Source organism: Dendrobates tinctorius, unplaced genomic scaffold (genome assembly GCF_039654945.1).
Source record: "Dendrobates tinctorius isolate UK_male_01 unplaced genomic scaffold, ASM3965494v1 ptg000125l, whole genome shotgun sequence".
Classification (NCBI taxonomy): Eukaryota; Metazoa; Chordata; class Amphibia; order Anura; family Dendrobatidae; genus Dendrobates; species Dendrobates tinctorius.
Genome location: NW_027361793.1, coordinates 12,980,561 through 13,268,918, shown reverse-complemented (window position 1 = coordinate 13,268,918; position 288,358 = coordinate 12,980,561). Strand labels below are relative to the sequence as shown.

General features: G+C 46.6%; 1 protein-coding gene across 4 annotated transcripts; it reads left to right on the top strand.

Annotated features, from left to right (window-relative positions):
• The first annotated feature begins 108,986 nt into the window (after positions 1-108,986).
• On the top strand, positions 108,987-270,063 carry CMKLR2 (chemerin chemokine-like receptor 2). 4 transcript variants are annotated; one of them, XM_073541887.1, is made up of 2 exons: positions 108,987-109,142; positions 268,705-270,063. In XM_073541887.1, exon 2 carries the CDS (start codon positions 268,734-268,736, stop codon positions 269,778-269,780), a length of 1,047 nt encoding a protein of 348 aa, XP_073397988.1. In that variant the 5' UTR covers positions 108,987-109,142; positions 268,705-268,733; the 3' UTR covers positions 269,781-270,063. The 4 variants fall into 4 exon arrangements, with proteins under 4 accessions (XP_073397988.1, XP_073397989.1, XP_073397986.1 ...); XM_073541888.1 differs by lacking the exon at positions 108,987-109,142 and adding an exon at positions 257,991-258,745; XM_073541885.1 differs by lacking the exon at positions 108,987-109,142 and adding an exon at positions 262,685-262,717.
• The last annotated feature ends 18,295 nt before the right edge of the window (positions 270,064-288,358 follow it).

The following is a 288,358-nucleotide window of genomic DNA, read 5'->3' as shown; positions in this document are numbered from 1 at the left end:
CATATGTCCGTTTTGTCTTATTTGTTCAATTCTAAAACCAGAGAAACAAACAAAAAAAAAAAAAAACAAAACTGTAGTTACACTTCTTCAATAAGCCTCGATGGAGCTCTTCTCTCTCGTGTAGGATAACGTCTGGGCTCATTGAGAGAGTTCATTGTTGATGGACCAGCTACCTCTTGTTGGTCCTCTCCACCATCAGATACCAAATCTTCCACCAAAGAGAGTTCATTGTCATCATTCTGCGGTATGACTTTAAAATATGAAGAATTTTGTGTTATGGAGTGTCCATCTCGTTCAGCTGTGATCATGCTGCCTTTCCTTTTGGTAACATAATATTTTGCAGGACCATATACAGGTGAGGTCTTGTTGGTTGGTCTTTGACGTACCACCACGACATCCCCTCTTTCGATGGCACTTGACTGTGTCCTTCGTCTTCTGTCTGCATAACGTTTCATGGCTTGTTTGTTGGAGAAATCTGTGGATCTCACTGAGGGGATGGCTGGTCACATCAGGGAGACGTATACGCAGGGTTCTGCTGAACATTAAATGAGCTGGAGCAGCATTAGTAGTGGAGTGTGGCGTATTGCGGTAATTACGCATGAATTTGTATAATGACTGTTTCAGTGGGATGTGCTCCAGACTCGCTGCCTTGATACGTTTCCCCAGAGTGCGCATAAAACGTTCCACAATTCCATTGGCTTGCGGCCAGCAAGGTGTGATTTTCCTGTGATTGAATCCCAAGTATTCAGAAAATTGTGTAAACACATGTCCATTGAATGGAGGTCCATTGTCTGTTTTGACCACTTTTGGAATACCATATGCCGAGAAAATGTCGTCCAGCTCTGGTATGACATTATTAGCAGATGTTGAAGAGATAAATGAAATGACAGGGTATCGAGAATATTCATCAATTGTTATGAGAATGTATTGGCCATTTGGCAATGGTCCATATATATCGACTGCCACTTCCTCCCAGACAGCAGTGGGTAACGGAGACATTTGTAATGGCTCTAAGTTTGATGATGGAGTAATTAATTGACAAGTAGAACAGCGTCTAATCTTTTCTTCCACCAAGTGATCCATATTTGGGAACCACACTTTTTCTCTGAGTAATTTCTTTGTGCCAACAATTCCTAAATGATGTGCTATCTGTATGACTAAGTTACGCAAAGCCTTAGGTACAACTAGTTTGGTACCTCGAAGAATGAGATGTTCTTCAGTGACTGATAATTCCTCACGTACGTTTGAGAATAGTTTTAACTCTTTCAGATTAATCTCAGAATCAGGAAATTTTTCTTTTTGAATTTCATGCCACCTTCGATTTTGGATGATTTGTATTAGGGCACAGAGTGTCTTGTCTTTTGTTGTTTCATTTATAAATTGATCAAGAGAAAGTGCTTTTGGCACGGCATGATCTGTAACAAAACGTAGATATTCTTCAATGGAGGAATGCACAGGTATATCATCATTAGTAGGATGTCTTGAAAGATAATCAGCCGGATTGCTGTATTTTCCAGGTTTGTGAACAATTTTATAGTTGTAGTCCTGTAGACGTAGGCCCCATCGTTCAATTCGTGCAGGCATTTTAGCTCTGGGATTTCCAAAAATTGTAAGAAGTGCTTGATGATCTGTGACAATGGTGAAGGGAGCTCCATAGAGAAATAAGTGAAAGTGTTCACATCCCCAGTCAACTGCCAAGCTTTCTTTTTCAGGTTGAGAATATTTTCTTTCAGTGTTTGTCAAGTTCTTACTTGCATAAGAAATGATGTGAGGATTTTGATTGTTATCCTTGTATTGCACTAGAATAGCACCCAGTCCCACGGGACTGGCGTCCACAATCAGTTCAGTTCGAAGAGCTCGATCAAAATAAGCCATAGTGGTTGTCGAGCAGAGTTCATTTTTAATTGTTTCAAAAGAGGCCTGACAGCCTTGAGACCATTGAAAAATACAACTTTGTTTTGTAAGTTCCCGTAGTGGATTGCTGATTGTTGAAAAATTCGGAATATATCTAGCACAGTAACTTGCCATTCCAAGGAAAGAACGCACTTCACTAGCATCCTGTGGAATTGAGGCTGTTCTGATAGCTTCCACTTTCTTGGGGTCGGGTTGTACTCCTTTTGCCGAGAAGATGTGACCATAGAATTCTAATGAACCCTTGTCAAACTCGCACTTCTCTTTGTTTAAAGTGAGTCCAGCAGAAAGCAGGCATTCGAAGATAGCATATAGAGCACGATTATGCTCAGCTTGAGTTTTACCAAAAACCAATATGTCATCACTGTAATTAAAGGCATTTGGGATGTGTTGAATGACACTCCTTATTGCATCCTGAAAAATTTCTGCTGCTGAGCAGACTCCAAAAGTCAATCTTTTGTATCTTCTGAGGCCCACATGGGTGGAAAATGTGGTCAAATATCAGGACTCTGGACTCAGTTCTAATTGATGATATCCCTTATTGAGGTCGAGCTTTGAAAAGACGGTGGCTCCATTTAATAAAGGAATAATGTCATCAATCGTAGGTGAGATATGTCTTTCCCTCTGGATAGCGGTGTTGGGCAGGCGCATGTCAACACACAGTCTCACTTGATCAGGAGTCTTTGGTTTTGGAACTACCACAAGTGGAGAGACCCACGGAGTGGGACCAGTAACAGTTTCAATAATGTCCTCATCCATGAGCAATTGGAGTTCCTTTTCTACCTTCTGTCTCAGGTGAAATGGAATACGCCTGTGAGGCTGGGCTACTGGACGAACATTGTCATCCACATGAAGGTGTACTTGAGAGTCCTTTAGTTTTCCCAAACCACTAAATAGGGAGGGAAAGCTGTTCACCATAGTTTGTACATCCATATCCGCAGGGTCAGTTATGGTATGAATAATCTGGATGAGCCCTAGCTCCAAGGCAGTGTGATAGCTGAGAAGACATCCTCCCGATCCTTGTAATGTGTGGAAAGTGGTTTTCTGCCTGTTTTCTTTATATCTAATTTCAGCATCAAATTGTCCCATTATAGCTAGAGGTGTTTTAGATCCATAAGGAAAGATTTTAGTCTGCACTTGTTGTAAGACTGGCCTTGTTTTCAATTGTTCATATGTAGTGCCATCTATGATATCCACTGAAGCTCCTGTATCTATTGTAAAGGTAATGTCAGTGTTGCAGATTGAGAGTGTAACACAGGGAGACTGTACTGAACCAGTGACAGAGGTAGTGAACACATAGTTCTCAGTCGCAGACATTTCTTCTGTGTCCTGATTTATCACTTTTACATCTGCAGATTTTGTCATAGGCAGCGGAGGCTTGTAGTGCGCTGATTTGCAAACAGCTGCAAAATGATTCCCTTTTCCACATTTACTGCAGGTTTGTCCCATAGCTGGACATTTGTTCTGGTGGTGAGGGAAATCCTGTCCACATCTATAACATTTCTTCTGTTTCTGGGCTTGTTTGTCTGGTAAATTTTTCTGTTTGAGATTATGCACATGTAATTTATCCCCATTCTCCATTACGGTAGCCTGATGATCTGCTATTTCTATAGCACGGGCCATTTTTAGCAAATCATGTAGAGAGATATCCTGCTGCAGAGCCTTACGCCTTAGGTTATTAGACGAGCAGGTGACAATTATTTGAGTTAGGATTTCATCATCTACATCTGTAAAGGCACATCCATATGCTAACTCTTTCAGCCGTGTGACATGTGTCTATGGACTCTTCTGGAAGCTGCTTGGCAATCCTGAATTTATATCTTTCATATCTGATGTTCTGTTTGGGGTTGAAATAGCCAGTGAGAGCTTTAGTGCAGTTGCTGTATGTGTCTGTTTCTGCTGCAGGTAACGTACTGTATATGTCATAAACTCCTGTGCCTGCACAATGCAGGAGCAAAGCTCTCTTTCTTTTCTCCTCCTTTATGTCCATGGCTTCTAGGAAATTCTCAAATCTGTTTAGCCATTTTCTCCAGTTATGGGAGAGATTAATGACATCAGTCATATCAAACTGTGGGAATGTGTGCAAGTAGTCAGCCATGATAGAGTCTCTCAGTGGTGCTGGCGTGTGAAGCGTAAAATAGAGTCCGTACTCACAGCAGTAGGTGATTATATCCCATCCTCGTCGCCAGTTGTAATATCCACACGTTATGAAGAATTCAAGGTATTAAACTTTAGATATGTTTTATTCTTCGTCCTCCAGCACACAGCATAACACTTGCATTCCCATGCTACCAGAAGTGAAACTGAAACTTCCCTTCTCATCCCTCTTGTCTCCACCCTCCAAGTCCCATAAGTCTGGCTTGCTTAAAGAGACAGATCTAATTATTATACATTACAGCGTGCACGCCCTTTTATACCCCCTGTGACGCCCACCAAAGCAAGACAATCACTTGCATGCCCTTCTGAAAGATGGTGGTGACCCGTGCCTATGTCATCACGTTGCCCACAGTGTCCGTGGATCCTGATTGGCTGAAAAAGAGCGCAAACCAAACTTTTGAAACGCGACTTTGGCGCGTAAGTCGCCGACCTCGTGGCCGACCTCATCCTAGGGTCGGGTTTCGTTTCATGAAACCCGACTTTGCCAAAAGTCGGCGACTTTTGAAATTTTTCGACCCGTTTCGCTCAACTCTAGTCTCCACATCTACACTGCCCTGGGACAACAGCCCTGCCTGTGGAGGGTTATAACATCCTTGCTGCACCACACCATCTGTCCAAGAGGATCTGTCTGCAGCGTCGGCTTAACACCTCCCTTGCCGAACACCACAGGTGGCGTCACAAACTATTCATCTAACTACATTCCACCACTCACAACATCCCCCTATTCATTGGGCGCCCAGGGCCACGGTCCGGGTCTCCACGGTCTTCTGCTGTGACACGTCCCGCCGATACCGGCCCGGTACCAAGTACCCCGCGGCCCTGGGAGGGCGACCCACCAACACCCACTGGGGTATAGCTACCAAGGTGACATAGTTTGTGCACAGCTGAACAGAGTTGTCAGAAAAAAAAATCCTTCAATAACATGTTTGATAGATTGTCTAGTGCAAACACCCTTATAGTATTATTATTAAGTTCTTTAGATAGTGCCATTAATTCCATGGTGTTGTACATGACAAGGGGTTACATACACAGTAATAGAAAAAAATTACAAAAAAAATTACAATGACAGACTGTTACAGAAGGGAGAGGACCTTGTTCTTTCCGACTTTCATTCTGCGGGAGAATTAGAAAGAGGCAGAAGGTGGTGGGTGCGGCACCTCGAGTGGTTGAGAGGTGGCAGCTCGTGTGGTGGTGTAGAATTCACATCTACGACCACCACGCTCTCCAACTGACATCTCTGGGAATGCATCCGAAATGTCAAAAAATCTCTAGCTTCAGTTATAGAAAATACATGGGCTCCTTTTAAGCATCATCGTCCAACCAGTTCAGTATTAGTAGAGGAGGGCTTGTCAGAATCCTGCCCAGGAACACCAGGCTTCAATAGTTGCGTGTCCTGTCCCCGTGATCTTCAACGTTATCTTGCTATGGCTCTTCCAGGCATGACTTCATCAAGAAGATTTAGCCTTCGTAATACAGAGACAAACTGACAGCCTGCCCAGAAAAGGGAATTTAGGCCTAAAATAAGTTAATTTTTGGCACACGGATGTATGAGGTGTGTCAGAAATTGACAACACTGTAAAATGTGGCCTGTTTTTTTAAAATAATGCAACATAGTGCTGTATATAACCTGAATACCAGACAGGAAAACACTGGAGTACCGGCCTAAAATCCACAAATTTTTATCACACGGACGTATGAGGCGTGTCATAGATATACCACACTGTAAAATATGTTTCTTTGTTTTTTGGTGGATGCAAAAGACTGCTGGATATAACGAGGGTGACAGACTGCCCAAAAAAGGGAATTTAGGCCTAAAATGCCTCAATTTTTGGCACACCGATGTATGAGGCGTGTCAGAGATAGACCCCATTGTAAAATGTGTGCCCTGTTTTTATTTTTATTTTTGGGCTAACTAGTGCTGTATATAAGTACATTTTCACCCAGGACAAAAAAAGAAAACCGCCGTAAACTGTCAAAACTTTGAACATACGCAGATATGAGCTACCACGGAGATACCACTACGACAAATGTGTGGCCTGTATTTTTTGGGGGGGCTAAATACTGCTGTATTTAACTACAGGGACAGCAAAGCAAAAAAAGAAAACCGCCGTAAATTGGCAAAACTTTGAGCGCACACAGATATGAGCCGCCACGGAGATACCACTACATCAAATGTGTGCCCTGTTTTTAATTTTTTTATTTTTATTTTAGTTTCACCCAGGACAAAAAAAGAAAACCGCAGTAATCTGGCAAAACTTTGAGCACACACAGATTTGAGCTACCATGGAGATGCCACACCAAAAAATGTGTGGCCTGTATTTTTTTTGTTTTAGCTAAATACTGCTGTATTTAACCAAAAGTGACAGCCAGGCAAAAAAATAAAACAGCCGTAAACTAGCCAAACTTTGAGCACACACAGATATGAGCTGCCACAGAGATACAACACCAAAAAATGTGTGGCCTTTATTCCAATTACACCTGGGGCTAGCTATATACGGCTAATATATCCTACAGGTAACAGCAGCAGCACCAGAACAAAGGAAGGGAATGCACCTTCTTTATGTATGCAATGACCTATATACACACATACAGTGCCTGCAGGCCTTGCACTGATGTGTATAGAGCCACGTAAACTACGCTGCCTACCTAACACTGGAACCTATATACTCTGGAATTAGTCCTTAGAAGGACTGTTGCTTTAGCTGGATGTGAGTAGTTTAGGATGGTAGACACCACACTAACTAATAAATTCCCAATTCTGACCCTATCAAGGCTGTAGCTCTCCCTACACTCTCTCAATCCGGAGCTGAATGCGCCGAGCAGGATGGCGTCCGGTCTCTTATACCCCTGATGATGCTGTGTGGCCAGCCAATCCCTGCACGACAACAACAAATATGGTTGCGACATTTCATTGCGTGGCAGACAATCCCTGCATCGTGATTGGGTCTCTAAAGTCCGCCAAAAAAGCTGGGTTGAGACCCAAGTTCCCGCCGAGTAATCCTGGAAAAGCTTGGTGCTCGCCGAGTACACCGAGTACTGTGATACTCGGGCAAGTAACGAGTATTGGCAAGCACGTTCACTCATCACTAATTATGAATGTGTGAAAAAAAACTAAAATCTTTGGAGTCACGATGGAGGACCGTCCAGACATCCACAAGCTTCAGGCTTAATATTTATTTTCTTAAGTATTTAATGGAAGATGGTGGGTAAGAGGACTTAGCAGAGGAGACCTCTACTGTCGAATTCATGGGTATGTTGAAATCTCCCCCGAGGATCACAGGAGAGGAGCCAGTGAACTCACCAAGACGTCTCTTACATTCTGCACCAAATTTTTGTTGACCTTGGTTAGGAAAATACACGTTAGCTATTACAAATCTGTGAGATGCCCATGAGATTAATAAAAAGATGAATCTGCCCTCTGTGTCAATCATTGAATCTAATACCTCAGGCATACAAGATTTGTGAAAAGTTTTCGAGACCCTTTTTGACTTGGAATATGGATTTGGACCATGGAACCATTTAGGATAGTGAGTAGCCCTCACACCCAGGGCTGTGGGGTACTCGGTACCGGGCCCGGTGTATCTCAGTGGGAGTTGTCACGGTAGCTGTGGCCTGGCCCGTGGCCCTGGGCACCCATTGTAAATGTTCAGTGTCAATGAATAAGTCGTGACGCCACCTGTGGTGTTCGGCAATATAGATGTTAGGCCGACGCTGCAGACAGATCCTCTGGGACAGATGGTGTGGTGCAGCAGTGATGATATAGCCCTCCACAGGCAGGGCTGTTGTCCCAGAGCAGAGTAGGTATGGTGACACTTAGGTGGTGTAGTGTCAGGCGCAGGGGATGTAGCAGTGCCGGGCAGGTTGACGCAGGAATAAGTGGAGGACACCAAAGCATGTAGTTCCAAAGCTTTACTCACAGTCTGTTGTACAAACAGGTGTCTGCCTCCGTGCCGTGTCCTCCGGGTCTGGAACTCAGTCAACCTCCAGGCAAGATGAAGTACTCCCTTCCAACACTCCGCCAACTTGTGCTTTTCTGAACGTCTCCTCTTATAGCGCCTTTAGCTGAAATACTCCTAGTACTGAGTTACGCTGGAGTTCCTCTCGTCTGATGTTCCTATGAACGCTACTTGTACGGCAGACAGCTGTAGCCTGCTTCGGGGACTCCTTGCTACTGAGTCCCGGCTCGCTATCCAGTTGCTGTTGTGCCCCCAAGCCTTATGTGGGTATAAAGTGGTCACTACTTCTATTCCTCCGGTGTCTGCTGCAGACCATTAGTATCCATACAACCTCGGGGACCGGGCCCCGGCCTTGCGCTGAGAACTTCTAAGAAGGGTTCTCTTCTCACCCACGTCCTCTGTTCTCTTTTACTCCTCACGTTCTGTACTAATCCTTTCTCTCTATGGAAAGCCAGGCTTTCAGTCTATGTTGCTCTCTTTCTCCCTTTCCCATGCCAGCAGACCCAGGTCACTGGGATCTGCTGCAGCACTTCCATCCATCTATCCCTCTCTCCAGGGATTTTCTCTCTCCAACCAACTACTGACTGACTACATTACAAAGAGTGGGAAGAGTTTAAGTTAATCTAACTCCACCCACCTCCCAGCACGTTTCGTGTTCCAAGCAGGGAGCTACCAATGGGTGCTTTGCTATACTCCAAGCAGGGAGCCTCTGAAGGTGCTTTGCTACACTACTTTGTGGTGTGGGGTGCAGGTGTTGGAGTGTGGTCAGGAGTCTCCACCTTACCTGAATGGTGGGATACCACACCTCAAGTGGAGGTGCAGTACCTTTGTGGAGACTGAGCCTCAGGGGCACCACATACCCCACCGTTAAACACAGCACATCCGCGGGCTGCAAGGCAAACAAAGTTGACAAACACAGGAGCATACAAAATTTTTGCAATGCTTAGTAAACAGTTCTTATCTAATCTTCTCAATGTGAGAGGCACTCATTCTTGAACGTTGCAACAATTCTTAAATAACTATCTAAAGTCTTAATTCAAAAGTGCAAGTTTCATCATCAACACATTTCTTCATCACCTTTCTTGTTCACATTTTCTACATTTTCTATCATTAGCTTAAAGTGACAACCACTGATACTTGGTTCATCACCTGCATCTTCCAAATCTTCATTCTTTATTCAAATCTCTCATCTCTTTATTAAAACATTCCTAAATCCTATATAAAAGCTATTATAAGACACATTATCAAATACTTCACATTAAAACATCAATAATTCTTATAAGTGCTGGACACCGCTCCCAGCCGGGATCTCTTGCAGTGTCCCTTGATTGGAGCCATGCTCCAGATGAGGTAGACCTTATCTTCGCAAAGTGTCTATGTAAAACCGAGAGGGCACCTAAAGAGGTGCAAACTATTTACAAACAGTCCTGAATCATTAAGCGTTCATGATCTCCACAGTTCCAAATGAAGAAGCGCTGCCAATCAAACTGGGCAACAAAACTGGAAACAGAAAAACATGATGAACAAAATAGAAGAAGGCACAACGGTGCAAATACCCTCCTGGGTAACAAAGTTAGATATTTTGCAGGTTATGGCTAGTTGTCCCCTCCTGGGGTACTGGAAGATGTTGACTTGGGCTGCTTCCATGGAAGAACTTCTTGACGATCTCTTCCTGCTGCTGGATTCACATGAGACGAAGTGGTGGTGGCCGGGGGTACATATAGCTTCTTTCCTGTATAGGTCGCCAGTAACTTTTCAGGTATGCGGCGGATATTCATTGCGTACCAACCTCTCAACCCCTCATGCCGGGTGAAAGTCAAGTACTCCCCTGGCTGCAGGTCTCTAGCAGGGTGCCCCTTCCTCAGGTGCGACTCCACATCCCGCCGATTAAAGAAAAGGTCACTAATTCTTTTGGGGTCTGCAATGAACCCGAAGCCTCTCTCGTGGTTCACATTTAGGACTTGCCCCCAACCAGCTGCATCCCAGGGACCATAGTGACCAGCCCGTACCTTCTCCTTTCGGTCCAGATCAGGACCCAACACAGCCAGTCTCTGCCGTCCCCTCTCCCTTTGTTCCGCTGCCAGTTTGCGGAGGGTCTGCTGATAATAAGGCTCTTCCTCCTCTTCTTCCCGGGACCTGCTTTCACCCACTGTTGACAAGGGTGCCCCTGCTGGGGGTTCGGATGTCTCCCCCAGGGTTCAGCGTCCCGGTCCCAGACAAGGTCCAGCACGACCTGTCCTGATGCTGCCACGGGTGTACACCCCAGGGCCTTCTCAGGTGCAGGGGCAGCAGACATACCAGGGGCCTCCTGGCGGTGTTCCGGTGCAGGCTTGAGATGGTGGGAGCTGCAGGGATATCCACTGGAGTGGCTGATCCGGGTGCCGGCGGTGGTAGAGCAGATGGCGGCTCCGGGTCCGCAAAGGCCTCCGGTGGGACCTGCGCAGCCGCGTCAGGTCCAGACGGGAGCACGGCCTCAGCTCCCGGGGTCTCCGGTGACTCTTCCGGACAGGTTGCAGCCAGCCGTATAGACAGCATGGAGGTGTATACTCATGCTGCCTGAGGGTAGTCCGGTGCAGCGGCGGCAGGTACCGCTGGCGAAGGTACCGGGTCTAGAGGTGCCAGTGTTGTAGTCCCCTCCTGGGTGTGCTGCCTGCTCAACTCCCATAAGGCCTCCTGCCTCAGTCGCAGATGGCACGTCAGCTGGGTTATTTCGTCCTCCAGCTGTTGGCGGTTCATCCCGGAGACGGGGTTGGAGCCTTCAGCCATGGTGCCGGGGAGATCCAACTCAACCTCCGCGCGCTCTACAGGCCTCCTCCCTTCTCCTTCCAAGATGGCGTTCTGGCGTTCTTCTTCCTGCCTGAGCTCTTTTTCCACCACTGGCCTTTGCCCCTCCTTCTGAGGGCGGCGTCTTTTTCCTACTCCTCCATACCAAGCCAGTATACGAACCCCTCGGGGGGGTGGGCCATGTTGCAGTTGCATAGAAGTTCAGACAGGGGAGGCCCAGGACAGTTTGCGGTCTTTTCTTAGGACCACTTATGTTGTCACGCCCTTCTACACCACGCCAGCGGCCATTTTTAGCGTTCATTTTACAGTCTATCCAATTGGGTCTTCTGCACATCTCCACATACTTTTAAGTTCAATAAATCGTAGGCACACAGGACCCGATGGCATCGGGTCTCGTCATCCTGTTCGTGACGCCAAGTTTGAGTCGCCCTCACACCCAGGGCTGTGGGGTACTCGGTACCGGGCCCGGTGTATCTAAATGGGAGTTGTCACAGGCCACGGCCTTGCACTTAGAACTTCTAGGAAGGGTTCTCTTCTCACCCATGTCCTCTGTTCTCTTTTACTCCTCACGTGCCGTACTAATCCTTTCTCTCTGTGCAGAGCCAGGCTTTCAGTCTATGTTGCTCTCTTTCTCCCTTTCCCGTGCCAGCAGACCCAGGTCACTGGGATCTGCTGCAGCACTTCCATCCATCTATCCCTTCTCTAGGGATCTTCTTCTCTCTCCAACCAACTACTGACTGACTAACTTAAACTCTTCCCGCTCTTTTAATGTAATGTAACTCCACCCACCTCCCAGCACGTTTCATGTTCCAAGCAGGGAGCCACCAATGGGTGCTTTGCTATACTCCAAGCAGGGAGCCGCCGAAGGTGCTTTGCTACACTACTTTGTGGTGTGGGGTGCAGGTGTTGGAGTGTGGTCAGGAGTCTCCACCTTACCTGAATAGTGGGATACCACACCTCAAGTGGAGGTGCAGTACCTCTGTGGCGACTGAGCCTCAGGGGCGCCACAATAGTATTTTGAGGTACACTGAGGAATCTCTCTAGATTTAAAATGTGTCTCCTGCAGTAACAGTACCGAGACTCGCTGTTTGTGATAAGAAAAAAGTATCTGCCTTCTTTTTTCAGGGACATTAAGACCTTTTGCATTAAAGGAACAAAATTTAATTCTATCCATGGTCCAAATATCTCCCAACGCACACTGCCACTACCCCTAAGTGTCTCCCTGCATGTGAAAACCACTAATTTAAGATATAGTTAATTAGGATGAGATATAGGCTAGGAAGGGAAAAGCGGGGAAGAGGGAAAAGAGATATAGTAGCAAGAAAGAGAAAAATATATGTAGTTATGGTGGAGCAGTAGTTCCCCATGTTGAATAACATTGGTGTTAACCTTGGTAGATTGCTATCTATTCACCAATCAAGGAGGAAGCAAGCCTAAACCTGGCAAAAGACCCCCCCAAAATCCCCCATATAAATGACAAACCTATATGAACAGAATCATATACCCATCGTCTAGAACTTAACCTAATAATATCAATTTTAGTGTGTAAGGCTGGTTTCACATTTGCGTTTTTTAGCGCTGGAAAAAAACGCATACCTGCGCATGCGTTTTTTCCCCTATATTTAACATGGGTGCGCATACCTGCGCGCTGGTAAGCGCATGTATGCGATTTTCATGCGCTGCGTTTTTTTGGGGTGTGCGTTGGTATTTTCCAGACGCAGCATGTTGCATTTTTTGGCCCTGCAAAAAAGCGCATGCGCACATATGCGCACGTTTTGCGCTAAAAATGGCCATTATAGCCTATGGATGCGCATATGTGCGCACTGGCATGCTCATGTATGCGTTTTTTTGCATATGCGTTTTTTTTTTTTAACCATGGAATTTAGGGGTTTGGGTTAGAGTTAGGGTTAGTTAAGGGGGTTTAGGGTTAGGGTTATGGTCAGGGTCAGGGTTAGGGTTGGGGTTTGGGTCAGGGTTAGGGTTAAGTATGGTTTGGTTAAGGGTTAGGGTCAGGGTTAGGGTCAGGATTAGGGTTAAGTATGGTTTTGTTAAGGGTTAGGGTCAGGGTTAGGGTTAGGGTTAGGGTTAGGGTCAGGGTTAGGGTTAGGGTTGGGGTCAGGGTTAGGGTTAGGGTCAGGGTTAGGGTTAAGTATGGTTTTGTTAAGGGTTAGGGTCAGGGTTAGGGTCAGGATTAGGGTTAAGTATGGTTTTGTTAAGGGTTAGGGTTAGGGTTAGGGTTAGGGTCAGGGTTAGGGTCAGGATTAGGGTTAAGTATGGTTTTGTTAAGGATTAGGGTCAGGGTTAGGGTCAGGATTAGGGTTAAGTATGGTTTTGTTAAGGGTTAGGGTCAGGGTTAGGGTTAGGGTTAGGGTTAGGGTCAGGGTTAGGGTCAGGATTAGGGTTAAGTATGGTTTTGTTAAGGATTAGGGTCAGGGTTAGGGTCAGGATTAGGGTTAAGTATGGTTTTGTTAAGGATTAGGGTCAGGGTTAGGGTCAGGATTAGGGTTAAGTATGGTTTTGTTAAGGGTTAGGGTCAGGGTTAGGGTTAGGGTTAGGGTCAGGGTTAGGGTTAGGGTTAGGGTTAGGGTCAGGGTTAGGGTTAGGGTCAGGGTTAGGGTTAAGTATGGTTTTGTTAAGGATTAGGGTCAGGGTTAGGGTCAGGATTAGGGTTAAGTATGGTTTTGTTAAGGGTTAGGGTCAGGGTTAGGGTTAGGGTTAGGGTCAGGGTTAGGGTCAGGATTAGGGTTAAGTATGGTTTGGTTAAGGGTTAGGGTCAGGGTTAGGGTTAGGGTTAGGGTTAGGGTCAGGGTTAGGGTTAAGTATGGTTTTGTTAAGAGTTAGGGTCAGGGTTAGGGTTAGGGTTAGGGTCAGGGTTAGGGTTAGGGTTAGGGTTAGGGTCAGGGTTAGGGTTAGGGTTAGGGTCAGGGTTAGGGTTAGGGTTAGGGTTAGTTAGGGTTTAGGGTTTGGGTTAGGGTTAAGTATGATTTGGTTAAGGGTTAGGGTCAGGGTTAGGGTTAGGGTTAGGGTCAGGGTTAGGGTTAGGGTTAGGGTCAGGGTTAGGGTTAGTAAAGTCATGGTTTGGGTAGTGTGAGGGGCCACCTAAAAATGTTGGAAAAAAACGCAAACGCGGTAAAAACGCACTAAAAACGCATACAAACGCATAAAAACGCTGCGTTTTTTTCATGCATGCTCATAAAAATGCTTGAAAAAAACGCAGCAGTTGTATGCTTATGTATGCGTTTTTTCAATGCGTTTTTTTGCGGGAAAAACGCGCTGCAAAAAAAAGCAAGTGTGAAACTAGCCTAAGAGAGACCAGTACCCAGACAAGAACAGTAACCCCATATGTTTAAAACATTAAGGATAGGAAAAAAAATTTGTTCAATGCCTGAATACCAGACCCCGCCACCCCCCATAAATTAAACAGGTTTCGACAAGGTATATATAAGGACAAAACCTGTTCAAATACCACGTAACGCCCATGTGCTATGTCAAAGGTTCATAACTAAAAAATAAACTAGGACAAGAACGTATATAACGTCTTCATGTCGAGTTAGATGAGATTCCACTGCCATTTCGCTTTTTAGAGTATTGTACTGTAAGACACAGTGGTGGAACCTCTGGAAGTGCAACAGTTGGAGGCCACTCTGGAAGATCCATCATCGGATGCTCAAAGGTCCCCAGAAAATTAGCTAAGTCACCGATTCTCCGGAAAGTTGCTGATCTGCCTCCCTTAAAGGCTGTTAGTTGAATGGGATTTTCCCATCTATAGGGAATGTCTCTCAATTTAGTTTTGTTAACAAGGGTTTTAGGGCCTTAAGCAACAGCATGGTGCGTTTGGAGAGGTCCGAGAGAATCAGGAGTTGATGGCCTTCGAATTCCACATTCCCTTTTTTCCTTGCAGCCAGCATTATGGCCTCTTTAATCTTGTAATAGTGAATCCTACAGATAACATCCCGAGGTCGGGTTTTAGAAGAAGGCTTAGGACCCAAGGCCCCATGGATCCTATCAAATTCAATAGAATTTTTTCCTTTGTCACCAAGGATGTCTAAAAAAGTCTTTTGGACCTTTTGATCTAGATCAGAGAAACCAATTGATTTAGGTAGACCCCGTATATGGATGTTGTTTCTCCTGTTGCTGTTTTCCAAGTCCTCCATGCCCGACGAAAGCTCCTCCAACTTGAGGGCATGCTCAGTTATATTATCTCTATAAGTATGTAATTCTTGAAGAATGTTTTCATGAGTTTTTTCAACATCCTCAATTCCAGAGGCTTTCAGAATATGTATCTCCTTTTTATATGATTTTTCTAATCTACATGCAAACCCCTCCAAGTTGCTTTTGGTTGGGAGAGCCTTTATGTATTTACTTAAATCAACTATGCTCATTTCTTCATTCATCGCCGAATCCTCATCATACTCCTCTGCTGCCCTTGAGGGAGAACTATGTGGAGTCAATGACTCCTTTGAGGAAGAACTATCTCAAGGTATGTTCTGCGATATTGAGGACCTTGTATTTCTGGCCTGTGGAGTATAATTTAGGAAGCATTTCATATCCCCTGAGGATGAGTCTTTTTTTAGGATTGCGTTTTGTTCTGTGATCCACCTGGATTTGCCCATAGATGATCGTGATTAATAGAAACTGCTGAATTATTTTGGCTACCATTTTTTACTGAATCTACATTTCCTATCAGAGTATCCAACACTATTGAGAACAAAGCTGAATTCACCCCTCTAATATGTATGAACTTCACTGTAGAGGCGTATACAGAAGAAGTCAGGAAAGCAATGATTTGCAAAGTACGGTATGCATAGATCTAACAGGGGCTAATATACTGTATAAAGCGTGTTTCAATTATGAGGGGAGTTGCATGAAAATAGTTTTCTGAAGTCTTTACATAACTGTTACAAGAAAAACACCAATTTCCAATGAAATTAGATAAGGTACTAGTTCTCTTCCAGCCAACGAAATGATGAAAAATGACCACCAGTTTATGATTTTCAGTTCTCTCTTTAGAAGTTTGAGCTTTTTTTTTGTATTCTACTAATGGGGTAAAACGTCACTGGTATACAAAATGGGAACTAAGAAGAGAATGAGTAGTAGATGCAAAATGTCCTTACATCAAGTTATTAGTGATGACATGGACTCAATAGGCCAAAAGTCATATATATGAATGAATAAACAGGCAGTTGTTGGTCAGTCAACAAAAACAGAAAATAAATTCACTTGGGATTCGTTCAGACAAGCGTATTATATGGACGTGTGCTGTCTGGGTACGCCAAAGAGAGTGCACATATCCATTAGCGCACATGTGCTGTGAACAAGGCTGATTCTCCATACAGAACAACATTCTAGAGAGAAAAAATCTCAGCATGCTCCACATTGGCCTGCTTTATGGACAAGACTAGTGCAGATAAATGGCAGGCGGCTTTTACACTCCCACAAAAGGTGCACGAGCACACAAAGCTGAATATTGAGTTTTTTGGACTTGACTGGCTTGCGTTTTAGTACTGTCATCTGAATTGGCCTTAAAGGAAACCTGTCACCATAAAAATGCCATCTAATCTGCAGGCACCATAATGTAGAGCAGATAGAGAAAAACAGATAGATGTATAGTTATATGAGAAAAGATTCAGTAAAACCTGTGTTTTACTCATTTAAACCTCTGCTCTCTCTGGGTTTTTGGTCCAGTGGGCGGTCCTAGCGGTAATTTGCATCTTTGTATAGGTGTGCATATAGAGATAGCTGTCAGTCACTGATAGGACCACACACTGGGCCAAAAACCCCAGAATGAGCAAAGGATTAAATTATTAAAACACGGTTTATGCTGAATTTTTATTTTTACAAAACTATATATCAATCTGCTCATCTCCCTCTTCTCTATAACATGGTGCCTGCATATTGGTCTGCATTTTCATGGTGACAAGTTCCCTTTAAATGTCTCAAAGTCCAAACTGCCAAATAGAAGGAATGTGAGAAGGATAAAGCTCGGGCATGGTGCAGACTGCTATGACTGGCTTGTTAGTTGTCATGCAGTTCTGTCCTTAAAGCTACCTGTGCTTAAAGCTACTGTGTACTGGTAAAATCATGCAACCAATAATAGTCTATTTCTCACTCATGTCTTATCTGCGTGGCCATGCCCTAATTCCTGGTATTGTTTGGGTTTTAATGTCTGCTGCTGCCTTGTAGCGTGTTAATTGGGTTTGCTGTTCTTGCATTTATCGCCAATATGTACTCCTACACTTATCAGAGATTAGAAATAAAATGTTTTGCATTTTGTAAGAGAAAAAGCAACTCTTGTCCCTGACTTTTGTCTGGTATTACTCCTATTCAAAAGAATAGGAACTGATCTTTAGTTCCAGTCAGTGAGCGGCCGCTACACATTGAATTGAGCTGCAGAGTACAGTTTCGTTCAATTCTTAGATCAGGTCGTCATCAGAGCTAATGACAGCTGATTGGTGGGGCTGCTGTGTATTTGCTGAGACCCTGAGGTGTTGGATCATAAAAATAACCACCAAAAAATTCCAGGTTTGAAATGTATATTCTCAGGATTTGAAGTGCTGCCAGTTTAATAGCATCCTTATAAAAGACTTCAGATGGGTTTTTCTTTTATCACCTGAGATATCTAGGTTGTTGCCTGAATTCTCTGTAAATTGGAGACATACATACAGTTGTGTGAAAAAAGTGTTTGCCCCCCCTTCCTGATTTCCTATTCTTTTGCATGTTTGTCACACTGAAATGTTTCAGATAACGAAACAAATTTAAGTATTAGACACAGATAACACAAGTAAGCTCAAATTGGAAATTTTAGGTGAACGTTTTTATTATTAAGGGAAAAGAAATACAAACCTACAGGGCCCTGTGTGAAAAAGTGATTGCCCCCTAAACCTAATAACTGGTAGGGCCACTCTTAGCAGCAACTGCAATCAAGCATTTGTGATAACTGGCAATGAGTCTTTTTCAATGCTTTGGAGGAATTTTTACCAACTTATATTTGCAGAATTGTTGTAATTCAGTCACATTGGAGGGTTTCCAAGCATGAACAACCTTTTTAGGGTCATGCCCCAGCATCTCAGTCGGATTAAGGTTAGGACTTTGACTAGGCCACTCCAAAGTCTTAATTTTGTTTTTCAAAAGCCATTCAGAGGTGGACTTACTGGTGTGTTTTGGGTCATTGTACTGCTGTGCAACCCCAGTGCGCAGTGGCGTAACTACAAAGTTATGGGCCCCAGAACGAACTTTCAAATGGGGCCCCCCAATGCTAAAATACACGCACATCTCTGCTCCGTACACCTCGTACATGCGCATCTCCACCCCGTTCACCTCGTACACGCGCATCTCCGCTCTGTACACCTTGTACACGCGTGGCTCTGCTCCGTAGACCTCATACACACTCCGTTACGTACACCTCATGCAAGCTCTGCTCTGCACACCTCGTAAACGCACGGCTCCGCTCCCTTCACCTCGTACTCGCTCCGCTCCGTACACACACGGCTCCTCTCTGCCCACCTCATACACATGCAGCTCCGCTCTTTACACTTTGTACACACACGACTCTGCTCTGTACACTTCATACACACGCGGCTCTGCTCTGTACACTTCGTACGCATGCGGCTTCTCTCTGTTTACTTCGTACACACATGGCTGCGCTCTATCCACTTTGTACACATGGCTCTGCTCCATACACCTCATACACAAACGGCTGCACTCCGTAAACCTTGTACACACACAGCTCCGCTCCATACACCTCGTACATACGGCTGCACTCCGTACACCTTGTACACACACGGCTCCGCTCCATACACCTCGCACACACACGTGTTATGATTGGGTCACCGAGGAGGAGAGCAAGACCAAGTTAAGCCACAGAAAACCAGAGAGGTTGGTAACTAAGCGGATTGCAGACCCCTGATCCTATCCACACAACTTGCAGTAGCCGTGGAGCGTACCTACGATGATCCTAGACGCCTCGACACAGCCGGAGAGCTAAATAAGCCTAAAGCAAGAAAGGGAAAATCTAAACTGCCCCAGAGCAGACCCCAAAGAAATAGATAGCCCCCAAACATATATTGTCAGTGAGACAAGAAGAAAACACAAACGCAGGTAGGAAAATAGACTAAGCAAATGATGGGGCCCACAAAAAGCGCAATCACGCAAAAAACCCTGCAAAAAATGTCCAACACGTCTGATAGAAAAATACTGAAGTCACACGACTTCGTCCACTATATCAGCACTCTGGTATATTCTGAAAGCAGAGCAAAAAGGAGGCCAATCTAATAAGGGACAAAAACAAACTGGCACAAGCAGTATCATATGGATGGAGATTCAGCACAGCCCCAGCCGGAACTGGCTGACCACACAAAACTGAAATAGACAAAACCAGATCAAATGTGAACAATAGCAAAAGAACACTTAGCTGAGCATGCAGGGACTGAGCTGGAAACTAAGACCTCAGGAGGCAGGAAAAATCACCAGCAGGGATAGAGGGAGTTGGCTGTCTTAAATCCAGTGAGAAACTCCAGATTTCCAATCGTCCTCCTCATTATCAGGTGGCAAGCCTCTGTTAATCAGCTCAGCTTCATTACCTCCAGTCACCACCAGAGGGAGCCCAGAAAGAGAACTTGCGACCCCTCTGTCAATACAACCAGCTCCACTACCTTCACTAGTAACCAGAGGTAGGCCAGAAAGCGAATTCACCACACACACACGGCTGCGCTCTGTACACCTTGTACACACATGGCTGCGCTCCGTACACCTCATACGCACATGGCTCTGCTCACCTCGTAAACACACAGCTGTGCTCCGTACACCTCGTACACACAGCTCTGCTCTGTACACCTTGTACACACTCAGCTCTGCTCCGTACACCCCGTACACACACGGCTCCGCTTTGTCCAAAATTGTACACACACAGCTCTGCTGCATCCACACTGTAAACCCCTCCTGACCTCACACATAAACTTTACCTCATCCAGCACCATGGCAACCAGTACAGCAGAGTCCTGCAGACACCGAAGCCCCTGATCATGTGACCCCTGACTCCTCCTCTCCTGTGACCTCATCACAGGTCCTGTGCGCACATTGGAGAAAACAGCCTAGCAACGGGATGCTGTCAGTGAGGTGGGTCTCTGCGGGAGGGTGAGGATGGGGTGCATGGGGGGGCGTGACGGCTCAGTGCAGTGTGGGACGCGGGTGGGGGGTCAAAAATGAGACTGTCTGGCGAGAATCAGGACGATTGGGAGATATGCCTGCCAGGCCCCTGACTCACTCTGGGCCCGGTCGCAGTGGCGACTCCTGCGACCGTGGTAGTTACACCCCTGCCAGTGCGCTTCAGCTTGAGGTCACAAACAGATTGCAGAACATTCTCCTTCAGGATTTTTTAGTAGACAGCAGAATTTATGGTTCCATTCACCATTCCAGGTCCTGAGGCAACAAAACAGCCCCAGACCATCACACTACCACCACCATATTTTACTGTTGGTATGATGTTCCTTTTCTAAAATGCTATGTTACTTCTACACCAGATGTAATGGGACATATACCTGCCAAAAAGTTCTGCTTTCGTGTTGTCAGTCCACTGAGTATTCTCCCAAAAGTCCTGGGGATCATCAAAATGTTTTCTGGCAAAACGAAATGAGCCTTTATGTTCTTATTGCTCAGCAGTGGTTTTCATCTTAGAACTCTGCCATGCAGGCCATTTTTGCTCAGTCTCTTTCTTATGGTAGAGGCATGAACACTGACCTTAACTGAGGCAAGTGGGGCCTGCAGTTCTCTGGATGTTTTTGTGGGGTCTTTTGTCACCTCTTGGATGAGTCATCACTGTTTGGGATAATTTTGGTTTGCCGGCTACTCCTGGGAAGGCTTATCACGGTTCCATGTTTTTCCCATTTGTGGATGATTCTCACTGTGGTTTCAAAGCTTTAGAAATGGCTTCATAACCATTTCCAGACTGATAGAACTCCATTACTTGTTTCTCATTTGTTCCAGAATTTATTTGTATTGCGGCATGATGACTAGCTTTTGGTCTACTTCACTGTCAGGCAGGTCCTATTTAAGTGATTTCTTGAACAGGTGTGGCAGTAATCCGACCTAAGTGTAGCTAGGGAATTTTAACTCCACTTCCCAAAGATGTAATAAACAACAGTTAATTTATGTTTTAAAGGAGGGGGGTGCAATCAGTTTTTCACACAGGACCCTGTAGGTTTGGATTTCAATTTCCATTAATAATAAAGACCTTCATTTAAAAACTGGATTTTGTGATTACTTGTGTTATCTTTGTGTTATTTTTGTCTAATATTTAACCTCTTTCTGACATCAGACGTACTATCCCATCCACTGTACCCGGGCGCGTATGACCGGGGACGGGATAGTACGTCTAAGCGATCAGCGGCGCTCCCGGGGGGGGCGCCGCTGATTGTGGCCAGTTGTTAGCTGATTATTACAACTAACCCCTGGCACAATGCGATCAAACATGATCGCAGTGTACCGGGGGATTAGGGAAGCATTGGCAGGGAGGGGCTCCTTCTGTGCTTCCCTGAGACCCCCAAACAGCGCGATGTGCTGCGCTGCTCTCAGGGTCTCCTTCCCTGCAGGCCCCTGGATCCAAGATGGCTGCGGGGGCCTTCGGGGACCTGCAGGGTGGCGGCTTCCTCCATGCCTGCGCAGAGCAGGCACGGAGGAAGCCTGCTGCAGTGCCTGTGTCAGGTCTTTAATCTGACACTGCACTGCAAAGTGTCAGATCAGCGATCTGACACATTACAGTGATGTCCCCCTGGGACAATAAAATAACATGAATTAAAAAAGTTAAGTGTAAAAATAATTTATAAAAAATCACTAAATAAATAAAATAATATTACCTAATAAATTTTTTTGAAATAAAAAAACAAAGCAATAAAAGTACACATATTTAGTATCGCCGCATCCGTAATGACCCACCCTATAAAAGTGTCCCACTAGTTAACCCCTTTAGTGAACCCCTTAAAAAATAAAAAGCAAAAAACAATGCTTTATCATCATACCGCCGAACAAAAAGTGCAATAAACATGCGATCAAAAAGACAAATTAAATAAACATGGTACCGCTGAAGACGTCATCTTGTCCCGCAAAAAATGAGCCATGATACAGCATCATCAGCAAATAAATAAAAAAGTTATAGCTCACAGAATAAAGCGATGCAAAAATAATTATTTTTTATATAAAATGGTTTTCATTGCATAAAAGCGTCAAAACATTAAAAAACAACATAAATGAGGTATCGTTGTAATCGTACTGACCCAAAGAATAAAACTGCTTTATTAATTTTACCAAACGTGGAACGGTGTAAATGCACCCCCCAAAAGAAATTCATGAAATGCTGGTTTTTGTTCATTCTGCATCCCAAAAATCTGAATAAAAAGCGATCAAAAAATGTGACGTGCCCCAAAATGGTACCAATAAAAACGTCAACTCGTCCCGCAAAAAATAAGACCTCACATGACTCGGTTTAGTAAAAATTATAGCTCTCAAAATGTGGTGATGGAAAAACTACTTTTACAATAAAAAGCGCCTTTTAGCGTATGACAGCTGCCAAACATAAAAACCCGCGATAAATAGTAAATCAAACCCACCTTTATCACCCACTTAGTTAAGGAAAAATAATAAAATTTAAAAAAATTTATTTATTTCCATTTTCCCGTTAGGGCTAGAGTTAGGGCTAGGGTTAGGGCTAGGGTTAGGGCTGAGATTAGGGTTAGGGGTGTGTTGGGGTTAGGGTTGGAGTTAGAATTGGGGGGTTTCCACTGTTTAGGTACATCAGGTGCTCTCCAAACGCAGCATGGCGTCTGATCTCAATTCCAGCCAATTCTGCATTGAAAAAGTCAAACGGTACTCCTTCCCTTCCAAGCTCCACCATGCGCCCAAACAGTGGTTTACCCCCACATATGGGATTTCAGCCTACTCAGGACAAATTGCACAACAACTTTTGGGGTCCAATTTCTCCTGTTACCCTTGGGAAAATAAAAAATTAGGGGCAAAATTATCATTTTTGTAGAAAAAAATATGATTTTTTTATTTTATGGCTCTATGTTATAAACTTCTGTGAAGCACTTGGGGGTTCAAAGTGCTCACCAAACATCTATATAAGTTCCTTGGTGGTCTAGTTTCCAAAATGGTGTCATTTGTGGGGGGTTTCCACAGTTTAGGCACATCAGGGGCTTTCCAAACGCGGCATGGCGTCCGATCTCAATTCCAGCCAAAAAAGTCAAATGGCGCTGCTTCCCTTCTCTGAGCTCTGCCATGCGCCCAAATAGTGGTTTACCCCCACATATGGGGTATCAACTTACTCAGGACAAATTACACAATATCTTTTGGGGCTCCTGTTTCCCTGGTGAAAATAAAAATTGGGGGTGAAAAGATCATTTTTGTGGAAAAAATGTTTTTTTTATTCTCACGCCCGGGCTTTACAAACTTCTGTGAAGCCCTTGGGGGTTCAAAGTGCTCACCACACATCTAGATAAGTTCCTTGGGGGGTCTAGTTTCCAACATGGTGTCATTTGTGGGGGTTTCCACTGTTTAGGTACATCAGGGGCTTTCCAAATGCAGCATGGCGTCCGAGCCCAATTCCAGCCAAAAAAGTCAAATGGCGCTGCTTCCCTTCCGAGCTCTGCCATGCGCCTAAATAGTGGTTTACCCCCACATATGGGGTATCAGCGTACTCAGGACAAATTGCACAATAATTTATGGGGTCCTGTTTCCCATCACATTAGGGCTTTCCAAACGTGACATGGCGCTCTATCTCAATTCCTGCCAATTTTGCATTGAAAAAGTCAAACGGCGTTCATTCCCTTCCGAGCTCTGCCATGCACAGAAACAGTGGTTCCCCCCACATGTCAGGTATCAGTGTCCTCAGGACAAATTGCCCAATAACTTTTGCAGTCCAATTTCTCCTATTACCCTTGGTAAAATAAAAAAATTGGACCTGAAGTAATTTTTTTGTGAAAAAAAGTTAAATGTTCATTTTTTTTAAACATTCCAAAAATTCCTGTGAAACACCTGAAGGGTTAATAAACTTCTTAAATGTTGTTTTGAGCACCTCGAGGGGTGCAGTTTTTAGAATGATGTCACTTTTGGGTATTTTCTATCATATAGAACCCTCAAAGTGACTTCAAATGTAATGTGGTCCCTAAAAATAAAATGGTGTTGTAAAAATGAGAAATCCCTTATAACTTCCTAACAAAAAAAATTTTGGTTACAAATTTGTGCTGATGTAAAGTAAACATGTGGGAAATGTTACTTATTAAGTTTTTGTGTGCCACATCTCTGTGATTTAAGGGCACAGAAATTCAAATTTGGAAAATTGCGAAATTTTCACCAAATTTCCGTTTTTTTCACAAATAAACGCAAGTTATATGAATGAAATTTTACCACTAACATGAAGTACAATATGTCATGAGAAAACGATGTCAGAATCACCAAGATCCATGGACACATTCCAGAGTTATTACCTCATAAAGGTACAGTGGTCAGAATTGAAAAAATTGGCCTGGTCATTAACGTGCAAACCACCCTTGGGGGTAAAGGGGTTAAATATATTTCTTGGTTTGAAACATTTAATTGTGATAAACATGCAAAAGAATAGGAAAACAGGAAAGAGGAAAACACTTTTTCACATAAGTTTAGTCATATATAACATAATAGAGTATACAGGGATAATGGGGATAAAATCCAGTATGTAACAACTAAATATTTATCTACTAGGAATTAAGGACTGAAAGTATTACAATAGAAAGATGTCACCTGTAGAAGCCACAAGATAAAAATATGTAAACCAGCCTAATTATGACCCTAAGGCTGGTTTCACATTCGCGCTTTTTAAGCGCACGCACGGCCGGGGGTAGCTCCGCCCCCGAGCCGGCTCTCTGCCCGGCGTGCCCGCCCCTTCCTTGTAGCGCCGCCTCCTAGCGCACAGCGGCGCCTGCGATCGGCGCACCCTATCTTTAGCATAGGGTGCGCAGATCGTGCGCAGGCCGTGCGCTAGTTGCGCTTTGACCTGCGCTGCGCACTTTTGACGGTGCGCCGTGCGCGCCAAAATCAAACTTTTCGGATTTTGGCGCGCACGGCTTTGGGGCTGTTTCTCTGCAAAGGGGCCAGGACGACTGATCCGGGTACATGAAAGAATGAATGGGGCCATGTATCGTGAGATTTTGAGTGCAAACCTCCTTCCATCAGCAAGGGCATTGAAGATGAAACGTGGCTGGGTCTTTCAACATGACAATGATCCAAAGCACACCGCCAGGGCAATGAAGGAGTGGCTTCGTAAGAAGCATTTCAAGGTCCTGGAGTGGCCTAGCCCGTCTCCAGATCTCAACCCTATAGAAAACCTTTGGAGGGAGTTGAAAGTCCGTGTTGCCAAGCGAAAAGCCAAAAACATCACTGCTCTAGAGGAGATCTGCATGGAGGAATGGGCCAACATACCAACAACAGTGTGTGGCAACCTTGTGAAGACTTACAGAAAACGTTTGACCTCTGTCATTGCCAACAAAGGATATATCACAAAGTATTGAGATGAAATTTTGTTTCTGACCAAATACTTATTTTCCACCATAATATGCAAATAAAATGAAAAAAAAACAGACAATGTGATTTTCTGGATTTTTTTTTCTCAGTTTGTCTCCCATAGTTGAGGTCTACCTATGATGTAAATTACAGACGCCTCTCATCTTTTTAAGTGGTGGAACTTGCACTATTGCTGACTGACTAAATACTTTTTTTCCCCACTGTATATGTTGTATGTATGTATGTTGCATGCATGTAGTATATATGTTGTATGTATGTATGTTGCATGCATGTAGTATGTATGTGGTATATATGTAGTATGCATGTTGCATGCATGTAGTATATATGTTGTATGTATGTATGTTGCATGCATGTAGTATATATGTGGTATATATGTAGTATGCATGTTGCATGCATGTAGTATATATGTAGTATATATGTATGTTGCATGCATGTAGTATGCATGTTGCATGTAGTATGTATGTATGTTGCATGCATGTAGTATGTATGTAGCATGTAGTATGTATTTTTATTTTTTTTTACATTCAACACATAGGCCGGATGATGGGACTACTACTGTCCCATCATTGGCTAATGTGTCAATCACCGTCATGGTAGCAGGCATCGCCCGATGGAACTTGTAGTCCCATCGGACGATCCTGCACAGACCCCCGCAGTCTGCTCAGACCCCCGGACAGTCGGTATAGACCACCGGCAGGCCAGAACAGCCCCCCGGCAGGCCGGTACAGACTGCCGGCAGGCCAGTACAGACCCCCGGCAGGCCGCTCAGACCCCCAGACAGTCGGTACAGAACACCGGCAGGCCAGCACAGCCCCCCGTCAGGCTGGTACAGACCCACGGCAGTCCGCAAAGACCCCCGGGCAGTCGGCACAGACCCCCGGGCAGTCGGCACAGACCCCCGGGCAGTCGGCACAGACCACCGGCAGGCCGGCACAGCCCCCGGAAGGCCGGTACAGACCCCTGGGCAGTCGGCACAGCCCCCCAGCAGGCCAGCACAGCCCCCCGGCAGGCCGGTACAGACCCACGGCAGTCCGCACAGACCCCCGGGCAGTCGGCACAGACCACCGGCAGGCCGGTACAGACCCCCGGGCAGTCGGCACAGCCCCCCGGCAGGCCGGTACAGCCCCCCGGCAGGCCGGTACAGACCCACGGCAGTCCGCACAGACCCCCGGGCAGTCGGCACAGACCACCGGCAGGCTGGCACAGCCCCCCGGCAGGCCGGTACAGACCCCCGCAGCCTGCACAGACCCCCGGACAGTCGGTACAGACCACCGGCAGGCCGGCACAGCCCCCCGGCAGGCCGGTACAGACCCCCGGGCAGTTGGCACAGACCCCCGGACAGTCGGCACAGACCCCCGGTATATGTGGTATATATGTAGTATGCATGCATGTAGTATATATGTGGTATATATGTAGTATGCATGTTGCATGCATGTGGTATATATGCAGTATGTATGTATGTTGCATGCATGGAGTATATATGTTGTATGTAGAATGTAGTATGTATGTAGTATGTATGTAGCATGTAGTAGTATGTATGTAGTATGTATGTAGCATGTAGTATGTATGTAGTATGTATTTTTTTTTTTTTTACATTCAACACATAGGCCGGATGATGGGACTACTACTGTCCCATCATTGGCTAATGTGTCAATCACCGTCATGGTAGCAGGCATCGACCGATGGAACGATGCCTGCACAGACCCCCGCAACCTGCACAGCCCCCCGGCAGGCCGGTACAGACCACCAGCGGGCCGGTACAGACCCCCGGAAGGCCGCTCAGGCCCACGGACAGTCGGTACAGACCACCGGCAGGCCGGTACAGACCCACTGCAGTCCGCACAGACCCCCAGGCAGTCGGCACAAACCCCCGGGCAGTCGGCACAGCCCCCTGGAAGGCTGGTACAGCCCCCCGGGCAGTCGGCACAGCCCCCCGGCAGGCCAGCACAGCCCCCCGGCAGGCCGGCACAGCCCCCCGGCAGGCCGGTACAGACCCCCGCAGCCTGCACAGACCCCCGGACAGTCGGCACAGCCCCCCGGCAGGCCGGTACAGACCCACGGCAGTCCGCACAAACCCCCGGGCAGTCGGCACAGACCACCGGCAGGCCGGCACAGCCCCCCGGCAGGCCGGTACAGACCCCCGGCAGTCCGCTCAGACCCCCGGACTGTCGGTACAGACCACCGGCAGGCCGGCACAGCCCCCCGGCAGGCCGGTACAGACCCTCGGACAGTCGACACAGACCCCCGGTATATATGTAGTATGCATGTTGCATGCATGTAGTATATATGTGGTATATATGTAGTATGCATGTTGCATGCATGTGGTATATATGCAGTATGTATGTATGTTGCATGCATGTGGTATATATGCAGTATGTATGTATGTTGCATGTATGTAGCATGTAGTATGTATGTAGTATATATGTTGCATGTATGTAGCTTGTATGTAGTATGTATGTAGCATGTATGTAGCATGTAGTATGTATGTAGCATGTATGTAGCATGTAGTATGTATGTAGCATGTATGTAGTAGGGATTTTTTTTTTTTTTGTACATTCAACACATTAGCCGGATGATGGGACTACTACTGTCCCATCATTGGCTAATGTGTCAATCACCGTCATGGTAGCAGGCATCGCCCGATGGGACTTGTAGTCCCATCGGACGATCCTGCACAGACCCCCGCAGCCTGCTCAGACCCCCGGACAGTCGGCACAGCCCCCTGGTAGGCCGGTACAGACCCCCGGCAGTCCGAACAGACCCCCGGGCAGTCGGCACAGACCCCCGGACAGTCGGCACAGCCCCCTGGCAGGCCGGCACAGCCCCCCGGCAGGCCAGCACAGCTCCCCGGTAGGCCGGTACAGACCCCCGGCAGTCCGCACAGACCCCCGGGCAGTCGGCACAGACCCCTGGAAGGCCAGCACAGCCCCCCGTTAGTCCGGTACAAACCCCCGGCAGTCCGCACAGACCCCCGGGCAGTCGGCACAGACCCCTGGAAGGCCAGCACAGCTCCCCGGTAGGCCGGTACAGACCCCTGGCAGTCCACACAGACCCCCGGGCAGTCGGCACAGACCCCCGGACAGTCGGCACAGCCCCGCGGCAGGCCAGTACAGACCCCCAGCAGTCCGCTCAGACCCCCGGACAGTCGGTACAGACCACCGGCAGTCCGCTCAGACCCCCGGACAGTCGGTACAGACCACCGGCAGGCCGGCACAGCCCCCCGGCAGGCCAGCACAGCTCCCCGGTAGGCCGGTACAGACCCCCGGCAGTCCGCACAGACCCCCGGGCAGTCGGCACAGACCCCTGGAAGGCCAGCACAGCCCCCCGTTAGTCCGGTACAAACCCCCGGCAGTCCGCACAGACCCCCGGGCAGTCGGCACAGACCCCTGGAAGGCCAGCACAGCTCCCCGGTAGGCCGGTACAGACCCCTGGCAGTCCACACAGACCCCCGGGCAGTCGGCACAGACCCCCGGACAGTCGGCACAGCCCCGCGGCAGGCCAGTACAGACCCCCAGCAGTCCGCTCAGACCCCCGGACAGTCGGTACAGACCACCGGCAGTCCGCTCAGACCCCCGGACAGTCGGTACAGACCACCGGCAGGCCGGCACAGCCCCCCGGCAGGCCAGCACAGCTCCCCGGTAGGCCGGTACAGACCCCCGGCAGTCCGCACAGACCCCCGGGCAGTCGGCACAGACCCCTGGAAGGCCAGCACAGCCCCCCGTTAGTCCGGTACAAACCCCCGGCAGTCCGCACAGACCCCCGGGCAGTCGGCACAGACCCCTGGAAGGCCAGCACAGCTCCCCGGTAGGCCGGTACAGACCCCTGGCAGTACGCTCAGACCCCCGGACTGTCGGTACAGACCACCGGCAGGCCGGCACAGCCCCCCGGCAGGCCGGTACAGACCCTCGGACAGTCGACACAGACCCCCGGTATATATGTAGTATGCATGTTGCATGCATGTAGTATATATGTGGTATATATGTAGTATGCATGTTGCATGCATGTGGTATATATGCAGTATGTATGTATGTTGCATGCATGTGGTATATATGCAGTATGTATGTATGTTGCATGTATGTAGCATGTATGTAGCATGTAGTATGTATGTAGTATATATGTTGCATGTATGTAGCTTGTATGTAGTATGTATGTAGCATGTATGTAGCATGTAGTATGTATGTAGCATGTATGTAGCATGTAGTATGTATGTAGCATGTATGTAGTAGGGATTTTTTTTTTTTTTTGTACATTCAACACATTAGCCGGATGATGGGACTACTACTGTCCCATCATTGGCTAATGTGTCAATCACCGTCATGGTAGCAGGCATCGCCCGATGGGACTTGTAGTCCCATCGGACGATCCTGCACAGACCCCCGCAGCCTGCTCAGACCCCCGGACAGTCGGCACAGCCCCCTGGTAGGCCGGTACAGACCCCCGGCAGTCCGAACAGACCCCCGGGCAGTCGGCACAGACCCCCGGACAGTCGGCACAGCCCCCTGGCAGGCCGGCACAGCCCCCCGGCAGGCCAGCACAGCTCCCCGGTAGGCCGGTACAGACCCCCGGCAGTCCGCACAGACCCCCGGGCAGTCGGCACAGACCCCTGGAAGGCCAGCACAGCCCCCCGTTAGTCCGGTACAAACCCCCGGCAGTCCGCACAGACCCCCGGGCAGTCGGCACAGACCCCTGGAAGGCCAGCACAGCTCCCCGGTAGGCCGGTACAGACCCCTGGCAGTCCACACAGACCCCCGGGCAGTCGGCACAGACCCCCGGACAGTCGGCACAGCCCCGCGGCAGGCCAGTACAGACCCCCAGCAGTCCGCTCAGACCCCCGGACAGTCGGTACAGACCACCGGCAGTCCGCTCAGACCCCCGGACAGTCGGTACAGACCACCGGCAGGCCGGCACAGCCCCCCGGCAGGCCAGCACAGCTCCCCGGTAGGCCGGTACAGACCCCCGGCAGTCCGCACAGACCCCCGGGCAGTCGGCACAGACCCCTGGAAGGCCAGCACAGCCCCCCGTTAGTCCGGTACAAACCCCCGGCAGTCCGCACAGACCCCCGGGCAGTCGGCACAGACCCCTGGAAGGCCAGCACAGCTCCCCGGTAGGCCGGTACAGACCCCTGGCAGTCCACACAGACCCCCGGGCAGTCGGCACAGACCCCCGGACAGTCGGCACAGCCCCGCGGCAGGCCAGTACAGACCCCCAGCAGTCCACTCAGACCCCCGGACAGTCGGTACAGACCACCGGCAGTCCGCTCAGACCCCCGGACAGTCGGTACAGACCACCGGCAGGCCGGCACAGCCCCCCGGCAGGCCGGTACAGACCCCCGCAGCCTGCACAGACCCCCGGACAGTCAGTACAGACCACCGGCAGGCCGGCACAGCCCCCCCGGCAGGCCGGTACAGACCCTCGGACAGTCGGCACAGACCCCCGGTATATATGTAGTATGCATGTTGCATGCATGTAGTATATATGTGGTATATATGTAGTATGCATGTTGCATGCATGTGGTATATATGCAGTATGTATGTATGTATGTTGCATGCATGTGGTATATATGCAGTATGTATGTATGTTGCATGTATGTAGCATGTATGTAGCATGTAGTATGTATGTAGTATATATGTTGCATGTATGTAGCTTGTATGTAGTATGTATGTAGCATGTATGTAGCATGTAGTATGTATGTAGCATGTATGTAGCATGTAGCATGTATGTAGCATGTAGTATGTATGTAGCATGTATGTAGTAGGGATTTTTTTTTTTTTTTTTTGTGCATTCAACACATTAGCCAGATGATGGGACTACTACTGTCCCATCATTGGCTAATGTGTCAATCACCGTCATGGTAGCAGGCATCGCCCGATGGGACTTGTAGTCCCATCGGACGATTCTGCACAGACCCCCGCAGTCTGCTCAGACTCCCGGACAGTCGGTACAGACCACCGGCAGGCTGGCACAGCCCCCCGGCAGTCCGCACAGACACCCGGGCAGTCGGAACAGACCACCCGCAGGCCGGCACAGCCCCCGGCAGTCGGTACAGACCACCCGCAGGCCGGCACAGCCCCCCGGTGGCTCTTTGCATTATGGGAGCTTCCGATTCCGATATCCGATATTGTAAAAATATCGGTACTCGGTATCGGAATTCCGATACAGCGAATATCGGCCGATACCCGATATTTGCAGTATCGGAATGCTCAACACTACATACAATACATACATATAGACATACAGTACATATAACATAGAGTACATACTCACCGTCACTTGTCACTTTGATCCCCGAAGCCATTGTCGCCTGAGGAATAAATATCAAAATAAAAAAACACCAATATACTTATCCCGATCCGCAGAAGTCCACGAGGGTCCCACGTCGATCTTGCATGGAGAACAGCAGCATCAGCTGATGCTACCGTTCTCTACCAGCTCCAGGAATACAATGACGGAAGGTAGGTATCCTTCCGCACTGTATTCCTCCACCAGTGAAAAAAAAAGTCCCTAGTCTCACTTTATGGCAAAAGCTGCGTGGGAACTTTCTCACGCAGCAATGGCATAAAGTGAGACTAGGGACTTTTTTTTTACAGTGGTGGAGGAATACAGTGCGGAAGGATACCTACCTTCTGTCATTGTATTCCTGGAGCTGGTAGAGAACGGTAGCATCAGCTGATGCTGCTGTTCTCCACGCAAGATCGACGTGGGACCCTCGTGGACTTCTGCGGATCGGGGTAAGTATATTGGTGTTTTTTATTTTGATATTTATTCCTCAGGCGACAATGGCTTCGGGGATCAAAGTGACAAGTGACGGTGAGTATGTACTCTATGTTATATGTACTGTATGTCTATATGTATGTATTGTATGTAGTATATATGTATGTTGCATGCATGTAGTATATATGTTGTATGTATGTTGCATGCATGTAGTATATATGTAGCATGTATGTAGTATGTATGTAGTATGCATGTAGTATGTAGCATGTATGTAGTATGTATGTTGCATGTATGTAGCATGTAGTATATATGTAGTATGTATGTTACATGTAGTATATATGTAGTATATATGTAGTATGTATGTTGCATGCATGTAGTATATATGTTGTATGTATGTTGCATGCATGTAGTATATGTATTATGTATGTAGTATGTAGCATGTAGTATGTATGTAGCATGTATGTAGTATATAGCATGTATGTTGCATGTAGTATATATGTAGTATGTATGTTACATGTAGTATATATGTAGTATATATGTTGTATGTATGTTGCATGCATGTAGTATATATGTATTATGTATGTAGTATGTATGTAGTATGTATGTAGCATGTATGTAGCATATATGTAGCATGTATTTATTTTTTTTTACATTCAACACATTAGCCGGATGATGGGACTACTACTGTCCCATCATTGGCTAATGTGTCAATCACTGTCATGGTAGCAGGCATCGCCCGATGGGACTTGTAGTCCCATCGGATGATGCCTGCACAGACCCCCGGAGCCTGCACAGACCACCGGCAGGCTGGCACAGCCCCCTGGGCAGTCGGCACAGACACCCCGGCAGGCCGCACAGACACCCGGAGCCTGCACAGACCACCGGCAGGCTGGCACAGCCCCCCGGCAGGCCGCACAGACCCCCGGGCAGTCGGCACAGACCCCCGGAGCCTGCACAGACCACCGGCAGGCTGGCACAGCCCCCCGGCACGCCGCACAGCCCCCCGAAAGGCCCGTACAGACCCCAGAGAGGCTGTACAAGGCAAAAATAGGGTTTTTCTTATTCCGATACCGGAAGTACCATAGACTTGAATGGGACTTCCGGTATCGGAATCAGCGATACCAGATATTTTTTTTTTATCGGCCGATCCATTCCGATCCGATACTTTTAAGTATCGGACGGTATCGCTCAACACTACTCATGACATGGCGATATTCTGTTTTCATATTTTCTTTGCCTTCTACCAAGAGCCATAACTTTTATTTTTCTGACTATATAGCCATATGAGGGCTTGTTTTTTTGCAGGACGTGTTTTAGTTTTGAATGACGCCATTCATTCTACCATATAGTGTGCTGGAAAACAGGAAAAAAGTGCATTGAAAGTGCAAAAAAAGTGCAATGACACAAATGGTTTTTAAGTTTATTTTTATTTACCATGTTCCCTATATTGTAAACCTGTCCAAACAATATTATTTTCGAGGTCAGTACTAGTAAGTAGATACCATACATGTATTTATTTTTTTATTTGAGGAGGGGAAAATACTTGGTAATTTATAATGTAAAAAAAATGTGCTTTTGTCAACACTTTCCAAGACCCGTAACGTTTTCCTTATTCAGGATATGTGGCAGTTTCAATGCTTATGTTTTGCGCCCTGAGCTGAATTTTTACTGATACCATGTTGGGGTAGATAAGAGGTTATGATTGGCTCTTATTGCAAATTACCGAACTGCAAAATTGCGGACTCCAAAAAAAATTTAATTTTGGAATTTTAATTTTTTTCTTGTTACGCCATTTACCAATTAGATTAATTTACTTTATATTTTAATAGACTTAACTTTTATGAATGCAGCAATACCAAATTTGTGTATTTTTTACACATTGATTTATTTTTAAATTTTTTTTATGTTTTACATATTTTTTAAAACTTTTTTTCCACCTTTTAGGGTATGTGCACATGATCAGTAAATATTGTAGGTTGACGCTGCGTAGATCAAGAAATCCCATGCCCACCATGCGTCCAGAGACACCTGCGGCTCACCCGCGGAGACAGACATGCAGCGCATCTCTTCAGACCACAGCATGACTATTTATCTTGAAGAGACACGAGTCTCCACTAGAGAAACTTCACCCATAGAATGTATTGGACATGGTGAATTCGCACAGTTCAGTGAACACATGTAAATTCACCTGCAATCAATAACAGGCAGTGCTTTGAATGCAGCGGGCATGCGCTGCATCCAAGTCGCTGCTAATTCCTGATTGTGTGCACATACCTTTATCGTATTTAATAGTACCCCTTATGGGTTTTGAAGCTGCGATTGTTTGATCACTTATGCTATATATAGCAGAGTATAGCTATATAAAGCTGCTATATATAGCAGTGCATTAGCACTGCTATACGTAGGGAAAATCACAATCCCCTATGAACGCTAGCCAAGGGCTAGCTTTTATAGGAGAATGACAGACACGGGAGTTGTCAACAGACTCCCAACAGTCACATCGGTGTCCCGAAATCATGGGCTGGTAAATGCACATCATAGCTGATTAATTCGGTGATCATTTGCAGGATAAAGATGTGGGCTTGGTGTGTGAGCCCACATCAAAGGCAGGTGTCATGGTCACGCGTAGCTGGACACAGCGCCTCCAGCAGGGCGGATTTAGATGACACGCATGACCCTGGATACACCGCCTCCAGTTAGGCGAATTTAAATAATAAAACGTGCAACTGGATACGCCGCCTCCAACAGGCGAATTTCGGAAATACACGTATGTCTAGAAACCCCGCCTCCAGTAAGGCGAATTTAAACAATAAAAGGGAAAACCTGGGTAACAATAGCAATGGTGGCCGTGCGATAGGGAACGGGGACATGGAGACCTCCTGCACTCCCCTGAGTCAGTGTCTCTACACTCCTAATGTTCCTAGGCCATTTCTGCACTGGGCGCCGATCAGGAACCTAAAAACCCTGACTCACCCTGACTCGCCCTGCACCTAAACCCTCACTAGTGAAGTGGACGGTGCGGAAACTAATCCCACCACTGCACTAAAACACACATAAGGAAAAGAGACAAAACAGGGAAACACCACTTAGCTTTGCTCTGTTGCTTACGCTCCCAGCAACAGAGCCCACCACCTGCGCGCATCTTTTCCTCCGACCGGATCCAACACCATAGTGCAGCCTTGGAGCAAACAGAGTCAACCACCTGCGTGCAGCTGTCCAGAAACAAAGTCCAACATATCAAATCAATCAAATCAAATTTATTATCGCCAAGTACATATTACATATATACAAGGAATTCTTTGTGGCAAAGAGGCAGCATAATATATAACAACAGATACAACAAGTAACATCTAACAAGACAGATACAGTATATAGTCTACACATGACGATTTAATTGTTGAACAGAGAGTGGATAGAAGCTGTTCATATGGCGGTTGGTGCTGCATTTGGGGACTCTGAAGCGACGTCCTGAAGGGAGTAGTTGGAATGAGGAGTGTCCCGGGTGAGAGGGATCGGATGAAATTTTCAATGCGTGGGATCGAATACTCTTATCATAAAGATCCTGGATTTTAGGCAGGGGGGAACCTATGAGTCCAGTTTTCCAGCAAGAGTCAGCATCTTGAGTCCAGCTTTCCAGCAACCGAGTCCAGCATCATGAGTGCAGCTCTACACCATAGCTGCCACTCCACCAAGTCATGCAAGAACTCCTTGCTGACACCATAGCTGCAACTCCACCAAGCCATGCCAGCCCTCCTCGCAGACACCATAGCTGCCACTCCAGAACTCTCACTGCGCTGCCCGGGACTCTCCTTCAGCTCCAACCTTCACCCAGGCTTGCTTGTAACTGAGGACTATCACCAACAGTGATTACCACACCTGACACTCTTTTATAGAGAAATCACATCTGATTTATAATTACGTGCACAAAACTAAAGTAACCAAAGTGCAATGACCCTAATGGCCACCGGGGGGAAACTAGAACTGAAACCACCACAGTGCAATGACCCTAATGGCCACTGGGGGGAAACTAGAACTGAAACACACAGCCAAAGGAAAAAAAAGGTTACTTGTGCATTTTCTCTGTCATATCCAACCTGGATCATGACAGCAGGGACATAACATATAAAGTACATGTCATATCTCATGAAGGGGTTAATATTGCCCTATATGTTCCTGCCTGGCCGCTGAACTTGACACCCTAATTGAGAACATAATGACACTCCCACTCAATGAAGATGTCATGGTCTCGCCGCTCACTGTGTCGTAGGGATGCAGCGAGTGACAGCTCAGTCGTCCTATGGATTGCAGGGGCGTGCCGGACTATCAGCATTGTGAGTGATAGCTCAGATGTCCTATAATATGCAGAGGCGTCCTGTACTGTCACTTTCGTTTAAGGGATTTCCTTGCAGCCCAATTAGGCCGGGCCTGCTGGAAATCTTCCAAATGTCACCCTTTCAGGGTGATTGCTTAGCCATTTAGCGGGCTGGCTATGCTGGGACAATTGTCAGTTGTAACTTTCAGCTCAATGGTGTGGTAGCTCCTCTGTACTGTGATATTTTGATCTTTGTTGGCAGACCTTGGATTTTTCTTTTGACTACCCATTTGTATTACGCTTTTTAGCTTTATACACTCTGACCTTGGAATTCTGACCTGAGTATGCCTTTGTCTCTCCTCCCTGTCATACCCTCCTAGCTTTTAACCTTGAAATCCTTAACTTCCCTGACTTACGGCTTGTCTGTAAGAAATGACTCAGCGTCACAGAAGCCTATCCCTATATATCCCCATAAAACCCCTTTTATTTGTTATTTTCACTATTAATTTCATCTTACTACCCTGTTCTGTCTGTTTTTCAGGACTTGAAAAACACGTCAGCATGGCATTGAAACGCATTGTCTGAATAACAGAGCCCTTATTAAGCTACCATGCAGTAAAAGACTTTTTTCCATCCACGCAGCCTATCCTGCCTTTAATTCCTATACAGAGAACTTCCCCCAGCCATCTGGCAACAGCACCTGGAATTCCAAACAGGGGCACCACGCAATTCCCTAGGTGAGCAACACCTTTTTTACTTTTTTCTCTCCTACTTACATAGTGACACCCTACTGTATGAGCTTTTCAGTTTCTTTCCAAAAATGTAAATTTAATTATAAAATGAAGAGCAAAAGGGTAACAATGTTTTTAACTTTTGACTTTTAGGCTCCATATCTCATCATTCGGTACTGCTTTGAACTTGAGATTGTCTATAAAATGATGGCAATCATCTTGGCTATCTCATACTTAAATTTGACTTGCAACTATTTAGCATATGATTAGTTATGCGGATTCTTGCTATGTTACTGCAATGCTACTGTTTTGCTCTTAAAGTTCTAAATTTTTATTTTTATTATTTTGTTAGTGTTTTGTAAATCCACTTTTAGATTTCAACACTGCCTGAATCCTTCTGGGCACGATCTCCATCAGATTCAAGCATGTCTCAACCTAAATGTTATCCCAGGACTCTTTTACACATTCCCAAAGTTGTTGCATACTGGTTGACTCATTTGGTATGTATACAACTTTTTCTTCAACTCTACCCAAAAGTGTTCAATTGGGTTGAGGCCTGGGGACTGTGGGGGCCAATCCTGCACCTCTACTTCATTTTCATTGAACTATTTATTTGCCAATCTCAACATATGCTTGGTTCATTGTCCTACTGGAACACTACAATATGTCATCCTTTTCATACACATAGTACTCAAGTGTACAAAGTATCTCATCTTGTAGGATACATACATGTAACTCAGCAATGAGATCACCATCACTCTTGGTCAAGTAACTTTGGCTGTGAAACAACCTCATATTATCAAGCTTCCTCCACCGAGCTTGACATTTCCTTCAATTTCTCAATCCGTTAGCCCCTTTTTCCCTTGTTTTTTTCAGACCCTTTTACACCTATCAGAGTCTAGTCTATTGACTTTCATGTCATTGCTCCAGATCACCCTTTCAAATCTTTAAATGTCCACTTTTCATACTTTTTTGCAAACTCGAACCAACGTTTCTTATGACAATATTGATGGTGATGCTTCTTCACCTTTTTTCGGGCCACCATTTCAGACTTGTGTAATGTGTGTCGCATGGTGCATGCATTGACGTCTGTGATCTCACTGTTATGAAGCATTTTACCACCTCCACTGCCATGTTTATCATGCCAGAACTGATAGACCTTGGTATGAGCTGCCTCTGACTCTGCCTTGTTGACACTGATATTTTGCCTGGACGTCCACCTTTTGGCTTTGAATGAATGGACATACTTCTTTTTGTATTCTTCCAACAGTCATGGTGCTGACATGATGCAGTTTGCCAAATTTCATTGCCAAGAGACCACTATCGATGAGCTGGATGATGCTGTTTCTCTTTTCTTGGGAAATCGTCTTCATGGCTGCTCCTGGATTCGAACCAATGACCTTTCACTTGGTAATCTGATCAGTCTAATAACACACTGATCTATCAGGGAATGTGAGAACAGGTTGTAATTTGTAGTATTCTAGAAGAAAAATATTTTTCCATCACCAGGAGCAGAGCAATAACACTGCAGTGACTTGACAAGAATTTGTATAACTAATCATATACTAAAGAGTCGTAAGTCAAATTTGTGTATGAGATAGCCAAGGTGATTGATTGTCTATAAGATGATAGTAGTCTCACGACTGAAGCAGTAGTGGATGGTGAGATATGGAGTCTCACGCAGGGAACTTTCTCACGCAGCAATGGCATAAAGTGAGACTAGGGACTTTTTTTTTACAGTGGTGGAGGAATACAGTGCGGAAGGATACCTACCTTCCGTCATTGTATTCCTGGAGCTGGTAGAGAACGGTAGCATCAGCTGATGCTGCTGTTCTCCACGCAAGATCGACGTGGGACCCTTGTGGACTTCTGCGGATCGGGGTAAGTATATTGGTGTTTTTTTGTTTTGATATTTATTCCTCAGGAGACAATGGCTTCGGGGATCAAAGTGACAAGTGACGGTGAGTATGTACTCTATGTTATATGTACTGTATGTCTATATGTATGTATTGTATGTAGTATATATGTATGTTGCATGCATGTAGTATATATGTTGTATGTATGTTGCATGCATGTAGTATATATGTAGCATGTATGTAGTATGTATGTAGTATGCATGTAGTATGTAGCATGTATGTAGTATGTATGTTGCATGTATGTAGCATGTAGTATATATGTAGTATGTTACATGTAGTATATATGCAGTATATATGTAGTATGTATGTTGCATGCATGTAGTATATATGTTGTATGTATGTTGCATGCATGTAGTATATGTATTATGTATGTAGTATGTAGCATGTAGTATGTATGTAGCATGTATGTAGTATATAGCATGTATGTTGCATGTAGTATATATGTAGTATGTATGTTACATGTACTATATATGTAGTATATATGTTGTATGTATGTTGCATGCATGTAGTATATATGTATTATGTATGTAGTATGTATGTAGCATGTATGTAGCATGTATGTAGCATGTATGTAGCATGTATGTAGTATGTAGCATGTATTTTTTTTTTTTACATTCAACACATTAGCCGGATGATGGGACTACTACTGTCCCATCATTGGCTAATGTGTCAATCACTGTCATGGTAGCAGGCATCGCCCGATGGGACTTGTAGTCCCATCGGATGATGCCTGCACAAGACCCCCGGAGCCTGCACAGACCACCGGCAGGCCGGCACAGCCCCCCGGGCAGTCGGCACAGACCCCCCGGCAGGCCACACAGACACCCGGAGCCTGCACAGACCACCGGCAGGCTGGAACAGCCCCCCGGCAGGCCGCACAGACCCCCGGGCAGTCGGCACAGACCCCCGGAGCCTGCACAGACCACAGGCAGGCTGGCACAGCCCCCCGGCAGGCCGCACAGACCCCCGGGCAGTCGGCACAGACCCCCGGAGCCTGCACAGACCACCGGCAGGCTGGCACAGCCCCCCGTCACGCCGCACAGCCCCCCGAAAGGCCCGTACAGACCCCAGAGAGGCTGTACAAGGCAAAAATAGGGTTTTTCTTATTCCGATACCGGAAGTCCCATAGACTTGAATGGGACTTCCGGTATCGGAATTGGCGATACCCGATATTTTTTTTTTAATCGGCCGATCCATTCCGATCCGATACTTTTAAGTATCGGACGGTATCGCTCAACACTACTCATGACATGGCGATATTCTGTTTTCATATTTTCTTCGCCTTCTACCAAGAGCCATAACTTTTATTTTTCTGACTATATAGCCATATGAGGGCTTGTTTTTTTGCAGGACGTGTTTTAGTTTTGAATGACACCATTCATGCTACCATATAGTGTGCTGGAAAACAGGAAAAAAGTGCATTGAAAGTGCAAAAAAAGTGCAATGACACAAATGGTTTTTAAGTTTATTTTTATTTACCATGTTCCCTATATTGTAAACCTGTCCAAACAATATTATTTTCGAGGTCAGTACTAGTAAGTAGATACCATACATGTATTTATTTTTTTATTTGAGGAGGGGAAAATACTTGGTAATTTATAATGTAAAAAAAATGTGCTTTTGTCAACACTTTCCGAGACCCGTAACGTTTTCCTTATTCAGGATATGTGGCAGTTTCAATGCTTATGTTTTGCGCCCTGAGCTGAATTTTTACTGATACCATGTTGGGGTAGATAAGAGGTTATGATTGGCTCTTATTGCAAATTACCGAACTGCAAAATTGCGGACTCCAAAAAAAATTTAATTTTGGAATTTTAATTTTTTTCTTGTTACGCCATTTACCAATTAGATTAATTTACTTTATATTTTGATAGACTTAACTTTTATGAATGCAGCAATACCAAATTTGTGTATTTTTTACACATTGATTTATTTTTAAATTTTTTTTATGTTTTACATATTTTTTAAAACTTTTTTTTCACCTTTTAGGGTATGTGCACATGATCAGTAAATATTGTAGGTTGACGCTGCGTAGATCAAGAAATCCCATGCCCACCATGCGTCCAGAGACACCTGCGGCTCACCCGCGGAGACAGACATGCAGCGCATCTCTTCAGACCACAGCATGACTATTTATCTTGAAAAGACACGAGTCTCCACTAGAGAAACTTCACCCATAGAATGTATTGGACATGGTGAATTCGCACAGTTCAGTGAACACATGTAAATTCACCTGCAATCAATAACAGGCAGTGCTTTGAATGCAGCGGGCATGCGCTGCGTCCAAGTCGCTGCTAATTCCTGATTGTGTGCACATACCTTTATCGTATTTAATAGTACCCCTTATGGGTTTTGAAGCTGCGATTGTTTGATCGCTTATGCTATATATAGCAGAGTATAGCTATATAAAGCTGCTATATATAGCAGTGCATTAGCACTGCTATACGTAGGGAAAATCACAATCCCCTATGAACGCTAGCCAAGGGCTAGCTTTCATAGGAGAATGACAGACACGGGAGTTGTCAACAGACTCCCAACAGTCACATCGGTGTCCCGAAATCATGGGCTGGTAAATGCACATCATAGCTGATTAATTCGGTGATCATTTGCAGGATAAAGATGCGGGCTTGGTGTGTGAGCCCACATCAAAGGCAGGTGTCATGGTCACGCGTAGCTGGACACAGCGCCTCCAGCAGGGTGGATTTAGATGACACACATGACCCTGGATACACCGCCTCCAGTTAGGCGAATTTAAATAATAAAACGTGCAGCTGGATACGCCGCCTCCAACAGGCGAATTTCGGAAATACACGTATGTCTGGAAACCCCGCCTCCAGTAAGGCGAATTTAAACAATAAAAGGGAAAACCTGGGTAACAATAGCAATGATGGCCATGCGATAGGGAACGGGGACATGGAGACCTCCTGCACTCCCCTGAGTCAGTGTCTCTACACTCCTAATGTTCCTAGGCCATTTCTGCACTGGGCGCCGATCAGGAACCTAAAAACCCTGACTCACCCTGACTCGCCCTGCACCTATACCCTCACTAGTGAAGTGGACGGTGTGGAAACTAATCCCACCACTGCACTAAAACACACATAAGGAAAAGAGACAAAACAGGGAAACACCACTTAGCTTTGCTCTGTTGCTTACGCTCCCAGCAACAGAGCCCACCACCTGCGCGCATCTTTTCCTCCGACCGGATCCAACACCATAGTGCAGCCTTGGAGCAAACAGAGTCAACCACCTGCGTGCAGCTGTCCAGAAACAAAGTCCAGCATATGAGTCCAGCTTTCCAGCAAGAGTTCAGCATCTTGAGTCCAGCTTTCCAGCAACCGAGTCCAGCATCATGAGTGCAGCTCTACACCATAGCTGCCACTCCACCAAGTCATGCAAGAACTCCTTGCTGACACCATAGCTGCAACTCCACCAAGCCATGCCAGCCCTCCTCGCAGACACCATAGCTGCCACTCCAGAACTCTCACTGCGCTGCCCGGGACTCTCCTTCAGCTCCAACCTTCACCCAGGCTTGCTTGTAACTGAGGACTATCACCAACAGTGATTACCACACCTGACACTCTTTTATAGAGAAATCACATCTGATTTATAATTACGTGCACAAAACTAAAGTAACCAAAGTGCAATGACCCTAATGGCCACCGGGGGGAAACTAGAACTGAAACCACCACAGTGCAATGACCCTAATGGCCACTGGGGGGAAACTAGAACTGAAACACACAGCCAAAGGAAAAAAAAGGTTACTTGTGCATTTTCTCTGTCATATCCAACCTGGATCATGACAGCAGGGACATAACATATAAAGTACATGTCATATCTCATGAAGGGGTTAATATTGCCCTATATGTTCCTGCCTGGCTGCTGAACTTGACACCCTAATTGAGAACATAATGACACTCCCACTCAATGAAGATGTCATGGTCTCGCCGCTCACTGTGTCGTAGGGATGCAGCGAGTGACAGCTCAGTCGTCCTATGGATTGCAGGGGCGTGCCGGACTATCAGCATTGTGAGTGATAGCTCAGATGTCCTATAGTATGCAGAGGCGTCCTGTACTGTCACTTTCGTTTAAGGGATTTCCTTGCAGCCCAATTAGGCCGGGCCTGCTGGAAATCTTCCAAATGTCACCCTTTCAGGGTGATTGCTTAGCCATTTAGCAGGCTGGCTATGCTGGGACAATTGTCAGTTGTAACTTTCAGCTCAATGGTGTGGTAGCTCCTCTGTACTGTGATATTTTGATCTTTGTTGGCAGACCTTGGATTTTTCTTTTGACTACCCATTTGTATTACGCTTTTTAGCTTTATACACTCTGACCTTGGAATTCTGACCTGAGTATGCCTTTGTCTCTCCTCCCTGTCATAGCCTCCTGGCTTTTAACCTTGAAATCCTTAACTTCCCTGACTTACGGCTTGTCTGTAAGAAATGACTCAGCGTCACAGAAGCCTATCCCTATATATCCCCATAACACCCCTTTTATTTGTTATTTTCACTATTAATTTCATCTTACTACCCTGTTCTGTCTGTTTTTCAGGACTTGAAAAACACGTCAGCATGGCATTGAAACGCATTGTCTGAATAACAGAGCCCTTATTAAGCTACCATGCAGTAAAAGACTTTTTTAAAATCCACGCAGCCTATACTGCCTTTAATTCCTATACAGAGAACTTCCCCCAGCCATCTGGCAACAGCACCTGGAATTCCAAACAGGGGCACCACGCAATTCCCTAGGTGAGCAACACCTTTTTTACTTTTTTCTCTCCTACTTACATAGTGACACCCTACTGTATGAGCTTTTCAGTTTCTTTCCAAAAATGTAAATTTAATTATAAAATGAAGAGCAAAAGGGTAACAATGTTTTTAACTTTTGATTTTTAGGCTCCATATCTCATCATTCGGTACTGCTTTGAACTTGAGATTGCCTATAAAATGATGGCAATCATCTTGGCTATCTCATACTTAAATTTGACTTGCAACTATTTAGCATATGATTAGTTATGCGGATTCTTGCTATGTTACTGCAATGCTACTGTTTTGCTCTTAAAGTTCTAAATTTTTATTTTTATTATTTTGTTAGTGTTTTGTAAATCCACTTTTAGATTTCAACACTGCCTGAATCCTTCTGGGCACGATCTCCATCAGATTCAAGCATGTCTCAACCTAAATGTTATCCCAGGACTCTTTTACACATTCCCAAAGTTGTTGCATACTGGTTGACTCATTTGGTATGTATACAACTTTTTCTTCAACTCTACCCAAAAGTGTTCAATTGGGTTGAGGCCTGGGGACTGTGGGGGCCAATCCTGCACCTCTACTTCATTTTCATTGAACTATTTATTTGCCAATCTCAACATATGCTTGGTTCATTGTCCTACTGGAACACTACAATATGTCATCCTTTTCATACACATAGTACTCAAGTGTACAAAGTATCTCATCTTGTAGGATACATACATGTAACTCAGCAATGAGATCACCATCACTCTTGGTCAAGTAACTTTGGCTGTGAAACAACCTCATATTATCAAGCTTCCTCCACCGAGCTTGACATTTCCTTCAATTTCTCAATCCGTTAGCCCCTTTTTCCCTTGTTTTTTTCAGACCCTTTTACACCTATCAGAGTCTAGTCTATTGACTTTCGTGTCATTGCTCCAGATCACCCTTTCAAATCTTTAAATGTCCACTTTTCATACTTTTTTGCAAACTCGAACCAACGTTTCTTATGACAATATTGATGGCGATGCTTCTTCACCTTTTTTCGGGCCACCATTTCAGACTTGTGTAATGTGTGTCGCATGGTGCATGCATTGACGTCTGTGATCTCACTGTTATGAAGCATTTTACCACCTCCACTGCCATGTTTATCATGCCAGAACTGATAGACCTTGGTATGAGCTGCCTCTGACTCTGCCTTGTTGACACTGATATTTTGCCTGGACGTCCACCTTTTGGCTTTGAATGAATGGACATACTTCTTTTTGTATTCTTCCAACAGTCATGGTGCTGACATGATGCAGTTTGCCAAATTTCATTGCCAAGAGACCACTATCGATGAGCTGGATGATGCTGTTTCTCTTTTCTTGGGAAATCGTCTTCATGGCTGCTCCTGGATTCGAACCAATGACCTTTCACTTGGTAATCTGATCAGTCTAATAACACACTGATCTATCAGGGAATGTGAGAACAGGTTGTAATTTGTAGTATTCTAGAAGAAAAATATTTTTCCATCACCAGGAGCAGAGCAATAACACTGCAGTGACTTGACAAGAATTTGTATAACTAATCATATACTAAAGAGTCGTAAGTCAAATTTGTGTATGAGATAGCCAAGGTGATTGATTGTCTATAAGATGATAGTAGTCTCACGATTGAAGCAGTAGTGGATGGTGAGATATGGAGGCTGAAAGTCAACGGTTCAAAACATTGCCCTTTTGCTCTTCACTGTAATTAATATTTTTAATTATACATGAGACATTTGTCCACTTTGTACTGCTCTCCCAGCAGGTTTGAACCTGTCTCTCCTCCCACAATATTACGGTGAGGGGAGAGGTGGGTAGCTGTTGGGGAGCATATAGTATATGTTAGGGTTCTAGGTAGAAACCCGAGAGTGGACCCTCTGGGTTGTGGCTCCAGAGCCCCCGAGGGCGAGCGGCCCAGGTGATGACCACCCCCTATACAGGGAGTGTTAGGGGCAGGCCCAAAGAGGATGGGACCACGACAGCCGGAACCAAAGGGACGACCCGGGGAGTAAACAGAAGAGCAGATCAGAGAATGAGAGGGTATATGAGGAATTGAGTGGGCCCGGGAAAGGAGGAGACAGGCTGCGGGAACCGGGCAGGATCAGGACGGAGCCGGGACCAAAAGCTGGAATGAAAGGACACAAGGAGATTAGGAGACACTGGCCTAGGGGTTCGGGCAGAACACCAGATAGGGGAAGGAAGCGAACTATGCCAGAGACAGACAGTTACTGAGGCAGAGGACCAGGCGGGGAACAGGCACCGGGGAATACAGGATGGCGAAAACAGAGGACCCGGGGAGAGGGGTAGGAGGACAGAACGAAGAGGAAGGCAACAGCAGGGAGAACTGGACAGGGATCCCAGACGGAAAACAGAGCAGAGAGCAGAGCGCAGCAGGGGGTGCGCAGGGACCTGAGAGTCGGGGGTGACGCTGCGCAGGAACGCTAAGCGCCATGGATCATGACAAACAGGCGTCTTACCTGTCAAGACGCCACGCAGAAATACCCGGTGGGTGCCGCCATGATGGGGCGGAGCCACCGGGTCATGTGCTCCCAGGATGCCCAGCGGTCGGTGACAGGCGAGTGTGCATGCGCGGGCCTCTGACGCGCCGTGACCCTGCAAAGCCAGACAGGGGATGGCACGAGACCGAAGAGGGAGGGCGCCGGGAGGAGGACCCCAGGTGAGCGTCAGGGAGCGTAACAGTACCCCCTCTCTTACTCCCCTCCTTCAGGCAGGACAAAAACCTTTTCATGATATGAGGAACATTGATGTTCTCCCGGGGCTCCCATGACCTCTCCTCAGGGCCGAACCCTTTCCAATCAATAAGAAAAAAGGTTCTACCCCTGACAGTCTTCTTTGCCAAGATGTCCTTGACATCAAAGAAGTCTTCAGCGGTGCTAGGTTGAGGAGCATGGGACGAAGCTAGATAAAAGTGATTAAACACTGCAGGTTTGAGGAGCGAGACGTGGAAGGAGTTGGGAATCCACAGAGAGGCAGGTAGTTTTAGTTTATAGGCCACATCATTGATGCAACTCAAAACCTCAAAGGGACCAATGTAACGCAGGCCCAATTTATAAGAGGGGATCTTAAGTTGGATGAAGCATGAGGATAGCCAGACCCTATCGCCCGGATGATAAGGAGGGGCGTCCAGGCTTTTCTTGTCGGCGTACCTCTTCATCCGATCACTAGCTCTCTCAAGGGCCCCTTTCGTCTCCTCCCAAATTTTAGAGAATCCCGAGGACAAGGAGTCCGCCGCCGGCACGCCCGAGGTGGGGGAAACGGGAAGTGGAATGCCCGGGTGTTGCCCAAAAACTACAAAAAAGGGAGATTTGGAGGAGGATTCGTTGGGGCGATTGTTGTGGGCGAATTCCGCCCAGGGAAGCAGCAAGACCCAGTTGCTCTGGTGTGCATTAGAAAAATGCCGAAGATAAGAGGTTAACACTTGATTGATTCGCTCCACTTGGCCGTTGGATTGCGGGTGGTAGGCAGAGGAGAAATCCAGGGCTACCCCCATTGAGCCACAGAGGGCTCTCCAGAAACGAGAGGTGAATTGAACACCACGGTCAGACACGATGTGCTGGGGAAAACCATGAAGTCGGAAAATATGATGCACGAAGATCTTCGCCAACTCGGGCGCAGAAGGCAGACCAGGCAGAGGGATAAAATGAGCCATTTTGGAAAAATGATCCACCACCACCAAAATGACAGTGCAGCCGGAAGATGGAGGTAGATCCGTGACAAAATCCATGGCGATGTGGCTCCAGGGGACTGACGGTACTGGCAAGGGATGTAAGAGACCAGAGGGTAACCGTCTTGGAACTTTGTTTCGGGCGCAGGAGGAGCAAGAAGCGGTGAACTCCAAGACATCCTGGCGGAGTGAGGGCCACCAATAATGGTGGGAGATGAGGGATAGAGTCTTCTTGGCTCCGACATGTCCGGCGACCTTAGAGGAGTGTCCCCAACGCAGAACCCTTACTCTGTCATGGTCCAATACCACTGTCTTGCCCGGTGGTGGATTGACCAAACTTAGAGGAGCTAGGGTGATGATCTTTGCTGGATCGATGATGTGGGCGGGGCTCTCCTCTTCATCGGTAGGGAGAAATGACCCTGATAGAGCATCTGCTTTGGTGTTCTTATTACCTGGCCGAAAGTGGAGCTCGAAATCAAAGCGTCCAAAGAATAAGGACCATCTGGCTTGCCGAGGGTTGAGCCTTTGAGCAGACTGAACATAGGCCAAATTCTTATGGTCGGTAAATATCATGAAGGGATGGACAGCTCCTTCGAGAAAGTAATGCCATTCTTCTAAGGCCAGTTTAATTGCAAGTAGTTCCTTGTCCCCAATGGAATAATTGCGTTCGGGAGGAGAAAAGGCTTTAGAGAAAAAACCACATGTGACAGTTCGACCAGTGGAAGTTCTTTGCAAGAGAACTGCTCCTGCTCCCACGGATGATGCATCGACCTCGAGAATAAAGGGTCTATCGGCATCTGGACGGTGGAGAACAGGCGCTGTAGAGAATTCTTTCTTCAGAGTTTGAAAGGCGTCTTCTGCCTCTGGAGGCCAGAGGCGGGGATTGGCCCCTTTGCGTACGAGAGCAGAGATAGGCTTGGCTATGGTGGAGAAATGAGGAATAAATTGCCTATAATAATTAGCAAAGCCGAGAAAGCGTTGAATGGCTTTGAGACCAAGGGGACGAGGCCAGTCCAGGACAGCGGACACTTTCTCGGGATCCATCCTCAGACCAGACCTCGAGACGATGTACCCTAGGAACGGCAGGGACGGTTGCTCGAAGATGCATTTCTCCAACTTGGCAAACAGGTGGTTCTCCCTTAGACGTTGTAACACTTGCCGTACGTCTCGCCGATGGGTAGAGAGATCTGGAGAGAAGACAAGGATGTCGTCAAGATAAACCACGACACAGGAGTAGAGGAGATCTCGAAAAATATCATTAACGAGCTGCTGGAATACTGCTGGTGCGTTACAGAGGCCGAAAGGCATAACCAGGTATTCATAGTAACCGTCACGGGTGTTGAACGCAGTCTTCCACTCATCCCCGGCGCGAATTCGGATCAAGTTATAGGCTCCTCGAAGATCAAGTTTGGTAAATATTTGTGCTCCTCTAAGGCGATCAAAGAGTTCGGGGATGAGGGGTAACGGGTACTTGTTCTTTATCGTGATGCTGTTCAGACCTCTGTAGTCGATGCACGGACGGAGCGAACCGTCCTTCTTCTTGACAAAAAAGAAGCCTGCACCCGCAGGGGAGGAAGACTTCCGTATGAAACCCTTGGCCAAGTTCTCTTGAACGTACTCCAACATGGCTTGCGTCTCTGCCGGCGAGAGCGGATAAATCCTTCCCCTCGGATGGCTGGCTCCAGGGATGAGATCGATGGGACAATCATAGGGTCGGTGCGGCGGAAGATTCTCGGCCTCCTTCTTATCAAAAACGTCCGAAAAAGAGCAGTAAGCGATGGGCAACCCGGAGGGCATGGAAGGGGGACGGGAACCACCCACGGGATGCACCGGCAGCAGACAGCTCGCCCCACAGGACTCCCCCCAGCGCAGGATATTGCCCTTATGCCAATCCAAGGTAGGCCCATGGGCTCGTAACTAGGGAAGACCAAGAAGGATAGGATGAGAAATGCCTGCTAGGACATAAAAGGCAATCCTCTCTTTGTGCAAGGCCCCTACCTGGAGTTCTACCTCGTGGGTGACTAGGGTATTGGCCTCTTGAAGAGGTTTACCGTCCACGAAAGCGAGGATCCGTGAAGTCTCTAAGGTCTTGACGGGGACCGAAAATTTAAGGACCTCCTTGAGCCTAATAAAATTTCCTGCTGCGCCGGAATCCACATAGGCTGCCAGAGAACAACGTTTACCACCAACGTGCAACAAGACAGACAGAGTGAGGGGTAGAGAGGTATCACATACACCTAGGGAGGCCTCTCTTACCTGACCTAGGCGGAGGAGTTTTCCGGACGTTCCGGGCAGGTACGGACCAGATGGGAGTCACTGCCACAGTAGAAGCAGAGACCGTGGCTGCGTCTCTCCTCCCGGCGTTGTCCAGATAGCTTAAGCCGGTCTACCTGCATGGGTTCCGGCATAGAAGCTGAAGCGGATATTCCGGACCGAGGGCAGGGCGGACCACGGATGGCTGGGGAAGCACGAGGAAGCCTCCTCTCATGAGCACGTTCCTGGAATCGTAGATCGATACGGGTGGCCAGCGAAATCAGATCTTCTAAGGCGGTGGGAGTATCACGCCCAGCCAGCTCATCCTTAATTCGACCTGCGAGACCTCGCCAGAAGGCCCCTACCAATGCCTCGTTGTTCCATCCCAAATCAGAGGATAGGGTCCGAAATCGGATGGCATATTGACCCACGGTTTGGGACCCTTGGTGGAGGTTGAATAAGGATTCCGTGGTAGAGGCCAGACGGCCCGGCTCGTCGAACACTCGACGAAACGTCTCGAAAAAGGTACTTAGCTGGGAGACCACAGGATCATCCCGCTCCCAGAGAAGGTTAACCCAAGCCAAAGCATCTCCCTCAAGATGGGAGACAATAAAAGCCACCTTGGCCCACTCAGTGGGATATTGCTGAGGCAGGAGTTCGAAGTGGAGGCGGCACTGGTTCAGGAAACCCCGACACAGCTTGGGGTCCCCGTTGTAACGAGGCGGCTTAGGTAGACGGGGCGGTGGGTGAGGGGCCAAAGCTGGGACGGGAGCTGCGGCGACCGACTGCAGGGAGAGTAGGCGGTCGTCTATAGAGGCCATATAACTGAGGATATGGGTCTGGGTATCTCTTTGCTGCGCCAGCTCTTGCTGCAGGCCAGCCAATTGGGAAGCGTTCCCAGGATCGGATGACTGGAGTGCGGAAAGACGAGAATCCATGGATTTCATGAAGGCCATGATACGGGTTTGATTCTCCAGCAAAAACAGCAACTCCTTTTGAGCCGCAGCGGCTCCAGCGGGGTCCATGGCCTGTTTGTTCTGTTAGGGTTCTAGGTAGAAACCCGAGAGTGGACCCTCTGGGTCGTGGCTCCAGAGCCCCCGAGGGCGAGCGGCCCAGGTGATGACCACCCCCTATACAGGGAGTGTTAGGGGCAGGCCCAAAGGGGATGGGACCACGACAGCTGGAACCAAAGGGACGACCCGGGGAGTAAACAGAAGAGCAGATCAGAGAATGAGAGGGTATATGAGGAATTGAGTGGGCCCGGGACAGGAGGAGACAGGCTGCGGGAACCGGGCAGGATCAGGACGGAGCCGGGACCAAAAGCTGGAATGAAAGGACAGAAGGAGATTAGGAGACACTGGCCTAGGGGTTCGGGCAGAACACCAGATAGGGGAAGGAAGCAAACTGTGCCGGAGACAGACAGTTACTGAGGCAGAGGACCAGGCGGGGAACAGGCACCGGGGAATACAGGATGGCGAAAACAGAGGACCCGGGGAGAGGGGTAGGAGGACAGAACGAAGAGAAAGGCAACAGCAGGGAGAACTGGACAGGGATCCCAGACAGAAAACAGGGCAGAGAGCAGAGTGCAGCAGGGGGTGCGCAGGGACCTGAGAGTTGGGGGTGACGCTGCGCAGGAACGCTAAGCACCACGGATCATGACAAACAGGCATCTTACCTGTCAAGACGCCACGCAGAAATACCCGGTGGGCGCCGCCATGATGGGGCGGAGCCACCGGGTCACGTGCTCCCAGGATGCCCAGCGGTCGGTGACAGGCTAGCGTGCATTTGCGGGCCTCTGACGCGCCGTGACCCTGCAAAGCCAGACAGGGGACGGCGCGAGACCAAAGAGGGAGGGCGCCGGGAGGAGGAGGACCCCAGGTGAGCGTCAGGGAGCGTAACAGTACCCCCTCTCTTACTCCCCTCCTTCAGGCAGGACAAAAACCTTTTGTCAGGGAGCGTAACAGTATAAGGATTTCTGGATGTTCCATGGAGCCTGTTTTGCCCTTGTCCAAAATGAAGTCTGGTACTTCTGTAGGTTACTAGCAGGTATGTAGGATGCAGTGACGAGCAGGAGGCAGAGCAAATGTTAACGGGTGTTTTTATATTTCCAGACAAAAATATAACAATGCTTTCTCCACGCAGGGAGTTAATATATACAAGATTCACAGAAGGATTGCGCGGGCAAATATGTGGAAGTTTAGTATTATGCAGTGACAGCTTGACTTCAGCAGTCAACAACGGTAACAACAAAAAAAGAATTGCTAACGGCAGGAGAGGAAAAAACATAGGGTTCAACTTGTCAGACTCTTTCATCCGGAGGGAGGTGGTTGGAAGATCCCACAATGGCGCTGCAGATGGCGGGTCACGTTGAGGAAGTGTCCTGGATGTACCAGAGGCACTGTCTCTTAGCAGTGGAGAAGAGTCCAGGAACCAGTGGTTGTAGTTTCAGCGAATGAGGCGGAGGTTTCCAGAATTAAGGCCGCAGCCGCGGCTGTAGAGTCGAAGTCTCTGACGGGAGCCATGCACTCAACACTGTCAGCGATTAAGCGTTGCACAATACAGTCAGTGTTTCCTGCCTGCAGTCATGTAGGGTCAGCGTCCGCCAGTGGTAAGTGCTCACTGGTGCTGTTGCTGGGTGTTGGGGGGTGCGCACTCAAACGCAGTCGGCCCTCAATCCCGTTACCCGCAGGGAGGAAGCGAATCTTCACCTGCCGCACCTCCTGTCTTCCCGCCAGATGCCCCAGGTTCCCGTGCACCACCCTTTTTATATCAGACCTGCCCTTGGCAGCAGAGGTCACAGGTCTGTCCTGGTCAGGTTCTCTGCCCCCCTGCAACACTAGTAGCAGTCCCAATGGTTCCAGCCCAGAAACACCGTTGCCTTTATTGTTCCGGTCATTCCTCCTACATTTCGTCCTGCCCTTGAACTTCCTGTCTTTTCTGTTATATAAGTCCGGGTTGGGAAACAACTCCTTGCCTGAATATTTTGTGTGCTGCTGGCTTCTGAGCTTCCCCCTGGCTTGCTTCTGTAGTTCCTACTGTTGCTTGTTACTCTGTGCTCTGCCTCATCACTTCCAGCTGCCTTCAGTCATCTGTGCTGCTTCCTGATCCTGACTTTGGTTACCTTTGTTCAGATGTCTAAGGGAGGAGTTATACCTTTCTGGAACTTCTGTGTTCGTAAGAACCTTTGAGATAATTATCAGTGTGCCTATTCTTGAACTGAGTCTGTGCGGGCTGCGGTTGGACTTTGCGGGACTTTTTCAGCCCTAAAGTAGTACACTGGAAATCCTCGTCATTCCTGAATATCACCTGCATATTTCTGGACTGCCATGAAAGTTGCTGGACATTTTCATCTATAATAATAAATGCGCTAAGCAGCTTCCGTCCGGTTGTAGCGCAGTTTCTGTCCGGTTGTAACTTGGTGATGTCACATCCAGACAGAAGCTGCGTTTGGCGGTAGCACTGTGCCTCTTCTGCCCCCCGCACACTCCCCGACACCATATACCTTCCTAACACACACCTTCCTCACCATGCCAGCCGTCACCACACACCTCTTGCCATGTTAACCCTCAACACACACTCCTCCTCAACACACACACCTCCTCAACACACACTCCTCTCACCTTTCACCATCACCACTCACGTCCCCCCCTCTTTCACTCCACATACGACCCTTTCTCTCACTCCATCTCTCATACTCACGCCGTCATCGCCGCTGCTCCACGATCGCAGTCGGCATCGGCACGATCCCCGACATCTTCTTCCGCCGGCGCCATCCTGGATCCAGACGTTGTCCACACCGGCGACATGTTCTTGCGACGACACCATCTTGGATCGGCGAAATCTCATGATACTCAAGATCCTACGCCATCTTGAGGATCGCGGGATTTTGCCGATCCAAGATGGCGTCGCTGCAAGAACATGTCGGCGGCGTGGACGACGTCGGGATCCAAGATGGCGTCGGCGAAATCGACGCCATCTTGGATCCCACAGAATTTCATCATTTATCTCACGCCGACTTGCTGTGCGGACGTGTTGCCTTGCTCTTCTGCCTGTTCACTGCCGGTGTCTAATTACAGGGCCAATTTGCCTCTACCACTTCATAACTACTGCTGGGCAATTACAATGCTAATTTGCCCCTACCACTTCATAACTACTGCTGGGCAATTACAGGGCCAATTTTGCCTCAACTAGGAGGACACCAGTTTCTTCAAACGTTAAGCATAACTACAGGAGGACCCCAGTTTAAGTCTTCTGCATAATTACACCAGTTAATAAGTCATTTATCTCACGCCATTTATATGCCCTGTTTTGCTGTACCCCACTTCTATTAGAAGACTATAAGTACTATAAGTATCTGTTTACACTACAATACTCCAGGACGCCTTCTTCACTGCCAGGTAACTGCCAAATAGACTTATTTACCTGTGCCAACATGAGTCATACCAAAAAGTATGCCAATGCCAGTGAAAGGAAAGCAACTTTAGCACTACGTCAAAAACAACACCGTGCTAATGACACTCCTGAGGAAAAACACCATCGCCTTGACAAGATTAAGGCTTATAAACGCCGTTGTCTCACACACAAATCCCCTAACTCTAAATCCATTAAATTGGCTGAAGAAGCCTCTGCACGCCGTCACCGCCGACAACAGACGGCTTCTTCCTCATCATTATTATTAGACTCACAACAGGATGCTTCCACATCTGCATGTGGAACAAGTTACTACCACACTTCATCCTATATGCCGTTCACTGACATAACTAATCAGCAATCTGTTTCTGCCCTATCAATACCACCATTAGTCAATACCAACGCACTGTATGGCAATGCCAGTGAAAGGAAAGTCGCTTTAGCACTACGTCAAAAACAATGCTGTGCTAATGAGACTCCTGAGGAAAAACAGCATCGCCTTGACAAGATTAAGGCTTATAAACGCTGTTGTCTCACACACAAATCCCCTAACTCTAAATCCATTAGATTGGCTGAAGAAGCCTCTGCACACCGTCACCGCCAACAACAGACATCTTCTTCCTCATCATGATTAGTAGACTCACAACAGGATGCTTCCACATCAGCATGTGGAACAAGTTACTACTACACTATTTGCCGCTCACTGACATAACTAATCAGCAATCTATTTCTGCCCTATCAATACCACCATTAGTCAATACTGACGCACAGTTTCTTCACATACAAGCTGCAACAGTTAGCCCACAGAAAGTGCAACCAAGACAAATATACGTTGGTCTCAAAACTAGGCGCAACCCCCCGTTTGGACATGCACTTGTACTACAACCTCACATTTTCACTAATGATGAAAATAGTATTACTGAACACAGCTGTGGTGACATGACCCATGTATGCGAGCATTGCCAAGCTTTGCATTTTGTAGCAGAGATACTTTCTGATAACAACTTTACGCTCTGCTGTCAGAATGGTAAAGTCCATGTACCCATACTACAATATCCTGATGTCTTTACATGTTTGCTGAAAGGGCAAAGTGAATTTAGCAAAAATTTCATGGATAATATTCGAAGTATTAACAGTTACTTTGCTTTTGCCTCCATGGGTGCAAATATTTCACCACCTCCTGGATATGGCCCATACTGTTTCCGCATACATGGCCAGATCTATCATAGAGCTGGAACACTACATCCCTCTGATGACCAACAACGCGCATTTGTCCAACTTTACATTCTCGATACTGCTACTGCAAACGAACAACGCTTACGATGTAAAGAATATCAAAAATGTCATCCTACATTGATGAACATTATTGCCCTTCAAATCCAAACTATTAATCCTTTTGTGGCAGCTTATCAAATGTTACGTGATGTGGAAGAACAAGAAAAATTAAATCTCTACAAAACGGAACTGTCATGCCAAACATAACTATGGCTGTTAAACAAGATCGTACTCAAGACCCTCGAAGCTACAATAATCCCACTGTCAGTGAAGTAGCAGTCGTGTTTCAAAATGACAATGGTGAGCCACCTTTCAATAGAGACATATTAATTCATTTAAAACCTGATCCCCACAATCCTTTAGCTCCAAAAACACAACAAATTAGCATTCTCCATAGCAATTTGGATGCCCTCCTCTATCCAATATTTTTCCCTTATGGAGACCAAGGATGGCATGATGGACTCAAACAACAAGGCTAAAGTCCGCGGAGGATCACACAACTCCAATACTATTTCTATATGTTATCTGTCAGAAATTACTTTAATCCACTCCTCAATGGTGGTAAGCTAACACAGCAATTTTTAGTAGATGCTTATGTCAAAATCGAAGCTAATCACCTACATTACATCCACAACCACCAAAAAGATTTAAAAGTGGAGGTTTACTGCCTCCTTCAAGAACATCTACTCAAAAAATCGATTCAAAAGGGCATCCCTATTGGAAAAACTGTCATTTTACCATCTTCTTTTGAATGCAGTCCAAGAAACATGCAGCAGCGCTACCAGGATGCTATGGCTATTGTTACAAAGTATGGTCGACCAGATCTATTTATTACCATGACATGTAATGCTAAGTGGAGTGAGATTACTACACATTTAGAACCGTGGCAGCACGTTGAACACAGACCAGACTTGGTTGCACGCGTCTTTAAAATTAAACTGGTATCCCTCTTAAAAGACATTAGCAGTGGATTATTTGGAAACGTCACTACAATGGTCCATGTCATTGAATTTCAGAAGCGTGATCTCCCACACGCTCATATTTTAATTATTCTTGACAGCCTGTCTAAATTACGGACTGAGGCGGACATAGACAATATAGTCTGGGCTGAAATACCTGATGAAACAATCTACCCTCAGCTCCATAACATTGTTCTTCAACACATGATTCATGGTCCCTGTGGAGAACACAATCCTAATTCTCCCTGTATGGATCTTGGAAAGTGTAGCAAAGGTTTCCCTAAACAATACCAACCATATACCATCAAAGAAAAGGACAGCTATCCCACTTACCGCAGACCCATTGGCAAAACATATGAACACCATTCTAAGATGATTGACAATTCATGGGTAGTTCCATATAACCCATTTTTACTCACCAAATACAAATGCCATATTAATGTAGAAATATGTGCTTCCATTCAAAGTGTAAAATATTTATTTAAATACGTTTACAAAGGACATGACAAAGCCAACCTTGAAATTTCCCAAAATAACATCCAACATGATGAAACACACCAATTTAGGGATTCCAGATATGTTAGTGCACCTGAGGCTGCGTGGCGGATATTTGCTTTTCCTATGCATAAACAATCTCATGCCATCATTCGCCTAGCCGTACATCTGCCTAATTCTCAACCACTCTATTTTCATAAGAATGACTCTGCAGACAACATCCATCAAAAGCTCAATTCCAATTCTACACTTATGGCGTATTTCAACCTTAATAAGATCGACGACAATACACATAACTATATCTACCATGAAATTCCAGAACACTACGTTTGGAAACAAGGCACATGGGAACAAAGAAAACGAGGGGGTCTCACAGTTATTGGAAGAATGTATACTGTTAGTGTGAAAGATCAAGAACGCTATTATTTACGTTTGTTGTTACTGCATGTAAAAGCTGCTACCAGTTTTAACAGCATTAAAACCGTCAATGGAGTTATGCATGAAACCTTTAAGGATGCTGCGTTAGCACTCGGATTATTATTCGATGATAGCATCTGGAGACATACTTTAAGAGATGCTTGCATTCCTAACATGCCTTCCCAACTTAGAGACATGTTTGCTTTTATCTGTATTTTTGGCCCCCCAGTATTCAACTTGAATTGTGGAATGAATTTAAGGACCATTTTTTACAAGACTACTGTCATACATACCACAGCGACACTGAAGAGTGTATCGATTGTGAAGGATATGCTATGAAAGATGTCCAAGATGTCCTCATAGTCCATGGAAAAACTTTTGCTGATTTCAATTTACCACGCCCAGCAAAAAATATTAAACACCTCCTTAAACAATATGATAAGGATTATGAGTTAAAAAAAGCTGCAGAGATGAAAGAAACTCTTAATCAGGAGCAACTTTTTGCCTACAATGTCATTACTGAAGCTTTACAAAATAGCAGTTTAACACAAAAGTGCTTTTTTCTCGATGGACCTGGTGGAAGTAAAGACCTACCTATACCATCTACTTACACATCATTTAAGAGGACAAGGAGAAATTGTCTCACCTGCAGCGACTACAGGAATAGCAGCTAACTTGATACAAGGAGGCCGAATAATCCACTTTCTATATGGCATACCTATTCCGATCAACGAAACATCCTTTTCCAGGATTAAAAATGATACAAATGCAGGAAAACATTTACAGAGTACAAAACTTTTTATTATTGATGAGTGCACTATGGTCCAAAAACACGCATTGAATGTGATAGATAGACTTCTACGTGACATCATGACAACAAATGTTGCTGAAAGAAATAAAACACCGTTTGGAGGTAAAGTTATAGTTCTTGGAGGAGACTTCAGACAATGTCTTCCCGTCATCGCACATGGAACAAGAATAGACATTGTAGATTCCTGCAATAAATATTCACAACATTGGCAACATTTTACCAGACTACCGCTAATCAACAACATGCGCTCCACTGATCCTGAATACAGCACTTGGTTGCTTAAACTTGGAAATGGTGAGCTGTCTAATGAACATAACCTTGGAGAGGATGTCATTGAAATTCCTCCAGACATGCTTTGCACTGGCTCTATAGTAACCGAGATCTTTGGAGAACATATTTCCATTGATGTTAATGACAAACAAAGCCTCAACACTGCTGCATCACATGCTATACTCTGTCCAAAAAATGATGACGTAGATTTTCTGAACTGTAAAGTAATGGATCGCATCAGTGGTGATTATACTGTATATACAAGCGATGATTCTGTTGATGCTGATGAGGCAGAGGAATGTGAAAACTACCCAGTTGAATTTGTAAACTCTCTGACACCATCAGGAATGCCATCACATCTCTTAAAACTTAAAATTGGCACCATTGTGATGCTATTAAGAAACCTAAACACCAAGAAAGGTCTCTGCAATGGCACTCGCCTCATTGTCACTGCCTTACTCCGCAACATCATACAGGCTAAAGTAATTACTGGCTCAGCTGAAGGAGACATTGTATTTATTCCACGCATCGATTTGTGTCCTTCAGAAACTGGGTTACCTTTTAAATTAAAACGTCGACAGTTTCCTCTAAAACCTGCTTTTGCTATGACCATTAACAAATCCCAAGGAAAGACCCTCAATCGAGTTGGCATTTTTTTGCCCGAACCTGTATTTGCCCATGGACAATTGTATGTTGCATTCACCCGAGTAAAGCAACGCAGCAACGTTAGGGTCAAAGTGGTGGATACTAGTGTTGAGCGACTTTTGATTTTTTAGGGTCGAGTTTCGTTTCATGAAACCTGACTTTTCCAAAAGTCGGGTCGAGCAAAATCGGCCGACTATAGGGAAAAGTCGGGGTCGTCCCAAAACACGAAACCCAATGTAAGTCAATGGAGAATTAAAGTCGGCAGTGAGAGGAGGACAGGAAACACACCAACAGTGCCCATTTGAATGCCAAAAGCATAAATTATTGTTACTGAAGCTAGTCAACCTTAATTAACTTCATAATACTAGTTAAGCACTGAAAAATGGGGGTTATTTGGCTACAGTTGTGGGGGGGAGGGCTGGCTCCAGGTTTTCGTGGGCCCAGGGCCAAAGAGCGCCCCTTTAACACATACCACAACTCATGATGCTCCGATACGGCAGAGAAATAGCAGTATAGTACAATGAAAAATACTTCACTTCTTACATCTCATGACTGATATCCATTTTAAATTCTCCAATACCTCCAAAAACGGACAGTATATAACTCCATACAGTATTATGGCCAGCACTTAGTGCGCTATACAGAGTAATGAGGCCCATATAATCATTATTCCCATATAATGTTTCAAACCGTATATGATGAGCTCCACATAATGCTACAGTATATGTTGGTCCCAATGGAAGAAGCTCCACTGTCTTATGGGCCCAAATAATGCTCCATATATAATGGGCCCCATTTCTACTGCTCTAGTGTATAATGGGCCCTGTAAATGCTGCTCCAGTGTCTAATGTCCACCTTTGGAATGCTCCAGTGTATGGTGGGCCCCATATATCATTCACCAGAGTATAGTGCTCCCCAAAAATTGCTGTCCCAACATTGAAAACAATTACATAGGTCTCCTTGCTAGGGAATCCCTGCACTACTCTGAACTCCTTGTCGTCCCTATCTTCCATCTCACTGCACTTGGCTGTTTAGGCCCTCCCACCGGCAGAGACATTTTTGCGTACTATTCGGTGCCCTGTGCCAGTGCCATCGCCCATGAGTATGCCCCCCCACCTGCTCAAGGAACCTGCACTTTCATCTGCACCTTCCTCTTTGTCACCGTGTAAGGTAGTATAGTATGCGGGAAGGGGAACCTGGGTTTCCTCTGGGTCAGATTCTGGCTGTGTAGAGTGCGAGGGGAATGTAGTGGTCTGGGTCAATGCACCAGCAGCATCATCCAGCAGTGGCTGGGCCTCAGTGCACTTGTGGCATCCCCAAGAGTACGGTCGCCACTGTGGCATTGCCTTTCTCCTAGGGAGTGTGTTGTCAAGCTTGGGAGCAACGAAGGATCTCTCTAGCAGTGAAACCAACACACAACACATTTCCCACTCCAGGCCAGCAGGGAGACCTCTGAACCTAACTGCTGAGGAGCTGCTCTCTGTGGTCGGGAGGAGGTAAGTTAAGGCACTCTGTGCAGGGAAGGGGAAGTGTGTGGATGTGAGAAGGGGAGCTGGAGGATAAGCAGAGTTAAGGCTCACTCCTAGCTGGAGCGCATGGTCCGGATTCCGGTCTCCGAGTTTGTAAGGACACTGACGTTCCTGCAGCAGAAACCGGGGGAAGTAGCAGCTATAAATGCTCTGTACCCAACTAAGGCTCGGAGGCCCCAGCATAGACATGTGCGAGGCAGAAGGAAAAGGCTACAGCTGTCTGCCATACAAGTAAAGTCTGAGGAACATCTGTTAGACAGGAGGCGTTTCAGTGAACCACGGTCCTGTGAGTGCTTCCCCCACAAGCGCTAGAAAGGAGACGTTCAGGAAGGTACATGTTGGCGGAGTGTTGGAAGGGAGCTTTCCATTCTGGTCCCGGAGGTTGGCAGAGGTCCTGACCCGGAGGACACAGCACGGAGGCAGGCATCTGTGTAACCTGCAGACTGTGAGTAAAGCTTTGAAACTGCACGCTCTGGTGTCCTACAGTGATTCCAGCATCGCTACATCTGGGTACCAGCACCTACACCACCTGTGCCTTTCCCCCATCACTACATCTACACTTCCCTGGGACTCCAGCTCCACCTGTGGGGAGCTTCACCATCTTTGCTGCACAACACCATCAATCCCAGAGGATCTGCATGCAGCGTCGGCCTAACATCTATGTTGCCGAACACCACAGGTGGCGTCAAACTATCTATATAAACTCTTTACCATTATACCACGCCATTTACATGGGCGCCCAGGGCCACCGTCCTTGTCACCGCTGCTGTGACACATCCCACTGACACCGGCCCGGTACCGAGTACCCCACAGCTGCCGGGGGCAGTATGATTGCAAAGCTGAACCTTAAAGGAATGTCCAAAAGGGCACCACCAGGAGTGGAGCCTGTGGCTTAATTGGACTGCACCCGGGAAACCACTACCATACAAGCTACAGAAAAGATGGACAGATTGCAAGCTTTGTCGATTCTGTGTGTGGTGTGGTATGTCCGTTTGTAGTTGTGCTAGCGATTTCTCAGCTTTATTCCGTTAACGACCGAGACTCCGGCATGGCCCCGCGGTACGCGTCAAGCTTACTAGAGGGATACGCGAGGCTGTGGCACGTGAGATCGAGCAATAACAGGTCTAGCATTCCAGTACATGTCCGGGGCTGCATGCACGCTACACTGAAAGGACCAGCTTTTGTCGCTTACAGGTGCAGATAACCTGCTGAACTTTGTTAGTGATAGTGATCTGGGTTTCATATCATTCCCCCGCGAACAATGATTTCCCAGTAAGTTCAGGTCAACCGCAATTCCGGAGTTAGGCCTAACCGTCATTCCTGAAAAAATTACGTGTCCAAACCACAGGTGCTGTAGCTTGCTTAACAGCTCGGCAGCCGTTCTCAGGCCCAGTATGGATTCAACAACATTGTAGAAAGTTGATAAAGGGTACAGTTTCACCGGATAACACGTATATATGTAGCCTAGTTTACACATTAAAAATATATGTCTATATATAGGAGACAGACTCAGATGTTCTCAGGCCCAGTATGGATTTGACCAGATTGTACAAAGTTGAGAAAGGGTACTTTATCACTGGATAGCAGGTATATATAGCATAGTTTAAACATGTAAAATCTCCGTGTTCTCAGTATGGATTACACAGCAATCTAAAAAGTGGAAAAAAGGAAATGCATTTGAGGTGTACACAACTATATACTTTTGGTGTTATTTTTAAATCTTCATATATATTTCTGTCTCAGTAATACAGTCCAGCCTCTCCGCAATAGGAAATGAGATGCATACAATTAGTGACATAAAGGCTATTGATTGCAGAAATCTAGGAATTATTATTCACGGGAAAAACTTCCGTCACAATTCTCATAGGCGATGCTGACCCTCAAATAATTTGTGTGTTGAGACAGTGAAAACATTTTTTTCTGAATAAAGTCTTGCTGTATCGCACTTCTGTTGATTCCATGACTGTTACTCATCTCAATCCAATTTTTATCACAGGGAGCGATGTAAACATGGTGCTCACTGGCTATCATGATCTGTCACGTAACTTTGGAGTGCAAAAGACAGAAGCCACAGGCGATTCTATTTGATTGGCATGAGAGGGCACATTTTGAAATGTGCGCCGGAATGTCACACGTTTGTGAGTAGGAAAACTGTGAAAGCTGATGATAAACCACCACTGCATGTAATTGTGAGTCGACGTCCATAAGAAATGGAAGCCACTGATCATCTGGAGCTAGAGCCCGGCCAGAAGGACAGGGCATAGCTACATCTTAACCATCATCTTTCAGTTCAATCAATTTGTAGTGGCAGTCCCAGTGAAGGATTTGACAGCCCAGACTACACAGTGGAGGAGCAGGGAGAGGTAAACATTGCAAATGCTGGGGCTCTGCCCAAGCAAGGGGGGCACACTCGTGGGCGTCGGTACTGGCACTGGGCCCCTCATAGTACGGCGGTGTGTCTGACGGCGGGTGTGCACCACCACTGTCAGAGACACTTGATTGCACTATGAGGGACCCTATGCCAGTGCCCGCGCCCAAGAGTCGGCCTACCCACCTGTCCAGGGCAACGGCACTCGCACGGTTTGGTGTGCTAGGTGGTGACCCCGGCCATGGGGGGGGCCGCCCACATAGGGAGGTTTACAAAGTGGCATATGTAGATGTGGGTCATTCAGCTGCTGCAAAAGGCGAAATAGGTCAAGTTCGCGGAATAGGAGGAGGACCAAAGCAAGCCATTTTTCTGGCAACCTATGTGTCATCAAGGGAAGGTGGGACAAAATCCTTGGAAACCCATGCATGGTTCATTTTAATGAAGGTTAGATCATCAACATTTTGGGTTGACAGACGGGTCCTTTTTTCTGTCAGGATTGATCCAGCTGCACTGAAGACTCTTTCCGATAGCACACTTGCAGCTGGGCAAGCGAGCTCCTGTAAGGCATATTGTGCCAATTCAGGCCAGGTGTCCAGTTTAGCGGCCCAATAGTCAAAGGGGAATGACCTGTGTGGGAGAACATCGATATGGGAGGAAAAGTAGTTGTTAACCATAGTTGACAACTGCTGTCTCCTGTCACTTTCCATCGGTGCAGTATTACCAGTTGTGTGAGCGGTCCGTGAAAAATCAGTCCACAACATTGTCATGAAACCCCTGTCTCCAACGCCACTTCTGCTGTGTGCACCACCAACATCTCTGCCAAGCTGCCCCCAGCCCGTACGGCTCGTGTGAGAACCATCACCGCTGCTGTGTGCTGGGAATGCCTCAACCAACCAGTTAACCAGAGTTGCTTGTTTAGTAGCCAATATTAGGTCAAGGTTCTCCTGTGGCATGATGTTTTGTAATTTGCCTTTATAGCGTGGATCCAGGATGCTGGCCAACCAGTAGTCGACATCGTTCATCATTTTGGCAATGCGTGGGTCCATTTTTAGGATCTGCAAGGCATAATCTGACATGTGGGCCAATGTTCCCGGTGTCAATGATGCACTGCGAGTGCTGGGTGGAGGAGCACTTTCTAGCAAATCCACATCCCTCCAGTCACGCACAAACCCTGTACCAGACCTTGCCACGCCAACATTTTCACTTGCCCCATGAGATGCATCCTCCTCCCCTAAGCAATCATCCCCATCATCATCCTCCTCCTCCTCTTCTTCCTCCACCTCGTCCAGGAGAGGTCCCTGAGCAGACAATGGCTGAATGTCATCAAGGATTCCCTCCACCTCTTCCTCCTCGTCAACATTGGCTGCAGACGCCTGCTCCTTAAGGTGCGTCAAAGTTTGCATGAGCAGACGCATAAGTGGGATGCTCATGCTTAGGATGGCGTCGTCTGCGCTTACCAGCCGTGTGCATTCCTCAAAACACTGAAGGACTTTACAGAGGTCTTTCAGCTTCGACCACTGCACACCTGTCAACTCCATGTCTGCTCTCAAAGTGCCTGGCCGTGTATCCTCCCACAAATGCATTATGGCCTGCCTCTGCTCGCACAGCCGCTCAACCATGTGCAGGGTGGAGTTCCACCTTGTTGCAATGTCGATAATGAGGCGGTGGTTGGGAAGGTGGAGCAATCGCTGCAGCTTCTGCATACGAATGGAGTGTACAGGCGACCGGCGGATGTGCGCGCACAGTCTTCGCACCTTCTGGAGCAGGGCTGTTAACTCCGGATAATTATTGAGGAAGCACTGCACCACCAGGTTCAAGGTGTGAGCCAAGCAAGGTATATGGCTGAGTTTTGAAAGGGCTATGGCTGCCACAAAATTACGGCCGTTATTACTAACTACCTTGCCTGCCTCAAGATGTACACTGCCCAGCCATGACTCAGTTTGTCGCTGAAAGTACTCGGCTAGCACCTCGGCGGTGTGTCTGTCGCCCAAACACATCATCTGCAACACAGCCTGCTGACGCTTTCCACTAGCTGCTCGATAGGGGGACACCTCGTGTGCAACATAGGCAGCTGCAGATGGAGTGCTCGTACGACTGCGCTCTGTGGACGAGCTTTCGCTTCTGGAGGAGGAGGAGGGTCGAACGCCTACAGCCAACTGTTTCCTATACCGTGGGCTAGGCAGCACTGTCCCATCACCGCTGTCCCCTGTGGACCCTGCATCCACCACATTAACCCAGTGCGCAGTGATGGACACGTAACGGCCCTGGCCATGCCGACTGGACCATGCATCAGTTGTGAGGTGCACCTTTCCACTCACTGACTGCTTGAGTGCATGGACAATGCGGTCTTTCACATGATGGTGGAGGGCTGGGATGGCTTTGCGAGAGAAGTGGCGACTGGGTAGGTCATAGCGTGGTACTGCATAGGCCATGAGTTCGCGGAAAGCTGCGCTTTCCACCAACCGATAGGGCATCATCTCTAACGAGATTAGTTTGGCAATGTGGGCGTTCAAACCCAGTGTACGCGGATGAGAGACTGAGTACTTTCTTGACCTCCTCATAGTGTCTGGGAGGGTGAGCTGGACTTGAGAGCTGCATATGGTGGAAGTAGCGGTGGACAGGGCGGACTGAGAGAGGGTTGATGATGGTGATGGAGTTGGTGTTCTTTCTGATGGCCTAGATTCAGTCTTTCGTTGATATAACAGTGGGATTCCCTGACTGCTGTGGCCTTGCAACGACACCTCAACATTTGCTGCTGTGCTAACCGGTGGGCTTACAGTGGGGGAAACAATGTAGCGTTGCTGACTACCTTCTTTGTGATCAGATGCACATGTGGTACTTGAGGTTTGGTGTTGTGTCCACGCTTGCAAGTGCATGCTGGTTAAATGTCTAAGCATGCAACTGGTATTCAAATTTTTCAGATTTTTCCCTCGGCTAAAGGTCTTTGCGCACTTCTTACAGATAACCTTGGCTTGATCATGAGGACTTTGTTCAAAAAAGTGCCACACTGCACTCTTCCTACTTTGGCAGACATTTTGCGGCCTAGCACGCTGTGATATTTTGACCCTCTGGACAAGCTGTCCAGCAACTCTTTTGATTTTTGGAACCTGTCTTTGGAGTGCTCCGGGCCTGCCAGATAACAGCTGTTGCGATGTCGATGTCTGCTGTGGATGCTCCTCCTCCTCATCTGAGCTATTGGAAGCAGCACCCTCTTCCCCCAATGGATGCCAATCTGGGTCAACAACTGGGTCATCCATCACCTCCTCTTCAATGTCATGTGCACCTTCCTCTGTGTCACCATGTATGGTGGTATAGTGTGCGGGAAGGGGCACCTGAGTCTCATCAGGGTTAGAATCTGGCTCTGTACACTGCGAGGACAATGTAGTGCTCTGAGTGAATGTACCAGCAGAATCATCTATCAGTGGCTGTGCATCAGTGCACTCCATGTCAGATTCATCTTGGCCTGGGTAATTCCCCATTTCACTTGATAATCCAGGCATGGTATGTGAAAACAGCTCCATGGAGTAATCAGTAGTATGGCCTGCGTCATCCTTCAATCTTGGTTGGGGTGAAGGACACAAGGAAAGGTGTGGTTCATGAACATGAGCCTCCAATGACGACTCAGTGCTTTTATTTTTTACAACTTCAGAAGAGGAGGCGAAAGAGCTGGAGGCTGAGTCAGCAATGTAAGACAAAACTTTTTCCTGAAGCTCTGGCTTTAAAAGCGGTTTGCCAACTCCTAGAAAACTAAGCCTTCGAGGCCTTGTGGAGCCAGACGATGACGCAGGCTCAACACCTCCTGCATTCGGTCCTATTTTGCTTTTGCCACTAACATCAGATCCACCACCAACACCATCATTACCGGCTGCCAACCCCCGCCCAATTCCACGGCCTCTTCCACCAGTCTTCCTCATTTTTGGTAGAAATGTAGAAAAAATCCAACAAACTATATAGTAATTTAAAACAAGGTACAAGGTGTCTATAGGACAGGGGAGATTTTGAATTTCTGCACACACTTGTGGACACTGGACACTTGGATAGTGTGAGGCCCACTGAATATCACAGCGCTATGTCACAGGCTCGATGTCGCAGGTGTGAAAAATGTCACTAGAGGATAACGGGAAAGATGTATATCTTTGTACCGTGTTAGCCAGTGGATAGAAAAATATTCAGGATTGAGAGTCCTCAGTAGTTGATACCTTTTAATGGCTAACTGAAAAGATGGTAACACATTGCAAGCTTTCGAGACTACTCAGGTCTCTTCATCAGGCTAGACTAATACAAAATCTGAAGTCACATATTTATGCACAATACAGCCTAGAAAAAATGCAATAGATAAGACAAGTGACGTGAAGCAGAACTATCAATATGGGAGAGGGAAAAACATAAATATAAACATTGGACCAGTTCATAGACAAGGAGTCCGGATGTTTTATGGTCCTCTGATTGGGGTCTAGTTTTAAAAGGAAATTCCTTAATTGATGTAAAAAGACATAAATCCATGCAACACATTCATTCCAGCACTGAGAGTGTCAAAGTTTGTCATAAATTTGTACTCCCAAACTTGTCTCTCTCTCTGAGAATTGAAGTTACCTTTCAATACCAGTAATTTCATATCCATGCTGCTGTGATCAGGGATACAGAAATGTTTTGCCACAGGTAGATCCATTCTTTTTTCTCTTATTGTGTGACGATGAGCATAGAGGATAAGAGGATAACGGAGATTTTGAATTTCTGCACACACTTGTGGACACTGGACACTTTTGGATTGTGTGAGGCACACTGAATATCACAGCGCTATGTCACAGGCTCGATGTCGCAGGTGTGAAAAATGTCACTAGAGGATAACGGAGATTTTGAATTTCTGCACACACTTGTGGACACTGGACACTTTTGGATTGTGTGAGGCCCACTGAATATCACAGCGCTATGTCACAGGCTCGATGTCGCATGTGTGAAAAATGTCACTAGAGGATAACGGAGATATTGAATTTCTGCACACACTTGTGGACACTGGACACTTTTGGATTGTCTGAGGCCCACTGAATATCACAGCGCTATGTCACAGGCTCGATGTCGCAGGTGTGAAAAATGTGACTAGAGGATAACGGAGATTTTGAATTTCTGCACACACTTGTGGACACTGGACACTTTTGGATTGTGTGAGGCCCACTGAATATCACAGCGCTATGTCACAGGCTCGATGTCGCAGGTGTGAAAAATGTCACTAGAGGATAACGGAGATTTTGAATTTCTGCACAGACTTGTGGACACTGGACACTTTTGGATTGTGTGAGGCCCACTGAATATCACAGCGCTATGTCACAGGCTTAATGTCGCAGGTGTGAAAAATGTGACTAGAGGATAACGGAGATTTTGAATTTCAGCACACACTTGTGGACACTGGACACTTTTGGATTGTGTGAGGCCCAGTGAATATCACAGCGCTATGTCACAGGCAGAAATTGGCTAGTGTATGACAAACTACAAGGTGTATATAGAATTGGGCAGAATAGGAATCTCCCTAGAGTGTAGGTCGGTAAGAACGGAACAAGTCCTCGACTTATCCTTACAGAGTGACACACAGATAGCTTCACTGTGGCCGTGATAACAGCCGTTATACTGTACTGAGAGAGGAGCGTGCACGTACACGGCTGTCCGGTGTACGTAAAATTGTCAAGCTCCGTGTTTTTTAAGTATACGGACTGACACACGCTGTCTCTCTACAGTTTTGAATGTGATCAAACAGCAAATATATTTAACTGTTTGAAAACTAGACAAAACTAGAAGGTGCAGGTCTGTAAGAACGGAACATGTCCTCGACTTATCCTTACAGAGTGACACACAGATAGCTTCACTGTGGCCGTGATAACAGCTGTTACACGGTACTGAGAGAGGAGCGTGCACGTACACGGCTGTCCGGTGTACGTAAAATTGTCAAGCTCCGTGTTTTTTAAGTATACGGACTGACACACGCTGTCTCTCTATAGTTTTGAATGTGATCAAACAGCAAATATATTTAACTGTTTGAAAGCTAGACAAAACTAGAAGGTGCAGGTCTGTAAGAACGGAACATGTCCTCGACTTATCCTTACAGAGTGACACACAGATAGCTTCACTGTGGATGTGATAACAGCCATTACACGGTACTGTGTGAGGAGTGTGCACCGCTGTATGGAGTGAAAAAATGCACGCTCAGTACCTCACCAGGACAAAAAAAAAATTGGGATTGCTTTTAAAAAAGCAGTTTGCAGAGCAGTGGGTAAACAGCAATGCAGCCGTCAGGAAGCCTTAGAAGGCAGCCTAACAACCAACACCGCTGATCCAGCAAAATATAGCCTCCACTTGCACTGCACACACAGTGACTGGTGTGTTGTACAGGCAAAATCGCTAGCAGCAGAAGCAGTTTTTGGTGTCTTCTTCCCTGCCTAACGCTCTCCCTACAAAATCAGCAGCAGCAGCAGCTCTCCCTATTCTGAGATCAGCATGAGTAACATGGCGGTCGGCGTGCACGCCCTTTTATACCCCCTGTGACGCCCACCAAAGCAAGCCAATCACTTGCATGCCCTTCTGAAAGATGGTGGTGACCCTGCCTATGTCATCACGTTGCCCACAGTGTCCGTGGATCCTGATTGGCTGAAAAAGAGTACAAAACAAACTTTTGAAACGCGACTTTGGCGCTTAAGTCGCCGACCTCGTGGCCGACCTCATCCTAGGGTCGGGTTTCGTTTCATGAAACCCGACTTTGCCAAAAGTCGGCGACTTTTGAAATTTTTCAACCCGTTTCGCTCAACTCTAGTGGATACACCACTTCAAGGACAATTGCTACCTAATAGCCAAAAAATCTTCACTAGAAATGTCGTTTACAGAAATGTCTTAAGGCCCTTTTACATTTAGCGATGCACCAGCGATCCAACCAGCGATCCAACCCGGTCAGGATCGCTGGTGCATCGCTAAATGATCGCTAGTGAGCTTTCATACAGAAAGATCTCACAGCGATGCAGCAGCGACGCAGCGCACGATACTTATCATTCACACACAGCGATCCTGCGTCCTCCCGCCCGCGTCCACACGTCGCTGGACGTCACAGCAGGAAGTCCCAGCAGGAAGCGCCCGACGAGAAATGGAGCCAGACATTCTCGCGCGATCAGCGATGGACAGCGGGGGAGCCGGTCGCTGGTAAGTATCACACATAGCGATATCGCTAGCAATATCGCTATAACGTCACAAAACCGGTGACGTTATAGCGATATTGCTAGCGATATCGCTTAGTGTAAAACCCCCTTTACTTTAAACTATTTAAGTTGGTCCTGGAATGCATAAATATATAGATATATAAATGATAGTTACATTCTAAATAGATATAGATAATAGACTTCTAAGACTTCTACACATAGCTTGATATATGTTATATATATAGATATTCTAAGCAGATAGATATATCATACACTAATTATCTCTTTCACATATATGTCATAGACACATTTAAATCCATAGAAACATACATACGTATAGGTATATATAGATTAAAAAAATAAATAAATAAAAATACAAAAACAAAAAAGTAGGCACACATACGTAGATTTCAACTACATAGCTAACACATACCTACATAACTTAGGTAATAATAATTAATTTTTTATTTATTTATAGAGTACTATTATTTCAATAGCACTTTACATACATCAGTAATACTTTCCCTCTTGAGGCTCACTATGTAAATATCCTATCCACATAAAAACATAGGTGTGATACATTTACACATAATTCTCAATATTACTGTAACACACATTAAGTATAAGAGGGGAGATGTGTATCATCAAAATTCTTTCATTTGGTGATATGAACCCGGATGTCAAGGTCCAGCATCATATTTGCTGCTGAGATATGTTATTTCCTCTTTTAACAGGGCTGGGTTTTTGTGAGCAGCTAAAGAGATAGGCGGGATGGCTGTTCACCACATCTCCTTCTCAAGGTGTGCTGCTCACAGTGCTGCACAACACATGGTCAACGCTACATCACTATCCTCCCGATGCGATAGCATCGGGCCTTAATCTAGTTACATATAAGTGCCGGTCACACTCTGCTTCATATAACATAGTTGCTGGACATTTTCGTTACGTGTAAGTGCGTGTCGCACTCAGCTTCATTTACCATAGTTGCTGGATATTTTCGTTTTGTGCTGTTTGCACTTCGCTGTAAATTCAGGATAATCTCTATTAGTTTGTTGTACAACTTGATTGCTAATACAGTTTATTTTGTCACAACTTCGGTCTCAGATTTGTTCTTATCCTAAGCAATCAGATTCCATAGTATCTTCATAATTGTTGCTCATAGCTGTCATCCTTAAGATAAGCCTACCCCAGCTTTCTACCATGCCCCGACTGTTAATGATTTAGAGCTGATTACAGCACGATCTTATTGTACAGCATCACATTAAAAAGGTGAGACTGTAGAAGGAGACCCGTTAATGACAGCTGTTAGAAGGCATGGTGGTCATTAAGGGGTTAATAGATTTTTAGAACTGAAATGGGGTTTTATTGATCAACTTACATCTTTGAAAGTTAGGTACATTATGGAGATTCAATTTAATATACCATAAGTGTCTCATGTTTGGTGGTTTGATCATTACTCCCGGCTGGCTATGGTTTTTCATTCTTTATTGAAATCTACGTAGGATTAGGAAATGCAGTAGCTAAACTGTTTCTGTATCCCAATAACAATAAATTGGGTGAATTTTTCTTGACACAAGTGTCAATGATGTTTTGCCTCAGTCCGGCATGTATCTTTCAAAGACCTCATGTCAGAAACGAGAATCTGAGACTTTGATTTCTGTTCCAGATGTGTTGGCTGATCCAAAAAGGATTAACCTTAGGGCCTGTGCACGAGGCCATATTTACCTTCAGAGTGCTATCTGTTAAAAAAAATATGGATCGGCTTTTGATAAATAATATTCAATGAGGCAGAGAAGTTTATTTTTTTCACTGAATGAATTGAAGTGTGAAAAAAATTACTCTGCAAGTGAATGAAATATTATATGAAATGACCCATTTACTTGTTTTAGCTGCAGATTGTGTGAACATGGCCTAAAAAACTAGTCCCCCAATATACTGATTAGCTAAATACCTTAATAGAGAAGATGCCTATATTGAAAAATAAGCTATGTACATATTTACTGTAATTATAATCAATCTTACATTACTTCATTTCCTACAGAGAAGACTTTGTGATCACTATTGAAATAATTGTACTTGAAAATGACAGTATAATTAGTAAGGTCAAAGAAAAATAAATGTTCATCACGTTCAACTAAGGAATGGAAAGAGATATGGGTGAAGGGAAGGCTAAGAGTAAACTCTCAAGCTCTGTTTCCCCCATATTGATGCAGAGGAGGGTTTCAAAAATTAAAAAATCAAGAGACAATTTACTATAAAAAGGAAATATTTTCCTCCTGACCCCAAGTGGTGATCAGACTGGATCAAAGTGGTTGTCCGATATTGAAAGAAAACGTTTCTGTAAGGCATACATGTGGATAAAATAAAAATTAATTGCATACACAACTAACAACGCCCCTATAGATCCAGGGTACGGGAAGTCTGCGCTGCGTCTGATCAGAAGTTAGAGTACGTTGGACACACCAATCTCAATGAAGGGATGCGATGCAGGAAGATGCGCCTAATTCATAAGCAGTCACATGCCACTTAATGAATTGGGAACATCTTCTCACTGTTGTTCCTGTGCCTCACTAGAGATATTACTCAGAGACTGGAGTAAGCCACTAAAATGCCATAACTTTTGAGAACTTTGTAGTGTGACCTAGAGGTGTATCTAGGCTTTCTTGCACCCGGGGCAAGAATTTGGTTCGGCGCCCCCACCCCCCAGCACACATGTGATTTTCCACACTTAGTCATGTACCGACAAGCTGCTCTCCCTAATGCTTTCAATGTTCAGTGAAAAACTGAGAGAAGCAGGAAGAGAAGCTCGTCGTCACAGGACCATAAGTATGAAAATCACATATGAGTGAAGTTTCCATGTGATGACTACTGGAACCTGCAGCGCTGAATCCTGACATTGCAGGCTTCTGAATTCTCACAATGAATGCACTGCACACTTTTAGGAATCTCCCGTACCGGTAGCAAGAGTACACGGTCATGTCAGCACAAGCATGTGATTTGTATACTTCTGGCCACATAACGACTAGACGTGCCCGGCCTCGCTCCATTCATTTTCATTGAGTGAGGCCATGCATGTCTAGTCAGCATGTGACTGCATGTATGTACATTACAGGCACGAGAGAATCCTAACAGCGTTCAGTGAGCACTGTGAGAATTCAGAAGTCTGCAGTCACATAGAATGACTGCAGACTCAACACAAACCTGGACAACCCCTTTATTGCTCCTAACAAATAAAAACAAGAGAATTAGTCAGTATCACAAATAATATTTACATCCGGGTACCTTATAGATGACGTCGTCTCTGGAGTCATTCTCCTTCTTTTCTTCTTGTCCAGATCACATGATGATTTTTCTCATCCACAGCTGTCTCTGCAGACTTCCATATTCTCCGGTCTTCTGCAGCAAATCTCCACACAACGCCCTTAAAGATAGAAGTGTAATTATAATGCTCCTAAATAAAAATATCTGCAATATACTGAGGTCTCACACTATTCCCCTCCCTTCTCATACTGTCTCCTCTAACATCCCCCCTGTTCACCATACTGTCTCCTTATATATTTACCCCATCACTCTCTATACTGTCTGCTCACACATACCCCTGACTCCCCATACTGTGTCTGCACACATTCCATCACCCTCACTCCCCATACTGTGTCCACATACATTCACTCGTTCGCTCTCTCCCCATACTATCTGCACCCATCCCCATTCACCATACTGTGTCTGCACCCATCCCCATACTGTTTCCTCATACATGCCCTCATATATACATACTCTTCATTGTGTCCTCAAATCTTACCACACATTAAATCCCCCATCCCCACTCCAAATCCTCCCATCCCCATGCCAAATCCCCCACACACATTAAGTACCTCCATCCCCATGCCAAATCCCCCACACATTAAATACCCCCCCATCCCCACTCCAAATCTCCCCACACATTAAATAAACCCCATACCCACTCCAACTCTCTCCCCACATTACGTTCCCCCATCCCCACTCCAAATCGCCCAACACATTAAATAACGCCCATCCCCACTCCAAATCCCCCACAAATTAAATAACCCCCATCCCCACTCCAAACCCCCAACATAAAGTACCCCCATCCCCACTCCAAATCCCCCCACACATTAAATAACCCCCCATCCCGACTTCAAATCCCCCCACACATCAAATAAACTCCCAATCCCCACTCCAAATCCCCCACACATTAAATAACCCCTATTTCCACTCTAAATCCCCCCACACATTAAATAACCCCCATCCCCACTCTAAATCCCCCAACACATTAAATAACCCCCCATCCCGACTTCAAATCCCCCACACATTAAATAAACCCCCCATCCCCACTCCAAATCCCCCTCACATTAAATAACCCCTATCCCCACTCTAAATCCCCCACCACATTAAATAACCCCATCCCCACTCCAAATCCCCCACAACACATTAAATAACCCCCATCCCTACTCTAAATCCCCCCCAACACATTAAATAACCCCCATCCCCACTCTAAATCCCCCCACACATTATGTTCCCCCATCCCCACTCCAAATCCCCCACACACATTAAATAACCCCCCATCCCCACTCTACATCCCCCCACACATTAAATAATCCCCCCATCTCCACTCTAAATCCCCCCCACTCATTATGTTCCCCCTATCCCCACTCCAAATACCCCCCCCATACATTATGTTCCCCCCATCCCCATTCCAAATTACCCCTCTTAATCTTTGGTGGTTTCTTCAGCTCCACAGTGGAGCACTGACTTACCACCAGTGTTCACTCTGGGCGCCAGCGAGTGACGTCAGCAGCATGATCACATTACATGATCAAGCTGCTGGAGTTGCTCTGACCCAGCGGTCAGAGCTTCAATTGTACTGGCGTCTGTACAGACACCAATACAATTGATCCCTGGGAGCTTGCGCGTGGCAGGTTCTCTGTGCCGGCTGTCAGCTTGACAGCCGACACAGAGAACGGCTGACTCTCAGGCCGAGGGGCAGCAGAATGCAGCCACCAGGGGAGACACTGTGGACCGCCGCATTAGGCAGCCCGACTGCGCCCCCCTGCCGGCTGCACCCGGGGCACATGCCCTGGCTGCCCCCCTAGATGCGCCTTTAGTGTGAGCATTACCAAGCCTGGTCCCTGCCATGCTCTCACCACTTTTGTGGATCTGGCTAGAACTGGTGTCAAAACACCAAAGACACAAAATTTTGTGCAACTCAAAGTTGTGGAAATATTTTCTAAGTGTTTTACATCAGAAATCTGGCAAAAACACTTTGATTAATAGGGGCCTTGATTTTTCTCTGATGACAACTTGTCACCTGACTGCTGCAGTCAATCATATGCTGCAACAATGTTGTGATTTACAAATAGAGCAGGCATCATATCCAGAGCTAGCTCAGACCTCCAGAGTGGATCCATTGGAGTGCAGGAAGGTCAGGTTAGTGTGCCACTGTCCATTCCTTATAGTTTTTTATATATTGGTTAAGTAAATTAAAGGGAATCTGCCAGCATGTTTTTGCTATGTAATCTGAGAACACCATGAGGTAGGGACTGAGACACAGATTGCAGGGATGTCACTTATTAGGCTGTGTGCTGTTTCAATTCAATGATTGTTTTATTAGCAGGAGATTATCATTTCCTGGACTAGCTGCCCTGTGACACCTGGTCAAATTCCACCTCTAGCATTGATTAGCATCTTACTATAAATTTACAATGTACACAGAAAGCTGGAAATCAAGGGTGTGGACAGGGTTAGTATTTTCAGCTCTGCTACATCTAAAAACCCAGATTGTTTCACAACTGCTGAACCCAGTAATCTAAGTGATAGATTGTTGGAATCAGTGTCTCTTTTCCTACATTATGCTGCTCTCAGATGAGGAAGGAAAAACCTACTGACAAATTCCCTTTAAATCAAGAATATTATACATACGTAAGCCTTAATGTCATTTGGATGTTGTCTACTGAGGGCTGTTAACTGTCGCCGCTTCAGAGGTAAGTTATTTCTTTAATCGGAAGGAATGTCCCACTTAACCCCTTAACGACAGCCGATAACGACAGCCTTTTAACGGCGATAGTTAAGGGTACTTAAACCACAGTGCTGTTAATTAACGGCGCTGTGGAAAAAGTGTATAGCGTCTCCCAGAGTCGGATTTTCTCCGGGGTCTCGGCTGCTGGGGGTAGCCGAGACCCCACAGAACATGATTCGGGTCGGTTTTTACCGACCCCGCTTTTGCAGTCACCGTTATTAACCGTATAACGGCGACTACAAGAAAAAGTCTGAGGGTCCATTTAATTTCTCTCTCCTCTGATGTGATCGCACATCAGAGGGGAAATAGGGTCCCCGATCCCCCCCGGTACCTCCCGGTGCTCCTCGGTTCTCATGCTTCCCCCCATGGGCACCACCATCTTCTTCCGGGAAGAAAACGGTGGGAACATGTGCAGTGCGACCGCCAAGATCTGCCGGCCAGCACCCAGCAACAATAGGAAGATTTTTTCCTATTGGTTCATTTTGTTCACTGTGATAGACTCTATCACAGTGATCAAAATAAAAAAATAGTAAATAAACCCCCTCCCCCTTTATCACCCCCATAGTTAGGGAAAAATAATGAAATAAAGAAAATATATTCATTTTCATTTTCCCATTAGGGTTACATTTAGGCTAAAGTTAGGGTTAGGGTTGGAATTATGGTTAAGGTTGGAATAAGAGTTAGGGTTGGAATTAGGGTTAGGGTTGGGATTAGGGTTAGGATTAGAGTTGAGATTAAGGATAGGGGTGTGTTGGGGTTAGGTTTGTGGTTAGGGTTATGGTTAGGATTGGGATTAGGGTTAGGTTTGTAGTTAGAGTTAGGGTTGGAATGAGGGTTAGGGTTTGGTTAGGGTTATGTTTAGGGTTGGGATTAGGGTTAGGGTGTGTTGGGGTTATGGTTGTGGTTAGGGTTATGGTTAGGGTTGGGATTAGGGTTAGGGGTATGTTGGGGTTAGGTTTGTGGTTAGGGTTATGGTTAGAGTTGGGATTAGAGTTAGGGATGTAGTTAGAGTTGGAATGAGGGTTAGGGTTTGGTTAGGGTTATGTTTAGGGTTGGGATTAGGGTTAGGGTGTGTTGGGGTTATGGTTGTGGTTAGGGTTATGGTTAGGATTGGGATTAGGGTTAGGTTTGTAGTTAGAGTTAGGGTTGGAATGAGGGTTAGGGTTTGGTTAGGGTTATGTTTAGGGTTGGGATTAGGGGTAGGGTGTGTTGGGGTTATGGTTGTGGTTATGGTTAGGGTTGGGATTAGGGTTAGGGGTATGTTGGGGTTAGGTTTGTGGTTAGGGTTATGGTTAGAGTTGGGATTAGAGTTAGGGATGTAGTTAGAGTTAGGGTTGGAATGAGGGTTAGGGTTTGGTTAGGGTTATGTTTAGGGTTGGGATTAGGGTTAGGGTGTGTTGGGGTTATGGTTGTGGTTAGGGTTATGGTTAGGATTGGGATTAGGGTTAGGTTTGTAGTTAGAGTTAGGGTTGGAATGAGGGTTAGGTTTGGTTAGGGTTATGCTTAGGGTTGGGATTAGGGTTAGGGTGTGTTGGGGTTATGGTTGTGGTTAGGGTTATGGTTGGGGTTAGGTTTGTGGTTAGGGTTATGGTTAGGATTGGGATTAGGGTTAGGTTTGTAGTTAGAGTTAGGGTTGGAATGAGGGTTAGGGTTTGGTTAGGGTTATGTTTAGGGTTGGGATTAGGGTTAGGGTGTGTTGGGGTTATGGTTGTGGTTAGGGTTATGGTTAGAGTTGGGATTAGGGTTAGGGATGTGTTGGGGATAGGGTTGAAGTTAGAATTGAGGGGTTTCCACTGTTTAGGCACATCAGGGGGTCTCCAAACACGACATGGCGCCACAATTGATTCCAGCCAATTTTGAGTTCAAAAAGTCAAACCTTGCTCCCTCCCTTCCAAGTGCCGACGTGTGCCCCAACAGTGGTTTACCCCAACATATGGGGCATCAGCGTACTCAGGACAAGTTACACACCAACTTTGGGGGTTTAATTTCTCCTGTTACCCTTGGTAAAATGAAAAATTGAGGGCTAAAAAAATTATTTTTGTGGAAAAAAAAGATTTTTTCTTTTCACGGCTCTGCGTTATAAACTTCTGTAAATTGTCTCTTCAGAGAGCAAGAGGACTAAAAATCTAGTGCTGTGAGAAAATGGAAAACGGTCTTAGGAGCGCAGGAAAGAGACTCAGACAAGAGATGGGTTTAAACCACAAAGCGTTTCGATGGAGGAACCGTCTTCATCAGGTGTAAGTATAATTTCTCCTTGCAGAGAATGACATGCTAAGCATGCCGAGATGAGGAGACTTAAAGCCGCAATACTCCTCTGGGAATTATGCAAATTGTCTATTCAGAGAGGAAGAGGACTAGAACTCTAGTGCCACCAATTGGAAGTAGCAATCCTAAAAGTCAATGTCGACCCTTTAACGAGCCTTGTTAGATGACTTAGGATAAAAGCCAAAACCAGAAACTCAATTTGCAGACACTGTGTTTCGGGGTACTGCCCCTCGTCAGTGCAAAGTGTGAGATCTGGTTTGACTGTGTGAGAGGTGTCTGACCGATATCCAAGAAGTATCATTTCACCTTGCGGAGAATGACATGCTAAGCATGCCGAGATGAGGAGACTTAAAGCCGCAATGCTCCTCTGGGAATTATGCAAATTGTCTCTTCAGAGAGGAAGAAGACTAGAACTCTAGTGCCACCTATTGAAAGTAGCAATCCTAAAAGTCAATGTCAACCCTTTAATGAGCCTTGTTACATGACTTAGGATAAAAGCCAAAACCAGAATCTCAATTTGCTGACACTGTGTTTTGGGGTACTGGCCCTCGTCAGTGCAAAGTGTGAGATCTGGTTTGGCTGGTAGGGGATCAAAGTGCTCACCACACATCTAGATAAGCTCCTTGGGGGGTCTACTTTCCAAAATGGAACGTGGGGGGTTTCTACTGTTTAGGCACATCAGGGGCTCTCCAAAGGCAACATGACGTCTGCATTCCAAAACGTCGCAAATTCCCTTTCAAGTGGTTCCCCCCATATATGGGGTACCAGGGCACTCAGGACAAATTGGACAACAACTTTTGGGGTCTAATTTCTCTTGTTATCCTAGTGAAAATAAAAAATTGCGAACTAAAAAATCATTTTTATGGAAAAAAAAATTTTTTTCATTTTCACGTCTCTGCGTTATAAACTTTAGTGAAACACTTGGTTCAAAGCTCTCACAACACATCTAGATAAGTTCCTTGGGGGGTCTATGTTGTGAGTTCATTTTCCCCTTCACTACTGAGGCCCGAGGAACTCCCTCTTCTGGTAAAGAAAGGTAGTGAGCCTGATTATCAGACACCTGAGGCTGATGATGATGACTGGCTGAGTGGAGTTACTGACTGGATATAAGGCTGCCGACGCCCTTCTGCCCTGCGGGTGATTTCTCTGTGGGATCCTTGGAGATCAGTCTGAATTCCTGCTCCTCTAAAGCTAAGTTTGCTGCTCGGCTTTTTGCATTTGTGCTTTGACTTTGTTTTGCTTTGTTTTTCTGGATTTCTGCCATTCCCTGCTGGGGTGTGCTGAATTCCTTTAGCTCTGTCTTCTGAAAATATCTGAGTGCTGATTTAGTTTTTGAAGCCTAGCTGCTTCAGGGTCTTTTTCATATCAGCTTGTTGGCTTATGTCTTTGATAGGGTTTTGGCAGATTGCAGACAGCAGCCTTCCTGTCCTCTCCTATCTAGGTAGTTTTGGGCCCCGGCTTTGCTCAGTCTATCTTTCTGTCTGTGTTAGTGTTTTCATCTTGCTTCACCGTCATTATATGTTGGGGGCTGCCTATTGCTTTGGGGTCTGCTCTGGGGCAGTTTAGATTTCCCCTTTCTTTCTTTAGGCCTATTTAATTCTCCAGCTGTGATCGAGGGGTCTAGGGCATCGTAGGAACCCCCACGGCTACTGCTAGTTGTGTTGATAGGTTCAGGGGTCTGCAATCTGATAGTTGCCAACTTCTCTGGTTTTCTGGACTTAGCTTGTATTTCTGTTTTTGCCTCCTACGGTGACTCAATCATAACAGGTCTAGTTTCCAAAATGGGATCACTTGTGGGGGGTTTCTACTGTTTAGGCACATCAGGGGCTCTGCAAACACAACATGACGTCCGCAGACCATTCCATCAAAGTCTGCATTCCAAAACAGCGCTCCTTCCCTTCCAAGCTCTGCCATGCGCCCAAACAGTGGTTCCCCCCCCATATGGGGTATCAGCGCACTCAGGACAAATTGCACAATAATTTTTTTGGTCCAATTTCCTGTGACCCTTGTGAAAATAAAAATTAGCGGGCTTAAAATCATTTTGAGAAAAAAATGATGTTTTTATTTTCACGGCTCTGCGTTATAAACTTCTGTGAAGCACTTGAGGATTCAAAGTGCTCACCACTAGATAAGTTCCTTAAGGAGTCTAGTTTCCAATATGGTTTCACTTGTGGGGGATTTCACTGTTTAGGCACATCAGGGGCTCTCCAAATGTGACATGGCGTCAGATCTCAATTCCAGCCAGTTCTGTATTGAAAAAGTCAAACGGTGCTCTTTTCCTTCAGAGCGCTGCCGTGCGTCCAAACAGTGGTTTACCCCCACATAAGGGGTATCAGCGTACTCAGGACAATTTGCACAACAACTTTGGGGGATCTAATTTCTCCTGTTACCCTTGTGAAAATAAAAATTTGGGAGTGAAAAGATTTTTATGGAAAAAATATGATTTTTTATTTTCACGGCTCTACGCTATATACTTATGTGAAGCACTTGGAGGTTCAAAGTGCTCACTACACATCTAGATAAGTTCCCTAAGGGGTCTAGTTTCCAAAATAGTGTCACTTGTTGAGGTTTCCACTGATTAGGCACATCAGGGGCTCTCCAAACACAACATGGCGTCCAATCTCAATTCCAGCCAACTCTGCATTGAAAAAGTCAAACGGCGCTCCTTCTGTTCCAAGCCCTTCCATGCACCCAAACAGTGGTTTACCGCCACATATGGGGTATCAGCGTATTCAGGAGAATCTGCACAACAAATTTTGTTGTTCATTTTCTCTTCTTACACTTGTGAAAATAAAAATATTGGTTTTGAAGTAAAATGTTTGTAAAAAAAAATTTCCTTCCACAGTGCTTCAGTTCCTGTGAAACACGTAAAGGGTTAATAAACTTCTTGAATGTGGTTTTGAGCAACTTGAGGAGTGCAGGTTTTAGAATGTTGTCACTTTTGGGTATTTTCTGTCATATTGACACCTCAAAGTGACTTCAAATGTTATGTGGTCCCTAAATAAATGGTTTTGTAAATTTTGTTGTAAAAATGCTGGTCAACTTTTAACCCTTATAAGTTCCAAACAAACAAAAAAATTTATTTCCAAAATTTTGCTGATGTAAAGTAGACATGTGGGAAATGTTATTTATTAAGTATTTTGTGTGACATATCTCTCTGATTTAAGGGAATAAAAATTAAAAGTTTGAAAATTGCAAAATTTAAAAATTTTTTGCAATATTTCAATTTTTTCATGAATAAACGCGTCATATCAAAGAAAATTTGCAACTAACATGAAGTAAAATATGTCACAAAAATAAAATCTCAGAATCAGTGGGATCCGTTAACCCCTTTACCCCAAGGGTGGTTTGCACATTCATGACCGGGCCAATTTTTACAATTCTGACCATTGTCCCTTTATGAGGTAATAACTCTGAAACACTTCCATGGATCTCACTGATTCTGACAATTTTTTCTCGTGACATATTGTACTTCATGTTAGTGGTAAAATTTAATTCAAATAACTTGCGTTTATTTGTGAAAATAAACTGAAATTTGGTGAAAATTTTGAAAATGTAGCAATTTTCCAACTTTGAATTTTTATGCCCTTAAATCACAGAGATATGGCACACAAAAAACTTAATAAGCAACATTTCACATATGTTTACTTTACATCAGCACAATTTTGCAACCAAAATTTTTTTTTGTTACGAAGTTAAAAGGGTTAAAAGTTGACCAGCGATTTCTCATTTTTACACCATTTTATTTTTATGGACCACATCACATTTGAAGTCACTTTTAGGGGTCTATATGATAGCAAATACCCAAAAGTGACACCATTCTAAAAATTGCACCACTCAAGGTGCTCAAAACCACATTCAAGAAGTTTATTAACCCTTCAGGTGCTTCACAGGAATTTTTTGAATGTTTAAAAAAATGAACATTTAACTTTTTTTCACAAAAAAATTACTTCAGGTCAAATTTTTTTTATTTTACCAAAGATAACAGTAGAAATTGGACTGTAAAAGTTATTGTGCAATTTCTCCAGAGTACGCTGATACCTGATATGTGGGGGGGAACCACTGTTTCGGCGCATGGCAGAGCTCAGAAGGGAAGGAGCCGTTTGACTTTTTCAATGCAAAATTGGCTGGAATTCAGATCGGACGCCATGTCACGTTTGGAGAGCTCCTGATGTGCTTAAACAGTGGAAAATTATTGTACAATTTGTCCTGAGTACACTGATACCCTATATATGGGGGTAAACCACTATTTGGGTGCATGGCAGAGCTCAGAAGGGAAGCAGCGCCATTTGACTTTTATGGCTTGAATTGAGATCGGACACCATGTCGCGTTTGGAAAGCCCCTGATGTGCCAAAACAGTAGAAACCCCCCCCACAAATGACATCATTTTGGAAACTAGACCCCCCAAGGAACTTTTCTAGATGTGTGGTGAGAACTTTGAACCCCCAAGGGCTTCACAGAAGTTTATAACGTACAGCCGTACAATTAAAAAATCATATTTTTTCCACAAAAATTATCTTTTCACCCACAATTTTTATTTTTTCAAGTGTTACAGGACCATAAAAGTTATTGTGCAATTTGTTCTGAGTACGCTGATACCCCAACATGTGGGGGTAAACCACTATTTGGGCACATGGCAGAGCTCGGAAGGGAAGCAGCGCCATTTGACTTTTATGGCTGGAATTGAGATCGGACACCATGTCGCGTTTGGAAAGCCCCTGTTGTGCCAAAACAGTGGAAACCCCCTACAAATGACACCATTTTGGAAACTAGACCCCCCAAGGAACTTATCTAGATGTGTGGTGAGCACTTTGAACCCCCAAGGGCTTCACAGAAGTTTATAACGCCCGGGCGTGAAAATAAAAAAATCAGATTTTTTCCACAAACATGATCTTTTAGTCCCCAATTTTTTTATTTTCCTAAGGGTAACAGAAGAAATTGGACCCCAAAAGTTGTTGTCCAATTTGTCCTGAGTATGCTGACACCCCATATGTGGGAGAAAACTACTGTATGGGCACACGTCGGGGATCAGAAGGGAAGTAGTGACGTTTTGGAATGCAGACTTTGATGGAATAGTCTGCGGGTGTCATGTTGCCTTTGGAGAGCCCCTGATGTACCTAAACAGTGGAAACCCCCCACAAGTGACTCCATGTTGGAAACTAGACCCCTTAAGGAACTTATCTAGATGTTTGGTGAGCACTTTGAACCCCCAAGGGCTTCACAGAAGTTTATAACGCCCGGGCGTGAAAATAAAAAAATCATATTTTTTCCACAAAAATGATGTTTTTGCCCCCAATTTTTTATTTTCCTAAGGGTAACAGGAGAAATTGGACTCCATAGGTTGTTTTGCAATTTGTCCTGAGTAGGCTTATACTCCATATGTGGGGGTAAAACACTGTTTGGGAGCATAGCAGAGCTTGGAAGGGAAAGAGCACCGTTTGACTTTTTCAATGCAGAATTGGCTGGAATTGAGATCAGATGCCATGTTGCATTTGGAGAGCACCTGATGTGCCCAAAACCCCCAATTCTAACTCCAACCCTAACCCCAACACACCCCTAACCCTAATCTCAGCCCTATCCCTAGCCCTAACCCTAACCCTAGCCCTAACCCTAACCCTAGCCCTAGCCATAACCCTAATGGGAAAATGGAAATATATACATTTTTTAAATTTTATTTTTCCCTAAATGAGGGGGTGATAAAGGGGAATTTGATTTACTATTTATGGCGGGTTTTTATGTTTGGCAGCTGTCATACGCTAAAATACACTTTTTATTGTAAAATAGTTTTTGCATCACCACATTTTCAGAGCTATAATTTTTCCATATTTTCACCCACCGAGCCATGTGAGGTCTTATTTTTTGTGGGACAAGTTGACATTTTTATTGGTACCATTTTCGGGCACATGACATTTTTTGATCACTTTTTATTCCGGTTTTTGGGACCCACAATGAACAAAAACCAGCATTTCAAGAATTTCTTTTGGGGGGTGCGTTTACACCGTTCCACGTGTGGTAAAATTGATAAGGTGGTTTTATTCTTCGGGTCAGTACGGTTACAGTGATACCTCATTTATGTCTTTTTTTATGTTTTGGCGCTTTTATGCAATAAAAACAATTTTATATAAAAAATATTTTTTTTTCATCGCTTTATTCTGTGAGCTATAACTTTTTTACTTTTTCACTGATGACGCTGTATGGTGCCTCATTTTTTGCGGGACAAGATGACGTTTTCAGCGTTACCATGTTTATTTATATTCGTCTTTTTGATCGCGCGTTATGGCACTTTTTGTTCGGTGGTATGATAATAAAGCATTATTTTTTGCTTTGTTTTTTATCTTTATTTTTAAATGGTTTGCTAAAGGGGTTAACTAATGGGACAGTTTTATAGGGCGGGTCATTACGGACGCGGCGATACTAAATATGTGTACTTTTAGTGTTTTGTTTTGTTTTTTCCAAAAAATGAATTTATTAGGGAATATTTTTTTTTATTTATTTAGCGATTTTTTTATAAATTATTTTTACACTTTTATTTTTAACTTTATTATAATGTCCCGGGGGGGACATAACTGTCATGTGACAGATCGCTGATCTGTCACATCACAGATCGCTGTGACAGATCAGCGATCTGTCACAGGCAGTGCTGCAGGCTTCTTCATGCCGGCGCTTTGCAGGCATGAGGAAGTCGCCTCCCTGCAGGCTCCCGAAGGTCCCCGCCGCCATTTTGGATCCGGGGACCTGCAGGGAAGGAGGCCCACAGAGCAGCGCTGCACATTGCGCTGCTGCGGGGGTCTCAGGGAAGCACGGAGGGAGCCCCCTCCCTGCCGATTCTTCCCTAAACCCCCGGTACACTGCGATCGTGTTTGATCGCAGTGTGCCAGGGGTTAACGTGTCGGGGGCGGTCCGTGACCGCCCCTGACACATAGTGCCGGGTGTCAGCTGTGATAATCAGCTGACACCCGGCTGCGATCAGCGGCGCTCTGATCAATATGACGTACTATCCCGTCCATGTGCATAGGGGCCCTGGTCCCATGGACGGGATAGTATGTCAGATGTCAGGAAGGGGTTAAAGTGTTCCAGAGTTATAACCTCATAAATTGACAGTGATCAGAATTTTAAAAATTGGCCTGGTCATTAAGCTATTAAGCTGCAAATTGGCTTCGTCACTAAGGAGTTAAGCTTTTCACCACATTCTATATTATATGTATATATATATATATATATATATATATATATATATATATATATTGTAAGGATTCGACTCGCTTAGGTGCGGCGGGAGTCAAACATGAGGCACGTTCCTTTAAAATTTCACAGGGTTTATTACTCCATAAACCAGAGACAGCACATAAACAGTCCTTAGCTGGGCTGTGTTCCCTCAGGTCCTGTGCACACAGGTCAGGGCAATGTCCAGAGCAGCGCTCTATCTGCAGCCGCAGACACAGGAAGGCTTCTCCTTCCTTGGAACACAGACCACTCTCTGTAGTGTCCCACCTGGACACATGGAAGTCTGTCCACACTCTGCCAGACTTCCTCACAGTCTCCCTCACATGTGCCAAACACCTTAATTACATAGCCCTGTAACCACACCCATAGGTGAGGTATGGACCACATGAGCTGGTCACATGGTCAGGACTTCACCACAGGTCCTGAACATACACATCTTCAGGCAAAACGGAGTACATTCCGCACCCAGTGCACTAAATGACATCTTTAGTGCTCATGTACTGTCACGCCGTGCTCACCTGGGGGCGGGACCTCGGTCCCGACGTCATCTCTTTCGGAGCTGCGGTCACTCCGGGGGTCCCGTAGGGTGCGCACGCGCAGCTCTCGTCCCCGGGCCTCCTCCTACATGTCACGTTTGCGCTTGCGCGCTCCTGTCAGTGCTGTATAGGGCTCGGTCCTCTCTATGGTAATGGAGGACCTGACCCGGAACCTGTAGTGGTCATGTGCTTTCTGGCTAGTTCCTGACCCGGAACCAGTAGTAGTCATGTGCTATATCAGACGACCTCCCCCTAGGGGAGGTGCCTGATTATTGTTGTGCTTCCTGGCTTGGTCTGCCGTGTCCCTGCCTGGCTGTGCGCTGTACTCAGGTCCTCTGCCTTGCACTCTGTTGTGCCTCTTGGCACACGCTCTGAATCTGCACTCTGCTTTGTACTTGGTTGTGCCTCCTGGCACACGCTCTGACCCTGTGTTCTGTCTCGTACTCGGTTGTGCCTCCTGGCACACGCTCTTACCCTGTACTCTGTCTTATACTCAGTCGTGCCTCCTGGCACACACTCCGATTCCGTGCTCTGTCTTATACTCAGTTGTACCTCCTGGCACACCTGCTGCCTGACTCAGTGCTCTGACGTGCTCCTTGCACGCTTCCTGCTTCACTCACACCCGGACGAATGAAGTCTCTGTATACCACGTGTTCCCGTGTCCACAGTTTACACGTTCCTGCAGACACTCTCACCCACTCGTGTCTCCTGTGAGCCGGCCGCCTGGTGCCAGCAGTCGTGGTGCCTCACCCCCTGGGGCTTGCCCCTGACACTCCCTGTATAGGGGGTGGTCTTCACTAGGTCAGCTCGCCCTGGGAGGGTTGGTGTCACGACCCAGAGGGTCCACTCCAGGAGTCGTCATAGTATAATCAGGCCATGGACCCCGCTGGTGCCATCACCTCCATCCAAAAGGAACTGGTGTTCCTACGGGAGAGTCAGACCAGGATTATGGTCTTTTTGAAATCCATGGAGTCTCGTTTGTCGGCCATACAATCCGTTTCTGCCCAGTCCTCGGCCCCGCACCCGATGCCGCGCCTCGGCAAGCCACCCCGATATAGCGGGGACCCTAAGTTTTGTCGAGGATTTCTGAACCAATGCCGGTTACATTTTGAGCTTTTGCCGCAGCACTATCCCACTGAGCGCGCCCAAATTGCCTTTATTGTTTCACACTTAGAGGGGGAGGCATTAGCATGGGTGAACCCCCTCTGGGAGCGCAATGACCCACTCGTCTCTCGGCTTTCCACCTTTTTGGACACCTTCCGCAAGGTGTTCGACGAGCCGGGTCGGCTGGCCTCTATCACCGAGTCCCTCTTTAACCTCCATCAGGGTACGCTACCGGTAGGACAGTATGCCATCCGTTTTCGTACCTTGGCCTCCGAACTCGGTTGGAACAACGAGGCTCTCGTAGGGATCTTTTGGCGTGGCCTGTCCAGTCGGATCAAAGACGTACTGGCAGGTCGGGATACTCCCACCTCTTTAGAGGATCTGATCTCACTGGCGACACGCATCGACCTGCGGTTTCAGGAACGTGCCCGGGAATTAGCCAGAGAGAGGAGCTCCTCTCACCTCCTCCGTTCCTGCTCCAAGAAGCCGGGAAACTTCTCCGCCTAGGGTTGATAGGAGAGGCCTCCCTAGGTGTACGTGATTCCTCTCCTCCCCTGCTCGTGTCCGTATTATTGAATCTCGGTGCCAAGCGTTATTCTGAGGAGGCTTTCCTGGATTCTGGCGCGGAGGGGAATTTTATCACACTCGAGGCGGTTAAAAAATACCGGATTCCTGTCAGATCCCTGGAGACTCCTCGGTCTATTGTTTCGGTCAATGGTACGTCCGTGCTGGAGTCCGTTACCCAGGCCACCGAAGAGATCGAGCTGCAGATCGGAGCCCTGCACCTGGAGAAGATCTCCTTCCTCGTCTTGTCCACCATGTCTCACGCACTTCTTCTAGGCCTCCCTTGGCTACGGACTCATGAGCCAACCCTGGACTGGCGGTCGGGCGAGATACTCCGATGGGGACCGTTCTGTCAGGAGAAGTGCCTGTTGCCCGTCCGTCTGATGAACTCTGCCGGTCCATCCCCGGCACCTACAGGTCTGCCGTCGGCTTACTGGTCCTTTGCAGATGTTTTCGACAAGAAGGAGGCCGAGACTCTGCCCCCCCATCGGCCATATGACTGTCCGATTGACCTCATTCCTGGTTCTACGCCACCCAGGGGTAGGATATACCCGCTATCCCCTGCTGAGACCCAAGCTATGTCTGACTATATCCAGGAGAACCTTGCTAGAGGTTTCATCCGTAAGTCCTCCTCGCCCGCGGGAGCGGGATTTTTCTTTGTAAAAAAGAAGGACGGCTCCCTCCGTCCTTGCATAGACTACCGAGGCCTGAACAATATCACGGTCAAGAACAAGTACCCATTGCCATTGATCCCGGAGCTCTTTGACCGACTTAGAGGAGCTCGAATTTTCACCAAACTGGATCTTCGTGGGGCCTACAACTTGATCCGCATTCGTTCCGGGGATGAGTGGAAGACCGCCTTTAACACCAGAGACGGTCACTACGAGTACTTGGTCATGCCCTTCGGCCTCTGCAATGCCCCAGCGGTTTTCCAGGAGTTCGTGAATGACGTCTTCCGGGATATGCTGTACTCCTGCGTGGTAGTCTATCTGGATGACATCCTCGTTTTTTCTCCAGACCTCTCCGCCCACAGAAAGAACGTGCGTCAAGTCCTCCAGCGCCTGAGGGAGAACCGCCTTTATGCCAAGCTTGAGAAATGTGCCTTCGAGCAAACGTCCCTGCCATTCTTGGGGTACATTATCTCAGAATCAGGTCTATGCATGGATCCGGCAAAAGTGTCCGCCGTCCTCGATTGGCCACAGCCCCATGGGGTGAAGGCAATCCAACGCTTCCTTGGTTTTGCGAACTACTACCGACAGTTCGTTCCTCATTTTTCCTCGTTGGTTCGCCCCATCTCGTCCCTTATCTGCAAGGGAGCTAACCCAAAGGCTTGGCCCTCTGAGGCTGAAGAGGCCTTCCAGTCGTTGAAACAAGCCTTCGCCGCTGCTCCGGCGCTTCACCGACCTGAGGTTAGTAGACCTTTCACTCTCGAGGTAGACGCATCCTCTACTGGGGCTGGCGCAGTCCTTCTGCAGAAATCCTCTTCTGGACGTTTTGTCACCTGTGGCTTCTTTTCTAAAGTATTTTCCTCCGCTGAGCAGAACTACTCCATTGGCGACAAAGAGCTATTGGCCATTAAGTTGGCCTTGGAGGAGTGGAGGTACTTACTGGAGGGTGCCGTACATCCATTCAAGATCTTCACAGACCATAAGAACCTGGCGTACATCCAGTCCGCACAGAGGCTCAATCCTCGGCAAGCCAGGTGGTCCCTATTCTTCGCCCGCTTTGACTTTGAGCTACATTTTCGGCCCGGCGATAAGAACGTTAGAGCGGATGCGTTGTCAAGATCATTCCTGTCGTCTGATGCAGAGGAAGAACCCTCTCATATCATTGATTTATCCAAAGTAATTACTGTGGCTCCTGTCAGGTTAACCACGTTACCTCCGGGAAGAACCTTTGTGGCTGAGAATAACCGAAAACGAGTGCTAAATTGGGGACATTCGTCCAAGATTGCCGGCCACGTTGGTGTCAAAAAGACTTTGGACTTAATCTCTCGCCATTATTGGTGGCCTTCACTCTCCCAGGATGTTAAAGACTTTGTAGCATCTTGCCCGTCCTGTGCCCAGAACAAGATACCCAGACAACCACCCTCCGGTCTTCTGTTCCCGCTTCCCATTCCGTCGGCTCCATGGCAGCACATAGCCATGGATTTCATTACTGATCTGCCTTGTTCTTCCGGTTGTACTGTGGTCTTGGTGGTTGTAGACCGATTTTCAAAGATGGCTCACTTCATTCCTCTTCCCGGACTACCCTCTGCTCCTGACTTGGCGAAGATCTTCATTTCCCATATCTTCAGGATTCACGGCTTCCCCCAGCACATCGTGTCGGATAGAGGGGTCCAATTCACCTCCCGGTTCTGGAGAGCTCTATGCGGACTCATGAAAGTGTCATTGGATTTCTCTTCCGCCTATCACCCCCAAACCAATGGGCAGGTGGAACGTACCAACCAGATCCTTACATCCTATCTCCGGCATTTTTCTAATGCTCATCAGAATGACTGGGTCGGTCTACTTCCTTGGGCTGAGTTCGCCTACAATAATCACTCCAGTGAATCGTCTACCAAGTCTCCTTTCTTCATCGTCTTTGGACAGCATCTCAATGTGCCTCTACCGGTACTTCCTGTCTCGGGGGTACCTGCTGCCGATTCTCAGTCTGTGGAGTTCTCCAGGGTATGGCAGGAGACCAAAACCGCTCTCGAGAAAGCACGGGACAGAATGAAATTACACGCTGACAAGAGGCGCCTGGACGTTCCTCCATTTCTCCCTGGTGACAAGGTGTGGCTCTCCACCAAATACGTCCGCCTTAAGGTACCATCTTACAAACTGGGTCCCCGTTACATTGGTCCTTTTGAGGTCCTCAGGCGGATTAATGATGTTGCTTACAAATTGAAGCTGCCTCCTTCACTCCGTATTCCCAATTCCTTCCATGTGTCTCTCCTAAAACCTGTGGTTCTTAACCGATTTCATCCTTCTCCAGGCCACACACCCCAGCCTGTTGGCTTGGGGGATGAGTTTGAGGTGAATGACATTTTGGCCATGAAGAAGGTAAGAGGGAGAACCATGTTCCTGGTCGATTGGAAGGGTTTTGGCCCCGAGGAGAGGTCATGGGAACCCAGGGAGAATATCCACGCACCCCAGATTTTGTCTAAGTTCCTCTCCAGTTTTAGAAAGAGGGGGCGTAAAGGGGGGGGTACTGTCACGCCGTGCTCACCTGGGGGCGGGACCTCGGTCCCGACGTCATCTCTTTCGGAGCTGCGGTCACTCCGGGGGTCCCGTAGGGTGCGCACGCGCAGCTCTCGTCCCCGGGCCTCCTCCTACATGTCACGTTTGCGCTTGCGCGCTCCTGTCAGTGCTGTATAGGGCTCGGTCCTCTCTATGGTAATGGAGGACCTGACCCGGAACCTGTAGTGGTCATGTGCTTTCTGGCTAGTTCCTGACCCGGAACCAGTAGTAGTCATGTGCTATATCAGACGACCTCCCCCTAGGGGAGGTGCCTGATTATTGTTGTGCTTCCTGGCTTGGTCTGCCGTGTCCCTGCCTGGCTGTGCGCTGTACTCAGGTCCTCTGCCTTGCACTCTGTTGTGCCTCTTGGCACACGCTCTGAATCTGCACTCTGCTTTGTACTTGGTTGTGCCTCCTGGCACACGCTCTGACCCTGTGTTCTGTCTCGTACTCGGTTGTGCCTCCTGGCACATGCTCTGACACTGTACTCTGTCTCATACTCGGTTGTGCCTCCTGGCATACGCTCTTACCCTGTACTCTGTCTTATACTCAGTCGTGCCTCCTGGCACACACTCCGATTCCGTGCTCTGTCTTATACTCAGTTGTACCTCCTGGCACACCTGCTGCCTGACTCAGTGCTCTGACGTGCTCCTTGCACGCTTCCTGCTTCACTCACACCCGGACGAACGAAGTCTCTGTATACCACGTGTTCCCGTGTCCACACTTTACATGTTCCTGCAGACACTCTCACCCACTCGTGTCTCCTGTGAGCCGGCCGCCTGGTGCCAGCAGTCGTGGTGCCTCACCCCCTGGGGCTTGCCCCTGACACTCCCTGTATAGGGGGTGGTCTTCACTAGGTCAGCTCGCCCTGGGAGGGTTGGTGTCACGACCCAGAGGGTCCACTCCAGGAGTCGTCATATGTACACTATAGGCAAAATACTCCGGGTTGCATCGCAGGGAGCATCCCTCCATGTGACATATCTCCCATTAACCACACGATCATCTGTCACACCACATATCCCCCTCCTCTGCCTAAAGCCGTGGGGCTTGGCACTTTCTATTACTCGACCAGAGATCCTTCTCGGTCGTCTCTGCCAGTCAAATCGTCTATCAAAGTCAGGCCCTGCTAGTGAACTCTTCAGTAGGCGTCCCTTATCCAACTCTGTCTTGTTCTTTGATAAAGATGGGCCCACGTCAGACCACCCGCATCCCTGGCGTTCAGTATGGAGTTGCGACTCCCTTGCCCCCATACCTCTTGTCTGGACTGAATCTTTGTCACCACGTCTTCTACAGGGTCTCCTGCCTAGGTGACTCAGCTCTGAGCTAACTGAGGCATCACTACTTCCTCTTCCATCAGGCCACCTACTGTCCTCTCTCTGCTGGCCATTTCTCCTAAGGTCTATAAGGTCCCGAGAGCAGCCCTTCCATCTATCTCTATGTACTCTCTTATCTCCATCTTTAGGACTTCCAGTCTTAAGTGAACCTCTTTGCCTTTCTATACCGCGAGTTGGAGGAGGCGGCCATCTTCTTTCCATTTCCTCCAGCTCTCTACTGATCTGCTTCCTCTCAAGTCTTAGCTGCTCTACTTCTTTCAGGTATGACACGCGATACTCCAGGAGCATCCGGATATTCCCAAGGCTCTCCATGGACCCGACAACGAGGAATGGAATCATCCCATCTTCACCCTTGTCCTGGGTTTCGTCATTAGCCGGAATCCTCACTCTCATCACGCCAGACCTGTTCACCATGTCCTGCATCACTTTCCCAAACCTTCCGATGACTTTCCTCACCAGACCTCCGGGCACTTGAATGATGTCTTCTGCAATGCCCTGCTGACTTTGAACTTTCCTCGCACACTCTAGACATCGAGCGGCTTCTTTTTTTCCCAACAGGATCATCTGCCTTGTGCGGAGGCATTGTAGATGCATATCCCTCAGGATAGTAACCCGCTTCCTTGAGACTTCCTTAGATGACAGTATGACCAGCTGCTTCGTCTCTGGTGCCCAGATCACACTACATGCTTCTATAGCCTTCCTAAAGGCCTCATGCACACCTTCCTCAGCACAGGCTTCCTGCATGTCTTCTGGTACATCAATTACAACCTTGAAGGTCGTGGACTTGCTCTCATCCTGAACAGATGGCTCTGGGTTCCCTACGGACACTTCCCTCAAGATATCTGTCACGATTGGATGACTGTCTTGTGCAGCCCTTGGCTCACCATCTTCCTGAGATTTACAGTCTTCAGGACCCTTTTCCAAGATGGGCTTTGGCAGTTCTGCCTTGCTATCAGGCGGGCACGGCTGCTGTACGTCTTCGCCCATCCACTTCTCCCGTAGAAGACCTTTTCCTACTCCACTGAGTTCTTGCAGAACTTTATCTCGCTCCTCTGCCAGGTAGCGACGCTCATCCTCTCTCCTGAGAATCTCCTGTTGATACTTCTCTTGGGCCTCTCTGAGCACCTCCATATCTTCCAACAGGGTCTTGTTCATGGTTTTACACGCTGACAGGTGACCTCTGAGCTCAGAGACTTCCTTCTCCAGCTCATCCACTCTGTGCTCAGTCACTTGTCTCAGTGCTTTGCCTGCCAAGAGCTCGGACTCTAGGTGGTGCAACCGCTCCACCTGCGCGGAGTTGGCAACTTCCAGACTTGCCACCTTCAGACACTCCCTCGCCAGCTGCTGACACATCTCTTCGCGCCCTTGCTCCAAGTCTCGTAGGTGCGCTTCTACCTGGTGCAAACTGTCATTACACTGGATTCGTGCTTCTGTCTGACGAACACTGTCTTCAGCCCTAGTGGTTGCTACTGGCAATAACATATTACAGTCACGCCTGGTACCTGTGTCACACCCCACCGCATGGGAAATGTTCATGTTGCTCTCTGTTCGGGTGTCAGGTCCACTCTTTTTAATTACCACACCACTATCAGTCTCTCTCTGGTACCCGTCAGGTGACATCATGTCCGTAAGTGGGGCCGACGCACTGTTCTCTCTGGTCATGTTTAACTTAGGCCTGTCAACTTTAGGAGGCGGACTTTTCACACCATTACCTCCCATACACATTATATCAACAGACACTTCTCCTTTTGTCCACCAGTCCCACAGGGCTTCTAAGTCCCGCCCTATTACCATAGTATACTGTAAGTCTGGGTCTACTGTCACTACATGGTACGTGGAACTCTCAGTCGTGTCAATGTAGAGGTATGCTGTCAAAAGTTCTTTATCGTCCCCACCAAAGCCATTCACTCTCGTCACCGTCCCAGGCAACACAGAACGTCCAAGAGTGGTTTTTAGGACAGATACCGGACTCCCAGGGTCTAACAATCCCATCACCCGTTCTCCATCCAGCCAGAAGGGGCACTGTAGTGTTGGTTCACTGACCGAGCTACTCACAGTCGTCTCATCTCCCAGCCCACCATCCGTCATGTCACGAGACGTCAGGTCCCTAAGTTGGGCAGATGTCCTTCTCCTTCCGGTCAGTTCTACCTCTGACCTGTCTACGTCAGGAGCCGTCACTATCTTAGTGTCCGCTGGCCCCACAGTCGAAGCATCTCCATCGTCCGACCAAACGTCATCAAACAAAACAAAGTCCCGGCCCCTCTCGAAGGCATAGACTAAGTCCCGTGGTATCCCTCCACCTTGGCACTCACCACCCTTGGTCCCCTCAAACACTACTCTGTCTACTGCGTAGTTCACCGTGACCCCGTGTTTACAGCGAACCCTGACGTTTTTCTCGGACAGAGAGAAAGTGAGAGGAGTTCCTGTCAGAGTCACCTGATTCTCTGATTCCAGCCGACCAAAGGCTCCTTCCCGGTGCAGCATCACTGTACACATCTGTGGCCCGTCATTACTACCTGGAAAGGATATTCCACATTCTGAAAAAGACCTGCACATACACTGCGGTACTCCAGACGTACCTACTGAGTCACCCAGTGCTGTCACTTCTTCAAACTTGGCCCCTTTCTGGACCACCACCCCGCTTTGGGTTTCCACCCCCTCCCGGGACTCCACCCCATTTTGGGTTACCACCCCAATTTGGGCCACCGCCCCCTTTGGGGACTCCACCCCTTTACGGGCTACCACCCCGATTTGGGCCACCGCCCCCTTTTGGGACTCCACCCCTTTACGGGCTACCTCCCCGATTTGGGCCACCGCCCCCTTTTGGGTCACCGCCCCCTTTTGGGATTTCCCCATGTCCGTCCTGCAGAACCTCTTAGGCCACAGTTCACACAGTACAGTTTTTTTTTTTTTTCCTTCAGGCTGGTACTGGCCCTTTAAGCACGACACCACTTCTTTCTGGCACTGCCTCAGCTCCTGCCGTCGCTCACAAGCAGCTGCTGGTGTCTCTGCAGCTCCTGCTGCGTCGTCTTCGTGGACCCGCCAATCCACCGGAAGCCACTTGTTGCCCTCAAAAGGAAGAAAAAACCACAAAAGCGCGCCCATAGGGCCTTACCAGTGCAGGTATAATGGGTATAACGACATAATACAGGGTACTCACCCTTTATAGTTGTGTAACGCCACAACTACTGTATCCGCTTAGATATATGTAATAAAGCTGCAGCAGGATGGTGTAGACAGACAGCGTCTGCTACCAATGCTCAAATAGGAGATTCCAAAAAGAAAAAACATCAGGTCCCCGCGCTGCGAGACCTTCGTGACGCCCTCACCACAGCAAGCACTTTCGGGGTTTTTTTTTTTTTTTTTTTTTTCAGAGAAACGAGGAGAAAAAAAAAAAACACATGCACAGTCTCTCACTGACTCTGGTCAGTGCAACACGGATTCCTGTCCGTTACCTGCTGGTGTCAGCCACACAGGTTCTCGGGTACCTTTTCTCCTCATAGGCATCCCACAAATCTCCATACAGTCATTTCCTCTGACCTCGGTCAGTATTACTCACGATTTTCCATACCGTCTGTGCTCCTGGGAATCGCTGCCCGCAGTCTGTCACCAATTGTAAGGATTCGACTCGCTTAGGTGCGGCGGGAGTCAAACATGAGGCACGTTCCTTTAAAATTTCACAGGGTTTATTACTCCATAAACCAGAGACAGCACATAAACAGTCCTTAGCTGGGCTGTGTTCCCTCAGGTCCTTGTCATGTCGGACGCTGTTCACACCACAGCATCCGGCAGGCAGAGGTAGTTCCACCTCCAGCCACTATAGCCTCAGTGGCGCCGGTTTGATCTTCAGGCTCTCGGGGGTTAATCCTGCTGGAGACCAGGTTGGAAGGTTAGTCACGCCCACGGTCTTTAAATAGTCATACTGGCATATGGGCGTCGCCGATTATAGCTTGTGTTTCATACCAAGTGGTTCCGGTCTGGAGTGGAGGTGTTCAAGAGAGAGAGATTAATATCTGGTGTCGTATGATCCGTCGTTATCCTTTCTCCTTCCCATATTTGTGTTTAGTTGTGCCCTGTTCACATTACTGTTTATTCCTGTGTGTGTGCGGCGCAGTGCAGTTTAAGTTCTCCCTGTCTGTCATTATTTGTGTGGGAGCTTTGGTGGTGTGACTCCTCACTGGGTGGAGGGTGGAGGGTTAAGTGCAGGGCTGAGCAGGAGATAAGGAAAGGTCGGAGGCTCAGGCATTTGCACCTTCAGCAAAAACCCTGGGTTGAGGGTCAGATAGGGTTTCCCCTAGTAAAAGGGACACCACAGGGGCCCCGGGTATTTCAGCCTTAGTTGAACTAAGCCCCCGTGACATTATAATCGGCCCACATTTTTTCAGGAGTCCATGGATCCATTAGATTCCATAACCCGCCAGTTGGCGGCGCTGTCCATACAGGTCTCCGAGTTGAAAGGGGCAGTTCAGCAGCAGGGCCTGGTAGTAGCAAAGGTGCAAACGGCATCTGCAGGTATCGGTGCAGAGCCGAAGTTTCCGCTGCCAGAACGATTTTCAGGCGATCGCAGCAAATTTGTCGTATTTCGGGAGGCCTGCAAATTATACTTCCGCATGCGGCCAATATCCTCAGGTAATGAGGCCCAGCGAGTAGGGCTGGTGTTGTCATTACTGAGTGGTGACCCCCGAGCATGGGCATTTTCCTTACCAGCTGACTCTGCTACATTTCATTCGGTCGATAATGTTTTTTCTGCCCTCGGGCTCATTTACGATGACCCTGACCGACTGGCTCTAGCGGAATCTAAAATCCGCGCCCTCCGCCAGGGGGAGCGCTTGGCAGAAGACTATTGTTCGGAATTTCGCCGCTGGGCTGTAGACAGTGGAATGACCCAGCACTGCGGAGCCAGTTTATTCATGGGGTATCAGGGAGGGTGAAACAAGCCCTCCTGATGTATGAGACTCCGGCATCATTGGAGTCTGCCATGAGTTTGGTGATACGTATTGATCGCCGTTTTCGTCAGGGGGCACAGGAGACGCTACCTCTGGGGGAAAACAGAGGTGCAGGTGTGGTTGAAGTAGATGAGTCCCCTGAACCTATGCAGATTGCTGGCGTGGCACAGGTTCAGCCTCGCGCTCCGGGATTCCGGAAGCCCGGAGCATGTTTCTACTGTGGTAAAGGAGGTCATTATGTTAACGTTTGCCCGGTACTACCTAAGAGGGTCACACCGGCGGAAAACTGTTAAGCTCAGAGGGTATGGAGGAGACCCAACTGAGCGTATGCATATCCTCCATGATGGTATCTCAATGTATGCTCCCTGCCAAGGTTATTATCGCCGGCAGAGAGCTACCTATATCAGTGTTTGTGGATAGCGGTTCCGCCACCAATCTCATAGATGAGGAGTTTGCACACACCGCCGGGTTTAAGATCGAAAAACTTCCTCACCCCATACAGGTGGTGACCATTAATGCTGTTCCCCTCCCTCAAGGGGAGATTACTGAGTTTGTGGCAGAGGTGAAACTCCACATTGGGGTCCTACATTCTGAGTCGGTTACATGTAGGGTCCTCCGTAATCTCCCAGCTCAAATGGTCCTGGGTTTTCCATGGCTGTCCAGGCACAACCCGGTAATTGATTGGAAAACTCAGGACATAGTACAATGGAGTGGTTTCTGCCAAGACAATTGCTTGGCCATATGTGTGTCCGCCGTGACGCCCAGCCTGCCGGAGGCTTTGCAGGATTTCGCGGATGTTTTCTCTGAGAAGGGTTGCTCAGAACTGCCTCCACATAGAGCCTATGACTGTGCTATTAGGTTAAAACCCGGGGCCAAATTACCTAAGGCCAGGATGTTTAATATTTCTAGTCCTGAGAGACAAGCTCTTAAAGACTACATCGCGGAGAGTCTGAGCAAAGGTCACATCCGGCCTTCGTCCTCGCCTGTAGCCGCGGGGTTTTTCTTCATTAAGAAGAAAGATGGGGGGTTACGCCCGTGTCTGGATTTCCGAGAGTTAAACCAGATTACGATCCGTGATCCCTACCCAATGCCGTTGATCCCGGATTTGTTCAACCAGGTAGCGGGGGCGAAATGGTTTTCCAAGCTGGACCTCAGGGGGGCGTATAACCTCATAAGGGTCCGTCAGGGGGATGAGTGGAAGACGGCGTTTAACACTCCTGAGGGTCATTTTGAGAGTCTGGTTATGCCGTTTGGGTTGACCACCGCGCCTGCCGTTTTCCAACATTTTATTAATGATGTATTTGCTCATGTCCTGGGGAGATTTGTGATTGTATACCTGGATGATATCCTCATTTATTCTAGCGATCGGGACACTCATTTGGAGCATGTTAGGCAGGTGTTACAGTTGCTCCGGGAGAACCAGCTCTATGCTAAGCTGGAAAAATGTTTATTTTTTGTCCAGGAGTTGCCCTTTTTGGGATATATTGTGTCCGCAGCCGGTTTTAAAATGGACACCGCTAAGGTGCAAGCGGTGTTGCAATGGGAGAGGCCGGAGAGTCTGAAAGCACTCCAGCGGTTCCTTGGGTTTGCGAATTATTATAGGAAATTTATAAAACACTTTTCGACTGTCGCCAAACCGCTCACGGACATGACAAAAAAGGGTGCCGATCTGGCGAACTGGCCTGAGGTGGCTATACGTGCATTTGAGCGTCTGAAGAATAGTTTTGCTTCAGCCCCCATTCTGGTGCAACCAGACGTGTCTAAACCTTTTGTGGTAGAGGTTGATGCGTCGGAGGTGGGAGTGGGGGCAGTACTGTCTCAAGGCTCGTCCTTGAGCGAGATGCATCCATGCGCCTACTTCTCCAAGAAGCTGTCGCCGGCCGAACGGAATTATGATATCGGCAACAGGGAGTTGTTGGCCATCAAACTGGCTTTTGAGGAATGGCGACACTTCTTGGAGGGGGCGGCTCACCAGGTCACAGTTATTACCGACCATAAGAATCTGCTCTATCTGGAGTCGGCCAAGCGTCTGTCTCCTAGGCAGGCTCGCTGGGCATTGTTTTTTACTCGGTTCAATTTTCTTGTGACGTACCGTCCCGGGGCTAAAAACACCAAGGCGGATGCTTTGTCTAGGTGTTTTCCGGGGGGAGAACCGCGGGAAGAGCCGGTACCCATCCTCCAGAAAGGGGTAGTGGTCTCGGCTCTCACGACTGAGGTAGAGGCGGAGATTGCCGAGGCCCAAGAGGAGGTACCACCAGGACTTCCCGCTAACAAATCATTTGTACCCCTGCATCTTCGGCCTAAGGTGTTGAAGGAACACCACGATTCGGTACTGGCTGGTCACCCAGGGGTGAAGGGCACCTTAGAGCTGGTATCGCGTCGTTTCTGGTGGCCCAAAATCCGGCAGGATGTGGTCTCGTACGTGGCAGCTTGCATCACGTGCGCTAGGGCTAAGTCACCCCGAACCCGTCCTGCTGGCACGCTACAGCCTCTGGGGGTACCCAATAGGCCATGGACAGAAATCTCCATGGATTTTATCACTGACTTGCCAGCCTCGGCAGGGAACACGGTCATCCTGGTGGTGGTTGACCGTTTTTCAAAGATGGCACATTTTGTGGCGTTGTCCTCTTTGCCCAATGCTAAGACGTTGGCTCAGGTATTTGTGAAGGAGGTGGTCAGACTCCACGGAGTACCGTCTGACATAGTATCTGATAGGGGTACGCAATTTGTGGCGAGGTTTTGGAAAGCTTTTTGCTCAAGGTTGGGGATCAAGTTGTCACATTCATCGGCGTTTCATCCACACTCTAATGGACAAACTGAGCGCATGAACCAAAATCTAGAACAGTATTTACGATGCTTTGTGTCCGACAACCAGGAGGAGTGGTCTACTTTCCTTCCTCTGGCCGAATTCGCATTAAATAATCACCGCCAAGAGTCATCAGGAGAGTCTCCATTCTTTTGTGTGTACGGTCAACATCCTCAGTTTTGTACCTTACGTCAGGGTGACTCCGGGGGTGTCCCGGAGGAGGATCAGCTAGGAGCCCAATTGTCATCAGTCTGGAGGCGGGTGAAACAGCGTTTGTTGAGCATGAGTGCCAGGTACAAACGGGTGGCTGACAGTAGACGCGTGCCAGGTCCGGACCTGTGTGTGGGTGAATGGGTGTGGTTAGCTACGAAGAACATAAAACTCAAAATCCCATCTTTAAAACTGGGTCCAAGGTTTATTGGGCCTTTTAGAATTTCTGCCATCATTAACCCAGTGGCTTATCGGTTGGAACTTCCTGCGGTGTACAGAATACATAACGTTTTTCACAGGGCTTTATTGAAAAAGGTGGTAGGCTTGGTGGACACGACGCCGATGCCACCTCCAGTCATGGTGGATGGCGAGTTAGAGTTCGAGGTCGCCAAGGTAGTGGACTCTCGAGTAGTACGCCGTACTCTTCAGTATTTGGTGCACTGGCGGGGGTATGGTCCAGAGGAGAGGTCTTGGGTTCCAGCCTCAGACATACATGCGGATCGGCTGGTCAGTTCTTTTCACCGTCGTCATCCGGACAAGCCGGGTCCTATGAGTCTTGAGGGCCCTGGGGTCCCTCGTAGAAGACGGGGTACTGTCATGTCGGACGCTGTTCACACCACAGCATCCGGCAGGCAGAGGTAGTTCCACCTCCAGCCACTATAGCCTCAGTGGCGCCGGTTTGATCTTCAGGCTCTCGGGGGTTAATCCTGCTGGAGACCAGGTTGGAAGGTTAGTCACGCCCACGGTCTTTAAATAGTCATACTGGCATATGGGCGTCGCCGATTATAGCTTGTGTTTCATACCAAGTGGTTCCGGTCTGGAGTGGAGGTGTTCAAGAGAGAGAGATTCATATCTGGTGTCGTATGATCCGTCTTTATCCTTTCTCCTTCCCATATTTGTGTTTAGTTGTGCCCTGTTCACATTACTGTTTATTCCTGTGTGTGTGCGGCGCAGTGCAGTTTAAGTTCTCCCTGTCTGTCATTATTTGTGTGGGAGCTTTGGTGGTGTGACTCCTCACTGGGTGGAGGGTTAAGTGCAGGGCTGAGCAGGAGATAAGGAAAGGTCGGAGGCTCAGGCATTTGCACCTTCAGCAAAAACCCTGGGTTGAGGGTCAGACAGGGTTTCCCCTAGTAAAAGGGACACCACAGGGGCCCCGGGTATTTCAGCCTTAGTTGAACTAAGCCCCCGTGACAGTCCTGTGCACACAGGTCAGGGCAATGTCCAGAGCAGCGCTCTATCTGCAGCCGCAGACACAGGAAGGCTTCTCCTTCCTTGGAACACAGACCACTCTCTGTAGTGTCCCACCTGGACACATGGAAGTCTGTCCACACTCTGCCAGACTTCCTCACAGTCTCCCTCACATGTGCCAAACACCTTAATTACATAGCCCTGTAACCACACCCATAGGTGAGGTATGGACCACATGAGCTGGTCACATGGTCAGGACTTCACCACAGGTCCTGAACATACACATCTTCAGGCAAAACGGAGTACATTCCGCACCCAGTGCACTAAATGACATCTTTAGTGCTCATGTACACTATAGGCATAATACTCCGGGTTGCATCGCAGGGAGCATCCCTCCATGTGACATATCTCCCATTAACCACGCGATCACCTGTCACACCACAATATACACACACACACAATATATACAGAGACCACTGCAAAATTTTCATTTTGTCTGATTTTTCTCTTTATAGGTATATTTTTGAGTAAAACGTAAATTGCTATTTTATTCTATAAAATATTGACAACATGTCTTCGAATTTCCAAGCATTAATTTTGTATTTATTTTCAGAAAATGAGAAATGGTCAAAAGAACAAAAAAATGCAGTGCTTGCAGACCTCAAATAATGCTAAGAAAACAAGTTCATAATCATTTAGAAACAAGAATACTAATGTTTTAACTCAGGAAGAGTTCAAAAATCAATATTTTGTGGAATAACCATGATTTTTACAGCTTTCATGCGTCTTGTCATTCTTTCCACCAGTCTTTCACACTGCTTTTAGGTCACCTTATGCCACTCCTGGTACAAAAATGTAAGCAGTTCTTTTTTTGATGGCTTGTGACTATCCATCTTCCTCTTGATTACATTGCAGATGTTTACAATGGGGTTCAGGTCTGGAGATTGGGCTGCCCATGACAAGGATTTGATGTGGTGGTCCTTCATCCACCAATTGAATTACCTAGCTGTGTGGCATGGCACATTGTCCTTCTGGAAAAACCAGTCCTCAGATTTGGGGAACATTGCCTGAGCAAAAGGAATCAACTGATTTTCCAGGATAACCTTGTATACGGCTTGATTCATATGTCCTTCTCAAAGATTAACCTGACCAATTCCAGCCTCGCTGAAGCATCCCCAGATCATCACCGATCTTCCACCAAATTTCACAGTGGGTGCACACAGTGGGTGTAGACCTCTCCAGGTCTCCGTCTAACTATTAGATAACCAGGTTTTGGGTAAAGCTTAAAATTAGTCTCATCAGAGAAGATTATCTTACTCCAGTCCTCTATGGTCCAATCCTTATGGTCTTTGGAAAACTTCAGCCTGGCTCTCCTTTGCTTCTCATTGATGAAAGACTTTTTTCTAGCTTTACAAGACTTGAGCCCTGCCTCTAAGAGCCTGTTACAAACTGTTCTTGCGTACACTTCACCTCAGCTGCCATTTCTTTTGTAGATCACTTGATGTCATCCTGCGGTTGCTGAGTGACAATCGAATAAGATGATGGTCATCCCGGTCAGGGGAGAGTTATTTTCACCCTCTGCCGGTCTGTAGCTTTGTTGTCCCCAATGTATGCTGCTTGACCTTGCTGTAATGGACTGCCATCTTACAAATTTTGAGGATGAAGGCAACATGATGCTCTCTGTATCCCTCTGCGGGTAAAGGCAGAATTGAGCCCTTCTTTTCCTTGCTCAAGACCTTTCTTTTCAACTCCTTTGGCATGGTTAAAGGTTATTTTTTCATTCTTATTACTTTTGGGATACTACTTGCACTTGTTTTGCCATCCAGCTTGTCCTATTGCAAGAGGATTGTGAACACCACAGCAGGGTTTTTTATATTTTCCTTCATTAAATAAGATTTGATTCAGGTGGTCACCTAATCAGAAGCACATTAAGTAGAATGAGGTGAACTCTGGCTGGAATTCAGCTCACATTGGAATGGAATGGCTGTCAGACATGTAGAGAAGCTGATTTTTATAAAACCGTGCAGTGGTCTCTTAAATTTTGCCAGAGTCTTATATACAGTGTGTCCATAAAGTCATGATGCACTTTTGACCAGTCACAGGAAAGTATACAAGTATACCACACTCCCTGGATCTGACGCCCATAGACTTTTACTTTTGGGATTATGTGACGCAACATGTGTACACTCAACGTATCAACGACATTAATCACTTAAAACGGAATCACAGACGTTATTCACTCTGTTACACCAGACGTCCTTATCCGTGTGTGGCAAGAACTTCACTATCATTTGGATGTGTGTAGGGCAACAAATGGAGCCCACATCGAACTGCACTGAATAGATATGAAACTGGGAGAGTTTTTCTTTTATTTGGAGCAGATTTCACATTTCTATCGTTTTTTGTTGTTTTCCAGTGACTGGTCAAAAGTGCACCATGACTTTATGGACACACTTGTATATGTATATCTTAATGAACTGTTGTTCAGAAGTGAAGCATAGTCAAGGTGGGGCGTGCACGAATGCTTTGTAGACTGATTATATTATGTGCCTATTCCGTGAGTCCATGCTTTTTGTAATACATGACAATATCCTGTGGGTCTTAAAAGACGCTGATTGACATCACATTCTGTTATTTAGCCTTTAATCTACAGAAATTCTTTTGAGCAAGTGACGCCCAGCGAGGAACTCACAGATTAACTCCTCCTAAGGCCGGGTTCCCACAGAGTTATATGCGGTATAACGCGGTGTAACACAGTCCGTTAATGCTGCCATAGCCTCCCATTAACTAGCGCATTGCGACGTATGCCGTAAAGCAGCACACGTTCGCGATGTGCCGCTAAGCACTGACGGAGCCTCGGACGCGGCCTGCAGCGTCTGAGGCTCCGTCACAGCTAGTGCTGATGATTCGTCAATGCTAGCGGTCATAGCATGTCACCGCTAGTGCTGATGAATCATCAGCGCTAGCGGTATAGCAGAACGCATATCACGCTATGCTATAGCGTTAACGCAGCCCGTCAACGCTATGCGTTGATAGGGCTGGTTAACGCTATGTGAACCTGGCCTTATACAGATGGTGCATGTAGATCACTAGTACCCAGATTCATAACATTAGATTTATGTGTGTACAATTGTGGCCAGAAGTTTTGAGACTAATGTAAATGTTGGTTTTCACAACGTTTCCAAGTGTTTTTAGATCTTTTAGTGAGATGTGTCCTTGATATACTATGGTATAACTGAAATATAGAGATCGTATTGCAGAGGACTGAGACAAAGCCATTTTGTCTGATGAAGCTCACTTTCGACTGTTCTGAACATCCGGAAAAATGGTAGTCCACAGAAGAAAAAGTGAGTGAACGCTATCATAAGTCCCGTGTCACACCAACATGAAAGCATCCCAAGACCATTCAGGGAGTGGGGTTGCTAACAATTTTGCTTAAGAACGTAAGCAACTTCGGTGATGAGAAATGTTTTTTTAGCATGATGGAGGCCATGTCACAAAGCAAAAGTGATAGCTAAGTGGTTTGAGGAAAAAAACATTGAAATTTTGAGTCTATGGCTTTGAAACTCCCCAAATCTCAAACTCATTGAGAACCTACAGTCAATCCTCAAACAAATACCTAGTAATTGTGATAAAACTGCAAGCACTGATTAGACAAGAATGGGTTGTCATCAGTTATTATTTAGCCCAGAAGCTGATATCCAGCTGCTAGAGCAAATTGCAGAAATCTTTAAACATAAAGGCCCCATCACACACAGCGATCTCGCTAGCGTGATCGCTGATTTTGTGACGCCACAGCGATCTCGCCAGCGAGATCACTGTGTGACGGGGATCAGCGACCAGCCCCCCTGCCGGGTATCGCTGATTGTTCTCGATCGGCCTGGGCCATTTTTTGATCGCTGGTCTCCCGCTGGCCAGCAGGGAGAGACCAGCGATCAGAGATGCTGGATGTTGGTTTCTAATGTAAACATCGGGTACCCAGGAGCCGCGGCTCTTGGATACCCGCTGTTTACCTTGGAGACCAGTGTGTATGCCGGTTTCCAAGGTAAACTGCGGGTATCCAAGAGCCGCGGCTCCTGGATACCCAATGTTTACATTAGAAACCAGCTTGCTCGCTGGTCCTGATCGCTGGAGGGGCTGTCTATGTGACAGCTCACCAGTGATCAGCCTAACGATGTCCCAGCGATCCCATCCATGTCGGATCGTTGGTGGGATCGCTGGGACATCGTTATGTGTAACGGGGCCTTTAGGGTCATCAATGGAAATACTGTGTCTGTGCATAAGCTACATGTCAATAAAATAAATGTCAATAAAAATGTAAAAACTTTTGAAATGCATATAGTTGTATTTCAGTAACCATACAAAGATCTGACTAAGAGATCTACAAACACTGACACAGCATACTTTTGTGAAAACCAAAATTTTTGTCAATCTCAGAACTTTTGGCCGTGACTGTCCACAATAAACCTCATAAAATGGATGCTGAAACACAGTGCATTCACATTGATTTGTCATTAATGAACATCTTCTGTAGACAGTATTATTCTTCTTAGCTTGATGCCATCTGAAAATAAAACAATACTTTTCCCATCTGTAATAGCTATAATTAATACGTTGAAGAATAGCAAACAAAACACTATAAAGTACATGAGATTAACTCAGCAAGCCCTCTGTACTGGCTACTTGTTCATTAAAGGGCTTGTTCGGTCCTAAATGAAGTTTGCAGTCTCACAGAGTGAATTTTGAATCCCCACTATGTGCTGCAAGGATTTGCTTCTTTCTGGCGGTGATGTGAGTTATGCATACTTAAGAGACAGAAGACGTACTGTATAGCGTGCGCTGCCTCGCTCCATACAAGTGTATAGAGTGAGGCTGCACCCACTGGACATCCGCGCCCTGGCTCTATACACTTGTATGGAGTGAAACCACGCCCACTATATTGGTTCTGCCCGGGAGTATGTATAATTCATACATTACTGCCGTTCCCGGCTAAGAAACCAATGAATCCTCTCAGTGCACAGTGAATGACCTGAGGGATTCAAGAGCCAGCAGTCACCCAAAGCGACTCTCAATTGTTAAAAAAAATGAGTGAAATATCTCTTAAAAATCCCTGCATTCCTCTAATTGTCGACTCTCTGTTAGGTGTCGAGTTTCCCCCACTGCACAGGGGGAATCTCAAGCTATGTCCTCTGCAGTCTCCCATTCCTCTGCAGCCACAGAGATTCCTGTTCAGCAAAGACATAAGTCCAGACGTCTTGCCCAGGTTGATGCTAGGCGTCTGGTTGCTTCTTCTGGCTCTGCTATAACTCCAGCCTTGAGTCAGCAGCAAGTAGACGCTTCTGGGACTAAGTCCTGTCTTTTGGGTACTGAGCATGCCTGTGGGACGACCTCTCATTGGAGGCCGGAGGTCACATGCTCAGGTCCTGTTCCTGCTCGGATTGGTCCACCACTGGGAAGGTCCCAGAAGGACGCTGCTGTAAAAGAGCCACAAGGCCGAGCGGCCATACGCTAGTATAGACTCTTATTGTATATTGTGTGAGTGATGATGGATGCATGTATTTGGTGACTGACTCATTATGACTCCCCTCCCTTGGATATGTATGGTATAGGGCTATAGAGTTAGAGTCAGCGCCTGCTAGTGGCTTGGTCTGTGCCACAGTGCTTCTACATCTCAGCACCTCACTCAGCGCCATATGGTGCCATCCAGAGCTGGGCACCTTCAGTACAGCATTAAGCGGCTGCATCCACAAGTGTGACGCCGTGCGCAAGTCTAGCACTTTCCTCCATTGTTCCGGGTGGTTAATGGCGTCCGCCAGAGCGGTGCAGTTCGCACATAGTGCGCTTTTGTTTATTTAATTTGTTTCTTTTTGGCACTACTATTGCGGTGCCGAGCACTAGTGTGACTAGAGGGACTCTAACCCAGTGTCTCAGGGGTAGAGTCCTGTGTCTATACACCAGTGCTCACATTGCCAAGCTCTATGAGCCTAAACAGGCTGCGGCATTTGTTTGGCGGTCGGGCGGCTCTGTGAGGTAACAGAGTCCGCTTCTGTACATACTAGGTGGAGTTAATCCCGTGTGTTCCTCTATTGTACCACCATATAACGTCCGCCATTACCGAGCAGCAGTTTGTCATCTCTGCACAGTGGACTCCTGGTTGAAATCGCACCTTATTATATTTTATATTTAGTGCGATCCGCAACCCTAACACTCTCTGTCCCATTTTGTGTTACATTACATCATTACAGAGATATTCACATTTGTTTCTTCTGTAGCACAGTATGTGAAATCTCTGCTTGCGGTTCAGCTGGGTGTTTCTTCAGTTTTCTCTGCTTTCACCCATGCATCCCTAACGCTAATAATCACAACAGCTGATCTAGTAGTCTCTAATTCTATCAAACTGTGATTGGCAGTGAATGTCAGGGAGAGGTGAAAGTGCACACCCCCACAGAAGACTTTGAAGAAAAACCTATTTGAACTACAAGTAGAGATTTCACATAGTGCGCTCCAAAATAAACAAATGTGCATAGCTCTACAATGGAATAACATATGGAAAAATGGAAATAAGAGGCAGAATAAGGGGGCCTCTGGAGTGTTTACCAGGCATGTACAAGTGCTTCTCACAAAATTAGAATATCATCAAAAAGTTAATTTATTTCAGCTCTTCAATAAAAAAAAGTGATACTCCTATATTATATAGTCATTACAGAGTGATCTATTTTAAGTGTTTATTTGATGATCATGGCTTACAGCCAGTGAAAACCCAAAAGACATTATCTCAGTAAATTAGAATAATTCACAAAAAACACCTGGAAAGTCTTCCTAAGCTTTAAAAAAAAGTCCCATTAACAGAAATAAACACTGAAATAGATCATTCTGTTTGTAATGACTCTATATAATATACGAGTTTCACTTTTTGTATTGAAGAACTGAAATAAATTAACTTTTTGATTATATTCTGATTTTGTGAGAAGCACTTGTAGCTCTTTTTTTTGAGGAAGAGACAAATCCTTATTAATAGCCTTTTAAACATCTTTCCCACATTGGATGCTGTGTTTACTAGAACTACTGGTGGAGGCCTAAAATCTTTTTTGAATTTGGGCACCACAATTGCCATGTGACAGTACCTTGTCTTTATTCCTGTCATTAGAGAATCTCTAAATATTATAAACTGGCTACAAAAAGACAGAAATTATGAATCAATTTATAAAAAAAAAAGACTGAATCATCTCCTCTCTTTTATATTACGTTTTGCGTTCAGTTAAAAAAAACTGCATCAACAACTGAATATGTGAATTCAGGCTTATGCCTTGTCTTAGTTCTTCATTCTGTACGTGCATCCATGAACGTTCTCCACTCTACAGGGAGTGGCGGGCCACAGTAATTCCTTTTCACCGGATTTTTGTAATCCTCCTGTCTGCTCTATCATTTTTGGACACTGATTCAGTTTATCTGTTCATCCCTTATTGTTAGTCCAGAGGCAGATTGTCACATCCACAACACTGAAGGGCTATGCTGTCCCTCCCAGGAAGGCAGGACGTGAGGCAGGGCATGCTGGCCTCAGGAGAAGATGAATCACAGTGCTTGTCTCTGCCCAACAGCTGCAGAGAAATTCATTTCATATGTGACTGCAGCAACTACTGAGGTAAGTTCTCTTTCTCCTGTTACTATTGCCTACACATATCAATACCAGAATAAGTGAGAATTGTTACAGCAGAGAGCTGTCTTTTTCGTAGCAAAGCATTGAATGCTCATTGATGAGAACAGTGTACGTCAGATCACTTTGGAAAAAAAACATGTCAATTTGTCAATATTAATTAGTCTCTACTGGGTGAATGTATTGGGGACATCATGGATTCTGCATGGAAAGTAAAGTGAAAATGTACTTTATTTAAAAAACAATCACTGAAATAGAGTTTAGGTAATGGTTACAACTAGCACCCTTTAGGAAAAATAACAGTTAATTCCCCTGCCCATACGTATAATGCACAGATGCTGGAGTCTAATGGGGGAGATTCACTGTTTTTAGGAATAATCACTTTAAGAATTTTTTTTATCTGTTATTTGTACCTACAGCAGATATTGGAGAATACATACCAGAGTTTGTACACAGCTTTAAATACGGTACATACATTGGAAAATCATGTTTGTATTCTGTTCTCATGAGAAAGCAAATGTTAAATGGCAGATAATACACTATCATCATAGGCTGGTGCCTGTCTAAATAAAGCTTGCCCGCCAGTTACCTCGTCACAGTTTTTAGACATGTAACCTAAAATGTAAAAAAAAGTCTCACAATGTGAGGAATGCGTCATATGTAACGTAACACTTCTATCAGCTATCTGAACTTGTGTTTTTAGTACTTTACGTAACAACACTCCACATTTCTGTAGTTTGTGGATGACACTCCACATTTCTGTAGTTTGTAGGTGGCACTCCACATTTCTGTAGTTTGTGGATGGCACTCCACATTTCTGTAGTTTGTGAATGGCCCTCCACATTTCTGTAGTTTGTGAATGGCACTCCACATTTCTGTAGTTTGTGGATGGCCCTCCACATTTCTGTAGTTTGTGAATGGCACTCCACATTTCTGTAGTTTGTGGATGGCCCTCCACATTTCTGTAGTTTGTGAATGGCACTCCACATTTCTATAGTTTGTGTATGGCACTCCACATTTCTGTAGTTTGTGTATGGCACTCCACATTTCTGTAGTTTGTGGATGACACTCCACATTTCTGTAGTTTGTGGATGGCACTCCACATTTCTGTAGGTTGTGGATGGCACTCCACATTTCTGTAGGTTGTGGATGGCACTCCACATTTCTGTAGGTTGTGGATGGCACTCCACATTTCTGTAGTTTGTGGATGGCATTCCACATTTCTGTAGTTTGTAGGTGGCACTCCACATTTCTGTAGTTTGTGGATGGCACTCCACATTTCTGTAGTTTGTGGATGGCACTCCACATTTCTGTAGTTTGTGGATGACACTCCACATTTCTGTAGTTTGTGTATGGTACTCCACATTTCTTTAGTTTGTGAATGGCACTCCACATTTCTGTAGCTTGTGGATGACACTCCACATTTCTGTAATTTGTGGATGACACTCCACATTTCTGTAGTTTGTGTATGGCACTCCACATTTCTGTATTTTGTGGATGACACTCCACATTTCTGAAGTTTGTGAATGGCTCTCCACATTTCTGTAGTTTGTGAATGGCTCTCCACATTTCTGTAGTTTGTGAATGGCACTCCACATTTCTGTAGTTTGTGAATGGCACTCCACATTTCTGTAGTTTGTGGATGGCACTCCACATTTCTGTAGTTTGTGGATGGCACTCCACATTTCTGTAGTTTGTGGATGGCACTCCACATTTCTGTAGTTTGTGGATGACACTCCACATTTCTGTAGTTTGTGAATGGCACTCCACATTTCTGTAGTTTGTGAATGGCACTCCACATTTCTGTAGTTTGTGGATGGCACTCCACATTTCTGTAGTTTGTATGTGGCACTCCACATTTCTGTAGTTTGTGGATGGCACTCCACATTTCTGTAGTTTGTGGATGGCACTCCACATTTCTGTAGTTTGTGGATGGCCCTCCACATTTCTGTAGTTTGTAGGTGGCACTCCACATTTCTGTAGTTTGTAGGTGGCACTCCACATTTCTGTAGTTTGTGAATGGCACTCCACATTTCTGTAGTTTGTGGATGGCACTCCACATTTCTGTAGTAGTTTGTAGGTGGCTCTCCACATTTCTGTAGTTTGTAGCTGGCACTCCACATTTCTGTAGTTTGTGGATGGCACTTTGTGATGGATTTGTATATTGCTTGAATCATTTTTAGAATTGTGTAGAATTAAAGGGAATCTGTCAGCAAGTTGTTGCTAGTTAATATAAGGGCAGCATGAAGAAAGGGCTGAGACACTTATTTCAAGGATGTGTCACTCATGAGGCGGTGTGCTCTTGTTTGAATACAATAAGTGTTTTATCAGCAGGAGATTGTCACTGCTAGACTAGAGCCCCCGTCACACACAGCGATCTCGCCTGTGAGATCGCTGCTGAGTCACAAGTTTTGTGATGCAACAGTGATCTCATCACCGAGATCGCTGTGTGTGACACTGACCAGCGACCGGCCCCCCTGCCGGGTATCGCTGATCTTCCTGGAATGGCCAGCACATTTTTTTATTGAGCATTGGTCTCCCGCTGGCCAGCACGTATCGCTGCCTGTGGCAGGCGAGAGACCAGCGATCAGCGAGCTGGAGCTGGTAACCAAGGTAAACATCGGGTTTCTAAGCTCCCTGCCCCAGCACGCTGGTTTCTAACATACACAGCGGGTAACTAAGCGACGTGCGTCGCTTGTTACCCGCGTGTCGCTGGTGCTGATCTCTGGTGAAGTTGCCTGTTTGGCAGCTCACCAGCGATCATGTAGCGACACACCAGCAATCCTGACAAGGTCATATCGTTGTCGGGATCGCTGGTGCGTGGCTATGTCTGACGGTGCCTAGCTCTCTCCTGGCGAGTAGCCAACTCCAACCCCCCCAGCACTGATTAGTAGATTTCTGTCAATATACAATGTACATAGAAAGCTGTGGTGTGGGCAGGGTCAGCTTTTGAGCTCTGCTACATGCTTCATCTAAAAATTCTGATTGTAATACAACTGCTGCACCCAGTAAAGAAACCACTGGAGCCATAGGCGGAGGAGGACATGACTTGGGGATGGGTGGACCTTTACTCCTGCAGCTTTTTTGGTATAGTGGTGTAGATTTTTAAGCACGAGGGATGTTGCTTTCAGAGTAAGAAGCCCAGTATGTCTGTGCCTGGTGGGTTACTGTGAGGAGGGTGGGGCTTATATAGAGCAGGAAATCTGTGTCTCTCTCTCTCTCTTTCATGCACAGGATGAACAGGAGGAAGCATGTCTGCAGTGTCAGGGAGTATAATACTGGGGGTTATCACCTCTCACGACAGATGATAGGAGCACATTCACCTCAGACATCATGTACCAGTGTAGTATCAGCTCCTACATTATGTATGGGACCAATATTACCTCAGAAATTCATGTAGCTGCCATGTCCCTCATGTGCCTGCTACATTTTCCTCACAGACTGTGAGCTTCCGTGTGACCTCCCTGCAGACATGTTTGATATACTACTCTGCATTCACCTCAGACATTGTGTAGTGTGTCCTAGTGTAGTATCAGCTCCTACATTATGTATGGGACCGATATTACCTCAGCGATTCATGTAGCTGCCATGTCCCTCATGTGTATGCTGCATTTTTCCTCACAGACTGTGAGCTTCCCTGTGACCTCCCTGCAGACATGTTTGATATACTACTCTGCATTCACCTCAGACATTGTTTAGTGTGTACTAGGGGAGTATAAGCTCCTACATCATATCTGGGATCAAGATTACCTCAGAAATTCATGTAGCTGCCATGTTCCCTCACTTATTGCAGAGGCAGCTTTTGTGTGACCACCCTGCAGACATTTCTGATATACCACATTACTGCTGTATTATACAGAGTCTTCATGAGTTCTGGGTTTATGTATGATAGGACAGAGCAGGGACGCATACAGTGTCTGCCATTACTATGGTGGAGCTGGGCAGTCACATGCATTAGAGACACTGGTGAGAGGAGCAGTCGGGGGATGGTATATGTATGATGATGAGAGGCTGCACTTCATGTCAGTGCACTGTATACTGACCCTGCTGTGTGTGCTGCTTACCCCCCTCCCCAGTTATGGAGTCTGATGATCTGTATGTGACCTCATCTCTGTTACATACTGTGATGCTGGGTGTGCAGATCCAGTGGAACCAGGTTACTCACTATATGTGGTATATGTGTAAAGGCTCTAATCCTGTCCTGTATACTTAACCTGTACCACAGGTCTGTATACATGATATCACTCCTCACTCTGCTATATACGGATCATGCTGGGTATAAACATCCTGTGTCTCCAGGCTATTTTTCCTGGCTGTACATATAATCTGGACATGACTTCCAGCTTAGTGCTTGATTTCTGTAGCTATTGCTGCCTTTATTCCTCTTATGTTACATGCTGTCCTGCCGGATATATCCATCCTGTTTCTGTATATCGTCTCTCTCGTATGCTGCATGATCAGAGTATACCCACCAAGAGCTTATTTTATATTACCTAAGATGGTGGATAGCACAGGCCTGAATGGATTATGTTTTATCAGGTGTAAAATAAATAATCGGTGAGTAACTCGGCACATTTGAGTGGGCACTAATAACTCAGCACATGGCGGGCAGTGAGTGGGCACTAATAACTCAGCACATGGCGGGCAGTGAGTGGGCACTAATAACTCAGCACATGGCGGGCAGTGAGTGGGCACTAATAACTCAGCACATGGCGGGCAGTGAGTGGGCACTAATAACTCAGCACATGGCGGGCAGTGAGTGGGCACTAATAACTCAGCACATGGCGGGCAGTGAGTGGGCACTAATAACTCAGCACATGGCGGGCAGTGAGTGGGCACTCCTAGTGTGAGGCTGCACATTGCTCTGGAGGACACATCATGGGCCCAGTTTTCAGTCCTGTCTCTCATCTATTGTAATTGTATGTAGTAGAGTGACTGACTGGGATACAGAACTTGCATTTTTCTGCTCACACACCTATGGCTGCAGGCAGCTTATATTAGACCTACATGTTTCTTACCATTTATGCGCAGCTGGTGATTAGAGTCTGTCTGTAACTGCTGTAGAGGAGCAGGCGGCTTCTCATTTATTGTTACAGCATATAACACAGCATTGCCCATCTCTGTCTATTTCTCGACCTTACGATGGGATATTTTCCATTATTAACCTGTTGTATACCTTGGTTGTAAACCTGCATGATTTTCACCCTCACTTATCCCACATTTTGTGCGGTTGGAGGGGTCCTTGAAGTTGGTTAAATATGGTCTGGGGGATCCATTGGGATATGGTTTCCTCCTTTTGGAATTCAATATGGTTCTGATCTGGTGAAAGGTGGAGGGGAGTTTCGGCAAGGGTTTGTCGGATCCCCAAGAAATTCGAGTGAACATTGGAACCCTTGTGGTTATGGTGCTCCCGAGCTGGTGGGGTAATGGCTGGGAGTAATTGTTGGTACATTTTATGTTCACTTTATGTTTGGTAATCACCAGATTTTTGGGAGCTTCAAGGACTCCTACCAGCGTGTTAATATTATTTATGCTTTGATGTTTTATGGTATGTTTGTTTTAATAAAGGTGTGAATAATAATTATATTAAAAAAAAAAAAAAAGGGATCGGTGTATACCAACCAAGTGCTTATTTTATATTACTTAAGATGGCGGATAGCACAGGCCTGAGTGGATTACCTGGACCCTGGTGGTTGGGGGGGTCCTTGAAGTTGGTTAGAAATTGGTCTGGGGGATCCATTGGGATATGGATTCCTCTTTTTGGAAGTTAATATGGTTCTGATCTGGTGAAAGGTGGAGGGGAGTTTCGGCAAGGGTTTGTCGGATCCCCAGGAAATTCAAGTGAACATTGGAACCCTTGTGGTTATGGTGCTCCCGAGCTGGTGGGGTAACGGCTGGGAGTAATTGTTGGTACATTTTATGTTCACTATGTTTAGTAATCACCAGATTTGGGAGCTTCCAGGACTCCCCCCAGCGTGTTAACGTTATTTATGCTTTGATGTTTATTTTATGTTTATTTTAATAAGGACATGAATTTAAAATTAAAAAAAAACAAAAAAACAGTTATTTGTTTTCCTTTTAGTGGGTCCTTGGAAGTTATTTATAAATTTGTCAGTAGGGGTAACCATATTAAGTATGGACCTCTGGGGTGGGGTTCTTGGAGTTGAAGCTGAATCAGCGAAAAGGAATTGGAAGTTAAAATTCTGGATCTGGCTTTTGGTTACGGCTCTGGACGGGTAACACTGGACGGGGTGTTACCCGGGAGCTTTTGGTGGTTGGACTTCCCGGAACGGGATGTTTGGTGCCCTCGAGCTGGTGGTTTACGGCTGAGGGTAACGTGGATTTTTAAGTTCTTGTGTTTTTTGCCAATTATTTAGCCAGAATTTTTGGGGCTCCAAGAACCCTTCCCTCATGTCATATAAGATTGTGTATTTAATACTTATTGTAAATGTTTATGTTAGTTGTTAATAAACTGGCCGCTGACCCCCCCCCTGGGTTTGGAAGGGTAACCATTTCAGGTATGGCACCCTGGTTTTGAGGGGTAATCATTTCAGGTATGGCCCCCTGGTGTGGAGGGTAACCATCTCGTGTATGGCCCTCTGGTGTGGAAAGGGTAACCATCTCAGGTATGGCCCCCTGGTATGGAGGGGTGACCATCACGGTATGGCCCCCTGGTCTCAAGAAGCATTTATATTTTATAGGACCCTGTTAGGGTAAAGTCCCTGGGGTCATGGCAATCATATTTTGCATGCCTACAGAAGAAATTGCCTCCTCTGAGCCAGGAACAGCGGCTGGAGGGGAGAAGAGAACAAGGTTGTTGTCTGGACAATGCAGTTATCTAGTGCATGAAACTGAAGAGCAATGTACCTAATCTATGTGCCCTTGAGCCAGTGGGAGCGGCTAAGGGTAAAGTAATCAAGTGCATTAACACGAAGGGCAATATGCCTATTCCCAATGCCGTTGACCCAGTTGGAGAGGTCAACAGTAAATGTTATCAAGGGCATGAAAAACAACAATGGCGTGGCAGTTTTATTAATAATGCCTTTGTAGACTTTTTCTGCTTTAGGTTTATTTAAATTACTACTTACAGATATTCTGAACGTTATTTTATGGTCCGTTATAATGTTGTTATATTGTGTATAGTTTTTAATTACTCCCTATTTATAATATCTTTCTATTGATGTGTTCATCACTTTTCGGGTAGTGATAGTAAGTGGGTTTAAGAAATTTTACTGCACAGCTACTGTAAATAATGGTGGTTTCTAGAACTAAAATCTGTGATTTGGTGAATTATTAGAGCTGGCTGCAATACGAGCGGTATAATAGTTTTTTGAGGCATGACAGATGTCATTATACAGGTATTCAGATTGTGGCTACGACCTTATTTATGGTTTACTTTCCACATTCCCCATTATGGGATCCTCATTGCAGGATGTTTAGCAACTGCTATTTTGCTGTAGTTACCGTATTATCGATCATAACTTGGTAGCATGGCATTGATAAAATTAATCTGTCGGAGCTCTGGAATTTTAAGTTTATTACTTGTGTGCACAGACTTTCCATAGCATGTAGAAATGGTTGATGGGGGTCGAGTCCATTTAAGGTGTCAAATGGCCTCTCTGGTGGCGGTTTAGGAGTCAGGTGGAAGTTGCAGGCAAGTTAAGGGGGACTCATTTTAACTAATAGAGGATGTAAAACCTCATGGTGGTGAACAGGCTCGGCTTTGGTGGCCAGCCTCAAGGACGTTGTAATGGTAACGTCAATCAGGGGCGGGCACAGTGGTTAAGCACAGGAGTGAGGATAATAGGGTCATTGGTGCCCTGAAAGTTTACTGGCTCTGCTTGAATGGCAAGCCAGTGCGTGCCGCCCCTTTATGGCTGTCTGGCCTGGTTCTGTATGTCAGACAGCTGGGGATATCACAGTACTTGTGAATCCCAATGTACTAGCACTTCACCTGACTCCTACTGTGATTGTTTTTAATCCTGTGATTTAAATAAAGGCCATTTTGACAACCAAAATAATGTGTTGTGTATTTATTCTAGTGCCTAGGTTTACTGTAGTTATGGTGGTTTTAAGATGGAGTGGGGGTCCGTCCCATATCCATAAGTCAACTATGTGATACATAATTGGAATCAAAGTCTCTTTTCCCACATTACCCTGCTCTCAGATGGGATAGCAAACATCTGATGACAGATTCCCTTTAAAATAGGGTTACAAGCAGGGCCAGGACAAAGTATATTGGTGCCCTAGGCAGATGAAGCCAATGATGCCCCCACCTTCACTTCAAAGCAAAAGAATGGCTCAGAGACTAAGGTAACAGGACCCCTAATGCACATCTCCCCTTCCCCTTCGATTGGTTAGGTAGCAAACTCTGATGACCATTTCCATTAGAATTGTTAATTTTTTCACAAAACTATGTTATCAAAAATAAAAAGAGTAGTGTGCTTTATTGTTGTGACTTAACAACGATTGCAATTTCAAAATTAGATACAGAATCAATCATTTTTTTTCTGAGAATTTACACAATACAGGGGAAAAATATGGATATTCATCCCTGATGTCCTATATTTTAAATTAAGAGCCCGAGGATAGTTATGGAAGCTAATAAAGCGTAACTATAATTGGGGCTGCTTGATTTCAATTAGGGTGTTCAGCATTTGGTAAATGCCCTAATGGAAAATAAACCAACTTCTGTTATAAGTAAAGGGATACGTCTGATGTTGTTTGCATCCATCATGCGATAAATACAGCTTGCACAAAACTGAAGGTGGTTCTGGTGATGTATTCTGGTTCTGGTGACATATTCATGTAGTGATGATTCTTGTGATATATCCATCACCAGAACCATCATCAGTACATGGATACGAAGCAAAAATCATCATCAGTACATAGTTGAAGCACCAGAGCCATCAATAGTACACAGATATGGCACCAGAAACATCATCAGTAATTAAATGCATCACCAGAACCACCATGAGTACATGAATGCATCACTAGATCCACTATCAGTACATGAATTCATCAACAGACCCACCATCAGCACATGACTACGTCACCAGAATCACCATGTCACGGAGTGAATGACCCACTGTGACACGACCCACTGTGACACGACCCAATAGCACAACACACAAGGGAACACCAGGGAAACTATAACAATGGTGGGCCCTGTCAATAGGGAACGGGGGAATGGACACCTCCTGCAGTCACCTGAGGATGTGCCCTGATCTCACTATCGTCCCTATAGGGGTTCCCGTCGCCAAACAGGATACCTAATCCCTCACGTGCCCTGCACCTCATCCAGAGGTGTGGTATCCCACCCTCAGGTAAGAAGGGAGCACCACCCAGGACTCCTAACACTTGCACCGAACACACACCAGGCTGGCCAGGAAAGGGTGTTGGAAAGCGAGTGGGAAAGGTAGGTAGAAGGGGGAGGAGCTTAGGAGGTGGTGTGAGGTATGTGATCCAATCAATGAAAGAGAGGTGACAGTTAGTGGGTGGAGCTAGTCCTAAGGTAAATAGTTTGTTCTAGAAAGAGTCAGTCGGTGGCAGGACAGCGGATGAGCAGGACGGACGTGGGGAGAGTAAGAGAGGGATAAACATCTAGAAGAAGCTCTTAAGAGAATAGAAGGGGTCCTAGGGGCACGGGTAGTGCAATAAGGCATAGTAAGGGAGCCGGCCCCTTAGCCTAGTGGAGAGCAACGAACGAGGCTCAGCTAGTAAGCTGGAGGCTGAAGCAACTTTAAGTGCCTCAGTCACCGCCACATTCATTCCTGGCAAAGGTAGCTGTAGAGGATCCCGGGCCTGACCCACATCGCTCGGTGAGATTCGTGGCTGCTGGCTTGGGGACACTGTTTGCGAAGGCGCAGGGCAGGAAAGAGGAGGCGAGATCAGCGCAGAGAGTTGACGTGGCCTAGAAAGGTGAACACAAAGAGGAATCTTGAAAAGGTGTTCCTGATCTACCTGGGAGATGGCTGGACCCCTCACCCGGAGGACACAGTACCAAGTGGGCTACCGCATGCAAAGAACTGTGAGTAAAGACCCTGAAACTACGCCCGACTGTGTCCTGTCTCATTTACATCTCGCCTGCCATACACTCCTTTCAGCATCACCGTCACCGGCTCACTATTACCACCTTAGCTGCCCTGGGATACAGCTCTGCCCGTGGAGAGCTACACCATCTCTGCTGCTGCCACACCACCATTCCAGAGGATCTCTATAGCAGCGTCGGCTACCCCTAGCCGAATACTACGGGTGGCATCACGATTCCCCTTTTCCTATAATTTTTCCTACCATCTTCCCCCTCATTTGAACTTCATCACCACTGGACAACCAGGGCCATGGACTGGGTCACTATCACCACCGTGACACACTTCCCCTTTAAAAGAGCCTGACCGGCCCAGTACCAAGTAACCCCCAGCCCTGCAGGGCGCTCCACTATCCCTAAGTAGGGAACTGGCAGATGAGAGCACTGGTCCCATTGCTGAAATAATACAACAAAAGGAATGCAAAGGCAGACACCATAAGGGACAACATAACAAAAAATGCAACACTTAGCTTTCTCTGCTGCAAAGCACCGCATCTCAGAATAAATACACCAGATGAAACGTTTAAAGCTGAAGCACCACTGCACCCAGGAAGCTTAGGAAGCTCCTGTCTCCAGCCCTAGTCACTGCAGATTCCTCTAACACCGACAGTCAGCTGATGCATCAGGTGACCTCTTGAAGGATGGCGGGAGTGGTCATCACCAATATCAGCAAACCCAGCAGCAATGCAATTACACCAGCAGGCAGGGGGGAAAAACTGAAATTAATCCACGATGGCTTGAAAGGAAAAAAGCTTTAATCTGAGAAGCCAGCTCTGTCACAGATCCAAAAATGGATCGTGACACACCATCAGAAAATACATTACCAGAACTTCCATCAGTGCATGAACACGTCACCGGGACCACCTTAAGGCCATGTTCACAAGTTCAGTATTTGCTATTTTACATCAATATTTATATGCCAAAATCTGTGTCACGATCCATTTTTGTATCTGTGCCAGATTCTGGATTCTCATATATAAACTTTTTTCCTTTCTGGCCATCGGGGGGTAATGTCAGTTTTTGCCCCAGTAGTGGCCGCTGGTGTTAATACATGTTTGGTTAGTCTGAGTCTGCTGATGGTGACCACTCCCACCTTCCTATAAAAGGTCACCTGAGGCATCAGCTAGTGTTGGTGATACACTTCCTTTTGGATACCAACCTTTGTCAAGACAGGAGCTGGCTGAGAGCAGTGGTGAGTCTGCTGATTGCTGATCTGGTGCCTTTGCTGCTCGGTGCAGTGCAGCAGAGAAAGCTAAGTGTTTATCTTACCTTGTTTTTAATCTTTCCTTGGTGTTTTATTAGTGCAGCGGTGGGACCAGTGTCCGCACTTACCAATTCCCTAGTGAGGGATAGGTGCAGGGTAAGGCTAGTTTCACACTTGCTTTTTTTTGCAGCGCGTTTTTCCCGCAAAAAAACGCATAAAAAAAACGCATACAAATGCATACAAACGCTGCGTTTTTTTCAAGCATTTTTATGCGCATGCAGGAAAAAAATGCAGCGTTTTTGCGCGTTTGTATGCGTTTTTTGTGCGTTTGCGTTTTTTTACAGATTTTGGAAAAACCCCACAAAAATGAAAAAACAACCATTCAACCACACACAAGACCAATGGGACTTCATTGTGGGTGTGGTATGTTAATATATAGACCCTGTCTACAGTATTCTTCACATTTGCTTGATTCTTCTCGTGACCATGGATCTGCGCTGGAAGAGTTTTCACTTCAACTTGGATTTGGACATCGCGATGGCTCAGGCGTATGCAGTTGCTTGCCATGAACAAAGGAAGAGAGAGGCAGCGAAGACGGCGGCGTATGTGGATACATCCGATTGTTGAACTCCGGGAGAGCCGTGGGGCATACCACACCCTCTACAGCGAGCTACAGGCAAACCCGGAGAAATTTACAGATTATATCAGGATGTCCCACGAAAGTTTCATGGATTTGCTTGCTCGTGTCCAACAATCCATCCGGAGACAGGACACACAGCTCCGTCGTGCGATTCCTCCTGAGGAACGGCTACTGGTGACATTACGGTATGTTTTAAAAACCAAGGGGTGCGGTCTGATGGGTTTTTTTGAAATTTAGTATTCAAAACCGTGGGTAATTAGTTTTCGTGAATGTACTAATATTTTATTTTATAGTTTTTTAAAATAATATACATAAATATTAATTTTACTTCTTTGTCTGTTCACAGATTCCTGGCGACTGGAGAAACCCTATCTTCACTACACTTCCAGTACCGTATTGGAATCTCTACCTTGTCTGTAATTGTTGCTGACACCTGCCGGGCTCTCTGGAATGTTCTTTGCCCAGAATTTATGCCCCTGCCCACCGCTGAAAAGTGGATGGAAATTGCTGACAAATTCTGGACAGTATGCAATTTTCCCAACTGTTTGGGAGCTGTTGATGGTAAACACATACGGATCATCAAACCCCAAAGAACGGGATCTGAGTACTATAATTACAAAAAGTACTTTTCAATAGTACTCATTGCGATTGCGGATGCCGGATGTATGTTTGTAGCAGTGGACATTGGAGCATTTGGCCGTGGTAATGACTCACAGGCTTTTAAAAACTCAGACATGGGCCGGAGGTTGTATGGCAACCAATTTAATTTCCCTATGCCACGGCCTCTTCCTCACACCGAAGCTCCGCCACTGCCCTTTGTAATGGTTGGCGATGAGGCTTTTCAAATGTGCGGAAACTTACTGAAACCCTACTTCAGCCGGGACTTGGACCACACCAAAAAAATATTTAATTACAGGCTGACCAGGGCCAGAAGAACTGTCGAGTGTGCTTTTGAGATTCTTGTTTCCAGATGGCGAATTCTGGGCACGGCCATTAATCTTAAACTTGAAACAGTCGATGAGGTGGTGAAGGCCTGTGTGGTTCTACATAACTTTGTGATGGCTAAAGAGCACCCGACCTTTGAACTGGACGATGATGCTCCTAACCCATTGCCTGAATTCACTCAGCACACTCTCAGGTCATCCGTTGAAGTTGGCCAAATGAGGGACCAATTTGCGGCCTACTTTATTTCTGATGTAGGACGGGTGCACTGGCAAGATGAAATGGTGTAATGTTTTTGTTTGTTTATGGTAATAAAAAACCTTATTTGATACCATTACTGAGTGCACTATATTTTTGAAACTCCAATTTAATAAAAAACTTCCCATGTATAACTGAATTTTTTGATGTTCACACACCTGGGCAGGTAAATACACATATGAGTTAAAATGCAGCATTGCTAGTCTGCGTGAAATATATTGGAACGAGCAAAGCTGCAGGCCATGAATCAGGAAACCATTTTTTTTCAAGAGAAAATTGTGCAACTAGTTGAAAACAAAGTATGTGATTTTCTCAAAACACAACCCTCAAAACCCAACCCCAATGAAAGTCCATGGGGAATACAAGTCAGCATTGAGTGGATGAATGTAATCTGCTCCATTCCAACTTACAAGTTATTACACTAGGCCTTGGAATGACTATACTAGGCCGTGGTATTTCAAATATGAGTATAGTATGCCTTGGGCCTACTAGTATAGTCATATGTGAAATACCACGGCCTAGTATAGTCATAAGGCATACTTAATTTTTGCCAACTAGGATCTTGTTTCACGAAAAACAAACGGGTGAAACTTGAAACCAACAGTTTGCTTTTCATGAAACCAGATTCTAGTTGGTAAAAATAGTTATTACACTAGGCCTTGTAATGACTACACTAGGCCGTGGTATTTCAAATATGAGTATAGTAGGCCTTGGGCCTACTAGTATAGTCATATGTGAAATACCACGGCCTAGTATAGTCATACCAAGGCCTACTGTAATAACTCGATTTTTAACAACTAGCATCTTGTTTCACAAAAAACAAACTAGTGAAACTAGAAAGAAACTTATTTTTAAGACAAGTTTCAACAGTTTGTTTTTCATGAAACCAGATCCAAGTTGGTAAAACGAGTTATTACACTAGGCCTTGGTATGACTATACTAGTCCGTGTTATTTCACATATGACTATACTAGGCCTTGGGTTGGTTTTTAACATGTATTTACCCATCAGTGTGTGTGAGCGGCGCAAACAACATTAATGAAACTTAGTAATGGTGAACCACAAATGTAAATTTATTTTTTATCACAAAAATAAACCAAAAAATTATTTTTTCCGGCGTTTGGGGGCAGATGGTTTCAATTTGGGGGTGTGCAGGGAATATGCAACACTTGCTGTTGAAGACGGTGTTTGAGGGGAAGGGGCAACAAAACTTGTGGGGGAAGGTAGTCCAGTTAAGGGAATTAAACTAGGAACACTTGGAGGAGAGGAAATCTGTTCAGGTACATTAGTTGTAATGGCATGTCGCCGTAGGCTTGTGTGCCTGGACCGACTTTGGCCCAATGCCCGCCTTGATAGATTTCGCCTTGAACTAGGGGCAAATATTGAGTGTAGGTCCCCCGTCTGCAGGTGTGGCTGCTGCTGCTGCTGAGGTGGCGGCGGCTGCTGCTGAGTTGGCGGCTGCTGCTGAGTTGGCGGCTGCTGCTGAGTTGGCGGCTGCTGCTGAGGTGGCTGCTGCTGCTGAGGTGGCTGCTGCTGCTGAGGTGGTTGCTGCTGCTGCTGAGGTGGTTGCTGCTGCTGCTGAGGTGGTTGCTGCTGCTGCTGAGGTGGCGGCTGCTGCTGCTGAGGTGGCGGCTGCTGCTGCTGAGGTGGCGGCTGCTGCTGCTGAGGTGGCGGCTGCTGCTGCTGAGGTGGCTGCTGCTGAGGTGGCTGCTGCTGAGGTGGCTGCTGCTGAGGTGGCTGCTGCTGAGGTGGCTGGAGCTGCTGCTGAGGTGGCTGCTGCTGCTGCTCTTCATTGTCAGTGCTCGTCCTTGCAGGAGGACTGGTGGCGGCAGTGATGGTCCAGGTTTGCAGAGTGGTGGTGGCAGGGCTACTACACGTTGTTGTAGCGGCAGGGCTGTTCCATGTTTGCCTAGTGGTGGCTGAGCTCCACGCATGCATGGGAGTGGCGGTGGTGCTCCAGACAGGAGCAGCGCTTGCCATGGTGGTGTCGGTGAAGTGACCAGCTGCACTCAGACTTGTGGTGGTGTAACGGTGGGTGTCCTGGCTTTGAATAGAGGTGTCCGTGCAGTGGTATGCAGCACAAGTCGGTAGTGAGGTGAAGCGAGTCAATGGTGGCACAGGTGGAAAGGACACCACTGACTGCTGACCGTACCGATTATGCTGCATAGCCTGCAAGAAAGCATTGTTGCAGGCCTGCAGCACATTCAGCTGTTGATCAGGACTAAGGTGTTCCGCCATGCCCTTTTCAATCTTACTAAAAAAATGGTGTGCTGGTCTGTTGAGGTCGGCCTCCAGACGGTCAAGGCGCTGTTCTACAGAATTGAAGCGGTGTTCAAAGTGGTTAAAACCACGTTCCATGAGTGCAAAACCGCTTTCAACTCTGTCGGACAGTGACTTGAGGCTGGAATTAAATGTCTCGCTCAAATGCATAAACTCGGGCAAGACATTCCTGTCCAAGGCCCTCTGCCGCTGGCGGGTAGTGCACGCATAACCAGTGGCAGAGACCTGGGACAGGGGAACACCTGATGGCCCAGCTTCCTGGTCACCAGCTGTGTGTGTGGTTGACCTGCAAGGTGCTTCCTGGCTGTCGGATGGCTGGGACGGGTCAGAGGACGTCCGAGGAAGGACCGCTCCAGGGCCAGGTTGCAGGGTGCTGCTCCAGGTGCTGTTGAAGAAAGGAAAATCATTACTACCATGCCTTTACAAAAAGCATCAGCTGTGGATTAGAAAAACACAGATTAATAAAAATAAAAACCCAAAATTTATAATACTTACGATCTCGTGGCAAGGACCGGTCTTAGGAACTGCAACGCGTTATAGTGACGGTATCTAGTTCTGGTCCTTGACGCAGATCCACTGCGAACCTGGCCCTCAGCACGAACATCACTGTTGAAGCGGTCCTTGATCGAACGCCAACGTGTTCGGACTTTGTCCACTGTTGATAAAAAAAAAACAGTGCCGTCAAGGACAACAGTCACTGCGGCACAATGTAGCAATACAATACTCAAAGCAGTCACTGTAGACCCCGATGACACTGTTGGGTTTCCTGCTAGAATACACCTAGCACGAAACCCAACAGTGCCGTCAAGGACAACAGTCACTGCGGCACAATGTAGCAATACAATACTCAAAGCAGTCACTGTAGACCCCGATGACACTGTTGGGTTTCCTGCTAGAATACGCCTAGCACGAAACCCAACAGTGCCGTCAAGGACAACAGTCACTGCGGCACAATGTAGCAATACAATACTCAAAGCAGTCACTGTAGACCCCGATGACACTGTTGGGTTTCCTGCTAGAATACACCTAGCACGAAACCCAACAGTGCCGTCAAGGACAACAGTCACTGCGGCACAATGTAGCAATACAATACTCAAAGCAGTCACTGTAGACCCCGATGACACTGTTGGGTTTCCTGCTAGAATACGCCTAGCACGAAACCCAACAGTGCCGTCAAGGACAACAGTCACTGAGGCACAATACAGAGCAGGGAAATACTCACTAAACGCCTTTTTGGAGGATGCTGTGGCGCTGTCCCAGCCATCCTTCAACGCTGCGGCCACCTCATTCCATAGCCGCCGGGTCACCACAATGTCCTTGTGCAGCCGGTCACGGCTGTCCCACAACGGCGAACGCTCCTGGACCAGGCTGATGAGCTGCTCATTATCCAGGTAGACGTCTTCATCCCGTTGTGGAACCTAGACAAAACATTCATTAGAATAATCAAATTTAAATTGAATAAAAAGTTACAAAAAAAGAAACATAAAAAAGAGTAAAAATAGAAGATAAAAAATAAAGAACATTACAAATCATTTGATACTTACATTCCGTATCACCACCGGGACTTGGCTTCGCTGCTCCTGCTCTTCGCCCTCACTAGTCCCGTCCGCAGAAGATGATGATGACGATGTCTTAAAAAAGTTGAAAAAAACGTAAGAGATTTGGAGAAGCAGCAGATATACTTACCAGATGCACGAAAATAATCACCTCACGGTCTGCTTGCGCCAATTCCTGCCGCGATGGGGAATACTCTGATTCTGAAGACATACTGCATGTAAAAATAATAAAAATCATTAGTACATACATAATTTAAAAGGACAGGCATATAATGTAATATACTCACATTCTTCGCTGATATAATGGGTTCTTGGTTGACTGTCTGCTCTTCAATCTGTCAGTGTAGTAGTGGCAGAGTTTTGGCAGGCACCTCCTTTATATAGACTTTTTTTTTTGACTTTAGAAGATTATAACTAGGACAACAAGTGGACACCACCAAAAAAACGCAGCGCTAAAAAAACGCATACCTGCGCATGCCAGTGCGCACGTATGCGCATCCATAGGCTATAATGGCCATTTTTAGCGCAAAACGTGCGCATACGTGCGCATGCGATTTTTTTCAAGGGCCAAAAAATGCAACATGCTGCGTCTGGAAAATACCAACGCACACCCCAAAAAAACGCAGCGCATGAAAATCGCATACATGCGCTTACCAGCGCGCAGGTATGCGCACCCATGTTAAATATAGGGGAAAAAACGCATGCGCACGTATGCGTTTTTTTCCAGCGCAAAAAAACGCAAATGTGAAACCAGCCTAAGTGAGGGACAAGGTATCTTGCTCGGTGACAGGTCGAAAGACCCTGTATAGGGACGGCATTGTAGTCTAGGACTCAGCCACAGCAGAGTGCAGGAGGTGTACCTTTCCCTGTTCCCCATAGCAGGGCCCACTATTGTAATTGTGTCCCCAGGGTGTTCCCTTGTTTGTTCAGTTGTTTTGGTGACCGACCGATCGTCGGGTCGCGTCATACAGGGCCAGTCACATATCGTGACATTATCACCAACTGTCCCATTTTGTCTGGTGAGCCATGGCCTAAATGCAGGCCTTTGCCCAACTGCTTCAGACCTTCACTGATGAGCTTAGGGTGCTGCGTGGTGAGGTGGTGCAGCAGCTGCAGCAGTTGGTGGTATTTGGGGCCTTGGTTCTGGTGCAGGCTCAACCAGAACCCAAGATTTCTCTCCCTGACAGGTTTTCTGGAGGGAGAGATAAATTTTTGGTTTTTCAGAAGGCCTGCAAGTTATACTTCAGGCTCTGTGCTAATTCATCATGGAGTGAGGAACAGCGGGTGGGATTCATCATATCTCTCCTTAAAGGTGTTCCCCAATCCTGGGCCTTCTCCCTGCTGGCCGATTCACCATCTCTATGGTCAGTGGACGAGTTTTTTGCGGCTTTGGTGAATATGCCCCCTGTAGTCCTCGCTAGGGAGGAGGACTCACTAGTGCAGGTGGACGAGCCCAGGCAGGTGGTAGGAGTTGGTTCCCCAGCTGTGTTGCCTGCAGTTCATCGTGGTTTGGGGGCATGTTTTTGCTGTGGGCAAACGGGCCATTTTTTTAGGGTCTGCCTGGCTCACGCCAAAACTTCTTTACCACCTAAGAAGCCACGTCCCCCTGGTCATGTGGAGGGAGGTGACCAGGGAGTGTAAATTTCCTCCATTTTGCCCTCTCAGTGTACTATATCAGCAGAAGTGGTGGTTGGCGGGGTACCTGAGGGCATACCGGTGTTTGTGGACAGTGGAGCGGGAGTCAATTTCGGTGGACGCTCACTTTGTCCAGACTCATGGCCTAAAGTGTAGGACGCTGGCCAAACCCCTAAGCATCCAGGCCATTGGCTCTGTCCCACTGAGCCAGGGGAGGCTGACCCAAGTCGTAGAAATATACATCTGCGTATAGGGACTCAGCATGAAGAGTCCCTGTCATGTTACATCTTGGGGGGTATGCCATCACTTATCATTTTAGGCCTCCCTTGGTTGGAAACACACAACCCGTTAATAGATTGGCAGTCTAGGGAAGTAGTCAGCTGGGATCAGTCGTGTGAGGGCTGTTGCCTGGGGGCAACTGTCTCTGCCGCCTTTCTACAACCGTCCCCTTCTTCTCCAGTGGGGGCAGCAGAAGTGCTGACGGAGTAGGGGCAAGTCTCAACCCTCACCATTAGCCAACCCTGAGAGGCGGAGTCCTCGTAGGAGGAGGGGTCGGAGGAGGGTGGTGGTTCCCTCTCTGAATTGTGGGCGTGTGAGTGTGGTGACAGAGACACGCCTCTGTTGTCAGTTGTCAGTTAACCATCTTGTGGAAAATGTGTGCATGGCAATAAACGTTTAGGTCTGGACCTGTGTGTGAACGAGTATGTATGGGTGTCCACCAAAAACATCCAGTGGAAGTGTGCTGCTGGGGTCTGGAGCTCTCTCGTGATCGGGCCGTATCGGGTGTCGGCCATCCTCGGCCCAGGGACTTACCAGCTGGAGTGTTACCCCCAGTAATGCCCATACTCAACTCATTCCCCAGGTAGGCGCTCTGGAGATTTGTGGTTCCTCCGGAGCATATGTTGTTACCTCCATCAGCCCACGTTTGCCATGAACCTGAGAGTCAGGTGGTTGCTGAAGTGAACTCTGGTGGATCTAGGTGTCCTCACTGTAGGTGGTTTTCCGGTGAGGTGTGGTGTTGAGGGTCCATAGGCCCCTTATTGAAGGAGGGGTACTGTCACAATCCATTTTTGGATCTGTGTCAGATTCTGAATTCTCTTTTATAAACTTTTTTCCTTTCTGGCCATCGGGGGTTAATGTCAGTTTTTGCCCCCGGTGGCCGCTGGTGTTAGTACATGTTTGGTTAGTCTGAGTCTGCTGATGGTGACCACTCCCACCTTCCTATAAAAGGTCACCTGAGGCATCAGCTAGTGTTGATGATACACTTCCTTTTGGATACCAACCGTTGTCAAGACAGGAGCTGGCTGAGAGCAGTAATGCTTCTGCTGATTGCTGATCTGGTGCCTTACTCTGCTGCTCAGTACATTGCAGCAGAGAAAGCTAAGTTTTGTTTGTCTTACCTTGTTTGTAATCTTTCCTTGGTGTTTTATTAGTGCAGCAGTGGGACTAGTGTCCCTGTAGTGTCCCTGTATAGTGTCCCTGTATAGGGATGTCAGGTTAGTCTAGGACTCAGCTGCAGCAGAGTGCAAGAGGTGTACCTTTCCCTGTTCCCTCTAGCAGGGCCCACCGTTGTAATTGTGTCCCCGGTGTTCCCTTGTTTGTTCAGTTGTTTTGGTGACCGACCGATCGTCAGGTCACATGACACAGGGCCAGTCACATATCGTGACAATCAGTAGTGAAGCAATCAGAGGAAAAGTATAACAGAAACGTGTGCACCACTTCTGCTTTTTTCATTCACTTCTTTTTTTGGCTTACAAACCAAATAATGAAAGTGTGAACATGGCCTAAGTACATGAATACACGACTAGAACTGAGATTACTTGAATACAAGAGCCAAGCATAGTACAACAATCAATTGTAATATCAAGTCAGCCCCATAAAAAATTGTATTGCATGAACCTACAACCCTGCAACTCCAGGTAAGTTCTTAATGGTAAGAAGATACCGGGAGTTGTAATTAACAGCCATCATCAGACTGCGGACCATACAAAAACCACAGTTCTGATGGGAATTAGCAGGCTCGGTCTGGGCTGGTGGGGTACCGGGTAAATGCCCGGTGGGCCCCGAGGGTCGCGGGGGGCCCTTTAAATTTCCTGCCCCTTTAAATGTTTAGGGGCCGGGCCCTTTAAGAGCGCACGTGCACATACCTTTGCGCACGCCACGCACGGTCGGGCGGCGGCCCCCTGGCTGTCTTTCTCCGGCGGTGACTCCTGAGCGTCTGATCTCGCGCGATGAGTCACTCTCACCATGGCCACCGCCGCGCCATGTGACCTTGCTGCGGTGGTTCGCGCGGCGGTGGCCTGTTCTTGATGGGCGGTGAGTCACCCTGCCCCGCGCTCTTTCCTCTTCTGTAGCTGGCTGCTGCCTGGCTAATAGCAGCGCCAGCACACAGAACAGAAGAGGACGTCGCCGGCGCCGCTCATCCTGCACCTGCTGCTCCTGTGTTTTAACTTACACAGTGTACACAGCCAGGCAACCCTGAGCCCTCCGGTCCACGGGTCCGGTGAGTGTATAAAATAGCAGGGGAAGGGGTCTAGGGGACACTAGGGGAGACAGACAGTCACAGACTAGTCCAAATTTGTCCTCGGCTGATGGCTGTGTGGTGGTGGTGGACCTGGTGGCGGTGGTGTGGACTCTGCCGGCTTTGTGGTGGTGGTGGACTCTCTGCCGGGCTCCATGACTCCTGCAGCCCTGCGGCCTGCCCAGTGCCGTGTCCAGTGTCCTCCTCCTCGGTCATGCAGCTCTGCAGGCTCCTGACTACCGCTGTCCTGCAGTGTCGGCCCGGCTGTATGGTGGTGATGTTGTGTGCTCTCTGCCGGGCTTCCTGTCTGACTCCTGCAGCCCTGTGGCCTGCCCAGTGCATCCAGTGTCGTCCTCCTCGGTCATGCAGCTTGACCGGCTCCCGACTACCGCTGTCCTGCAGTGCCGGCCCGGCTGTGTGGTGGTGGTGGTGTTGTGTGCTCTCTGCCGGGCTCCCTGTCTGACTCATACAGCCCTGCGGCCTACCCAGTGCGTCCAGTGTCCTCCTCCTTGGCCATGCAGCTCGACCGGCTCCTGACTACCGCTGTCCTGCAGTTCCGGCCCAGCTGTGTGGTGGTGTTGTGTGCTCTCTTCTGGACTCCCTGTCTGACTCCAGCAGCCCTGCGGCCTGCTCAGTGCGTCCAGTGTCCTCCTCCTTGGCCATGCAGCTCGACCGGCTCCTGACTACCGCTGTCCTGCAGTTCCGGCCCAGCTGTGTGGTGGTGTTGTGTGCTCTCTGCCGGGCTCCCTGTCTGACTCATGCAGCCCTGCAGCCTACCCAGTGCGTCCAGTGTCCTCCTCCTTGGCCATGCAGCTCGACCGGCTCCTGACTACCGCTGTCCTGCAGTTCCGGCCCAGCTGTGTGGTGGTGTTGTGTGCTCTCTGCCGGGCTTCCTGTCTGACTCCTGCAGCCCTGTGGCCTGCCCAGTGCATCCAGTGTTGTCCTCGGTCATGCAGCTTGACCGGCTCCCGACTACCGCTGTCCTGCAGTGCCGGCCCGGCTGTGTGGTGGTGGTGTTGTGTGCTCTCTGCTGGGCTCCCTGTCTGACTCCTGCAGCCTTGCGGCCTGCCCAGTGCGTCCAGTGTCCTCCTCTTTGGCCATGCAGCTCGACCGGCTCCTGACTACCGCTGTCCTGCAGTGTCGGCCCAGCTGTGTGGTGGTGTTGTGTGCTCTCTGCTGGACTCCCTGTCTGACTCCAGCAGCCCTGCGGCCTGCTCAGTGCGTCCAGTGTCCTCCTCATTGGTCATGCAGCTCTGCCGACTCCCAACTACCGCTGTCCTGCAGTGCCGGACAGTGCCGGCCCGGCAGTGTGGTGGTGGTGGTGTTGTGTGCTCTCTGCGGGGCTCCCTGTCTGACTCCTGCAGCCCTCGGCCTGCTCAGTGCATCCAGTGTCCTCCTCAGTCATGCAGCTCTGTCGGCTCCCGACTATCGCTGTCCTGCAGTGCCGGACAGTGCTGGTCCGGCTGTGTGGTGGTGTTGTGTGTTCTCTGCGGGGCTCCCTGTCTGACTCCTGCAGCCCTGCGGCCTGCTCAGTGCGTCCAGTGTCCTCCTCCTCGGTGTCAGGATCCTGTCAGCAAAGGCAACTGCCACGGCTGAGCAGGGTGACTTACCCACACTGCGGGAGAGCACAGGGCCCAATACGGTAGTGAAGGTTTAAGCAGACAGGACCTGAGGCACGGAAAATAGTAAGGAGTACCAGGACCTACGATCATGTGACTGAAGGGGGCGGGGCTTAGCGTCTTACTACTGCAGATGATGTAATGTACCTACTGCAGGAATACTGTAGTAGAGGAGAGGAAAACGCAGCTCAGACAAGCAGAGGTCATACACGAGAGGGCGGTGCGGTACAAGAGGGACAGGCAGAACTCGTAACAGGGACAAACCGGATCAAAACCAAACAAGCAACAAGTTATCAGGCACAAGGCACACGTACACAAGATGTCAACTAACTCAGCTGAGGGCAGGAGTATAACTGACACCGGACCTAGGTCCAGTGAGCATTAAATAGCCACCCTCTGCCAGAGAGAGGCAGAAACAATTAACCCCCTGTCTGACCAGAACGGGCCAAAGCGAAACCCTATCCTGGATCATGACAGTACCCTCCTCTCAATGGGGGGCCACTGGACCCCCAGGTCTCTCAGGGTACTTGGTGTGAAAGGCCCGGACCAACCGATCCGCTTGAACCGATCCAGCAGGAACCCACGACCGTTCTTCAGGACCGTAGCCTTTCCAATGTACCAGATATTGAAGGGCACGACGGACCAACCTAGAGTCGACAATTCGTTCCACCTCGTACTCAGACTGCCCGTCTACCAAAACCGGTGGCGGGGAAGCTGATGATCCCTCCGCACCGGACCTCACAGGTTTCAAAAGGGCCCTATGGAAAACATTGGGGATCCGTAGAGATGGCGGGAGATGCAACCGAAAAGCCACCGGGTTAACCGCTTCGGTAATTTCATAATTATGCAAATTGTCTCTTCAGAGAGGAAGAGGACTAGAACTCTAGTGCCACCTATTTGAGGTAGCAATCCTAAAAGTCAATGTTGACCCTTTAACGAGCCTAGTTATATGACTTAGGATAAAAGCCAAGCCAGAATCTCCATTTGCAGACACTGTGTTTCGGGGTACTGCCCCATCAGTGCAAAGTGGGAGATCTGGTTTGGCTGTGAGAGAGGCGTCTGACCGATATCCAAGAAGTATCATTTCTCCTTGCGGAGAATGACATGCTGGGACCTATAAACTTAGGTCCGAGCTTCGCAGAGGGGACCTTGAGCCTTATATTCTTGGTAGATAACCATACCTTATCCCCAATTTGAAACACCAGTCCTGCGGATCGTTTTTTGTCTGCAAAAAATGTAAATTTATCCTGGGCCTTCGTAATGTTACTCTGGACCTCTCGCCATACCTCCCCCAACCGCTGGATAGTCTCATCCGCCCCAGGACACTCAGAGTTCAAACGGGAAAATTCTCCAAAATGAGGATGAAACCCATAGTTGCAGAAAAAGGGAGATGTACCCTGTAACGTCCATCTGCGGTTCTGGGCTGCAGCCAGGCAATACCCCAAGAAACACTGATACCCTTTACCCCTATACAGGGATCTGGATTTACAACAGAGCCCAGGAGGTAGCTATCTGAATATGAGCAGCGGCCAAAGCAGGACGGTCGTCAGAGGGAAGTAGGAAAAACGGCAGGCAATAGAAGAGTCAAATTCAGGCCAAGGTCAGAGTCAAAAACCAGGAGGGCGGCAGAGGTACAGAATCGTTAGGAAGTAGCAGAGTCAGAATATCCAAGCCAAGGTCACAAACCAGGAGAGTAGCAGAAGTACAAAGTCGTCAGGCAATAGAAGGGTCAGAAATCCAGGCTGCGGTCAGAGTCAAACAGAAGTCAATCACTAAGTAGCACACAGGGGAACCAAGAATATATCCGGCGGCTTGCAAGCCCAGTCCCAAGGTATTTGAGGGATCAGGTCATCCCTCACAGGCTCCCGGGCTGATGATGTCATCAGGACCGCCCCCAGGACCAGACCTGATGATGATGCACCAACCCCTTCATGACTGACAGAGGAGCGGAGTCTGCGTCCACTAGATGTCTGGGCAGAAGCCCTTTCACTGTTGCCGCCATCACTGAGGCGCGAGCCACGGCGCCTCCAAGTAGCTGAGGGTGGAACAGCAGGCCCCGAGTTCGACGGCGACATGTCAGTCCGGCGCCTCCTGGTGGCCGAGGCCTGGAGAGCAGGCCCCGAGCCCAAGGGCGGCGTGACAGTCCGTCGCCTCCTAGTGGCTGAGGGCGGGACAGCAGGCCCCGAGTTTGACGGTGACGTGACAGTACCCCCCTCTCCAGGAGGGGCCTCTGGACCCTCAAAACCCGGTTTGTCTGGGTGAAGGAGATGAAATCTCCTAATTAATGCCTTGGCATGGATGTTCCTTGCGGGGACCCAGGACCTCTCCTCCGGGCCGTAGCCCCTCCAGTGTACAAGATACTGTATGGAGCCTCTCACAAGGCGGGAGTCAAGGATACCCTGGACTTCATACTCCAAGGACCCTCTGACCGAAACAGGAGGGGACTGGACAGGGTGAATTGGGGAGCGATACAGCTTGAGGAGGGACTTGTGGAACACATTGGGCAACTTAAAAGACTGTGGAAGTTTTAAACGGAAAGCTATAGGGTTAACTACTTCTAGGATTTCATATGGACCAATAAATCTGGGACCCAGTTTGGCAGACGGCACTTTAAGTTTGATGTTTTTGGTAGAGAGCCAAACCTTGTCTCCAACTCCCAGGTGCGGCCCCTTAGATCGTCGCCTATTCGCAGCCGAAGTCTGTCTAACCTGGGCCCCTTTCAAGTTTGAGTTTACCTCAGACCAAATCATTTTTAAACGATGAATATTTCCCTCTACCCCGGGGAGCTCTGACATCCTGGCCGAGAACGAACCAAACCGCGGATGCAGTCCATGGTTGCAGAAAAATGGGGTAGTCTTAATGGAGTCCTGGTAACGATTATTTAGGGCAAACTCAGCTAGTGGCAGATGTTCCACCCAATCAGACTGATGTTCTGACACATAGCAGCGGAGGTATTGCTCCAGTGCTTGGTTGGTACGTTCGGTTTGACCATTGGTCTCGGGGTGGTAGGCAGAGGAGAAGGACAGCTCAATCCCAATGCGTTTGCAGAAAGCTCTCCAGAATTTTGAGATGAACTGGGTACCTCTGTCGGACACAATATTCACTGGAGCACCGTGCAGGCGTACAACATGCACAATAAAAAGTTTACTCAAGGTTTCTGAGTTAGGTTACCCAGAACACAGGGGAACAAAGTGACACTGTTTGCTGAACCTGTCCACCACCACCCAGATACACGTTTTCCCATCTGAGGGTGGCAGGTCCGTAATGAAGTCCATGGAGATGTGGGTCCATGCACTCTCAGGGGTGGGCAAGGACTGGAGCCAGCCGGCAGGGCAATTATGGTAGGACTTGGCGCGGGCACAGACTTCACACGCTAACACATATTCTTTACAGTCCTTAACCACCGTCGGCCACCAAAAGTTTCTTGTTACCAGTCGGGTGGTATTATCAAGACCAGGATGGCCTGCTAGAACAGAGTCATGTGACTCTTTAAGAACTTGCATGCGAAACGTAGCCGGGACAAACAATTATAAGGCCCATTTGATCGCCAAGAATTCCCGATTACCTATATCGTAGTTTTTCTCAGTGACAGAGAATTTTCGGGAAAAAAAAGCACATGGGCGAAGCTGAGTGAGGGATGCAGTGCCTTGCGACAGCACTGCTCCCACTCCGACCTCAGAGGCATCCACTTCTACAATAAATGGGCGCTCTAGATCAGGCTGAACCAAAACTGGGTTGGCCACAAAGCACTCTTTTAGCGTAGCAAAAGCCTGAATTGCCTCAAGGTTCCAATTAGCCACGTCTGCCCCTTTTCGGGTCAAATCCGTGAGTGGTTTGGCAATTTCGGAGAAACCCCTGATAAATTTACGGTAGTAGTTAGCAAACCCTAAAAATCGCTGCAGCGCTTTTAGCGATTTGGGTTGCACCCAAGCTTTGATAGGTTGGATCTTGGCAGGATCCATACGAAAGCCTTTGCCTGAAACCATGTACCCTAAAAACTGTACCTCCTCAGCAAAGAAAACACATTTCTCCAGTTTAGCAAACAAGGAGTGTTCTCGCAGTCTCTGCAGCACAGAACAGACGTGTTGAGCGTGTGTCACAGGGTCAGCAGAATAAATCAAAATGTCATCTAAATACACGACGACATACACCCCACAAATGTCCCTGAAAATAATGTTTACAAAGTGCTGGAACACGGCAAGTGCGTTACTGAATCCAAACGGCATTACAAGGTACTCAAAATGGCCAAGAGGGGTATTGAAGGCTGTTTTCCACTCATCCCCGTCTCTTATGCGGACTAGATTGTATGCCCCCCGGAGGTCAAGTTTAGTAAACCAACGGGCTCCTATTAGTTGATTAAAAAGATCAGGGATGAGTGGAAGCGGATACTGGTTCTTTATAGTGATTGAGTTCAACTCCCGGTAATCAGTGCAGGGTCTGAGACCACCATCTTTCTTTTCTACAAAGAAAAACCCGGCTCCAACTGGCGAAATGGATGGTCTAATAAACCCTTTTTTTAAGCTGTCTGCTATATACTCATTCATGGCCTGACGCTCTGGACCAGAGAGATTAAATATTCTCCCTTTTGGGAGACGGGCATCTGGAATCAGGTCTATAGGGCAATCATACTCTCTGTGGGGGGTAGCTTCTCAGAATCTACAATAGAAAAAACATCTTCGTAGTCTCTGAAAGCAAACGGTATGAGGGGGTTTTTAACTTTAACTGGGTTTACGGCTAGTGATATGCAGTTATCTTGACAGTGCGAACTCCAGCGTACAACATCGCCTAGGTGCCAGTCGATGACTGGATTGGGCTGGCGTAGCCATGGCATTCCCAAAATGACTGCAGCAGATAAATTATCCATCACAAAAAATGACAAAATCGGTATGCAACGCTCCCACAGACATAGTGATTTTGTCAGTAACAAATTTAACCCCCTCCCGGACAATGGGTGTGCCATTAATAGCAATAGTTTTTATAGGGGCATTAAGTCTTAATAGGGGTAGACCGAGACTTTTAGCAGCCAAAGTATCCATAAAATTTCCTTCAGATCCACAATCCACATACGCGTTCAAACACTGAGATTTCTGACCAAAAGAAAGAGAAATAGGTAAAAAAACTTTTGCCGCATCTGCGGGCAATACCTGAGCCCCTGGGCAACCATAGCCAGAGTAGTTGCCCAGAGGCCCAGGAGTATGGATCTCTGAGGTGCAGCTCTCTCCCTGAAGACTCCAGACTGCCGCATAGTTGTCCAGGAAAATGAGAGTGATCTTCCAGGCTGTGCAATGCAACAGGTGTTCAGGCCAAAAATCAGCTCGGTCAGAAGGAGGAAGAAAAAAAAAAGTTCAGGGAGACTGCTTTTGTATATGTTGGGTATATATACAAGAAGCAGTTAATTTTAGGCCGGATATAATGTAACGTCCATCTGCGGTTCTGGGCTGCAGCCAGGCAACACCCCGAGAAACACTGATACCCTTTACCCCTATACAGGGATCTGGATTTACAACAGAGCCCAGGAGGTAGCTGTCTGAGTATGAGCAGCGGCCAAAGCAGGACGGTCGTCAGAGGGAAGTAGGAAAAACGGCAGGCAATAGAAAAGTCAAATTCAGGCCAAGGTCAGAGTCAAAAACCAGGAGGGCGGCAGAGGTACAGAATCGTTAGGAAGTAGCAGAGTCAGAATATCCAAGCCAAGGTCACAAACCAGGAGAGTAGCAGAAGTACAAAGTCGTCAGGCAATAGAAGGGTCAGAAATCCAGGCTGCGGTCAGAGTCAAACAGAAGTCAATCACTAAGTAGCACACAGGGGAACCAAGAATATATCCGGCGGCTTGCAAGCCCAGTCCCAAGGTATTTGAGGGATCAGGTCATCCCTCACAGGCTCCCAGGCTGATGATGTCATCAGGACCGCCCCCAGGACCAGACCTGATGATGATGCACCAACCCCTTCATGACTGACAGAGGAGCGGAGTCTGCGTCCACTAGATGTCTGCGTAGAAGCCCTTTCAGTGTTGCCGCCATCACTCAGGCGTGAGTCACGGCGCCTCCTAGTAGCTGAGGGCGGAACAGCAGGCCCCGAGTTCGACGGCGACATGTCAGTCCGGCGCCTCCTGGTGGCCGAGGCCTGGAGAGCAGAACACCAATCATCCTGTCGGGCTGAGGTCAAGCAATGTAGTATTTTCTCCGGAAACTGATTGGTCCGCTCGGTCTGCCCATTACTCTCTGGATGATAAGCGGATGAAAAGGACACACCAATAACCAACCTCTTACAAAAAGCCCTCCAAAATCTGGAAACAAATTGCACTCCTCTATCAGACACCACATTCAAGGGTACCCCATGCAACCGCACCACATGCTCAACAAACAATCTGGATAATGTTTCCACATTAGGTAGTGCTGCCAAAGGTACAAAATGTGACTGCTTACTAAACCTGTCCACCACAACCCAAATGACGGTATTACCCTTGGAGGGGGGGAAGGTTGGTGATGAAATCCATAGACAAACGAGTCCATGGTCTCTCAGGAATTGGCAGTGGTACCAATTCCCAGGCCGGCCAGTTAAGGGGGGTTTTCGCACGGGCACAAACATCACATGCAGACACATATTCCCCAACATCAGAGGCTAAAGAAGACCGCCAGAATACTCTAGCAATGGCCTTCCGGGTAGCCGAGATCCCTGGATATCCACCCAGAACTGAGTCATGGAACTCCCGGAGGACCTTGAGACGAAACTGAGCTGGCACAAAAAGTTTATCCACCGGCTTAGCCGGAGGTGCAAGAGACTGGGCTTCCCGAATCTCCCGTTCCAACATATTAGAAGCACCTGCCACCACCACCCCAGGCTGAAGAATGGAGGATAGAGGTTCGGGGGGGACACCGGATCTAGACTGCGTGACAAGGCATCAGCTCTGACATTTTTGGATCCTGGCCGAAAAGTGATCAAGAAGTTGAATCGGGAAAAAAAAGTGGCCATCTAGCCTGTCTGGGAGTCAACCTTTTAGCTGACTCAATGTAAGCTAGGTTTTTGTGGTCCGCAATTGCGGTTATAGGATGGACAGCCCCCTCCAAAAAATACCTCCATTCTTCAAAGGCCAACTTTACGGCCAGAAGTTCTCGATTCCCAACATCATAGTTTCCGCAGGGGAGAATTTCTTCGAGAAAAAGGCACAAGGTCTCAAATTGGTCAAAGTGGCGGGTCCCTGGGACAATACCGCCCCCACTCCCACCTCTGAGGCATCCACCTCAACAATAAATGGTTCAGACGGGTCGGGTTGAATAAGAACCGGAGCAGACATGAAACTTTTTTAAAAACTGAAACGCCGCTATCGCTGCGGCTGACCAATTCTTGATATCGGCCCCCTTTTGAGTCATGTCTGTGAGGGGTTTAACCATCTGTGAGAACCCCCTTATAAATTTACGATAATAATTGGCGAATCCTAGGAAAAGCTGCAGAGCCTTCAAATCACAAGGTTGAACCCACTCGACAATGGCCTGCACCTTATTAGGATCTATGCGATACCCTTCAGCAGACACAATGAACCCCAGAACAAACAGTTCCTGAACAAAAAATAAACATTTCTCTAGTTTAGCAAAGAGACAGTTCTCCCGAAGCCTTTGGAGAACTGCTCGAATATGACCAATGTGAGCCTGTTTATCAGGAGAGTAGATCAATAGGTCATCCAAATACACCACCATAAAACGTCCAATAAAATCAGAGAACACGTGATGTATGAAATTTTGGAAGACCACTGGAGCATTGGTCAGACCGAAAGGCATGACCAAATTTTCTAACAACCCTTCAGTAGTGAGAAAAGCAGTTTTCCACTCATCTCCTTCCCGGACTCAGATAAGGTTATACGCTCCCCGTAGATCTAATTTCGAAAACCACTTAGCTCCGGACAACTGGTTGTATAAATCAGAAATAAGTGGGAGGGGATACGTATTTCTCTCAGTTATCTTATTTAACTCACGAAAATCGAGGCATGGGCGTAAACCACCATCTTTTTTCTTTACGAAAAAGAACCCCGCCGCCACAGGAGAAACAGAAGGACGAATGTGTCCCTTACGGAAACTCTCGGAAATGTATTCCTTCATCACAGCCCATTCTGGACCTGAAAAGTTATACAAGCGGGCCTTGGGAAATTTAGCACCTGGAACCAGGTCAATGGCACAATCAAATGGGCGGTGTGGTGGTAAAATCTCAGCCTCTTTTTCGGAGAAAACGTCCGTATAGTCTTTTAGGTACTCCGGAATACCTTCCAGACCCACGGACGACACAGACACAGTAACAAGACATTTTTCAGAACAATAGGGACCCCATTTAACAATGTCCCGAGATTCCCAATTAATCACAGGATTATGTAATTGTAACCAGGAGAACCCCAACACCAGTCCTGCAGGCAGGTTGTCCATAACAAAACATGAAATATGTCCCTGGTGCAAGGAACTCACTTCAAGGAGAAACTATTCTGTACGAAATATGACATCATTCTTAGCTAGTGGTGTTTTGTCAATGGCAACAACGTGAATAGGAGTCTCCAACCTAACTGTCCCTAACTTACACCTGGACACCAAGTCAGAGTCAATAAAGTTCAACGACGATCCACAATAAACGAAAGCAGAAGTGGTTGTGGAGGCACTCCCACAGCAAAGTTCCACTTGTAACAACATTTTAGAAAATGGAGAAAAGGGTACCTGAGAGCCTGGGTGACCTCCACGACAATCACCCGGGCTCAGTCGCTTGCAGGTTGGTGGACAAGAAGGGCAATCCTTTTTCCAATGTCCGGAATCCCCACAGAAAAAACAGCACTTTCCCAAGCGCCGTTGTCTCTTTCCTTTCTCCTTGAAGTCGATGGTTCCCATCTCCATGGTTTCCAATGTAAGACTGGCTCCCCTTCCTTGAGAAAATAATGGGGTTTCAACCTGCATCACTCCCCTGGCCCGTAGCCTGCGATCCATTCGGACGGCCTGTGTCATAGCCTCCTCCAGGGAATCAGGCGGAGGGTGGAGAGCCAAGGCATCTTTTAGATGTTCAGACAGGCCTCTACGGAACAAACCCTGGAGGGCGGCATCATTCCAGCAGACCTCAGCAGCCCAGCGTCTGAACTCTGAGCAGAACCACTCCGCTGAGTGCTTCCCCTGACACACTCATCACCCTGTCCTCAGCCATGCGCATCCGATCAGGCTCATCATAAATATGCCCCAAGGCCTCAAAAAATGCATCCACAGTCATACATTCAGGGGCAGTGGTAGGAAGGGAAAAAGCCCAAGCCTGGGGAGCTCCCCTTAACAGAGACATAATGACCCCTGCTCTCTGACTTTCATCCCCCGAAGAGTGTGGTCTCGAAAAAAAAAAGCTTACAGCCCTCCTTGAACACTTTGAATTCCCTTCTATCTCCAGAAAAAGTATCCGGTAACTTAACCGGAGATTCAGGGGAAATTACTGCAACCTCCCGAGCCCCTGATGATAGAACCCCCTGCACAGTGTCAGCGATCAGCTGCTGAGACTGAGCCAAGGCTAGTTGTTCCCCCAGGAGTCTCTGAGACATCTGAGTCAGGTGCTTTACCTGCTCAGAAAGAGTGCATAGGATCCATCACACACACAGGAGAAGGGGAGCAGAGAAAAAAAAATGGTAACGGTCAGTTATAATGTCAGGATCCTGTCAGCATCAGCAACTGCCACGGCTGAGCAGGGTGACTTACCCACACTGCGGGAGAGCACGGGCCCAATACGGTAGTGAAGGTTTAAGCAGACAGGACCTGAGGCACGGAAATTAGTAAGGAGTACCAGGACCTACGATCATGTGACTGCAGGGGGCGGGGCTTAGCGTCCTACTACTGCAGATGATGTAATGTACCTACTGCAGGAATACTGTAGTAGAGGAGAGGAAAACGCAGCTCAGACAAGCAGAGGTCATACACGAGAGGGCGGTGCAGTACAAAAGGGATGAGCAGAGAATAGTCAAGTCACAAGCAGAGAGTCATACACGAGAGGGCGGTGCGTTACAAGAGGGACAGGCAGAACTCGTAACAGGGACAGAACCGGATCAAAACCAAACAAGCAACAAGTTATCAGGCACAAGGCACACATACACAAGAGGTCAACTAACTCAGCTGAGGGCAGGAGTATAACTGACACCGGACCTAGGTCCAGTGAGCATTAAATAGCCACCCTCTGCCAGAGGCAGAAACAATTAACCCCCTGTCTGACCAGGACGGGCCAAAGCGAAACCCCGTCCTGGATCATGACACTCGGTCATGCAGCTCTGCCGGCTCCCGACTACCACTGTCCTGCAGTGCCGGACAGTGCCGGCCTGGCTGTGTGGTGGTGGTGGTGTTGTGTGCTCTGTGCCAGACTCCCTGTCTGACTCCTGCAGCCCTGCAGCCTGCCCAGTGCGTTCAGTGTCCTCGGTCATGCAGCTCGACCAGCTCCCGACTACCGCTGTCCTGCAGTGCCGGCCCTGCTGTGTGGTGATGTTGTGTGCTCTCTGCCTGACTCCCTGTCTGACTCCTGCAGCCCTGCGGCCTGCTCAGTGCATCCAGTGTCCTCCTCATCGGTCATGCAGCTCGACCGGCTCCTGACTACCGCTGTCCTGCAGTGCCGGCCCGGCTGTGTGGTGGTGTTGTGTGCTCTCTGCCGGACTCCCTGTCTGACTCCTGCAGCCCTGAGGCCTGCCCAGTGCGTCCAATGTCCTCCTCCTCGGAGTCATGCAGCTTTGCTCTGCCGGCTCCCGACTACCGCTGTCCTGCAGTGCCGGCCCGGCTGTGTGGTGGTGGTGGTGGTGGTATGTGCTCTCCGCCGGGCTCCCTGTCTGACTCCTGCCCTGCGGCCTGCCCTGTGTAGAGAATGATGGCTAGCCTGGCGTGGTGAGCTGCTCTGCTGTCTCTGCACCCTCCCTGATGGGGCCCCAATGAGAGGAAAAATAGGTTTCTGGGGCCCCATCAGGTAGCCGGCACAGCTTCCAGGGAGCATGGTGACGAGAATGATATACTATTAAACTGCGTAGGCGACAACCGTGGGGCCCCCAGAAACCTATTTTTCCTCTCATTGTGGCCCCATCAGGTAGCCGGCACAGCTTCCAGGGAGGGTGGTGAAATATACTATTACACTGTGTAGATGACCACCGTGGGGTCCCCCAGTCTGGGGGCCCCCACAGTGGCTGCCTACGCAGTGTGTAATAGTATATATAATCTCAGCACCCTCCCTGGAAGCTGTGCCGGCTACCGGATGGAGCCACAATGAGAGGAAAAATGTTTCTGGGGGCCCACGGTTGTCGCCTTCGCAGTTTAATAGTATATCATTCTCGTCACCATGCTCCCTGGAAGCTGTGTCGGAGCAGAGGAGGCCATAGTATGCTGCATGGAGGAGCAGGGGGGCCATAATGTCCTGCATGGAGGAGCAGGGGGGCCATAATGTGCGTCACCAGCAGAAAATCTGGGGAGGTACCAGGACTGGTGCAAGATGGCAGTGATGCTTCAGTGCAGAGGAGAGATCCAGGTGTTTGCTGTTGTTCCCAATGGACTGGGGCCCCCTCCTACGTATCCCGGGGACCAGCACTGTGTCCCGGGAGGCAGATGCTCCCTAATACTGGACCCTGACAAGTGGGTGGAAAGGCCTGCCAATGCCCCACCCAGCAGAGGGAGTGACACAGAGCAAAAGTTTGGCTGCGGCTGTCTGGCGCCATTCGAGGGCTGCCAAACCAGAAGGTATGAGACGCTGCGGGGGTCGAGGCATCGGCCACCTGGAGTGGCAGTGGAGGCGGGATATCGAGCTCCAACCAGAAAATGACATCTTCTGAGCCACGAGCAGGCAGCAGGATGGTGAGCTGGGAAGTGGAGCCTGTGCGGAATCAGTGGGAGTGGCCACCCAGAATACCGGCGGAGAATCTGCCCGCGGAGCCCCTAAGCCTGGAGGCTAGCCCCGTCGGACGGCAGGGTGAAGAGCAGAAACTGTGGAAGGAGCCGCGTGATGACGTAACAGAGGCCACGGCGCCGGGGAAGGTGAGAGATCCTCCGGCCCCGCCAGTGGCTCCACAAGCGGCCTCCACCATTCGGCTGCAGCACGCGGCAGCCTGTGTACCCAAGAGGCCGGTCACAGGAGGCCTCTCCCTCTATGCTGAACTGAGTGGGGCCTCCATTCCAAGTCCTGAACCACCCCGCCCGGAGACGCCACGCACGATGCCGCCGGAGCCAGAGCGGAGCCTGATCCTAGAGGGCGTTGTTGCGCTTCCCCTGCCACCAGCGACCTCATTTGTCAAATCGGTCACTACTCCGGCCCCGGCTGAAACGTTGAGTGCAGCCTACTCAGCGGCCATGTTTATGCCAGTACTGGAACCGGCTGCATCCTATTTGGCCAACCCTGTGACCCAGCCTACCAAGAACACGTCTGTTCCCATCCCCCATTTGGCTCCAGCGGCTGCTGGGCTGCAGAATCTATTGGCTGCCTCTTCCCTGCCCTCTTCTTCGGCGGAGCCCCGCCCATCGGACTCTAGAGCCTGCGCTGTACCCTCCGTTTGGGTTGCGAAGGTTATTAAGGGGAAGAAGGCACGGGAGCAAGCGATATGGAAACAGCTTCATGAAAAGGGAGAGGCAGATATGGCGGCTAAGAGATCGAAGGGACGACTGGTATACACCAACATTACAAAAGGTTACGGTTTCATCCGAGATCAGACTGGTCAAAAGGTTTATGTTAATGTGGCCTCCATACGTCACGGCCGGGCTCTGAAGGAGGGGGACTTAGTATCATATTATAAAGAATACTGCCCCCGCGGATACAGTACTGGCGGAGCCCGAAGAATGCGAACCCCCGTAAAGAGGACTGTTGCGGACACTCCTTACATCCTGGGAGCTCCACGGCTGTGGGACCCCTTGCTGCCGGCCACTAGGAAGTGGTTTGGACTTTCGAAATTTCGTTGAAATGTTTTGTCAATCACAAGGACAGTTTGCGTCCGAGTTATAAAAAAAAAAAAGGGTTTAATATAGAAGTTTTTTTTTTGTTGTTGTATTAAGCCTGGCAAAGCAGGGATGTCAAGAAGAGGGAGTGTCCTTGTCCAAGGAAGGGGGGGAAGGAGAACATGTGATGTTTTATTGTTATATGTTGGTTTTAAAAGCAAAAGAAAATGAAAAAAAAATAATATAAAAAATGGGTACTTGTGCTATTATAAAGTTGTTTGATGTATAATATGCAAAAGTAAAATACAACGGGTCTGGGTAAGGGAACGTCTGAGGGACCAACGGGAAGTGTGAGATCCGAAGAGGGGTCTATGTGTGAAGAGGGTCTGGGAGACAGAGACGCCGACTATGACATGTAATTGAAAGAAAGGTACAAGAGGTGGAAGATGTGAAAAAGACAGCCGTCCTAGGTCAGGTCCCCGACACCACGGACACCCCTGAAGGAGAAAGATGGACGCCGGCAATGATCTGGTAGGTGTGAGACCTCGATCATGGCGTACCAGACAGTGGGAGGTAACAGAAGGGGAGAGTAGGGGAAGGTACACGCCATAGAAGAGAATATGGGTGTACCTAGCCCAGTTTGAAAGACATCATGTGGCGTGCGCGCTGGTGAGTAGCAGTAAGCTACTCAGAGCATGGTGCTCCCAGTAGGGTTCGGCCCCCATAGGTAGTGGGTTTGGCCCAACAACTGGTCCGACAACAGAGTGTAGGTGAAGCTTCAGAACGACAAAGGCAGGGATTACAATTGTCAGGGATGACAATAGACAAAGGAAGGGGGAGTGTAGGGAAGGTGACCTGACGGACGGACTTGAAAGTATAGAGAAGGAAAGGTTTGCACAGTTTAGATAGATGTCAGTTAATACAGTGGGGAAACAGCTAGGAAAGTGTAGTGGACGTGCAGTACCTTGGGTTGACCATTAGAGAGCAGGGAGAAGTGTGAGCAAAGGACTTGACATCAGCTTAGGGCTTAGGAAACCGTTGGTCATGGGGGGCGGAGTTACAGGGAACTGGGAAAGATATAAATTTGAAGGAGGGTTCCAGAAAGTTCCAGTCCCCAGGGGGAGCTCCAGTGACAGGAGGACTACGACAGTTTGTGCGCTGTGAGGAAAACCGTACCAGGGGGACTGAGGAGAGAGAACGTCAGGGGGGTGGTCCTGACAGGAAGAACCGCAGTAGAGATGAGGCTCTGGGTGTGGGACACTGTATGTGTAACGACGAAACTGACCAGTAAAGTGCTGATGGTGTACGGGCCTAAGGCGGCCACAGTGACTGAGCTGACAGGATCGTCACAGCGTGAAAAGGGGCGGTACGTATAAATACGTCCCTGGTGTAACGTACGGTGTGTGAAGCGGCCCTGGACACGGAGGGCCGTGAGAGAGAGATCTTGCGGTGTGCTGCGAGGGCCGTCAGTCAGACGGTGGATAATAAACTTGGACCTGTTGCACCCAGAATCTGTCTCCATCTTGTCTCTGATTTGCCTCTGCGCGGTAAAGAGAGGGACCACCCCCCAGTCCGGCCCACGAACCCTACAGCAGAGGTCTCAAACAGGCAGGTAGAAGGGAAAAGGCATGCAGCCATCCAGGAGCGCACGATGGCTGTGTGTTCTGTGTGCACAGGACCTGTGATGAGGTCACAGGAGGGAGAGGAGTCAGGGGGTCACATGATCAGGGGGTTCAGTGTATGCAGAAAGCTGTCTTTGTCTGTACTGGTTGTCATGGTGCTGGGTAAGTTTCTGTGTGGGGTCAGGAGTGGTTTACAGGATGGATGTAGCAGAACTGCGTGTGTATGAGGTGTACGGAGAGGAGCCATGTGTGTACGAGGTGTACGGAGCGGAGCCGTGTGTGTACGAAGACCGAGGTGTACGGAGCGGAGCCGCGTGTGTACGAGGTGTACGGAGCGGAGCCGCGTGTGTACGAGGTGTACGGAGCGGAGCCGCGTGTGTACGAGGTGTACGGAGCGGAGCCGCATGTGTACGAGGTGTATGGAGCGGAGCCGCGCGTGTACGAAGTGTGCAGAGCCATGTGTGTACGAGGTGTGTGGAGCAAAGCCACGTGTGTATGAGGTGTGCTGAGCGGAGATGTTGTGTATATTGGCATGGGGTGGACCCCATTTGAAAGTTTGCACCAGGGCCCATAACTTTGTAGTTACGCCACTGCTCATGCTAGAAGAGAGGAGTGCGCCGCTCCGTAGTGGCTGTGACCCTGCGTGATGATATCCCTCTGGCGCTGTGTAATGACATCACGCCAGCGCGCAGAGAGCGGAGGCGTGACTTTCCACCCATTGCAGGATTTTGCAGGTGACTTTGGCTGTGTGTGTACAGCGAGATGATAACGCCGGCTCACATGCAGAGCCGACACTATCATCAGCTGAGGTAAGCTGTACATCGCAGCTGACAACCTATTTGAATGGCCACGATCGGTATTAGCACCAATCGCGGCCGTTTAACCCCTTAGATACCGCTATCAATTGTGACTGTATTACGTTTGAAAGGAATGCGGCCCGCCAGCTTAAATTTTTTTTTTATGTGCGGCCCATTTACTCTGCCGAGTTTGAGACCCCTGGCCTATACCATGACTGTATTCTTCTATCTGCACAGCCTCTCATTTTATCCCTCCTCTGCACAGCCCCTCAACTTATTCCCCCATCTGCAAGCCCCTCATTTTATTCCTCCTATCTGCACAACCCCTCATTTTATCCCTCCTCTGCACTGCCCCTCAGTTGTTATGCTTAATCTGCACAAACTGATAGCTCATTATACCATTTACACAGCCTCTCAGTGTATTCCCCCTAGCTGCACAGTCCCACCTTATATTCCTCCACCTGCACAGGCCCTCCCCTCATTTTATTCCCCTCATCAGCACAGGCCCTAACCTCATTTTAGTTACCCCATCAGCACACACCTTCCCCTGATTTTATCCCCCATCTATGCAGCCTTTCCACTCAATTTATTCCCCCTCATGTCATTTTATTTCCCCATCTGCACAGCCCCTTATTTTATTCCCCATCAGCAAATCCCCTCAACTACTGATGTGTCGGTCGCGAACGATCCGACACGAAGAACCGGCTCCCCGTGGTGAATGATGGGAGCCGGCACCCCAGTGAGAGCCACTAAAATCTTCGAATGGCTCTCACTGGGCTTAAAATCCCGGTGTTCGGCAGACGTAACTCAGCCCACCTGAACAAAACTCCGCCCACTAAGCAATCTAATTGGTTTCTAGCGAGTGGGCGGGGTTTATGCAGTAGGTGGGCGGAGTTTAGGATGCCATAACACATATATAATAGGGATCCATTTAGGATCCAAAAGGAGTAAAAAAAGAGCCGGCTCTTTTTGGTGAGCGGAGCCGTGAGAGCTGGATCACCAAAAAGAGCTGGACTGCCCATCACTACCCTCAACTCATTTTATTTCCCTCATCAGCACAGACCCTCCCCCAGTAGCATAGCTACTGGGGCAGAGGGGGTCTTTGCCCGAGGCCCAGTCACATGAAGGAGTCCTCCGGGAGACACAGCCGCTTGGGTCATTGGCTGTGTCTGATCTGCAGGGAGAGAGCAGCACAATGCTGACTCCCCTGTCTGACAGACTGCACAGCAGCAGATTGCAGAGCCAGAGTCTCAATCCCTGCAGTGTGCAATGCTATCTCACTGGAGAAGCTCCTTCCTGGCTGCAGTTACTTTCTCTCTGAGCAGACTCTGATTTGCTCAGGCACTCTGGGTCCTAGTGCCCTCCTCACATTAATCTGGACACTTCCTGGTCCTGCCTCACTGTGCCTGCAAACTTCATCAGTAAGTGGGGATGGAATTGATTAGATTCATTTAGTTTGGGCATGTCATGGTCACTGTGGGTTGAATGTGAGAGGATGGGGGTATTATGGGGGAGAGAAGATGGCACTGGGAGTGAATGTGAGAGGATGGGGGTATTGTGGGAGCTGAAGTGGGTGACAGAGCACTGGGGGGTTAATGTGAGAGGATGGGGGTGTTGTGGGGGCTAGGGCAGTGGGGGGTTAATATGTGAGGATGGAGGTATTGTGGGCTAGGACACTGCGGGGTTAATGTGAAAGGATGGGGTATTATGGGAGAGAGCAGACGTTACTGGGGGTGAATGTAAAAGGATGAGGGTATTATGGGGAGAGGAGACAGGGCACTGGGGGTGAATGTGAGAGGATGGGGGTTTTATGGGGGTTGAAGAGGGGGACAGGACACTGGGGGGTTAATGTGATAGGATGGGAGTATTGTGCGGGCTGAAGAGGGGGACAGGGCACTGGGGGTGAATGTGAAAGGATAGTGGTATTATGGGTTCTGAAAAGGGGGACAGGGCATTGGGGGGTTAATGTGAGAGGATGGGGTATTGTGGGGGCTGAGGAGGGGGGCAGGGCACTGGGGGGTTAATGTGAGAGGATGGGGGTATTGTGGGGGCTAAGGCACTGGGGGTGAATATAAGAGGATGGGGGTATTATGAGGGAGAGGAACCAGGGCACTGGAGGTGAATGTGAGAGGATAGGGATATTGTGGGGGACAGAGCACTGGGGGGGTCAATGTGAGAGGATGGGGGTATTGTGGGGGCTAGGGCATTGGGGAGTGAATGTGAGGATGGAGGTATTATGGGGGAGAGGAGACAGGGCACTGGGGAGTGAATGTGAGAGGATGGGGTATTGTGGGGGGAGGGGGGACAGGGCTTAGGGGACTGATTATTAAACTGTTTTGATATGAAATTATATGCACTCCCATCACATATAACAGTTCTGTCTTGGGGGGCTGAAGATAGGGAGGTAGGGGGCTTTTTATACTTGCGAGCTGGGTCTTTTATAAGTCTTAGTATGACAAGCATAACCATACAGGTTAATAGAATTAATACATTAATAATGAGTTAATATCTAAGTATTAGTATAACCAGGATAAGTATAAGGACGGTGTCACACTTGCGAGTGTGATGCGAGAAACTCGTGCATCAACACCCGGCACTGCCGCCGGCACTCGGACCAGGCGGCATTGCCGGATGTTGAGGTACGAGACTTGTGCGAGTTTCTCGCAAGTGTGACCCCAGCCTAAGCATAAGGGTGCAGGCAGACGGCCGTATAACTCATTCGACGATCTCACCGCAATCCTCAAACAGGCCGATACCGCTCCTGACATGAGTGTGACAGTGTGATGGATTACTATGCAGCTGCCACACTCAGGTCAGGAGAGACGACGGTCAGTCCGAGGCTTGCAATACCATCCTCACACGAGAAATATGTCCGTCTGTCGGCCCCTTAACAAGTATAACCATACAATAACAATGAGCTGCATTCTATTTAAAAATGTCATAATTATTTTATTATAAAGTTATTAAAGGCTCGGGATAATTGTCTGCAGTCACTCTGAGATTACAGATGGCCAAATCATGATATGGTGCACCTGCTGTCATAAGACACCAATACCACTGGTGCGATCAGGCGGTCATGCAACCATGTTTGCTATTTGCACATGTCAACTAGATAAGTTTGACTTCTCTCAATAGAAGAACCGGTCATCACACCACCCTCTGCTCACATCAGTGATGCTGGGGCCATTATTACTGTACATAGGGGGACTCAGTTAAATGTAAAGTGGGCACTTAAGAAGCATTATTATTTATAGGGGCACCAGTAGGGTAGTTATTGGATGGCAGACTGTGCTGAGGCGGCTGTCAGTCAGTGCCATCGTGCTGTTACAGCCGCCACTTTCTATACACAGAGCGGTGACTGAAACTGTCCCAGCGCAACCCCTAGACTGGAAGAGCAAGGCTGCCGGGAGGAATAATGGAGCACCCCCAGGGCAAGTGGGGTTCTTACTCTGTACCGGGCCGTTGTATTAAAGGGATGTGTCGTGGTGGCAGTGACCCGGTCCGTGGCCCTGAGAGTCCATGTAAAATAGGTGGAATAAAGTTTATGTCATGATCCAGGACGGGGTTTCGCTTTGGCCCGTCCTGGTCTGATTGGGGGTTAATTGTTCCGCCTCTCCCTGGTAGAGGGCGGCTATTTAATGCTCACTGGACCTAGGTCCGGTGTCAGTTATACTCCTGCCCTCGGCTGAGTTAGTTGACCTTGTGCGTACGTGTGTACTGCGCTACCTCTCGTGTATGACTCTCTGCTTGTGACCCAACTTCTCTCTGCTCGTCCCCTTGGTACCGCGTCACCCTCTTGTGTATGACCTTTGGCTTTGTCTGACCTCCCGTCTGTTTACCCCTCCTGTACCTCGCTGTCCGTACTGTGAATGACCTCCGTTTTGCCCGACTCTGAGTTTTCTGTCTTCTCTGAAAGCAGGACGCTAAGCCCCGCCCCCTGGCAGTCACATGACCGTAGGTCCCGTGCCGGCTTGTTAAACTTCATCACTAAGGTCCTGTGCACCTATACTTTCTAGCTATCCTGTCTCCAGGGGTCCCTACAGTGCGGGTGAGTCCCTGCTCAGCGGAGGCTGTACGCCGGCGCTGTCAGGATCCTGATATTATAACTGACCAATACCATTTTTTTTCTCTGCTCCCATTCTCCTGTGTATGTGATAGATCCTATGCACGCTCTTTCTGAGCAGGTCAAACACCTGGCCCAGATGTATCATAAACTCCTTGGAGAACAACGAGTCCTGGCTCAGTCTCAGCAGCTGATCACTGACACTGTGCAGGGGGTTTTTTCATCGGGGGCTCGGGATATTACTTTAGTTTCCCCTGAGTCTCCAGTGAAGTTACCAGATACCTTTTCTGGAAATAAAAAAGAGTTCAGAGTTTTCAAGGAGGGCTGTAAGCTTTTCTTTTTCCTTAAGACCACACTCTTCTGGGGATGAAAGTCAGAGAGTGGGGGTCATTATGTCTCTGTTAAGGGGAGCCCCCCAAGCTTGGGCTTTCTCCCTTCCGACCACGGCTCCTGAGCGTATGACGGTAGATGCATTTTTTAAGGCCCTGGGGCATATTTATGATGAGCCTGATCGTATGCGTATGGCTGAGGACATGGTGATGAGTGTGTGCCAGGGAAAGCACTCAGCCGAGTGGTTTTGTACAGAATTCAGACGCTGGGCTGCTGAGGTCTGTTGGAATGATGCCGCCCTCCGAGGTTTGTTCTGTAGAGGCCTGTCTGAATATCTGAAAGATGCTTTGGCTCTCCACCCTCCGCCTGATTCCCTGGAGGAGGCTATGACACAGGCCGTCCGAATGGATTGCCGGCTACGGGCGAGGGGAGTGATGCAAAGTGAAAGACCGTTATTCTCCCAAGGAAGGGGAGCCAGTCCTATATTGGAGATCGCGGAGATGGGAACCATCAATCTCAAGAAAAGTGAAAGGAGACAACGGCGCATGGGAAAAGGCTGTTTTCACTGTGGCGATTCTGGACATTGGAGAAAGGTGTGCCCCTCCCGTCCACTAACCAAGCGACTGAGCCAGGATGATAAACTTTGGCTCATCTTTCATCGTTTTTAAGAAATCTCAAGATGGAAGAGGCCAGGAGCCATTTGGTGAGCTGCATTTCTTGCTACATGTTCACAGATTTACCAGTGGAAAAGCCAAACTTCACATGCCACAAATGCAAGCTTGTGTCCCTGTTGGAGGAAAAGTTGCAAAATCTCGAAGAGAGGTTAGCTACGTTGAAGATCATTAAGGAAGGTGAAGAGTTCTTGGACAGAGCAGAATTATCTCTTCATGTTACAGAAAGAGAAGAAATTCGAAGTGCACCTGAAGAAACAGAGGAATGGAGACATGTGACCCAGAGAAGCAGGAGGATCAGGAGGCAGTCAGCACCCATACTGCTCAGAAACCAGTACCAGGCTCTCACGCAGGAAAACGATGAAGAAATACATCAGGATAAGACTTTGCCAACAAACAGCAGCCTTGTACGCCCTCAGAGTCCTCCTGGATGGAGAAAGAAAAATGTTGTGAAGAAGAAACGGAGAGTGGTGGTCATGGGGGATTCCCTGCTGAGAGGAACAGAGGCCGCTATCTGCAGACCGGATATAACTACAAGAGAAATGTGCTGTCTTCCAGGTGCAAAAATTAAAGATGTCTGACAGGATATCAGGACTCTTCAGACCTACAGATGACTACCCATTCCTGCTACTACATGTGGGGACAAATGACACCGCAAGAAACGACCTGGAAATCATCTGCAGAGACTTTGAAGACTTAGGCAAGAAAGTGAAAGAACTGGGAGCGCAGGTGGTCTTCTCTTCCATCCTCCCAGTGGATGGCCATGGAACAAGGAGGTGGAATAAGATTCTGCAGGTGAACAACTGGCTACGTCGATGGTGCCGTCAGCAACGATTTGGATTTCTGGATCACGGAGTGAACTACTTATACGATGGACTACTTGCTAGAGATGGGGTGCACCTTACGAAGACTGGAAAGCATGTATTTGGAAGTCGCCTTGCTACACTTGTAAGGAGAGCTTTAAACTAGAACAACATGGGAAGGGAAGCAAAAGACCAGAAAAATCCATACACCTGACAAATGCTATTGAGAACTCTGCTATTAGAAGTGGAAAGGAAGAACAAAGACGAAAGAATCTAATTAATAAAAATATTGGAGAAAGAGAAACCAATCACAAACTAAAATGTTTCTATACTAATGCACAAAGCATGGGCAACAAACAAGGAGAATTGGAACTACTAACACAGGAAAAGAAATATGATGTAATTGGAATCACTGAAACTTGGTGGGACAATACACATGATTGGAATACAAGACTAGAAGGATACAACTTATTTGCAAGAAACAGACTTGATAAACGAGGAGGGGGTGTTGCATTGTATGTTCGAAACGCGTATATCTGCACAGAGATTGAAGCTTCAGAGACTGGGAGTTCTGTGGAAACTGTTTGGGTAAGAATACAAGGACAGAACAATGGAAAGGACACCATTGTAGGCATTTACTACAGGCCGCCTGTGCAAGCCGAAGATATAGATGAACTCTTTATGCATCAGATGGCCAAGTTCTCCAAAAAATATGACATAGTTGTCATGGGAGATTTCAACTATCCAGACATTTGTTGGGAATCTCTCTCAGGCAAAACTAACAGGTCAAGGAAATTCTTATCCTCTCTTGCTGACAACTTTATCTTCCAAAAGGTAAGGGAGAAAACAAGGGGAACTGCTACCTTGGATCTAATCCTTATAAACAGGGAGGAAATGGTTGAGGAGGTAAAAGTGGCTGGGACCCTAGGAGGTAGCGACCATGCTATTTTAGAATTTTGGATAACTAGAGGTGGAAGACCTGTGAAGACCCAGATGTCAAGGTTAGATTTCAGAAAGGCAGATTTTAAGGGATTCAGAAAGAGAATTGGAGGGATCCAATGGCTGGATATCCTTAAAGACAAAAATGTCCAGGAAGGCCGGTTTCACATTAGCGCTTTTTAAGCGCACGCACGGCCGGGGGTAGCTCCGCCCCCGAGCCGGCTCTCTGCCCGGCGTGCCCGCCCCTTGCTTATAGCGCCGCCTCCTAGCGGACAGCGGCGCCTGCGATCGGCGCACCCTATCTTTAGCATAGGGTGCGCAGATCGTGCGCAGGCCGTGCGCTAGTTGCGCTTTGACCTGCGCTGCGCACTTCTGACAGTGCGCCGTGCGCGCCAAAATCTGAAAAGTTCGATTTTGGCGCGCACGGCACACCGTCAAAAGTGCGCAGCGCATGCTAAAGATAGGGTGCGCCGATCGCAGGCGCCGCTGTCCGCTAGGAGACGGCGCTATAAGCAAGGGGCGGGCACGCCGGGCAGAGAGCCGGCTCGGGGGGCGGAGCTACCCCCGGCCGTGCGTGCGCTTAAAAAGCGCTAATGTGAAACCGGCCGAAGGATGGGAAATCTTGAAAAATGAAATTCTCAAAGCACAGTTGTTAACAATTCCGAAAAGAGGGAAGAATAGGAAGCATTTAAGGAAACCAGGATGGATGAACACAGAACTTAAGCACATGCTAAAAAGGAAGAAAAAAATGTTTATAAAATGGAAAGAGGGAGGCATATCTAAAGAAGAATATAATGCTGTCTGCAGAACCTGCAGGGCACAAATCAGATTAGCTAAAGCTGAAAATGAACTGAGGCTTGCAAGAGATGTCAAAAGCAATAATAAAGGATTTTGGGGATATGTCAAAAGTAAAAGAAAAGTCAAAGATGCTATAGGATTTTTACAGGATGAAAATGATGAAATGGTAAGACAGGATGTTGAGAAGGCTGAACTTTTAAATTCCTATTTTGCATCTGTTTTCTCTCAGAAAGGAAATGCAACATCAACTGTTATTCACTGTCCTATTAAGGGAATAGAAGAATCCAGGATATCTATAAACAGAAAGATAGTGAGGAAACACTTAGCTAACCTAAATGAATTCAAGTCTCCAGGTCCAGATGAATTACACCCCAGAGTACTGAAGGAGATAGCAGAAGAAATTTTTGAACCCCTCTCCATAATCTTTGAAAATTCTTGGAGAACAGGAGAAGTTCCAGAAGACTGGAGAAGAGCAAATGTTGTTCCTATCTTCAAAAAGGGGAAGAAGGTGGACCCAGGCAACTATAGGCCGGTGAGTCTGACTTCTATACCAGGAAAGATCTTTGAACAAATTATTAAACAACATGTATGTCAATACCTGGATAAGAATGAAGTGATTAAACAGAGTCAGCATGGGTTTCTAACTAATAAGTCATGTCAGACTAACTTAATTTCCTTCTATGACGGTATCACTGATTGGGTGGATCAAGGAAATGCTGTAGATATAGTATATCTTGACTTCAGCAAAGCATTTGACAAAGTCTCTCATACAATCCTTATTGAAAAAATGACTAAGTATGGAATGGACAAGGCAACTGTTAGGTGGATTCATAACTGGCTTAGTGATCGGACCCAAAGAGTGGTCGTAAATGGCTGCACATCCAGTTGGAAGAATGTCTCAAGTGGGGTACCACAGGGCTCTGTCCTGGGCCCTGTATTGTTCAACATCTTTATCAACGATTTAGATGAAGGAATTGAGGGTAAACTGATTAAATTTGCTGATGACACAAAGCTAGGAGGGATAGCTAATACTAGAGAAGAGAGAGAGAGGATTCAAAAAGATTTAAATAAACTGGAGAAGTGGGCAGCAACTAACAGAATGGTTTTTAACAGGGAGAAATGCAAAGTACTACATCTGGGCAATAAAAATGAAAAAAGCATATATAGAATGGGAGGAATAGGGCTAAGTGACAGCACATGTGAAAAAGACTTGGGTATACTAATAGATCACAGACTGAATATGAGTCAACAGTGTGATGCAGCAGCAAAAAAGGCAAATGCAATTCTAGGATGTATTAACAGAAGCATACAGTCTAGATCACGTGAAGTCATTATTTCCCTCTACTCCTCTTTGGTCAGACCTCATCTGGAATATTGTGTCCAGTTTTGGGCACCACATTTTAAAAAAGACATCAACAAACTGGAGCAAGTTCAGAAAAGAGCGACCAGAATGGTGACCGGTCTGCAAACCCTGTCTTATGAGGAAAGGTTGCAGGATTTGGGAATGTTTAGTTTGCAAAAGAGAAGACTGAGAGGAGACTTAATAGCTGTCTACAAATATCTAAAGGGCTGTCACATTGTAGAAGGATCAACTTTATTCTCATTTGCACAAGGAAAGACTAGAAGCAATGGGATGAAACTGAATGGGAAGAGACACAGATTAGATATTAGAAAAAACTTTTTGACAGTTAGAGTGATCAATGAGTGGAACAGGCTGCCACGAGAAGTGGTGAGTTCTCCTTCAATGGAAGTCTTCAAACAGAGGCTGGACAGACATCTGACTGGGATGATTTAGCGAATCCTGCTTTGAGCAGGGGGTTGGACCAGATGGCCCAGGAGGTCCCTTCCAACTCTATGATTCTATGATTCTATGATTGTCGTGGAGGTCACCCAGGCTCTCAGGTACCTTTTCCTGCCTTCTCTAAAATGTTGTTGCAAGTGGACCTTCGTTGTGGGAGTATGTCTCCACATCCACTTCTGCCTTTGTGGATTGCGGATCAGCATTGAACTTTATTGACTCTGATTTGTTATCTAGGTGTAAGTTATGGACAGTTAGGTTGGAGACTCCTATTCACATTGTGGCCATTGACAAAACACAACTGGTAAAGAATGACATTATGTTTCGTACTGAAGAGTTTCTCCTTGAAGTGAGTTTCTTGCACCAGGAACGTATTTCATGTTTTGTGATGGACAACCTGCCAGCGGGACTGGTGATGGGGTTCCCCTGGTTACAATTGCATAATCCTGTAATTAATTGGGAATGTCGGGACATTGTTAAATGGGGTCCCTATTGTTCTGAGAAATGTCTTGACACTGTGTCTCTGTCGTCCGTGGGTCTGGAAGGTATTCCGGAGTACCTAAAAGACTATACGGACGTTTTCTCCGAAAAAGAGGCTGAGGTTTTACCACCACACCGCCCATTTGATTGTGCCATTGACCTGGTTCCAGGTGCTAAATTTCCCAAGGCCCGCTTGTATAACCTTTCAGGTCCAGAATGGGCTGTGATGAAGGAATACATTTCCGAGAGTCTCCGTAAGGGACACATTCGTCCTTCTGTTTCTCCTGTGGCGGCAGGGTTCTTTTTTGTAAAGAAAAAAGACGGTGGTTTATTCCCATGCCTCGATTTTCGTGAGTTAAATAAGATAACTGTGAGGAATACGTATCCCCTCCCACTTATTTCTGATTTATACAACCAATTGTCCGGAGCTAAGTGGTTTTCAAAATTAGATCTACGGGGAGCGTATAACCTTATCCGAGTCCGAGACGGAGATGAATGGAAAACCGCTTTTCTCACTACTGAAGGGTTGTTTGAAAATCTGGTCATGCCTTTCAGCTTGACCAATGCCCCAACGGTCTTCCAAAACTTCATAAATCATGTGTTCTCTGATTTTATTGGACGTTTTTTGGTGGTATATTTGGATGACATATTGAGCTATTCTCCTGATAAACAGACTCACATTGGACATGTTCGGGCAGTTCTCCAAAGGCTCCGGGTGAACTGTCTCTTTGCTAAACTGGAAAAATGTTTGTTTTTTGTTCAGGAACTGTAGTTTCTGGGGTTCATCGTGTCTGCTGAAGGGTATCGCATGGATCCTAATAAGGTGCAGGCCATTGTCGAGTGGGTTCAACCTTGTGATTTGAAGGCTCTGCAGCGTTTCCTAGGATTCGCCAATTACTATCGCAAATTTATAAAGGGGTTCTCAGAGGTGGTTAAACCTTTCACAGACATGACTCAAAAGGGGGCCGATATCAAGAATTGGTCAACCGCAGCGGTAGCGGCATTTCAGTTTTTGAAAACATGTTTCATGTCGGCCCGGGTTCTTGTTCAACCGGACCCGTCTGAACCATTTATTATTGAGGTAGATGCCTCAGAGGTGGGGGTGGGGGCGGTATTGTCCCAGGGACCCGCCACTTTGACCAATTTAAGACCTTGCGCCTTTTTCTCAAAGAAATTCTCTCCTGTGGAGAGAAACTATGATGTGGGAAATCGAGAACTTCTGGCCGTTAAGTTGGCCTTTGAAGAATGGAGGTATTTTTTGGAGGGGGCTGTCCATCCTATAACCGTAATTATGGACCACAAAAACCTAGCTTATATTGAGTCAGCTAAGAGGTTGACTCCTAGACAGGCTAGATGGTCACTTTTTTTTCCCGATTCAACTTCTCAATCATTGTTCGGCCAGGATCTAAAAATGTCAGAGCAGATGCCTTGTCACGCAGTCTAGATCCGGTGTCCCCCCCGGAACCTCCATCCTCCATTCTTCAGCCTGGGGTGGTGGTGGCAGGTATTGTGAATATGTTGGAACGAGAGATTCGGGAAGCCCAGTCTCTTGCACCGCCGGCTAAGCCGGTGGACAAACTTTTTGTGCCAGCTCAGCTTCGCCTTAAGGTCCTCCGGGAGTTCCATGACTCAGTTCTGGGTGGACATCCAGGGATCTCAGCTACCCGGAAGGCCATTGCTAGAGTATTCTGGTGGTCTGCTTTAGCCTCTGATGTTGGGGAATATGTGTCTGCTTGTGATGTTTGTGCCCGTGCAAAAACCCCCCATAACCGGCCGGCCGGGGAATTGGTACCACTGCCAATTCCTGAGAGACCATGGACGCATTTGTCCATGGATTTCATCACCAACCTTCACCCCTCCAAGGGTAATACCGTCGTCTGGGTTGTGGTGGACAGGTTTAGTAAGCAGGCACACTTTGTACCTTTGGCTGCTCTACCTAATGCGGAAACATTGTCCAGATTGTTTGTTGAGCATGTGGTGCGGTTGCATGGGGTACCCTTGAATGTGGTGTCTGATAGAGGAGTGCAATTTGTTTCCAGATTTTGGAGGGCTTTTTATAAAAGGTTGGGTATTGGTCTGTCCTTTTCATCCGCTTATCATCCAGAGACTAATGGGCAGACCGAGCGGACCAATCAGTCTCTGGAGCAAATTTTGCGTTGCTTGACCTCAGACCGACAAGATGATTGGTGTTCTGTGTTACCGGTGGCTGAGTTTGCATTTAACAACCGCGTTAACCAGTCTACGGGTACATCTCCCCTTTTATGCAATTATAGGTTTCATCCTCATTTTGGAGAATTTTCCCATTTGAATTCTGGGTGTCCTGGGGCGGATGAGACGATGCAGCGGTTGGGGGAGGTATGGCGAGAGGTCCAGAGTAATATTACGAAGGCCCAGGACAAATTTAAATTTTTTGCGGACAAAAAACGATCCGCGGGACGGTGTTTCAGATTGGGGATAAGGTATGTTTGTCCACCAAGAATATAAGACTCAAGGTCCCCTCTGCGAAGCTTGGACCCAAGTTTATCGGTCCTTATGAAATTACCGAGGCAGTTAACCCGGTGGCTTTTCGGTTGCGTCTCCCGCCATCTCTGCGGATCCCAAATGTTTTTCATAAGGCCCTTTTGAAACCTGTGAGATCCGCTGGGGAGGGATCATCAGCTTCCCCAACACCGGTTTTGGTAGATGGGCAGTCGGAGTACGAGGTGGAACGAATTGTCGACTCCAGGTTGGTCCGTTGTGCCCTTCAATATCTGGTACATTGCAAAGGCTACGGTCCTGAAGAACGCTTGTGGTTCCTGCTCGATCGGTTCATGTGGATCGGTTGGTCCGGGCCTTTCACGCCAAGTACCCTGAGAGACCTGGGGGTCCAGTGGCCCCCCATTGAGAGGAGGGTACTGTCATGATCCAGGACGAGGTTTCGCTTTGGCCTGTCCTGGTCTGATTGGGGGTTAATTGTTCCGCCTCTCCCTGGCAGAGGGCGGCTATTTAATGCTCACTGGACCTAGGTCCGGTGTCAGTTATACTCCTGCCCTCAGCTGAGTTAGTTGACCTTGTGTGTACATGTGCCTTGTGCCTGATATCTTGCTTGCTTGTTTGGTTTTGATCCGGTTCTGTCCCTGTTACGAGTTCTGCCTGTCCCTCTTGTACTGCGCTACCTCTCGTGTATGATTCCCGGCTTGTGACCCGATTTCTCTCTGCTCGTCCCCTTGGTACCGCGTTGCCCTCTTGTGTATGACCTTTGGCTTTGTCTGACCTCCCGTCTGTTTACCCCTCCTGTACCTCGCTGTCCGTACTGTGAATGACCTCCGTTTTGCCCGACTCTGAGTTTTCTGTCTTCTCTGAAAGCAGGACGCTAAGCCCCGCCCCCTGGCAGTCACATGACCGTAGGTCCCGTGCCAGCTTGTTAAACTTCATCACTAAGGTCCTGTGCACCTATACATTCTAGCTATCCTGTCCCCAGGGGTCCCTACAGTGCGGGTGAGTCCCTGCTCAGCGGAGGCTGTACGCCGGCGCTGTCAGAATCCTGATAGTTTATGTGTAGATAAGTTTGTGATGCCACCTGGGGTATCTGGACAGAGGTGACCAGCGCTGCAGTGAAGATCCTCTGGGACAGATGGTGTGATGCAGCAGAGATGTAATAGCTCTCCACAGGCAGAGCTGTAGTTCAAGGGCAGTGGTAGTAGATGTTGAGGTAGATGGTGTAGTGTTAGGCACAGAGATGTAGCAGTGCTGAAAGGTGACACAGGAAGAAGGCAGAGACACAGCTGAATGTAGTTCCAAAGCTTTACTCACGTTTCTGGCATACACATGTGCCCGCTTCAGTGCCGTGTCCTCCAGGTGAGGGGCTCAGCCAACTCCCAGGCAGATGGAGCACACCCTTCCAGCACTCCCTTCCGTATGTGCCTTTTCTGAACGTCTCCTTACTAGCGCTAATCTGAAGTACTTGCAGTTATGAATTACACTCAAGTTCCTCTTTCTTGCTGTTACTTAGAACTCCACTCGCATGACAGGCAGCTGTAGCCTACTTCAGGGACTCCTTACAATTATGTCCCGGCTCACACACATTGCTACTGTATCATCGAGTCTTAGGTGGGAATAAAGTGGTCACAACTTCTATTCCTCTGGTTTCTGCTGTAGAATCATTAGTATTCACACAGTCTCGGATACCGGCGCCCGGCCTTTGGCGCATTACCTTAGGGAAGGGCTCTGCTCTAGCTCTAGTCCCCAGCTCTCCTCCACACGTTCTGTCCTTATCTATCTTTCTTCTGAAGAACTGATCTTTCTCTTCCTTTCCTTGCCAGCAGCTCCAGCTCACAGAAGGCTGCTGCATAAACGTCCTCTCTCTGCTTCCCCCTCTGGGGAACTGCTCCTGACTTCATCAGTTTTCCCCCTTTCTAGTGCAAACTAAGCTCCACCCACCTCCCAGGACCCTTCATGAACCAAGCAGGGATCATAGAGGGTGTCCTGCTGTTCTAAGGTTTCCGTGCTGGGTGCAAGTGCAGTACCTCTGTGGCGACTGAACCCTCAGGGGCGCCACAATAAAGTTAATTTCCTCCCTGCAGAGGGGCTCTCAGTGCATGCGCTGCACGGTGTCAGAACGCTATTAACTATTATACTGTGTATTGGAGGAGCAGTGGGGACATCATTCTATATATATCGGAACTCTGAGGGACATCAAACTGTATGTACGTGAGCTGCAGGCCCATCATACTGTATATAAGGGACCTATTGGCCTATCATACTGTGCATAGGGGAGCTGTGGGATCTTATGGTGTATAGGGGAGTTGTGGGATCTTATGGTGTATAGGGGAGTTGTGGGATCATCATACGGTGTATAGGGGAGCTGTGGGATCATCATACGGTGTATAGGGGAGCTGTGGGATCACCATACAGTGTATAGGGTAGCTGTGGGATCATCATACGGCGTATTGGGGAGCTGTGGGATCATCATACTGTGTATGAGGGCGCTGTGGGATCATCATATGGTGTAGAGGAGAGCTATGGGCCCACTATACTGTATATAGGGAAGTTGTACATAGAGAAGGTAAGGGACATAATTAAATGTTAAGTGGGCACTTCAACATTATTGTTAAAGGGGCACTCAGTATTATGACCATCAAAGTTGCACATGGAGTATTACAGTGCCTTGCGAAAGTATTCGGCCCCCTGGAACTTTTCAACCTTTTCCCACATATTATGCTTCAAACATAAAAATACCAAATGTAAATTTTTGGTGAAGAATCAACAACAAGTGGGACACAATTGTGAAGTTGAACAAAATTTATTGGTTATTTTACATTTTTGTGGAAAAAACTGAAAAGTGGCGCGTGCAATATTATTCGGCCCTTTACTTTCTGTGCAGCAAACTCACTCCAGAAGTTCATTGTGGATCTCTGAATGATCCAATGTTGTCCTAAATGACTAATGATGATAAATATAATCCACCTGTGTGTAATCAAGTCTCTGTATAAATGCACCTGCTCTGTTATAGTCTCAGGGTTCAGTTTGAAGCACAGAGAGTATTATTAAGTCCAAGGAACACAACAGACAGGTCCGTGATACTGTTGTAGAGAAGTTTAAAGCCAGATTTGGATACAAAATCATTTCCAAAACTTTAAACATCCCAAGGAGCACTGTGCAAGCACTGTGCAAGCGATCATATTGAATTGGAAGGAGTATCATACCACTGCAAATCTACCAAGACACGGCCGTCCCTCGAAACTTTCATCTCAAACAAGAAGACTGATCAGAGATGCAGCCAAGAGGCCCATGATCACTCTGGATGAACTGCAGAGATCTACAGCTGAGGTGGGACAGTCTGTCCATAGGACAACAATCAGTCGTACATTGCACAAATCTGGCCATTATGGAAGAGTGGCAAGAAGAAAGCCATTTCTCAAAGATATCCATAAAAAGTGTTGTTTAAAGTTTGCAACAAGCCACCTGGGAGACACACCAAACATGTGGAAGAAGGTGCACTGGTCAGATAAAACCAAAATCGAACTTTTTGGCTACAATGCCAAACGATATGTTTGGCGTAAAGGCAACACAGCTCATCACCCTAAACACACCATCCCCACTGTCAAACATGGTGATGGCAATATCATGGTTTGGGCCTGCTTTTCTTCAGCAGGGACAAGGAAGATGGTTAAAATTGATGGGAAAATGGGTGGAGACAAATACAGGACCATTTTTGAAGAAAACCTGTTGGAGTCTGCAAAAGACCTGAGACTGGGACGGAGATTTGTCTTCCAACAAGACACTGATCCCAAACATAAAGCAAAATCTACAATGGAATAGTTCACAAATAAACGTATCCAGGTGTTAGAATGGCCAAGTCAAAGTCCAGACCTGAATCCAATCGAGAATCTGTGGAAAGAGCTGAAAACTGCTGTTCATAAACGATCTCCATCAAACCTTACTGAGCTCGAGCTGTTTGCCAAGGAAGAATGGGCAAGAATTTCAGTCTCTCGATGTACAAAAAAAAAAGGTGGCGCAACAAAGTATTAAGTTAAAGGGGCCTAATAATATTGCACGCCCCACTTTTCAGTTTTTGAATTTCCACAAAAATGTAAAATAACCAATAAATTTAATTCAACTTCATAATTTTGTCCCACTTGTTGATTCTTCACTAAAAATTTACATTTGGTATCTTTATGTTTGAAGCATGATATGTGGGAAAAGGTTGAAAAGTTCCAGGGGGCCGAATACTTTTGCAAGGCACTGTATTACTTTCTAGGGACAAAATGTAGAGTGCACATGCACAGGAAATTAATATTTTCTTGGAGGAAATTTTACCATCTCGAGATCACAAAGGAGGCATTACGATGTAAGGGGCACAGTGGTGGCATTACTACGTGGGGCACTAGAAGGAGCTTTGTTTTTGTAGCACACAGCAGGTGCAGTAATAGGGAATCATATGGCAGCAGTGGCTTAGTATTGGGGTATCAGCAGGATGAGGAGTTTATGCAGGTTGGGAATACATTTACACATGGAAACACAAGAAGATATGGGATGAAACTGAAAGGGAGAAGATACAGATTAGATAATAGAAAAAACTTTTTGACAGGGTGATCAATGAGTGGAACAGGCTGCCACGAGAGGTGGTGAGTTCTCCTTCAATGGAGGTCTTCAAACAGAGGCTGGACAGACATCTGTCTGGGATGATTTAGTGAATCCTGCATTGAGCAGGGGGTTGGACAAGAGGATTATGATTCTACATGTGAACGGTGCTGGAATTGTGAGAAGTCAGATGTGTCTTTGTTGTAATCTCTGCAGATGAGTCCTTGCTGGAGAAGTCGACATGTCGGTCTGGGCCAGATTGAAAAGACGGGAAAAGTGATTGACTCCACCTGAAAGAACATTATCTGTAAGTCACCATCTATAACTGTACTTTAATCTCTTGTATGTTCTGTAGGACTGGTATCTACCACTATATGTCACCATAAGGTGGTAATATCAGTGCTGGTCTTTGTATGGAGATTTATTTTCAATAACAGGTTGGTCATCTCCTGAGGTTCCCCTATACCACCATAGTTACCTGGTTAGGGGCCACAGGCGGGCACAAACAGAAAGGGCCCCTGTGCAAGAACAATATATGGGCCCTTTGCAGCCCAAGAGCTCCAAAAAATACAAAATTGCACCTTCTTTGGAGGTAGATATGGGCCCCCTTACCTCTTGCGCCCATGTGCTGTTGCGCAGGTTGCACCAATGATATGTCCTACTGTTAGGGGCACACTCAGTTTTTTGCCCCCCCCCTGAGCTGAACCCCTAGCTATGCCTCTGCCCTCCCCTCATTTTATCCTGCACAGACCCTCCCCTCATTTTATCCTGCACAGTCCCTCCCCTCATTTTATCTCCCATCTGCACAGCCCCTCACCTTATTTTGTGACCCCCTGCACAGTTAGATAAGAATTAAGAAAAATCCCATACCTAATCCCGGCTCCCGGTCCACCATCTCCTCTGTACAGGAGTGGGCGCAGGATAGCGCCATTTCTTCACAGCACCATGCCATCCAACGTCCCCTGCGCCTTCTCCAACAAGTGCAGACCAGAAGTGGCCTGTGTCTTCCTGGATATTCCTTGGACAATGAGAATGAACAGTCAGCGGAGCGCTAGGAACACAAGGACAGACAATTGTTTCTTCTTTAGCCTACAGAACTAATTTTCTGTCCTTGTGTTCCTAGCGCTCTGTGGGAGGAATGGCCCCTGTCGAGTGTCTGGGCCGGAACCAAGGGAGCCGTCATCTGGGTTCCGGGGAAACTGTCCCCGGGGGACAGAATTCGGGGACGGACCGTTGTGACAGACAGATGGGCTGGGGGAGGGACCAGTATAAAAGAGGCGGGGAATTCCCGGGACGATGAGTCAGCAGACCGGGACAGAGGCAGCAGGAGACCGTGGGAGCAACTGCAAGCTTGAGCGACTTACCAGTGTCAGGGAAGGCGCTCACTGAGGACTCCAGAGGGACGGCGCCAAGGCGATCATCCGAGACTTGCTGCCCCACTCCAGCCCGCGGCCACTGCAGCCCCAGTTCGACCTGCAGCCGCTGCCGCCTCACAGCCCGCGGCTGCGGCCTACCCGCGCTCGCCCGTGGCCGCTGCCATCTCGCTCCAGCCCACAGCTGCGGCCTGTTCCCCACCACCCGCAGCCGCCCTGCTCTCACCAGTGGCCGCGGCAAGTACAGTGCCGTCGGCGGCCACCACTGTCCCGCTCTGGTCCGCAGCAGGGACCGAGCCTCTGCTGGCCGCGGACTCCCCGTCACAGCCGTTAGCTGCGCAGGTGGCCTGTGATTCACCACCCTACATCGCTGATGCTTGCCCCAGTCCGGAGACTGCGGCCCATCCGTCCAAGGACTCCGTCGGGGCCTCTGGGGCTCCTGTGTCATCAGCGCGCCAGAGCGCGCGAAGACTTTGTCAACGCCTCAGCAACTGGGCCCAGCAACTTCTGCGCTGAAGGACCACCATCCCGAATGGCGCAGGACTTCTGGATGGCTATGTTGACTATATAATTAAGGACCCGTAGTCGGCCATACCACGGCCCTATAGTAATCGGCTATTGACGAAAGTAGTCGTGTTCTACCCGTTCGTGTTTGCTTGTATAGAGCCCCTGCGAGGGCAACCCGTGTTACCCCCTTTCGTTGATCAGGCCGTGACTGAGGAAAGTTCCCTATAGTCTTATAAACGTTAATATAGAAAGCACCAAATTGTCTCGCGACTCGTCACTGCATCCTGCTTACCTGCAAACACCACATTTGGCGTAGTCGGCAGGATGCAGTCTCCGAGCGCAGACGGCGGTGCGCCTGATCAGAGTGGGGCTGCTGGCGCTGCTGATGGTGGGGGCCCCCGCTCCAGCATCTCCCTGGGGGCTATGCTAAGTAACTTGCCCCGGTTTTCTGGCTCCGCTGTTGTGGAGCTTGACGGAACGTATGCGGGGCCTCTTCCGCATGCACCCCATGACCCCTGATTTAGAGGCTGAGGTGGCCCTTATGGCGCTAGATGGGGAAGCCCGGAAGTCGGTAATATTGAGACCCCGGGGAGTCGCAACACCTTCACCAGGGTCTTGCAGATCCTGTAAGAGACCCACGGGGATTCAACAGACGTGGGGGAGTTGAGAAACCGGTTGTTTAGTCGGATGCAGGGGGAGGGGGAGACCATCACCCAGTATATGAACGCCCTCCAGGAGCTATACACCGCCATAGAAAGGAAGGATGGAATAGGGGTAGGGCCCATCGACATCACCCTGCGTGACCGGCTAGTGACTGGACTCCGGGACCCGCTAATCAAGCAGGCAATGCGGGAACAGGTCCGAGTGAACCCATGTTTAGCCTTCTCCGAAGTGGGGAGTCAGGCCCGGGTGCGAGAGCAAGAGCAGGGGATGACGGCTCCTGTGGGGAAGGCCCGGAGCATGGAGTCTTCCATCAGCGTTGTCGAAGAACCTCAATGGATTGAGGAAATGAGACAAGAACTGAAAAGTATCCGGGGCGAGATGGCTGAAGTGAAGGAAACGGAGCCCGCGCCCGGCCAACCTGGCTGCAATTCTGGGCCCTGGGGGCCTCCAAATACCCGGGGCGGCCGAGCCTCACCGCCCCGGTGTTATGAGTGTGGAGAACTGGGGCACTTCGCACGGCAGTGTCCGTGGCATGGAAAATATCCACCCCAGCAGACATTAAACTAGAGGGCTCCAGGCATGGGGGATGCCGCTTGGAGCCGGAAGCCACAACAAGGGGTGGTGGAAGTCCCAAAGAACTGGTCGCTAAGTGCCCAATAGTATGGGCCGAAGTCGAGGGTCATGCTGTGCGGTGCCTAGTGGATACAGGGTCGCAAGTAACGACCATGCCAGCAACGTACTTCTGGCAGCATTTCCCAGAAGCGGCAAGGCCCCAGGGGGGGCCCATGATACGACTAGTGGCCGCAAACCAACTGCCGGTACCTGTCGCCAGAGTAGTGTGGCTTCAGATGACATTGTGTGGTAAATCCCTTGGCCGCCAGGGAGTGGTCCTAACCCAAGGAGAGACTAACGACTGTCATCCGATCATCTTGGGCATGAACATACTGCGGGAGTTCGGCAATCTACTCCTCAACGATTCCACGCAGGAGACCCTAAGTCAGTGAGGTTCTTGCACGGCCCAGGGGCAGGTCTTCCAGCGGTTGGTGTGGGAGGCACGAGTGCTCCAGGAGTGTCAGGAGGGTGAGGCGCTGGGCAAGATCATCGCGCCGGCGGCCCCCCCGCTCGTGCTCCCTCCAGGGCAGACGGTGGTGGCTCTGCCGATCCGCGCCCCGATGCCACTGGAGGGCGTGGAGGTGCAGGTGGAACCATGTTACTCGGAGCGCCTGCACCCTGGCATCCTGGTGGCCCACTCCCTGGCCACAGTGCGGGAAGGGACCGTCTTGGTACGCTGTGTCAACCTGGAAGATCAGGACATCGCCCTGAAGCCCCGGGCTGAAATGGCCAAACTAGTGAGGCCATTGGAGGAGATGCTGCCGAACCCCGCAGTCCAGTTGAGGGTGCAACCCGAAGATCCCTGGGCAGTAATGGTACGAACCCAACAGACTGTCGCATCCTCGACCCAAGAAAAAGGTCGAGTCATCCTGGAGAGAATGCGGACTGAAATTTCCGACCTAGCGCCAGCCCAGCTTCTCCAGGTAGAGACACTTCTTGGACAATTTTACAGTGTCTTTGCCAGCCACGAGGATGACTTCGGATGTACCACGGCCATCATGTATGGGATCCCCACGGCAGGAGCGGCCCCCATTCGGGAGCGATATCGGCAAATACCACCGCAACTATACCAGGAAGTGAAAACTCTATTAGCCCAAATGCTCCGGAAGGGGGTCATACGGGAAAGCCAGAGCCCTTGGGCGGCCCCTATTGTCCTGGTTCAGAAAAAATATGGCACTCTGCGTTTCTGCGTGGATTATCGGAAGTTGAACGCCTGTACCATCAAGGATTCGTATCCATTGCCCTGCATAGAAGAGTCTCTGTCTGCCCTGGGGAAAGCGACATACTTCTCAACCCTAGACCTGGCCAGTGGGTACTGGCAGGTGCCGATGTCAGAGGAAGACAGAGCCAAGACGGCATTCATCCTTCCCATGGGACTGTTCCAGTTCAATCGGATGCCGTTTGGGCTGGCCAACGCCCCAGGAACTTTTCAGCGGTTGATGGAGCGGTGTCTAGGAGACCTCAACTTTGAAGCCATGTTGATATACCTGGACGACTGTTACGTGCTACAGAACCACTCAGCACCCAGAATATGTGTTGTGAGTTCATGTTCCCCTTCGTCTCTGAGGGCTGGTAAACTCCCTTTTCTGGTAAAGGAAGGTGATGAGCCTGATTATCAGGCACCTGAGCCTAATGATGATGACTGGCTGAGTGGAGTCACGGACTGGATATAAGGCTGCCGACGCCCTTCTGCCCTGCGGGTGATTTCTCTGTGGACTTCTATGAGACCAGTCTGATTCCTGCTCCTCTAAAGCTAAGTTTTCTGCTTTGCCTTTTAGCATTTGTGTTTTGCTTTTGTTTGCCTTGCTTTTCTGAATTCTGCCATTCCCTGCTGGGGTGAGCTGAATCTCCTTTTGCCGGTTGCTCTGTCTTCAGAATATTCCTGAGTACTGACATAGTCTTTTTGAAGCCTAGCGTCTTCAGGGCCTTTTTCACTGTCAGTCTGTTGGCTCTTATTTTCATAGGGTTTTTCACGGATTGCAGACAGCAGCCTTCCTGTCCTTTCCTATCTAGTTAGCTTGGGCCCCGTCTTTGCTCAGTCTATCTTTCTGTCTATCTTAGTGTTCTTTCTTCTTGCTTCACCATCATTATATGTTGGGGGCTGCCTTTTGCTTTGGGGACTGCACTGGGGCAGTTTAGATTTCCCTTTCTGTCTTTAGGCTATATAGTCCTCCAGCTGTGATCGAGGGGTCTAGGGCATCGTAGGAACCTCCCACGGCTACTGCTAGTTGTGTTGATAGGTTCAGGGGTCTGCAATCCGATAGCTGCCAACTTCTCTGGTTTTCTGTACTTAGCTAGCATTTCTGTTTTTGCCTCTTACGGTGACTCTTTCATAACAGAATCACCCGCCATACCGCAGATCCTAGGGTACTCAATAGCAGGAAAGAATTGTGTTTTTAAAAAAAAAAAAAAAGTGTGTATATTCTTTCCTCTATATCTCTGAGGCCGTAGGGGGAATTTTTTTTTTCTCTCAATGGAGATAAAGCAATTGTCTGATCGTGTGGAGCAGCTCGCTGCGGAAGTGCGGGGAATTTCCGCCTACCTTGCTCATTCGCATGCTGTTGAACCAAAGATCCCTACACCTGATGTATTTTTTGGGGATCGATCTAAGTTTTTGAGTTTCAAAAATAATTGTAAATAATTTTTTGCCTTGAAGCCTAACTCGTCAGGGAGCTCCGCGCAGCAGGTTAAAATTGTCATCTCTTTGCTGCTTGGCGATCCCCAGGATTGGGCGTTTTCTTTGAAACCAGATGATCCTATTCTGACTAATGTGAACGCATTCTTTCAAGCCTTGGGGTTGTTGTATGACGAACCTAATGCTATTGATCAGGCTGAAAAGACCCTGTTGGCATTGAACCAGGGTCGAGATTCTGCAGAGTTGTACTGTCAAAAGTTCCGAAAGTGGGCGGTCCTTACTACCTGGAATGATAATGCCTTGGCTGCTCTCTTTCGGAAGGGTTTGTCAGAAGCCGTAAAAGATACTATGGTGGGATTTCCTGTTCCCTCTGGTCTGGACGATTCTATGTCATTAGCCATTCAGGTTGATCGGCGTTTACGTGAACGCAGGATTGCACGAGAGGTGTTGCCACCGGTTGAACAGACGTCTGAACCTATGCAATGTGATAGAGTTTTGTCTAGGGCGCAACGTCAGGAGTTCAGAAGGCGTAATAAGCTGTGTTTTTTCTGTGGAGATGCCTCGCATATTATTTCTGTTTGTCCTAAACGAGAGAAATGCTTTGCACACACGTTTTCTGTTGGTGGTGTTCAACCTAAGTTTCTTCTGACAATTACTCTGATCTGCTCCCTGTCCACATTTTCCGCCAAGGCTTTTGTGCATTCGGGAGCAGCGCTAAACCTAATGGACTTAGATTTTGCTAAACGTTGTGGATTTCCGATGACACCTCTGCAGACGCCTATCCCTTTGAGGGGGATTGATGCTACCCCTTTGGCGAAAAATAAACCTCAGTTTTGGACCCAGGTGGTCATGCGGGTCGCCCCAGACCATCAAGAAAATTGCAGATTTTTGGTGTTGCATGGTCTGCATGATTCCGTTGTTCTGGGGTTTCCCTGGTTGCAAATTCATAATCCAGTTTTGGATTGGAAATCTGTGTCTGTGGTGAGTTGGGGTTGTCGGTGTGCCTTTAGTGAGGCTCCGGTTTTTTCCACCTCTCCTCAGTCGCATTATGTTCCTGACTATTTGGCAAACTTTTATGATGTATTTAGTGAGAATGAGTCTGCATCTTTGCCTCCTCAAAGGAGTTATGACTGTGCAATTGAACTGAGCCCGGGGTGTAAATTTCCCAAGGGTCGGCTCTTCAATTTATCTGTACCCGAGCACGAGGCTATGCGATCCTATATTAAGGAGGCGTTGGGGAAGGGTCATATTAGACCATCCTCTTCACCCTTAGGTGCCGGTTTTTTTTTTGTGGCCAAAAAGGATGGTTCTTTAAGGCCTTGTATTGATTATCGTGCTCTCACCAAAATTACTATTAAATATCAATATCCGTTACCCCTGATTTCGGATCTATTCTCTAGAGTTAGAGGTGCTTGCTGGTTTACCAAGCTTGACCTCAGGGGGGTGTATAATCTTATCCGCATTAAGCATGGGGATGAATGGAAGACTGCGTTTAATACTCCGGAGGGACATTTTGAGTACCTGGTGATGCCTTTTGGGCTCACTAATGCCCCTTCTGTCTTCCAGTGCTTCATGAACGATATTTTCCGAGACTTTGTCGATAAATTTTTGATTATCTATCTGGATGATATTTTGATCTTCTCTAAGGATTGGGATTCTCATGTGAAACATATTCGGACTGTGTTCCGGATCTTGAGGGAGAATTCCCTGTATGTCAAAGGATCGAAATGCCTTTTTGGAGTACAGAGGATTTCATTTTTGGGATTTATTTTGTCTCCGTCAACTATTGAAATGGACCCGGCCAAGGTACAGGCCATTTATGATTGGGTTCAGCCCACTTCTTTGAACTCCCTCCAGAAGTTTTTGGGTTTTGCTTATTTTTATCGGAAATTTATAGCAAAATTTTCTAGTATTGCCAAGCCATTGACTGATTTGACTAAGAAGGGTGCTGATGTGTTGAATTGGTCTCCGGAGGCTGTTGCTTCCTTTCAGGAGCTGAAGCGAAGATTTACATCCGCCCCGGTTTTGCGGCAACCTGATGTCTCACTCCCGTTCCAGGTAGAGGTGGATGCTTCTGAGATTGGTGCAGGAGCTGTTTTGTCCCAAAAGGATCCTGTAACATCTAAAATGAATCCCTGTGCTTTCTTTTCTCGAAAATTCTCTCCATCTGAACGTAACTATAATGTGGGGAATCGGGAACTGTTGGCCATGAAATGGGCATTTGAGGAGTGGAGACATTGGTTGGAGGGAGCTAAACATCAAGTTGTGGTCCTCACTGACCACAAGAATTTCATTTACCTAGAGTCGGCTAAACGCTTGAACCCTAGACAGGCTAGGTGGGCCTTGTTTTTTACACGTTTTGATTTTGTGGTCTCTTTTCTTCCTGGAACTAAGAATGTCAAGGCAGACGCCCTCTCTAGGAGCTTCTTTGCTGATTCTCCTGTGGTGACCAAGCCTGCTACCATCTTAGGCGAAGGGGTAGTTCTTTCTGCCATCTCGCCTGATTTGAGACTTGCTCTGCAAGAGTTCCAGGAGGACAAACCTGAGCGTTGTCCCAGTGGAAAGTTGTATGTTCCTGACCAGTGGAAGAAGAGAGTGATGTCTGAAGTTCATTGTTCTGCATTGGCTGGTCATCCAGGTATTTTTGGTACTAGAGATCTGGTGAGTCGCTCTTTTTGGTGGCCCACCTTGTCTCATGATGTCAGGAATTTTGTGCAGTCCTGTGGGACTTGCTCCCGGTCTAAATCTTGTTCTCGCTCTAGTGGGTTGTTGATGCCTTTGCCGGTCCCCAGGAGGCCATGGACCCATATTTCAATGGATTTCATCTCTGATATGCCGGTCTCTCAAAGAATGACTGTTATTTGGTTGATTTGTGATAGGTTCTCTAAGATGGTTCATCTTGTACCACTCCCTAAGTTGCCGTCTTCCTCTGAGTTGGTGCCCCTGTTTTTGCAACAGGTGGTTCGCTTGCACGGGATTCCTGAGAACATTGTATCTGACAGAGGAGTTCAGTTTGTGTCTAGATTTTGGAGGACTTTCTGTTCCAAGCTGGGAATTCAGTTGTCCTTCTCCTCTGCTTTTCACCCTCAGACCAATGGGCAGACAGAGAGAACAAACCAGACCTTGGAGTCGTATTTGAGATGTTGTATTTCCGCTGATCAGGATGATTGGGTTTCATTTTTGCCCTTGGCCGAATTTGCTTTAAATAATAGAGCTAGTTCTGCCACTTTGATGTCACCTTTTTTTTGTAACTTTGGGTTTCATCCTCGATTTTCTTCAGGGCAGGTGGAGCCTTCTGCCTGCCCAGGTGTTGACACTGTGGTGGAGAGAATGCACCAGATCTGGGACCAAGTGGTGGATAAGTTATCTCTCTCCCAGGAAAAGGCCCAGCGGTTTTCCAATCGACATAGGACCATTGGTCCCCAGTTTAAGATTGGTGATATGGTGTGGTTATCATCAAAAAATATTGCTATGAAGGTGGCTTCTCCTAAGTTTAAGCCTAGATTTATTGGACCTTACAAGATTTTGGAGATTATTAATCCGGTCTCTTTTCGTTTGGCTCTTCCTGTCACATTTAAAATCCATAATGTGTTCCATAAGTCCTTGTTGAAGAGGTTTGTTGAACCAGTTGTTCCTGGGGTGGCACCTCCGGACCCTCTATTGGTTGAAGGTAACATGGAATATGAGGTAGAGAAAATACTGGATTCCCGTCTGGCTAGACGGAGACTCCAGTATTTGGTTAAGTGGAAGGGTTATGGTCAGGAGGATAATTCCTGGGTCTCTGCCTCTGATATTCATGCCAAAAGATTGGTGCATGCCTTTCATCGGGCTCACCCTGATCGCCCTGGTGGCGTGGTTGAGGGTTCAGTGACCCCTCCTCAAGGGGGAGGTACTGTTGTGAGTTCATTTTCCCCTTCGTCTCTGAGGGCTGGTGAACTCCCTATTCTGGTAAAGGAAGGTGATGAGCCTGATTATCAGGCACCTGAGCCTAATGATGATGACTGGCTGAGTGGAGTTACGGACTGGATATAAGGCTGCCGACGCCCTTCTGCCCTGCTGGTGATTTCTCTGTGGACTTCTATGAGACCAGTCTGATTCCTGCTCCTCTAAAGCTAAGTTTTCTGCTTTGCCTTTTATCATTTGTGTTTTGCTTTTGTTTGCCTTGCTTTTCTGGATTCTGCCATTCCCTGCTGGGGTGAACTGAATCTCCTTTTGCCGGTTGCTCTGTCTTCAGAATATTCCTGAGTACTGACATAGTCTTTTTGAAGCCTAGCGTCTTCAGGGCCTTTTTCACTGTCAGTCTGTTGGCTCTTATTTTCATAGGGTTTTTCACGGATTGCAGACAGCAGCCTTCCTGTCCTTTCCTATCTAGTTAGCTTGGGCCCCGTCTTTGCTCAGTCTATCTTTCTGTCTATCTTAGTGTTCTTTCTACTTGCTTCACCGTCATTATATGTTGGGGGCTGCCTTTTGCTTTGGGGTCTGCTCTGGGGCAGTTTAGATCTCCCTTTCTGTCTTTAGGCTATATAGTCCTCCGGCTGTGATCGAGGGGTCTAGGGCATCGTAGGAACCCCCATGCGAACTGCTAGTTGTGTTGATAGGTTCAGGGGTCTGCAATCCGATAGCTGACAACTTCTCTGGTTTTCTGGACTTAGCTAGCATTTCTGTTTTTGCCTCCTACTGTGACTCTTTCATAACATATATGTATGTATAATAGGTTATATGTGAGATGCATGTCCCTAATGCATCAGCTCACAGGCTGCGCCCCTGGGCAGAGGGGACACGATATTCTCCTTTTGTCTGCCCTCCCCCCACCTTTGTAATTCCCACAGTAAACATCGGCAGGCTCCGGCCACTTGCGGCGTTTGTAATGCATGCCTGGCCTGCTGCTTTTCTATTGGCCTGCCCTCTGTATCTGTGTGATATATTGTGTGTCCTGTGAGTAAAGTGTTGTCAGACTGGAAATACGTGGAGAAGCAGTGATCTTTTATATGCGCCCATGTAACCAAGGAATTCCAGCCAGCGTCATTCATTCAGACTCCAGCCAACGCAGAGCGGACCTCCGAAAACACGGGGTGGTACTGAAAGAGGTACTCCAGCTTGGTAGACCCCATTACAACGACATTATCATCTATTCCGCCACGTTCGAGGACCACCTGAGGCGGTTGGGGCAGGTGCTCGGCCGGCTGCAGAAGTACGGGTTAAAGGTAAAGCCCCAGAAATGCCACCTGTTCCGCACCCAGATCGAATACCTGGGGCATACCATCTCGGCAGAAGGCGTCCAACCATCCCTGGAAAAGGTCGCTGCCATCCAGGGGTGGCCTACCCCCGAAACGGTGAAGGACGTGTGGGCCTTCTTGGGTTTGGCCGGCTACTACCGTCGGTTTGTGAAGAATTTTGCTCGGGCCCTGCAAGACCTTCTGAAGGGGGCTCCTGCCGGGGCGCATGGACGGAAGATCCAGTGGCAGCAACTGCAAGAGGATGCGTTTCAAGATCTCAAAGCTGCTCTCTCGGACGCCCCGGTATTGGCATATGCAGATTTCTCGCAACCATTCATCCTGCATACCGACGGGAGCCTCCAGGGATTAGGAGCTGTGTTGTCACAGGTGCAGGACGGCCGGGAGAAAGTGATCACCTATGGTAGCCAATCGCTGCATAACTCAGAACGCAACCCAGACAATTACAGCTCCTTTAAGCTCGAGCTCCTCGCGGTAGTGTGGGCAATGACGGAGCGATTCGCAGAGTACCTGGCAGGCTCTGAAGTAGTAGTGCGGACAGATAACAACCCGTTAGCCCATTTGGAGAATGCCAAACTGGGGGCCCTAGAGCATCGGTGGGTGGCTCGGATGACAAAATTCAATTATAAGATCATCTACAAACGAGGAGCTGAAAACGTGCACGCCGACGCGCTCTCCAGAATCCGACACACCACCCCAGGAAGGAGTCGAGACAACCAATTAGAAGCAGACGAGACGCCGTTCGCCCTCACCACTGCTGTGCTTACAGTCAACAGGCAAGAAGCGTCTCATCCGGGACTCCTAGGAGGGATGCTGGAATAGCCCCGTGACAAATGGATTCAGCAGCAACAGGAGGATACAGAAGTCGGGACTCCTACGCCGATGGGTGGCCACCGGTAAATTGCCCACGGGCTCACAGAGACAGACCTTGACCCAAGATATGTTGCTAATGTTGTGCTAGTGGGAAAAACTAATCATCAAAAAGGGACTTTTATATCGAAAAGCCATGTCACGAACCATGTCAACTACGATATGGCAGGTGATCGTGCCCGGAGCCCATCTCAACCAACTGGCCCGGGAAGCCCATGAGAAGGGGGTTCATTTTGGTGCTCAGAAGACTTTACAATGGTTGCAGCAGATAGCGTACCACCCACGCTTGCACGCTGCCGTAGAAGAAGTTTGCCGAACCTGCCGCTCGTGCGAGCTCGCTAAACCCCCCCGCGCAACGAGCCCCGATGCAAACTATTGTAACATCATCCCCTCTGGAGCTTCTTATGGTGGACTATCTGACCATATGTCCTGCCTATCAGGGATTTGAACATTGTCTCGTTATGGTGGACCATTTCACCAAGTTCGCCGTGGTCACCCCCACTCGAGACCAAACAGCGGAGTCGGCCGCCTATGCGATTTGCAAGAACTTTATTCAAGTGTATGGCTGTCCACAACGAATACATTCGGACCAAGGAGCGTGCTTCCTAGGAAAAGTCATGGAAGAGCTACACCATCTTTATGGCATCGATAAATCGCGGACTGTGCCATACCACCCGCAGGGAAACGAAGCCTGCGAGCGATTCAATCGTACGCTAATCCAAATGCTGCGCACCCTGGAGAGCGACCACAAGGCCCGCTGGCCTGAATATGTCCCCAAGCTGATGTGGGTATATAACAATCGGTGCATCGAGTGACTGGTTACACCCCCTACTCATTGCTGTTCAGACGGGAAGGCAAAGGAATTACAGAGGTGGAATTGAACCCGGAGGAGCCTCAACCCTGGACCGGGGTATCCTCGTGGGCCTGCAACCACCGGCACCGGCTGCAGACCCTCCACCGTATCGTCCATACGAAGCTCCAGGATCTAGAACACCAAGGGGGAGCACTGCCCCCACCCATTGACTTTCACACTGGGGATCGGGTACTCGTACTTGATCAACGTCCCCAAAACAAGTTAGAACCATGGTGGGAGGTGAACCCGTACCGCGTATTGCGCTGAATAAGCCCCGATGGGCCTGTGTACGAAATACAATCTGAAGGAAACAACGCGCTCCTCACTTGGGTTGTGCACCGTAACATGTTATGGCCTTGTACGTCTACCGATCCCCCGTGGCTCGAACTGACCCTCCAGGTCCCCCAACCCCCCGCCCATGGTCTGGGACCTGGATGACGAAGAGGACTTCCCTGTCGCAGCCGCTGGTCGCCCCAGTAGTTGCACTACAGTAGACCCAGGAATCCCACCAGAACCAACTATTCGACCACCCTCCACCACCCCAGAAGACTCCACTACACCTGAGCTTCGACGCTCTGAGTGGTCAACAGCTGGCAAACCCCCTGAACGTTACGAACAGGACCAGTTCGTATGGCGACAAGGACTGTCGTCACAAAAAACTAACCCGAGTCTACGAAAACCCTCGCCCGAGGACTGGCGAGCATACAGGGCGGAGGGGAGTGTGGGAGGAACTGCCCCCGTCGAGTGTCTGGGCCAGAACCAAGGGAGCCGTCATCTGGGTTCCGGGGGGAAACTGTCCCCGGGGGACAGAGTTTGGGGATGGACCATTGTGACAGACAGATGGGCTGGGGGAGGGACCAGTATAAAAGAGGCGGGGAATTCCCGGGACGATGAGTCAGAAGACCAGGACAGAGGCAGCAGGAGACCGTGGGAGCGACTGCAAGCTAGAGCGACTTACCAGTGCCAGGGAAGGCACTCACTGAGGACTCCAGAGGGACGGCGCCAAGGCGATCATCTGAGACTTGCTGCCCTGCTCCAGCCCACGGCTACTGCGGCCCCAGTTCAACCCGCGGCCGCTGCCGCCTTACCTCAGCCCGCGGCTGTGGCCTACCCGCGGTCGCCTGTAGCCGCTGCCGCCTCACCTCAGCCCGCGGCTGTGCCCTACCCACGGTCGCCCACGGCCGCTGCCATCTCACTCCAGCCCAGAGCTGCGGCCTGTTCCCCACCACCCGCAGCCGCCCTGCTCTCACCAGTGGCCTCGGCAAGTACAGTGCCGTCGGAGGCCACCACTGTCCCCCTCCGGTCCGCAGTAGGGGCCGAGCCTCTGCTGGCTGCGGACTCCCCGTTGCAGCCGTTAGCTGCACAGGTGGCCTGTGATTCGCCACCCTACATCGCTGCCGCTTGCCCCACTGCGGCCCATCCGTCCAAGAACTCCGTCGGGGCCTGTTGGGCTCCAGTGTCATCAGCACGCCGGAGCACGCAAAGACTTCGTCAACGCCTCAGCATCTGGGCCCAGCGACTTCTACACCGAAGGACCACCATCCCGAACGGCGAGGGACGTCTGGACGGCTAAGTTGACTATATAATTAAAGGACCCGTAGTCGGCCATACCGCGGCCCTATAGTAACCGGCTATTGCCGGAAGTAGTCGTGTTCTACCCGTTCGTGTTTGCTTGTATAGAGCCCCTGCGAGGGCAACCCATGTTACCCCCTTTTGTTGATCAGGCCGTGACTGAGGAAAGTTCCCTCTAGTCTTATAAACGTTAATATAGAAAGCACCAAATTGTCTCGCGACTCCTCACTGCATCCTGCGTACCTGCAAATACCACAGCTCCGCTGACTGTTCATTCTCATTGTCCAAGTTTACTATCCTCCATTGGAGGTGTACGGCTGGAGCTGCAGTGGATCATTTCCCCCCACTTACTTTATTGCCGCTCTCCTGGCACTCCCCAGTGACCGCTACCCCTATTGACTTCCTGGACATTCTGACAGAGCAGGGAAGATGACAGCTCCTCTGCTTTTGTCCCGAGTGACGGATACAGCAATTGCATTTGCGTCTGATAGACACAAATGTAATTCAGTGCAGGGAGGGAGTGATGGCCGGGGTGCAAGAAAGAGACAGGGGGGAGCAGTGTCAGTGACTGACATCGCTCACTTCCGTGCCTGTGCCCCGCAGTCACTGTGCAAACGTGACTAAAGATGTGGATTATCTCTTTACATTGTTGGACTATTTTAATGGAGCTGTCCAGTTTCACAGTTAAAGGGATCCTTCCACCTCCAAATATGCTATTTATCTGCAGATCTAGTGATAATCTACAGTAACTGTTTAAATCTTGACTGTTTGGATTACTGGTGCAGCAACTACAGGGAAAAAAATTAAGTTTTATTGTCCTTGCAGCCATTCGCTTTCAGTCATTTGGGCAGTGCAAGGTACTGTTATAGTCACTGCTCAATAACAGTGAGTGCACTATAATCACTCTTCTGCACATTTACTGACAACCTGCTCCACACACACACTGCATAGCTGGCTGTCAATCAATATGTGAGTTAGTAAATACGGCGCACTCATTGTGTAATGAGCACCGACTTTTAGGGTATGTGCACACTTTGCGGTTTCTGCTGCGTTTCCGCAGCGTTTTTGGCTCTGCAGAAACGCAGCAGATTCTGCTGCGTTGTACAGTACCTTTATTTCCTATGGAAATAAAAAAAAGCTGTGCACATGCTGCGTTTTTTTCCGCGCGGTTTTGCTGCGGTTTTCAAAACGCAGCATGTCAATTGTTTGGTGCAGAAACGCTGCAGTTTTACACCTCATCCATTATGAGGTGTAAAACCGCAGGGCAAAACTGCAGAAAAAATGCAGAAAAACCGCAGTACTTTGTCCTGCGGATTTCCTGCGGTTTTCTCTGCAAAATCCGCAGAGACAAAAAACTATGTGTGCACATACCCTTACAGCTCCCTTCACTGCCCTGATGATTGGAATCAGTATGACTGCAGAGAGAATAAAACTTAATTTTCTCCCTGTAGCCGCTGCTCCAGGAAGCCTGCCAGACAAGATTTTAAGGCTATTTCCATGTAGGTTATATATCACCAGGTAAATAATATTTTTGAAGGTGACATTTACCTTTAAAGGGACTCGGTCTGAACAAAAATGACTGTTGAAACCAAGTACAAATGCCCGGTGCTTCACAGCAGGGCCAGTTATTTAAATATGTCTTTCCATCTGCATGTTTTCCCTCTTCCTCCTCCCTTCTCTGGCCCTATGAAGTCAGAACTGTCAGTCAAAGAGGGGAGGTGGATATTAAGAGGAAATGTAATGAATGGAAGCGGAGACACAGATGTTGCAGTGTACATTAGTTTATTGCTATTTTAGTGGAACCACAGGACCACAGTCCGGGGGGCTCTGAAGGAGGCGTGACTATGTGAGCCCCAGACACCCGTAGTAAGACCCCTCAAGTAGGGTCAGATTAAAATGTCTGAGGGACGCAGGTGCTACATCCAGTTAGACCCCGGACACGTGGTAGCTGACCCCTTAGAACAGGTGGACTGGCCAAGATAGCAGGTAGCGGTGCCCTTGACCAATGGCAAGCGGCTGAGCAAGATGGAACTGGCACAGGCAGTACAGACGTCCTGGGTGGCAGAGTGACGAGTGGCTGAGCAAGACGGAACTGGCACAGGCAGCACTGGTATCGTCCTGGGTAACGGAGTAACGAGCAGCAGACAGTCTGAGAAGACAAACACTGTTAGCAGGAGACACTGGCGGTACACAGACAGAATGCAGGCATGACAGTACAAGAAACCGGAAGCTAGCAACAGGAAACACTTGTTGCTCCGGCGCCTCCTCTATGGCAGAGGAGCCAGAAATGGTACTCACTGTTCTATCATTGGTTCGGAGCAAATTTGAAAAATGTGCGCTCTCCCTTTAAGACACCAGGAGCATGCACCCTCAAAGTCATACGCAGAGACCTGCTGGCTACACGCCAGGAAGCAGCAGGTGGAGAGCCAGGGACCAAGGCCGGGCAGCGGGGAGTGAACCGAGAGCGGGGACCCCGACGGGACCCCCTCGGAGGTAAGGACACCGGCGCTACAGGAAACAAGCAGGTAGGAAGGTGTATGAAAATGATTGGCCCCGCCTTGAAGAATTGACTGTTCAAACTGATTCTCTTTAAACAGGTAACAACCAAGCAAAGAACATTTTGGGCGGTAGGTCATTTGCTTTAACCATGCGCCACTGTAAATTTATGGTATGGGGTTAAAGCAGTGTTTTACCACTTCTGTCTTCTTTGCCAGTGACATAGTGCCTAGTGAGAGCTGTGCAACAAACAGAAGTAGCGGCATTGCTGATGCTTCTGTAGGACACAGCCATCACATGATTATCGAGTATCTGCCTGCATAGCAGATCTGCTGAGCCCTAGCAGTCCCAGAATAGCTTTACCAATGACACCCAGCACAGTAAGGGGTGTTTCTCCTATAACTGGAAGTCCTATGGAAGCCCCAGTTACAGTGGGGAAAAAAAATTAAAGAAAAGGAAAAAAAATGTTCTCCAGAAATCTTTAATGATCTCTTGCGGGATAAATTATGTGAAAAAAAAATGTATAAAATATCTACATAAAAAAGTACTAGAGAATAAAAAGTCCCACTATAAAAACTAAATTAAAACTACACATACTGGGTATCCACACCACCATAATAACCTGGAGAGTTCATTTAACCAGTTTTATGGTGTAATTCATAAACCGTAAAAAATCTAACAAAAGGAAACTAAAAATGGTGTTTTTCTATATTTGTGCCACAAAAGAAAAAAATGTAAATAACACAGTAATTAATTTGTGCACTAGTAATTTACATTTAGCCTCAGACAGCCACAACAATGAAAAAAATGAAAAAATAGTATTGCTGCAACAAAGAGGAGTGGGGAAAAAAAAAAAAAAAAAAGTCAACCTGTGAGTCATGGCCCGCAAAGGTGTCAGCTTTAGCGCGCCCTGGCCACCAGGACCACATACATAAAGTCTCACTGTCTCACTTGCCTGGTTCTCAGAGGCCTCCCTTAGACCTTAGACGCAGAGACACTTCTTCCTTTGATCTGGCACATAAAGAGACAGACTCCAATTCCAACTTTAAATGTAGAACTTCACTTGTTTTCAATCGCAGCATGTCCATATCCATTACAGCATGAACACAGAGTTCTGCACAGTCCACATTCTTCACTTTCCCTGTGCTCTTCCCTGTGTTCTTCGGGTTGTACCCAGGTCGTCCCCTCTTGACTGGTACCACAGCGTCCTCCCTGTTCAGCTTCACTATGTTCAGGAGTTTCCTTGTCTTTTTCGCCCCAGACATGAGGGCATCTGCCCATGTAGTAAGCTGCCACATCTTCGAGCGACCTGCGTTCCTATACTGCTGCACTTCTGGCCCCTTGGCCCTGAACGGCTGGGCTTCTTGCTGAAATGTCACAGAGCTGCCCACCCTATCTGGGCTCTATGGCTGGCCCTACTCCTCACAAAAAGGAAAAACCCTCTATCTTGTCCACGGTTGACTCCTCCTAAATAACTACATACACTAATGTACCCCCATCTATTGTCATACCTGAGCTATTACAATTTCCCTACTCCTCCTAAATAACTACATACACTAATGTACCCCCATCTATTGTCATACCTGAGCTACTACACTTTCCCTATTAATGTACAAATAGCAGCACTAGATACGGCATATTAAATACAGCAATAAATACATGGTTTAACAACATTACAAGGCAGCAATATACATTCAGTTATACATTCCATACCGGGACATGTTTGGGGCACAAGACAGTTTTTATGACCCCCTTACAAACCCATTAAGGCTTATTAAGGTATGGTCAATAAGGGGTTGAATATCTGAATGTCTAGCTAAATAAAAATCATCATTATGTACCCCTTCTGGCTACAACACAGGCTGTCTGCTGTTATCTGAGGGCTTTGCTGAGATGGTTGCAGTGGTGACATCACATCCCTAGTATGTGTCAGTGTAAGGGGGTACCACGCCTCTACTCCCTTAAAGTATAGTATTTTGCTGCTTATATGTATAGATATTTATGTCTAGGTTACATGCTTTGTCCATATGTTTGTCCTATATAGTATATTTAGATGCTTAAGGGTAGTGCAGTACTGACGTCCGTCCATAGATGGAGGCACACTAGTACACTAGCACACACGAGTGTACATAGTTAACTATAGGAGGGGTTTGCTGTGGTTAAGATAGGAGGACTTCCTGACTCCAGTCTGTTGGGGCCAGAGTGCCCATAGAGCTTGGGTGGGCTTAATGCTTGAGCGATACAGCAAACAACATAACATGTAAGAGGTGAAGTGCCCAGCCATCCAGAGTCTGCAAGAAAGGATAGAAGTGCAGCTGAATCGACAGTGTGACCGCTGACTGGAGCTGAGGACAAAAGGCAGGTCCGGGATTGTACACGGGACCCAGGTCGCTAAGAAATGTGGCAGGTCATCGCATGGGCTGATGCCCTTAGATGCAGGGCAAAGTGGACAAGGGAACCCCCATGCTCAGAGACTTTGCTAAAGGATAACGCTTTGTTACCGCAGCAGGCAGTGGGACCCCATATGGTACTAGCGGACGTAGGACAGGAGGCAGAGAGAGGAAACATTGTGAACTGTGTGGAAACTGATGCTAATGTTGTCACTAACCAGGATGTTCTGTGTAAAAAAAAAAAAAAAAAGTAAAGTTTCAAATTTTAAGTTTGTATTGGACTCTGTCTCTCATTGTGCAGTAACACAAGCAGCTGAACCTAAGCAAGCCTGATGGTACCCCGAGGGTGCAGAAGGCATAACTGAAGGTATGCTGACAGTGGGACAGTATTTTCATGTGATGGAAGACAAGGGCACGCTACAACACAGTCTCAGCCACGACTACCGAACTGGCGCTCCCTCACATCCGCTGCAGCCTGTACTAATGAAGTACACTGCATAAGACCGCTAAACCCACTGATTGGTAGCAGTGGTCACATGCTGTACACGTCAACAGAAAGCAGCCCTGGAGAAGCCGTTACGTAAGTAATGTTTATTTTGTTATTTTCAAACAAATAAAGCCTTTCAGAAATTTAAAGGTAATTTATTACCAGCTTTTTTTTACCTTATCTGAAAGTGGCATGATGTAGATACAGAAACCATGATTGCAGAAATGTTTCACTTACTGGGCTGCTTGCTGTAGTTTTGATAAAATCACAGTTTTATCAGCAGGAGATTATCACTAGAGGATTAGTAAACCTGCTGTCATATAGTTCTCCATATTCATAAGCTCTCTATAGCCCCGCCCCCACCACTGATTGGCAGATTTCTGTGTACACTGTGCATAGGCAGAAAAAATGCTAACCAGTGATGTGGACGGGGTTATTTAGAGTTCAACATTGAGAGAACTGCTAGATCTGCAACAGATAAAAATGTGAATTTATCAAATCTTCAGCAAGCAGCCCAGTAAGTGATACATCGCTGGAATCAGAGTCTGTGCCTCTACATCATGCTCCTCTTAGATGGAGTAGCAAAATCTTGGTGACAGATTCCCTTTAACAGTAAATCCATGTTAACCTTTAATATATTCATATATTAACTGTATCAAGTGTTCAAAAAGATGACATCTGATCATAGACCAGGGCCATTGGTGACAGATTGCATTGGAATAGGAGTAAGCGCAAGAGGTCCTAGACTGAATGACTGCCGTCCTACAGAAAGATGATGATGGTTCTTTACTTTTGATGAGCAAATCAATTTAGTCCAGTGGCCACATCATATTTGGGTCATGCCTCCGCAATAATGTCCCACTGAGTTACTAATAGAGATGAGCGAACATCGTCAGCTCCCTCCTTATTCAACAAGCTGTAGCGCTTACCGAAGAAGCTGCATCGGGAAGCGCTCCTGATAATCAGCTGTTTGGCGCCGCAGCTGCATGTGTCGCGGCCGTGTGACAGTCATAACAAACAGGCTCTCCATGCATGTGTTGTGACTGTCACACAGCCGCAATGCATGCAGCTGCAGCGCCGCCAAACAGCTGATTATCGGGAGTGCTCCAGGTATCCGGGTTCCCGATGCAGTTTCTTCAGTAAGCTCTATAGCTATTCGGATAAGGAGTGAGCCGAAGATGTTCACTCATCGCTAGTTACTAATCAGAAGATAGTGAAGATACCAAGGCACTTCCAATTTTCAGAAAGAAAGTTATTTCATATCAGCAAGTCTCTGCATGTAGGCCAACGTTAATGCCAAGATGGCGGTGCCGGGAAGAGCAGGAGACGGTGGCTGATAGTTCCCTGCTGCCTAGTATTATACCTAAGATTAGTGACACCACTCCAGCGCTGAAAAAGAAAAACGCTGGAGTGGTGTTTTAACATATATTTCTTGCACCTGGGAGAAAAAATAACTATGAATGAGTCCGGGATATGTGACAAATTTTTCTCTAATCTGGCAGACAAAATTATTCCCAGTCTATTAAATCTATCGCCAGAAGGAACTCGTTTTTAACAGCATAATCCAGGCTTTATCTTCTGCCAAGTGAATGCTTCCTTCCTCAATGAGCAGTGCCATGTGTGAAGTATGAAGGAGGCGTGATGGTGTGGGATGGTAGGGTTGTCTGTCAGGCCTTGAAATGAAAGTCTATGGGTGTGAGAGAAAAATCACACAGCACCATGCGAGTGCTGTCCAACTTTTACGCACCGGTGTCCATTGAAAAGCCGGCAATTCATTACCGGCTACTATAAAATCACACTGACAGCTGACAAAACACTAGATATATACAGTACATATAGAATACATATAAATATATATACACTGTGTGCAGAATTATTAGGCAAATGAGTATTTTGATCACATCATCCTTTTTATACATGTCCTACTCCAAGCTGTTTAGGCTTGAAAGCCAACTGCCAATTATGTAAATCAGGTGATTTGCATCTCTGTAATGAGGAGGGGTGTGGTCTAATGACATCAACACCCTATATAAGGTGTGCTTAATTATTATGCAACTTCCTTTCCTTTGGCAAAATGGGTCAGAAGAAAGATTTGACGGACTCTGAAAAGTCAAAAATTGTGAGATGTCTTGCAGAGGGATGCAGCAGTCTTGAAATTGCCAAACTTTTGAAGCGTGATCACGAACAATCAAGCGTTTCATGGCAAATAGCCAACAGGGTCGCAAGAAGTATGTTGATAAAAAAAGGCGCAAAATAACTGCCCATGAATTGAGGAAAATCAAGCTGCCAAGATGCCATTTGCCACCAGTTTTGCCATATTTCAGAGCTGCAACGTTACTGGAGTATCAAAAAGCACAAGGTCTGCCACACTCAGGGACATGGCCAAGGTAAGGAAGGCTGAAAAATGACTGCCTTTGAACAAGAAACATAAGATAAAACGTCAAGACCGGGCCAAGAAATATCTTAAGACTGATTTTTCTAAGGTTTTATGGACTGATGAAATGAGTGACTCTTGATGGGCCAGATGGATGGGCCCGAGGCTGGATCAGTAAAGGGCAGAGAGCTCCACTCCGACTCAGACACCAGCAAGGTGGAGGTGGGGTACTGGTATGGGCTGGTATCAAAGATGGACTTGTGGGACCTTTTCGGGTTGAGGATGGAGTGAAGCTCAACTCCCAAACCTACTGGCAGTTTCTGGAAGACACCTTCTTCAAGCAGTGGTACAGGAAGAAGTCGGTATCATTCAAGAAAAATGATTTTCATGCAGGACAATGATCCATCACATGCATCCAAATACTCCAGAGCGTGGCTGGCCAGTAAAGGTCTAAAAGAAGAAAAAATAATGACATGGCCCCCTTGTTCACCTGATCTGAACCCCATAAAGAACCTGTGGTCCCTCATAAAATGTGAGATCTACAGGGAGGGAAAACAGTACACCTCTCGAAACAGTGTCTGGGAGGCTGTGGTGGCTGCTGCACGCAATGTTGATCGTAAACAGATCAAGCAACTGACAGAATCTATGGATGGAAGGCTTTTGAGTGTCATCGTAAAGAAAGGTGGCTATATTGGCCACTGATTTTTTGTTTGTTTGTTTTTGAATGTCAGAAATGTTTATTTCTAAATTTTGTGTTGTTATATTGGTTTACCTGGTGAAAATAAACAAGTGAGATGGGTATTTATTTGGTTTTTATTAAGTTGCCTAATAATTCTGCACAGTAATAGTTACCTGAAAAAACAGATATCCTCCTAAGATAGCCAAATCTAAAAAAAAACATTCCAACTTCCAAAAATATTAAGCTTTGATATTTATGAGTCTTTTGGGTTGATTGAGAACATAGTTGTTGTTCAATAATAAAAAGAATCCTCTCAAATACAACTTGCCTAATAATTCTGCACGCAGTGTATATATATATATATATATATATATATATATATACGATGCAGGACTCCTACCCCTTACCCAGAACTGAGAAGTCACTATCTGCCTTGAGAAAGGCAAAGTATTTCTCATCCCTGGATCTGGCAATCAGTTACTTGAAGGTGCCCATGGCTGAACACAACTGGCCAAAGACAGCGTTTATATGGGATTGCTTGAATTTAATCGGGTGCCCTTCGGCCTAACTAACGCTCCTAGGAAGTTTCAGCGATTGATGGAAAGGTGCTTGGGGGATCTGAACCTTGAAGCAACACTTATCTATCTGGACGATATCATTGTCTATGCAGCTGTGGTAGGGGCCGGGATTGGGGGGTGGTCCACTGCTTACCACGACCAGACGATGCAAAGACGAGACGGAGGCAGAATTCAGTTGTAACAGATCTGGGTTTATTGGCCGTCCTCCTGACGACCTTAGCCATGCACCGCAGTTCCTTTACAGCTCTCTGTTTCCAGGCCCGGGTACCTTTCACCTTTCCTTTAGTCGTGATGACGTCCCTCGTGGATCTTTCGCTTGGGCTGTCCTAGACCAATCTACTGCCAGCGCTTCACCTGCCCGAGGTCGTCGTCCAATCGGTACCCCCCGGGGCCTCGTCTGTCCTGTGGTATGTCGTGTCAGGGCCACCCCCTGACTCTCTTCTGTCAGTCCCCTGGTCGAGCTCTTCACCGTTCTCCGTCTTCTGTCCTGAGTCTTCCTCTGCTGAGCTCCTCCCGGGACTAGCCTCTCTGGAACCCCAACCAGTCCTGTTTATCCTCTCTATCACAGGGAATTTCCCTCCTGGGTTCCTATCTCCCCGCCGCCCATGACTAAGCAGTTTCTATAGCCGTAAGCTGATGTTAAGTCCTGAACTACACTCCCCCCTGCCATCTTGTGGTCAAATTTAGGTACTGCACTCCCTTTTCTGTCTTTCCCTGCTGTTACCTTTCTGTCATTGCCATTCTCCGTCTATAGTGCACAAATCGTCCCCTCCTACTTCCAGTCAAGTCTGTCCATCAAGTCACCTTCCCCACACTCCCCCTTCCTTTGTCCATTGTCATCCTGACAATCCTACTCCCTACCTACGTCGTCCAAAAGCTTGTCCACAGTCTGTTGTCGGACCGGTCGTTGGGCCAAACCCGCCGCCCACAGGGGCCAAACCAAACCGGGAGCACTATGCTCCGAGCAGCCTACTGCTACTCGCCGGCGCGCATGCCACGTGACTTCTTTCAGGTTGGCGAGGTCCACCCGGACTACTCTACGCCGTGTACCTCCCACTACTCTCCCGTACTACTTCTTTCAACTATCCGGAACGCCAAGACCGAGGCCTTTCGCCTACCCGGTCATCGTTGACGCCTGCCTTTCCTTTTGGGGTGTCCGTGGTGTCGGGGACCTGACTGACGGACCACTGTCTGGTTCGATATCTCTCATCACTTCGTTCTTCACTTAAAAAGAGTCATGGTCGGCGTCTTCGTCACATCTACCTCGTACCCGAGACCTGTTACACACATTTTTTTTGTTACACACACTACTCATTGAATCAACTTTTAGCATACCATATATATGATTACCACTACTTTAATAATAATAGGATTTACTCAGAGTAACCCCCCTTTTTTTTGCTTTTTTCGTTTTTCTTTTTTTCTTTTCTTTCAACATAACATTTTCTCACAGCATCTTTAAAACAGAAAATAACTGCTCCCCCTTCCTTTAGCATTAGTACTTCCTCCCCTACATCTCCGCTATGTCAGGAGAAAAGGTCAAACAATAAAAACATTCTTCTTAACCTGGATGAAAAACTGTCCTCGTGGCCTGCACAACGGTGCAGAGAAATCCTGACAGTCCGGGCCATCTCCTGACAGCCGGTAGCAAGGGGCCCCACAGCCGTGGAGCTTCCGGGATGCAGGGAGTGTCTCTATGGGTCCTTTTTATGGGGGTTCGTGGCCTTCGGGTTCGGCAATTATGGCTACCGCGTAGTAGCAGCGGGGACAGTACTCCTTGTAGTACGACACCAAGTCCCCCTCCCTCAAAGTCCGGCCGTGACGGATGGAAGTCACGTTGATGTATACCTTCTGGCCAGTTGCGAGGTCCCGAATCCCTTGTCCAGGTTGGTGTACACGAGCCGCCTCTTAGATCGTGAAGCCGCCATGCCAGCCTCCCCGCTCTCATAGAGCAGGTTCCAGACCTCCCGCTCCCTGGCCTTTTTTCTTCTGTATGACCTCCGCGACCCAGACGGAGGGTCCGGTGTAGGCCTCGGAGTCCGGTGGGCGGGACACAGCCAGGGTTGAGAGCGGGGCAGACGCGGCCGCAGATTCCGGCAGTCCAGCAGCCGCTGGCGCCGGGCGGCGGGCAGGGGCAGCGGCGGGTCCCGGTGGGTAGGCCACAGAGCCCGACAAGCAGGCTGCAGCCGACTCTGGTGGTGACGTACTTGTGGCCACAGGGCAGGCCACAACCGGAGTCACAGATGGGACCAGAGCGGCAGCAGACTGCGGTGGGTAGGCCGCCGCAAGATGGAACGTAGCAGGGACAGCCACCGGTGGATTCCGCACCGGCAACACTGGATGTGGCGCTGCAGGGCGGGGTGGCTCGGGGACATGAACAGAGGCGCCGCTCAGCCCGGCGGAGGCCGCAGAGCCCTCCGCAGCCGGGCCCACAGGAACGCAGGAGGCCGGGTGGAGGGGGCCAGTCGCGGAGCCGCCGGCTGAGCTGGGGGACCTCTCACCTTCCCCGGCACAGCGGCCTCCAACAGGCCACCCCATGGCTCCTCCCACAACCTCCGATCTTCACCCCGCCGTCCGGCAGGGCTAGCCTCCAGGCTCATGGGTCCCGCGGAGAGGCTCCCAGACCATGTCTTCGGCGGCTGCTCCCACAGGGCCCGCCGTCGCTCCTCCTCTCCGCTCGATGTCCAGGGGGCTGTCAATGGCTCCAGAAAGCAGGTCTCCCAGCGAGACTCGACCTCTTGATGCCACCGCCATTCCAGGTATCTGAGGCCACGGCAACTGCAGCGTCGCATCTCATCCGGTGTACAGCAGTCAAATGGCGCCAAACAGCTGCAGCCGGCCTTCCCACCTGGGCCACTCCCGCTCCTGGGTGGGGCGATGGTCGGCTTTTCCACCCATCTTCCCGGGTCCAGTACGAGGGGGCGGCAGTCTCCAGATATACACCGCTTCCCCCAGGGGTGAATTTGAAATGGCCCCAGTCCGTCCAAAGCAGCTGCAAACGCCAGGGCCTCTTCCTGGCATTGGAGTACCACAGCCATGTTGTCCGGTTTCTGGTACTGCCCCAGATCTTCTGATGACAGCCAAGGATCCGGACCAAGTCTTCAATTTGTAATCCACAGGCGAGCAAATTTGTAATTTGAAGAGCACCTCCGGTGGGGCAGGTTGTATCTGCTGAGTGGGTGCGGCCTGCATAAGAGAAGATAGTGCAGGACTGGCCCACCCCGAAGACTGTAAAGGATGGCCGGACCTTTCTGGGACTTACTGGGTACTATCGATGAAAAACTTCACTCGTATTGCTAATCCGCTGCTGGAGTTGTTGAAAGGAATGCCATCCAGTACGAAGAGTCGGATCATCCAGTGGGAAGCCAGCCAGGAGAAAACCTTCTGAGCCCTAAAGATGGCCCTAACCGAAGCACCTGTACTGGCCTATGCAGACTTCTCTCAACCTCATCCAAAAATATCACCTTTTCCGTAAGCAGATCGAGTACCTGGGGCACATCGTATCCTCTGAAGGAGAGAGACCTGCATATGAGAAGATAGCGATGGTACAGGACTGGCTCACCCCGAAGACAGTGAATGACATTCGGGCCTTTCTGGGGCTCACTTGGTACTACTGAAGGTTCGTGAAGAATTTCAATCACATCGCCAATCCGCTGCCGGAACTACCAAAGGGAGTGCCGTCAAGTTCAAAGAATCGGATTATCCAATGGGGAGTAGTCATGAAGAGGTGTTCCAAGCCTTGAAAATGGCCTTGACTGAGGCCCCAATACTTGCCTACGTGGACTTCTTGCAGCTCTTCCTCCTTCACACCGATGAAAGTCAATATGGTCTGGGGCTGTGCCATCGCAAATGCAGGAAGGGATGGAACGAGTGATTGCCTATGCGAGCCGGTCTCTCCATGACTTGGAACAGAACCCTGACAATTACAGCTCCTTCAAGCTGGAATTACTGGCGTTAGTGTGGGAGATGACTGAAAAGTTCACTGAATACTTGTCGGGGTCCGAAGTCTTGGTGCACACCGATAACAATCCCCTGGCCCACCTGGATAATGCAAAATTGGGGGCCTTAGAACATGGTGGGTGGCCCGCATGGTGAAGTATCGGTACAAGATTGCGTATTGGTCCGGAACTGAGAACACGCATGCCAATGCTCTGCCGAGAGTTACCCATGAGTGGACTGGACATGACCAAGATTAAGAGTTAGAGGCAGAGGAGATTCTTGGTTTTCAGGACCTTGCTAGGTCATTGGTGGCGACACAGGGACAGATCGGAGAGACCTCTGGAGAACAAGTGCTGGGACGACCTCGGGATGACTGGGTGCAACTCCAGCAAGAAGATAGGGAACTTGCCCAGTTGAGTCAGTGGGTGGCTTTGAAGCGACTTCCCAGCCGGAGTGAAAGAGACGCTATGTCCCCTGGGACTCTGCAGATTCTAAGGTAGTGGGAGAGGCTCCAATTAGAGGATGGCTTGCTGTATAGAAAAGTGCAGTTGGGGGTCATCTGGCAAGTGGTGCTCCTAGAGAAGTTGATCCATGTAGTGGCTATGGAGGCCCATGAGAGAGGGGCTCTTTTTGGTCCAGAGAAGATGTTCCAGTGGTTACGGAAGCTGGTATATCACCCCCAACTGAAGACTGCAGTAGAGGAGGGCTGTCAGCGATATCGGAGCTGTGAACTAGTCAAACCTCCAGAGCAAAGAACCCCCACATAAACCATTGTGATTTATGCCCCCTTATTGATGATCGACTACTTGACCGTGAGCCCAGCTCATATCAGGTATGAATATTGTCTGGTGATGACCGACCACTTTACCAAGTTCGCTGTGGTGACTCCAACTCGGTATCAGACTGCTGAGTCAGCTGCACAGGCTATCTGGCGAGAAGAGGATTCATTCCGACCAAGGCACTTGTTTTCAAGGTCGAGTGATGGAGGAGTTACATCATCTGTACCAGATTGAGAAGTCAAGGATGATGCCCTATCATCCTCAGGGGAATGGAGCCTGTGAAAGATTCAATTAGACACTAATTCAGATGCACCAAACATTGGAGGAAGATTGGAAAATATGATGACATGAGTACGTGGCTGAATTGGTTTGGGTGTAGAAAAGCCAAGTGCACAGTACTACAGGATACACTCCGTATACCCTGCTGTTTGGGTGAAAAGGATGATAAATTACAGGAGTTGGATCCGGAAGAAGACCACCCATGGATGGGGGTGTCTTCCTGGTTCCGAGAACATAGACATCAGCTCCAGACTCTTCACTGGCTGGTGTAGACTAAGTTCCGTTGAACTCCAACACCATGAAGCAACGCTTATTTGAGGGACAGCTCCCAAGGCTGGAGATCGAGTGTTGGTCTGAGACAAGCGGTCCTGGGGTAAGTTGGAACATCGGTAGGTAAAAAGCCCACATTGGGTGAAACGTCGAGTTGGATCCGATGGGCCAGTGTTTGAAGTTCACCCCGAGCAGGAAGAAGGAGCGCCTACCCGAATAGTCCACCATAGCATGTTGCATCTTTGCTTGTCACAGGGTCCTGAAGAAGGAGAGAGGGTGCCAGACACCACCGAAATGCTCACTCCAATAGTTCTCGAGTGTGATGAGGAAGAGACACTCACCTTGTTCTCAGACTTGGATAGTCCGCCGCCTACCAGTTCCAGAGAAGTGTGTAGGCCCGAAGCCCCAGACACGGCCGGATGAAGATATGCTCCCATCTTCTACCACTCAACCTGAACTATGCCGTATGGAACGGACAGCTGGAATACCTCCTGTCAGGAACACCGCACTGCACTTGCTCACTGAGCCAGTGCGCGTGTCCAGAGTAAGACAAACTGTGCGCAGAGATACCTGTGGAGCGGGCAGCAGCAGAGAAGATGCGCGCTTCAGACCCACAGGACCTGAAGCACGTGACTGCTGGGGGCGTGGCCTAAACTCCAGAGAGCTAGGAGCTGCAGGAAAACTTCTAGAATGGTAACTACGGAACAAATTTACTAATTGGCATAAACAGGGACATAAACCAGATCAGGCCGGGGTCAAAGCATGAGATAGCACGGCAATTACCAAAGGGCAAGACAGAATGGATAGTCAAGACGTAGCCAAGAAGTTAGAAAACCAGAGAAGCAGATATACAGTACAGAATCAACAGGCAAACTCACAACGGGGGACAGAACCGGATCAGAACCATATAAGCAAGCTATTAGACAACGAACAGGCACACAGGGGTCAAAACACTCGGCCAAAGGCAAATTTATAACTGACAGGGATTGGAGTTTCTCAGGGCTATAAAAAGCTCTCCCTGAACCAAAGAGAGGCCATAATAATTAACCCCAGGTGTGCAGATCAAAGCCTGCACTAAGCTCAAGACATTAACCCCTGACGTGCAGGTCAAAAACCTGCACTGGGATCATGACACCTCCCACTCGTTTATGAACAAGACCAGTTTATTTGGCAGCAAATTATTCAAGAGATGGAAGAGTCTAAACGTCTGATGAAGGAACTCTCGCCCGTGGTGAGTTAAAGGAGGGCAGGATTGTAAAGAGGAAGACCTGGCTGCGGGTACCTGCGTTGTGCCAGAACTGTTGAGGCTGCGCCCAGTGTTGCCGGTGGAAGGAATGGGGGACCGGACAGGTCCCATGACCCGGGGAAAAGGGCGTGGTTAAGCCGGGCAGTGAACAGGAAGCGCAGGAAAGTCTCTTCAGTTTCCCACCGGCAGCGAGAGGACAGGCAAGTGTGCAGCGCGCGCCGCAGCGTGAAAGACAGCGCGGAGCTGAGCCACGGCAGAGCCTTCGCGTATGTGCCATTAAGTCAGTGGGTATGTGAGCAGGTTGGCAGATGCAGTGACAGACAGGAGGCAGATCAAGGGTTAACAAGTTTTAATAAAACAGGAAGTTACTCCACGCAGGGAGATAGGCAACCGTGAGGTAAATAACAGGCAGTACAGGAAATACAGGGTTTAGGTTGAGGGGAATCAACGTAGGGGTAATGAATGAAGTCATTCTCAAAGGAGTCACTTATCAAGCAGACATTTTCCTGTCAGAAGAGGTCCCGGATCGGATGATGGCGCCAACAGCCGATGGTACAGCGTAGATCCGGTGGGGTTCTGAAGAACGCTGAGTCTTTGAAATGTCTCATGGAGTCCTCAGTAAGGAGACTCCGGTGGCCAGCAAGGTATAGGCCACAGTGTTGTCAGAATTAGGCGAGGCTCAATGAAAATGCATCAGGGCTTCAGGAAGCAGCAGTACCCGGTCACAGTCACAGTCTCTGTCAAGCAGCACACATGCAGCACTGATCATTACAGAGCGATTGGCACCTCGATGTCCGGGTGCCGACCTCCACACGACGGGCTTCTCGTCAGAGTCCCTGCTGTCCTTCTCACAGCCTGGCGCACTCCTCTACTAACAGCCCAGAAGCAGGAGCTCTCACGCTCCTCAGCCGCGCGCTGCACCTTCCCACTAACTCTGTGTCTTCCCACGCCCAGCACTGCCCCTGGTAACGCTTAGCCAGGAGGAAGGTCCTTCCGGCTCAAGCTTTCCCCCGGGAACAGGGGACGCAGCCTCATCAGTTCTGGCACGCAGATGCCTGCGGTGCGGTCATCCCCCTTAGGCTGGTTTCACATTTGCATCTGTGTGCGCAGCATTTGATCCGCATAGATCCACATGTATCATGCGTACATATATTTAACATGGTGTACGCAGTGACATGCGTTCGCATGCTTATGCGTACACATGCCTCGTTTCGATGTGTGCGGCGAACGCAACATGTTGCATTTTTTTGAAGCATCACAAATCTGTCAAATATGCGCAGGCATGCGCATGCGGATGAGTGCATCAAAAAACACATTACTGTCTATGGGAACGCATGCGTTATTCAAAATACATATAGAAATCCCATGAGACATGCCAATTTTTGTCTGGTGTCATACTGAACGCATGCGCATAAACAACGCAAACGCATACAAACGCATGCACACACAGTATTTTTTTTCTCGTCATGCCTAAGATGCGCATAAAAAACAGTGTAAATATGCATTTTTATTTTTTTTGCATGCGTTTGCGCATGCAGATGATACACTGCAAACTCAAACACTAATGTGAACCTAGCCTTACAGGTGTGCAGAGTGCCGTGTGCCCGGCTAATCAGAGTGCAGTGCTCGCGTGGAAGAGCAAGGGGCAAGTGCAGGACCCTGAGGTGCGTTCACCATTGCTGACAGATGCGCAGCGACACCCGTGCTGGACAGAGACTACTGCAGTGATTCTCACTTTGGATGCTCAGATTTATGGACTAGGGGCTCAGTGGGCAGAACCGGTGACCGCCCGATGCTGGACCGGGATCTGTTGGGATCCACCTAGAAGACTCCATACCGGCCATTGCTGTCTTACTACCTCCAGTGGATTGCCTGGGGCTGAGGAACCTAAAGACACGATAAGTTTAATAACTGGACTGTTGTTACATTGCATTTTCTTTTCTCAATTTAAGGTGCACCTGTCACCTGTTTTGGCCACTATAAGATGCGGTCGCTGCCTTTCAGGGCTTATCTACAGCATTCTATAATGATGTAGATAAGCCCCCAATCCAACCTGCAAAATAAGAAAAATAAGTTTTATTATACTCACCTGGGGGGAGGGGAGTGGTCCGATGCGGTCCGGTCCAATGGTTGTCGCAGGTCCGCGTCCGGCCCCTCCTATCTTCTTGCAATGCCGTCTTTCCTGCTTGCTTCATTGCTCCCAACATCGAATTTCTGCGCAGGCATACTTCTCTGCCCTGTTGAGGGCAGAGCAAAGTACTGCAGTGCACAGGCTCTGGGCCTCTCTGACCTTTCCCGGCGCCTGTGTACTGCAGTACTTTGCTCTGCCCTCAACAGTGCAGAAGTGTGATGCCGGGAGCGAGGAAGCAAGCAGGACGGCGGCGTCGCAAGATGGGAGGCTCTGGACCTGGACCTGTGACACTCATTGGACTGAATCGCATCGGACGGCCCCCCCGCATGAGTATAATAAAAGTTATTTTTCTTAACTTTCATTTCGGATAGGGGGCTTATCTACAGCATTATTGAATGCTGTAGGTAAGCCCTGAAAGGAGGTGGCCGCATCTTATAGCGGCCAAAACAGGTGACAGGTTCCTTTTAACTGTTATCTCCCTGCGAGGAGTTCCCTTATTGTTGTAATTAAATTTTTAACTGTTAACCTTTGCCCTGTCTTCCCTGCGTCAATGCATCCCGTAACCTGCTTACAAATACACAGCATCCAACCCGCAGTAGTCCCTGATCGTGGGCACGCACCCTAAGAGCTCCAGCAAAGTGGATGTGATTTATAGAAATCTCCTGTCCAATGTGCGTTTATTTTACTCAACGTAAAGTGATCTGTGGTGCGTGTCTCCCATCCGCAGGATATCATCTTCTCTTGCTGGTACACTGAATGTTACGTGCAGATTTTTTTCAGACTTGCATCTGATGTGGAAATTCCGCAAGTGAAAAACGTGCATGCCTTTTCAGTGCGCTCCATGGAGGAAACATATCTATCTATGACTCATGTAATCCACATTTGGCTGTATCAATAAAGTTTTATCAAAACCAAGCAGTTTTATTTAAAACATGACATACCAATGAGAGCCAAAAAGCCACAGTAATAAATCACAGTATAAAAAACACTAAAAAAAAACATTGGCCTGATTTACGTAATAGGTGCAGAAAATCTGCAACATCAAAAGCTCATTGTGGGAATGTAGCCTTAGAGGCAGATGTGGCACCCCTGAGGCTCGGTTGCCACAGAGGTACTGCACCTTCTCCTAAGGTGTAGTGCCCCACCATCCAGGTAAGGTGGGAACTCCTTTCCACACTCCAACACTTGTACCCCACACAACAGGGTAATTCTGCACAACCACATTGCGGCTCAGTGCTTAGAGAGTAGCAGAGCACCTTTGGTGGTTCCCTGCTTGGAACACTGGATGTGCTGGGAGGTGGGTGGAGTTGAGATATAAAAGAGTGGGAAAGTGTAGGATGACATGTCAGTCTGACAGGAGGTCAGTGAGGAAGGAAGCCACTCGGGAGGAGTGGGGATCCCTGGAAGAGGGATGAAGGAAGGAGTGCTGCAGCTGCCTCAGTGATCTGAGCCAGCTGGCACGGGAAAGGAAAAGAAGGAGAAAGACGTAGAACTGAAACCTAAGCTTCCATAAGAGAGAGAAAGACAAGTACGGAACAAAGGAGGAAGGAGAACAGAGAGGACGTGGGTCAGAAGAGGAACCCTGCCTATAGGTTCTAAGCGCAAGGCCGGGGCCCGGTCCCTGAGGTTGTATGGACACTTATGGTTCTGCAGCAGACACCGGTGGAGTAGTTGGCTGTAAATGCACTACTCCCATCTAAGACTTGGGGCACAACAGCAATTGGATAGAGAGCTGGGACTCAGAAGAAGGGAGTCCCCGAAGCAGGCTACAGTTGTCTGACGTACAAGTAGAGTTCTTGAGAACATCTGTCAGGAGGAACTCCAGGGTACCACGGTACTGGAGATCTTCACACTTAAAGGCGCTATAGAGGAGACGTCCAGGAAAGGCACATAAGTTAGCAGAGTGTTGGAGGGGAGCTTTCCATCTTGCTTGGAGGTTGACCGAGTCCCTGACCTGGAGGACACGGCACAGAAGCGGGCATTACTGACTGTGAGTATAGCGTTGGAACTGCATGCCCTGGTGTCCTCCATTCCTTCCTGCGTCCGCCTGCCTGACACTGCTGCATCCCCTGCACCGGACACTACACCACCTAAGTGTCCCCACATCTACACTGCCCTGGGACAACAGCCCTGCCTGCCTGTGGAGGGCTATACCATCCTTGCTGCACCACACCATCTGTCCCAGAGGATCTGTCGGCAGCGTCGGCTTAACACCTCCCTTGCCGAACACCACAGGTGGCGTCACAAACTATTCCATTAACTACAATTCCCCATTACTTGGGCGCCCAGGGCCACGGACCGGGTCACCGCTGCTGTGACACATTCCCCTGACACCGGCCCGATACCGAGTACCCCACAGCCCTGGGGGGGCGACCCACAGACCATGGCTGCCAGGTAAGCAATGAGCTCACCCCATCAGCCCACTGCATACACCAACCCCCAATTTGTGCAGCACATGAACACCGGACGGTAGTACGGAGATCACCAGAATGCTTATCTCATCATAATAATTACTGTAACAATACTTCTGTCATAAAGTTAGAAGGGGAAAAAGGAAGTTTATGTTTCTAAACACAATGTATTCTGTTATTTCCCAATAAGAAGTAATAGACTTGATTCACCAGCCTGTATAATCCAGCAAAATGATTTCTATTGTAGAGCGTTATAACCCATTAAGCTAGCCTTTAAAATTCTATCATTGAGTGCACAGTCAGACGGCTGTATAACAGGGACGACAATCACATCTCAGTGCACGGACTGGCTGGCGGCTCTACTGACCCGAGTGTGACGGCTGCATAAAATTACATACTGTCACACTCAGGTCAGGAGTGGTGTCGTACACTCCGAGCATTGCTATGTGATCGTCGTCCTTGTTATACAGCTGTCTGACTGTGCCCTGAAAGTTATTATCTGTGAACAGGGTAGGCGATAATCTTCTGATGGGTGTGGTCCAACTGTAGGGACCCCCGGCATTGCTGAGAACAGGATTTTTAAAGGGAATCTGTCACCAGGATTTTTCTACCTAATCTGAGAGGAGCACGATATAGGGATAGAGAGCCTGATTCATTCCAGCGAAGTGTCACTTAGGCCGGAGTCACACTACTTTAGAATACGGACGAGTGCTATGCAAGAAAACATCGCATAGCACTTGGCCCAGTGTTTATATATGGGGCAGCTCACATCACGGTTTATTGTCTCGGGCGTATTCAGCATGCGTGTAAAATCGCAGCATGCTGCGATTGTCACCGAGACTTGGCCGAGACTTGCCAATGCAATGCGAGTGATGTCCAATTTTTACGCACAGGTGTCCTTTGAAAAGCCGACAGTTTATGTGCCGCATACAGTAAAATCACACTGACAGGCTAGAATAGAATAGATATATACATATAGAATACATAGATATATAGATGTCAGTGACACACACATACAGATCTGGCAAAAATTAAGAGACCACCACATCAAAACCCTGTCATGGGCAGCCCATTCTCCAGACTTGAACCCCATTGATAACCTCTGGAATGTAATCAAGAGGATGATGAATAGTCACAAGCCATCAAAGAAGAACTGCTTAAAGGGAATCTGTCACAGCTTTTTTCGAATATGAGCTGCCGGCACCAACAACAGGGGCTTATCTACAGCATTCTGTAATGCTGTAGATAAGCCCCCAATGTAACCTGAAAGATAAGTAAATATAGATTATACTCGCCGGGTGGGGCGGTCCGGTCCAATGGGTGTCGCGGTCCGGTCCGGCGCCTCCCATCTTCTAGCGATGACGTCCTGTTCTTTCCTTCCTGTCATGGCGCCTGCGCACTGCATGACTCTGCTCTGCCCTCAACAGGGCAGAATAGTGCGCCGGAGCCACGACAGGAAGGAAAGAAGAGGACGTCATCGCTAGAAGATGGGAGGCGCCGGACCGGACCACCCCCCCGGTGAGTATAATCTAACTCTTTTTACTTATCTTTGAGGTTACATTGGAGACTTATCTACAGCATTACAGAATTCTGTAGTTAAGCCCCTGATGTCGGTGCTGGCAGCTCATATTCGAAAAAAGGGGTGACAGATTCCCTTTAAATTTTTGCGCCAGAAGCAGTGTGAAAGACTGGTGGCAAGCATGCCAAGATGCATGAAAGCTGTTATTAAAAATCATGGTTATTACACAAAATATTGATTTCAGAACTCTTCCTGAGTTAAAGCATTAGTATTGTTTCTAAATGGTTATGAACTTGTTTTCTTTGTATTATTTGAGGTGTGAAAGCACTGGGTTTTTTTTAACTTTGACCATTTCTACTTTTCAGAAAAAAAAAAATTATTGCTTGGAAATTTGGTGACATGTCAGAAGTTTGTAGACTAAAAGAACAATTTACATTTTACTCAAAAATGTAGCTATAAAGAGAAAAATCAGGAAGTGGTCTCTTAATTTTTGCTAGAGCTGTATATGTATGTATTTACAGTGCCTTGCAAATGTATTTGGCTACCTGGAACTTTTCAACCTTTTCCCTCATATCATGCTTCAAAACATAAAGATACCAAATGTAAATTTTTGGTGAAGAATCAACAACAAGTGGGACACAATTGTGAAGTTGATAGAAATTTATTGGTTATTTTAAATTTTTTGGGAAATTCAAAAACTGAAAAGTGGGGCATGCAATATTATTCGGCCCCTTTAACATAACACTTTACTTTTTACTTTGATGTTTTGGTCATTTTTGAATGTTGGTTGTGCTTTCACACTTGTGGTAGCATGAGTCGGACTCTACAACCCACACAAGTGGCTCAGGTAGTGCAGCTCATCGAGGATGACACATCAATGCGAGCTGTGGCAAGAAGATTTGCTGTGTCTGTCAGCATAGTGTTCAGAGGCTGGAGGCGCTACCAGGAGACAGGCCATTACACCAGGAGACGTGGAGGGGGCTATAGGAGGGCAACAACCCAGCAGCAGGACCACTACCTCCGCCTTTGTGCAAGGAGGAACAGGAGGAGCACTGCCAGGGCCCTGCAAAATGACCTCCAGCAGGCCACAACTGTGCATGTATCTGCACAAACGGTTAGAAACCGACTCCATGAGGATGGTCTGAGGGCCCAACATCAACAGATGCTCACAGCCCAACACCGTGCGGCCCTTCAAAGAAATGTCACTCCACACCATTACTGAACCACTGCCAAACCGTTCATGCTGAAGGATGTTGCAGGCAGCAGATCACTCTCCATGGCGTCTCCAGACTCTGTCACTTCTGTCACGTGCTCAGCGTGAACCTGCTTTCATCTATAAAGAGCACAGGACACTAGTGGCGAATTTGCCAATCCTGGTGTTCTGTGGCAAATGCCAAGCATCCTCCACGGTGTTGGGCTGTGAGCACAACCCCCATCTGTGGACGTCGGGCCCTGAGACCATCCTCATGGAGTCGGTTTCTAACCGTTTGTGCAGACACATTGTCATGTCGGACGCTGTTCACACCACAGCATCCGGCAGGCAGAGGTAGTTCCACCTCCAGCCACTATAGCCTCAGTGGCGCCAGTTTGATCTTCAGGCTCTCGGGGGTTAATCCTGCTGGAGACCAGGTTGGAAGGTTAGTCACGCCCACGGTCTTTAAATAGTCATACTGGCATATGGGCGTCGCCGATTATAGCTTGTGTTTCATACCAAGTGGTTCCGGTCTGGAGTGGAGGTGTTCAAGAGAGAGAGATTCATATCTGGTGTCGTATGATCCGTCGTTATCCTTTCTCCTTCCCATATTTGTGTTTAGTTGTGCCCTGTTCACATTACTGTTTATTCCTGTGTGTGTGCGGCGCAGTGCAGTTTAAGTTCTCCCTGTCTGTCATTATTTGTGTGGGAGCTTTGGTGGTGTGACTCCTCACTGGGTGGAGGGTGGAGGGTTAAGTGCAGGGCTGAGCAGGAGATAAGGAAAGGTCGGAGGCTCAGGCATTTGCACCTTCAGCAAAAACCCTGGGTTGAGGGTCAGACAGGGTTTCCCCTAGTAAAAGGGACACCACAGGGGCCCCGGGTATTTCAGCCTTAGTTGAACTAAGCCCCCGTGACATTATAATCGGCCCACATTTTTTCAGGAGTCCATGGATCCATTAGACTCCATAACCCGCCAGTTGGCGGCGCTGTCCATACAGGTCTCCGAGTTGAAAGGGGCAGTTCAGCAGCAGGGCCTGGTAGTAGCAAAGGTGCAAACGGCATCTGCAGGTATCGGTGCAGAGCCGAAGTTTCCGCTGCCAGAACGATTTTCAGGCGATCGCAGCAAATTTGTCGTATTTCGGGAGGCCTGCAAATTATACTTCCGCATGCGGCCAATCTCCTCAGGTAATGAGGCCCAGCGAGTAGGGCTGGTGTTGTCATTACTGAGTGGTGACCCCCAAGCATGGGCATTTTCCTTACCAGCTGACTCTGCTACATTTCATTCGGTCGATAATGTTTTTTCTGCCCTCGGGCTCATTTACGATGACCCTGACCGACTGGCTCTAGCGGAATCTAAAATCCGCGCCCTCCGCCAGGGGGAGCGCTTGGCAGAAGACTATTGTTCGGAATTTCGCCGCTGGGCTGTAGACACACAGTGGAATGACCCAGCACTGCGGAGCCAGTTTATTCATGGGGTATCAGGGAGGGTGAAACAAGCCCTCCTGATGTATGAGACTCCGGCATCATTGGAGTCTGCCATGAGTTTGGTGATACGTATTGATCGCCGTTTTCGTCAGGGGGCACAGGAGACGCTACCTCTGGGGGAAACAGAGGTGCAGGTGTGGTTGAAGTAGATGAGTCCCCTGAACCTATGCAGATTGCTGGCGTGGCACAGGTTCAGCCTCGCGCTCCGGGATTCCGGAAGCCCGGAGCATGTTTCTACTGTGGTAAAGGAGGTCATTATGTTAACGTTTGCCCGGTACTACCTAAGAGGGTCACACCGGCGGAAAACTGTTAAGCTCAGAGGGTATGGAGGAGACCCAACTGAGCGTATGCATATCCTCCATGATGGTATCTCAATGTATGCTCCCTGCCAAGGTTATTATCGCCGGCAGAGAGCTACCTATATCAGTGTTTGTGGATAGCGGTTCCGCCACCAATCTCATAGATGAGGAGTTTGCACACACCGCCGGGTTTAAGATCAAAAAACTTCCTCACCCCATACAGGTGGTGACCATTAATGCTGTTCCCCTCCCTCAAGGGGAGATTACTGAGTTTGTGGCAGAGGTGAAACTCCACATTGGGGTCCTACATTCTGAGTCGGTTACATGTAGGGTCCTCCGTAATCTCCCAGCTCAAATGGTCCTGGGTTTTCCATGGCTGTCCAGGCACAACCCGGTAATTGATTGGAAAACTCAGGACATAGTACAATGGAGTGGTTTCTGCCAAGACAATTGCTTGGCCACATGTGTGTCCGCCGTGACGCCCAGCCTGCCGGAGGCTTTGCAGGATTTCGCGGATGTTTTCTCTGAGAAGGGTTGCTCAGAACTGCCTCCACATAGAGCCTATGACTGTGCTATTAGGTTAAAACCCGGGGCCAAATTACCTAAGGCCAGGATGTTTAATATTTCTGGTCCTGAGAGACAAGCTCTGAAAGACTACATCGCGGAGAGTCTGAGCAAAGGTCACATCCGGCCTTTGTCCTCGCCTGTAGCCGCGGGGTTTTTCTTCATTAAGAAGAAAGATGGGGGGTTACGCCCGTGTCTGGATTTCCGAGAGTTAAACCAGATTACTATCCGTGATCCCTACCCAATGCCGTTGATCCCGGATTTGTTCAACCAGGTAGCGGGGGCGAAATGGTTTTCCAAGCTGGACCTCAGGGGGGCGTATAACCTCATAAGGGTCCGTCAGGGGGATGAGTGGAAGACGGCGTTTAACACTCCTGAGGGTCATTTTGAGAGTCTGGTTATGCCGTTTGGGTTGACCACCGCGCCTGCCGTTTTCCAACATTTTATTAATGATGTATTTGCTCATGTCCTGGGGAGATTTGTGATTGTATACCTGGATGATATCCTCATTTATTCTAGCGATCGGGACACTCATTTGGAGCATGTTAGGCAGGTGTTACAGTTGCTCCGGGAGAACCAGCTCTATGCTAAGCTGGAAACATGTTTATTTTTTGTCCAGGAGTTGCCCTTTTTGGGATATATTGTGTCCGCAGCCGGTTTTAAAATGGACACCGCTAAGGTGCAAGCGGTGTTGCAATGGGAGAGGCCGGAGAGTCTGAAAGCACTCCAGCGGTTCCTTGGGTTTGCAAATTATTATAGGAAATTTATAAAACACTTTTCGACTGTCGCCAAACCGCTCACGGACATGACAAAGAAGGGTGCCGATCTGGCGAACTGGCCTGAGGTGGCTATACGTGCATTTGAGCGTCTGAAGAATAGTTTTGCTTCAGCCCCCATTCTGGTGCAACCAGACGTGTCTAAACCTTTTGTGGTAGAGGTTGATGCGTCGGAGGTGGGAGTGGGGGCAGTACTGTCTCAAGGCTCGTCCTTGAGCGAGATGCATCCATGCGCCTACTTCTCCAAGAAGCTGTCGCCGCCCGAATGGAATTATGATATCGGCAACAGGGAGTTGTTGGCCATCAAACTGGCTTTTGAGGAATGGCGACACTTCTTGGAGGGGGCGGCTCACCAGGTCACAGTTATCACCGACCATAAGAATCTGCTCTACCTGGAGTCGGCCAAGCGTCTGTCTCCTAGGCAGGCTCGCTGGGCATTGTTTTTTACTCGTTTCAATTTTCTTGTGACGTACCGTCCCGGGGCTAAAAACACCAAGGCGGATGCTTTGTCTAGGTGTTTTCCGGGGGGAGAACCTCGGGAAGAGCCGGTACCCATCCTCCAGAAAGGGGTAGTGGTCTCGGCTCTCACGACTGAGGTAGAGGCGGAGATTGCCGAGGCCCAAGAGGAGGTACCACCAGGACTTCCCGCCAACAAATCATTTGTACCCCTGCATCTTCGGCCTAAGGTGTTGAAGGAACACCACGATTCGGTACTGGCTGGTCACCCAGGGGTGAAGGGCACCTTAGAGCTGGTATCGCGTCGTTTCTGGTGGCCCAAAATCCGGCAGGACGTGGTCTCGTACGTGGCAGCTTGCATCACGTGCGCTAGGGCTAAGTCACCCCGAACCCGTCCTGCTGGCACGCTACAGCCTCTGGGGGTACCCAATAGGCCATGGACAGAAATCTCCATGGATTTTATCACTGACTTGCCAGCCTCGGCAGGGAACACGGTCATCCTGGTGGTGGTTGACCGTTTTTCAAAGATGGCGCATTTTGTGGCGTTGTCCTCTTTGCCCAATGCTAAAACGTTGGCTCAGGTATTTGTGAAGGAGGTGGTCAGACTCCACGGAGTACCGTCTGACATAGTATCTGATAGGGGTACGGAATTTGGGGCGAGGTTTTGGAAAGCTTTTTGCTCTAGGTTGGGGATCAAGTTGTCACATTCATCGGCGTTTCATCCACAGTCTAATGGACAAACTGAGCGCATGAACCAAAATCTAGAACAGTATTTACGATGCTTTGTGTCCGACAACCAGGAGGAGTGGTCTACTTTCCTTCCTCTGGCCGAATTCGCATTAAATAATCACCGCCAAGAGTCATCAGGAGAGTCTCCATTCTTTTGTGTGTACGGTCAACATCCTCAGTTTTGTACCTTACGTCAGGGTGACTCCGGGGGTGTCCCGGAGGAGGATCAGCTAGGAGCCCAATTGTCATCAGTCTGGAGGCGGGTGAAACAGCGTTTGTTGAGCATGAGTGCCAGGTACAAACGGGTGGCTGACAGTAGACGCGTGCCAGGTCCGGACCTGTGTGTGGGTGAATGGGTCTGGTTAGCTACGAAGAACATAAAACTCAAAATCCCATCTTTAAAACTGGGTCCAAGGTTTATTGGGCCTTTTAGGATTTCTGCCATCATTAACCCAGTGGCTTATCGGTTGGAACTTCCTGCGGTGTACAGAATACATAACGTTTTTCACAGGGCTTTATTGAAAAAGGTGGTAGGCTTGGTGGACACGACGCCGATGCCACCTCCAGTCATGGTGGATGGCGAGTTAGAGTTCGAGGTCGCCAAGGTAGTGGACTCTCGAGTAGTACGCCGTACTCTTCAGTATTTGGTGCACTGGCGGGGGTATGGTCCAGAGGAGAGGTCTTGGGTTCCAGCCTCAGACATACATGCGGATCGGCTGGTCAGTTCTTTTCACCGTCGTCATCCGGACAAGCCGGGTCCTATGAGTCTTGAGGGCCCTGGGGTCCCTCGTAGAAGACGGGGTACTGTCATGTCGGACGCTGTTCACACCACAGCATCCGGCAGGCAGAGGTAGTTCCACCTCCAGCCACTATAGCCTCAGTGGCGCCGGTTTGATCTTCAGGCTCTCGGGGGTTAATCCTGCTGGAGACCAGGTTGGAAGGTTAGTCACGCCCACGGTCTTTAAATAGTCATACTGGCATATGGGCGTCGCCGATTATAGCTTGTGTTTCATACCAAGTGGTTCCGGTCTGGAGTGGAGGTGTTCAAGAGAGAGAGATTCATATCTGGTGTCGTATGATCCGTCGTTATCCTTTCTCCTTCCCATATTTGTGTTTAGTTGTGCCCTGTTCACATTACTGTTTATTCCTCTGTGTGTGCGGCGCAGTGCAGTTTAAGTTCTCCCTGTCTGTCATTATTTGTGTGGGAGCTTTGGTGGTGTGACTCCTCACTGGGTGGAGGGTTAAGTGCAGGGCTGAGCAGGAGATAAGGAAAGGTCGGAGGCTCAGGCATTTGCACCTTCAGCAAAAACCCTGGGTTGAGGGTCAGACAGGGTTTCCCCTAGTAAAAGGGACACCACAGGGGCCCCGGGTATTTCAGCCCTAGTTGAACTAAGCCCCCGTGACACACATGCACATTTATGGCCTGCTGGATGTCATTTTGCAGGGCTCTGGCAGTGCTCCTCCTGTTCCTCCTTGCACAAAGGCTGAGGTAGCGGTCTTGCTGCTGGGTTGTTGCTCTCCTACAGCCCCCTCCCCTGGACAGTTTGATTTCATAGAAGTTTGATTTACTTGGAATTATATTCTGTTGTTTAAGTGTTCCCTTTATTTTTGAGCAGTGTACAATTAGAACTGTGTGTGTGCAAATTACTGTACATGTATTTAATTGATTAAAGATTATTTTGTGGAAAAAAAGGCGTGGACTCCCGCGCAATTTTCGTAACCAGCAGAAGGAAAGCCGATGGCTGGGGGCAGATGTTTCCTATTTCATGAGTTTTATTTTTTTTTAAATTCTGTGGGAGCCTGGTTGAAAAGCAATGTCTGACTTTCATTTGTTCATTTTCATAGATTTTTTATTTATTATTTTGTGAGATTCAAGTTATTTCTGTGACCATTGTGGGTATTTTTGTCTCTAAACGAGGGGTACCTACAATTTTGACCATGTGTGTATAATGCTGATGTGTATTTATTCCTCTATGACCATGATTAAGGCTGTATCCTGAAGCTAGTCGACCGTGGCTTTGCCTCTCCGTTGTCTGGTCTGCTATGTGCTGTCATTCCTGGTTTTAATAAGGTCTGTAAAGCGCTGTGGAATTAATAGTGCTATATAAATGAGTGAAATAAAATTTAAAAAAGATGTTTATGTGAAATAAAACTTCAGGACTTACTTACCTAAGGACACGTCGCTGGAAAATCTACCTGCTTTTTTCCCCAGACTAAATACATTTTCCTTAGCACTCAAAAAATAGGAGTATATCTCTAGAACTGTATAATGGATTTATATATAAAAACACATACAAAAAAAGAATACTTAGAAGAGCAGTGGGAATAAAATAAGAGCAAAAAACTGAGCACTTTTCACCTTGTGGCATGTCTGCCTTTAAATGAACTATTGAGTTGGTCTTCAACTCTCCCATCAGACCGTTCCAGTTGATGGATGACTAACAAGAGGGTCCCACATTGCCCTTTATTGTAATGTGACGAGAACAGGATTTCTCCTCTCATAAAGGCATTTATTTATGATTCATAATCCATTTGTACTGTACATTACTATTACAGAATCTCCAGAACAACAATACAAGTGCAATTATTAAAGATCACAGGGAATCGTTATCAGGTCATCTATGGCTTTCTGTGACTTGTGCCCTCACACATCCCTCCAGCTTCCTTCCTGGGATAGTTTATCTATCCCCCTTCTGCAGTGCAGGAACAGCCTGGCCTCATGCCATCGTCTTGTAAATGGCTCGGATGCATTTGCGTACTGAATTCTTTCAGCTCTTCAATAATTGAAGATTAGTGAATGGGGGCATTCTTGTCCGTTCTAATGTGTAAGGCAGAGAAGAAAAAACATTAGATCCTGCATAGATATCTGTGTACAAAGAGGTGCATATTAATCCTGAGTAAACACGTTGCCGTTAGAGGGAAATGACATATAAAAGGAATATAATGATAAGATCGGATTGCCATGTATCATGGACAGATTGTATGTACATGAAGAACCATTTTCTGTACCTCAGCCATGAATGAAATCATGTGCATAGAAATCTATGTATGATACCTCATGTAGGATGCATAGTTTGTACATGGAGGTGTTTCATTCATACGTCATGTGATGCACACATATCTATATGTACAAGAACCTTACAACATTAGGATGGGGAAGACACGTGTCTTGTTAATGTAGTAAAGCACAGGGACACAGGTTGCAGTGACAGACGGGAGGCAGAGCAAGGGTTGACAGATTTATTTACAGGGGAAATGTCAAAAAGTGATTGGCCCTGTATGACACGACCCAACAATTGGTCGGTCACTAAATGGTAAAACAAACAAGGGAACACAGGGGACTCAATTACAACGGTGGGCCCTGCGATAGGGAAAAGGGGAACTGGACACATCCTGCATTTTCCTAAGGATGTGCCCTGGTATACTGGTATATCCTAACATCCCTATACAGCTTCTTTCAAACCGTCGCTGAGCAGGATACCTTAGCCCTCACTTGCTCTGCACTTATCCCTCAGTAGGGAATTGGCAAGTGCGGACACTGGTCTCACCGCTGCACTAATACAACACAAGGTAAGGATAGACAGACAGCAAAAGGAACAGGGTAACAAAAAACACGCTTAGCTTTCTCTGCTGCAATGCACCGCACAGCAGAGTAAGGCACCAGATAACAGCATTCAGCTGAAGCACCACTGCACTAGAAACCTCCTGTCTTCAGCACGGCTGGTATCCAAAAGGACCTGTATAATCAACAGTTAGCTGATGCATCAGGTGACCTTTTAAAGGAAGGTGGGAGTGGTCACCACCTGCATCAGCAAACTAAACAGCCATGTAATTACACCAGCGGCCACTGGGGGGGAAACTGATATTAACCCCCGATGGCCTGAAAGGAAAAAAGGTTTATATGTGAGAAAACAGATCTGCCACAGATCCAAATATGGATCATTACATGAATACTCCACGCAGGGAGGTAAAGAATTAAACAGTATGAATGGCAAAGTGAAGTACAATGGTACAAATAATGACACTTCAGTAACAAACTTATCAGGAAGTCCTAACGCTGCAGCTCCTGCTGCGAACTCAATAGCGCCAGCAACGGCGGGCACAGTGCCTTTTCCAGGATGGTACTGTAGTCGTTGGTCCATCTTCTGGCAGCAGTGGTCGGTCTCCAGTACCTTCCACTGCTTCTTGTCCAAATACTGATGTCGCTAACAAAAGCATGGGCCACAGGCCTGTGTGAGCCCAACGTGGCTCCTTAACTATCTTAACTGAGGTAGTCAGGTAACAAGGGTCAGGATAACTATTCTCTGCCCACATCAGGGCACAAGTGTCAGTCCCGTGTGTGGTCTCTCTTTGGGCAGTGCATGTGCGGTACTCACGGTCACGTAGTGTACGGCACCTGGTTCTCTCTGGACACACACTGCACGTTCCGCTCTCCCTGGTCCCTGCTGTTGATGGCAGGTGACACTGATCTGCTTGGTGCTGGTGTTTCAGGCCAGACCACTACTCTGTCTACTGCAGCACCCGGCTTGGCTCTGCTCGGTGTACACGGCTCTGCACGGCTCTGCTCTGCACGGCTCTCCCTCTCTGGATTACTGCTGGGCACACTGCTTCCCTCAGCACAGCAGTTCCTGCCCTTCTGGTTGACTGCAGCCCGCCCTGTCACAGTGCTGGTACTCTGTGTTGGGATGGGGAGCGGAGCACACCGCACACCTGACTCCGCACTGCTCTGCCCTGGCACCAAACTCCCTTCCTTTGCATGCTTTTTCTTACTCCTCTTCTGCCCCTCTCTGACAGCAGGAAGCCCCTCCTCTCTAGAGCTTCCCCCAGGCAACAGGTGAAGGTCTGCCTCACTCTCACTCAGGCTTCCCCCGGGAACAGTGGATGCAGCCTCACTAGTCCCGGACCCAGCACGCAGGTACCCTCTGCCTCGTCGACCCCCCTACATTAATGAAACCTGTTACCTAGTAATGATGACTCTGGAGATGGCAAAATACCCCCTATTACGCACAAGACTTTTTTTTCCTTATCTTAGGGGGATTTTTCTTTTTACTCCAAATATTGCAGGCAGCAACAGATGTGTGAGGAGGGTGAGGGAAGTTTTGTAATTATATATTAGAAACTTTCTCTTTACACCCAACTCCATTTCAAGAACATAATGGACTCATTTTATGCTTACTTTCAAGCAAGGATGGAGTTCCCACCTCCTCACCTCAAATAACAAAAATCATCCAAGCTCTAGATTCTATGGTGGTGTAGACAGCAGCAGAGGTGGGGAACCTGGTGAAGACCAATTGTCGGTAAGACAAGCAGGAGGCAGAGCAAGAGTTAATGGATTGTTTACAAAGAGTTATAACAGTGAATACTCCAGGCAGGGAGAGGGGGTGAGGGAATATAGTTGAACAAAGTGTATACAGTAATAGAGCAATAGTAGAAGTTCAAATAACCGGTTAACTTATCAGTCTGTGGTTCCCAGACGCAGGAAGCTGGAAAATCCCATGATGGCACTGTAGGTGACGCGTGAAGTTCCCGAACTGGTTCAGGAGAAAGGTGAAGCACTGTCTCTTAATGGAGATGAAGTATCCTGGCAAACTCAAGCGTAGTCTTGTGGTTCTGGAACAAGGTACTGCTCGAGTGGGTATCTACGGCACTGCGTTTGATGAATGAAGTCCCGGAGTGGAGGCTGTTTGTTGAGTGCTGTGTCGCGGGCCGGCAGAAGTCAGCAGTACAGAACGGTTTGTTTTAGTCACGTCAGCAACAACAGGAGTAAAAGTCTGAAGGTACACAGTCTGTATGCACGGGGGATGAGAGAGCGCAGAGCGGACCTGCTCGTTGGCCTCGGTCTGTGGAGAGGGAGTCAACCTTCTTCTGTAATACACGCTGTCTTCCCTCCAAAGGCCCTGTTCTGGCACACCCCGTCCCTTTTATCTCAGACCTGCCCCCTACAGTCAGGTGCAAAGGTCTCTTCCAGTCAGAAAGTCTTTCCCCCAGCAACAATGGTGACAGTCCCGACAGTTCCGACCCTGACACGAGAGAGATACCACCAGCCCGGTCCATCTCCCTACATGCTCATGAGACAATCTATAGAAATGTATGAAAGTTCTGTGATACGGTGCTGCATGATAACACCACATTGTCCTAGAGATCAGCGCTACGTAGGTTACTGTAAGAATTGAATAAATGCACTTCATTATATTAACCATATTACTGTCCAGTGTCATTTTCACCTTTACTCACTTCTATGCAGCTTTTGGTATTTTACTTTCGTTGGTCGGACACCGGCTTGTCCTACATGACTAGCAACCAGAATCTTTCAGAACTACATGGGATTGTAGGTCGTACGAAAACACCATATAATAAGCAGAATAAAAGCACTCAGACAATTGTCATGTAGTGAAATAATGACCACAACAACCTGTCTTTATTCACAATACTTAAAGAAAACCTGTCAGCAGGGTTGTGCACAGTAACCTACAGTGTCAGGTCAGCGCCGTTATGCTGATTAATATGATACCTTGGTTGATGAAATCCATCTTATGGTTGTTCTTTAATCTTTATTTTCAGTTTTCAGTTAATGATATGCTCGTGCTCTGGGGCCGCCTGTGGGGGGTCTTCATGTGGTGCTCTGATTATATATTCATAATGCAGACCGCTGACAGGTCACTGATCCCTCACTGCCATGCCCTCTATTTTACAAACTGAATATCTGTACATGTTGAAAAAAAACCTTCTGCAGGCAGGTACCAGCCATGGCATCTGCTCTGCAGCATAGTCACATGTTTACTGTGTAGTTAATAACTGTGCTTGATGATTTCCTGAGGAGTATTAAAAAAAAAATCAATTTGAAAATGGCACCTGCGCAGTAGCAGCTATCAGATCACCTCTCTATATACACCTATGCTGCAGCGTAGGTGCCACAGCCGGCACCTACCTGCAGAAGGGCTTTTTATTTTTCAGTATGTACAGGTATTAGTTATGCAAACTAGGGGGCAGGTCAGTGAGGGATCAGTGACCTGTCAGCAGTCTGCATTATGAATACCTAATCAGAGTACCAAATAAAGAACCCCCCTTCAGGCTGCCCCGGGGCACGGGCATCTCATTAACTAAAAACTGAAAATAAGGATGAAAGAACAACCATAAGACGGATTTCATCAACCAAGGTATCATTGTAATTAGTATAACGGTGCCGACCTGACACGGTCTGTAGATTACTGTGCACAATCCTGATGACAGATTACCTTTAAGGCCGGGATCACACATGTGAGGATCACGGTCGAGTCTCACATGTTAATACCCAGCACTGCCACCGGCACTCGGATCGGTGCATGCGGCCGCATAGCAATACATGGAGCCGCACGCTTCTCTCTCGAGTGCTGGCGGCAGTGCCAGGTATTAACATGTGAGACTCGGCCGTGTTTCTCGCATGTGTGATCCCGGCCTTACTGTGTATATATGGGGGAAGGGGGGAATCAATAATGTTTCACACTCCAGTTATATTACAACTACTGCTGGCCATACTATACTACTGTTTTATCTGTTTTCTGTACGAGGTATCTGCAGGTTTGAATGTGTTACGGTTAGTAACCAATAGAGGATCCAAAAACCCTTACTAAAATAGCAAACAAATACGGTATTATTGATCAGAGTCTCCCCAAAAGCAGTATAAGCCAATAATAGACTGAAAGAAAATTATACTGTAGAGAAAACGATATACAAAAATAATTTTATCACAAATAATTGTAAACACACAAAAAATTTTGAAGGGAAAACTTAAAAACCTAAAAAAAAGGAAAGGCATTGTGGTCAAAAATACCACTAAAGACAGCACAAAACCAAAAATCAATAATAAATCAAAACACAAGAAGGTTTTAAAGTGCACAACAACAGAGTACACAAAATAGTCAAGAGAACACATACATGATTATATTATATATTTAGTGTACCCCAACATCAAGAGATCACATACATGATTATATTATATATTTAGTGTACCCCAACATCAAGAGATCATATACATGATTATATTATACTTTAGTGTACCCCAACATCAAGAGATCACATACATGATTATATTATACTTAGTGTACCCCAACATCAAGAGACAATATACATGATTATATTATACTTAGTGTACCCCAACATCAAGAGATCAAATGTGGCACCCCTGCGGGTCCAGTCGCCACAGAGGTACTGCATCTCATCCAGAGGTCTGGTATCTCATGACCAGGTAAGATGGCACCTCAACACACTCTTTTCACTGCACTCAACACACACACACTAGCTAGTCAGGGCACCTGGGCGTACCCTACGGGAGGAAGGCCTCATCCCAGACTGGTTAGGAAAGGGTGTTGGGAGCTAGTGGGGAAGGTAGGAAAAGGGGAGGAGCTTAGAAAGTGGAGTGATGTAGAGTAGCCAATGGGAACAGTGAGTGGGTGGAGCTTAGATAAAGAGTGGGAGATTTGAAGACAGTTGAGAGAGTTCCCTCAGGGGAAGAGCAGGTGTAAGGATGCGCTTGGAGCAGCTCCTGTCAGGAGGAACTGCCGGATAGAATGGCTTGGAGGAAAGCTCCCGGGAGGAAAGAGTGGAATTTCTAGAGTCCCACGCTGATTGCTATCAGGTGGGAGAAGAAATCAGGTCGCAGAAGGGTCTCAGCCCCTAGCCTAGCGAAGTAAACAACAAACTTAACTAGCAAGCTGACAGTTGTGGTTGCTGTATGGGCCACAGCGAATCCCACAGTTATCTTCCCAGAAAGGCAGCCACATAGGATCAAGGAACCGCCTGAGTGACGAATTCTGACAGGATCCGCGGCAGCTAACCTGGGACACTGACTGTGAAGGTGCTGGAAAGGGAGAAAGGAGAGGGAACCAGTACAGTAAGACGGCATAGGAAGGAACATAATGAAAGGGAGTGTTGAAGGGGTGTACTCATCTACCTGGAAGTTTACTGGACCCCTGACCTGGAGGACTCAGCACTGAAGCGGGCATCTGTACTGCAGACAGACTGTGAGTAAAGCCCTTTTGAACTGCATTCAACCGAGTCCTTGTCTCCTTTCTACAACCAATACTCAGCACTGCTACATCCTCCATTCTGCTTGTCACCACTACCCCTGAAACCACACTTAACAGACCTGGGACTACTGCTCTACCTGTGGAGAGCCATTGTCACCTCAGCTGCGTCACACCAATGGTCCCAGGAGAACAACCCCGCAGCGCTGGTCACCTCTGACCAGAATACCACAGGTGGCGTCACGTACTCAACGATAAACTTTATTCCCATCTCCTTAAATACCACACAAACAATTGCCTTTCACCGCATGGGACCACAGACCGGGTCCCAGCCGCCGTGACACCGTCCCCCGTTGAAGTCGACGGGCCCGGCTCCGAGTACCCCGCAACCCCCTGGGCGCGTCACATATACATGATTATATTATATATTTAGTGTACTCCAACATAAAGAGATCACATACATGATTATATTATACTTAGTGTACCCCAACATAAATTCATATATAAACCCATTAATGAGTCTCTCACCCAACTGTATAACAAGATATGAAACAATTAATTTGCAGGAGAGAGTACCCTGACACTGCTTCATGATAAAGTGCAATGTGCATTAGCACCAATGCCCACCAGCACTCGCCACCATTAAAGTGCAATTTGAATGACCACACTCTCCAGAACCTCTTCAACGTGTTACGTCATTCATTTGTGACTTCAGTCCAAGAAATAATGGATGCCCCTCTTGGGATTTGCACAAAAGAAGAGCAACGCTTAGTGATTACTTTTTTGTGATCTGAGGATATATTCGGTGTCAATATTTATCAAAGACTTTGTGCACAGTAAGGAAAAAGAGAAATTGTTGTGAAGAAGTATGTACGGACAGAGAAGCTCAAGAAAGGTCGCTTACCCATTAGTGACAGAGAAAAATCTTTAAAATCTGACCAGTGTCACTTTATGTGGTAATAACTCTGGAACGCTTCAACAAATCCCAGTGATGTTGAGAATGTTTTTTCGTGGCACATTATACTTTATGATAGTCAATTTAGGTTGATATGTTTTATATTTATTTATACAAAAATCAGATATTTGACAAAAATTTAAAAAAATAGCAATTTTCAAACTTTGAATGATTTTCCCTTTAATCCAGATGGTCAAACCACAAAAAACAAAAATAACATTTACCTCATGCCTGCTTTACATCAGCACCATTTGTAAAATGTTATTTTATTTTGTTATCATTTTAGGAGGTAGCAGCAATTTTTCATTTTGTCATGGAAATAGAAAACATTTATTTTTAGGGACCTATCCAGATTTGAAGTGCCTTTGGGGTCCTATATATGGGAAAACCCCCAAAAGTGATACCATTTTAAAAACAGCACCACCTGACATACTAATATGACATATTATTAGTGATGAACGAACGTGTTCACCACTACTCGGTACTCGCCCAAGAATCAGTGTACTCAGTGTACTCGGCGAGCACCAAGCATTTCCGGGATTACTCGGTGGGAACGCAGGTCTCCACCCAGCTTTTTTGGCGGACTTTGCAGAACCAATCACAATGCAGGGATTGTCTGCCAGGCAATGAAACGCCGCAGCCATCTTTGTTGTGGTTGTGCAGTGTTTGGCTGGCCACACAGCATCATCAGGGGTATAAGAAACCGGATGCTGCCCTGCTCGCAGCATTAAGCTCCGGATTGAGATAGTGTAGGGAGAGCTACTGCCGAGATAGCGTCAGAATTGGGGATTTATTAGTGAGTGTGGGGTCTGCCATACTAAACAACTCTCATCCAGCTAAACCAATAGTCCTAAAGACTAATTCCGGCATATATAGGTTCCAGTGTTAGGCAGGCAGGGTAGTGTACATCCCTGTATACACATCAGTGCAAGGCCTGCAGGCACTGTATGTGTGTATATACATATCATTGCATATATCAAGAGGGTCCTGTGTTCTGGTGCTGCTGCTGCTACCTGTGGGATATATTGACCGTATATACCTAGCCTCAGGTGTAATTGGCTTTGAAAATTTTTGGGCCAGGGCTAATAGAGCTTTTTTTTATTGCAAAGCAATCCTGAGCCCTTTTTTTTCCCTCCATTTGCTTTTTGACAGTGCACAATACAGCCAGATCCTTTTGCTAGCACAGCATGAAAATCCAGCAATTTTAAAGGAGTCCCAAATATCCCTTTTGAGTGTGCAGAGAAATATTTATTTTTCATGTGGTTCGGTTGAGTAGTTTTTTTTTAGTGTCTTACATAATTTCTTGACACTATTTTGCTGAACCCCACAAAAAATACAGGCGACATATTTTACAGTGTGGTATATATGTGACATGCCTCATCCATCTGCTAAAAATTTTGGTCTTTTTAGCCCTAAATTAATTTTTTTTTTGCTGTCTGGCACTGTGCTTATATACAGCACTATTTGGCCAAAAAATAATAAAAAAACAGGCCAAATATTTTTTTGTGGTATCTGTGTGCCAGTTCATATTTGTGTGTGCTCAAAGTTTGACCAGTTTACGACTGTCTTCTTTTTTTTTCCTGGGGTGTCACTGGACTTATATACAGCAGTATTTACCCCCCAAAAAAAAAATTGTCGTAGTGGTATCCCCGTGTCAGCTCATATCTGTGCATGCTCAAAGTTTGGCCAGTTTATGGCTGATTTCTTTTTTGGTCCTGGGTGTCACTGGACTTAGATATAGCAGTATTTACCCCAAAAATTAAAAAAACACAGACTAGGCCGGTTTTCTTTTTTGTGTTTGCAATCATTTTCAGGAAGAAACTGAGTATTATCTGACAGAATTGCAGGGGTGTCAATACTTTTGGCCACAACTGTATATGCAGCAGTATTTAGCCAAAAATTATAAAAATACAGGCCACACATTTTTCGGTGTGGTATCTGCATGCCAGCTCATATCTGTGTGTGCTCAAAGTCTGGCCAGTTTACAGCTGATTTCTTTTTTTTGTCCGGGAATGTCACTGGACTTATATACAGCAGTATTTATCCCCCCCCAAAAAAAAAAAAAATGTAGTGTTATCTTCGTGTCAGCTCATATCTGTGCATGCTCAAACTTTGGCCAGTTTAGGCCGGTTTTCTTTTTTGGTCCTGGGTGTCACTGGAATTATATACAGCAGTATTAGCACAAAAAAAGTTGTAAAAAACAAAAATACATTTGTACTGTAGAAGTGGTATCTGCGTGCCAGCTCATATCTGTCAAGGGGTGGTGGAAAAATCCACTAAAAAACGACCACAGATCCAAATATTAAAATTGTGCATCTTTATTAAACAATTATGCAGGGAAAGACAATAACAGTGCCGAAAAGTGCATGAAATGGACAAACCTGCGTCAATAATGGGAGAAAACGCTAGGATCCCCAAGAACCAAATAGATATTAAGTGGCAAAATGATAGGGTGGACTCATAAAAATCATTGAGTCCCAACACAGCAAGATCAGCACTACCATATCACCGCAAAGGGTTAAGAAATGTTGCTGCCCTGTGCAAATCATGTAAGCCATACAACACCGGCCCGGGTCACATTTGCTAGCGATTCATCAAAAAACCAATACCAATCATGTATTATATATTGCAACAAAATGCCCAGTAGTTATCCAAATATTACCTCCAGTGAGTGGCGCGGTAGGGGTCCCAGGGGTCTGCGCGTCTGCCCCGATGCGCGTTTCAGATGCTCGTCCTTCGTCAGGGGAGATATAGATATACTGTAGATAGCCCTTACAAATGCTTTGCCACTTGGAAAGAGATAAAAAAAAGCACAGGCTGATATTGTTTGCCTCCAGGAGGTCAAGTTAGCCAGGGATGGCCACCTTTACTTCCAACACAAAAACTACCCCCACATGTACAAATCACTTAAAGACAAAAAAAGGGCAGGGGTTATTACAATTATAAGCAAAGATATCCCATTCCAATTGATCAGTGAGGAGATTGATCCTCAGGGTAGATTCCACATCCTGGTTTGCAGCCTAAATTGTAAAATATGTACAATAGTCAATGTGTATGCTCCAAGTAAGACTCTTATGGAATAAAATTCTTGGACTTATGTGTGCTGCTAGACAGAATATCAAATCCAGATCATGTAGATAAATTAACCTTTAATTTCCCCTTATCTTCATATTTTCTGCACAATATTGTGTAATAAAATTGGTCATAAATTTTTTACTATCAGATTTAACCGTTTTGGGTCCATTGACAAGGGAATCTTGTGATAAATTCACACATTTACTATAAGCATTCTTAATTAGATTCGCAGGGTATTTTTTATCTATGAATCTATTTTTTAGGATCTCTGCTTGACATTTAAAATCCTCTACATTAGAGCAATTTTTCCTAATTCTCCTAAATTGGTTGACCGGAATATTTCTTAACCATTTTCCGTAGTGCCCACTATTAAAGGGTATGTAACTATTGATATCTACATTCTTAAAGAAGGTTTTGGTCGAAATTCCATTATCCTTAATGAAAATGGTTATGTCTAAAAATTAATATTATTTTTATCATATATAGAGGAAAAGGATAAACCCCAATTATTATTGTTCATATCATAAATGAATTCATCAATGTGATTATCAGAATTATCCCATATAAAAAATAAATCATCGATAAATCTCTTATAAAAAATTATATTGTTACACCACTTAGAGTTAAAAATATAAAATTCTTCAAAAACTCCCATAAAAATATTAGCATAAGTGGGTGCGACTTTGGAACCCATCGCAGTCCCAAGTTGCTGATGATATAAACATCCCTCAAAGGTAAAATAGTTCTTTAAAATAAATTCCATACCCTTTAAAAGAAAGTTTTTTTGATTTTTTGATAGTCTATTGTCCCTTAATAAAATTTTGTTAAAACAAGCAAGACCCAGATTATGTGATATATTAGAATATAACGTAGATACATCCATACTCAGATGTAAAAAGTGCGGTTTCCATTCAATACATTGTAAACATTGAATTAAATGAGTTGAATCTCTGATAAAAATTTTTAATGTTGGAACATGTGTGACCATAATTCTGTCAATAAAATGAGACAGATTACTAGTTATTGAACCAATACCCGATTTATATGTGTTTTGGGCAGATGATAAAAAAAGTACGTGGATTTAGTACATTTAAAAATTTTAGTTCATTTTTATCAAAAATATTCATGTTTTTGCCCTCTAGGATTAATTTATCATAGCTAACTTTGATGTTCGGGATAACATCAAATTAAGTTTTCTCATAATATTTTTCATCAGATAAAATTCTATACGCTTCATTGCAATAATCATTCCTATCTTGTATCACTATGATGCGTATAGAATTTTATCTGATGAAAATTATTATGAGAAAACTTCATTTGATGTTATCCCAAACATCATATTTTTGATAAAAATGAACTAAAATTTTTAAATGTACTAAATCCACGTACTCCTTTTTTTTTATCATCTGCCCGAAATACATAAAAATCTGGAAAACCCTCCGGGGAGACCAATTATATCGGGTATTGGTTCAATAACTAGTAATCTGTCTTATTTTATTGACAGAATTATGGTCACACATGTTCCAACATTAAAAAATTTTATGAGAGATTCAACTCATTTAATTCAATGTTTTTAAAATGTATTGAATGGAAACCGCACTTTTTACTTCTGAGTATGGATGTATCTTTGTTATATTCTAATATATCACATAATCTGGGTCTTGCTTGTTTTAACAAAATTTTATTAAGGGACAATAGACTATCAAAAAAAACTTTCTTTTAAAGGGTATGGAATTTATTTTAAAGAACAACTATTTTACCTTTGAGGGATGTTTATATCATCAGCGACTTGGGACTGCGATGGTTTCCAAAGTCGCACCCACTTATGCTAATATTTTTATGGGAGTTTTTGAAGAATTTTATATTTTTGACTCTAAGTGGTGTAACAATATAATTTTTTATAAGAGATTTATCGATGATTTATTTTTTATATGGGATAATTCTGATAATCACATTGATGAATTCATTTATGATATGAACAATAATATTTGGGGCTTATCCTTTTCCTCTATACATGATAAAAATAATATTAATTTTTAGACATAACCATTTTCATTAATAATGGATAATGGATAATGGAATTTCGACCAAAACCTTTTTTAAGAATGTAGATATCAATAGTTACATACCCTTTATTAGTGGGCACTACGGAAAATGGTTAAGAAATATTCCGGACAACCAATTTAGGAAAAATTGCTCTAATGTAGAGGATTTTAAATTTCAAGCAGAGATCCTAAAAAATAGATTCATAGATAAAAAATACCCTGAGAATCTAATTAAGAATGCCTATAGTAAATGTGTGAATTTATCACAAGATTCCCTTATCAATGGACCCAAAACGGTTAAATCTGATAGTAAAAAATTTATGACCAATTTTATTACACAATATTGTGCAGAAAATATGACGATAAGGGGAAATAAAAGGTTAATTTATCTACATGATCTGGATTTGATATTCTGTCTAGCAGCGCACATAAGTCCAAGAATTTTATTCCATAAGAGATTTACGTGGCGGTCACTGTGTGGACCGTTGGACGTGCAGCAGGCAGACAAATTGATTCTATATGCTCGGCTCTCTCCTGGAAAGGGTGAGTATATCTCTATATTGTCTTTTATAAATCACCCGGATAAGACCCTATTGCGCTCTTTTCTACCTATAGTTTGAATAATTTGCTCCAAGTAAGAGACAGTTTCCCTTCTTTAATAAACTTATTAAAAAAATAGAAGAGGCCAAGAAGGGAGAGCTACTAATAGTAGGGGATTTCAATACAGTGCCAAATGGAAATATAGATTCCTCATCTACCGTGCGTCATTTGACTCCAACTCTAAATAACTGGATCACCCAAAATGAACTTTTCGATGTCTTTAGATGTCTCAATTCAACCTCACGAGAATTTACACATTATTCAGATGTGCATAAAACATCATCCAGAATTGATCTCTTCTTAACTAATATTTTCTTCTTACCTCAATTCAAAAAGCTTGAAATACTAAACAAATCATTCTCTGACCACTCCCCAGTTATGGGGGAATTTATTCTAGGTCCCACGACAAAAAATACATTTCTTTGGAAAACCAACCTGACATTGCTAAAAATCCCTGAATATAGAGAGATAATTAGGAATACTATTGATAACGACTTCCTTGAAAACTCACCAGATGTTGACTCATTTATACTATGGAAAGAATACAAAGCGGTCATTAGGGGTTGCTTAATGCAACTTTCAGCTAGGCATAAAAAAAAAGTAGGGAAAAAATTTCCAACTTGCAATCCCAAATAAAAATAAAAGAGGAGCAACAAAATAAATCTGATTATCCATCTCATGCCATTCACTTAGAACTGATGAAGCTAAGGTAAGAACTTAGAGTGGAACTCATAACAGAGTATGACTCAATTATTCGGGCATCCAAATCTAATGCTTATACGTCTGTAGGGTCCTAGCAGGTTCACAGGATGGAGTGACGAGACACGAGACTGAGTGTGGTTTGTGGAATAAACTTTTATAAAACTGTAGCCGCGGGGCTGTATTGAGCTAACAACAAATGTAAACAACAATCAGTCCACGCAGGGACTCAACAACCCTAACAACACTTTTCTTATGGTGCATGCGACTAACCCGGTTTGCCCGGTTGCTATAGGCCACGTATGACCAAACTGGGGGGTCCTTATTTCATATAGTACACTTATCTTTCCAGGGGTCTGTCCGGATCACAGGCGTGGCCGCGTAGAGATCGCTGATGAGGCTGCCTTGATGCCTCGATATTCCAGGGTGAAACTGGGCTCGACAGACCCTTGAAAAAGCGATGCCAGTGGGGCACAACAGGCCCTGAAAAAACGATGATGGTGGGGCGCAACGGGCCCTGCAGAAAACGATGACGGTGGGGCACAGCAGGCCCTGAAGAAAACGATGACGGTGGGGCGCAACAGGCCCTGAAGAAACGATGATGGTGGGGCACAACAGGCCCTGAAGAAAACGATGACGGTGGGGCACAACAGGCCCTGAAGAAACGATGACGGTGGGGTGCAACAGGCCCTGAAGAAACTGTGCCGATGGGTGCAACAGGCGTCCCCTTGCGACTCTCGTCTCACAGCAGAGTCATGACGCAGTCTCTAAATATAACCGTTCACCAACCTCTGCTCAGGGTCCCTTAGCAAACCAGACGGGGCCCCTACTGCCGCCTGTAGTGAGGTGGCGCCCCCTGGGGCCGGTGATGACAGGGCCGCAGCTGTGGGAGAAGGCAGGGGGGCAGTGTCCTGACCACTGTAAAGGAATGGTCTCTAGTCGCAGCGGTCAGTGGAAGTCGTGGACTTGTCACAGCAGGGAGGGAAACAGCGGGGGCGGCTGTATGCGTCCGTATGAGGGGAGCGGCCGCCGGTGCAAGGCTCTCACGTGTCACTAGTCGGTAAGTCCGCAGCCTTCCTTTCACAGGGCCCTGTCGGTCTCTCCACAACACACCGTTCGCTCCCTCGGTCCTCCCTGTCTCACCCGACTTCTTGTCTGTTGTCTGGCTCTCTCTCAACTGCCACTTCAGCGTGCCCCCTGTTTGTTAAGCTTGTCCCGCCCCCTGTTTCCCTGACAACTTCAGTCAAGTCTTTTCTTTTACTGTCCTCCCAGCATCATTCCCTCAGGAACCCTGATGGCGGTCCCCTGGGCACCTGCCCCTTCACTGTCTGGGAGTCCTCCTCCCCACATGTCCACAAATAAGCCAACAAGATACATGCTTAACAAACTAAAGCAAGAATGTATACATAGGAGAATAGACAAAATTAGATCTTCCTCAGGAGATCTTAAACACCATCCTTCAGACATTGCAGATGTATTTGGAGAATATTTTAGCAAGCTTTATAATCTAAAGTCTGACAATGCAATGCCTAGCCCAGATCAAGCTGCCATAGACTCTTTCTTCTCTGATCTAAACCTTCCACAGATAACTCCCTCAGATTTAGAGCTATTAAATTCACCTTTCAGTGTGAAAGAAATAGCAGGCACTATAAACAAACTTAAATCACTGAAGTCTCCTGGCCCAGATGGGTTTATAAATGAATATTTTAAAAATATTCTCAGATATTATTTCACCACATTTGAAAACCCTTTTTGACCATGCCTCGAATTTAGGAGCATTCCCTGCAGACATGTTGGAAGCATCTATAATAATGATACCAAAAGAAACTGGAGACAAGGAAAAAGTGAAAAAGTCCAAAATTTCAGACCCATATCGCTAATAAATGGCGATATTAAGTTGTAAGCCAAAGTCCTTGCAGAGCGTCTAAAAAAGATCATGCCTTACCTGGTTATAAAAGACCAAATTGGCTTCATTTCAGGCAGGTAGGCCTCAGATGTGACGCAAAGAATTATAAATTTGCTTAATCTGATAAAGACATCAAACATTCCCTCTATGCTCGTAAGTCTTGATGCAGAAAAAGCAGTCGATAGATTGAATTGGCAGTATCTAAAAACTTCTTTATTTAATTTTGGCTTTGATAATAAATCTATCTCCTCAATCTTTTCCCTGTATTCTCCACCGAATGCAAGAATTTATATTAACAACCATCTCTCTACGCAATTCCACATCTCAAATGGCACTTGGCAGGGCTGTCCTTTATCACCCTTACTATTTTCCCTCGCAGTTGAGCCCCTGGCTGAAAAAATTAGGAGTCATAATTCTATATCTGGCATCAAAACACAGCAATGTCAGCATAAGATAACACTTTTTGCTGATGACCTTATCATTTCAATCTCAGATCCAATAAACTCAATAAAAGCTTTGACCCAGGTCCTAGACCGATTCTCAAAAGTTTCTTACTTTAAGATCAATGCAGAGAAATCAAAAATTCTACCCTTCAATCTAAATAACACGGTAATTGAAAAAATCAAAAAGCAATCCAATTTTGTATGGGAAGAAAAGGGAATTACTTATTTGGGTATCACTATTACCACTAAACTTAAATCCATTATCCCCACCAATATATATAACCTTATTAAAACAAATTTTCCAAAGATTTCCATAGATTCAGAAACTCACGACCTGACCCTACTAGGAAAAATTTTAGTGGTAAACGTCTTCATCTTACCAAAAATTCTTTATTTATTTAGAACTATCCCTTTAAACATACAGGTCTCGTTTATAACACAAATTCAGAATTTAATTCAGCTTTTTGTATGAAAAAATAAAAAGGCAAGGATGGCAGCGGATATTTTATACAAAACAAAGAGACATGGCGGACTCGCTTTGCCCAATATCTGGTCATACTACCAAGCGACACTCAAACTCAGGATTGGTTCAAAGAGAGTTTGCATCCGGCATGGCTGGATATAGAAAGAACCCAAATAAATTATAATTCCATTCCAAAACTTGTTTTCAGTTACTTATTGGAATCTCGGCAAAAGGAGCACCACCATCCAATCCTTCGGGCTATATTCTCGGCTTGGAACATTCTGACTAAGCTACATAGGAAAGAGAATAAGTAGGATATTATTAGAAGGCTCCCTCTTTCCTTCTTGGCCCAGATTTACAATTTCTCAATAAAAGATACCTCGAATGAGGTACGCATAAAAAAAGTTGGAGACTTATGGGATGGGAAAGAGTGAGCTTAAATCCAAATATCATCTGCCCTTGTCAGAAATATATTCTTTTTTCACGGTAAAAGAGAATATAAAAAAGCTGTTACGCAGCAGGGCTAAGAATCTGGAAATTGTCTCTTCATTACTAGTTAATATTAATCATAAGTTTAAATGGAGTATTAAAAATATCCACTCACATTCTAACAAAGATACGTCCTTTTCAAAAAACAATTATATGCAGAGATGGGAGCTTGATTTAAATATTATAGTCCAACCAGAACAATGGGAGTATGCCATTAGGCATACCTATAAATCTACTATTTCTATGGCCTTACAGGAGTCCTTTTATAAAGTAATGAATAGATGGTACTATACGCCTATACTGCTATCCCATATTAATTTTTGTATTTACAATAAGGTGCTTACGGTTCCTACAGGAATGCGATTAAGGTTAAGCTTTAAGTCTGGATTGGTAGTAGTGTTAGGTTTGTTTAGTCTTTAGTTTAATACTATTAAGATAAATACAACAGTAAAATGTTTAATGTTTATGAAGTATATTGTATGGCATGTTTTGCAAAGCATCTACTATAAAAGAAGAGTTCTCTAAGTTTTATATTATTCCCATTTCCCTTTTGTTCACCCTTCCTACCCTTATGAAAAATTAATAAAAATTATTTGAAAAACAAATCAGTATTGCCTGTCTGTCATCCAAAATTTTAAGAGCGCAAGGGTCATGGGAAAGGCAACATAACATAAATTCAGCCCAATGCATCCCAGACTGCTAACAGGCAAGACTTCCCTGTCGTCACTCACTAAGGGGAAGACTGACCATGCTGTCCTCCTCCTCCTTGTCCTCAGGCCTACAAGACTTACAACGAACCTCAGTAAGATCATAGTACAAACATCATTGTAAATACCTTCTTGTAAATACACCCCTGTATTTTTTATCTCCCCCCACCTCATTTTAGATTGTAAGTTGTCACAACAGGATTGTTTTGTTTGGGTTTAATTATTGTTATCGTTGTTACTTAGTGTAGATTGTAAGCTGTCACGAGCAGGGTAGTTTTATTTAGGTTCACCTTCTTGTGTATGTGTAAAATTTCTAAGTCGTCATCAATACCATCATCGTCCATATGTTGTAAAGAGGAAATCAGGTTTTTCAAAGGGTCGTGGTTATTTACGTTTTGTGGCATTCCTTTAACAGTGTTGGTTACAATCGGACAATTAATTTTAGACTGTTATATTTGTATATTTTTGTTAATCTGTATGGGTGAAGATGAAGAATCTTGTTGCACGGGTGTGTTTATAGTCACTGATGGTGCACTCCTCTTTAAACTTAGTTTTTCAAGAGCATGCATCAGTTTGCTTAGTTTTCATCCAACACTGATCTGCTTTCTCTAATTCAGCATCTCAAGAACATGTTTCACTTTACCCTTTATACAGACACGTGCGTCTTTGGCAACATATTTTGGACGGGCATTTTTTAGTCTGAGTCAAAGCCGCGCATCTGGTACACCGATCTTATGATGGGCATGAAACCGATTATGGTAATTTATGGTGGATAAATGACAAATCATTGTTGGCTGTATCATGGATCTCATACCTCCCATAGTCACTGCTGTTAATCATCATTTCCAATTCCTGTCATCACCATGCCCCTTTTGCAGATCACTTCATTCAACCATTCGTCCGCCATATTTTTACTAAAAACCTACACCTTCACAGCAGCAACTGTGTATGAAACCACGTTACAGTTTTGCATGGTGTTTATGATGCCCCACACCTAAAAAAAGGAAACACTATGTTGACATCTACCCCAGGGGCAAATGTTTGCCAGCCCATACACTTTGTGTCTGGGCATTCCAAGTCTAGGAGACTCGCTCTTTTACTTTGGGCATAGTTTTTAATCAGGCTTTCCTTCACGTCTCATCATCCACCGCCACTAGATCACCAGCGTTAACGTGTTCCGTGCTGCTACAGCGAGGGTCGACTTCAGAACAAGGGTGGGTGTTTTTGCTGGACGTAAACTACTTGTTGTGAAAACAGTTGAGGTGTACCCCACAGGGGAAAATGTTTGACAGCCAACGCACTTAGCGTATGGGCATTCCAAGTCTAGGAGACCTGCTCCTTTAAATTGGGCATATTTTTTAATTAGCCTTTCCTCCACGTCTCATCATCCGCCGCCACTAGATCACCAGCGTTAGCGTGTTCTGTGCTGCTACAACCAGGGTCGACTTGAGAACATGGGTGGGTGTTTTCGCTGGGCATAAACTACTTGCTGTGTAAAGGGTTGAGGTGTACCCCACAGGGGAAAACGTTTGACAGCCAACACCCTTAGTGTATGGGCATTCCAAGTCTAGGAGACCCACTCCTTTTTATTGGGACATTTTTGGTTAAGAGGCCCTCCTACATGTTTCTTCCAAGGGGGGATTGGGGTTATTGGGGTGCATATGACTTGGTAGCAGGGCAGGCCTTGCAGTCTATGCATAAGAACACAGAATGGGAGTACAAAATGAATAATGTGAAGTGGATTTTCCTGTGACTGAAGTACATGGCTTGAAAAGCTTATTGGGGTGCATGTAACTTTGGGGCAAGCCAGACCTTGAATTCAATGCAACATTTTTTCAGGAAACCCTCCTGTACCTCTCGTGAAAAGGGGTATTGTGGTGCATCATAATTCTTGGAGGTCCATCCTCTCACTGCATAGGCAATAACAGTTTAGGAGACCCACTGGGAAGTGCATTGAGCAGCAAGGTGGTGTGCTGGTAAAAGGGGAAAAAAAAAAACCTCTTAAATCTTCTGCCTGAGCGAGTGTGAACGAGCTGAGTGTGACCTGAGCGTAAGTGCGAACTGTGGCAAGTGTGTGACTTGAGATTCAGTGAAGAGGTATTTGGAAAACCTATAACAAATACCAGTGTGAGTTGCTGAATTGTAGGTTGCTGAGTGCTTTCTACCTGTTCAATTTTTGGGGGGCTTGGGGGCTGGTTTAACCTATTTTTTCCCTCTACAGGGTTAATCTCTTATTTTACTATCTGTGTTTTTAAGGGTTAACTATATTGCATTTAAATCTTGAGGTGTAACTATATTCACAAGGGGTTAATTAAGGGTGGGAGTTCATACAGTAATTAAGGGTTTATAAGGGGCAGCTGGTTGGGGCTTAACTCCTTTTGGAAGTGCATTGAGCAGCAGGGTGGTGTGCTGGTAAAAGGGGAAAAAAAAAAAAAAAAATCTTTTAAATCTTCTGCCAGAGCGAGTGTGAACGAGCTGTGTGTGACCTGAGTGTAAGTGCGAACTGTGGTAAGTGTGTGACTTGAGATTCAGTGACTTTGGATTCAGGGAGTTTCCAAGGGAGGTATTACTGATATATTTTATTAATACTTTTTATTTTATTTTTGCTTATCTTTCCTGTCTGGTGCAATCCCCATTAGGATGTGCTCCACTATTGCCAATGCCATCCAGTGCACGTCTTGCCGCATGTATGAAATCCTTGAACAGCCGGTCGAGGGTGCATACTGCTGTGCGAGATGTGAGCATGTTGTGCATTTGGAAGCCCAGATACTGGATTTAAATGTGCAGCTGGCAACACTGAGATCCATAGACAATATGGAAAGGAGTCTTCTGCTCACTGAGCAGACGCTCAATGGGATAGATGAGGGGGGGATGCTAGGTTGGAGCTGCAGGACAATGAAGTAGCTTGCTGGGTGACAGTTTGAAGGCGGGGTAGAGGGAAGAGCACCAGGGAGGCTAGTCCTGATCTGGCACACCCCAATAAGTTTGCTAAGTTGGCAGATGAGGGGAGTGTTAGTGCAGGAGTAGCACTGCTGCAGCAAGGCATGTCCTCTGAAAGCCGGAGGAGTGCCTGCTTCAGTAAGGGGGGAAATAGGAGAGCAGGGCAGGCCAGACAGGTTCTGGTAGTGGGAGATTCAATTATTAGGGGAACAGATAGGGCAATCTGTCACAAAGACAGGGATCGTCGAACGGTGTGCTGCCTACCTGGCGCTCGAGTCCGACACATCGCTGATCGGGTTGACAGATTACTGGGAGGGGCTGGTGAGGATCCAGCGGTCATGGTGCACATTGGCACAAATGACAAACTTAGAGGTAGGTGGAAGGTCCTTAAAGATGATTTCAGGGAATTAGGCTGTAAGCTTAAAGCAAGGACCTCCAAGGTGGTATTTTCGGAAATACTTCCTGTACCATGTGCCACACCAGAGAGGCAACGGGAGATTAGGGAGGTTAATAAGTGGCTCAGGAATTGGTGTAGGAAGGAGGGGTTTGGGTTCCTGCAGAACTGGGCCGACTTCTCAGTTGGCTACAGGTTCTACGCTAGGGACGGGCTGCACCTCAATGGGGAGGGTGCAGCTGTGCTGGGGGAGAAAATGGCTAGAAGGTTGGAGGAGTGTTTAAACTAGGGACGGGGGGAGGGTATTCCTTTTATAGGAGGGGAACACAGTGCAGATAGAGACCTGGGCGCAAATAATGACATTGGGGGTGGGGGTGGCATGGGGGGTGGGGTTAGAACAGTTAATAATTTAAGAAAGAATAGTGGTACAAAGAGATACATAAAGTGCATGTATATTAATGCCAGAAGCCTTGCCAACAAAATGGAGGAATTGGAGTTAATGTTGTTGGAACATAATTATGACATGGTGGGGATATCTGAGACATGGCTGGACGAGAGCCATGACTGGGCGGTTAATTTACAGGGCTATAGTCTGTTCAGAAATGACCAAACAAATAAGCGAGGGGGAGGCGTGTGTTTATATGTAAAATCATCCTTAAAACCCATCCTTCGTGACAATATATATGAATCTAATGAAAATGTAGAGTCCCTGTGGGTAGAGATAAGGGGAGGAGGGAAAAATAATAAATTACTGATAGGGGTTTGTTATAAGTCTCCAAAAATAATGGAAGCAACAGAGAATATCCTCATAAAGCAAAGAGATGAAGCTGCGACTCAAGGAGAAGTCATTATTATGGGGGACTTCACTACCCTGAAATACATTGGGTAACCGAAACCTGCAGTTCCAGCAAAGGTAATAGGTTTTTGACAACTATGAGAGACAATTACCTTTCACAACTGCTTCAGGATCCAACAAGTGGGGGGCACTGCTAGACCTAATATTAACAAACAGGCCAGACCGCATATCAAATGTAAGGGTTGAGGTTCACTTGAGTAATAGTGATCACAAATTAATATGTTTTCATGTATCCTTTAATAAGATGTGTAGTAGAGGGGTTACAAGGACACTAAACTTCAGGAAGGCAAATTTCCAACGGATGAGAGATGATCTTGGTGCAATTAACTGGGACGATATCCTGAGACATAAAAATACACAAAGAAAATGGGAGACTTTTACTAGCATCCTGAATAGGACCCGTGCACAATATATACCGTATGGGAATAAACATGCTAGAAATAGGAGGAAACCACTATGGCTAAATAGAGCTGTAAGGGGTGCAATAAGAGATAAAAATAAAGCATTTAGAGAATTAAAGCAAGTAGGTAGTGATGAGGCATTAAATAAATACAGAAAATTAAATAAATTCTGTAAAAAGCAAATCAAAGCAGCAAAGATTGAGACAGAGAGACTCATTGCCAGAGAAAGTAAAAATAATCCCAAAATATTCTTTAATTACATAAATAGTAAGAAACTAAAAAATGATAGTGTTGGCCCCCTTAAAAATAGGCTGGGTGAAATGGAGGATGAGGAAAAAGCCAATATGCTAAATGACTTTTTTTTCAACAGTATTTACACGAGAAAATCCCATGACGGATAACATGATCAGGGATAAAAATTCTTTGTTAAATGTCACCTGCTTAAACTCAGCAGGAAGTACGGCAGCGTCTAAAAATCACTAAAATTTACAAATCCCCGGGCCCGGATGGGATGCACCCCTGAGTACTGCAGGAATTAAGCACAGTCATAGATAGACCATTATTTTTAATCTTTAAAGATTCCATAATAACAGGGTCTGTACCACAGGACTGGCGTATAGCAAATGTGGTGCCAATATTCAAAAAGGGGACAAAAACTGAACTTGGAAATTATAGGCCAGTAAGTTTAACCTCAACTGTGGGTAAAATCCTGGAGGGTTTTCTAAGAGATACTATACTGGAGTATCTGGAGAAGAATAACCTTATGACCCAATATCAACATGGGTTTACAAGGGACCGTTCCTGTCAGACTAATCTGATAAGCTTTTATGAAGAGGTAAGTTCCGGACTGGACCAAGGGAATGCAGTGGACGTGGTGTACATGGACTTTTCAAAAGCTTTTGATACGGTGCCACACAAAAGGTTGATACATAAAATGAGAACAATGGGGATAGGGGAAAATATGTGTAGGTGGGTTAAGAGCTGGCTCAGGGATAGGAAACAAAGGATGGTTATTAATGGAGCACACTGGGACTGGGTCACGATTAGCAGTGGGGTACCACAGGGGTCAGTTTTGGGCCCGCTTCTTTTTAACATATTTATTAATGACCTTGTAGGGGGCATAGAGAGTAGAATTTCAATATTTGCAGATGACACTAAACTCTGCAGGGTAATCAATACAGAGGAGGACAATTTTATATTACATGAGGACTTATGTAAACTAGAAGCTTGGGCTGATAAATGGCACATGAGCTTTAATGGGGATAAATGTAAGGTCATGCACTTGGGTAGAACGAACAAGATGTATAATTATGTGCTTAATTGTAAAACACTGGGCAAAACAGTCACTGAAAAAGACCTGGGTGTATGGGTGGACGACAAACTCACATTTAGCGGCCAGTGTCAGGCAGCTGCTGCAAAGGCAAATAAAATAATGGGATGCATTAAAAGAGGCATAGATGCTCATGAGGAGAACATAATTTTACCTCTATACAAGTCACTAGTGCGACCACACTTAGAATACTGTGTACAGTTCTGGTCTCCGGTGTATAAGAAAGACATAGCTGAACTGGAGCAGGTGCAAAGAAAAGCGACCAAGGTTATTAGGGAACTAGGGGGTCTGCAATACCAAGACAGGTTATTACACTTGGGGTTATTTAGTTTGGAGAATCGAAGGCTTAGGGGTGATCTTATTACAATGTATAAATATATGCGGGGACAATACCAAGACCTTTCTAATGATCTTTTTACTCTAAGACCTGTGACGGGGACAAGGGGGCATCCTCTACGTCTGGAGGAAAGAAGGTTTAAGCATACTCACAGACGCGGATTCTTTACTGTAAGAGCAGTGAGACTATGGAACTCTCTGCCATATGATGTTGTAATGAGTGATTCCCTACTAAAATTTAAGAAGGGACTGGATGCCTTTCTTGAAAGGTATAATATTACAGGGTATATACGCTAGTTTCCTTAATATTGCGTTGATCCAGGGAGCTAATCTGATTGACGTATGTGGAGTCGGGAAGGAATTTTTTTCCCCAATGTGAAGCTTACTGTTTGCCACATGGGGTTTTTTGCCTTCCTCTGGATCAACATGTTAGGCCTCTTTAACACTTCAGTTTTTTGCATCAGTTCAAATCCGCCAAAAAGTCAGACAAGCGGATCCGTTCTCAATTGATGTGAACGGATGGCACAGGATCCGTTTTTAGACGGATCCTGAAAATGAGGAAATTTAAAGGAACCGCTGGCCGGGAAGGAGAGAGAGAGAGAGAGAGAGAGAGAGAGCACCCAGAAAGAATTTCGGGTTAAATGAGTGTCTGGAGGATCCGCCAGAGAAAAAAACGTTGCAAGCTCCGTTTTGAAATCTTTGAGGATGGTGACGGACAGCAACTTTTGGCGGATCCTCAAAAAAAACGGATGCAACGGACAGCAATCCGTCACAATCCGCCATTAATGGAAGTCAATGGGGAAATAAAACGGATCTTCAAAAGAAAATTGAGGATCCGTTTTTTTCAAAACCTGGCGGATTGTGACTGATTGTAAAAAACTGAAGTGTGAAAGAGGCCTTAGGGCAAGTTAGGATAGGATATGGGTTGAACTAGATGGACTTAAAGTCTCCCTTCAACCTTAATAACTATGTTACTATGTTACTATGTTACTGATTAATAATGGCCCTATAAGAAGATTAATGCTGCCTGATGCCCCTGTAAAAATAGGCTCTGTGACTTTAAGAGTTCCTCCTTCATAAATGAAACAAGATGTGTCTGCTTATGTGTCACACACCACATGGCCAGCTAGGGTTGGTAAATGTTACAATGACAATTTCCCAGTGAATGCATTTGTATTGGTTGAAAGCAATGATAAAGTTGAAAAACACTTCAAAAACATTGCGTCTGAACATAGCCCAAGTGGGGGAGGAACATTTTGGTCTGGGGTTCATTATTTTGCCTTATATACAAGTCATTAACCTGGAAAGGATGTACCTTAACATATTTCCCAGCAAAATCCATTTTGGTTTCGTTTTGGTATGTTTTTTGGTGCGGATAATTTTTTATTAAAATAAGTTCTTTAGCTAGAGAGCGGATAATTTTTTATTAAAATAAGTTTTATAGCTAGAGAGCGGATACTTTTTTACTTATCTTAGAATTTAAATATAATTAATAACAAAAAATGGAACTCTAATTCCAACACACTTTGCAAACATCAATACTACAGGCAAATATCAGACACTTTGTAATGTATCTTATTGGAGAAATCTGCTTGCAACCCCTCTTATCAGACATTTCTTCCTCTGCCTTATGAACTTGACATCCACTCTGAAGAAACAACTCAACTGTGTCTTGTTGATACAAGATGGACTGCGGTCTCGCTGTGGTGTCATATGACCACCCCACTATACTCTATGGAGAGAGGAGGAGTAGGCGGAAGAAGAGAAGAGAGGAGCAGGGAGAAAATTCAGGCAGAGTCTGACAGAGAATCAAGGTGCTGAGCTTTCCAACAAGTCTTTTATCTCACATCAGAGCTTGGGTCACATCTAGACAGCTCAGCATTGCTGTTTTATTTATTACGTATTTCTGCTGTATCTCTCTGTGTGCTAAATAAAATGAATGAAGAGCAAGAATCATCTCTGTGTGCTGAGCTGTGCATTGAAGAGATCACAGCAGCTCGTTTATTCCTACGACCAACTCCGCAAAATGAAAACGGGTGAAAATGCAGGATAAAAGTTATATAATAGTTAGAAATTGGGTACATGTACTTCATATACACACAGTTCAGTGTATTCTAAAAAGTTACTTGAAAGTATTATTCCTCTTTAAGATGCCAATTAAAATACATTAATTTGTGTTATGACTGCACAAGCACATACACATGTGTAATGTACAACCCAGGGAGATCTGCCTGCTGCGGCTAAGCCAGTTATCACCGGGGCCGAGGAGAGCGGGGGGGGGGGGATGTCCACGCCGTTGCGAAAGGGGGACGGTGTGGGCAGACTACATCCCTGCTCACTGCAGCTGAGCCGGCCGACGCCGGGGCTGTGGGGGGCAGGGCCGAGGAGCATGGTGCGGCGAAAGGGGGGCGCACTGTTGTGACAGGGGCGCAGTGCGCCTCAGAGGAGAGGAGGCACGCAGCTGAGACAGAGCCACAGGAAAAAAAAAATGCACAGCAAAAGCAGGGAACATCATCAGCAAGGAACACTGTGCGCTCTGCTGTGACAGGGGGACAGCATGCCCCAAAATGTGATACCAGCACCCCGAAGTCTGTGGCTACAGGGCAGGCAGCCCAGAACAATAAGGGGCACAGTGCTCCAAAAGAACTGCACAATGTCAGCACTGAGCTAATGAAAACGGGTGTGGTGCTGCACCGCTCCCCCGACCCAGCAGGTGTGAGTGCAGAGACTGCAGACACAAGGGAGGAGGGAATGGAGGTGACTGTGGAAGGTGCAGAGAACAGTGGTAATGGGGTGAATGATGGGAGAAGTAGTGGAGTGAATAATGGGAGTTGTGGTGCCGCAAACGTTGGGAGTATTGGTGGAGTGAATGATGGGACAGGTGGTGGAGTGAATGATAGGAGATGTGGTGCCGCAAATGATGGGAGTACTGCTGGAGTGAATGGTGGGAATAGTGGTGGAGTGAATGATGGGAGTTGTGGTGCCGCAAATGATGGGAGTATTGGTGGAGTGAATGAGGAGAGCAGCACTGGTGTTGGTGGAGGGGAAGTAGGTAGTGGTCCCACTGCCCCCCCAGCGGTGGCGATGGCTTCAGCCCCTAGCTATTCGGGGGCTGTCACTGCTGGGGGTAGTAGTGCGCCCTTGTCTGGTGGCCCCGAGGACGGTGACTTGCAGCAGCGCTTCCTGGACGCCCTGAAGAAAGGGGAGAGTTCCATCAATGTAGAGGGGAGGGAGGTTGATCTGTCTTTCTGGATAGAGAGACACGGTCTTTCCGCCTTCCGAGATAGAGGGGCAGAGACTGTCTGGTCTCTGCCGACACCGGGGCAGAGGAGTAACCGTAGGAACGTGGCCCGTCTCCAGTGGGTAAGCAAGGATGCCTGTCCTGATCGGTCAAAGGTTGCTGAGCTCCTGCTGGGGATGGGCTTCGCGGCATACGACATCTTTGCCTTGATCCATCCCTATGGGACCTCCTACTTCGATGTCAGCTTCGTGAGACCGGAGGGCCTTGAGCTTTTTTGGTCTCGCCATGAGCTGGCTCGGGGTCGCCCCGAATGGCAAGGTTTCGTCCCTGTCGCAATATCCCGCCAGAACTCGGTCAGGAAGGTGACCGTTTTGACCAGTAACGAGTCACTTTCCTGCATGGACATCTCCACCTGGATTGGTCGATATGGCGACATCGTCGGCATTCCTGAGAAGACCCGCGACAACCATGGTATCTGGTCAGGGGCCTGGACCTTCATGGTGAAATTGAAGGTTTCAGGAAACACTGTTACCCATATACCTTCCTCTACATTTTTGGGGAGGGACAGGATCCTGATTTTCTACCAGGGGCAGCCTAAGGTCTGTCACAGGTGCGGCAGCCCCACACACTTCAGTGCGCAGTGTACCACCCAGAAGTGCGCACTGTGTGGGGACCTTGGCCATCTCGCTGCTACCTGTGGCAGGATTAGGTGTAACTTGTGTGGTGACCTCGGTCATCCATTCAGTCGCTGTCCGCGTTCCTTTGCCAATGCAGTCCTGAAAGCGGCGAGTGCGGGACAGGCGAAAGCCGGGACTAATCTTGCCGGTGAAAGGACCAGTAGGGGCGGAGGAGGCAGGGAACCGGTGAGGAGCAAGCTGCCGCCATCCAACATCAGGCGGCAGGAGCAACGCCATGGGAACAGGGGGCAGGGAGTAATGACCCTAAACCCTGACCCAGGTACTTCACTTGCAGCTGAGGATCCTAAAGACAGCGAATTGAGTGAGGAAGTCAGGAGACTTGAAAGGGAGGAGCAGGCAGACGCCATGTCCTCCCAGGAACCCTCATCCGGTGACAGTCTGGATGAGGGAGAGGGGGAATGGTCACAACAAAGGAAAAAGGGTAACCGGAAAACAACCAAGGGTAGGAGTGGGTCCGGGTCTCGAGCCTCCGCTCTGGAGTGCGACCCCTCTGATTCTCTGGCCCTGATCCAGGTGCCATTGGAAGGTCCAGCCGCCCCCCCTCTGGTGGATCTCTCCAACCGGTTCGGGGCCCTCCAGGACTCCCCTGCAGAGGGGGAGGACAGGGGCCCGGAGCCGGAGGTAGCGGACAGGGATGTTGGGGCTCAGGGGGTCGCTGAGTCTTCTTCTCAGGGAGCAATTAAAGGGCCCTCTGGGGGGGGGGACTACCTCGGGACCACCAGACAAGGGCCAGAGTGTATGTAAGGAGAGAATGGATGAGTCTGTGTGTCTTAAGCGCACTAAAAGCTCATCATTGTCTGAGGAAGAGGGTGAAGCTGTTGGGGGTGGGAAGAAAAAGGCTATCTAATCCAATCAATCATGATGGCGGCACCCACACCGTTGACGCTGGCAACCATTAATGTTGCCAGCATAAAGTCAGAAGCGGCAAGGTACACGGCCTTTCATTTTCTCGGCCAACTTGATGCCGACATTTTGTTTTTGCAGGAGACCAGGTTGACTGACCTATCAACCATGCATAAAGCAAGGAGGGAGTGGAGGCATGGGCCCTCCTACTGGTCTCTTGCGGCCGAGCCGTATAGCGGGGTGGCGGTCCTTTTTAAGACCGCAGCGGTTGAATGCAGACGATTAATTGAATTAGAAATGGGGAGATGCTTGATCCTAGATGTCTCCATGGGGGGACAGGAGCTTCGGCTCATTAACATCTACGGTCCCCAATCCAAGTGGGACCGCAAATGTCTCTTCTTGAAGATCAAACCTTTCTTATTTTCAAGTCGGCAGGTGGTCTTTGGAGGGGATTTCAACAACGTCACGAGACCCTGTGATAGAGGAGGTTCTGGGGACCGGCTGACTTATGATTGCGTCGCGCTAAACAGGATAGTAAGTGAGGCACGCCTAGTGGATGTCCACATCCGGCACAACACAGGCAGCACGGGATTCACCTTTTTTAGAGGTAGTCAGTGCAGGTCTAGGATAGATAGGTTTTATTTGAAGGAGGAAGCCGTCTCCTTGCCGTTGTCGGTTGTGGAGGTGGAGTTCTCCGACCACTGTTTGATTATGTTTTCTCTGAACGTTACAGAGACTCCTAGGATGGGAAGAGGTTATTGGAAGCTGAATTCATCACTCCTTGAGGAAGAAGCTGTAAGACGGTCTTTTGAGGATTTTCTTCAGAGCCAGGTACCACTGCTGGGCCTAAGTAACACTAAGTCAGAGTGGTGGGAGATGTTCAAACATCGGGTGGCGAAATTCTTCCGGCAACTCTCGAACCTCAGAAGCCTGAACAGGGATCGCCTGTATCAGAGCCTGAGGAGGAGACTCGAGCATCTTGTCTCGACTGGAGGTAGCCGCGAGGAGATCTCCGGTGTGAAGTCCTTGCTGAAGAGGTGTCAGTACGATAGGCACGCATCTTTGGTTTTTGAGAGGGACTACGGGAAGTACTACTCGCCCGACCCTTACAGAAGCTGCAAGATGTCAGTGAATAGTAAGATAGTGACGGGGCTGATGGACAGTACGGGATCCTTGAAGAGGTCCAGATCAGGGATCTTGGAGGTCGTCAGTTCATACTACTCACACCTCTTGGGAAGGAGGGAACTGGATCGTGACAGGATGTCGGCTTTCCTGGCTGAAGCTGTTCCGGAGCCAGGGGCTGACCTCTCGCTGGACGTTTTGGCAGAAGCGATCAAAGAAGAGGAAGTGAGACTGGCGATCGATGGGCTCAGGCCCAAAAAATCACCAGGTCCGGATGGCTTAACATCCGAGTTCTTTAGGACCTTTAGGGACTCCTTGGTTCCCCTCTTGACTCAGGTGTTTAATGAGTGTCTCTCCTCGGGCACCCTGCCGAGATCATTAAGGAGGTCAGCTTTGATCATTTTGTCAAAGGGTAAGGATCCGTCACGCATTGAGAATTGGCGTCCCATAGCACTTCTCAATGTGGACAGGAAGGTTTTGGCTAAGATACTTTTCAACAGGCTGGTGAAGTTTGCGCCGCGGCTGCTTTCAGAGGCTCAGAACTGTTGCGTTCCTGGCCGTAGCACTTTCAGTGCTGTTCTGGGTGTCCGAGAGGCCGTGGAGCAAGGCAGGGCGGACCTTTGGAAGGGGTTCCTGCTGACCCTGGATCAGGCAAAGGCTTTTGACCGGGTTGACCACGAGTACCTCTGGTCCACTCTTTTGAGGTACGGTCTGCCTGGGGGGTTTGTGGACTGGCTTAAGACCTTATACGCTGGGGCTGAGACTTTCCCTCTGGTAAATGGGTGGATTGGACAACCTTTCGGGGTGGGATCTGGTGTCCGTCAGGGCTGCCCTCTTAGCCCATTGCTGTACGCGTTTGCGATCGATCCCTTCCTCAGAAGGATCGAGTGTGGACTGTTGGCGGGGGTGGGGATGGGCGGGGTGGCGCCAGAGGCTATCCTGAGGGTAGTGGCCTATGCGGACGATGTCACCGTTTTTGTTTTCGCAAGAGGAGGCGATGGTGGTGATGTCAGAAGTGGAGAGCTACTCGGAGGCTTCCGGGTCCAAGGTCAACCAGGACAAGTGTGAGAGTCTCTGGCTGGGAGGCGGGGATCCCGGGTTTGATCTTCCGGACACCCTCCCCGAACCCCAAGAACACGCCAAAGTCCTAGGCATCGAATTTGGTCAGGGTGATTACCCCACGAAAAACTGGGAAGGCAGAATCAAAGGTGTCGCTCAAAAAGTGGACCAATGGAAGGGTTGGTCTTTGACCCTGAGGGAAAGGGTTGGCCTGTGCAAAGCTTTCCTGCTCCCCTTACTAATCTACCTGGGCAGCGTCTGTGTCTTGCCAGAGCCTCTCTGGACTCGGGTCTACAGTCTGTTCTTTCAGATGTTATGGGGGAATAGACTGAACCTAGTCAAGCGGGAGGTCACTTACCGCACGAGGAGACTAGGGGGGTTGAATATGGTGAACCCCGTGGTGTTCCTAGTGAACACCTTTTTGAAGGTCAACGTGGCAAACCTCTGGAAAGAGAGGGCTCCTTCGTGGGTATTCTCCTGCAAGGGATGGTTTCAGCCTTTCTTCCAGGAATGGGAGACAGGGGGAAGATTGAAGGATCTTCGCACACTGCATGGGCATCTCCCGGCTTATGTTACCCCGGTTCTGAAGATGATGCGCCGGTGGGGTCTGGGAATGTGGGAGGTGAGGTCCCTCCCGAGGAAACTCCTCGACATGCGGGTCTTGCTTTCGCATTTTCAGAGTCCATTGGTCCTCAAGGACTGCCCAAGTCGGGATCTAGAGGTTGGGTTGAGTTTGTTAAATTCTAATAGGATCCCCAAGAAGTACTGGGACTTGACTTGGCGCTGCTTCCAAGGTAAGTTGTATGTGAGGGACAATCTGAAGTACAGGAGCTCCGAGGACAGGAATTGCCCCCGTGAGGCTTGTGCTAACATGCTGGAAAGCATGGAGCACTTCCTGCTTCATTGTCCCTTTAATACAGAGGTGTACAACAGGGTGGGAGCTTCCATTGGTTGGCCGCGGCTGGCTACTCTGTCCTATGCCGAGTGGGCCTATGGAGCATTCGGAGACCTCGGGAGAAGGGACAGAGTCACTTTATTTATAGTCAGCGCAGTGGTCAGGTACTTCACGTGGAACGCACGAGTTTTAGTTTCGACGCAGAGTAAAATCCTCCGTGTAGACGAAGTTTATAGCAGCATCCTAGGTGCCCTGGTGAAGGTCCATTCTCTGGAGTATGAAAGACTGGGTGCCCGGAGGGCGGCCCATCTCTGGAGGGGTTTCTCCTTCGGGGTGCCTTAGTCCGTTAGTACTCCTATATCCTGGTGGTGGGCTGATGCCTTTTCACTCTAGAGTTTTGTTTTGAATTTCAGTCTCCTGAATAGAAGGTTTGCAAGCATCGAACTTGAGCCTTAAGTGGTGAGTACGTAGGTTATGTTCTGTAACGTTGGTTTATGTATATATTGTATATAGCGTAATGTATGTATTGTATATATTGTGTATAATAGAGGGTCTTAGTTAGGTTGGGTGGGGGGATTGGGGGGATGGGGGGTTTTCAACAGCGGTGATAAGAGACTGATCTGGCCTGGTCCAGGCCCCGCCTGGGGAAAAACTTTGGGGCCTGATCCTAGCTCGGAGAAATCCTGAACTTTGTGGCCAGAGCTGGATCAGGGGTGGTGGGATAGATAGAGTAGATGTGTGTTTTATATATAGTGTAAAAAAAAAAAAAAAAAAAGAAAAATAAAAGGAAAAATATATAAATGTTGTTAATTTTGTATACTATGTTTGTAATTAGGTTTGTCGTAAGTCTGAATGTGGCGGTGTAAGGGGGAGGCTGTGAGGTAAGGCAGTGGGACCAGAGGGTATTAGGTGTGTTCTGGTGTCTTGTACAATATTCGGTCTGGTGTCATATGTTTATATTGTATATAGTGTATATAGTATTGTATATAGGACGGTGTAAATGTAGTTCAGGGTTGTATATAATAGTGTGAATGGAGCTGGGTCGGGGGTTTTACATGATTTTATTTATTTATTATTTTAAGGGGGTGCTGGTGTAATTATTGTAATTTTGTTCCTTTTTCGTTTTTTTTAGTTTTTAATTTCTTGTTTCTTTAATTTAATTTTCTTTTCCCGTTTTGTAGGTCGAGAATTTCCCTTATTGTTTCCATTTCTGGTTTATTTCTTTGTGTTTGTGTCTGATTTTGTCATATTGTTTCTGATTGGAGTTTTTGTTCTATGTTTGTTCTGTTGTGTTTTATTTTGTAACGTCGTGAAGGATTTTATAATAATAAAAAAGACCTACAACCCAGGGAGATTAATACCTAAACAAGACAGATTCCTGTTCAGACTGGTAAAAGCCCTACTCTGACCCTGGTCTATCTCTCCCTGAGCACGGAGGTTGGCAATCTAAGATAACGCAATGTCACCCCCCACTTGACTGTTGCTCTCCCTGAATGTCCTTAACAGCTCCTTGTATTGCTAGAGTAGCAATGCCCTAAAGAATAAAGGAAACACACACAAAACAGCTGCAACCAACAAAAACTACAGCAGAGTGGCTGAATTCAAAAGAGATTATCACAAGCAGGAAATACTAGCAGGGGGAAGGAATATAAAACCGTACCCAAAAGGTGATAGGGCAGACAAAGTAAATGAAAAGCACCTTTGACCCAAAACCAACAGATAAAAAGGATAACAGAACTAGAACACCTGAAGTAAAGGTGCATCTGCTGTGTCTGGAGGGAAAGATAAGCCAACTGTCATGATCCAGACCGGGGTTGGAGTCCTGTTTTTGCTTTTTCCCTGTCTGGTCATGTAGGGGTTAACCTTTCTCAGTCTCAGTCTGGGTTCAGGTTTGCTATTTATCACCACTGCTGTAGCCGACTATGATTGCTCTGATTGGTCCTGCTACGTTTGCTATCTGATCCCGTGTCTCTGTTTTCCCCTATTCCTGTCCTGACTCAGTGTTTCCTTTTAGTGTGCCGACTCCCTGGTTTTGACTTGTCTTGTATTCTGACCTGCTTCTGTCTTTTGTCTTTGCCTGATCCACTTCCAACTGTTGCTGATTCCCTGGCTTATCTTTGACCGTGAGTTTGCTTATTCCTTTGGTACTGCGCTGCAGTCTAGGATTTTACCCGGCTTGTTTTAATATTCTGCTGCCACCTGTGGTAGCCTCATTGCTGCATTGCAGGCCAACTCTGTTTAGGTGCAGTCCTGCTTCCACTCTACTGCCACCTTGTGGAACCTGTGTGAGATTGCAGGTAACGCAGGATGCAGTGACGAGCAGGCGGCAGAGCAATAGTTAAAGGGTTAATTACAGGGAAAACGTCACGCAGGGAGAGTAAGGTGAATAGGGAGCTCAGTAGAATACTATATCAGGGTAAGAACAATTGTTTATGAAACAGTTGAACTTATCAGTCTGTTGGTTTCGGAGCTGTGAAGGCTTGGAATCCTACAGTGGCGCCCACGCAAGTGGCGCGTGAAATCTCTGGCGTGGTCCTGAAGCACGTTGAGGAAATGTCTCCCGATGTAGGCAGCTTATCCTGGCTCTCCTAGCTTAGGAAGCGACGAAATATCAAGCAAAACATGCATTGGGGAACGTGGTAACAGCACGGGCAGTCACTATGGGTAATTAACCTCTTCATTCTTTACTTAGTCATGTAGCGGTCTTTGCATATGTATACATATATATTCATTGCTGATACCATGGTGATGTGTATGATTTAGGGGCACTTGTTCAGCATACCACTGCATGGTTAGCTGTATGAGCCACCTGATACTGAGTGAATCAGCTGCCTGATGTTTACATTAACTCTTTCTATCACCATTGGTTTGACATAGGTTATTTTTTGCTCTGTCCTGCTATTATGTTCTGCTCATAGTCTGTGGCCATCAGTCTTGTGGATCATGTGTATCCATACATACTAATTGATATGATATATTTTATTGTACATTTTACTATTTATGTAATTGATGAACATTTTTTCTCCGTATTTTTTGACATGGGTTGGGAAGTAGTCTTTAAATGTTAGTGTAGTGAAACCTCCACCAGGGGGAGCTGGTGAGGGAAGAGAGGTTATACACTAAGAGCAGCAACCCTGAGCAACAGCACAGGTGCCACAGGTAACGAGAGAGAATAGTCAGACGAACCGAGTCAGAAACTAACAGGAGCAGACGTACCAGAAGGAGCAGCAATACACGTAGTCAAAATACCTAAGCCGAGAGTCAGAAAGCCAGAACATGAGCACGGGGTCCAAAACGTGAGACGAAATACGTGGTCAGGGTACAAGCCAGGGAGTCAGATGCCAGAGAGGGAACGTAACAGCAGAGATGAATACCAAGAGACGGGGTCAGAAATCAGTCCGGGTCATACACGTGAATATCAGTCAAAGGCAGGAGGATCACCAGGGTACAAGGGTCAGCGGCTCTAAACTGCAAGCTTGAGCTATCACTAACACTGGTCAGCAGACTGTGAGGGATTGAAATAGCTAGCTCCGGAACGAGGCTGAGGAGATTAACACCCGGAGTAAAGACAGCAGAAGATAAACTCCGGACTGGACCATGACAGTACCCCCCTCTCAATGGGGGGGCCACTGGATCCCCAGGCTTCCCTGGATGACGAGCGTGAAAGGCCCGGACCAACCGATCCACATGGACCAAATGCGCCGGCACCCATGACCGATCATCAGGACCGTATCCTTTCAAATGGACCAAGTACTGAAGTGAACGACGGAGCATACGAGATTCCACCACCTGTTCCACCTCGTACTCAGTCTGCCCATCTACCATAACAGGCGGCGGGTGCGAGGGAGACTCGTCAGAGGAAGGCACCGACGGCTTCAGAAGCGCTTTATGGAACACATTAGGAATCCGTAATGACGGAGGCAACCGCAGGCGAAAGACCACAGGATTAATCACCTCTAAAATCTCATACGGACCAATAAACTTGGGACCCAACTTAGCAGAGGGAATTTTCAGCCTTATGTTTTTGGTGGACAACCATACCTTATCCCCCACCTGATAAGTCGGCCCCACCGAGCGTCGTTTATCTGCAAAAAACTTATATTTGCCCTGAGCCTCCCCAATGTTTCTCTGAACTTCCCTCCAAACCTCCTCCAACCGCAAAAAGGCTGAATCAGCCCCTGGACACTCCGAATCTAGTCTGGAGAATTCACCAAAAGGAGGGTGAAACCCATAGTTGCAGAAGAAAGGAGAAGTACCAGTAGACTGATTGACACGATTATTGAAGGCGAATTCCGCCATAGGTATCATATAGCACCAATCATCCTGTCTGGAAGTAACAAGACACCGCAGGATCTGCTCTAAAGACTGATTGGTCCTTTCAGTCTGACCATTGGTCTCGGGATGTAGGCCGATGAAAAGGTCAGACTGATGCCCAGCCTTTTACAAAAAGCTCTCCAGAATTTAGACACGAATTGCACCCCTCTATCAGACACCATACTGACAGGCACACCATGCAACCAAATCACATGCTCAATGAATAGCTTAGATAGAGTCTCAGCATTAGGAAGGCCCATTAAGGGTACAAAATGTGCTTGTTTACTGAACCTATCCACAACTACCCAGATCACGGTTTTGCCATTAGAGGGTGGGAGATCGGTGATAAAATCCATGGACAGGTGAGTCCATGGTCTATCCGGAATTGGCAGTGGCACCAATTCCCCGGCCGGCCGATTGTGGGAGGCTTTAGCGTGGGCACAAGTTTCACAGGAGGACACAAAACCAGTGACGTCAGAAGTCAACGAGGGCCACCAGAACAGCCTAGTGATGGCTTTACGAGTGGCCGAGATTCCTGGATGCCCACTCAGAGCTGAGTCGTGGAACTCCCGAAGCACTCTTAACCGATACTGGACAGGCACAAAAAGAGTTTATTTTCAGGTATGGACGGGGGAGCAAGAGATTGGGCCTCAAGAATCTCCTGCTCCAATCTCTGGGACACCAAAGCCACCACCACCCCGCGCTGAAGAATGGAGGAAGGAGGCTCCGGAGGCGATACCGGATCTAGGCTGCGAGACAAGGCATCCACCTTCACATTCTTGGAACCTGGTCTGAAAGTGATGGAAAACTGAAATCGGGAAAAAAAAAGTGACCACCTTGCCTGTCTCGGAGTCAGACGTTTGGCGGATTCGATGTAAGACAGATTCTTGTGATCTGTAATGACAGTGATACGATGGACTGCCCCCTCCAAAAAATGCCTCCATTCTTCAAAAGCCAATTTAATGGCCAACAACTCTCAGTTACCCACATCATAATTCCTTTCAGCAGAGGAAAATTTTTTAGAAAAGAAGGCACAGGGTCTTAAGTTAGTTAATGTGGTGGGCCCCTGGGACAACACAGCCCCCACTCCCACCTCAGAGGCATCCACTTCTACGATGAATGGTTTAGACAAGTCAGGTTGCACCAGTACTGGAGCAGTCATGAAACGTTCTTTTAACAAAGAAAACGCCGCCACAGCTGGAGCTGACCAGTTTTTAAGATCTGCTCCCTTTTGGGTGAGATCAGTGAGGGGTTTGACCACTTGAGAGAACCCCTTGATGAATTTTCTATAATAATTGGCGAAACCCAGAAAGATCTCTGGGTTGCACCCAATCCACAATGGCCTGTACCTTCCTAGGGTCCATACGAAACCCCTCAGCGGACAGGATGACCCCTAGAAAGGACACTTCTTGAGTAAAAAATGAACACTTCTCCAATTTGGCAAAGAGTGAGTTCTCCCTGAGCCTCTGGAGAACCGCATGAAGATGACCCATATGACTTTGTCTATCAGAAGAATATATCAGTATATCGTCAAGATAAACAACTACAAAACGTCCAATAAAATCAGAAAAAACATGGTTAATGAAATTCTGGAATACCGCTGGTGCGGTAGTCAAACCGAAGGGCATAACCAAATTTTCAAACAGACCCTCAGAGGTGAGAAACGCAGTTTTCCATTCATCCCCCTCCCGCATACGGATGAGATTGTATGCTCCCCTGAGGTCCAACTTAGAGAACCACCTGGCCCCTGACAATTGATTGTACAAATCAGGTATCAGTGGGAGAGGGTAGGCGTTTCTTATGGTTATTTTATTCAGTTCTCGAAAATCGAGGCATGGGCATAAACCACCATCCTTCTTTTTTACAAAAAAGAACCCCGCTGCCACGGGAGAGACAGATGGCCGTATATGCCCTTTACGGAGGCTCTCAGAGATATACTCCTTCATAGCAGCCCGCTCAGGGCCGGAGAGATTGTACAGCCGGGCTTTGGGCAATTTGGCATCGGGAACAAGATCCACGGCACAATCGAATGGGCGGTGTGGTGGTAGAACCTCAGCCTCCTTTTCGGAGAACACATCCTTAAAACCCTTTAGGTACTCCGGAATACCCTCCAGGTTGACGGATGACATAGACACAGTAGCAAGACAATTTTCAGAACACCCAGGTCCCCATTTAACAATATCCCGGGACCCCCAGTCAATAACTGGGTTATGCCGTTGCAACCAGGGAAACCCTAACACCAGGCCAGCAGGGAGGTTATCCAAAACAAAGCATGACATGCGCTCCTGGTGTAGGGCCCCCACCCTGAGGGTAAATTCTTTAGAACTGAAATGGAGACCATCCTTAGTGAGAGGTGTAGAATCAATAGCCACAATTTTTAAGGGAGTCCCCAACCTAACTGTCCCTAATCTACAGCGAGCCACCAGCTTAGAGTCAATCAGGTTCAGGGATGACCCACAGTCTACAAAAGCCGAAGTATGGAAAAATCCGTTCTCAACACCAAGTTCCACCTTTAGCAGTACTCTTGAAAAGGAAGAAAAAGGTACCTGAGAGTCTGGGTGACCTCCACGATTATCACCCAGACTCAGCTGCTTGTTAGTCGGAGGACAGGAGGGGCAGTCTTTTTTCCAATGTCCGGGATCTCCGCAGTAAAAACACAATTTTCCATCACGTCGCCGTCTCCTCTCTTTCTCCTGGGGGTTGGTGGCTCCCACCTCCATAGGTTCAGATGGAAGCAAAACATCAGGGTTAGCAGGGAAAAACGGAACCCCTCGCTGAGTAACACCTCTCTCCCGCAGTCTCCGATCCATAAGGATAGCCTGACTCATAGCCTCCTCCAATGAACTGGGAGGTGGATGGAGAGCCAGAGCGTCCTTCAAGCAATCCGACAGTCCCTTCCTGAACAGACATCTCAGTGCAGAGTCGTCCCAGGACACCTCAGTGGACCATCGACGGAATTCGGAGCTGTACCATTCGGCTGAGTGCTTCCCTTGCCCCAGACCCAAAATAGTGTCCTCTGCCACCCTAACACGGTCCGGTTCGTCATAGATAAGTCCTAGGGCCTCAAAGAACCTATCTACCGACATCCGTTCAGGGGCAGTAGGGGGCAACGAAAAAGCCCAGGATTGGGGACCCTCCCTAAGTAAGGAGATAACAATCCCCACCCGCTGAGTCTCATCCCCAGACGATCGGGGTCTAAGAGAAAACCATAATTTACAACTCTCCTTGAATATATGAAATTTATCTTTTTCGCCAGAAAATGTGTCAGGAAGTTTAACTGAGGGTTCAGGAGAGTGCAAAATAACATCTACAGAGTCACCAGGTGGACAAACAATATGAGAGGTGTTTCCCTGCATGGTCTTAATAGTCTCAGTCAGTTCTTTCTGTAAGTGGGTCTGAGACATGACAAGGGACTGATGATTCACAGAAAAGTCCTGTGCCATCTGCGTCAAACTGGACACTTGATCTGCCAAGTTATGCAGCAGATCCATGGCCAAAGAAAAAAAATGCAAAATCCCGTTTAAATGTGTGGTTAGTGATAATGTAGTGAAACCTCCACCAGGGGGAGCTGGTGAGGGAAGAGAGGTTATACACTAAGAGCAGCAACCCTGAGCAACAGCACAGGTGCCACAGGTAACGAGAGAGAATAGTCAGACGAACCGAGTCAGAAACTAACAGGAGCAGACGTACCAGAAGGAGCAGCAATACACGTAGTCAAAACACCTAAGCCGAGAGTCAGAAAGCCAGAACATGAGCACGGGGTCCAAAACGTGAGACGAAATACGTGGTCGGGGTACAAGCCAGGGAGTCAGATGCCAGAGAGGGAACGTAACAGCAGAGACGAATACCAAGAGACGGGGTCAGAAATCAGTCCGGGTCATACACGTGAATATCAGTCAAAGGCAGGAGGATCACCAGGGTACAAGGGTCAGCGGCTCTAAACTGCAAGCTTGAGCTATCACTAACACTGGTCAGCAGGCTGTGAGGGATTGAAATAGCCCAGCTAGCTCCAGAACGAGGCTGAGGAGATTAACCCCCGCATGACCAGTCCGGAGTAAAGACAGCAGAAGATAAACTCCGGACTGGACCATGACAGTTAGCATGTGTTGGGTTTTTTTCTGCAATTTTAGTTATATCAGAGAGATTGCACAGTTAGTTTTCTTTGTTCCTAATATACATAATGTATATTGCTTTGCCATGTACAAGTTGTTCTTTTCTTTCGAGGTTTCCCAAACAGTGCGTGGCAGCTACATGGGTAGTGATGAGGGGTACAGTTAGTGGAGTAGACCCAGGAACAGTGTGCTGATGCCCAGAAGATGAGCATGGTGATACTGTTGCACTCTGCAGTACAACCTCACATCCATAAGTGCAGAAAAGAGTATATAAAGGAGAGTTTGGTGCTAATAAGGGTGTGTGCAGGAGGTTCCTGATTGGCACCTATTAAAGCTACAGTTGACCTCCTAAGATAATTTAAAAAGAAAGCTACACACAGTATTCCATATGTGTGATCAAGTGATTTGTGTAAAATCATGTGCATCTATGTACCTCTTCATGCAGTGCACTCCATGCGTCACATGACTTTCTTTTATCTTTAGAGTTGAGAAATCCCTGTGTGATCTTAAAATTCTTTCAAAAATTCAATTTGGTTGATTTTATGATTGGTTCTAGACATACAGTCATGGCCGAAAATGTAGGCACCCTTGAAATTGTTCCCAAAAGATTAAGTATTTTTCCCAGATAGTTATTGCAATTACAAATACCCATGTTTTGTTATATATACTGTATGTTTGTTTCCTTTGTGTGCATTGGAATAACACAAAAAAAGCTGAGAAAAAAAGGCCAATTGGACATAATTACACACAAAACCCCATAAGTCGGCTGGAAAAAATTCTTGGTACCCTCAACTTTTATTACAATATTTGTGCCACGACTCTATTGTCGGGTGTCCCGAGACCAGGGGGTCCTTCCCTGTCCCTAATGCTAGGAGTGCCCTAGCTTGCCTTGCTCCCCAGATTACTTCTGATGGTGAAGATGGCGGGGCCATGTATCTGCCTTAGCTCCTGAATCGCCCTAAGTCTGTACCTCTTCCCCACCCAGGGAAGAGGGTGAGTAGTAGTGTACCTTAAAGGGAATCTGTCACCTATTTTTTCGTATATAAGCTGCAGCCACCGCCAGCAGGTGCTTATCTACAGCATTCTGTAATGCTGAGAAAACCAAAAGCAAAACACAAAACAAAGATCCTGGAATAAAAAAGTAAAAAAATATATTGCAAAAATTGCATGAAGGTAGTAATAATAGTAATAAGGGTATTTAGTTAACATAATTTTGATCAAAATAATGTAGAAGCCATCCCGCCACGTCACGGCAACCCTTGTGGGACAGTCCTAACTCTTGTATTTAAAACCTTTCCACTTGTCAAGTGACGTAAATGTGAACAAGAACAGAGGGACTGAACCACCAGTAATAGTATAGGCCAGACAGGATGGATTTTCCAACTCAGAAACAGGGCGGTCACACCCTTGTATGCACAGAATGCACAATGAAACAAATGAGAAACAGTTTCTCATTTGTTTCATTGTGCATTCTGTGCATATAAGGGTGTGACCGCCCTGTTTCTGAGTTGGAAAATCCATCCTGTCTGGCCTATACTATTACTGGTGGTTCAGTCCCTCTGTCCTTGTTCACATTTACGTCACTTGACAAGTGGAAAGGTTTTAAATACAAGAGTTAGGACTGTCCCACAAGGGTTGCCGTGACGTGGCGGGATGGCTTCCACATTATTTTGATCAAAATTATGTTAACTAAATACCCTTATTATTACTATTATTACTACCTTCATGCAATTTTTGCAATATATTTTTTTTACTTTTTTATTCCAGGATCTTTGTTTTGTGTTTTGCTTTTGGTTTTCTCTGTGTAAAGGTCATGTGTTCATATGCAATTACATTTTGCATGCACATTAATTTACTTTTTCTGCTCAGACCCAGTTTCTCAGCATTCTGTAATGCTGTAGATAAGCCTCCGATGTAACCTGAAAAATAAGAAAAACGAGTTAGATTATACTCACCCAGGGCCGGTCCCATCCAATGGGTGTCGCGGTCCGGGTCCGGCGCCTCCCATCTTCATGTCATCATGACAGTAATTTATTCCAAAGGGTATGCAATCAATCGCTTTCTATAACAATAAACAAGCATCTTACACAACTCAAGTGGTATTTTGGACCATTCTTCTTTTGCAAACTGCTCCAGTTCTCTCATAGATTAAGTGTGCATAGCCAACGGAAGCGCATCAATCTCGCATATCATGTAGCATATCATGTAACTGTCAACGCTGATGTTGTTTTACCCTCTGCCGAGCACTTTTTGGTGAATAAAGAAAAGAAGTTTGTTCAGAAGTTCGCTGAACTGGACTTCTCTTGTTTTCAATTGCTTTCTATAACCATCAACAAGCTTATTACATCACTCAAGTGGAATTTTGGACCACTCTTCTTTTGCAAATTGCTCCAGTTCTCTCATATTTCAATGGTGCCTTCTCCCAATAGCAATTTTAAGATCTCTCCATAGGTGTTAAATGGGATTTAGATCTGGACTCATTACTGGCCACTTCAGCACTCTCCAGCGCTTTGTCTCCATCCATTTCTGGGTGCCTCTTGAAGTATGTTTGGGGTCATTGTCCTGCTGGAAGACCCATGACCTAGGATGCAAACCCAGCTTTCTGACTCTGGGCACTACATTGCAACCCAAAATCCATTCATAACACAGTCAAGGCACTCAGTTCCAGAGGCAGTAAAACAACCCCAAAACATCATTGAACCTCCACCATATTTGTCTGTAGGTAGTGTTCTTTTCTTTGTAGGTGTCATTCCATTTTTGGTAAACAGTAGAATTGTTCTTTACTAACAAGTGCTATCTTGGTCTTATCTGTCCACTAGACACTTTCCCAGAAGGATTTTGGCTTAATTACATACATTTTGACAAACAGCAGTCTAGCTTGTTTATGTCAGTGTCAGCAGTGGGGAGCTCCTGAGTCTCCTGCCACAGCATTTCATTTAATTCAAATTTTGGCAGATAGTTTGCGCTGACACTAATGTACCCTGAGCCTGCAGGACAGCTTGAACTTCTTTGGAACTTGACTGGGGCTGCTTATCCTACATCTGGACTATTCTGCGTTGTAATCTTTTGTCATGGTATAGGACATGGTTAATGTCCTGTTCTCACCGGGTTAACTTTGCTGGCCTCCCTTTGGATCTGGGAGGGGTATTTATACCCACTCCAGACTAGGATTCCCTGTCAACTATACTGTTCTGGCTGTGTGTCTGACAACTGGTGTGCGTTACTGCTTTGCTTGATTGCCTCCCGTGTATGACCTGGTCTGTCCCCTTAGTCTGCTCTCTGTCTCACGTTTTGGTACTATTGTCTTCTCCGGTTCTGACCTCCTGGCTTGATTATTGTTACTCCGTTACCATTTGCCCCTATTGTACCGTCTATTGCCCGTTCTGGTTTACTGATCTATTGCTTCGTCCTGACTATCCGTTCTGTCTAATCCTTTGGTACTGTCATGCTATCTCGTGCTTTGACTCCGACTTGATCTGATTTACGTCTCTGTCTATGCCCCTTGGTAACTTTGTCCCATAGTTACCCTTTTAGGAGTTTTCCTCAGCTCCTAGCTCTCTGGAGTTTAGACCACACCCTCAGCAGTCAGGTGCTTCAGGTCCTGTTAGTCTGGAGCACGCATCGTCACCACTGCTGCACCGCTCCACAGGTATCTTTGTGCACAGTTTTTCTACTCAGGACACGCGCACTGGCCCAGTGAGCAAGTGCAGTGCGGTGTTCCTGACATCTTTCATCAATTTTTCTCTGCCACCCACATCTAGAGGGATTAACTATAGTGCCATAGGTTGTAAACTTCTTGATTATGTTGCGCACCATGGACAATGGAACATCAAGATCTCTGGAGATGGATTTGAAACCTTAAGATTGTTTATATTGTTCAACAATTTTGGTTCTCAAGTCCTCAGACAGTTCTATTCTCTTTCTGTTCTCCATGCTTAGTGCAGTACACAGAGACACACTATGCAAAGATTGAGTCAACTTCTCCCCTTTTTATCTGGTTTCAGGTGTGATTTTCATATTGCCCCCACGTTTCTTGCCACAGGTGAATTTGAATGAGCATTACACACTTGAAAAAAAGTTGTTTATTCACAATTATGAAAATGTGCCATCAACTTTGTCTGGCCAATTCTTGCGGTTTTGTGTGAATTTCTGTCTAATTTGCCTTTTTTCCCTCTGTTTTTGTGTTGTTCCATTACACACAAAGGAAATACACATGTGTATAACAAAACATGTGTAATTGCTATAATATTCTGGGATAAATACTTCATTTTCTGGGTGCCAACACTTTCAGCCATGACTGTAAATCTCATCCATGCAGGCAGAAAACATGAACCAATTTGTCTATTCTTTCTCAGTCAGTTCATTACTATTTTAAATTGGTGCTTCTTTTGAGATATTATAATGTTTTGTGAATAGAGGTTCTGGTAATTGCAAAATAAAGAAAAGTAATATGCTTGACATATTCATCTCTGTACAGAATATAAAACAGGCTTGTCAAGTCATGTCTGTCAGAAGCCAAGGGATCAAAAAGGTTACCAAGGATGGACTTGGTACAAGTCACTCCATCTGACACATATCAAAGGAAACATATCACAAAAAGTGCCCACTTATATAGTATTTTACCCTAAAAAAGGGAGATACCCCACAGAACATAAATGAAACAGAAGGGGTAGCCAATGTGTACCAAAAACGGACCAGGTACCACACAATGGTGTATCAATATAAAATGTTAAACTTTATTGAAATTCATAAAAACAGTATATACAAAAAGATACTGGAATAAAAGGAGGGGCATAAACCATAGAATCTCCTACTACAACACAGCACAATAATCTGATACAATCCGCATGATGAATTAATATTTACAGATAATTTAGGGCAAGCAGAAATCTACCAATTAAATCCTCAAGTAATACAGGTACCATCGAAAAAATCCACATGAACCAATATCATACTCCAATCGGAAGTGTACAGTGGACTGACTTAAACCCATACAAAACAAAAGCCCTAGGCTGAATTAGCTATAAAAGTGCAGATATAAACACATGCATAAAAATCAGCCCATTATTTCGCAGATTGAGAATAATAAGCAGGTAAGATTTATTGCCAACTACAATAGTAGGTGATATTAAATAGAGAGTGTCCTTATAAATGCTAAACAAAGAGCGGGCACTTAAATGCATAAATCAAACGCGTTTTCCAATTTTATGGCCGCGATTTGTTTGTTTTATATCGCCATGGACATAGTGATTGCTTCTTTACTATAATAGGCATTACCTTGGTAGCGATATATTTGTCATCTTACATTGGGGAACATGTGGCATATGAATAAAGGTTTTTTATAGACATTGTTCTTTAAGAAATATATTAATATAAGTTAAAACTTCTATTTTGTATAAATTGGTATTTTATGCTATAGATTAGAGTGGCGATATCAGTGTTTTGTTGTGTCTTCCATTGGGCATTGCTGTTTATCATGTATTAAAATATTGTAATAATAAAAATATTTTTCTGTAATATTGCTGGATCTCTTAATTTTCTGGAACCTTTTTGGTGTTATTCTGAATAAGGGTTTGATTTATACAATAGTAGGTGGTCTGACCTTAGAAAGATCGCTGAAAAACATTGGAAGATACTTTTGGTCGATCCCATTCTCAGACAATGTTTTCCTGCTAATCCGTCGTTTGTAGCAAAACGGGCCCTCAACCTACGGGACATTTTGGTACACAGTTCTTATGATCCCAAGGGAAGGGAGAGGAGTAAGAAAAATCCAGAGCGTAAAGGATTTTTTCCATGTGGCCTTTGTAAGGGTTGTGCTAACATGAGAAGGGGGTTGGTTTTCTTTAATTTTGACAAATCTAGAAAGTTTGAGATTAGGGCCCATATTACATGTTCATCTAAGGGGGTCATATACTATGCAGAATGTCCTTGTGGGAAAACTTACATAGGCATGACAAGTCGGGAACTCAAAGTTAGAGTCCGTGAGCATTGCCTAGATATAGAGAAAGCCAGAACTGTGACGGATATCCCTACTTTGAAGACCCTTCCTAGACATTTTAGGCGGCACCTTCAATGTAACCCTAAGCTACTTACTGTTAAAGGGATTGACATTGTTGACCTAGGTTCCAGAGGGCGGGATGTGTAGAAAGTATTAGCGAAAAGAGAGTGCCAATGGATTTATAGATTGGGGACACTAACTCCCCAGGGTTTGAATGAAAGCTTTGGATTCAGTGCATATCTCTGATAACCCTAGTAGTATTTGGGTAGGGGGTTTTATTGATTTTATTTTAGTTGTTTTCTGGTTTTAGCATATTTTTTATTATTCTAGTTGTTACTTCATTTTCATCATGATGGGGTCTTCGCTTATGTCCTTCTCAGCCTTGAACTATGAGAGGAAGAGGAGCCTTTTGTGATTCATTCATCGGAATTTATGGAATGTCCTTTCCCTAGAAATAGGGGGGGTTTTCAGGGGAATTATATCATTAGCACATGTATTTGAGTATGCTTTACATTACTTAGTATATAACTAATGCCAAAACATGCTCTGATATATATAAGTAATGTAAAGCATACTACAGTGGGGCAAAAAAGTATTTAGTCAGTCAGCAATAGTGCAAGTTCCACCACTTAAAAAGATGAGAGGCGTCTGTAATTTACATCATAGGTAGACCTCAACTATGGGAGACAAACTGAGAAAAAAAAATCCAGAAAATCACATTGTCTGTTTTTTTTTCATTTTATTTGCATATTATGGTGGAAAATAAGTATTTGGTCAGAAACAAAATTTCATCTCAATACTTTGTGATATATCCTTTGTTGGCAATGACAGAGGTCAAACGTTTTCTGTAAGTCTTCACAAGGTTGCCACACACTGTTGTTGGTATGTTGGCCCATTCCTCCATGCAGATCTCCTCTAGAGCAGTGATGTTTTTGGCTTTTCGCTTGGCAACACGGACTTTCAACTCCCTCCAAAGGTTTTCTATAGGGTTGAGATCTGGAGACTGGCTAGGCCACTCCAGGACCTTGAAATGCTTCTTACGAAGCCACTCCTTCGTTGCCCTGGCGGTGTGCTTTGGATCATTGTCATGTTGAAAGACCCAGCCACGTTTCATCTGCAATGCCCTTGCTGATGGAAGGAGGTTTGCACTCAAAATCTCACGATACATGGCCCCATTCATTCTTTCATGTACCCGGATCAGTCGTCCTGGCCCCTTTGCAGAGAAACAGCCACAAAGCATGATGTTTCCACCACCATGCTTTACAGTAGGTATGGTGTTTGATGGATGCAACTCAGTATTCTTTTTCCTCCAAACACGACAAGTTGTGTTTCTACCAAACAGTTCCAGTTTGGTTTCATCAGACCATAGGACATTCTCCCAAAACTCCTCTGGATCATCCAAATGCTCTCTAGCAAACTTCAGATGGGCCCGGACATGTACAGGCTTAAGCAGTGGGACACATCTGGCACTGCAGGATCTAAGTCCATGGTGGCGTAGTGTGTTACTTATGGTAGGCCTTGTTACATTGGTCCCAGCTCTCTGCAGTTCATTCACTAGGTCCCCCCGCGTGGTTCTGGGATTTTTGCTCACCGTTCTTGTGATCATTCTGACCCCACGGGGTGGGATTTTGCGTGGAGCACCAGATCGAGGGAGATTATCAGTGGTCTTGTATGTCTTCCATTTTCTAATTATTGCTCCCACAGTTGATTTCTTCACTCCAAGCTGGTTGGCTATTGCAGATTCAGTCTTCCCAGCCTGGTGCAGGGCTACAATTTTGTTTCTGGTGTCCTTTGACAGCTCTTTGGTCTTCACCATAGTGGAGTTTGGAGTCAGACTGTTTGAGGGTGTGCACAGGTGTCTTTTTATACTGATAACAAGTTTAAACAGGTGCCATTACTACAGGTAATGAGTGGAGGAAAGAGGAGACTCTTAAAGAAGAAGTTACAGGTCTGTGAGAGCCAGAAATCTTGTTTGCTTGGTTCTGACCAAATACTTATTTTCCACCATAATATGCAAATAAAATGAAAAAAAAACAGACAATGTGATTTTCTGGATTTTTTTTTCTCAGTTTGTCTCCCATAGTTGAGGTCTACCTATGATGTAAATTACAGACGCCTCTCATCTTTTTAAGTGGTGGAACTTGCACTATTGCTGACTGACTAAATACTTTTTTGCCCCACTGTATATTAGTTATATACTATTTATATTAGTATTTTAATTGAATATTAGCAGAATTGATACTATTCTCGTATCCATTTGGATTAGACACTATCTATTGCTGTGTTATGTATTGGTACTCCGTATTTATTAATTGTTTTTTGTATTGTCAGCATTTTTTCTAACAGTAATTTATCACTTTGCGGGACATATTCATGTATGTTTTTTTAGGACAATTTTAAATATGATTTATACCTACATACACATATTTTTTAATTAAATGATAATTTATAATAAGTGCATACAGCTTTTTTGGTCACGTTCACGTTTAGCTTTCCCCATAGGTGGCAGTGTGCATGCGGGGTATCCTGGGCCGCTGGTATGCAGGAAGCGGTCTTTAGTGATTTAGGAGCGCACGGATTCCTTTGAGGACCTGGCGTTCTGGATCATGTGACCGCCGACTTACATTCCAGTTGGACAGCAGGACTCATGTGATCCCGCGCATGCACCATGAATGCCACTTTTTCACATATGGTAAAAGGACCTTCCATTTACACTGCGCAGGTGCCGGTAGAGGCTGAATTAGTTTGGTAACATCTATACTTCCCTAAAGAATTATTTAATCGCACCTGTGAGACCTCTATTTAAACCGGATCGCCCCCTGCCCTGACACGCCTCCCGAGGAAGCAGTGCGAAATGTGCGTCGGGGCAGAGGTGACGGCCGGGGCTCCTCCACCAGCACATATTGGTATGTAACTATGTGTATACATCTGCACTTTGATAGCTAATTCAGCCTAGGGCTTTTGTTTTGTATGGGTTTAAGTCAGTCCACAATACACTTCCAATTGTTGTATGATATTGGTTCATGTGGATTTTTTCGATGATACCTGTATTACTTAAGGATTTAATTGGTAGATTTCTGCTTGCCCTAAATTATCTGTAAATATTAATTCATCATGTGGATTGTATCAGATTATTGTGCTGCGTTGTAGTAGGAGATTCTATGGTTCATGTGCCTCCTTTTATTCTAGTATCTTTTTGTATATACTGTTTTTATGAATTTCAATAAAGTTTAGCATTTTATATTGATACACCATTGTGTGGTCCCTGGTCCGTTTTTGGTATACATTGGCTGCCACATCTGTTTCACATATCAGAGGAAACCCAACCTTTAACTACTGTACAGGGATCTAGTCTTACAACGTGGTCCACTGGATTAGTCCGTAGGAGCAAACCAGAGGCAGAAAGTGTTGCCGAGCAGGGTCAAAGCCAAGAGGTCACATCAGGGAAAAACGTGTAAAGAAAGCGTGAAGTCAAAAGTCAAGCTGAGGTCAAAAATTGGCAACAATCAGATCAGAGAAACAGGAGCACAGAGCAAAAGGTTTATTCTAGGACAGCAACTCTATTAACTGGCAATGGGATTCAGAGCTTCAGGGGTTTAAATAGCTGACCGCCCCACCCAGGGCTCTCAGGAAGGAGTAATCAAAACCTAGACCAAAATTAACCCCAGCGCTCCCTTATAAAGCAGCAACAAAAGTCCCAGGTAAAAAATAGGACTGGTGCAGTCACGCATAGCAAGCAATAAAGGTGCCGCTCCCAGTGGTGAAAGTGGAAACAGAGGAGGCACAAATCAGCACAGATGTTACAGGTCAATTAGACAAATAAATTAACATCCAATAATTAAGAGTTAATACAAAAAGAATATGCATATAATCCACTTGTTAAATACTTGTTATGTAATGCGTCATATTTAAAGTGAATCTGCAGGAAAGACGTGAAGAGTTAGTTCATTCCTGGAAACAGGCCAATCTTTTACGCTCATTCCTCTATTATTTCATTTACCTTCTTGACCTATGATGGTTATTGAAGCCATCAGCATATTGTGTGTCGTGAGTCATCTAGTCGTCTTTATGATGAAATCTACCCTCAGTTGTACATATCTAGCAGAGCAAGTATTTCCACTTCAGATGCATGGATCGTTGCAGATGTTGAAGGGCTATGAAGATCCCAAGGAAGACAGAGAAGAACTGGGATATCTTTGCATTGCAGGATCTGGATAGAAAGAAGCCGGGATAAAATTGCATTGCAGGATATGCGTGTTTGATTAAAGATACAATTATGGTATGTGAACATTTTAATAAAACTTTGCATTGTACCATTCTTTTACTGCTCCTAGAAACTGGGTGTCATCTTTTCAATGTCAAAAGAGATGTTTCTCTACAGAGTTTGGCAGTGCACCAAAATTGGCAGAATCATAAAAGCCATGCAAAGTAGTTATGTCATGGTCACGCGTGGCTGGACACAGCGCCTCCAGCAGGGCGGATTTAGATGGCACGCGTGACCCTGGATACACCACCTCCAGTTGGGTGAATACGCCACCTCCAACAGGCGAATTTCGGAAATACACGTAAGTCTGGAAACCCCGCCTCCAGTAGGCCAATTTAAACAATAAAAGGGAAAACCTGGGTAACAATAACAATGGTGACCCTGCAATAGGGAAACGGGGAAATGGAAACCTCCTGCACTCCCCTGAGTCAGTGTCTCTACACTCCTAACGTTCCCTAGGAGTGTGTTGTGGAGTCTCACTAGCTCATACTGAACATACGCATACATAACTCGTTCCCCAGGTCGGCGCTTTGGAGATGTGTGGTGCCTCCAGAACATACATTGCCTATACCAGCGGTGTGTTTGTCATTAACCTGAAGTGTCAGGTAGTGGTTGGGGTGAACTCTAGATCTGGGCATCCCCGCTGTAGGTGGTTCCCTGGTGAGGAGCAGTCTTGAGGGTCAAGAGGACCCTCATTGAGGGGAGGGTACTGTCATGATCCAGGTTGGATCTGACAGATAGATGCACAAAGTAGCCTTTTTCCTTTGGCTGTGTGCCAAGGTTTGGTTTTTGCCCCCGGTGGCCATTAGGATTATTGCACTGTGGTGTCTGTTGTTCTAAATTTGCCCCCCCGGTGGTGGTGAACGTCATTGCACTTGGTTACTTTAGTTTGTGCACGCAATTATGTAACAGGTGTGATTGCTCTATAAGAGAGTGTCAGGTGTGTCAATCACTGTTGGTGATAAGTCCTCAGATACATGTAATCCTGGGTGAAGGATGGAGCTGAAGGAGAGTCCCGGGCAGCTCAGTGAGAGTCCTGGAGTAGCAGCTATGGTGTCTGCGAGGAGGGCTGGCATGGCTTGGTAGAGTTACAGCTATGGTGCCAGCAAGGAGTTCTTGCATGGCTTGGTGGAGTGGCAGCTATGGTGTAGAGCTGCACTCATGATGCTGGATTCAGTTGCTGGAAAGCTGGACTCAAGATGCTGGACTATTGTGCGGGAAAGCTGGACTCATATGCTGGACTGTTTTCTGGACAGCTGCACGCAGGTGGTGGACTCTGTTTGCTCCAAGGCTGTACTATGGTGTTGGACCCAGTCAGAGGAAAAGATGCACGCAGGTGGTGGGCTCTGTTGCTGGGAGCATAAGCAACAGAGCAAAGCTAAGTGGTGTTCCCCTGTTTTGTCTCTTTTCCTTATGTGTGCTTAGTGCAGTGGTAGGATTAATTTCCGCACCGGCCATTTCACTAGAAAGGGTTAGGTGGAGGGCGAACTAGGGTTTAAAGGTATCCTGAATGGCGCCCGGTGCGGAACCGGCCTAGGGAACGTTAGGAGTGTAGAGACACTGACTCAGGGGAGTGCAGGAGGTCTCCATTTCCCCGTTTCCCTATCGCAGGGCCACCATTGTTATTGTTACCCAGGTTTCCCCTTTATTATTTAAATTCGCCTTACTGGAGGTGGGGTTTCCAGACTTACATGTATTTCCGAAATTCGCCTGTTGGAGGTGGCGTATCCAGCTGCACGTTTTATTATTTAAATTCGCCCAACTGGAGGCGGTGTATCCAGGGTCACGCGTGTCCAGCCGCGCGTGACCGTGACAAGTTAGATTTCTTAATACTTGCAGTAAACTTGCAATTACGCTCCATTTAAAACACATGGTACCTAAAATTGTGCCAACACTGCTGAGTCAAAACCTTCAACCAATAAATCGATGACAAGTAATACGAAAAATATATCAAAATCTGTACCTAAAAAAAGTGTGCATACATAATTAAAATAGACAAAACCCTTATTCACATGATAGGGAATGATGATGCCTCTCTTTAGTCTCTATCATGTGATTATTTTTTAATCTACTGTATTTTAGCTATGGGCACATCTTTTCCTATGAAAAAAAGATTTTTAAATTTTTATAATTTTGTGAACTATTACCTGAGGTCAATTGCTTGGAAGTAAGTTTTGATCTAGAGTCTGGCAGTGTCATCTCTGTCTTGCAACAGTGCCGGAGCCTCTGAACGTGTCCCCTTACCCTCCGCCGCCGTTTCTCTCCTCCCACAGCCCGCGCAAGGCACACAGGTCTCCTGGAGAATGCTTAGGGAGTGCGCTCCCTGCTCTTCAAAGGGGCCGCGCGCGATATGAAAATGCCCCCAGTCAATAGCTGGAAGACATTAGGTATTTAAGGCACCTTTCCAAAATGGGAGGTGCCTTAGCAACTTCAGTATCCTGTGTGTTACCTGTTTCCAAGTTGTAGGTCCTGTGTTCTCTGAATCTGATCTTGTCCATACCTGATCCTGCCTACCCTGTCTGAACTGGTTACTGCCTATCCTGCTGTTTCCTGCTTCCAAGTCCATCCTGCATCAACCAAGTCCTGAACCTAGTCCGCCTTGTCCACACCAATACCGCTGCCCTCATCAGTCCAGTCTGAACCTGCACCTGTCATCCCGTACCTGAGATCATCCCATGTTCCTGAAAAACCCTGTATGTCAATGTTCTTGTACCTCTAATGTTTGCATACCTCACATCCTCCTGTGTTCCAGTCCCTGACCATTCCTGCCCCTTTGGGGTTCAGCTGCTAGGACTGTGGGATCTGTCCTGGAGTAGCACCTGGCATCCACCTGGGTTCAAGTCTAACCACACCATCAGGTGCTCTAGTGAATAACCAGGTGTTCACTTAGTTACGCCCATCCAGGCTCTCTCCAAACAGTAGCATGGTGGTTCCACAACCACATGCATCACACTCTGATTGGAGAGCATCATATCAGAGTACGAGCATACCGCTATTGGTTAACATTCATTCACACATTCCTAGGAGGACTAACAGAGACATGGCATAGTGTAGGGTTCTAAGAAAACACTCATTTGAGGAAGACAAGTAGTTACTAAAACAAACATGTAGGCGAGCTGACAGTCCTCTTACAATCAAAGATATCTTCTAGTGAAATAAATGGGAATCAACAATCAAAAGACTAAAGCATAGCATGGGCTGAAACCCACCAATAAAGATGAGTTCAACCGACAGTTTAATGTGTATGGGGACCCTGAACAGATATTTGTTGGAGGAGCATCTAGCATCTCTGATTTCAGACTGTTGATCCTTTTGTTCTTCTTACTCTGACAGAGGTGTCCAGTAGCAGCTCTCACATAGGAGCGATTGGCCGAGCCAAGAGCAGCCGGGGTATGGGAAAGATGGCCTGCTGGACGACGGCCATCTAAGGTGTATTGGGGGATTAAGTACAATGAGATGTCGCAAGCTTCGTGCATCTGTTTATTTCCATCACCTTGTTCTCCTTACACACACCTCTATTTAGTAACTCCAGTCGAAAATGAACTCTACTCTGTAAGTCAATGAAGGGATTCACTGTTCCAGATTTTGAAATCAAGGCTAGAAATAGAGGGGTATCATGCTATTTTTGGCAATGTTTCACTTAGCTTGAGTCACACATAAAATTATTCCATCTATCAGTAATATTTGGTGTTCTCCTATTTGTATACATAAGCTACTTTTGGAATAAAATAAATGTGTTTCCAAGATAAATATAGTAAATCTTAAATAAAACATGATTTTACACATTACAAACTCAAGTAAATCTTTAGATTTGCTGCGAAAATCAGATTATTGCTCCTGTTATAAAACTATAATTTTCCAGTCTATCAGTGTTTGGGTGTTGTGCCAAGTATGTTTTCCATGTAATTAGGCAGAAGGGAGGCTCCACGGCTTTATATTTTCTCACTGACTACACCCTGCTCAGAGTCTAGAGACAACTGTGTTATGGTAAGTTTCTTGCTTTATTCATAATATAAACTACCACTGTTTTGCTATACGGGTTCCTTAGAAAGCTGTGTAAACCAAAATAATAGACATTTTGGTAAAATTGGCCACTGAGTTTGTCATCCAGATTCCCTAACTGCTTAAAGGAATTGTTCAACAGTAAAAAAAAAATTTTCAAGAACTATTTCAAAACAAAAAAACAGAAACCTATTCCAGCGCCACCGTGGCCGCTGCAGAGGTTTGCATTGGCTCTGGAACCAGCGTCAGCTCCATCCAAAAGTCACATTACTACCACAGACTGTGATTGGCTACATCGGTCAGGTGACTAGAAGAACTCATCATCAGAGACACATCCAATGTGATGCTCTTCCAATCTCCCGGCCGTAGCAGCGGTGTTGTGACTTCCAGACCAGTGCAGACCTGTAGGGTGGCCTGCACTGTATCCACGAGGAAGGTAAGTGTACCTCCCTTTGTAATTTTCAAAAAATTCTTGCCTAAAAAACATATCTATTAGACAAGCCCTGTAATAACCAATCTGCATAGTGCATAGAAGCCATTCAGGACTTTTGGCAAGCGGGGTGATATCCCTTTTGGGAAGTCCTAAAGATTGCCTCTTACCTACACTACAAACAGTCATAACTTGTCAATAAAAGAGGAATTAACTCAAGGAGAAAACTTCATGTGATATAATGCTATCAACCAAACAAATAGATGTATTTTATTAAATCTAAACTAGTATTTGTGAAGTCTCACTTTATACACAGGCTGATAATATACACACAATACCTGCGTTTGATATTTCCTTTAACTGACGGCAATCTGGGACTGATTTTGGTCTTGTGAAATTTGCTCAACTGAGTTTATATTCCTTTAGGACATGACTCACATTTCTGAGCTTTATTTATTTTTTCCTGGAAAACATATTTTGAGATGTCCTAATGGAATCATTTGTAATGATTACTATATAATTTGCAGGAGAACAGTCACAGTGCAATGTGTTTAGTAACTTCCAGTACCCACGGATTTACTACAACAATGTGGAGGCAGATGTATCAAAACTGATCTGTCTCCCAGTATACTACGATGTCTGTAACATTTTTTTTAGAATACAAGTCATGAAAACTAGATCTGTTTTGAGTGTCTTAGGTTCTATTCTTTCCCCGTTTTCCCTATATTCAGAGTTTATGTTGAAAGTGTTCAGGTGGCATTCCCTAAGGAAATATATTTTATTTTATAATGTTAAGTGAGTGATGTTCTCCACTGTATAAGATAAAGTTGTATATATTGTAGTCTTACGCTCATCATATACACCTGTAGTGCTCCCCAATATGTATGATGGGAGGTTGGGATATAAGAATTTACCAGTAACTGCTTTATTTAATTTATTGTCTACTAAGTTTCTAAAAAGTTTCCTAAGTCGTTCAAAAGACGTGATCTGTAGAGTTACTAAGATCCTCAGCCTTACCACAAAATTACCAAGGTCTCGAGCGTTACCCCTCCTGGAATTTGAAAGTCAATGATTCTGCCTTCTGCAGTCTACAAGATAGTCAGTCCTGGAACCCCTCACTGACCATGGAAATGGGATATCTCCAAAAATGGGGGGTTGCTCTCTCATTGTGAGCTACTGTTCTAGAACAATACTTTGCATTTCATTTACTTACATGTACCCCAAGTTCTTTCAAAAGAATGGACTCTTCACCAGTTCTCCACCAGGATGTTAACTGGCTACAATGGAGGACTTTTCCTGTGCATCCACAAAGCCAGCGGAGGTCTATATCCCTCACGGCAGATGACATGCAGTGGAGCTGGACTGGCTTGGACTTCTTTTATAGTGATAGTGTAATATGCCTTCTTAGTAATGCACATCTCTGTGTTGTACTGATGTCCCTGAATTACCTACAATATTGTCCTCAGGAAAAGGTCATTGTGGTCTTGTTCCTGCTTATTCCCCTCGTGAATGGGTGATTTTCTGGTTTTCCTCCCTTTTTTCCAGGAGCCATTACTTTTTTATTTTTTTACGTCACCATAGCTGTATGAATGCTTGCATTTGTGGGACAAGCTGTTGATCAAGGTACAAGAGCTGAATAACAGGAGCAGGAATCTTTGCTGCTTTATATAAACTTTATATAAAACAGCAAATTATATAGTTTTGCTTATCTGTTACAAGTAAGAATACATTACAATAAACCCTATCGTAACTTATATTAACAGTAGCAGCTAGTCGCCAGACTTAATTCTGCTCAATATTACGTGATATAAAACAATAATGAGTAGAATAAAGTTTGACCAATTGATTTGGCCCTCCACAACAGTGACAATCTCTCAATTGACCCCTTGGGAAATTAATTCACCACCCCTGTGCTTTCTATCATTTTTCTTCTGCTTAAAAGGAACCTGTCAGCAGGATTATGCACAGTAACCTTCTGACAGTGTCAGGTCGGTGCCATTATACTGATTACAATGATTGGGTGATGAAATCCGTCTTGTGGTTGTTGTTTAATCTTTATTTTCAGTTTTGAGTTATTGATATGCTCGTGCTCCGGGTTGGCCTGTGGGGGTCTTCATGTGGTGCTCTGATTATGTATTCATCCTCCTGGGATTATTATAGGTCGCTGATCCCTCACTGACCTGCCCCCTGTTTTACATACTGATTATAATAGTGTTGATATTACTGTTGATAATATTCTTGATATGTAATATTGTGGCTATTGTGAGTCTTAGGAAAAAAAAAATTAACATCTAGCAAAATGGCACTGGCAGTGGTGCCTGCACAGTAGCATCTATCTCTTAACGATAGATGGTACTGCGCAAGCGCTGGTTCCATTTTGCTGCAGCCAAATTTCTTTTCCTCCCACAAAAAAGCGCTGACGCATTCGCTTAAGCATCTATCACTTTCAGATTAATGGTACAGCACAAGCGCTGCCATCGGCTCCATTTTGTTGAAGGAAAATAAAATTTGACTACAGCAAAATGGCTGCGGCATTTGCGCAGTAGCAACTATCAGCAATCAATAGATGCTATTGCGCATGTACCACCTCCAGCGCCATTTTGCTGGAGGAAAAAAAATTGGGCTGCAGCACAATGGCACCGGCAGTGGCAAATGAGCAGAAGCATCTATCTCTTGCCGATAGATGCTACTGCATATGCGCAGCCACCGGCGCCATTTTCCTGGATGTAATTTTTTTTTCTAAGACTCACACTAGGCAACAATATTATATGCATTATCAACAATAATGTCAACAATATTCCATTAAGTATGTAAAATAGAGGGCAGGTTAGTGAGGGATCAGTGACCTATCATAAGCCCATACAGATGAATATGTAAGCAGAGCACCACATGAAGCCCCCCCACAGGCCACCCCAGAGCATGAGAATCTCATTAACTGAAAACTATGAATAAAGATTAAACAACAATCCGAAGATGGATTTCCTCAACCAAGGTATCATTGTAATCAGCATAACGGTGCCAACCTGACATTGTCTGTAGGTTACTGTGCACAATCCTGCTGACAGGTTCCCTTTAAAGCCAAAATTTGATGTTGAGTAATTTTTTTAATTAGTTATTATAAAATATGGTGCTCAAAGTTTAGTGTTTTATTTAGAGTCTTTCAAATGAACTGTATGCATATATATTAAGATAGTTTACTGACCCCCCAATGTCACCAAAAAAGGAAACTTAGAGGGTTTTGATTGTTGGACAATGCTTATAAAGAAAGGCAATTTTGCAATTTACAGCTTATCAAAATTTTTCACTAATCTTGAGATATTAAAGGGACTGTCCGGGATGTTAATATTGATGGCCTTTATTGGAATAGGGCATCAATGACTGATTGGTGGTGATGCATCATCTGGAGTTCCCACTGATCAGCTGCTCCCTGTGCCCAGCTCTGTCAACAGAATAGTTGCCACAGCGGGGTACTGTACATTCCCCCTAGTTGATTGGAATAGGGGGTGGATGCGCAGTATCCAGCTGCGGTCACTATACAGTTGACGCAACTGAGCGACTGAGCAATTTCGGCCATTGCTGGCACCGGGAACAGCTGATCGGCAGGGGTACTAGGTGTCGCACACCCACCAGACATTGTTGATGTGTTCAATGGATAGGCCATCAAAGTTAAAATCCTGGACTCATGCAACACCTTTCATTTGTTTATAGCTTGTTGCCTTGGAGACAGACTACCACTGCTAGATAGCAGAATGTACATAGCTTGCAAACGCTACTCTTTTGAACTTGTAAGCATAGTTTTGAAGCTGGCCAGGATAACTGAAGCATTCTGTTACAGCAGAGGTGGTCAGTCTCCTTGTCAATGAGCTGTAAGAATGGCGTAAAATGTTAGAAATTGTAAGTAAAAGTGCATGTTTCTACAGGCCCTATCTGTAATTCACACTGTTCAGCGCCTCTTAAAATAAAAACTTCCTTTATGAATTAATTCCAGCTTTTAAATAGGTCCCCAAGCTCTTACATGGTTTAAGCGTTATGTGCTCTTACTCATAGAATGTTATGAAGGACCATAAAATATATTCAAGTGTATCATCCGACAATGCCAATATTTCATGATGTACCTACACTACACTAAGCGTTAATTGAAACTACAACCTCTTGTTCAGTGAATTCCAGGATATTTAAAGGACAGCGGTGATGTAGTACATACATTCTTTGGATTTTCCTGGTTACTTGATTTTAATTGGATCTGTGCACTCAAGCCAGTGAGCTGTCAGTCAACCTGATGAAGGTGGGGATGGGCGGAGATTATAGGAAGTGAGACAGAGGCTTGGGAAATGCTTTGAAATTTTCAAAACACTTTAAGGGATTGTCCACAACTCAGGTAATCTCTTCCTAAATTCTATAATCACCCTTGTAAAATGAAATAAACCACCTTATACTCTACTTCCACACCAGCACCGTTTCAGTGATGTTGGTGCTGGAGCTTCCGAGGCTTGTATGGCATTTTTGTACCAAGTGAGTCCCGCAGCCCATCAGCGGCTCCTATTAGTCTGAAGTGCTCACACCTCACCTAGCCATCCAAGGTTCATGAAAGGCTGTGAGAGCAGTTCAATATTTGCTGCAGGTCTCATGCATTACAGGAAACCTGGCACTGACATTGCTGGAACAATGTGGGAGATGAGTCTAAGGTCTTTTTATTTTACAAGGGCGGATATAATATTTAAAGTACCACTCCTGTGTTTTTTATTGCAGCACTTGAATGGTGCTACTAAACTAAGTTCCTTATCCCAGGTCTTATACTAACCAGCTGCCATAGTCATATTTTATCAGCATCGCTCCAGTCCTATTCATCGGTATGTGAAATGCTGGATCGCTTCAGTCTTTAGTGATCAATCAAGAAGTCACAACTCATTGTAACTCTACGAAAGCTAGAATGAGGCCAGAACGAGCCTCTCATGGACTTACACTGAGAGCTGGTGACTATTACCTCTGCCTTAGGGTCAGTCAGAAGTTGCAGCCACAATGTGGTGGCACATGAACGGAGTGGCGCTGAGAAGAGCTGAAGACAGCTGCTGGTAATATATTACTAGAGTCAGGGAACTTAGATTGGTGGCACCACTCCAGCACTGAATTAAAAAAACGCTGGAGTGGTGCTTTCAGAAGGAGTTGTGTGAATAGTGGACAACCCCTTTTAGCCTCATTTGCATATAAAATGAAACAGCAATTTTTTTAGGGGTTGTGTGAATAGTGAACAACCCCTTTTAGCCTCATTTGCATATAAAATGAAACAGCAATTTTTTTGCCATTCAGCAACAGGTGTGAATAACACTATCTTTCAGAGACCAGCATGACCATTCAGACCATTTTGGCGGGTGGTTCATTCTGGCAGATTTCCTTTAAGTTCCAGTAAAGTAATTTTAAAGTAATTTTAAGAAAAGATAAAATTATGTATGTAACAAGAGCAATAGACATTCAGCCCTACACACTATAAATGTGAGTGATATTTGTGATGCATCTTTTTTTCTTTTCTGTTTTTTCTTCCCAGCTACACAAATTAGAAAAAGAAACACAAAGATGAATGACTCTTCGCATGACTACCTCTACAGCTATATGTATGACTACGACGACTTTGAAGAGGTATCGCACAATGAAGTACAAACCCATGCTCTTCATGTGGCATCTATTGTTATTTACTCCCTGGCATTCCTTCTCGGAGTACCTGGAAATGTCATTGTCATCTGGTTCACTGGATTTAAATGGAAGAAAACTGTAAGCACTGTCTGGTTTCTCAATCTGGCCATTGCCGACTTAATCTTTGTGTTGTTTCTGCCTCTGCACATCACATATGTCGCCACCAACTTCCACTGGCCTTTTGGGAAGATGCTTTGTAAACTGAATTCTTTTGTTGCAATTCTCAATATGTTCGCGAGTGTGTTCTTCCTAACAGTCATTTGCCTGGACAGATACCTAACGTTGGCCTGGCCTAGCATTGCACAGAAGCATCGGACAATGAGGACATCGGGAATTGTCAGTGGCTTTGTCTGGTTACTAGCTACATTTATTGCTAGCCCTTCCTTGTATTTTCGAGACACAGAGATGAAAAGCTCTACTGTCATATGCTTCAATCATTTCCATGAAACTGATTATGCCATGGTCCAGAAGATCCACACCTCTCTGACACTGGTAAAGTTCTTTATCGGATATCTCTTTCCTTTGCTAACCATGGTGATTTGTTATGCAATCCTCTCCATCCAGTTGAAAAGAACCACAAGAACAAACAGTAAATTCTTCTGGATGGTCCTGGCCATTGTGGTGGCCTTTTTCCTTTGTTGGACCCCTTACCACATATTTAGCTTGCTGGAATTGCACGTTCACCACGGTGATACCTATAATGAATGGCTTTGGATTGGAATGCCCATTTCAACAAGCCTGGCCTTTGTTAACAGTTGTATTAATCCCATCCTTTATGTTCTGATAAGCAAAGCCTTCCGGACACATTTAGAGGCCTCGGTAGCGGAGATATTTAAGAATACAATACGAGACATCAGCCAGACAGGCATTAAAAGTGATGACCTGGCACTGTCGGAGAACAACTGTACACTCTGCGAAACAATGTCTTAAAAGAAGAGACGAAATACAAGTAATATGTGTATTCTGCACATAGATATTATAGAACACAGAATATTTTGCAGATGATATCAATAGCTATTTTAACATGCAGACATGTTAAATTATAAAATGCAAAAGCATTCTCAAAGGACCCGAAGATGGAACACACATCTATGGACTGTAGAATCGTTGATACAGACCTACCATGGTAACTGATGACTTCTGGAAGAGTCAAACAGGCCAATTTCTACTTTCCACTGTGCTTTAATGTATAAATATCAGCAAGTCACTTTCAGTTTGTCTCCTTGATTCTAGAAGAATGAGTGCCCTCTGCAGGAACAGTATGCTGAATATGGAGGCTTCATGGTGGTGGTCCAGTTGGCTGTACAAGTCTAAAATTGCGGTGCACAAGGTTGTAAGTCATCCAGTTCACTATCGTTTGGCAAGCGTAAAAAGTGTAGTGGTCCATATAACAGCAATGTTTCTATAGTACTGCTACATAGTGGACTGCTATTATACAAAACACAAACTGTAGTCCAGCGCCAACTTGGAAGAGCCACAAATAGCGAATAAAGTATCTCTATGCGTTGCCTATACCTCAGAACAGTACAAAATTGCCATAGATTACAAATATAGAGGATTAAGATAAACATAGTAATAATATAAAAAATAAAAATGTTGTATATGCCAGAGAAAATTCTGATTTGTAAATATAGAAAAGCAACATAACATATCAGGTAATGATAATACTATGTTGTGCGCACGCTAACCAGACCCTGCGGTAACCACATTGTGCCCCACCTATTGCCGCACTTCACCTATTCCTTTTCTTTAAGCTAGACAGATGCATTCAATATCTGATTTATCCTAAAACATGGAACTCTTTGTTTGTACTACAAATTATATATAGATTTTTTTTTTGTACATTTTTCCACTTTAACCCCTTTACTCCCAAGGGTGGTTTGCATGTTAATTCCCGGGCCTATTTTTACAATTCTGACCACTGTCCCTTTATGAGGTAATAACTATGGAAGGCTTCCATGGATCCCGGTGATTCTGACATTGTTTTCTCATGACATATTGTACTTCATGTTAGTGGTAAAATTTCATTCATATAACTTGCATTTATTTGTGAAAAAAATGGAAATTTGGCGAAAATTTTGAAAATTTCACAATTTTCCAACTTTGAATTTTTATGCTCTTAAATCACAGAGATATGGCACTCAAAAAACTTAGTAAGTAACATTTCCCACATGTTTACTTTACATCAGCACAATTTTGGAACCAAAATTTTTTTTTTTTTTTAGGAAGTTATAAGGGTTAAAAGTTGACCAGCGATTTCTCATTTTTGCAACACCATTTTATTTTTACGGACCACATCACATTTGAAGTCACTTAAGAGAGCTCTATATGATAGAAAATACCCAAAAGTGACACCATTCTAAAAACTGCACCCCTCAAGGTGCTCAAAGCCACATTCAAGAAGTTTATTAACCCTTTAGGTGCGTCACAGGAATTTTTTTAATGTTTAAAAAAAATGAACATTTAACTTTTTTCACAAAAAAAATTACTTCAGGTTCAATTTTTTTATTTTACCAAGGGTATCAGGAGAAATTGGACTGGAAAAGTTATTGTGCAATTCGTCCTGAGTAGGCCGATACCTGATATATGGGGAGAACCACTGTTTGGGTGCATGGCAGAGCTCGGAAGGGAAGGCGCCGTTTGACTTTTTCACTGCAAAATCGCCTGGAATTCAGATTGGAGGCCATCCCACGTTTGGAGATGATGTGCCTAAACAGTGGAAGCCCCCCACAAGTGACCCCATTTTGGAAACTAGACCCTCCCAAGGAACTTATCTAGAATGTGGTGAGCACTTTGAACCCCCAAGGGCTTCGCAGAAGTTTATAACGTACAGCCGTACAATTAAAAAAAATCATATTTTTTTCCACAAAAATGATCTTTTCACCCCCAATTTTTATTTTCCCAAGAGTAACAGGACCCCAAAAGTTATTGTGCAATTTGTCCTGAGTACGCTGATACCCCATATATGGGGGTAAACCACTATTTAGGCACATGGCAGAGCTTGGAAGGGAAACAGCGCCATTTAACTTTTATGGCTGGAATTGAGATCGGACGGAAATAAAAAAAAAAAAAAAATTATTTTAATTATTTTTCCCTAACTAAGGGGGTGATAACGGGGGGTTTGATTTACTATACGTGGCAGGTTTTTATTTTTGGCAGCTGTCATACGCTAAAAGACGCTTTTTATTGTAAAAATAGTGTAACGGGGCAGTAAGGAGGAAAATGATGATGAGGAACCGGGGCCCCCTGAACAGCCCCTCAGGCTAAGGGGGTGCCCTGTCTTTCCTTAACTTTGGGGTACACTTAAAGGTAGTGAGGCCCAAGTCCCTGATCTGTCCCTGTCTCTTGTTTAGCTCTAAGCTAAACCCCCAACCCCCTCCCCAGGGGGTGAGACAGGGAAAAAATTGTACAACACAAAAACCCAAAGGAAAGATAACAGGCAAGGTAAAATAAAATAGAACTTAGCTTGCTCTGCCGCAATGCTCCTGGACAGCAGAGTAGCCACTTGACAACAGCAAAACTGAAGCACCCCAGAACTCGGCTCCTGAACTCTAGCTTGGTTGGTCTCCCAATAGCCAGTGTATAACCAACAGTGATTTCCAGCACCTGAACTCCTTTTATAGGAAGGAGGGGGAGAAGTTACCACCTGCATAAATAATTAATCACATGCAGCTTCCCTGCAGTAACACCGGTGGCCACCGGGGGCAAAAACTCATATTAACCCCGATGACCGAAAAGGAAAAAAGGTTTAGATATGAGAAGATCCAGATCTGACAGATCCAAAAAATGGATCATGACAAATAGTTTATGCATCACCACATTTTGAGAGCTATTATTTTTCCATATTTTGACCCACCGAGTCATGTGAGGTCTTATTTTTTGAGGGACGAGTTGACATTTTTATTGGTACCATTTTCGGGCACGTGACATTTTTTGATCGGCTTTTTATTCCGATTTTTTGGGACGCGCAATGAACAAAAACCAGCGTTTCATGAATTTCTTTTGGGGGGTGCGTTTACACCGTTCCGCATGCAGTAAAATTGATAAGGCAGTTTTATTCTTCGGGTCAGTACGGTTACAGCGATACCTCATTTATGTCTTTTTTTATGTTTTGGCGGTTTTATGCAATGAAAACAATTTTATATAAAAAATAATTATTTTGTCATCGCTTTATTCTGCGAGCTATAACTTTTTTATTTTTTCGCTGATGACGCTGTGAGGCGGCCCCCTTTTTGCAGGACAAGATGACGTTTTCAGCGGTACCATGGATATTTATATGCGTCTTTTTGATCGCGCGTTATTGCACTTTTTGTTCGGCTGTATGATAAATCATTATTTCTTGCTTCGTTTTTTTTTATTTTTTAAGGGGCTCGCTAAAGGGGTTAACTAATGGGACAGTTTTATAGGGTGGGTCATTACTGATGCAGCGATACCAAATATGTGTACTTTTATTGTTTTTTTGCTTTTTTATTTTCAAAAAAAGAATTAGGGAATATTTTTTTTTTAATTTATTTAGCAATTTTTTTTAAATTATTTTTACACTTTCTTTTTTTTTAACTTTATTATAATGTCCCATGGGGGACATCACTGTCCTGTGACAGATCGCTGATCTGTCACATCGCAGATCGCTGTGACAGATCAGCGATCTGTCACAGGCACTGCTGCAGGCTTCCTCATGCCTGCGCTCTGCGGGCAGTGAGGAAGCCAGCCCTCTGCAGGCCCCCCGAAGGTCCCCGTCGCCTTATTGGATCCACATTGCGCTGCTGTGGTGGTCGCAGGGAAGCACGGAGGGAGCCCCCTCCCTGCCGATGCTTCCTTTTACCCACGGTACACCGCGATCATGTCCGTGACCGCCCCTGACACATTGTGCCGGGTGTCAGCTGTGATAATCAGCTGACACCCGGCCGCGATCAGCTGCGTTCCCCCCGTGAGCGCAGCTGATCGCATTAGACGTACTATTCCGTCCTTGGGACATAGGTCTCAGGTCACATGGCCGGAATAGTACGTCTAATGTAGGAAAGGGGTTAAATGTCAGTTTTCTATTCTAGACTTTGTAATAAAAACGAGTCTATTATTACAATACGATACACTTTATTGTTTCTGTGGGAAATTATGGTATCACAGCAGTGTTACAACAGCATTACAAACAAAACATTACGAACAGCATTAATACATTACATTACAAACAGCATTACATAGAGTAATTACTAGACACAGATCCTGCGCATGACTAACCACAATACGTAACAAACAAAGGTACACACGTCTCTGATCCTTTACATTAGTGGGCCGACCCTAGGTCATAGCCATCTTTCACCCTTAGTGAATTGTTATACATCCCCATAGCGGTAGGCACAAACGATTTCCTGAATTTCTCCTTCTTGCACCTTAGTAGGATTAGATGGCTGTTGAATGTGCTCTTCTGATTCAAGAACAGCTCGTATAGTGGGTGTGTATTATTGTTCATTATAGCCCTACACTTCTTTTGAAGCCTATCTTCCACTATCTCCTCAAAAGAGTCAAAATGGAGGCCAACAGCGGCGCTTGCCTTCTTGATAAGTTTGTTGAGCTTATTGGCGTCAGCTACTCGCACACTACTGCCCCAGCAAATGATAGCAAAAAGGATGGTGCTTGCTACAACGGACTGGTAGAACATTTCCAGCATTTTACTGCACACATTGAACGACCTAAGCTTCCGCAGAAAGTACAGTCTGCTCATTCCCTTCTTGTCAATCTTCTCTGTATGACACCTCCAATCAAGCTTGCTGTCAAGGTGAACCCCCAAATATTTGTAGGTCTCAACCATCTCCACCACATGGCCAGCAATAGTGATCGGTAAGTAGTCATCTTTTTTCCTTCTATAACTCACCACCATCTCCTTGGTTTTCTTTACATTTAGTTCTAGACAGTTAGTCTGGCACCAATCCACAAAGTCACAAACCACTCTTCTATATTCCTCCTCACCCTGGTCCTCCACAATGCCCCCTACAATCACTGAGTCATCTGAGAATTTTTGGAGGTGACAGAAATCGGATTTATACTGAAAGTCAGCTGTATACAATGTGAAGCGGAAGGGTGACAGCACTGTACCCTGAGGGGCTCCCACACTGCTCTGTACACTGCCAGATACCACCTCCCCCATCCTTACAAACTGCGACCTGTCCGTCAGGTAGTCGCTTATCCAGTTCATCATCCCCTCATCCACTGCCATATCAGTCAACTTATTTCGTAATAAGAGCGGCTGTAAGGTATTGAAAGCACTAGAGAAGTCAAAGAACACTGCAGTTCCATCATTGTCCAAGAATGCATTGTATGTAGCAGAGACACTACAGCATCATCCACCCCCAATCTCTGCTGGTACGCAAACTGCAGGGGGTCAGTGTAGGCACTCACCCTCGGGCGCAAGTAGGTAAGTACTATTCTCTCCAACGACTTCATAGCATGCGATGTAAAGGCCACTGGACGATAGTCATGTAGGGAAGTTGGAAAGGTGATCTTGGGAACCGGCACCAGGCAGGAAGTCTTCCACAGCACTGGTATTCTCTGAGATTGTAGGCTCCTGTTAAACAGGAGCTGAAAGACATTCCATAGTTGGTTTGCACACACTTTTAGGACACGTAGACTGAGGCCATCAGGCCCAGCTGCTTTGCCAATGACTAGTTTACAAAACTGTTTCCACACATCACTTGGGGAGACAGTGAAAGCAAACAGTTCATCACCCAAAGTCAATGCTGCCGATTGTTCCTCAGCTCTATCCCTCATTCCTGATGACGCAGCATGTGTTGGTAAATCTGTTGAAGAACTCGTTCATTTCATTAACCATGGGCAAATCCACTTCACCATGCTCCGGCCTAGCCTTAAACCCAGTTAACTGCTTCATGCTTCGCCACACCTCCTTGGAATTGTTGTGTGACAGTTTATTTTCTAATTTAATTCGGAACACCTCACGGGCATTCTTAATTTTCCCCTTTAAGTCCCTTTGTATCAATTTCAGTTTCTTAGTGTCCTTCATTTTAAATGCCAGTTTTTTCTCATTTAGTATTTCAATTCTTTTGTAATGCAAGGCTTGTTATTTGTATAACATTGAATCTTTTTAAATGGTACTACAGTATCAGTACAAAAATTTATGTAATCAGTTACTCTCCCTACAATATCATTTACATCATCATGCTCTCCTCTGTGGCATATCACCTCCCAGTCTGTGAGGTCAAAGCAGTCTTGCAGGGCCTCCTCAGCTGCAGGAGACCACTTCCTGATTAGTTTTATTGTCGTTGGTTGTTTGCTAACAGGTTGATAAGATGGAGACAATAGTATGAGGTTGTGGTCAGATTTCCCCAGGGGGGGTAATGCAGACGATGAATAGGCATCTTTAACATTTGCATAGAGGAGATCCAATATACTGCAAGAGCAATTCTGTCAGAGGAAAGTCAGTTTTCTTTCAGCTTTCTTGCCGAACCGTGAATAGTCTAAAATGACTATCTGGACTAAATACAATTCATTAACATTGGTAAACTAGAGACTGTCATGGTTCCGTGATCCCGCGCCGTTCTTTGAATAAGTCACTGCATGGTTTGTCAGATTTACATGAAACCTTGGCAGCAAATCGCCAGAAAAAGTGATGACGTCAACTTTGCTGATGTCACAACTTCAGACAGAGATTGATTGGTCACAGGGGTCACAATTCAAACAAAGATTGCAAACGCTTAAAGAATTTGTCCTACTAAAAGGAGTAAGTAGAATAAATCAACACAAAAACTTTGCAGAAGATGTTTCTAGTTGCATATGCACCCAGTACCCTATTCAAGACAAAGGTACTAAATACTGAGCCCTTGTGCTGTTGTTTCTATTAACATGTACATTATTATACTTTCCTCTTTATTAAGGAGTCTCCAATTAAGTTATTCTCCCTGCTGTCCAGTCTGTACACTCTTTTACTTTCTGCACAGTCATACACAGTACACAGCAGGGGCACATTTATAAGATTATCTCAGCACAGGAACATTTTTTAACATATCCAATTGTGGAAGTTATGATTATTCCAAGATCTATTGATTAAAATTTACTTTTTTATTCATGAACTCCAAAACACATCATTAAAACTGGCCATAAAAGTGAGAGATAGCAAAATTAGATGTGCATTACAGATACTGATGCAGCTCTTCTTCACTCTGTCGACATCATGCTGATTGTCGGCTCCTCTTTAGGCAGTGGGCAGCCAGCTGTCAATCAGCATCACATCGGCACAGCTCTCCCATCGGCATAGCAGGATGAAAATTATGATACTGCTGTTGAAGCGACGTCACCGGAACGAGGATCACAGGCAATATCTGTTTGTGACAGCTCTGAACCGGAACGGGTCATCACATGGCAGAAGCAGATAGATAGCAACTACCTGCATGTAGGTTCATGAAGCACAAAAAAACAAAGTATACTACTTAGGGTAGCAGCAGAAATAAGAGAAAAGCTAAAAACTGGTCACCTGACTTCATCCTCTTTAGAATATTAAATGAATACTGTAGCTTCAGCATTTGTTCTAATAACATTGCTGCATTGTCAGCTGTTGTTATCTGCAGGGCTTTTTTTTAATCACTTTTACATCTCTGCTATAAATGTCATTTTACTCCTCCTATAAAAAGATCTATCACATAATATGAACAGTTCCCCGACACCCATCATTTTGGGAGTAAATGGAGTTTGCACAGCAGCCGTAGGCACCATTGCTGCACACACGCCAAGTCATGACCTTGGCATTCCTCATCTGCAGGGTTCAGATACGCACCTTCTACAGTTCTGCCCCAAAATACCATAGATGCTAAGAATTTCTATAAAATATTCCGACAAGTTACATTTACATGTAACAAGTTTTAGAAAGATTGTTATGATTCTACATATATAAATGAGTCCTTTCATTTCAAAATTATTGGTTTACAGCAGCTGCTTGTGCCTGAACTAGTCTATTCCAAGGTAAGCAGAATCATACACAAGTAACATTCAAGGCCCTGATTCATGATAGCTTGAATGTAAAAACTTTTGAGCAATTTGTAGCTGTGGAAAAAAAATGTTGCAACTGTGCCATCTTTTTGAAAAATGAGCGGAGCAATGCAAAAATGTTATTTTATGCCACACAACTAGAACATTTGAATAAATGCACTTTATTCATGCAGGTTAGTGTTTCAGAGAAACTATACTTTCAGAAGCTGGCCAGGAACAATGTCTCAGATGACTGCCAGCTTTTCACCCACCCTACTGACGTGTGTCGAGACCCATCAGCCTGGGGGAGAGTGCACAATCCGCTGGTCAGACTGTATGACTGTCTTTTCTATGTATGTGTTTTAGTGTAAAACATTTGGCTGCAATAGCACAGCCAGTGCCCAATTCATGCTGCTCAGGGTTCAGGTAAGATGATGCTCATAGTAGATTCCTTTTAAATGGGAGGCTGCGACAGATGCATAACAGAGGCTTGTATCATTCATAGGCAGTGAGAATCGTTTGTAGACTGTGAGCGCTCACGGGCAGGGTCCGCTCTCCTCCTGTACCCATCACTGACTTGTATTGTTTAAGATTATCATACTTGTTTTTTTATTATTTATTTATACCCCCTTTCACATGTAAAGTGCCATGGAATAAATGGCGCTATAATAATTTGACATGCACTGTTCAAAAAAAATAAATAAATAAAAGGAACACTAAAACAAAACAATGTAACTTCAAGTCAGTTACACTTCTGTGAAATCAACCTATCCATTTATGAAGCAACACCAATTTTGAATCAATTTCTCCTGCTGTCGTGCAAATGGAACAGATAACAGGTATAAATGGGGGCAATTAGCAAGGAAACCCCTATAAAGGGGAGGATGTTTAGGGGATGACCACAGACCATTTCTCTGTGCTCATCCCTTTTGATCACTTTTGCATTTTGTCATTGCTATCACCCCTAGAGATAAAATAGCATGAGGAAGTGTCTACAGTACCCACCACAGAAATTGCTGATAGTGCAGCTCACCCAGAATGGCATATCAGTGCAAGCTGTGGAAAGAAGGGTAGCTGTGTGTCAGTAGTGTCTAGAGCATGGTGCAGATAACAGGAGACAGGCCAGGAGACATAAAAAGGGCTGTATAAGAGCAATTCGGTAGCAGACCGCTACGTCCTCCTTTGTGCAAGGGGCAACAGCAGTGCCAGAGCCCTGTAAAATGACCTCCAGCAGGCCACTAACATCCACGTCTGCTCAAACGGTCAGAAACTCCATGCGGGTGAGATGAGGGCCTGACGTCCAAACGGGTGTTGTGCTTACAGCCCAACACCATGAAGGGTGATAAGCATGTACCAGAGAACACCAAGATTGCCAGATTCGACATTGGCACCCTGTGCTCTTCATGTCTGGAGACACTGGAGAACGCTCTGCTGCCTGCAACATCCTCCAGCATGACTGGTTTGGCAGTGTGTCAGTAATGTGAGGAGGCATTTCAGGAGGGCTGCACGGCCCTCCATGTGCTAACCAGAGGTACCTGACTGCCATTAGGTACTGTTAAGAGATCCTCAGACCGATTGCGAGACCATATGTTGATGCAGTAGGCCACATGACAATGCAAGGCCTCATGTGGCTAAAGCGGGTCAACAGTTTCTGCATGATGAAGTGACGATGCTATGGACTGAACTGCCCATTCCCCAGACCTGAATCTAATAAGAGCACATCATGTCTTGCTCCATCCACCACCACCACATTGCACCATCACAGACTATCCAGTTGACTGATTTAACCCAAGTCTGGGAGATCCCTCAGGGGAACACCCACAACCTCATCAGGACCATGCCCAATCGTTGCAGGGAGGTCATACAGGTACGTGGAGGCCACATACAGTCATGGCCAAAAGTTTTGAGAATGACACAAATATTAATTTTTACAAAGTCTACTGCTTCATTTTTTCTAATGGCAATTTGCATATACTCCAGAATGTTATAAAGAGTGATCAGCTTAACGGCAATTACTTGCAAAGTCAATATTTGCCTGGAAAATAAACTTTATCCCCCAAAACACATTTCAACATCATTGCACACCTGCCTTAAAAAGGACCAGCTAACATCGTTTCAGTGATTGCTCCATTAACACAGGTGTGAGTGTTGATGAGGACAGGGCTGGAGATCAGTCATGATTAAGTAAGAATGACACCACTGGACACTCTAAAAGGAGGCTGGTGCTTGGCATCATTGTTTCTCTTCTGTTAACCATGGTTATCTCTAAAGAAACACGTGCAATCATCATTGCACTGCACAAAAATGGCCTAACAGGGAAGAGTATCGCAGCTAGAAAGATTGCACCTCAGTCAACAATCTATCGCATCATCAAGAACTTGAAGGAGAGAGGTTCCCTTGTTGCCAAAAAGGCTCCAGGGCGCCCAAGAAAGACCAGCAAGCGCCAGGACCGTCTCTTAAAAGTGTTTCAGCTGCGGGATCGGGCTACCAGCAGTGCAGAGCTTGATCAGGAATGGCAGCAGGCAGGTGTGAGTGCATCTGCACGCACTGTGAGACGGAGACTCTTGGAGCAAGGCCTGGTCTCAAGGAGGGCAGCAAAGAAGCCACTTCTCTCCAGGAAAAAACATCATGGATAGACTGATATTCTGCAAGAGGTACAAGGAGTGGACTGCTGAGGACTGGGGTAAAGTCATTTTCTCTGATGAATCCCCTTTTCGATTGTTTGGAACATCTGGAAAATGGCTTATTCGGAGACCAGGTGAGCGCTACCACCAGTCTTGTCTCATGCCAACTGTCAAGCATCCTGAAACCATTCATGTGTGGGGTTGCATCTCAGCCAAGGGAATGGGCTCTCTCTCAGTCTTGCCTAAAAATACAGCCATGAATAAAGAATGGTACCAGAATGTCCTCCAAGAGCAACTTCTCCCAACCGTTTAAGAGCAGTTTGGCGATCAACAATGCCTTTTTCAACATGATGGAGCACCTTGCCATAAAGCAAAGGTGATAACTAAATGGCTCAGGGAACAAAACAGAGATTTTGGGACCATGGCCTGGAAACTCCCCAGATCTTAATCCCATTGAGAACTTGTGGTCAATCATCAAGAGACGGGTGGACAAACAAAAACCTTCAAATTCAGACAAGATAAAAGCATTGATTTTGCAAGAATGGACTGCTATCAGTCAGGATTTGATCCAGAAGTTGATTGAGAGCATGCCAGGGAGAATTGCTGAGGTCCTGAAGAAGAAGGGTCAACACTGCAAATATTGACTTGCTGCATTAACTCATTCTGTCAATATAACCTTTTGCTACTCATATGATTGCAATTATATTTCTGTATGTGATAAAAACATCTGACAAACACACATAAAAACTAGAGGCCAGCAGATCATGTGAAAATATAATATTTGTGTCATTCTCAAAACTTTTGGCCATGACTGTACACACTACTGGGCATCATTTCCTTGTCTTGAGGCATTTCCACTTAAGTTGGATCAGCCTGTAATTTGATATTCAACTTGGTTTTTGCTTATCATTTCAAATCCAGACCTCCATGGGTTATTTACATGGATCATTTTTGTTTTATTGTTCTCAATACATTCTACTATTCAATGAATAAAGGTTTCCAACTGGAATATTTCATTCATTGATATCTAAGATATGGTGACTAGGGTATTAAAAGCAGATGACATACTTCACATTAAGCAGTTGCATTATTCACCTTTGTTAAAAATAAGGACCCCAGTAGTCTAACAGCCTCATGAACATGCTTATAATTTGTCTGGGATTCCCATTACATGAAAGAAAAAAAAAAAAAAAAAAATATAGAACTACACTTACTGGTAGTTTGGTTTCTAAGACCCTCCACGACAGCACACAGGAGGTTGCCGCCCCATCCTAATTAGGGACAGGAAACAAGAGGTTAAATAGCCCCTCCCCTTCCTCTAATCCCCAGTGTTTTCCCCAAGGACCACATAGTGAATGCTTGAAATATTGTTTATTCATGTCACATGAACAAAATTTGTTGGGGGGGGGAAAATTACCCGTGCTGTTGTCGAGGGTCTTGGAAACCCAACTACCGGTAAGTGTAGTTCTAATTTTCTCTAATCCCCTCCACGACAGCACACAGGAGTATACCAAAGAATAATGGTTTAGGGAGGGGCCACGGCTTGCAGGACTTTCCTGCCAAAGGCTAGATCTTGTACTGACATAAGACCTAACCTATAATGCCTTGTGAAGGTATGGACTGGAGACCAGGTCGCAGCCTTGCAGATCTGCTCGATGGATGCATTAGCCTTTTCTGCCCAGGAGACGGAGACAGCTCTAGTGGAGTGGGCTTTCAAGGATACCGGAGGATGTAGATCCTGATTTTTATAAGCGGTCGTGATTGCTTTCTTGATCCTGTTAGCTAGGGAGCTTTTGGACGCTTTTTTTCCCCCCTTTGTCCGGTCCGCCACACTGAACAAAGAGATTCTGATCTTTCCTCCAGTTTTGTTTCTTCCAAATAGAATAGGACTACTCGCTGGACGTCCAGAGAATGGAATTCCACTTCCCTCTCCTCCTTCGAGTTATCACAGAAGGAGGGCAGTATTTCCTGGGACCTGTGGAAATCCGAAGACACTTTTGGCACAAAGGAAGGGTCTAGCCGGAAAATTAGTCTATCGTCCAGAATTCTTAGATAAGGCTCTCTGATGGACAGAGCCTGAATTTCGCCCACCCTTCTTGCCATTGGAAGGGCTACGAGTAGTGCTGTTCTGGGTTTGGTCGACAGGTTCAAATGAAAGGCTCGTTAGACCCTTTAGTACTATATTGAAGTCCCAAGTTGGGACCATGCTGGACTTATTTGGACGGATTCTGGAAGCTACTGACAAATCTCCTGATCCATCGATGCTCTGCTAGGTTTTGGTCGAAGTAAGAACTTAGGGCTGATACTTTGACCCTCAAGGTACTTGGTTTTAGTCCCTTGGATAAGCCATCTTGTAAGAAATCTAGGATCTTCGCTAAATCTGGGTGGAAGGGATCCATACCATGCTAAGAAAGTCTTCCATATCTTGGAGTATATGGCATTTGTGATTGGTTTCCTACTCTTTTGCAAGGTGGATATCACCGCATCCGAGGCCTCTGGCTGTCAGGATTGTGGTTTCAGAAGCCAGGCTGCCAAGCTTAAGCTGAGGGGAGATAGGAGGATGGGACCTTGATGTAGAAGGTCGCGGTCCAAAGGCAGGATCAGAGGACCCTTTGAGTTCATTAGTTTCAGGGCTCCGAACCAGCTCCTTTTTGGCCAGAGAGGGGCGATCAGGATAGTTTTGGACCCCGTCTGTCCTGACCTTTTACAGAGTTCTTGGTTTTAGGGAAGCTGGTGGAAAGGCGTATGCCAGTCCAAAGTTCCATGGGTGAGCGAAGGCATCCACCCTTGAATGTTTTTCGTTTGGACCTATGGAGAAGTACTGCTTTGTGTTGGAGTTCTCCTGGTTCGCAAATAGGTCTACCTCTGGGAGACCCCATTTTTTGGTTATGGTATGGAATACTCATATTGAGGCTCCATCCTCCTGGATCTACATCTGTCCTGCTTAGGAAGCCTGCCTCAATGTTGTCGGACCCTTTCAGGTGGAGAGCCGATAGGGACTGGAGATGGCGTTCTGCCCAGCCGAATATCCGTGCTGAAACGTTTTGCAGGCTTCCATATTTTGTGCTGCCCGGATGACGTAGATGGGCTACGGTGGTCATATTGTCGGAGTAAATTCAGACATGGGTTCCCTGGATTGATGATTCCGCTGCCTTTAGGGCTTCTTCTACCGTTTTCAGTTCTCTGTATGTAACTGGAAGATTGTTTTTCCGTCTTTGGGCCAGAGTCCCTGGAAGACTCCGAGGCGATATTGCTCCCCAATCGCGTTTGCTGGCGTCTGTTGTGATTGACATCATGGGATATTGTATCCAAGGTGTCCCTTTTGCTAGGTTTCCCTGGTTGAGCCACCAGTTGAGAGACCGCTTTACGTGTTGGGTAGGAAGATTCTCGTATTGAGGGTCTCCGGGTCTTTGTTCCAGCGGGATAGGATATGTCTCTGAAGTATCCTTGAGTGGGCCTGGGCCCAGGGGACCACTTGGATGCAAGAAGTCATTGACCCGAATGTTGACATGGCAAACCTTATAGTCACTGTTTGACTTTTTAGAGTCTGAACTTTTGATCTTACGCCTACCTGCTTGGTGGATGGAAGAAAGGATATTTGGATCTAGGAGGATCCCACAAAAGACCTTCCAGGTTGAGGGATTCAGGTCTGATTTTTGCCAATTTACCATCCAGCCCAGGGATGCCAGGGTCTGCAGGACTGATTGCAGGTGTTGTCTTAGAGTGGTGTTGGAGGGAGCCATGATCAGGAGGTCATCCAGGTAAGGAACGACACATATGTGCTTTCATAAGTAAATAGAGGAAGGCACCGCGCTCACAGGATTCACAGATAACGTAAAAGTGAAAGTGAAACTCCTGCCTTTCACACGTAAGCCAAGCATGCAGGAGATGAAAATCTGCCACAGCAAGATACACTGATGAATGGTAGAGGACTTGTACAAACTTACCCTAGCTCTGCTGAATGAAGGTGCTGTGCTGATCCCAGTGAATGATCCACAGAAATGCTGGAAAACCAGGTGAGAAGCTGGGAGGATGAAGTGAATGAACTAGCTGACTGGGGTGCAAGTAATGAAGAGAGCTGGGCAGAGCCAGGATAGCTCCGGCCGGTAGCGTCCTGGATGCACAGCTGAGGGGGGCCGACACTGTCCTGCACTGACAGCGTGTGACGTCACAGGCTGAGGCTACAGAGCCTAGCTGGGGCCAAAAACCTACGCGTTTCAAAGCAAAACGTGCCGCTACCGGCCGGAGCTATCCTGGCTCTGCCCAGCTCTCCTGCACGCTCGGCTTATGTGTGAAAGGCAGGACTTTCACGTTATCATCTGTGAATCCTCCTGTGAGCGCGGTGCCTTCCTCTATTTACTTATTTAACCCTTTTTTGGCAGAACAAGCACAGCTTCTGTCTAGGCACCAGCAGCCCTCCTTTTCTATTGGTAGCGCCGGTGTATATCTGTATACATATGTGCTTTCCTCTGAAGAATGCTACCACTTCTGCCATTATTTTTGTAAATGTGCGGGGTGCCGAAGGGCAGAACTCTGAACTGGAAGTGGTGCACTTCTTCATCTAGAGTGGCTGCGAACCTTAAATATCGCCAAAGAGATGGATGGATGGGTATGTGGTAATTGGCCTCTTGGAGATCTATGGTGGCCATGGCAAAGTCTTCTCCAATCAATGGTATCGTGGTCTTTTATCGATTCCATCTTGAAACGTTGATACCAGACATGTTAGGTCAGCTTCTTTAGGTTGATGATGACCCTGTATTTCCCACTTGGCTTTTTTTTTTTCTTTTTACTAAGAACAGCCGGGAGTAGTGGCCTTGACCCTGCTCCGGTTCTGGAACTGGTGAATTACTGCCGATGATAGCATCTTTTGGAGTTCCGAATGCAGAACTTTTTGAAATCTTGCCGAAGGAAGAGGTGTTACTTCGTTTTGAGGGGGGGGGGGGCTGGAGAATTCTATTTTTACTCCCCATCTGACGAGTCTAGGATTCTTTGATCTGTGGTTATCTTCCGTCAACGCAGGAAGTAGTTTGCGATTCTGCCCCCTACCTGCTTGCCGTCATTTCTTATCGCTGTCTGAGCGAGTCGTGAAAAATATTCCTGTCTCTTCCACCTTTTGGGTAGCTCCATCGCCCTGTTCTTCCTTTACCCCTGTATTGAGGGGTTTGAGCCTGGGGTGGGCGATAGGGCTTTTTCTTGGGCAGTTTCGGTTTGGAAAGACTTACCTTCTTGTCGGTCACCTTCTCTAATAGTTCGTCCAGTGCTGGACCAAATACGTATTCGCCCTTGAATGGAATAGAGCATAATTTTCATTTGTATAGGATATCTCCACTCCACATTTTCAGCCATAAGGCCCTTCAGGTGGTGTTGGAAAGTACGGATGATCTTATCGCAATACGGAACGATTCTGCCGAGTCCGCTAAAAAGGCTGCTGCCTTCTGTAGAAGCGGTAGAGGTTAGATCTTCCCTCGGAGTTCCTCTTTTTATATGGTCCTCTTAACTGCTGAAGCCAGAGGTATAGGGTTCTAGTTACACAGGCTGATGCGACATTTGTTTTTAAGGAAGTTGCTGAGGCTTCCCAGGACTTCCTCAGTAGACTATCCATCTTTCGGTCAAGCGGGTCCTTGAGCTGCAAGGAGTCCTCGAAGGGTAGCGTAGTTTTTTTAAGCTACCTGGATATCTTCTTTAGGAATCTCGGTCCAAGGTTTTGTGGCTTCTTCATCCAGGGGAAACCGATCCTTCATTTCACCCGGGATATTTGGCTTCTTTTCCAGGAATTCCCATTCTTCCAAGATTAGATTCTGGATATTATCATGGATAAGGAAAAACATTTTCTTCCTAGACTTCAGGCAGCCAAATAGATCTTGCACCGAGCAGGGTGGTCCATCTTCTTCTAATCCTCATTGTGTTCCTGACCGCTGAGATTAGTTCCTCCATGGTAAAGAACCATTTCTGATCTTGTCTGGGGTTAATTCACCCTCTTCCCTCCAATCCGCAGAAACAGATGATGCGGGTTCGGAATATGAGATGTCCTCAGGGATATATTTCCTCTTCCTTGAGGTTGAGGTCCCCCCCCCCCCTCGAATGACTGGGAAAGGTAGCCAGGGACAACTGGATATCCCGACGCACCATCCCTCTTAGGCTAGTTTCACATTAGCGTTTTTTTGCGCAGCGCATCGGGCGCATAAAAAACGCAAAGAAAAACGCAAAACGCGTGTTTTTTTAACGTCATGCGCACGCTGATGTGTAAAAAAAACGCAGCGTTGTTTGCGTTTTACATGCGTTTTTGCATGCGTTGGCGTTTTTTATTCGCATGCGTTTTTAAGTGTGACGTTTTTTACATTGTCTAGAGAACATTCTAGACTTGTTTAACTCAAAAACGCATGCGCAAAAAAACGCAAGCGTGCGCAAGACCATGCGCACGCATGCGTTCCCATAGGCTCCAATGTGGTGTTTTTGCGCATTCCGTGCGCAAGCGTTTTTTTGACGAGACAGGGCGGAACCAAAAATGCAACATGTTGCGTCTGGCGCAAAAGACAAAAAAACGCATGCGCACGAAAACGCAAGTATGCGCAAGACCATGCGCACGTCATGTTAAGTATAGGTGCGCAGTGCGCATGTGCACGATGCGCTGCGCACAAAAGCGCTAATGTGAAACCAGCCTTACTTCCTCTATCAGGGATGGTTGTTCCTCGTGGACGATTTTCACCGTGCATTGCTGGCACAAGGTCTTTTTATAAATCAGAGGGGAGTTTTTTTTCCTACAGCTGGCACATTCACGGCTTGTAGGTTTTTCTTCCGTTTTTGGTGCAGGATCCTTGTTGCACTGAAAGAGAAAAGGAGGAGGGCCCCTAAGGATGGGTCCCAAACCAAAAAGGTGTATACCCTTTTCCAAGTGTACTCACTGGGCCAGGGTTTGTGCTGGGCTCTGCAGAAGCAGCTTTCAGGGAAGACATCCATCATGCAGACGAGTCCTTAAATAGAAACAGAGATCCAGAGTTTCCTTACCTCATCCAGTCGGATGAGATCACTCCCCCTCAGTTCCTGGCGCCACCTGTTTTTTTTTTTCATCTATTTTTACATTTCCCGCTAAGATAGTGGTGCGTTCCACTGTGGAACGCAAAGCTTAAGTGACGTCGTGCCTTCGGAACCGGCAGTGAACGTCACTGCCGGTGCACGCCGCTCGGTTAGAGGCGAGCATGTGGTGCGGATCCTGGGCTGGGGAGCTACAGGAGACCTCCAGCCCAGTAAGAACCATCCACCATTGCCGGAGGATGGTGTGGGTCCCGCCAGTGGCAGGAGCAGCGTCCGGGGCGATCAACCCCAGCTCTCCGGTAAAACGCCGGGATCTTGCTGACCTCAACCACGGAGCACACAGAACTAGAGTTGAGCGAAACAGGTCGGTCAAATTCAAAAGTTGCAGACTTTCACCAAAGTCGGGTTTCATGAAACAAAACCCGACCACAGTGTGAAGTCAGCCATGTGGTCGGCGACCCAAGCGTCAAAGTCGGGTTTCGCCGAATGCTTGCACGTGACTTTTCAGCCAATGAGAGAAGCGTAGCGGGAGGAGAGATTTCGCCGCCTCTAGGGTTAAAATTCATGCCAGGTGTTTATAGTCCTCCACTCACTGCAGACTTTTCTCCCCATTGAATTGCATTGGGTTTCATGTTTCACGACTTTTCCCTATAGTCGGCTGATTTCGTTCGACTCGACTTTTGAGAAAGTCGGGTATCATGAAACCCGACTCGACCCTAAAAAGGCAAAGTCGCTCATCTCTACACAGAACCTCTTCACCTCGATTAGGGACAGGAAAACACTGGGGATTAGAGGAAGTGGAGGGCTATTTAATCTTGTTTCCTGTCCCTAATTAGGATGGGGAGGCAACCTCCTGTGTGCTGTCATGGAGGGGATTAGAGA

Excerpts from the sequence above, each read along its gene's own strand:
- CMKLR2 (XM_073541887.1), top strand. The coding sequence starts at position 268,734 with ATGAATGACTCTTCGCATGACTACCTCTACAGCTATATGTATGACTAC.